Source organism: Ornithorhynchus anatinus, chromosome 19 (assembly GCF_004115215.2).
Source record: "Ornithorhynchus anatinus isolate Pmale09 chromosome 19, mOrnAna1.pri.v4, whole genome shotgun sequence".
Classification (NCBI taxonomy): Eukaryota; Metazoa; Chordata; class Mammalia; order Monotremata; family Ornithorhynchidae; genus Ornithorhynchus; species Ornithorhynchus anatinus.
The window spans coordinates 1043319-1287111 of record NC_041746.1 but is presented as its reverse complement, the minus strand read 5'-3'; the positions used below and the strand labels follow the sequence as shown (position 1 = coordinate 1287111).

Genomic DNA, 243793 nt, shown 5'->3' with positions numbered 1-243793 from the left:
TGCTCTCCACATAGTAGGCGCTCAGTAAGTACTATTATTGATCGACCGAATTACCGCCTGATGCCAATCACCTCTTGTTCCCAATACTCTTTCCCTACCCCCCTTGTCTGATTCAACTAATCCTTCTCTGGTGAGAAAATTCGACTCGATATTTATTCTGCTATGTGGGTTATCGCGTTCCATTCTTAGTCATTTTTAAAATTTATTTCAATAAACCACTCTAAGTCCAACCACTTTGGGAGGTTTGTGTTTATTATTTTCATTTGTTTTCCGAATCGTCAGGGCCACCTCCTCGGTCTGCCCATCTACCTCGGTGAGGGGCAGGAGGCCATGCCCTCGATTCCAAAGCCTGGGAAAGTTTTGGCCGTAGCCACGACTCCCTGGCTCCTTGTTCCATCAGCCACGGAGCTGGTTTCCTATTTTCAGAGTTGGGGCCTGAGGCGATGCGGGGGCCTTTGATTCTACCGGCTGGACGGAGAGCGATTCTAGATTCGGCGGGGGATTGGAGAGATTGCTGGGAGTCAAAAGTCAGACCGAGGGGCTTATTTCCTGAGGCGGGACCCTCTGGATCTCTGTGCTTTCTTAACAGCCATCACCTTGGGGCACTGACATTTGGCTTAAATCCCACTCCGAAATCACCCAGTCCCCAAGCTTTGGGGTTGCGGAAGTGATTGGCCAAGGTGAAGCCAATCTGAACCTGGGAGTCGAGACCCAGCTCAGTTGCCTGTCTACCGTGTGACCGTGAGCTATCACTTTCTGCTGCTCCGTGCTTCGGTTTCCTCATCTGAAAGTAAGGTCAACGTTCCTATTCTTCCTTTTAAAATGTCAGGCCCAGGGGGAAGAGAAACCGTGTCTGCTCGGTTTACCTTTATTTTAATGTCTGTCTCCCCCACTAAATTGTAAGCCCCTTGAGGGGGGGAATCACGTCTACCAACTGGACCGTACTCTCCCGAACGCTCAGTTCGGTGGTCTGCGTCCAGCAAGTGGCCATCGATTGCTTATCTATCTACCCCCGGACCTAACAGAATGCTTGACAAATAGTAAGCACTCGGTTATCGATTCAGTGGTATTTGAGCGCTTACTCTGTGCAGAACACTGTACTAAGCGCTCGGGAGGGTCCATACAACAATAAGACACGTTCACTGCCCACAGCGAGCTTAGAGGGGGGTTTATATGAGTGCTCTGTATAGACCATCTTTCATATGGTATTGGTTAAGCACTTAGAATACCTCAAACATTATACTAAGCACTGGGGTAGAAGCGAGTTTTATTAGGTTGGACGCAGTTCCTGTCTCGCATGGGGGCTCATGGAGGAAGATTATATCCCTGTTTTGCGGATGAGGTAAATGGAGGCACAGAGAAGTTAAGTGACTCGCCCAAGCTCACAGAGCAAACAACTTGCAGGGCTGGGATTAGAACCCAGGTCCCCCGACTCCAGGCCCGTGTTTTTTCCCCTAGGCCATGCCGCTTCTCTTATTTTTACTTCTGTGTGCATTTAAAGATAATTCCAGTTCTGGCTGGGCAGAGAACATACCAACTAAACATCCAAGCTGGGAACTGACAGGTGAGAACGAGGACTTTAATTGGGATTTCTGCAGAGCTTTTTAAGCTGGATACTGCGGGAAATCAACAAGCTTTGAAAAACTTTGGATTTATTCTACGAGCCTCAGCTTCCATAATGTGACCACCGATACTGATAGAAACAGTAGGAGAGAGGACGTTGCCCAAGGCTGACGATTCCCCTGAAAGATTCGGTCGTCCAGCTTCTTCATTATTATAACACCGGACGGTTCCGACGGCGGCTTTTAAAAAATACCTTGGAAGGGAAGTCTGTACCGTGAGACGGGGCGTGAGGCTTTCCTGCCACTAAGTCACCACCGAGTTGTGGCTCCTAAGCCCAATCGGGTCCTTGCCTTGGCTTGGTGGGGATGGTGAGGAAGGGCTTCGAGTCTAACCCTTAGAAGTGGGGGGTTCCCGCCCCACCATTTCCCTCAGGCCCCTGTCTTCCCCGGATCTAAGTGGGGATGGGGGAAGATTAGCAGCTCGGTCCGACTCTCTCGTATCGTCCTCTCCCAAGCGCTCGGTGCGGTGTTCTGCACACGGTAAGCGCTCGATGACTACTACTCCCGCCGGCCACCCCCGCTCGGAACCGTTTACAGGGCGAGACCGGAGGTCGACGAACGAGCCGCGTCGCCCCCGCCCGCGTCGGGAACGGACTAGTTTTCGTCGTCCTCTCGGAACATCTTGCTCAGGTGCCGAATGAGAGCCACCAGCTCCGGATTCCCGCCGAGGGCCTCGATTTGCGTATAGGCCTCCGATTCCAGCGCCTTCAGCGTCTGCCGGGTGTACTCGAAGGAGCCCACGTCCTCCAGGTAGTGGACGCAGTACTTTTTGATGTCTACGTTTTCTGTCCTCTGGCGCAGGATGTTCTGCACTTGGGTGCTTTCCGGTCTGGACCAGATGGCGTGGATCGTGGGGAAGGAAAACTTGCCCTCCGTCAGGTCTTCGCAGAAGCTTTTGTTCTCGCTGTACTCCTTGGAGTGAAGGTTCGCGTAGTCATCTCTGATTTGGAAAAAGAGGCCGAGGGTGTCGAGGAGCGGCTTTAGATCTTCTTTGTAGCTGGAGAACAGCTGCATGAGCCCCACCGCCAAGCCGAAGAGGCCGCCCGTCTTCTGCAGCACCATGGCCCTGTACTCCTCTTCGGTGGGGCACGTGTAATTATCCCGCCAGTAAATATCCAGCCCTTGGCCCTGGTGGAGTTCCAGGAGCTGGCGCGTGAAGAGTTTCACCGCGTCGGGGTGATCGAGCGTCAAGACCTTTTCCAGGCCCAGGAAATAGACGTAATTGGCGGAATTGATGACGGACGGAATGCCGTAGATGCTGTGGGCCACGGGGAAGCCCCGGCGTAGCTTGGAGTTGTCTTCGATGTCGTCGATGAGCAAGCTGGCGTTGTGCAACATCTCCGTCACTTCGATGATCACCTGTGCGGACCAAAGAGAAAGCTAGTCACGGCGCGGTCCCTGAGGTCGTCGTTTTTGAACTTTGGGTTTTCTCTCGGGGCTCGACCTTGGCCCATTCGCCCTTCTTTTATAGGCAGCTGGAGCGGAGAGCGATATTTAGAATTTGTGGAGCCGTGGCTTGAACGCAGAAAACTATAGTTCCCCTTCACAACTGTTCTCCCGAATACTAAAAGAAAATACCTGTTTCTTGTCTTCTGGAACATTCAGCCAGTGATTGAAGGCCTGGGAAAGTTTTGTTCTCACTTGTTTCCCTGAAATTACATTATAAAATTTCTCCATCAGATATGAATAATTTTATTCCAAAAATGTAAATAATTTTATTTAAACAAGTGCTTATAATCTATCATTTCTTCAGCAGCGCTTCTCATCGCAGACACATCCCGTTTTGCACTTGTACCGTTCTGGCTTAGAAATATTGTCCAACGGGGGGGGGGGGGGGGGGGTCGTCCCGTGACCAGTGGTCAATAAGTACCGTTACTACTACAGTCCCTGCCTAGGGGAACCTACAGTAGAGGAGGAAAGAGATCAAAGACCCCAAACTTTCAATCCTCAAACCTAACTCTTTCCACCATCCTCAATAACAACGGGGTCCCCCAAGTTCTAAATCCTGAGAGGCCTTGCTTTCTTCTTCACTGCCCCTCTGCTGCTGTAGGGTGCGAGGACTAGGTCGGGTGCCTCTGAGTTCGAGGGTCTGGGTTTGGGATGGAGAGGGGTCCGAGGGCTATTGGGAAGAGCACGGGCCTGGGAATCAGAGAACCTGCGTTCTGATCCCAGCTCTGCCGCTTGCCTCCGGGGTGGTATTCTCTGGGCCTCTCTTGCATCGTCTGTAAAACCGGGATTCGACACCCGTTCTCCCGCCTACTTCGACTGCGAATCTCATGCGGGACAGGGGCTGCGTTCGACCTGACTGTACAGTGTCTAACAAACTGCTTCACCAATACCGTTATTATCATCATCATCTACACCCTCTCGGGTGTTCCTCTGAAAATTACTTTTGTAAACTTGGCTCCTTTTTAATCATCCAAAAAACAAAAGCCCCCACCAATTTTATGTTTGTACTTATTCTTTTACTACGGCGGAGTTCTAGATCAAAGATGAGGAGAAAGTTCAAAAGAGCATTCCCATCCCTTTTCAACAATAGCTTCTTTTTTTCTTGGCCCTTCATCTGCTTTAATCACCGTTTTCTTTAGTCGTAATTAGGCTGCTCTGGAAAGGTTATTAATGAAAAGGACGGACGAAGTCACAGCTGGGCCCCGGGCTCGCTCTGCAGAACTTGGTTGAGCAAAACACACTTGAGAGCCGCCCATCCAAACATGTGCGGAAGAAGAACAAACACCACTCCCAAACTGCCAGCTCCCCTGATGCTTCCGTATTGAAGGTCTTGAATGCTGTGCTTGTGACCCTGCTCTGTTGAGGAGCCCGCTTCTGCCCCTGACTTCCAGCGGAAAACGCCCAATTTGGGTCTAAGGAATCAATTCCACCGTATCTGAGAGGAAAACGAGAGGGCATGCAACCTGCCGAGCAGGGGATGTCAAAGCCAATTTGGGGGGAGAGCGGGGAGCCAGGCTACTCGGATAACACCGAGAAGAAGCAGTGTGGTGAAACGGATAGAGCCCGGGAGTCAGAAGGACCTGGGTTCCAGTTGTGGATCCGCCGCTCGTCTGCTGTGTGACCTTGGGGAAAGTCACTTGGCTTCCCTGGGCCTCAGTTACCTCATCTGGAAAATGGGGATGAAGACAGTGAGTCCCACGTGGACTGGGTCCAACCCGATCAGCTTCTATCTACCCCCGCGCTTAGGACACGGTGCCTGGCATATAGTAAGTGCTAACAAATACCAAAAAAACCCCCAAAAGACTTCCCTCACCCTCCCAGAATGTCTGCACATTGTGCCTTTTTCACCCATGGGGCCTCTGCTAAAAGCGGGATTTCCCCAGCAGCCGACCCGGATTTACCCCTGACCCGGGTGGGATGGTGAAGAAAATCTCTTCCCTTTGGCAGGCTCCCAAGGAGATTCTGAAACCAGCCCTGCCAGCCCCGGGAATCTAAGAACTGCTCTCTTTCCCTCGTCGGCGAGGCCAGTAGGAAAATGTGTGAGTATCAGGGATTTTCCATCATTGACATCAACCCCCCACCACTTCATTAGTGAGACTAATTGAGTGTCCCCTGTAAACAAGAAATTCTGCTTCCAATCTCTCTTTAATCTCCCTGTAAGGCAAACAATGTAGATTATTTTGTGGTGAACTCTTAGTAATTGTAGGGTTAGTATTTAACTGCTGTTTCACAAACAAGATTTAGCCCTTGAGATGAATGAACTGTGTCAAATGTTAAAAATAGCCTTCGGATGAGGCTAGTATACAAAAAAGATTAAAAAAAAAAAGACCCCAGCAAGCCAATAGCATCTAGAACAACTTTTTGTTTAGCCTTCTAAAAACAAAGACCGTATTTTTGAGGGGCTGACAAAAGGCACTCTTTCTACAAGACATAAAGCTACAAAACTAGGTGGGGGTTGAGCTAGTGATTTTGAAGAGCCAGGAATTGCCCAGCTTTGACAAAAGCATCAGAAGAAAAGGGTAAGAGAGCACCAAGCTCATAATGGCCATTTTCTAAATCTCTTTAATGCCCGTCTCTCTTTAGGGTTTAAGCTCCTTTCGGGCGGTAAGTGTGTCCGATTTTTGTTTTGCACTGCCCGAGGACTTGGCAGAGGACCCTGCACTCGTTAGGTGCTCAACAAATGCTATTTCTAGGACTGTCTCTGCCATTCTACAGGACAGCTGCTCCACTTGCCAAGATCTCTCGAAGCGAAAGTAGGATGCAGCGACCCTGCAAGCTGGATCTGTGCAGGACACTTGGGCAGTGGAGGCGTCGGAGACACGGAAGGTGAGAGGGAATCAGCCTCCCTGAGAGGCAGCGTGGTCTAGTGGAGAGAGCAGAGGCCTGGGAGTTGGAGGACCTGGCTTCTAATGCCAGCTCCTCCACCTGCCTGCTGAGTGACCCTGGGCAAGTCACTTCGCCGTGCCTCAGTTTCTTCATCTACAGAACGGGGATTCAATACCTGTTTGCCCTCTGACTTAGGACTGTGATCCCCTCGTTTGTTAGTAAGTGCTAACAAATACCAAAAAACCCCCCAAACCCAGTGGGGGTTATCTTATCTCAAATCCAGTGCTTGGCACATAGTAAGCACTCAACAGATACCAGTTTAAGTGGTCTTCCTCACTGACCTCGGATCCCCTGCAGTCTTCCTTCCAAAGCTCCCTGGCAACCCAACCAAAGCCCTTTTGCTATCTCCCTTTTTGAGGCCGTCTCAGCCTGGGCCTGGTGGTCACTTGCACTCCCCGGGGGGGGGGGGGGGGGGGGCGGGGGGGTCACCTTGAGTTTCATTTGAAAACCGCTCTCCCATCCTGGGTTTCGGGGCCACCCTTTTGGTTCGGGTGGAACACCAACCCTCCGGCACAAGCTCCGTCTCCCCTCCAAAGCCACCCCGTCTCTGAGGGGCTTCTCCCCTCCCCCTCTGCATCGAGTCAGCCACGGGGTCTCAGGACCTGCCCGTGGCAACGGCGCCATTTCAGGGGAGGTTATCACAGAGGCCGCTGGACCTCAGGCTCTTGCCTAGCAACCTCAATCTGGTCTCCAGGTCCTCTTTCCTAGTCAATGCTACCATGACAACCAGTTCTTTCCCCCTTTCCAATCACAGTTTATCTACGTGCTTCGTGCAGTCCACTCCTTCGGGATCTAGCCAGGCAAGTCACGACACTACCCTGGAGGACGTCACCACTCCAGTACCATCTGTGCCTAACCAAAGGGCCCGGTATCAACACCCGTGTCTGCCTCGACCGAAAAAGGGCACGGGGGTGACGTCGGCTGGTGGGACGGTGAGGAATGGCCTCGTCTAAGGTTCGTTTCTCGCCTATCCTGGGGCTTTCTCAGCAGGGGAAGGGAAAAGAAAAACCTTGGAGACTGCGTTTATGCTTTTACTTACAGATTTGATAAATGAATACACGACTTCAGGGACATTATAGGCACATCTGATAAACACAGATTCAAGTACTGTTCAGTGAAGTCGAGATTATCCTAGGAGTCAGAGATATTAAACTGAACGCAAACAATTAAGTCGGAACACATTATGCACAGGCAAAGGCAGAGAGCATTCAACAAGTGGCATTTCTGTTTAACTTAAGCCAGCGTTTGTGGAGCCCTGCACGAGTGCTTTACAAAGAAAAATATAATCTGGAAGGGGCACTGCAGTTTGGGAAGTCCAAATTTAAGAGAACAGTCTCGGTTTGGTCATCTCGAATCCAGAATTATTTCTGGATTTGAATCCACGCACTTCAACTAGCCGTCTGCTACTAGGCACGGTAGAGCTGGGTGTTAATCAGCTCTGACACCGACTTCTTTAAGTTTACAGATCAGGGATCTTCAGACTGAAAAGATTACATCTGAGGAGGGATAGGAGTTGAAGGTACAGAAGCATGAAGGGTGTGGACAGGGCAGGTTTAGAATTAAAATCCCACAACGACAGCACAAGGGCTTACATGTGCTGAGGCTTGAAGGGGTCAGGTTCCCAACAGAAGGAAACACTTCTTCACCCAGCGGGTGGTAATAATAATAATAATGTTGGTATTTGTTAAGCGCTTACTATGTGCAGAGCACTGTTCTAAGCGCTGGGGTAGATACAGGGTCATCAGGTCTTCCCATGTGAGGCTTACAATCTTCATCCCCATTTTCCAGATGAGGGAACTGAGGCACAGAGAAGTGAAGTGCCTTGCCCACAGTCACACAGCTGCCAAGTGGCAGAGCTGGGATTCGAACCCATGACCTCTGACTCCCAAGCCCGGGCTCTTTTCCACTGAGCCACGCTGCTTCCCTAAGAACATGGGAATTTGTTACCGTGTGAAATTGCCCATGCCGGAAGTCACCTTGAGTTTGATGGGGATTGGAAGCTCATTTTGCTAATTCTGTCGTATTGTGCTCTTCCAAGTGCTTAGTATTAGTGCTCTGCACGTAGGAAGCGCTCAGTACAAACCACTGATCCATCGATCGATTAAACAGTCCCTGCCCTCATAGGATTTCCGGTCTATATGCCAAAGTTCTGTGCTCAACGGTGAGGTCGAAACAGATAATTGGGTCGGGCACAGGTCCCCCAAGGGCTCAGGGTCTAAGAGCGAGGGAGAATAAGTATCTTATCTCCAGTGTACAGAGGAAGAAACTGAGGCTCAAAGAGTTTGTGACTTGTCCCCGATCACCCAGCAGGGTCAGCAGCAGAGCTGGAATTAGATCCCAAGTCCCCTGATTCTCAGTCTCGTGCTCTTTCCCCTAGGCCCTGCTGCCTCCCACGCTGCTCTAATGATTTGGACGGATGTCAAGTGGAGCAACCGTCATCCTGTTCCTGCAAGAGTCCGGTTGCCACTGTCGAAGGCCAAACCCTTGCCTGGAGGGACTGACAGGGGATCCCAGCGCTTAGAACAGTGCTGGGCACATAGTAAGTGCTTAACAAGTACCATAATTTTACAGAGAAAAGTAATTTGGTTCCTCTTGTCGTCCCTCTTGCATTGAGCGAGCCATGAAGGGCTGGGAGGAGGAACCCAGAACTGGGGCGTGTGGTTCTTGAGGCAGGGTTGGGATGGGGTTAGAGGGGCCCCGGACAACCAGCCTGAAAGACTCTCAAACTGCTGCTAGGCGCTGTCGTCTCTCTGGGACCCTCTCTCTTCCTCACCCCATAACACAGACTTAGGACGCGAGGCGGAAACGGCTGCGGCCTCAGCCCGCCATCCTCTCCCCATCCTTGGGAAGCAAGGTGGGCGGAAGCATGCCGGGACAAAGTATGGCACTGCCCAGAGCTCGAGTCTGCTCTCAGGGTAGCAAGAGAGCTGGGAAGGAACAGGGGCCTCCCCGCCTTCTAACCTCAAACCACCCCTCCCGAGGCCCAAGGATGAGCAGAGGGTGCCAAGGTGACCGATTCGGGGGACTAAACTGGTGTTTTGGATCGCTCCCTCTCCACCCCAAGTCTCTTCCCAGGATTCTCAAAGAGGGGCAGCTCAGAGCCTGGCTCTGGCTGCTTTTAGCGAGGTTACAGTTCATCTTGTCCTTCCCTCCTGCTCCCAACAAGGCAAAGAGGAGAGCAGACCGGAAAGGCTGAACAGGGAGGCGAGGGGGGTGTGATTCCCTCACTTGCTCTTCTCACTTTCCCTATCCATCCCGCTCACAATTCGTCTCTGTGGGCTCCTCCACTGTAAGCTCACCGTGGGCAGGGAATGCGTCTACTAATGATGTTCTATTGTACTCTTCCCAGTGCTTAGTACAGTGTCCTGTGCACAGTAAGCGCTCAATAAATTCGACTGACTGGTCCAAAAATAATGAAAGGGACAGTACTCGTGGTTATCAACCTCTAGGAAATGTCATCCTTCTAAATGAAATTTTAGGAAACCCTAGCCTCCTTGAGGAAGTGTTCGCACCTTGTATATCTTGTTGGGACTTAATCTAAAAATAGTAGAAGTCAAAATGACATGTTAATGGGGAGGGGATATTGGTAATTTTAGCCATAACCACCTGGTACTTCCACACCTCCTAAAAGTTTACCGTCTCAACACATCACTCATTCTGGAGGATGTCAGTGACGCTGAAAACACTAGCGAGTGATCGATTCCCTGACAAAACTGAATGGGAAAGAGATGCTCACATCTCTGATATTCTCCAAAAATGTACGGCAATTATAAAAAAAGAAAACCCGTCTCTAGTAACGTGTGGCAGTTCTAGGAAATAAAATCCGAACCCATAACAGAATCCATGAGGCTTGCTGGTTCACCTGAGGGATGCAGAGACTCGCCTCTTTAATTTCGTCTTTGTAAATTTCAAGCGGAAGATGAATTTCACCTCTCACAAGTGAGTAGTGAAATTCACAAGTAGTGAGGAGTGAATTTACAAGCTCTTATGCTAATCTGAGAACATTTCAACAGTATCTACTGGACGCCTAGATGCAGACCACGGAACTGAAGCCCGACCGGTCGGCCGACGATATTCGCCGAAAACCGGCTCTGTGCAGGACATAAGGTGCTATGGCAGAAGGTACCTGGTAACTGAAGTAAGTACTTGTAGGGTTCTAGAAGAATTCGTTCTGATGCTTCTTGGGTAACTTCCATTCTTTCTGGAGTTCAGAAGAGCTGACCTGTTAAAAGAAGGACACCTAGTTAGACATTCGAACCGAGACAGTAGTTGTGTGAGAAATCGGCGGAAACAATAAATGAAAGAACTTTTCAGGCGTGAGTCATTTGCCCTGGGCCCTTCCAAAGGTAATCCTGGGGCTCATTAGGGCAGGCTTTAAAAAAAAGAAACCCCAAAACCCAGCTGCCATGAAAACACTGAACTGGCTAAGTATGTACTTTAGGCTAGGAAACCAAATAAAATGACACTAAGATTTTTATTTTTATTTTGCTGAATCTAGGTTTTTTGTTTTCTACGACTTTATTCACAGTAAAATCAATCATCTTCAAGGTTAAACAGGGTTTTTCAGACCTATCACTCCACAAAAGCTACCTTTTCACTAACAAAAAAATTGAGTTAGGTTCACTACGAATTAAGTCTATTATATATGTAACAAATTGATACAGTTGCCCCCACATGCTCGGGAAAGAAAAGGAAGTATCTTTTTAAATAAGAAAAACCAATGCATTGCACTGCAAAGTTTCCTCCTCTCAATTCAGATTCTCCAGCCTGAATCATGGAATTGTTTCAGTGCAATTATTTAATCACACTGCACTTCAGCAGTAGTTTTTGCCGTTCTTCTGTGTTTCCACATTTTCTCCCATGTGCTTTTTCTTTATAAAGATGTTTTATTTTTCTTCATTAACGTTTTTCTGTCCTTGGTTGCCTTCATTGGTCTCCCTCAGATACCCGACTCAACCGGTATTCTTACCGGAATAAGTTTAGAGCTAGGAAATCAAGCTTTGATTCAATTCCTGAGCTTCCAGAGTTCCCTCGCCCATGGATCATGTCCTCAAAATTTCTAGGTTTGTTGTATATCTCAGAGTAGTGGTGGTGGGAATGGAGGGAAAAGAAGGAGACTTGTGAAATGAGTTCCCTTTGATCATCATCATCATCATCATCATCATCATCATCATCATCACAATCGTGAGAAGCAGCGTGGCCTAATGGAAAGAGCTCGGGCTTGGAAGTCAGAGGCTGTGGGTTCTAATCCCAGCTCCACCATTTATCAGCTATGTGACTTTGGGTAAGTCCCTGAACCTCTCTGTGCCTCAGTTACCTCATGTGTAAAATGGGGATTAAGACTGTGAGCCCCACATGGGACAACCTGATAACTTTGTATCTACCCCCATGCTCAGAACAGTGCTTGGCACATATTATGTGCTTAGCAAATACCATCATCATCATTATTATTATTCTATGTGCCTCAGTTTTCTTTCTTCTCCTTCCTACTTAGACTGTGAGCTCCTCGCAGGACAGGGACTAAGTCCAACCTAATTAACTCTTATCTACCCCAGCACTTAGAAGAGTGTTTGACACATAATACGACTTTGACAAATTCCATAAAAAAATTAAAATAGTGGTATTTGTTAAGATCTTACTATGCGCCGAGCCCTCCCGCTAGGCACAGGGGTTGATACAGGTCAATCAGGTCGGTCACAATTCCTGTCCCAAACGGGCCTCCCAGTCTAAAGGGGAGGGGGAACAACTATTTAATCCCCATTTTACAGATGAGGAAACTGAGGTCCGGAGAAGTTAAGCGACTTGCCCCCGGTCACAGAGTAGGCAAGTGGCAGAGTCAGGATTAAAACCTACAGACTGTTCTCTTTCTCCTGTGCCACACTGCCTCTCAGTATGGACTGTGTGATCTGAGCACTGATCTGATAGAAGCCAAAGGCACGAGGATTTTACAATCTAATAAAATTGTGACTAAGGAATGCAGAGGAGTGCGTAGAAATAATAATCATATGATTGTGGTATTTAAGCGCTTATGCTATGCCAGGCACTGTACTAAGCACTGGGATGAATACAAGCAAATTGGATTGGACACAGTCCATCTTCTATGGCCACAAACAAGTCACCTTAACCTAGCTGTGTATTCCCAGTAGGAATTCCCTTCTCCTTCAAGCTGGCAATGATGTACCTTGTCATTCAAGGTACAGTGCTATTAACATGTTGAAGTCTGAGGAGATCATTAGTTGGCGATGAAATAACTGGGGTATTTGTTAAGCATGAGCGAGCCCTGGGCCCGGGCACTGTATTGAGTGCTTGGGAAACACAATCGGGATGAAAAGACCAAATTTCCAGATCAATATTCCAATTAAAAAATTACATATGTCCCATGAGCTGAAGGGGTCAGAGCTCTTCACCTCCTTTCCTTCCCTTAACAAATACCAGAATTATTATCATGTTTCTGTTCTTCCACAAGCTTTCAAGTCCACTGTTTTGTTTTTTTGTTTTGTATTTTTTCTTAGATTAGCATTCCCTGTTTTTCCAGCAAGGATATTTGACACCCAACTCTATTTTTTTAGGATCCTCTCCCTTTTGACCACTAACTTGTCCCTGCATACTAACCTCAAGTCTCTGGGTCTCTGTTGTTTTCCCACCTACCGCCCTTTCTTTTCCCTCAGGACCATTCCCTTGGCAGCTTAGGTTCATTTTCTTTTCTCATCAGTCCCGACTCCTCCCCTACCTCCCACCACCCCCAGGACTAGCACCTGGCCCGAAAGGCTCTCTCACTCATTCCGGAGATTTCACTTTGGAAAAAAATTGACCTAGAAGTCTTTGCTGCCTCCTATGGGAAAGTGTCCGATTTGGGAGGCTGATGGAAAGGATTACAAGATAATTACTACCCATGACTGCGGGGGTGAGGTTAAGCTCAGAGACCCCCTTAGATGTCTGTCTAAATGAACAGCACCAGAAGATGTTAATGAGGGTTGGAATGACTGCTTTGCTCTCTGCCTCCAAAGCATCATCAGTGGTAAGTTAATGAGCGTTGACCGTGTGCAGAGCACCGAGTGAGCATTTGGGAGAGTAGCATGCAACGGAATTGGTGTACACTTTCCCTGTCTGCCGAGCACTGAGTAATGGATCGAAGGTTTTGCTCTCTGCCCCTAAACCACCATCGATGGTATTTAATGAGCGCTGACTGTGTGCAGAGCACTGAGTAAGCCCTTGGGAGAGTCTAATGCAACCGAATGGGTAGACACTTTCGCTAACCAAAACTTAGCTTACAGTCTAGAGGGGGAGAAAGACATTAATACGAAATAAATTACGAGCGCGGTGGAGTAAATACTTAAGTTTTTAGTATATTGCCTTCTCCATTTTTTTTAGAGTAGCTTTATGTTTGTCATTTTGCCCCCAGCAGGCCATGTGAGGTAAGGGAAGGCAGGAACGATCAGCCCCATTTTATAGATGGAGAAACTGAGGCCCAGGAGGTTAATGTGACTTGCCCCGAGTCACACACCGGGCCAGTGGTCGAGCTGGGACGAGAGCCTCGGTCTCCTGACTTCCAGTCCCGTCCTCTTTCTGCACCACCAGGAAACCGAGGTTCCCGCCCCATGCACCCCCGTCGTCATCATCGATGGTACGTATTTACTCTGGGCAGCGCGCTGTGCTAAGCGCTTGGGAGAGGACAGCAGACGCATTCCCTAAGGTGCTTTCTTGGGATACGGGCAAGCGGAGGCAGGGAGCGCATGTTCAAGGATCGCGGGTCTCCGGCCCATCTGCCTTGGTCTCTGCATTAGCTAAGCTGTTCTCCCACAGGCCTTGGAGTTCGTAGATGTTTCGAATACGATGGAACCGTCTGTATTTGGCGCCAAACAAACTGCGCACGGTGGTATATGGCCAGTCCTGGTTTGGGGCTAAGAGACTCTGACAGTGTCCCTCGAGAGGCTTTGCCACCATTCTAACCTTGACTAGAATATAAGCGTTTGATTTAATAGAAGGTGCTGCCAGATGTGAGAGGCTGTGAATAAAAAAGCACGTAAGGCTGAAAAATACTCGTTCACTCCTGAGGCCCGGAGTACTCACACCAGATCAAATCAAGGCTCCTGCCACCAGCAGAAATTCTCTGCATCGCGGAGAAGGTCACGCTAAACAGGGCCATTTGCAGCCGCTTTTTTTAAATGGGCACTCTGGGTTTTGAGAAGAGCACACTGCATTTGCAATCCTTGATCTTCAATTCCTTAGGACCCGGAAGGCTTGTATTAAAGCCACTCTGCTACAAGGGCCGTGTTATTTGCTGTTTTCCTTTACCTCTGAAATGTTGCCGTCACATAGACGGAAAAAGCGGGCCTTCCAACCCGAAAGCGGGGCCCTCGATGCACATCCCACACACGCGACATTAGAAGGACGTCGGGAAAATTAATGAAGCCGCTACGGGACAAGATCTGAATGAAATAGTGGCAGGCCTCCCGTGCAAATAAAACATAAATTAGAAACTCTACCTTGCCCCTTTGTATCAGGTCAACTCTAGACACCTTGAACGGGCTGCTTTTTCTACGCCAGCAAACAGAAGTGATATCTTTTTCCAGAGGGAGACCGGCACAGTCGACCTGCTTTAACCCACCCCAAAAGGTAGGCCACTGAGCACTAAAAGCGGTGTTCCTCACTTGTCAACTACGTCCACTTCCCTGCCGCTGGAAGTGCCTTTCGTTGTCAAACTCCTTGGTTTATCAAAAAGCTGTCCTTACGGAGCGCAGCGCGGCTGAGATCGCTGTGCACCGACTGCGGTTTATCGGTTTTACTCCTGCTGGCCCCGCCACCGCCTTAAAATGGAAACCCACACCACCCTCGTGATTCCCAAAGCCTCTTCCACGGAAATCCCGGAGACTTCACCTGCCATCTGCATTCTGCACCCCGGCTCCGACCGGGTGATACCCTTCTGCGGGCAGATTCTGCCGACCCCGGGATTCACGCCAGCCGTCTGCAAAGCCGAACGGAAGGCCCGGCCGGAGACCAACCTCGGGATCCTCTCGCCCTCCCACCCCTCCTACTCTCGATGGCGAGTGGTCGGGGCCGTTCGGCGGCCCAGAGGTCGGGCGGCTTCGACTGTGTGGTCGGGCCCGAGAGACGAGCCCGGTTTCGGAGGGGCCGGAGACACCTGTCCAGCGGCGCGGCGATCACACTTACCGGCAAATCGGGGCCACGACCCGGGCCCGGCCAAGAGCGTGTCCTCCAGCCTTTCCTAACAAAGAGGGCGAGTTAAAAGGGGAGCTGGCAATGAAGTCTGCCACTCCTCCTCCTGAGACTGCCCCTAAATCGCTCCCTGCCGTAGGACTGAGGCTCGGCCTGCTGACTCACGTCTCCCCCTCGTCTAATACATCTCCAGTTCTGCGCCCGGGACGACGGGGAGGCGGAAAACGGCAGCGGGGCCAGCACAAGGGCTCGGAACAGCGCCCGGCACACAGTCGGCGCTCCCACAGATACCATCAAAAGGGGCGAGCCCCGGAATCAGGCTCCTTGTTCTTTTCCACCGCTGCGTTTTCTTCAACTTTTAACCCTCGGAGGAAAGGCAGCCGGTGAATGTCGTCGGAAACCCGGCGGACTTCCTTCCCCTCCACTCACTGGGGCCAAAGGAGGAAACTCCCAGCTCGGCTGATCCGTCCATTCGCTCGGTCCATCGTATTTACCGCGCGCTAGCTGGGTGCAGAGCACTGGACTAAGCGCTTGGGAGAGTCCAAGAACAGACACGTTCCTGCCCGCAACGACCTCACGGCCTAGGCGGGCAATAAACCAAACTGTCTTTTCCCAAAGGGACACCCTTTCCCCCTTAAACGGGGGACCTGATGACCTCCGCTCACCCCAGCGTCCAGTACAGCGCTTGGCACTTACTAAGCGCTCCACCCCCACCACGATGTTATCCACCCCGGCGCTCATAGCGAGCGCTCACCAAAACACACCTATTATCCACCCCAACGCTCAGTACAGCGCCTGGGGCGTAGTAGGCGCTGAACAAATACCATCATTATTAGAAGTGGGGCGAAAACACCGCCCTGGCCACCTTCGCCTCCGAGAAGACGAGGGCAAAGCATCACCCCCAGCGCTTAGAACCGTGCTCTGCACATACTGAGCGCTTAACGAATACCAACGTTATGATTATCATCTTTTCGGACGGGGCCTAATAACGAGGACGGCTCGGTTAAGCGCCGACTACGCGCCAAACACCCTTTCCCCGACTCGGAGAGGGGTGGGCAGCTAGTCGCGACAGGGGTTAAGCCCTCGCGAGGTGCCAGGCCCTGTCCTAAGCGCTGCGGTCGACGGGAGGGGGTGGGCCAGGGTGACGTGGGCTCGGGCCTGCCGGTAAACGCTAACGACGAAGGGGTTTCCAACGACGTGGAGAGGGGGAAATCATCATCATCTCCCCCCCCCTCCCCACCCCCGACACGAGGCCGAGGCGGTTGGTGGGCCGGTCCTCTTCGCCCGCCTCCATAACCGGTTCAACATCCGGGTCTTTGTCCTGTCCCTCCTGCTGCCCCCCCCCCCCCCTTTTAGCCTCACCATCCGGGTCCTTCGGTCGCCGCCGGTAGAACGGAGCCGCCGCCGCCGCCGCCTCGGAACCCACCCCGTCCCCCCCGCCTCGTGGGTTTCGAGCGAAACCCCTCCCTCTCAGCCAGCCCGCCCTGCTCAGCCGCCGGCGCCGCCGCATTATTGGGGGCCGAGAAAATGCGCCATCCCCGACGCACTGCGCAGGCGCCGCCCCCGGGGTCGTCTCCCTCCTCCTCCTCTTCCCCCCCCTCCCCGCCCGTCGCGGGGCCTGCCGGGACTTGGAGTCCTCGCGCGGGCGACGACGGGCGGCGCGCGGGGGGTCCGAACTACATTTCCCAGAAGGCATGGCGGCGCCACTTTCCGTTTCCATAGGACTGAGGGAGGGGGGAGAAAATGGCGTCGGGGTCCGCGTCCGGGGAGCCAATGGGGGCCGGGAGGGGGCGGGACGGGGGGCGCGCCGACCAATCGGGGGCCGCCTGGCGGCGGGAGGGGGGACGGAGGAGGGGGGGGCGATGTTTGCCCGTCAGTCGAGGCCGGAGTGAGGAGCCGAGGCGGCGGGGCGAAGGGAGGACGGCGGCCTCTCCCCCGGCGCCACGGCCCCGCTTCCTCCGGCCGGAGGGAGCCCGCGCCGCCCTTTCTCCTCAGGCCCGGCCCCACCCCCGCCGCCAGGGAAGCCCGAGCGGCCGCCAGACAAAGGTACCAGACGCCTTCGCGGCGGGCTGGTCCTTCTCGCCGCCCCCCTCCCCCCCCCCCCAGGCCTCCCCGCGGCGCCTCGGCCTGGTCGCGGGGGAAGGACCGTCCCCGCTCCGGGGACAGAAATGGCGTCCCGGCCCGGTGTGGGAGGCCGCCCCTCCGCCCCCTTTCGCCCCCCGCAAACGGGGCGGCGGGGAGGGCGGGCCGCCTGACCGGCCGCCGCCTTTTGTCTCCCTCCTCAGGTGCAGGTGAAGCCGGCCTTCGCCAGGGCAGCGCCCGCCCGGAATCGTCATGAAGGTAAAAGAAGGCTTTTAAATCAATAAAGAAATAAAAAGGGGGAGGGGGGAAACTCCAGAGGCGGAGTGAGTTTCGGAGTTGCTTTTTTGTGCGGCACCGGGGGGGCCGATGGCAGGGAGCGCAACGTTGGGGTTTTTTTTCCCTCCCAACACCGGCCTCAAACGCTTATGCTACGGCCGGGGTCGAGGAGACGTTTGGAAGTTAAGGCGGTCGGGAGCGATTTAAAGCCGATTTTCTGCAGCGGGGAGGGCGAGGGCGAAGCCACCGTTGCCCGCAAAAAGGAAGCTCCGAGGTCCTCGTCGATTAACAATACGCAGGGAGGCCGTCGGCAGCTCCTGGAGGTTGCCCAGACCTCTCCGTCCCCCTCCCACCTCGGATTTGGAGAGATTTTGGAGCTCCGTCCGTCCGCCCCCTCCCAGGTCGTTGCGTTTTTCCAAGCGTCCACCTTTTCAGAACACGGCGAGGTCGCTCCGAACCGGGCTCTGCGCCGGAAAACCCGGGGACGCTCCGGCCGACGGGATGCGGGGATCCCGGCCGGTCCCGACCCGCAGCGGGGGATCCGCGGATGAGTGAGATGGAGAAGGGAGGTCGACCGAAAAGAACCGTAAGGGACTCGTCGCCGTGGGGGGAAAGAGAGCCTCGAGAGCGTCCGCGGCCTCGACGGTCCGGCGGAGGCGTCGACTGCCGCCGGCGGGGTTGGGGGATCCGCCTGCTCCAGATGGAAACGAGGATTGGGATTCCGCCGCCTCCAGAGGTTCGGCCGGTGGTCCCCGGGCCGCCCGTCGCCGGTCCGTCCCGAAGATGCTCGGCCGCGTCCGTTCGGTTCCGATAACGCGGCCGACTCTAGTCGATCGGCACTTGACGCTTCGAGGCCAACGGCTCCGGGCCGCTGACCTGAACTGGCCGTCCGCCTTTGGCTTCTGTTTAAAGGGCATCGGGTCCCTCTTTGGCTCCTGTTTAAAAGGCACCGGGTCCCTCTTTGGCTCCTGTCACCGGGTCCCTCTTTGGCTCCTGTTTGAAAGGCACCGGGTCCCTCTTTGGCTCCTGTTTGAAAGGCACCGGGTCCCTCTTTGGCTCCTGTTTGAAAGGCACCGGGTCCCCCTTTGGCTCCTGTTTAAAAGGCACCGGGTCGGGGTGCGACTCTCTGCCTTAGAAGGGGAGCGCACGGATACAGGGGTGAAAGTCTGTGGCCGCGTAGTTGTGATCGTTGCCTAGCACGTTGAAGCAGAAATCCGAAGTGTCTGGCTTTTTAGTCTTGGAATGCTGTTGTCCTTGAGGGAAAAGATGTTTTGCGTCCTCCCCCCCTAAACCGCCGTCCCTCCTCCTCCTCCTCCCTTCTCCTCCTAATCCAATTTTTTAAAAATGTCCAATGGCATTGATGGCTTCTGAAATGGGCTCTCTCTTCGGCCTAGGATGCGATTGGTTCACATCCCGGGTCGGGGTTGTACAGAAGAGGAAATTAAATTCATGGGGAATATTGTACGGTAGACCTCCAGAAGAACAACTTGTCTTCTCTTCATTGCGTGTGCATAGACTTGAAATATGTAACTCAGACCTCTGATTTTTTTTCCCCCCCTCAAAGGTCTGAGCAATGTATTTCAGATTATTCAGGCCAGAAGGCGAACAAATTCCAAAATTGTATTTGAAGACTAACTTCTCTGATTGTATTCACTCGGCTGCCGTCCTCCAAATCGATTAGAAGTGTCCCCCAGTCTTTAGTTTTCTTACAAAAATTTTCGCCAAACAAATTCAGTTTATGAGGAACTCTAAGTCATCATTACCTGGGCTCAGCGTGTGTCGGTTTAGTTGACCAGCCAAAAAAAAAAAGAGGAGACCCTCTCCAAAGTTCTCTGCCTGTCTGTGTTTGGCCCGTCTGTTTGTTTTCGTTTGATGTCTTTTCTCCACCGCTGCGTTTGCTAATTACAAATGGGATTCAGAGGGGCAGTCTGCTCGGCAACCTTGACTTTTTCGGTCCCTACTGAGAGGAGCCCGGTATCTTTGAGCCCGACTCTGTACGGGTGCAGCCGCGAGCACGCGTTGCTCCCGACGGGGGACTCCGGGGTCGTCAGTCGTTAGCAGGGCTGCTCGTTGGCCGTCAGGAGTTTCTGACCAGTCGGTCTCTCCTGCCCCTTCCCCCGAGCCGGGGGAAGCGGGGAGAGAGATCCGACCAACGGAAAGTGGACGGCGGAAGGAGCGGGACGCCGGTGGGGTCTTGCTCGGACCCCTCCGGACCGCGAGCTCGTTGCGGGTGGGGAACGCGTCTGTTGTATTGTTCGATTGCACTCTCCCCAAGCGCTTAGTCACAGCCAGCGTTCAGTAAATAATACGACCGAGTGGTTGACCCGACCAGGGGGCTGGGGAGAGGTCAGCAGGATGGGGGCCCTACTCTCCAGGAGCCTTGGCTAGCAGGCCTAACCCCCTTCCTCCCCAAGGTTCCCTGTCATCCCTTAAACCGAATGGCGCTTCGCGACTAGTTAGACAGCCGGACTGTCCTAAAAATACGTGTTGGGCTCTTCCTGCGACCCGGTCCCTGTCCTGATGTTCGCCTCAAAATGTGAAACTCTATCCATCACCCAGTCTGCTCCGGGGTGGAAACTCGTCATTGCGCAAAAACGGGTCCAGCAGAGGTGCGTTTCCTCCGTCCCTTTCTCTAATTTCTGTGATGCTTCAGTCGGTGTCTTGAGGTGTTCGAAACGGGCCTGTCGTTGATTAACAGCAAGAGCGTATACAAGAGATTGGCCTGCCCGCCGGCAGTAAGGCCACAGGGTCGCGAGGCGAGAGGGTTCTTTTAGATCAACGTTGAAAGAAAAGAGCCGAGCGAAGCCGACACATTGGTTAGTGAAATGCTTCTGGGTTTCCGACTTCCCAGACACTTGGAGAGGACTCTGTGCGTCTTTTCCCGTTGAAAGTAGGAACAGGCTCCTAGGAATAATCCCTGGAGTTCCCTAAGGGAATGAAGTCCTTATACAAACTGGTTTATACTCCATCTTGTGGTTATGTTGTGAGTGGTGTGAACGAACGAATGAATGAGAAATGAGGCCAACTGCTTTTGACACCTGTAACACAAAAGCCATCTGAAGACGAATACATTATGCAGACAAGTCTTGGGTTAAATTGGCGTTTTTTTCCTTTATCCCCTCTCTTAACGAACCCCCGGCCTCCTCTGAACGAACCACCGGCCTCCTTTATTTTCCACGATGGGGGAAATGGCGGTGAAACCCACAGGTAAAAATCCCTGAATTGCATTTTAGCCCTTAGCTTCGGCTTCGGTCTACCTCCTTTCCCTCCGTACGTTTGCCGGAGTGAATTAATTTAAGATTGTTTTCTCCCCTAACCAAGCCCACCTTCTCCTAGAGCGCTAAGAAGCCTGGAAAATAGTCACGAGATAAGCAGTAGGAGAGATGAGGAAGGAGTAAGAAGCCTGTAAGGTGCTCTGCACATAGTAAGCTCACAAAAATTACGATTGAATGAATGGGTAGTTCATAGTAAGCAAGAGTTGGCTGCAGGGAAGAGCCAAGGGGTGAGGGGTCTTGGGTGTTTTTTTTCTTTTTGAAAATAGTTGCAGGGTGAAAAGAGAATTTTGTAAATGCACATTATTTATTAACATGCCCTTCCCCCAGACCTTCAGCTTCTCAATTATTGACTGAGCAAAAATGATACTTTTTTAAAAGTTGTGGCAATAAAGACCCATGATGGTTCGTGGAAAAATTTGTGTATGAAAGAAGTTTGATGAAAATGGCTGCCTAAAAATGTATGGGTAAATGAACATTTTCTAGTCATTTTACACATCGTTTAGAAATCCTTGGTTCGTTTTTGCATTTTGTTAATTCTAAGGTGATTACCATGGCCCAAAATATAGCAGAACGGACCCAATATAAAATGTAACCGTTACTTTGCATTCGGAAGCCGAGACTTCATGATTCCAGAAGCGTCGAGGGCTCCGAATCGGTGGCGGGACATGCAAAAAGTCTTCAATAAAGCATTGTTCCTGTCGGTACCTCCCCAAGTTTAGCTCATGGGGAGGAAGGGAAAATTATTTTTCTCAAACTGGCTCTCCACTCTTTTGGCTTTTCCTTTCCTACGCAGGGCACTGTACTCAGCTTTCTCAACATCTGTTATATTGCTCCCTGTGTGTGTGTGTATGTTTAGCAGGGGTCTTTCCTTTAAGATACCCACACTATCAAAGGAAATGCCATAACTCATCTTTCCTTGGGAAGGCATGTACAGGGATTATTCGTTCATTCAATCAGTCGTATCTATTAAGCGCTTCCCGGTTGCAGAGCACTGTACACAATAACCGGTGACATCGCTCATCTGCAAAATGGGGATTCGATACCTCTTCTCCCTCCTGCTTAGACTGAGACACCCACGTGGGACCTGGTGACCTTGTATCTACCCTAGCGTTGAGTACAGTGCCTGACCCAGAGTAGACGCTTAACCGATGGCACAGTTATTACATTATTTTGTCTACTTGCTCTTGTATTCACCCAAGCACTTAGTACAGTGCTCGGCCTGTAGTTGTCACTCAGTAAATACTTTGATCAGGAAAGTGTGAAGTGCTGAGGCCTAGTGGGAAGCAGCGTGGCTCCGTGGAAAGAGCCCGGGCTTGGGAGTCAGAGGTCATGGGTTCGAGTCCCGGCTCTGCCGCCTGTCAGCTGTGTGACTGTGGGCAGGTCACTTTATTTCTCTGTGCCTCAGTTCCCTCATCTGTAAAATGGGGATTAACTGTGAGCCGCACGTGGGACAACCTGATGACCCTGTATCCACCCCAGCGCTTAGAACAGTGCTCTGCACATAGTAAGTGCTTAACAAATACCAACATTATTATTATTGTTGTTGTTGTGATATCTGTTAAGCACTTATTAGGTTCCAGGGACCGGACAAAGTTCTGGGGTAGATACAACAGGTTAATCAAGTTGGACCCCTGTGTCGTAATCCTCATTTGACTGATACGGTAACTGAGGCACAGAGAAGGGAAGGGACCTGTCTGAGGGCGCACAGCAGCCAAGCGGCAGAGCCGGCGTTAGAACCCAGGTCCTTCTGACTCCTGAGCCCGTGCTCTACCCCGGGCCGTGTTCCTCTCCTAAGGACTCTCACGAGGGTACTGAGGAAAAGTTAAACGACTGCACACCAGTCTCCGCGCCTCGAATAGATCAACCACTCTGAGGTTTGCGAGGAAAGCAGTGGCGTGGTTTTTCTGAGGCTACCGGTTTGGCCGCACATACAGAGATGCTTTAGGCAATTCTTACAATGTGACTGTCGACTAAAGTACAATAAAAATGGCACTTGAAGAACTCTCAGCTGATGTGTAAAAGAGCCACATAGTCACGTTGGCATCTTGAAGGTTCTGCTTGGTTGTGGAATGCCCAAGGAAATCTGCCAGGAGCTACCGTGGAAAAGGGAACAAGTTGTAAGCCGCAGAGCCTGGGGAAACGAAGGCGGGCTCGGCCGCTGATGGGTACGTTCTGTCTTAAAATTTACACTTTTCACTTGAAAAGCCCCAAGACGCAAGTTCGGAGACGTCATTAAACTAGTTTAATGTCAACATTAGCAATAGTAGCACGTTAAAATAATTGGGAGCGTCATAAAATATCTAGGCAGAGTCTCCAGATAGGCAAGCTGCTTTCGGAGGGTGGCCTTTTCACTGGGGCCCCGGATCGAACACGCCGGGGTGTCCCCGTGAGGGCCCGAAGCGGTTCCAGAAGGCGCCGGTCCTTAGCAGACATGTTAGGGAGTGAAGGGGGTTTGGGACAAATCACGGTGTTGGTGTTAAAATTAACGGACAGAAAGATAAAGGAAGGGACTAAAAATTATTTCTCACTTTTCTTTTGAATTCAAGCCAATTGTTTTGATTTTTTTTTTTTTTTGCCAAGTACCCTTCCAAGCGCTGGGGTAGATACAGGGTTATCAGGTTAGACACAATCCGTGCCCCACATGGGGCTCTCAGCCTAGGCAGGAGGGAATAGAATTTAATCCCCATTTTATAAGTAAGGAAACTAAGGCACAGAGGAGTGATGTGACTTGGCTAAGGTCACACAGCGGACCAGTGGCAGAGCTGGGACTAGCACCCAGGTCCTGGTACTGTTAGTGGGAAGCCTAATAATAATAATAATAATAATGTTGGTATTTGTTAAGCGCTTACTATGTGCCGAGCACTGTTCTAAGCGCTGGGGTAGACATAGGGGAATCGGGTCGTCCCACGTGGGGCTCACAGTCTTAATCCCCATTTTACAGATGAGGGAACTGAGGCACAGAGAAGTTAAGTGACTTGCCCACAGTCACACGGCCGACAAGTGGCAGAGCTGGGATTCGAACTCATGAGCCCTGACTCCAAAGCCCGTGCTCTTTCCACTGAGCCACGCTGCTTCTCTATGGCGCGATGAAACAGGAATAATATCAGAGTTCTTTTTGTGGAGGGAGGGAATGGAGAAATGCAATAATAGACGTGGGCATCGTGATACGTATAACCCGATTTGCCTCTGCCCACTCCAGTGCTTACTACGGTGCTGGAAACCTAGTAAATGCTTAGCTCTGTGATCCTGCACAAGTCACTTCACTCTGCTGGGCCTCGGTTCCCTCATCTAAAATGGGAATTGAAACTGTGAGCCCCACAGGGGACGGGGACTCTGTTCAGCCTGATTTGCCCGTATCCACCCCAGCGCTGTATTTTATGACCTTTCCCCCCCTCTAGCCCGAAAGCTCCTTGTGGACAGGCATCGTGCCCACCAGTTCACGCCCACCCTTCCTCCCGATCCAAGCGTTTGGATTATCCTCCCCAAAACGCTCAGTCCGGTACTCTGCCCGCCGTAAGGGCTCATTGTATGCCGTTGATTGAATTTCCAAAGCCGAGGGAAACCTCCGGGGCCCAGGGACCAGGACGTAGCTGGCCGGCCACCCCCGTTGAATCCAGAGGGAGAGGGACACGGTCCCGGCCTGGCCGGCAAGAGCCTCCATGAGACTGATGAGTCCGAGCTCACCCCGAGGCCAGGCTCATGGCCATAGTGGCTCCCGGATCAAGACTGGGGAATAAAATGCCGCCGCTCCCGGAGGGCGGGGATCCTTTCTAATTGTCGGGCACTTTCTCCCGCGCTTCAATATAGCGCTCTGCGCACGGTAAACTCTATTAATTGATTCTCGCATTGCCCTTTCTGGAGCCTTCCCTTCCCCTCTGGAAAGATGAGCCACCTTCGATGCCTTATTAAAAGCACATCTTCACGAGGCCTCCCCCGCTAAGCAGCACAGATTAGTGGATATAGCCCGGACCAGGGAGTCAGAAGGGCCTGGGTACTAATCCCAACCTTACCACTTGTCTGCTGTATGACCTTAGGCAAGTCACTTCACTTCCCTCATCTGAAAAATGGGGATTAAGACGGTGAGCCCTGAGGGCCATGGGCCGTGTCCAACCTAATTAACTTATTTATACCTCAGTGCTTAGTACAGAGCCTGGCACGTTGTAACCGTGTAACCAGAACCATTTTAAGGGGGGTAGGGGAGGAGCCCTCATTTTTCTCTCCTCCCATTCCTCTCTATGTTGCCCTTCCACTAGGATTTGCACCCTTTATTCACCCCTCCCTCAGCCCCACAGCACTTATGTCCGTATCTAGTTTATTTCTATTAACACCCTTCTCCCCCGCTAGACTGTAAGCTCGTCGTGGGCAGGGCACTTGTCTCCCCGCGCCGTTCTAAACGTTTGGTACAGCGCTCCGCACACAAGCGCTCAGGAAATGCAATCGATCGGGCCCTGGTTTGAGTGGAAGCTGCCCGAGGGAGCAGGACAAAAACTAGTAGCCGTGTCTCGTTACCTCGACTTGGTACGATCTTGGTTTATAGCACTCTGCGTTTCTCAATCCCTTGAGTGTAGTAGCCGAGTTAATTGCCAGTTACATAGTCACTATTAAAATACCTATATTACATTTTAGAGAAAGATTAAAACCACACAGTCGTAAACCATTATAATTTGAGAGCATATTGCATAATTGTATGCGGTTTGGAACTGGAAGAACGCTGCCGGTATATACCGTATTTCTAAGGCGCAGGTGATGATATTTATTAAGCGCCTACCGTGTGCCGACCACTTTACTAAGCGGCTGGGCGAGACTACCCAGGTGAGAATTAGTTGCGAGAAGAACTGCTCTTGAACAGTTCCAGGGAACAACTTTAGAACTAATGGCAAAATCGCATCTGCTCAGAACCGCATTCAGATTTCTCAGAGCCGACGTTCTTGCCCCTCTCCGGTACCCTCTTACAGTTGGGAAGCGAAAGTTGGCAGACGAACGTGCTGGTAAGCCGAAGTGTCAGAGAACAAAGTTGGGGACGTCATGGGGAAAGTAGACGTGCGCGGCCATGGAATTCGTCGGCGCTCCGCCTGGGGTTCTGCGGGAGTTTTCGGCAGTCTCGGTTAGCGTAGTGATGGGATCGGGGCTTCACACGAGGCAAACTCTGCTTTACGCTCCCACGTAGCATTAGAAGCAAATGAAAAGTGTAGACAAGACTACTGTGTTTGGAGTTGGGTACCACCGCTCGCCTCGCAAAGTCTGCTCCAGTCCCTCTGACGTTGACCCGCGGATGTGCTGGGTGACAGATCCCAATACCCCCACCTCATAAGAATAATAATAATAATGTTGGTATTTGTTAAGCGCTTACTATGTACAGAGCACTGTTCTAAGCGCTGGGGTAGATACAGGGTAATCAGGCTGTCCCATGTGAGGCTCACAGTCTTAATCCCCATTTTACAGATAAGGGAACTGAGGCCCAGAGAAGTTAAGTGACTTGCCCACAGTCACACAGCTGACAAGTGGCAGAGCCTGGATTCGAACCCATGATCTCTGACTCCCAAGCCCGGGCTCTTTCCACTGAGCCACGTGGTTTCTGTTAAGCGCTTCCTACCTGCCAGGCACTGTACTAAGCGTCGGGGTAGATGCAAGCTAATCAGTTTGGACAGTCCCCGTCCCACGTGGCGATCACGGTCTTAATCCGCACCGTACAGACGAGGTAACCGAGGCCCAGAGAAGTGATGTGACTTGCCCAAGGTCACACAGGAGCCGAGTGGCAGAGCCGGGATTAGAACCCGGGTCCTCCTGATTCCCAGGCCTGCGCTGTAATGGTGCTGCCTCGCCTCCGCTGCGAGTCCTAGAAGGCTGGCAGTTGGGAGAGCTGAGCAGCCCAGCGGAGCTGTCATTAGAGAGAGGGAGAGAAAACTTTGCCCGGGAATCACCACAGCTTAATGCTCGACTGACCTTCCAAGCTGAATTATCCCAAAATTTCACATCCAAATCCCTCACCTGCAGGCGAGCTAAACAGGCAGATCTCCTGGCTCATAAATTAAAATCCTTTTTGCCCCCGCACACACTGAGTTACAGTGGACCCTCAATCCGGCTTGGCAGCTGGGGCTCCTGTTTTCCCTCTCGGTACAAATCTGCCGCGACTCTTCGTGTCCATCGGGAGAAACTTTGCTGAAAGGCACCTTTCCCGCTAGATTATTAAGATGTAAGAACAGCGGTTTAACCTGTGGCCTGCAGTGGGTTCTTTGTTCGTTTTGATGTCCGAATTTAGATTTTTGAGAGCCTTATTGGAATCACCCGAGTGATTTGGGGAGGAGCAGTGTGGCCTAGTTGAAAGAGCAAAGACCTGAGAGTCGGGGACCTCGGTTCTAATCCTGGCTCTGCCCGTTGCTTGCCATGTGACTGTAACTTCCGCGTCTCAGTTTCCTCAACTGCAAAATGGGGATTCAAAACCTGGTCTCCTAATTAGAGAGCTCCCTGGGCGACACGGACTGTGCACCGTAGCTCAGTGGCAAGAGCCCGGGCTTGGGAGTCAGAGGTCATGGGTTCTGTTCCCGGCTTTGCCTCTTGGCAGCTGTGTGACTTTGGGCAAGTCACTGAACTTCTCTGGGCCTCAGTGACCTCATCTCTAAAATGGGGATTAAGGCTGTGAGCCCCATGTGGGGCAGCCTGATTACCTTGAACCCCCTCCCCCCCCCCCCCAGTGCTTAGAACAGTGTTTGGCACATAGTAAGCACTTAAAAGTGCCGTCATCATTATTATTATTAACCGTATCTACCCCAGTGCTCAGAATGGGGCTTGACTCTCAGGAAGCACCTAGCAAATACCATATATATATATCATATTATATATATTTAATTTAATAAAAAAAGGAGCATCTTTCTGCAGCAAGCTGTGATTGGATGGTTTAGACAAGGAGCTCTGCGATCCTTGTACAGCCCCGACAAATGGAACCGATGAAGCCAGAGGGCCAGATCTCTCATCTGGTTTTCCTTTTTTTTCTGGGAACCCTATGGTCGCGCTTTCTGGACCCTTTCTTGGAACTAGCCCTGCCCTTAGGGCAAGCGGGAATCTTCCGTCAGGAGAATGAATTCATTGGTCCTTTTTTTTTCCCCTGCTTTTGTCCTAATTTGCTGCAGCGTTCCCCATATTTGGTTGTTTGCAGTGAAACAGAAACGGTGTTTAAGAGCCTAGAGAGGGATCGTGAGGGAGCTCGGCCAACGTCGGGCTCGTCTCTCTCCGCACCAAATCTCCCGCGCTGCCGGGGTGCGCGGTCCCCCAGCCGTGTCCGGACCGCCCCGCCCGGGGCAAGAAGATTTTTCTCTTACCGGACAAGATGGGCTTTCCAGCGTGGCGTTCGGTCACCTGAAGCCGGATCGACGTGGTGAGCGGGGGGAGGGGGGAGAAATGGAGCGAGGAACAAGGGCTGGTTCACTGCCAAGCTGCAGCGACTTGACTGTAGCGCAGAGAGGAGAAGACGGTGCAGGCAGAAGGGCCCCGACAACATCACCTGCCACCCTCCTTCAGCCAATCGTATTTATGGAGCACTTCCTGGCTGCAGAGCACTGGATTCAGCGCTTGAGAGAGGACAGTTATAACAGACACATTCCTGACCACAACGAGCTTATAGTCTTGAGGGGGAGATGGACATTAATATAAATAAATAAAAGTACAGATATGGACATAGGTGCTTTGGGGCTTGGAGCCGGGGGGGATGTGTTAAGGGAGCACAGTTAGAGAGAGCACAGGCCTTGGAGTAAGAAGGACTGGGATTTGAACCCAGGTCCTTCTTACTCCCACTTGTGCTTAAACTGGGGAAACGTTTTGCAGCTTAAGCCAGCCCTGATGATGAAGTTGGTGGTCCCTTTAATCATGCTTCCTCCATACCAAATCTGTCTAGAGGGCTTGGAAAATATTTGCCGCTGTGGGTCGTGGCGACTTTACGTGTGTATCTTTCTTTGGGTTACCATCTTTTGTAAACATTTAGATTTAAGCCTAAGGTGCCAGCTAGGTGGGGACAAGTGGCTGGCTTCAGGGTTTGGGTAAATGATCCCTCTTTTTTTTTTTTGAGACTCCCTAATTGTCCGGGGTTGGGGTCAACTGGTGGAAAACTGTGGTCAGAGGACCCCTTTATCCATCCAAAACCAAGCCTGGCTACCTTGGCGCTATATCTGCCAGGGAATCCCCTAGTTTTCCCTCTAGACTGTAAGCCCCTTGCGGGCAGAGAACGTATCTACCGACTCTATTATATTGTACTCCACCAAACGCTCAGTACGGTGCTCTGCACGCAGTTGGCGCTCAATAAATGTTGTTGAACTGATTGATTTTCGGTCGGTGTCCCTGGGACTTCCACAGGTATCTCCGAACGGGACGTCTTGAAGGGCCAGGACTCCTGGGAGATCATCACTCCCTTCAGGTCTCCAAATGGCCTGCCAGTTCTTTCTGGAAAGAAAATTCTATGTACTCCTCATAGCGTTAAATGCATAGACTACTCGCGTTTTACAAATACTTCGGTGGGGAGTTTCTCTTCGTATCCCCATCAGTAGCGCGGTTTGAAGGACCGGATGCAAAAGGTTAAGCGTTGTGCCGATGGCCACCTATCAAGAGTGCAAGAACGAGGATCAAGGTTAGAAATGTGATTTCTCCAAACGTGAGTGAAAAGGTGACCAGCCAGATGACTGTATCTGCTCCCGGGTACCCTCGGGATGTCACCTTGTAAGCCTTGTAAGAGTTGAGGAGGGGAAGGGGCTGCTAGGAAGCCCAGAAGACTTGCCCAAGGTGAGAAAGCAGACTCTGCTCCTCCCCCAGAGCCCAGGCAGCCTCTTTCTCCGCTTGCAGTTTTCTCCCGGAGGCCAGACCTCCGGGAGAAAGTCCAGGCTTGGAGATGCTGGAGCGGACTCTTTAATGTGATAAACGATAATAGTAATGGAACACCTACCTCCTAGATTCAGAGCACTGAAGAAAACACAATGTGGCCTCGTAGGAGGATCATCAGGAGACCCAGGCTCAAGTCCCTAATCTTCCGTTGACCCGCTGTGCGAACGTGGGCGAGTCACGTTCTTGGTTTTCTCATTTGGTAAGGTAGGGCTAGAATGGATCGCAAGGCCCATCTTGGACAGGAAGTGTCTTTTCTTATAACCCTGTCCTTGCCTCAGGGCCTAGCACATAGTAAATGCTACTGTGGTTATTACAATACGATGATGGCAATGGCTCTTGTTAAGCACTTACTGTGTGCCAACCACTGTACTAAGCACTGGGGTGGATTCAAGGAAAGCAGGTAGGGGACAGTCCCACGTGGGTGCTCACAGTCTCAATTCCCATTTTAAAGAGGAGGGAACTGAGGGACAGAAGAGTGAAGCGACTTGCCCAAGGTCACACAGCAGACAGGTGGCGGAGCCGGGTTTAGAAGCCATGACCTTCTGACTCCTGGGCCCGGCCCACTGCGCCATGCAGCTTCTCTAACGATATAACGATATAAGAGAAGATCTTAAGGATCTAGCGGCCGAGGCAGGCCCGATGATAATTTACAGGTAGGAGAGAGGTACGATGAAAAGAAAAAGCGTTGAGGAGGAAGTGCTTCAGAAAGAGGGTGATGCATCCAATCAGTCGATGGTATTTTCTTGAGTCCTTACAGTGGGCAGAGTTTTGTACGAAGCACTTGAGAGAGTACAGTCCAACAGTTGGTAATAAACCAGAGTGCATAAGTGTCACGGGAGATTTGGAATCCACAAGTACCGAGGTGGAGCGGAAATGGCAGTTGCGGGCTATAATCTGGAGGGCTGCACAAGTAGAGAAGTAATAGTCCCTGGCTCGCCTCAGGTGACAGATCTCCTACTCACTAATAATAATAATAACGATGGTATTTGTTAAGCGCTTACTATATGCCAAGCACTAAGCCCTGGGGGGGTTACAAGGTAATGGGGTTGTCCCGCGTGGTGCTCCCAGTCTTCATCCTCATTTTACAGGTGAGGGAACTGAGGCAAAGAGAAGTGAAGTGACTCGCCCGAAGTCACGCAGTTGACCGGTGGCGGAGCCGGGATTAGAACCCATGACCTCTGACTCCCAAGACTGTGTTCTTTCCACTGAGCCACGCTGTCTTTACCCGGAGACGGCCCCCCAGCTCCGGCCTGGGTGCTGAAGGCTACGCTCTGGGCTTTCCGGAGAGCCCGGAGGCTGGATCCTGGCTGCGGCCTCTTGTCTTTGGGTGCTGTTTTTTTTGCTTCCTGATCTTGAGCCCCTGCGGAAGGCCTGCCTCTCAACGTCGCGTTGGCAAGATGATCGTGATAGGTCCTTTCATCGGTTTGCATTTGTCCTGCATTAGGTTGCTAGTAACTCTCCGCATTTGTCGGTAAATGCAACCCACATGTAACTCACTACTGCATAAACGGTTCATCCCCAGGAGTAAGTCGGACCATCTTGACATAAGGGTTTTATAAGGACTGAGGCTGTTGCTTCACAGAAAAATAGTTTCTCCATGCCCCTGAGGAATAAATTCCCTTTGTTAGTCCGTCCACCCTGGCCGATCTCGGGAGAGTCTCCTGGTGAACCGGAACGAAATAGGGCTTGATGAACTCAAGAAGACACCTGGAATTGCATTTGGAAATAGGGGAGAACGGGGAAGAAGATGGTTGGCGGGAAAGCGAGGCACTTGGGTAGGTTGGGACTACTGCAGCTCCTTAGCTTTGAGGTGACGGATTTATAATCATTTCAGGTTTTGTTTTAGGAGTGGGTCTTGCCCCTTCCCCCCCCGCCCTGCTCAGTTAACCGACGGGTGCGCGACTCTCGCTGGTCTTATGATTTGATTTCGTTCCGGTTCGGTAGGTTCTGCATGTCTCCGGGACTAGTGATCTCCGCTGAGATTTCTCCCGGGGCCACTTCGAAGGCTAAGAAATTGAGAACCAAAATTATTTTTCCACAGGTTGTAAATTCCTCAAGGGCAGGGATCCCGCGCTTAGTCCTGGTGCCCAAGGGCTCTCCGTACAGCGCTTTGCAATCAGTAGGCGCTCCAGTCATAGTGATGGGGCTACTCATAAACGGTTCCGAAGACGGGGAGTCTTCCGAGGAATTATCCGACCCAGAATTGTCAGCCCCTCGGCACTTATCTGTTATTTATTGATTTATATTAACGCCTGTCTCTCACTCTAGGCCGGAGCTAACGGTGGGCAGGGAACTTGTCTACCAGCTAGGTTATATGGTACTCTCCCAAGCCCTTAGAACGATGCTGGGCACAAAATAAGCCCTCGATAAATACTACTGATTGATTCCAGGGAGCGCTGGATTTCAGAGGGGCAACGGTAGGAGTGAGAAAAAGGGAAAGGGAAAAGAGGAAGAAGAGCCAAGAGGCGAGAGGAGTGTGCAGGGGAGGCCAGAGGGCCAGGGCTTGAGCCTGGACAGCTACAAAGCTGAGAAGCAGCATGGCCTAGTAGGTGGAGCACCGCCCTGGGAGTTAGGACCTGGGTTCTAATTCTGGCTCCGCCACTTGTCTGCTCTGTGGCTTTAAGCAAGTCACTTCACTTCTCCGGGCCCCAGTTACCTCATCTGTAAAATGGGGATTAAGAGTGTGAGCCCCATGTGGGAGAGGGGCCGGGTCCAGCCCGATTACCCTGTGTTTACCCCAGCGCTTAGAACAGTGCTTGACCCGTAGTGCGCACTTAACAAATAACCATCATCGAGATTGGTCCCTGCTGTGTATTCTCACCTTGTCTTCATCCTATCTTAGGAGCAGACCTGGAGGCTTTCGCTGCTCTTCTTTGGGTTCTTCCCCCAACAACCACTGGGAACAGCAGAAAAATTCCCCGCGGCTTGCTGGAGTCCTTGGGGTGGAAACGTTGAGAGGGCGTACGTTCACCCGAGAGGTTCTTCCGTTCAGAAACCGTGAAGTGTTTCAGGGCAGCCCGTGAGGCAGAGGAGGAGAAGCTGTTCGGGTACCTAGGTGTCGTCAGCAGGTGATGCACCTCGAAAACAGCAGCTTCCCTTCCATCCCCTAAACTCCCGCTGGTGGTAGCTTGACGTATTTTCCAGGAACCTTGACCGTTTGCGGTTTCTAATGGATCCCTAGGCATTGAGAGTGCAGGAGTTGGCCCCCCTCTCCTGGCTGGACTCCAGGTTTTGTAGCTGAATCCTGCCTACTGAGCTCTTCTTACATTCCTCGGGGCTAATGGTGGCTTTTCTCCCGTGCAGTTGTTTGATTTGGGGCTTTCGTTATTTCACTTGCAGCATATTTGCCCCCTAGACTGCTCCATCGGTTGAGTGGTATTTGTTGAGCGCTTACTATGTTCCAAAGCTCTGTATCAAGCGCCGGGGTGGATACAGGGTAATCGGGTCGGACCCATTCTCAATCCCACACGGGGCTCACGGACTAGAGAGAACAGGTATCGGAAGCCCCATTTTACAGCCGAGGAAACTGAGGCACAGAGAAGCAAAGTGGCTTGCCCAAGGTCAACCCAACAGGCTCGTGGCAGAGCCGGGACTAGACCCTGGGTCCTCTCACTCCCAGACCCTCGCCCTTTCCGCTAGGCCCCGCTGCTTCACTATAAAAAGGCCGCTGGCGAAAACATTTTTCCTCCTTCCCCAAGGATATTCTTGGGTTGCCATGTGGATGAGTCTTTTCCCGGCCTACACTTTTAAACAAATTTAAATATTGATCTGGAGCTATCTTGTCTGTGGACTTTGCCCTTCCCTTGGCTACGGCAGGAAAGGAGACCAGCCTGACCTGGTTGACAATAAACTTTCCTCTTCGTAGGTAAGGTTCTCCTTTCTCTCCTGTGTTTCTAGGGAGCCTTAAACATTTACAGAGCCTTTTGGGGTTCACGTGCCTTCAGCTACGGTTTTCGTGAACGTCAACAACTTCTGGCCACCCAAAAGGACGTTATGCCCAAACCCACGCAAAGTAACTGAATAACTAGATCGTCTACCCCGCTACAGCTTCTCCTTCACGGTCTGCGGGTCGGTATAAAAATTCGGTGCTGCACATCTTTAGGGATTTAATCGCACTGATTTTACTCAGTTTATTAGCTGATGGAGGAGATGCCCTCGTGCCCAACTTCTAAACTCTCAGACCTCGCACCTGCTACTCGGTGCCATTCCCCTTCCTCCAAATTGCTGCGCTGGCTTCCCGTTGTTACCCTCGCCCAGGTCAGACTCCTTAGGCCACTGCATTTCACACACAAATCCACCTCCCCCATCCCTCCACCCCAGGCCAACTCCGTGATGCTCCAGTTGAGTCAGGCAGTGGGGTCCAGTTCAGGTGGATCGCAGTATTTCTATGTTCTCGTCGGGGTCACCGGTCGGAGAACGAACAGTTCTGGGGCTTTGGGCCTCCTCTGGAAGCGAGCAGAACTGGCCCGCAAACCAGTGCTGGACGTCGGCTTGCCCTCTCCTCGGCCCCGGTGCCGCTCGCCGAGGGCCGGCCTCGCGAGGCTACCGGCAAAAGGTGGACACGCTGCTCCTTACTCCGGGGAGGTTGGAGGGGCCGGAGGGGAGAGGGTTGGTTTCTCCTCCCCTGAGCGATCCGAGTCGGTGCCCGGCAGGCATTCACCTAGCCCGTTTTAAAGTCCAGTACTGTCCCACCTCGTTGTGCTTCTAGGAAGAAACTTGGAAAAGCTAATTTTAAAACTCCGCACAGCATCAGAAGAGGCTTCCGATGCTGCCTTTTGAAAAATTTCCCAGGGGCTTAAATTTTTCTTACGACTGTTCATAGGGCTCAAATATGCACCGTGCGTGGACTGAAGTGTGTTTTTTATGGCAAACTAAATAAATGACTAATTTTTTTTGCATCATTTGGGAACAGATCTTCTTCTGACCGTATAACAGGCAGGCAGTAAAACGTTTGCTGGGGGATGGGGAGGCATTAACAGCTGCCCCTACATCTCATCGACGCGTGTCCGGTGTTAGCGTGTCTCTGTAAGGGCTGTCCACGGAATGGTTATTTAGTCGGTTGGGCGACGGAGCGCGGCGTTTGTGGGGCCGGTAGCAACTCTATGAATATTAGCTATATTGGCGCTGATTTTTGTAGAGTCAAACGTGTTATTTGAAAGCTAGTGGTTTAATCTTTTTTAAAAAAACCTCCGTGGTGATAATAATAATTATGGTACTCATTAAGCACTTATTATGTGCCAAACACCGTTCGAAGCGTTGGGTAGTTACAGGTTAATCAGGTTGGACACGGTCCCTGTCTCCCACTGGGCTCACGTTCTAAATCCCCATTTTTTTTCTGACGGATGAGGTAACGGAGGCGCAGAGAAATTTAAGTGAGTTGCCCGGGGTCACTCAACAGACGTGTGGTGGAGCTGGGCTTAGACCCCAGGCCTTTCTGACTCCACGAGGCTAACCTTGAGTCAAAATTCAAAATAAACCAGGAATTAAGAAACAGCAGAGCTATGTAAATGAACCCTTTTTCAATTTTCAGTCTTTCAAAACTCAACTTAATTCACCATCTACTTTTGAATTTATTAACAGCGCATCTAGCGGATGTGCGGTTTAATTGCCCGAATAAAGCGCTGGTGCCCTGGGTCCTATTTGCAAGTTTTTAATAAAAATTTTACCAGCCTTCAGCCTGATATTCTAGTCTCTACCTACTGATATCATTTTTGGTATACCTGTCAGTGTACCTGTTGGCGTACTGGTGTTCAAATAGCACTTATCCATCCGAGAGTTCGTAAATTCAACTTTTACCATGTTCAGGAATCTAACTGTGGACTGATGAATTTACCGCTTATCATCAGGCAAGTGGCAAAGGGGACCTGAAACTTTTCTAGTGGTTCGCAGTAAAGTGCACTGAACCTAAGAGCTTGGGAAAGTACGCTAGAAGTATAATAATCATGGTATTTAAGCCCTCACTGTGTGCCAAGCACTGTTCTAAGCGCTGGATACAAGCAGATGGGGTTTGGACACAGTCCCTGACCCGTGTGGGGCTCACCAGTCTCAACCCCCGTTTTACAGACGAGGGAACTGAGGCCCAGAGAAGTGAAGCGACCTGCCCGAGGTCACAGAGCAGACAGGTGGCGGAGCTGGGATTAGAACCCACGACCTTCCGACTCCCAGGCCCCGGGCTCTATCCATGGCGCCGCATTCCTCGCCCACAAGGATCTTTCCCTTTAACCAGGGAGGCAGGCCTACAAAATAGTTAAGATCGGAGTAATCAAAATAAACTGATGGTATAATAGTTCGTAGATCACTACGTAAGTGATAGAGGGAGGTATAAGTAATTCAGGAGGACTGGAGGAGAGTGATAGGTTAGGGTTAGAGAAGCAGCGTGGCTCGGGGGAAAGAGCCCGGGCTTGGGAGTCAGAGGTCATGGGTTCGAATCCCGGCTCCGCCACTTGTCAGCTGTGTGACTCTGGGCGAGTCACTTCACTTGCCTGGGCCCCAGTGACCTCACCTGTAAAATGGGGATGAAGACTGTGAGCCTCCCGTGGGACAACCTGATGACCCTGCATCTCCCCCAGCGCTTAGAACGGTGCTCTGCACAGAGTAAGCGCTTAACAAATACCAACATTATTATTGTTACGCTCCCAGGCTGCCAAACGGAAGGGAGAAATACAGACATTTTCAGGCTAGCAGTTTCTGTTTACTCCAGTTGAATTAGAGGAAAACCTGGCCTCCGGAAGAGCCGGGTGGAAGAAAGCCACTCCTCCAGGCCGGCAAGACCGTGCCCGAGCAATTTTCTGTCGCTCGAAACGTCAGCCGGCCCCGCTTCTCCGTCCCCTCCTTGCCCCTTTCCTGTTCTCTTCCCCCTCCCCTCGCCGGCCCAGTGGGCAAGGGTACTCTGGCGGGCAAGGGGGCAGATGGGCAGGAGGAAGCCCTGGGGGCCGGGGTTCTGTGCGACAGTCGTAGGGACGTCGGAGCCGCTCTGCAGCCCGCTTTCCAAGAAGCGACGAGGGGTGTCCTTCCCACACTCCTCTCGTATATTTCTTTGGCTGAATGTCGGGTTACCATGGTGATGGATGCTATAGAAATACACAGAATCAGCTCCCGAGGGGCGGGGGTGGCAAATCTGGCAACCGTGTTTTGTTGGGTTTTTAGACCTCGCCCAGTCGTTTTGTCCAGGGTACCGAGAGCTCTCTGCCACCTGAATTGTTCGAGGCAGAAGCGAAAGCCGTCGATGAGGAGACGGGGGGGGGGGGGGCACGTAGCTTGATTCCACTTGGTCGCCCGCCGCTTATTCATTCTGTCCCGCGGCGGCGATGAATTTAAAAAAAGAAAAAGATTTTGTTGCGCTTTAAACCTTGGCTTCTAGGCTTCCATTCCCCTGGGCTTGTCATGAGCCCCCGCTCTTTATCATCAGATTATTCCAGGCCGCGCTGGGTCACAGTCTAAAGAGAGTAGGCAGTGAGAAGCCAGGAGCCCCCTTTATCATGATTTGAGGAGAAATGATGCGGCCAACTTTTGGTGCAAGGTTAGAGCGGATGTCCTAGCGGCCTTTGGGGGTGGTCCTGGCGCTCCGTCAGGAGGAGAAGCTGTAGAGGTCTGCGGCGGGGGCGGGGAGTCCGCTCTGCTCAGGCCTCTACTAGGTAATTGGAGCGCTTACTGCGTACAGAGTACTGTACTGAGCACTTGGGAGAGTACGGAGGCACATCCCCCCCCCCCCCCAGCATCCCTGGTCAACGAAGCCGGACTTCCGTTTCCCATCGGAGACGAGGGGGAAGTGGGTTTCTCGTGTGCTGGGTCTTGTCCACGGTACTGCCGAAGGAGGCTGCGCCAAACCAGCTGCCGAGCAGAAACGGAGCGGGGCCGGACAGCCGATGAAAGGAGAGGCCGCCTGCGCTTGATAGATGCTTTCGGATGGTTGGGGCCTCGAATACAGCCGTCTCGAAAATGACTCTGATTGAGAGGGAGCCCATTCATTCTTTCGGTCGTATTTACTGAGCGCTCCCTGTGTGCAGAGCACTGTCCTGAGCGCGCGGGAGGGGACGATATAGCAATAAGCAGACACATCCCGGGCCCGCAACGAGCTTGGAGTTTAGCGGGGATATTTATTAAAGTCATTCGGCCAAGCTGAGTCTGTGGCAGTCCATTTAAGCAGATTGAATAAATGCAATAAATGGACATTTTCAGAGCTGTGTCATTGCTTAGCTGATGTAGGTCCAGAAATAAAGTCGAGGTGAAGGTCCTGACTCCCAAAAGATCAGGCAGGAACAAAATGTCTGCCCTTGACAATGTACGGCCATCATTTTAGGACGTAAAAAGAAAGGGCCCTAAGCTGCCCTTTTGTAGTAACTGTCGGAGGTTCGCAAACTGAATCTAAGCACAGATTCTGCTGTTTCTCCTGCCAGGGTTTCTTGTGGCAGTCCCGTTCAGTGGTGATTTTTTGTGGAGGGGTGCTTGGATTTAAAGTCGCTCAGAGCGCTGTCTGTACAGTGACGGTCCGTGCCTTTGACCTCCCGGACTTCCATTTTATAATTGGTGACTCATTCTTCTCAAAAGTTCCTGTGATTCCTTGCCACCTCTCTTCCCTTCTCTCCAGTCGTCCCCTGCTTAGAGTGCTGAGCGCCCAAGATAACCAGGTTGGACGCCGTCCCCGCCCCAACTGGGGGGATTCCCCCAGAAAAGAGCACTAATTCCAATCCCACTCCCAAGTGTTCAGTCCTTCTCGTTTAACCCTTCTTTCCGGAGCCACGTGGAGTCCTAGAAGGGGAAAAATCCAGAGACTCCTGCTGCAGGGCACCTATGATGGGAAGCAGGAACTGGCGGTGGGACTCTCCACCCCCGTGACCTTATCCCCCAGCGACTTCAGGAATCCCCAGGAATTGAGGATGGGCTTTGAGTTCCTCCCTTCGCGAAATTCCATCTATCGTGTTGCCAGATAACGAGGAAGATCCGGACGGGCGAGATTGTGTGGTGACGAGTGGGTTTTTTTCGGAGCTTTTACTGGTAAGCATGAATTAGGGAAGTCTAAGCTGTTGGGAAGCTCCTTGCCTGGAACAGCTGTGTAAACCGCTGTCGTTTGAAAATGACGTGCAAAATGCTGATGTGAGCATCTGCAAGGAAACGTCTCCACACTGTTCAGACAATTAAAAATGATTTTTTTTTTTTTAACGGTTCTTGTTAAGCTCTTCCTGGGGCGTCAGGCCCCGTACTAAGCTCTCGGGTAGAATCGCAGTGCTCAGCACGTAGTAAACGCTTACCAAATACTATCATTATTATTATTATTATTATGCAAGATCATCAGGTTGGACACAGTCGTGGTCTCACATGAGGCTCACAGTCTGAAGCAGAGAGGGGACTCCATTTAATATGATCCTCATTTTACAGATGAGGTAACCGAGGTACGAAGTTGAGTGACTTAATAATAATAATGTTGGTATTTGTTAAGCGCTTACTATGTGCAGAGCACTGTTCTGAGCGCTGGGGGAGATACAGGGTCATCAGGTTGTCCCACGTGAGGCTCACAGTCTTCATCCCCATTTTACAGATGAGGTCACTGAGGCCCAGTGAAGTGACTTGCCCACAGTCACACAGCCGAAAAATGGGTTTTGCACCTATTAATGTCCTTGTAGGACTTCCTAGCGCAAATACCGAACGAACGAGGTGCTTCTTCACTGCGGCAGAGGTTCATTTTCTTCCTTACTATGTGCCAGGCACTGTTCTAAGCGCTGGGGTAGATATCAACTTGATATCAACTTGATATCAACATCGCCTTGATTCTATTTAGTTGCCATTGTTTTTATGAGATGTTCTTCCCCTTGACGCTGTTTAGTGCCATTGTTCTTGTCTGTCCGTCTCCCCCGATTAGACTGTAAGCCCGTCAAACGGCAGGGACTGTCTCTATCTGTTGCCGACTTGTTCATCCCAAGCGCTTAGTACAGTGCTCTGCACATAGTAAGCGCTCAATAAATACTATTGAATGAATGAATGAATATCAACTAATCAGGTTGGACACAGTCCACGTCCCTCCTGGGGCTCCCAGTCTTAATCCCCATTTTACAGATGAGGTAACTGAGGTGCAGAGAAATTAAGTGACTCATCCAGGGCCACACCCAGCAGACAATGGCCAAAACTGGGATTGGAATCCAGGCCCTCCGCCTCCCAGCTCCCGGCTGTGGGAGTTCCTGTCCCACGTGGGGCTTGCAGCCTCAACCCCCATTTTCCAGATGAGTGAAATGACTTGCCTAAGGTCACACAGCAGACAAGTGGTGGAGCCGGGATTAGAACCCATGACCTTCTGACCCTACTACGCCATGCTGTGAAATCCAGTCAGTTTTTCAGCCCCATGGAGGCTGGGTTCCCCAGATTCTCCTCTAAGGGCCACACAAGATCAGTGACTAAACTGGGAATTATGTCTTCCAGTTCCCGTGCATGATCCTGTGCATCAGCTCTCAGCCAGAGCCTGTGTTACCTTGAGTTTCTGTTTCACGAGCTGCAACCTCCTTGAGGGCAGGGATCGTGTCTGCCAACTCTGTTGTGCTTTACCAAACGCTTTTTTCATTACCCTGGGCACATTATTCCCTCAAAAAACACCACGGATCGAGGGTGGTGACCATCCGTGTGGAAACTGCAATACAGACTTCCGTGTGGGATATTCCGGTTTAACTCCGTTAAACTCCAAACGTGGCCTTTTCTCATGGAACTTCTCAGCAGCGACCGGACAGTAGTTTGATTTTTTAACCCATATTTTCTCCCTTCCTCTCATAGCGTGTCGACCGAGGCCAAAGACAGTGATCTACGATTGGCGGGATAAGGAGTTTAATGTTTCATTTCCAAGGCGAGCACACCGAGCTCGCAGAGCAACCAGTGTGCCTGGGTCTTCATTCTTGAAGGAATGACTAAACAAAGAGTATTTGGGTTTGCGCGGATGGAGAATTGTGGCCAGATTTCTTTGGTGTAGGAAGTAGAATATTTGTGTGGGTCGAAGTATGTTGGCTGTCAGAACATTCTCATTCCCCCAGTTGGAGACCAGAATATTTGCCAATGTCAAAGCCGGCCCCTCAGATGTTTAGGGCGATTCCTGCTGAGGATTTCTCCACCCCGCCTCCCGCCCCCGCAGCTGATTGATAGTCACCCCAACCCCTCAGGACTCGTGTGCGTCGCCTCATACTCTATCATTTCCCCTATTTGTAACTGAATGTCTGCCTTCCGTTGCAGACCACTGAGGGCAGGGATCACGTCTACTAACCTTTGTCTGCTCTGCGTGACCCCGGGCAAGTCCTGGACGACTCTGTGCCTCGGTGTCCTCACCCCTGAGACCGGGAGCCCCGTGTGGGACAGGGACTCTGACCAACCTGATTGGCTTGTCCCCACCCCGCCACTTTGTACATAGTAAGCGCTGAACAAATGCCACAATTATTATTATTTTTTACCACTGTTATCCCTCTACTGTGTTGTACTTTCCCAAGCACCAAGGTGAGGGTCCTGCACAGAGGATTGCCTTACGTTTCTGTGTGATCTTTCCCCTCCTCTTGCAGGATTCCCCAAATCAGTCAGCGATTTCCAAGCGAATCACCTGAACTTTTCGCTGTCAAGCGTTAGCTGTCGAACAGTTCCCGGCCCCATGTAGGGCACTTTGTAGTACATCGAAGCCTTGTTAATTCATAATGGGCGATAATAAGTGGACTTAGTATTACCCGGCTTTGGGTTATGACCGTGTAAGTTAAAGGGCATCTCATGGTCTGGGGACTAGCAGCTGCCTTGGATTCCTCATTATTTGGTAACGAGGTTTTGATTTCTAATGTATAATGAAGAATAGGCAGTTGAGTAAAATTGGGGTAGAGAAACACAATTAAACTTTACTGCTAGTAATGATTTGAGTTGGCGGGAGATGATTGGATCCTCTTATTGCAGTTTTTGCTCCTCCTTTCATTCAGTAGTATTTATTGAACACTTACTGTGTGCAGAGCACTGTACTAATCCTCTCCTCTCTCCAGATTAACTAGTCTGTTTTCAAATTCATCTCAGCTCAAGCTTTAAAGTAGCTCAGTTCTCCCAATGGCTAGAGTCAGTGGAGTTTCCTTCACCGGTGGATTATTTGATTTGGGGTTTGGTTTATTCTTCGCTATAGGGTGACCACAAAAACACATATGACCCGTCCATCTCCCCATCTAGACTGTAAACCCGTCGTGGGTGGAGAATGTGTCTACCGACTCCGTTCTATTGAACTCTCCCAAGTACTCAGTGTAGCACCCTTCACGCCGTCAGCGTTCGATAAGTATGACTGATCGACTGGGGAAGCCTCCATTTCTAGGGGAGAAAGTGTTTGAAAGACCTTCTTTTCTCTCACCCGTGTCCGTAGGCAAACTTCCCCTTGAGTGGCGACGCCTTCAACTCGAAAAGACAGTCACACATGTAAAAGTCTCCAAAGAATTTAATAGTTTGAGGTCATTTTCCAACAACAAAAATTGGTGGGAAAGTTGTGGCCGTTTCTCATTGAGGTCCCCTTTGCCTGAGAGCACGGGCCTGGGAGTCAGAAGGACCTGGCTTCTGATCCCGGCTCCAGCACGTGTCCTCTGTGAGCCTTCGGCAAGTCACTTAAATTTTCGGTGCCTCAGTTACCTCATCTGTAAATTGGGGATTGACTGTGAGCCCCACGTGGGACAGGGACTGTGTCCAACCTGATTACCTTGTGTCTATCCCACTGCTTAGACCAGTGCTCGACAGTAGGCACTGAACAAATACGATTATCGGTATTACGTGATGAGGCGTCTACAGATCACCCCCTCCAAACGGTGTTAGGCTCGTTCTTATTTTATAAATCGATTTAGTCTGATTGTTGAATTTTAACTTGCTCTTTTTCTCGTCCTGATTGTCGTCATTGTCCTGTGTGTTCCCCCCTTTGATTTGCGAGCCCCTTGAGGACCGGGCCTGTTCCTGAATGGATTTTTATTTAATCGCCTTAGTATTAAGTAAAGTCTTTTGTTCATCGTATGTGGTCGCTTTTAGTAGTGATAATGGTGATGAGTCGAAAGAAAATAAGTTTCAGAGTCAGGAGACCCGCATTCGAGTTCCAGCTTTGGTCCTGGTTGACTGACTTGGGCAAATCCCTAACCTCTCTGTTTCTATATCCTCAGTAAAGTGGGTTTGGTAACGTCTGCCTCCTCTCTCACAGGGGTTATGCCGTGAGGATAAAATGGGATCGTTGATCTTAAGCGCTTCCAGCCTTGCAGTTGGAAGCCTATTTCTAAGGCACGGGTCAGTGGGTGAAGCCGATCCTCGCTGGGGTCACCAGATTTTGGCAGTATTTTTCCACTAGGACTGACTGCCAATAGCCTCGTCAAGATTAATGTAACAGTTAAGCAATCCCACTCGATCTTCGGTCGGTAGGAAAGACTGAGCCCCTTGCGTGGGAGAGACTGTGTCTGATCAGTTGATTTTTGCATCTATCCCAGTGCCTGGCTTGTGGTAAATGCTTAAGAAATGCTATTATTATTATTAGCCCCTCTTTTTTTTAAGGAATTTCAGTGCTTACTATGTGCCAGGCACTGTACTAAGCTCTGAGGTAGATACAAGCTAATCAGATTGGACACCGTCCATGTCCCACACGCTTTTCATCCCCATTTTAACAGAGGAGGTTACGGAGGCCCAGAGAAGTGCAGCGACTTGTCCAGGTTACGCAGCAGACAACTGGAGGAGCCAGCGTCGTGTTGGCTGTCCCCATGGATGCTCTTTGACATCCAAGGTGGTGGCTGTCAGATCTCTCAGCAAGTCAGTCAGTTAGATGTATTTATTGAGCACTTACTTGGCAAAACACTATAGTGAGAGCTTGGGAGAGTTATAAAGTGTAACAGTACGGCAGAGATGTCCCTTACCCGCAAGGAGCTCTCAGTCACGAGGGGGAGAGTTGCGTGTACGTACACATCCCTGACAAAGAATAGCTTGCGTAGGAGTGTGGAAGTGCAAGTGGGCAACCCACACCTGGACACCTGTGCCCTGAGCAAATACAGCTTGGCAAACCGGGCGACTGTGCGGCCTGCCCTGGGCACCCTCAGCCCCAGGACAGCCAGTGATGTAAGGCCAAGACTTTCTGATGATGCAGATCGAGCCCCCGAGGGGTCGTAAAAAAGATGGGGCCTCCCGAACGGGTACGTCCCGCCACTGCCAATGTAAACGGCCAGACTAAGGCAGTGGAGAGAAGCAGATGTGTACACGGGGAGAATTGCACGGGCGAGCTACCGTGCGGCGCTCGGCAGCCAGTCAGGTCCACACAGCTGGCTGAGACGGGGCAGCGGGTAAGTCGTCGGTGGCCGGGGAAAATCGGAACGCAGGGCAAACCCTCACAGCCGGGCAATTCTGTAGCACCCGTAATAGCTGTAAATGACTTATATTAGGTCTGTAATTTATTTCTGTTAATGTCTGTCTTCCCCTCTGGACCGTAAGCTCGTTGTGGGCAGCGAATGTGTCAGTTATATTGTTATATCCTCCTAAGCGCAAAGAGTGTGCAGAGCACTGTACAGCGCTCAGTCTGGATTACACTCTAAGCGCTCAGTAAATACGACCGAATGAACGAACGCACCTGAACAACTCCTGGCCTCGCTGAGAGAGAAGTGGTGTGAGAGAGTGACGGTTGGGCGAAACCGGTCCACTGTTCTCCAGCTCAGTTTCCCTGCCAAACAGGTGACCGGCGGGGTCTCCCGAAAGGAAAGGAATGTGGAGCTGGGAGCAAGGCCACGTAGGCAAAGACCTGACGCTAGAAGTTCATTCCGAGCACCCCGCAGGACCGTATCACGGTGCAAATCAGGCGGGAGTAATCATATTTACAAAACTCGCAAGTGCACCGGACCGTGGAGAGAGAGAGGAAGCGGAGAGCCGACTTAGCCGGGCAGTAGTCGTGGAACTGTAAACAGGTCCCGAGGAGCAACTCGCAGCGCGGTGTGAAAAATCCCGAACATAGGCTGCAGAGCAGCCGGCTGAAGGAGCGTCATCCTGCGGTACTTTTGGGACCTCGGCCCGGTACGGGGCCGTTACACCGCTTGGCAGCGTTGATCGATCTCTGTCCGTCCAGAAGGGCGAATGGAAGGGAAGTAGTCGGTGTTGGCGGCGCCGCCGCCGAGCCCCGTGATTGCCTAGGAAGTCACTCCCCCGGGGTGTGATCGGCCCGCGGTTCTTCCACCCTTACGGTCAGGCTTCCAAAGCGAGAGGGGGTCGAGAAGTTTGGAAGATGCTGTGCTTCGCCCCACCGTCCTGGTCCTGTGCCTTTTCCCACCTCTAGCCGGCCAGATTTCCACCCCGGCCCCTCCGAGATCCGGCGTTTCAGCAAGGGGTTGCCCTTGTCTTCTCTGGACCGAGCGTGCCCCTGGGGAGATGGCAAGCCATTTTCACAGCGACTGGCCTCCGGGACTCCTCAGGGAGGCCCCAGGCCTTCAGTTTGGGGTTAGGGCTGGGTGCGTCCGGGCGTCAGGGTGGACGCGTCGCCCTGGGAGGGAGACTCTCCTTCGCCCCATTGATCGGTTGGGCCGGCTCTGATGCCGACGAACTGTCGAAGGGAGAAAGAAGAAAGGCTAGTATGGTCCTAGCAGCAATCCAGTCCTTGGCAAGCTTCACCACCCAGAAAATGGCACAAGGAGGGCTCGCCTGCCCAAAGTTTCTGCGGGGCGGTGTCCAGGAGGAGAAAAAAGCGTGGAACGTCTGATGGCAAGAGATGAGATGGAAGCAAGTTGTATTCTACTTCTGGGGCGGAAAGAGATCCAGACGGTCAGTCGGTGGGATTTATTGAGCACTTACTGAGCGCGGAGCACCGTGCTAAGGGCTCAGGGGAGTACGGTCCAACAGAGTCGGTCGACGCGTTCCCTGTCCACAGCAGGCTCCCAGTCTAGAGGGGAAACCCATCACCCCGGGAGACCGGACTCCTCATGAGGTCGTTTCCATTGCTAGGTAGCCCAGGCGTATTATTAACGGACTTACGGTGGAAGTATTTGCCGAAGGAGAGCCGTTTGGTGTGTGTTACGCAGGCAGGCCTATTTTTATCTTCGATGTATGGCTCACGGGATCCGGCTACTGGAGGCTTTTCGCCGGCCCGGGTGTTTGTGGCCAGTGCTCCGGCCCTCGTGGCCGGCGGTCTGGAAAGTAGCCCCGGCGGGAGGGGCCCATCAGGCCTGCCCGGGCGTAGGGCTGCGGGTGCGACTCCTTGCCCACTCCTCTCTCCACCCCGACCCACACCTCCACAGTAAATCGGTGGTGTCTGAGTGCTTCTTGGGTGCAGAGCACTGTCCTAAGTGCTGAGGAGAGTACAGGATAACAGCTGGTTGACAAATTCCCTTCCCGAAACGAGCTCACAGTCCAGAGGACTCCACCTCACGCCGACTCCCGGAGCCCGGACGGGCTCGGCCGAAGTGGGTAGAGCACAGGCCCGGGCGGCAGAAGGACTCGGGTTCCAATCCCGGTTCCGCTCCTCGTCTGCCGTGTGACCTTGGGCACGTCACTTCACGTCTCTGTGTCCCAGCTACCTCATCTATAAAATGGGGATTAAGCGTGCGAGCCCCGTGTGGGACGGGGACTGTGTCCAACCCGACTACCCCGTGTCAACCCCGGCTCTTCGAACAGTGCTTGGCATATAGTGAGCACTCAACAAGTACCGTAATCATCAGAAACTGGCGCCGACCTGCTCATTCCTCTCTCTGCCCGGCTGGATCTGCCCCCCAAGGGTTGTGGCTCACGCAGACTTTTCTTCAGTTTTCTCCTGGGTGTAGTGGGATGCGTCTTTTCAAACACGCATATCCCGGTGATAGGCAATCCCAGCGGGCGGGTAGCAAAGCCCTTGCTTGAGGGATCAAAATATCCGTCTGCTCCTCTTCTCCCGTAAGTACACGCGGAATGGCCTCATTCCCCGCTTTTCGCTGCTTAAAATGGCTGAATGGAGATTTTTAATACCGAATGAGTCGCGGTTCTTCAGTCGGCCTGTTAAGTTTAGTATTTGATACAGAATAGTGGAACTCTTTTCAGGTTCATTTGGAAATAAATATTGATTTCCAGAAAACGGTGCATATGGTTCTTTGGAGTTATTCTTTATTTCTTGAATTTTATTTTTTTTGGCCCTTGAGCTGAAAGGGTTCCATGGGGACATTTTTAAATTTTACAGGTACAGAACCTTAAACGTTAAGAGGAGGAGTCCGTAGAGATATTCACCTCTGTTGGTGGGGACTGGTAAATATTCTGCGTAGCTTCAAAGACCTGTGTGGATAATTGATTGTTTCCATGGATATCTTAGTTAAGAACAAAAATAATCCCCATTCGAAACGCAGAGCAAATAGCTTAATTCTGGAGACTTAATCCTCTATCTGAGAGTAATGACATGCAGGGGAATAGTTCGCAGAGTTTTTCTAAATCTCAGGTTTTCACTTTTCGCTACCCCTTCCCACATTGACTTACGGTGTTATAAGAGTGCGTGTATTGCGTCGGAACGGTCGTCCGTTCACATTCCCTCCGTTAGTGGCAACGGGGTCCTCGGAGGGTCCATGTGATGATTGTCCTTGAAGTCTAATGGTTAGGTGAATATGATTTTTCCCCACTTTCTCCCTTCTCCTTCGCAGTCCCCGTTATGGGCTTCATATTGGTGACCGGGGAGCCCGAATAGTCTGGAAAGCAGAACAGAGGGCAGTGTGCGCTGAACCGTGACCTTTTATAAATTGGTTCAGGGCCCAGTTTCTTTTCTCAATTTCTCGCACCTGGTTCTTTTCTCCTTTCCCCTCCCAAATAGGTGGACTGTTCCGTAGTTTGGCTGCTTTACCGCCCGATTAGTTTCTTTTTTCTTGCTTGGGTCATCCAAAAGGGGGGATGGTTCAGTCCACATCTCCCTACTCCTCAGAAATCCTCAGTGATCGCCCAGCCGTCTCTGTTTCAAACAGAAACTTAGCATCGGCTCTCCATCGGCTCTTTCCCCCTCCTACCCTATCTCTTATCACCACCCAACCCGCACCCTTTAACACCCACCTACTCTCTAAACCTCGATCTCGACCGGCCCGCTTCCGACCCCTCGCCCGCATCCTCCTCCTGGTCTGGAACGCCCTCCCCTTTCCTTCGTATCTGCCAGACCACCTCTCTCCTAACCTTCAAAGCCCTCCAAAAATCACACCTCCAAGAGTTCTTTCCTACCTAACCCCTCATTTTCCCACCCTAATCGCCCTCCCTCCTGCTTCACCTATGCACTTGAGTCCGTTTTGTTATTACTGTTCTTAAATGCTCACCGTGTGCCAGACACTGTACTCAGGGCTGGGGTAGATGCGAGGTGATCGGGTTGAAAACGGTCCCCGTCCCCTGTCCCTGTCCGGAACCCTGTTCTGCGGCTCCCAAGCCCGTGACCTGAGTTAGCCGGCACAGAACTGGGTTGTCGGGGTCGGGAGAGCTCTCCCTCCCCTAGCAGGAGGAGAGGAGGGGACAGAAATGAACTCAACTCGTGTTGTTTTTCTTTTGTTTCGCCACGAGAGGTGATTTCTGTATATAGAACACTTTTCCAAGAAAGCCCCCCGGGTGATCTTGGGCCGGGGGCGGGCGGCGAGAGACAGACAGACAGACCGGACCCCACAGGCCTAACTGCACTGTGCACGCACACCACCCGTTTATCGTTGTGCCGAAGCAAAACCGGACCATACGCGAACCATCAAAATGAAAGTGAAAACCTGTAATTTTGGAAACCGAAGCCTAATTTCCATTCAAACTTTAAAAAAAAAAAAAAAGGAAACCTGACCATTACCCGCAAAATTTTATAGCGAGGGAGTGATTGAGTCATATATATACTTATAGATAGATAAATAAGAAATATTTTTTTAACTCCAAAACATCATTCCCCATGTATGTAGAGAAGCAGCGCGGCTCAGTGGAAAGAGCCCGGGCTTGGGAGTCAGAGGTCATGGGTTCGAATCCCAGCTCTGCCGCTTGTCAGCTGGGTGACTGTGGGCAGGTCACTTCACTTCTCTGGGGCCTCAGTTCCCTCATCTGTAAAACGGGGATGAAGACTGTGAGCCTCATGGGGGACGACCTGATTCCCCTATATCTACCCCAGCTCTTAGAACAGTGCTGTGCACATAGTAAGCGCTTAACAAATGCCATCATTTATTATTATTATTATTAATATTATGTACCTATAGAGCAAGAGCATGCCGCTCCTTATAGGGGCTGAGGTGGAGATAGTGTTGAACACACAAGACTGAGGCCTCAAGCAGCAGCATGGCCTAGGGGAAAGATAACGGGCCCGGGTTCTAATTCCGGCTGCCGCCATTTGTCCGCTGGGTGACCCTTGGCCAATCACTTCACTTCTCTGTGCCTCAGTTCTCCTGTTCTCCCTCCTGCTTAGACCACGAGCCCCGACACACAGTGAGCACTTAACAAATGCCATAAGATAAAAAAAAAAAAAGCAGAGAGCTTGTTTATTAGAGAATGAACTGGGGGTGGAGGGGTGCGTTTGAAAAGATGGTCCCCCTCGGGCTATCGGGTGTCACAGCTGTGAATAGAGCTTACTGGGACCCACCCCCGCCACCACCCTGCGCTGAGCCCTGTGCCAGTGCTGGTGGAGACCTCTAAGTCTAGCTCCTCGTCTCCGTTTTCTCTTTACCTACCCCTTTCTCCTTCCTGTCTCCCCGCTAGGAGTTTGCAGCGTTCGAGTCTTCTCGGCGGGCCGTGACCGCGCTCGCTTTTATTTGCATAAAAGTGGCATTCTGGTTAGCGAGCGAGTTTCAACTGATTCCACTCCCGTGTGCTTTCTCCTACCCCTGCCTGTCTGTCGTGCGCGGAAGGGCCTCCCTTCTCCAGGAGCCGTAGGGTCTGCTCTACTCCACTGGGACCTCCGAATCTGTCGGGTGCTTACGCCTCCAGATCCGCAAGCTGTCGTACGAGCGTGAACTCCCCGGACCTCACTCGGTCCCTCTGTGAGATTGGCCAAGTCCCCTCCCGAGGCAACTCCACCTTTCAGATGTCCCGTGTTTCGGACCCTTTGGCGGCCCCCTTTCCCCACACCGACACGCTGGATACCAAAGCCGTCTCCTCCGGGAGGCCTTCCCTGACTAAGCCCTCCTTCCCTCTTCTCCCACTCCCCTCCGCGTCGCCCTGACTTCCTCCCTTTATTCATCCCCCCTCCCAACCCACACCACTTTTGTGCGTATGTGTAATTATTTTCATTAATGTCCGTCTCCCCCTCTAGACCGTAAGCTTGTTGTGAGCGGGGAGCGTGTCTGTGTATCGTCACATCGTGTGCTCCTCAGTGCTTGGTACGGTGTTCCGCACGCAGTAAGCCCTCAATAAATACAGTTGAATGAACGAAGAATGAGTGAATGAAGGTTTTACCGTATTTCCGTATCTCCTCTTCCCAGAAGGTTGTTCCGATCTCCACCCCTTAGAAAGGACGTAAAAGAGGAAGTAAGGAGAAGTGCGACCGAGGCGGTTAGTGAGAATGGCGAAGCTTCCTGAAGTGGAATAAACTGTGGGAAATCGGTCGTATTTATTGCGTGCTTCCTCTGCGCAGAGCACTGTACTAAGCACTTGGGAGAGTACGGTATGACAGTAAACAGTAGGCGTGTTCTCTGCCCACAACTAACTTACGGTCTCGAGGGATCGTTGTGTGTGTGTGCAAGGGGAGGGAGGACGGGGGCAGGTCTGGGTTAGGACTCTTAAATGTGGAAAAAAAGAAGGCTGAAGGGGAGTCCTGGCGGAGCCTTCAAAATGGTGAAAGTTTGGACACGGCGACCCTGGGATTGTTGTTTCTCAAGTCCCGGATGACCGAGGTGGAGGTGCCCCCACCGAAGCTGGAGGGCGGTAACCTCAGAACTAACCAAAGCAAACCGTGCTTCAAACAGCCAGCGGTGAGCGTAGCGAAAGTGTTTCCCCAGGAAGCTGCGCGGGCAGAAAACAGCAGCATTTCAGAAGGCGTTGGGCCACGTTCACAGATGAGCCCCCCTCGAAATGGGTTCTAGAGGGAGGTCAAAGGCGGGGAAGGGAGAAGTCGGACCGTCAGATGGTCCAGCCGTAGCCGTGAGGATGGCCGGGTGACCGTTCAAGAGTATTTCAATAGTATTTACTGAGCCCTTACTTTGTGCAGAGCGCTGTACTAAGCGCTTGGAATGGACAGTTCGGCAACAGATAGAGACAATACCGGCACTCGCTCGGTTCTTCCAACCTAACTGGTATTGCTGGGGGAGACCGAATGCTGGGCTGGCTGGGCGGCCCCAGTAGCGCTATTTCTTAGGTTCCCATTTTACCCCGTGACCTGGTCTCTGTCCTCCCGCAATTCCTCAGTCTGGACTTTGACCCGGGGACCCTCAGCTTTCTGCCCCCAAAGCCCACAGTCCTTGCTCTTCGGTCCAGATCCTCATCTCTTCTTCTCCCACTCCCTTTCCTGTCCCCGTCGCTGTTGGATTCGCCCCCTTTATTCCCCCCTCCCTCGGCCCCACGGTACTTGTGGACCTCTCTCCGATTTATTTATTCGTATCCACGTCCGTCTCCCCCTCTCTACTGTGAACTCGTCAGCTTTTTTACATTGTACTCCCCCAAGCTCTCGGGGCAGTCCTCTGCACACAGTAAGCGCTCAGTAAATGCGATCGATTGTCCTTCAGCCCTCAAATTCAGTCCCCCGCTAAATCCAGCCAGTTGTTCTTCCACAGCATTTGCCCTATCTGTCCCCTCCAGAGAGCCACCGTCCTACTTGAGGGTCACACAGCACATAATAATAATGTCGGTATTTGTTAAGCGCTTACTATGTGCAGAGCACTGTTCTAAGCGCTGGGAGAGACACAGGGGAATCAGGTTGTCCCACACGAGGCTCACAGTCTTCATCCCCATTTTCCAGATGAGGGAACTGAGGCACAGAGAAGTTGAGTGACTTGCCCCCAGTCACACAGCTGACAAGCGGCGGGGCTGGGATTCGAACCCATGACCTCTGACTCCCAAGCCCGTGCTCTTTCCACTGAGCCACGCCGCTTCCCGTATTTCTCCACTCTGACGGCTCCCCGTTTTCCCCCTTCCATCGGTTTCCGCCCTTTCCACCAGCGTTCTTCACCGCACGGATCGATTCCCTCCCCCGGCTACCTTTCATCCGACGTTCTCTGCTCCCCCCAAGTTCACCTTCTAACCGTACTGGGCTCTCGCCCTGCCGCCTCTGATCCGGTGTTCATGCTGTTCCCTCGGCCTGGAACTCGCTCCCCCTTCAAGTTTGCTCTCCCCATCTTTAAGCCCTCCGGAGATCTTGCTTCCTCCGGGAAGCCTTCCGGGCAGTCAGTCAGTGGTATTTGTTGAGCGTCAACTTTGTGCAGAGAACCCAACTAAACACCCGGGAGGGTACGATGCACAGTCGATAGACCCGATCCCTGCCCGCTGTTAGAGTGATGATAATACTAGCTGTGATAATTAAGTGCTTCCGACGTGCCGGTCACCGTACTGAGCGCCGGAAGGGATGCGAACAAATTGGGTTGGACACAGTCCCTATGCCACGTGGGGCTCACAGTCTCCATCCCCGTTTTACCGAGGAGGTGACTGAGGCACAGAGAAGTGACTTGCCCGAGGTCACACAGCGAGGAAGTGGCGGAGCTGGGATTGGAGCCCGTGACCTTCTGACTCCCGGGCTCTGTCCGCCCACGAGCGTAGCTGACACGGAAGGGAGGGAGACTAGGGTCGGGAGATGAAAGTTGAGTCAGGGAGGGCTTTCTGGCGATGCATCCACACCATAGCCACCCTCAGCACTTGTGCATGTGTGTGTATATATTCAATTGTGCATTTCATCCTGACATTCTCGTGTCATGAGCCACGCCATTCCTTCTTTCTCAAATCACTATCGGTGCATAACGGAGGTCTGCCTGCCTTCGCCCGTTAGATTGTAAAGCCCCCCGAGGGCCAAGCCACCGTGCTCTAGGTTACGTCACCCCCCCCCCCCCCCCCGTAACTAACGTGTGACACACAAGCACTCCGTAAATATCGTTTGATTTTTTTTGATTTCTGATTTGATTTTTACGGTATTTTTTTTCGCTGCCTTCAGAAATCTCAACCAGTTTGGGGGACGGAGGGCGTTGATATTTTTTAGGGACTCTTCCCGCCGCGGCTTACCTTTTGCAGAAAACCCTCCCAACGGCTCCGGGAGAGCGGCGTCTCGGGTGAACCGTTCGGAGCATCGCCTCCAACCGTCATCTGCCTCGCGGACGGAGGTGGCGGAGCCCGAAAGCCCCATCGGACACTGCCCCGGCCGCGGTAGCGCTCCAAGCGCTTCCCGTGGCTCTTTGGCACCGTGAAGGATGATCGTCCGTGAACGGTTGCTTTTAAAATCACTTAGGTCTGCTTTTGAGTGTTCCCGTGGAATTTAATGGCTGCTTGGGGGGGGGTGGGTGCCGATTCAGGGGGCTGGTCGATTGACTCGAACCCCGATTGTGTGAGCGTGGCCCAACTACTTGGTGATGGCTGTTACCTTGACGACCGGAAAGCGGTTCTGTTTGCTAAACAAAGGAATTGTTTAATTCCCTTTCTGGCACGAGGGCGCTCTCATGGAAGCAGGAGTTCCGTTCGAAGCCGCTGAGATGTTCCACATGATTAGCCGGTGTCCCCGGGAAGATCGGTCTCTTCGACTGCTGGGTTTATCCAGAATCTTCCTACAAGAGTAACGGAAATCTCCTGATGCCTTGGGAGGCTTTTCGGGTTTTTTCCTTCATCGCTAGAGCGGTGAAAGGCCCGGTTTCATCCAGGCTGTCGCGATGGGAGCTCCGATTCCCAAAGGCAGCATCCCGAATGCCTCCGGCCTGGGGTCCAGAGAGGAAGAAGAGAGTGATTTTGCTTCAGAAATCGTACGGGCGCTCCGGCGGCGATCACCCTTCGCTACTAAAATCCAATTCCGTTTTCGTTTCTTTTTGCGTCAACCGAAATGACTTCGGCGGCAGGCCCGCTCTATTTTGTATTAGTGGCAACTAAAGAAGAGTAGGAGATCTGGGGGCTCCGGAATGTACCCTGTTTTTGCCAGATTGTCATTTCGTGGTCCGGACCCTCCCCCAGTGCAGGCTGTGTGAAGAGAGGGCAGTGTAAAATCCTGCACTGCAAGCGAATGCAGCCACATCTTCGAGGAAAAAGTTGTCCTTTTGTTTTAACGTTGGGTTGCGGCAGAAAGCTGGGCGAGCCTCTACAGGCGTATGCTCTTGGCCAAGCGATCGGGTGCCCCGGTGGGCTTTTGGTCTGGGAGTCCGGGGAGCTGGGTCCTTTTCCATTACCTGGCCTGGGGAGAAGGGCCACCGAGCCCAAGATGCGAATAGATCCAAGGGTGTTTGCATGATACCCTCCCCGCGAACAACAGCTAAGCTCTTGGGGAGCGGGGAAGGTGGTTTTGCTTCTGTTGAACTCCCTGGCATTTGGCCAGATGCCCTTGATTAGTTGGATTGCTTGATCAGTTGGATTCAAAAATGGCTATTTCCACCTGGAAAATACTTGCGGAAAACGAGCCGCCTCTTCCACAAGATGTCCGCCAACTAATCCTCCCCTGGTCAGACCACCCCGTCAGCCCTCCTTGGCGCTCAGAGGTGGCCCTTCCACCTCCGCGTCAAACAGAAACACCTCGCAAGCACTCAATCAGCCCAGCGCCTGACCTCGCCGCTCTCCCGCTACAGCCCGGCCCGCACACATCACTTCTCTGCCAGCTCACTCACTGTACCTCGGTTCCACCTATCTCGCCGGCGACCGCTTGTCCTCATCCTCCCTGGCCTGGAACTCTCCCTCACCTTTCGTATCAGCACACCACCGCTCTCCCCACCTTCAAAGCCTTGCAAAATTCACAGCTCCCCCAAGAGCCGTCCTCGATCGAGCCCTCTTTTCCTCTGTTCCCTCTCCCTTCTGGATCGCCTAAACACTTTAAGCCCTTGATGTCCCCCCCGCTGCAATTATTTCCAAAGCCATATTTTATTTATTTATATAAATGTCTGTGTAGACTGTAAGCCTGTTGTGGGAAGGGAACGTGTCTTCCAACTGTCTGTACTCTCCCAAGTGATTATTAGGACCCAGCCGGCCCTCAGTAAGTACCGCTGATTGCATAAATCACTTTATCCCATTTATTCCTTTATTTGCCACTGTTTCTTTCACGTGTCTCTCTTTACCACCTTCCCCTCCTCTGTCTCCTTCATTCGTCCGTAAGATCCTTGAGGCGGGGAGAGGGTCGTTCTATTTTTTTTGTCCCCAGTTGCTTAGTGCAGTGCTCTGCACACGGTAAGGGCTCAGTTTAAATGAATGCTTATCCCACGGAGAGATGGCCACAGGGCCGATCCGTGGTGAGCATTTGATTTCCAGAAAAACCATATTCAGATGGAGGAGAGATACCGCCGTGATCTATACGATTATAATTGCATAAATCAGTTTTGACCGTAGTACTGTGAAGACTTAAATTTAATCTTCCTGCGCTTAATGTGGTTTCCCATCTTTCTCGTGGAGTACTTTTTTTCCTTTTTTTTCTTTTTTCCACCGCGAGAGGCAGCTGTCTTGGATAGCTTCGTGTTACTTAGTTCGTATGCTTCTGCAGAGTGACTTGCTCCTCATTTAGGAGCTCTGCCCCGGAATCCTATAAATGGGTTGGCACGGCGGTAATGTAACTGCTGCAGTTCAGAGTATATCAGGGTGGCCATTGCCTGTAAGCACAAAAAATTGCAGCAGGGTGTGATGGTCACACATTGTTTCCTTCCCTCACAGTCGCACGCAGGGACAGGCTCTTATCATCTGTAGCTCCCTCTTCAGAGACGAAGTACGACCAGATATACGTGCGCGCACTCTAATGCGTCGCTCTCGGGTTTTATTTCTGACCCAAGGATGAAAACAGACTACTCCCCGACCTTCAGTTTGGATCTTGTCTTGGACTCGCTGCTCTTTCGTGTCTACTCGTGGCCGTATCCGGCCCATCGTCCGTTTCCGTGTGTTTGCTGGCTGTGATGGTTATTATCGTTATCGTTATTATTTGAAACGGTACTTGGTGATTTTTGGAGGGCGCTTTTGACCCGATCGGGTGTTCAGATCCCATTTGACTCCACTTTCCCACGTTGCCAGGCAGATGGTGGTCCCGTGGCTTGAGTTTTTCGCGCTGGAAGACACTCAAGGTTCCAGACGTGGCGATGAGGCCGGGACCGGAACGTTTCTTCCGTCAAAGACAAAGCCCTGACGGTTAATTAGCACCGCGAGCTATCTTCCAACTTGCGCTGCGCTCTCTTCGTGTATTAGATATTTGGAAATTCCTGTCTCTCTCCCTTTCCTGCCCCCTCCCCCCCCCCAGTTAGAGCATGAGCCCCCTGAAATCGGGTCATGCCCTTTGTTTCTCTTATCTGTTTCCAAGGATCTAGCACAGCACTCTGGACAAAGGTACTCGGTAAATGCCGTTGAAGATGGTGGCCCAAAGCCTCTCCACTGAATAACAAGACAGCCAGCCCCATAACAAAGTGTGACCCCGTGGAGATAGCAAGTCTTTCTACCCTTCACCTCCCTTCCACTTAAACCACCTCTCAGTTCCACTGTAGAGCGAAGCATCAAAGCACGGCCGGGGCCAAAAAGTCTCCGGGGCCTACGCCGAGCCCCAGAGCCGTGGTGATCGGGTCTGGTTGGGACCCGGGGCGGGAGGCGAACCCTTCCTGGACGGAGAAGGTCATTCTTTGACAGAATATGTATGAAATGCAGTTGTTATTCACCGTGAAAACCCCACTCAGTACGTTCCTATCCCTAAATGATTGTCTCCCCCTCTAAACTCTAAGCCTGCCGTGGGCAGGAACACGTCTTCCGTTTCTGTTTCACTGGACTCTTCCCAAGGACCGTGGGTGCTCTCCACCCAGCGAGGACTCAGTCATACCATTGACTGGTTAAACGGGACCGTGTATATTCAGTGGCACACAGTTTGGGTGAGTGGGTTTAAAATACAAGGTAGGTTTTTCATCTTTGCCTCCGACAGTTAAAGATAACCCGAGTCGTACAGCAGAAGACTCGGTGGGCCATCGAGCCTGCTACCGAGTGTAGAGAGCGATCGCCCCTCCTAGAGCTCTCACGACGGCATCCGCCGTAAAGCCGACGTTCAGGAAAAACCCGGAGAGTCGGAGACCTAACTGTTGCTTCTTTTTCCCTCAGGCCCTCGATGAGCCTCCCTACTTGACGGTGGGCACGGATGTGAGCGCGAAGTACCGAGGAGCTTTCTGTGAGGCCAAGATCAAGACGGCCAAGAGGCTGGTCAAAGTCAAGGTAAGCGGGATTTTTTCCGAGCCCTCGGCTTTCTCGGTAGAATCCATTCGTAGCCTGCGATTTTTCCTTCGGAGGCTTAATTCATCTAGGAAGCTCTTTTGCAGAACGGCTCACCCAAGGTAATCATTTTTGTTAAAGTGTAATAAAAACAAGCCATTACTAGGGATGTTGGAATATAATTGGAATGAAATTATGTAATTGGCGCACAGCTTGGGAAGCGGCATCTCGTGTTCAGATCTTGTCGGCTAACCGTAGTCGGTTCCCTGTGCTCTGGCCATTAGATTTACTCATGCGGCCTGCAACGATTCACTGCTGTTCTTCTAGTTGAAAGATGTTGCTTTTTTCGTAGTTTCACTTGATTTCCTGCGCCACCCAAACATTTTATTGCATCTGTCGTAACCTCCTACTGTAGTGGTTGGGGGATTTTTCCTCCCCGCCCCCTTTCCTTTCAGAATATTTCTCAGCCAGGTGGAATGCCTTTTGACGCCCGGCGGTGGTAAAAAGAATAATAATAATTGTGCTATTTGTTAAGCGCTTACTATGTGTCAAAGACTGTACTAAGACTGGGGGAGGTAGAAGGTAATCGGTCCCACGAGGAGCTCACCATCCCCTTTTGCCCTTGAGGAAACTGAGGCACAGAGGTTGCACTGCAGGTGAGTGGGGGAGCTGAGATTAGAACCCAGGCCCTTCTGACTCCCAGCCCCGCACTCTTGTCACGTAGGCCCCACTGCTTCTCAAACATGGAGGCTCTTCTCTTCAAACAGAGAGACACCCCCCTTCTCCCCGCCCTCAGTCATGCGACTGGATACCGGATAATAATAAATAATGTGGGTATTTGTTAAGCGCTTACTATGTGCCAAGCACTGATCTAAGCGCTGGGGGAGATGCAAAGTCATCATGAAAGCCTCCCAGTCTTCATCCCCATTTTGCAGATGAGGGAACTGAGGCACAGAGAAGTGAAGTGACTTGCCCTTGGGCACACAGCTGACAGGCGGCGGAGCCGGGATTAGAACCCACGACCTCTGACTCCCCAGCCAGGGCTCTTTCCACTGAGCCACGCTGCTTCTCTGAGCCCCTCCTCCCCGCGTAGTCTGCTGGCCGGGAGTGCCGGGCCGGGCCCCCTCCCCGCCACCCTCATCCTTCCCACCTCAACCACCTGCACAAACTTCTCCTTCGTCCTTTTCTGTCCTCCTGTTGCTTCGGGCTTCAGAGAGGGCTGCAAGGAGTTCCTAGAGTGAGACACTAGACGCCTGTAGAAGCAACCCCGGGACCTTGGACGAGGGACTTGGTTTCTGCAGGCCTCAGTTACCTCATCTGTAAAAGTGGGGTTGACCGTGAGCCCCATTCGGAACGGGGACTGTAGTTTGTATCTACCCCAGCGCTTAGTACAGTACCTGGCACGGAGTAAGTGCTTAACAAATGCCATTTTAAAAAAGAGGTGATATTTTTGAATAAAATCCAAGCAGACTAGACCAATCAGTGTAGTCTAATGTGCCACAATTGGAATTGGGGCCTTCTGACTACGCTGTGTATCCAGATTGAGGCGTCCTAAGACTTTGGCTATGGACCAGGCCCCAGATGGTTTTATATATTTATACTTATTCGTTCAATAGTATTTATTGAGCGCTTACTATGTGCAGAGCACTGTACTGAGCGCTTGGAATGGACAATTAGACAACAGATAGAGACAATCCCTGCCCATTGATGGGCTTACAGTCTAATGGGGGGACAAAAACAAGACAACTTAATCACAATAAATAGAATCAAGGGGATGTACACCTCGTTAACAAAATAAATAGGGTAAAAGAAATCCGTGTGTAGGGCGAGGTGTCGAGCTTCACAGTTTCACGATGCATTTGCAAGGGGCGAGCTGCCTCGTTGAGCTGTTGAGGTCACCGGACGCCTTCAGCGTGGCTACGGGTCTGGTGCTCTTTGGCCTCTGCCAATGATAAAACCCAGAGTACAGCCTTTCTGTGTTCATTAATAAGGAATGGAAAGAAAATCACTGAAATTGAAGAGCAAATGATGGGAAACGAACGGCGTGCCGTCCCCAGAAGTGGTGAAACGGAAGGGTCGTCTTGGGGGGTGTGGGGGCGGGGAAAGAAATGAGGTGGAATTTCGTTGCCCTCGAGTCTAGGTCATTGTGAACCCGAATGTATCATCTGAAAAGTAGTTTGCTCAGGGTTCGCGTCCTCAAGGAGCAGAGCGGCGATTGCAGGTTGACTGGTGGTAAAATCAAAATGGCTTAGAGAGAATAATGTAGATCTTGGTGAACGTATTCCGCTGGCCTGCATCTGTAACCGGTGGCTAATTCCATTTTGTAAATCTTCAGGTAACATTTAGGCATGACTCTTCAACGGTGGAAGTACAGGATGACCACATAAAGGGTCCATTAAAGGTAATTCACTTATTTAATAGCTAATCAAGTTATTCCGATGTTGGTATTGACCGATATTAGCAATATTATGCCTACCCAGACAACACGTTTCCACTTGTGATTAGCCAGCTCACCGTATGGTCGGATGTGTTTTGCTAAAAGTAAAAATGTATATAAAAGAGGATGTAGAACTGCAGTTCATTTTTTTTTTTTTTTTTGTAACAAAACTGAACAATCCCTTTAGAACATGTTGTTTCTCCTTCCCTTCTGTGCACTTACATCATTAATCCCATAATCACTTTGATACTGCCTCCGAGGCACAGAAGAAGGGAAGTGACTTGCTCAAGGTCACACGGCGGACAAGGGGCGGAACCGGGACTAGAACCCATGACCTTCTGACTCCCAGGCCCTGGCCCTAGCCACCACGCCGTGCCGCCTCTCAGGAGGCAGTAGCTCAGACGGCGTCATTTTTAATAATTCGGTTTCAATCACTTCAGTGGTGTTTATTGAGTCCCTACTCTGTGCTGAGCGCTTGGGAGAGTATCCTACCACAGAATTAGCAGGCACGTTCCCTGCCCCCGACCTTACCGTCCGAAGACCAGCTTTTTCTGCCTTGACATCTCCGTAGAGGTATATTTGATTATCGGCCAGACTTTTTTCAAGATGGAAAAACGTTGGTCTTGCGGTGGGTTGTATTCACCTGAGTTCCTCCCGTGTTCCCCACGTGCCAGAGCTGTCACCTGAATTTCTTGAACGCCTGCCGTGTGCCGAGCACCGAATTACTAGCTTCTAGCAGTCGGACACAGTTTCTTTGGAGATTTTGAGTCGGGTTTCTTGGGATAAGAGCTTGCCGGCTCAAGTTCTCCAGTTCAATTCATTTTGTTTGTTTTGAATGGCATTTGTTGGGGACGCGCTGTGGGACCGTCCCCATCCCAAATAGGGCTCACGGGCATAATCCCCCTTTTCTGTATAGTTCTGTAATTTCTTCCTTTATTTCTCTATTTATATTAATGTCTGTCTCCCCCTCTGGACCGTGAGCCCGTCGTAGTCAGGAATGTGTCTGCTGTTACACTGTACTCTCCCAAGCTCTTAGTACGGTGCTCTGCACACAGTGAGCGCTCAATAAAATACGATCGAGTGAATTTTACAGATGAGGTAACGGGCACAGAGGAGTAAAGTGACTTGCCCAAGGTGACACAGCAGACAGGTGGTGGAACGGGGATTAGAACCCAGATCCTCAGACTCCCAGGCCCGCACTCTTTCCACTAGGGCCACGGTGCTTGTTAGGTTTTCTATGCCTGCAGGGGAAAAGGTCCCCCCAAATCTTAATAATCACCACGTTGTAATACTATTATAATTTTTTTAAACCCCTCAACTGTGGTAAAGGAGAACAAGCAATCGTAATAAAATGAGATCTTCGAAGAACATAGATCGTGCGAAAGGAGGAGGTAACGAGAGGCAGAGCATCACGTTTTAAAGAGGAGCAAAACTCGATGTGGGGAGGGGGTGTGGGTTTGCTTGCGTCGTATCGAAGCAGTTTCACTTTAATTTGGCTAGGCCGTCCCTTAGCCTCCAGCTTGTGTTACCGTATCCTTTCCTTACACGTGGGTTGGGGGTCTAGGATGTTTCCTGCCTGCTGGCTGGACTTCCCCAAGAGCTCTCGGTTTTGTCATCGTAATGGCCGTCAGTGGTATTTATTGAGTGCCTCCTGTGCAGAGCACCGGGCTAAGCACTTGGGAGCGTAAGGTGTAACAGTTGGTAGACACGTTCCCCGCCCACCTGAAAGCCCTCAATCACTCCGGTCCGCTCCTCTAAGGGCAACCTCCTCGCTGTAGCTTTGTCCGTTTCGCTGCCAACCTGTCACCCACCTCCTGCCCCTGGCCTGGGACGCCCTCCCTCATATCCGACGGACAATTACTCTTCCCACCCCGTCAAGCCTTGTCGAAGGCACATCTCCTCCGAGAGGCCTTTCCTGACATATGCCCCCTTTTCCTCTCCGCCCATTCCCTTCTGCATCACCCTGGTTGGCTCCCTTCGGTCTCCCCCCACCTCAGCCCCCCAGCATTTACGTACGTATCTGCAATTTATATGAATATCCATCTCCCCCTGTAGACCGTGAGCTTACTGTGGGCAGGGAAAGTGTCCGTTATATTGTTCTGTCTTAGTACTGTGCCGTGCACACGGTAAGTTCTCAATAAATATGATGGAATGACCACCCACGAGGAGCGTACAGTCTAGAGGGGCGTGGATGATCATCTAACAAGTCTTTAAGTCTCAACTCTGCTCCTACCAGACAGAAATGGCATCCCTAAAGTTGGCTCTCTTATCCCGCCCCCCCTCCCGCGACTCGGTTTTTGGAAGACCATGAGAATTAACTTTGAGCACCCTGGGGCAGAAGAAAAGATAGTGCTCAACTGAGTTGACGCATCATAATTCTGGGTTTTGGGAAATTCCTTACGTGAATTCATACCCTTTGAAAATATCGTTTTAGGTAGGCGCTGTCGTGGAAGTGAAGAATGCAGATGGAGCTTATCAGGAAGCGGTCATCAATAAACTAACAGATGCAAGCTGGTACACCGTAGGTAAGGGAAACGATGCGGGGTGAGTGAACTCACCCGTCCTGGGCAGCGGCGACGTAGGAGAGAGTCCGGGGCGGAGACTCCGTTTACCACGCGGAAGAAGGCGATGGTAAACCACTTGTGTATTTTGACCAAGAAAACTCTACGGATCCCCTACTGGGACGATTCCAGCTGGAGACGACCCAACGGCATAAGACAGGAAGTCACGAGGTCCGGAAAACTGGGGAAGCCGTAGCTGGGGGGATGTTGACAGTGAGGGCAAGAGAGTAGAAATGCGTCCTGTTGCTTCCAGAGATTGATACAGATTAGAAATTCACCTCCCCTCAGCTAAGCCCCCTTTCCCTCTGCTCCTCCCCGTCTCCCTTCCCCTCCCCTCAGCACTGTGCTCATCTGTATATATTTTTATTACCCTATTTATTTTGTTGATGAGGTGTCCCTACCCTTAATTCTATTTATCGTGATCAGGTTGTCTTGTTTTTGTCCGTCCGTCTCCCCCGATTAGACTGTGAGCCCGTCGATGGGCAGGGATAATCTCTATCTGTTGCTGAATTGTACCTTCCAAGTGCTTAGTACAGTGCCCTGCACGTAGTAGGTGCTCAATAAATGCTATTGAATGAATGAAATGGGAGAATGGCAGAAGATGAAAAGCTGCATCGGGTGGCTGGAGGTCGTATTTGGCTTTCAGCACAGGAGTTTGGGAGGCTGGCGTGTAGTTGGCTTCCCTAAACCGGGATGGGTTCGCAAGCTTGCTATCCTACCTAGGCTGGGCCCGCCCGCAGACTATACAAACCGGTAAATCTAAGGCGGCTGGAGCGTACTCATTTCACCTCCTGATGTCCATAAAAGTAGGTGATCTTACGATAACACGATTTCTAATAACTGCGTACCTAAGCAAAACGGATTTTTGCCTGTGTTTAAGATCAGAATTCTCTTGCTGGTTTTTGGTATCCTTGAAGAATTCTGATTATATATGCTTAGAACAGTGCTCTGCACATAGTGAGCACTTAACAAATACCAGCATTATTATTATTATCATTACATATTTTTGTGTGTACGAACAACCATTCGGTCTCCATTAATATTCCAGGTTTGAAGGGGACTGTGCAGTTCAGTTTTTTTCACCGTGCAGTTTTCTAGGGAAGATGTAAATGTAGAATATTAAGATTTGTTCTTCAGCCTAACCAGTTTCAAACTGCCAGGAGGCAACCTTGCCATTCCTTTGCCATCTTGGGAAGGGTTTATTTGCATTTAAATGGCTTAGCCCGAAATGCTGACCTTTCATTTTTATTCGATTCCTTGCCTCCTGTTTCTGGCTAGACCTTTTAAAATGTAAGAGCGCTGCTGCTTTCTGGTTAGGAACCGGAAAGGTCATCCTTCTAGTGGGGCCTGTTTCAAGCCTTGTCATCGGGGACAAGAGCGAAAAGTACACCGATGTTTGGAAGGGAATTGAGAGGAGTCGTTAGGCTCCCTATAATAAAGAGGCGTGCAAGTTAAAGACTTGGTCTCCGTGGCCCTCCTCGTAATTACTCTCCCGTATCCAAGAGGTGTAACTTCTGTCACCAGCCTGTCTCATTCTTGCCTCTCTTTCTCCCTCTCCTTTTTGACTGAGATTGCGTGACGTGGTTCCTTCATTCAGTCGTATTTATCGAGCGCTTACTGCGTGCAGAGGAATTTACCGAGCGCTTGGAAAGTACAATTCGGCAGTAAAGACAGACAATCCCTGCCCACCCCGGGCTTACAGTCTAGAAGGGGGGAGACAGACATCAAAACAAGTAAACAGGCATCAATATAAATAAATAGAATTATAGATAAAGACACATCAAAACAGGTCACCTTCTCCGTAATCTTGTTTTTCAAACATTGGAAGAGGAGGAAATTATTTTGTTAATGAAATGTACATCGCCTTGATTCTGTTTAGTTGCCAGTGTTTTTACGAGATGTTCTTCCCCTCGACTCTATTTATTGCCATCGTTCTTGTCTGTCCGTCTCCCCCGATTGGACCGTAAGCCCGTCAAACGGCAGGGACCGTCTCTATCTGTTGCCGACTTGTTCATTCCAAGCGCTTAGTAGAGTGCTCTGCACATAGTAAGCGTTCGATAAATACTATTGAATGAATGAATGAATGAAAGGAAAAGTTTCCTTTCCCTTTTAGACTGCTACACTTAGGGGGTGGATTTATGTCTTTAAGTTTTGAATTTAAAAAAAGTCACGATGTAGAGGGCAATTTAAAATCCAGGCCGAAATCGGGTTTAAATTTCCAACATTTGGGCTTTGAGTAGTCATGCATTTCACTGTGTTTACCGAGCGCGTACTGTATGCCGAACACTGGACTAACGCTCGTCTTTGACAGTCCACCTTCGCCTCAAAGCGGGTTTTTGTATTAACCGGTAAATCGTTATTTCTTGAGTGTTTACTTTGTGCAGAGCACTTGTACTAAGCGCTTGGGAGGACAGAGTAAAGTAATAGACGCATTCCCTGCCCTCGACGACCTTACAGTGTAGAGGGCGAGTTTACAGACCGGAGGAGGAGCTTTCGTTCCTTTCTGGTCTCTGCAAGGATGCAGATAATGAAATGAACGCTCACCACCGTAACAGCCACTGTTGACGTACCCAGCCACGCTTATTGCCGGGTAACAGGATCCCTCCCCTCTAAACAGAAGTCACCAAAAGCCAACTCTCCTTTGGAGAAGAGGGGTCAGGTTGGAACAAGAAAAATCCTGGCGCTCGCCCCGTCACAGACTGACTCCAGGTCTTCGTTTCCCAGGGAAACGTCGGAGTCTTTGCAGAGTAGAGAGAAGGGCTATGGGCCAGGAGGAAAAAAGATGTGTATGATGCATCTGAAAAGGACCCAGCCCTCTGGGTCTCCCATTCCGCAATGCACGTAGGTTATAACGAGGATGGCGGCGGAAGCATCGTCGTCGTCATGGATAATTCATCACGCGGAATGCAAAAAAAAACCATTTCCGAATCGATCCCGGTTCTGCCGTGATCGCCCCGTGTTCGTTCGGACAGTGATAGTGTTGAGGACAGGGTCGGTAGCGTCATCATCATCACCGACAAGACATCGCGCGGAACGTACAGAATCGATTTCCGAATTGATCCCGGTTCTGCCGTGGTCGCCTCGTGTTCATTCGAGCTGTGAAAATACAAAATATATGGAAAAATTTCCATCCGGGGGAAGTGTAGCCTTAATTTCAGAGTTGTGATTTAGGGTGTGTGTGTTGGGGGGTGGGGGCGTTGGATCCAGTTGGGTAAAACCTCAAAACTCTAGACGCTGCCCGTACCGTGAAGCTTAGCCCCAGCCCCGTTAGAAGCATAATCGCCCCGAGTACGCCATCATAGGTGTTCTCTAGTTGCCCCAACCGAGACCGCGGCTGGCACAGTTCCTGAGATTCCTGGCTTCAGAAGCCGAGTTATTCCCTAGCCCTCAGACGGCGCAGTTGGTTTCCGAAGGGTCGAAATGTTAATCGTAATCGGCACCCCTGTCTCTGGAACCGGTTATAACCCTAAGCGATCCTACGATCTGCTTTTCCCCCCTTTTCATAGTTTTTGATGATGGCGACGAGAAGACACTCAGACGTTCTTCCCTGTGCCTGAAAGGGGAAAGACATTTTGCTGAGAGCGAAGTAAGTAATCTGGTTTTTGAAGAAAATTTATCATTTTGATCTTTTAAAAACTGTGTAGCCAGACTCGCTTTCCAAGATAGAAATGAGCGATCAATCAGTCGTATTTATTGAACGCCTACTGTGTGCGGGACGTGGTACTCAGCACTTGGGAGAGAAAAGAGGAAATGAGGGCTTAAGTCAGGGAAGTTTTCATGGAGGAGGCATGCCTTCAACAAGGCTTTGAAGGTCGGGGGAATAATTGTCGGCTACGAAAAAGGAGGACGTGGCAGGCCAGAGGCAGAGGCGTATGGGCAATCTTCTAAAAGCATCAGAATTCTGGAAGATCTATTTCCAGCGTTGTGTTTAATATCAGAAATTCAGTTCTCTCCCTCCCCCTAGTCGCTTGTCCCAAATCAAAGTATTTTATATCCTTTAACATGCTTTTCTGGATGCAGCTCTGAGGCACTTGTTACCTAGCGTCCTCATAATCATAATTAGTAGAAGAAAGGGAGTTCCCTGACTCAGTCCACTGGAAAAACATTGAGTGCAGTAGCGCGGTTGAGTGACGAGGGCGGAAAATCCCGAGGTGTCATGTGTCCTCGAACAAAAAAACAATGAGCTCAGCTCTCTCGAAAAATTTCCGCCCGAAATTTAGGCAGGTATGAGGTGGCGTGTCTTTTTCGTCAGCATTTTGGGGAATCCTGCTTTCAAAATCTGACTGCCTCCCAAATGAGACAGCTACAGGACTGAAAGAAATCCAGCAGATGCTAAAGGAAGTGCTGGATGGACCGACCGCATATCACCTTAAAGCTAGTGGGTTTCTTTTGAAAACAAAGTTATCGGAAAGCTCTTTTGAGCCGGAGCCGGGGGGCGTATGTGATGAATTCACACACGGAGATTGGCAAAGACTTCTCTTTCAGGGAGGTAGGAATGAGAAGTCTATGAATCCACCGATTTATCAGGGTAACGTAGGAGTGAGGAAAAGCCACATGGGTCGGGAAGCCGGGAGACCTAAGATTTCTCCCCCAGTTCTGATGCTCTGTGCGACGGAGGCAAACGCATATCTTCCGAAGAACAAAACCGTGTCTCCTTCTTGGGACATCTTGAGGATCAATAGCCATACTTGTAAAAGCACAGGTAATTTAAGCGAAATCTTCATGTGAGGTTTCAGATCTTTATGGAGTTAGCTACGAAGGTCCAGTTTATTGAAAGCTTAACACTTAGCTGGATAATAAAATGATCCCCTTGTTCCTCGCCCTCCAGGAAGGTTGGCATTCTTAAGCCATACGTGTTATATCAAGGTCTCACCTACGTCGTCGTTATTACCCAATACCCCGGAAGACAAATAGCGTAATCATTATTATTATAAACACTAAGCAGGACTATAATAGCTCACAATTAATAATTATGGTACTCACTAAGCACTCACTGTGTGCCAAGCACTGTTCTAAGATCTGGGGTAGAAACAAGTTAATCAGGTCGACACGGTTCATGTCCCACGTGGGGCTCACACTCTTAGTCCCCATTTCTCAGAGGAGTTACCTGAAGCCTAGAGAAGCCGTGACTTGCCCAAGGTGACACAGCAGACGGGGCAGAGCTGGGATTAGAACCCACGGCCCTGTGACTCCCAGGCCCGCGTTCCATCCACCGAGCCGCACTGCCTCCCCGCGAATAGTCATGTTGTAATAACTGTAGTCGGAGGTGAAATAGCACATTTGCAGGTGTGGATCACACCATTCGTGCTCCTGGAAGAGAAAGGGCAGGGGACTGAGTAACAGCTCTTCCGGTGTCGGGCTTTTCTACAGGTGGGGAAGCCGAGGCTCACGGAGAGGAAGTGATTTGCACAGAAGCAGTCATGTTAGCTGAGAAGCCAGTGTGGCTTAATGGGTAGAGCGCAGGCCTGGAAGTCAGAAGGACCTGGCTTCTTATCCCGGCTCCGCCACACGTCCGCCGTGTGATCGTGAACGAGTCACTTCAGTTCCCTGGGCCTCGGTTCCCTCATCTGTAAAATGGGGATTAAGGCTGTGAGCCCTATAAGGGAAAGAGACGGTGTCTATCCCACCTGTTTGGTACGTTGCCTGGCACAGCGTGAGTGTCTAACAAATACTTTTTTTTTCTCAAGGACCTGGGTTCCGATCCCAGCTCCGCTACTTGTTTTGGGTGACCTCGGGCAAGTCACTTAACTTCTGTGTGCCTCAGGTGCCTCATTGGTAGAAGGGGATTGATTGTGAGTCCCACGTGGAGCGTGGACCGTGTCCAACCTGATTAACCCCGGGGCGCTTAGTACAGGGCCTGGCACATAGGAAGTGCTTAACAAATACCATTAAAAAAAGAGAAGGAGCTGGAGCTGGAAAGAACTCCAAACTCCCTTCCATTTCCTAGCCAAGGCCTTTTCTTCTAGGCTCTTGTACTCTGTGTGTTGTGGGTATGGGGATTTTTTTGGAGTGGGAAGGTGAAAAGCAAGTGTTCCAGGGGAACAGGTGGATTTGAAGAATCTTGAAGAGAACAGTTACATATTTTTTCGGCGAGCTACTCTTTTAGGCGAGTGGCCGGGAATCTCCCTCTCATAGCGGAGTGTTTCTTGTAAGGGAATTTTATTTTCCCCCTCTCTTTAGCTCGCCAGAACACAAATCCGTTCCTGAAACGAGTTGGTGGGGAATCTTGGCAAGTCCTACCTTGCTGGGTGGCTTTAATAGATTCTTATTCTCCTCCTCAGACACTAGACCAGCTCCCTCTCACCAACCCGGAACATTTTGGCACGCCAGTCATAGGAAAGAAAACAAACCGGGGACGGAGATCCAACCATATGTAAGTTGAACGATTTTTCTTGTCGTGACCCTTAGTTGAGCCGGCCCATTCCTAAAATGTTTTCAGAATCCTAAAGCGCGGTGCGTTCAGGGACGATGTATTTGGGCTTTTGGCTCTAGCGTGGTGTTATCAAAATTAAAGGTCGATAAAGACCGAAGGAGCTTGCACTTCATTATTTATTTTTTTTTTAATATTAAGTGGGAGAATATGGCAAGTCTGCCGGTTGGAACTATTCTACTTTCCTTAATCACAGTGATTTGCACCGAAGGAAGAGCACGTTCATTTTTGACCCTTTCAGAGTCTTAAGTGTGATGTGCCTGTAAGGATTTGGGGAAAACGAGGAATCTTCTGACGTTGGCGTCCCCAGCATTTGGGGACATCTGAAGTCATTCTGTTCATTCCCACTCCCTTACTGGTGGCTTTAGCCGTAAGGTAATCCCACTGGATTGTTTTCCCCTCCTCTTTGCTCTTAGAAGAGACTTCCCTCTTACTGAAAAAATCACTTTCTAGCCCGGTACCATCCTTAATGTGGAACTGAGTCAATTCCCTTTCACACTACTTGCCTTTTGACCTTCCAGTGCTCTCCAGGATGTGACTTTGAATCTTTGGGCATCTCTCCACTAAGGAAAGAAGACTTGAAAAAGTAGTCCTGGGACATTTTTCCTCTCAAGATAGGGTCGGGTTCTGAACCCCGAAATATTATTAAGCCAAGTGGTAGATTCCAGAAAAACACCGCCTCTTTAAGAAATGCCCTGAAAGAATACCCCAGTGTGAATGCTTGAGAAATAAATGAATTGAAAGTTGGGAGTCCAGACCTCTAATTATACTACTGATAATGACTGTATTTTAATAGATTTACATCTTTAGATATATTTCTTCAATTTAAAATTATACATTTAAGTTCTTTCCCCCCCGGTCACTGATCCCTTTCAATAACCCTTGGAGTTTCACATTTCATTCCACACTTACTGCCTTACTGCGGGTATTTTTAGCACTTCTTTCCTCCTCTCCATGGCATATTTTGACTGCCTCACAGCATTTCCCCTCGGAGGAGTGGCTCTTTTTGAGTAGATCTGATGTACAAGCTCAGAACCGGCAGCAGGGTGAAAAGGCGACCCAAGATTTCGAGGAAGAAAACTAGCGGGGAAGAACCCTTCGATTCGCGGTTCTGTCTGCGGAGAAAGTTTTCCGTAGAATTACCTAGGAGGTTGACTGTTTCTCTTTCAGCAGGCCGAGGCATCCCCTTATATTCTTCCTGCCTGAGGTTGGTTTGCGGCTTCTCACAGTGATTCATGCCGGGGACCGGTGCCGGGCCCCGGTTCAGGCAGTTTGAACGGTGTTTCCAGCCCGGACCCTCTCCCGTTTCGCTGCTTTATCGTGGCGCCTCTTGGAATGGAGGAATTCCCACCAGGCCTTAGCTTAGAGTAGAGCCCTGCCCGGGCTCGCGTCTGGCTTTGCTAGGCCGAGACTTCCTCCATTTGGGACCTCCTGCCCTCCCTCCTATGTCTCTTTAGGGCCAGGGTTTGGGGATTTTTTTGCGAACGCCCGCTCCTTCCGTGGTTATCACGATAACCATGGCGTTTGCTAAGCGGTCACTATGTGTCGAACACTGTTCTAAGCGCCGGGGTAGATAGAAGCTAATCAGGTGGGACACCGTCCCGGTCCCACTTGAGTCTCACAGTCCGTCGGTGGTCAGCAGCCCACTGAGTTCTCTTCGTGAACTCACCGAACAGGCACGGCACCGCCTCCTCTCCCCCGACCCCCGGCCCAGTCCCTCCTCCCCCCAAGAAATGAGGCCCAGGCCTCCTCCTTGTGCTGCTTGAGCCCAGGGCGGATACGGTGGGCGCATTTACTCACAGCCTTAATCCCCATTTTACAGATGAGGGAACTGAGGGCAGAGGAGGTGAAGTGAAACAAAGTCACACAGCAGACGGGCGGCGGAGTCGGGATTAGAACCCAGGTCCTTCTGACTCCTTAGCCCTTGCTCTGTCCACTAGGCCTCGCTGCCTCCCCTTTAAGAACAATATAGTACAGGGCACACCGCATGCATCTCCAAGAAAGAAATGTTAAGGATAGAACAGTTTTCAAAGCTGAAAATGAGTTGCTGTCCTTTTCACATTTCTTTTCCCCCCCAAAAGATTGAAAACCTTCTCCTCTCCACTTAACACTCTCTGCTATCCATTGGACTCGACTCAATTCCGACACGCTTTTCTCGCCTTTTAGTTCAAACCGGTCGTTATTCAATTTTGTTCTCCAGCAAAAGCATCAACACCAATCAGCCTATTCAACATCTCCCAATCTCCTTGCTCGTCTCCGTTCCGGGCACAGGGAGCAAGTTTCATTTTCTTCAGCTCCGCTCGTGCCGGTGTCAGAATGACTCGGTGTTTTGGCTGGAAGATGGGGAGCGGATGAGCTGGAGAACCAGGGAGTGTTTGGGTTCCTTTCCTCTTGGCAAAAGAATTTCCACCATCCGTTTGAAAGTCAAGCTTTCCTCTCCTGGCAGGCGTAGCCTTTCTTCGTTAAAAATTCGGTAGAGAAGGTTGTGTGCTGGGGGGTTTTAAGACCCCCCAAAAGGAAATCTTTGGCACCCTACGCGTGCTTGATAAAGGGGAATTGCTAATGATGGAGGAGGGGGTGAACGGTCCTTCATCAGATGGTTCTTTGTTAGGAAATTCCTCTTGATCTCTGACCGGAGTGATCACGGAGCCTGCAGTGGAAATCTCAGGTTGTAGATTTAACTCCGGGTGAGAGAGTTAACGCTCTGTACCGACTGCTTGGGAAAGTTCAGCGAAAACCCAAGATGCGTTCCCTGCACCCAAGGAGCTTGCGCTCTAATGGAGAGATTTTGGGTTTTTTTCCCTAAATACTCATAATAATAATAATGATGATAACGATGACAGTGATAATGCTTGGTAAGTGTGTACTGTGTCAATTACTGTGCTAAGCACTGGGGTAGATAGAAGATGATCAGGTTGGACACACAGTCCCTGCATAACAGGAGAAGCAGCGTGGCTCAGTGGCAAGAGCCTGGGCTTGGGAGTCAGAGGTCATGGGTTCTAATCCCGGCTCCGCCGCCTGTCAGCTGTGTGACTTTGGGCAAGTCACTTCACTGGGCCTCGGTTACCTCATCTGGAAAATGGGGATGAAGACTGTGAGCCCCACGTGGGACAACATGATCACCTTGTTTCCCCCCCAGCGCTGAGAACAGTGCTCTGCACATAGTAAGCGCTTAACAAGTACCATCATTATTATTATTATAACATGGGACTCACAGTCTGAGGGAGAGAAGGGGTTTAATCCCCATTTTGCAGATTAAGAAACGAGGCACAGACAAGTTAAGTTTAGAAGCTTAGGGGAAAGAGCGTGGATCCGGGAGTGAGAGGACCTGGGTTCTAATCCTAGCTCAGCCACTTACCAGCTGTGTGACCTTGGACAAGTCACTGAACTTCTTTGTGCCTCAGTTTTCCCTCATCTGCAAAATGGGGGTTTAAAACCTCTTCTCCTATTTGGACTATGTCCCCCGTGTGCAACCTGATGATCCTGTATCTATCCCAGCACTTAATACAGTGCTTGGCACATAAGTGCTTAGCAAATACCAATATTTTTGTTGTTGTTGTTATTAATGACGATGTGACTTGCCCGAGGTCATCCAGCAGACAAGTGGACAATACTTTTAAAGAAGACAGTCAGATATCCTCAGTGAACTGGTCTTTTACTTTGTAGCCCAGAAGAAGAATCCTCATCATCTTCCAGTGATGAAGATGAAGACGAGCGGAAACAAATCGATGAACTACTAGGAAAAGTGGTCTGTGTAGACTACGTTAGCTTGGATAAAAAGAAAGTTCCCGGATTTCCAGCGCTGGTAAGTTAGTCCGATGAAAGGATCCGGCCCGAAACTGTCAGAGAGTTGAGGGAATAAATGATCCTCGACTCTCTTGGCAGTCACCTTGGTAAAATGTGAATTGGGTTGCCTGGTTATATTTGGGTGATTTGTAGTGTCTCAGTGAAGTAATAAATAAATCCAACTATAATATATGCAGAAATTCACATTTCAGAAATTATTAGAATAGGATCGATTATATCTGCTAATGCATTAACCGTTCTTTCTATAGTGTTTATCTTTCCGGTCCTACCCAACGCCATGCTGTCTAGTCACTAATCAAGGTTTATTACTTATCGAATCCCTTCAGAAGATATAGACTTAAATGTAGATCACGTACCTCAGATGTACTTGAGGTACAAAAAGCCAAGCCTTGAATTATCCAATTCAGTCAGGAGAGAGGATAATGTAGGAATTAGATTTGAACTCCTTGAGGACAGGGATCGGGTCTGCCAGCGTTCGGCACACGGTAAGCGCTCAAATACTTTTGAAATACAGACAGTGACTTAAATGAATTCTAACAGGCGTCATGCCATATGAAGTCCAGGAGTCTGGAGTCGCAGGTGGGGTAAAAGTGTATTCATGTAAAGTAGCGGAAAGTCTGGTGTTCCGAAAGGAAGCCAGAGGGAACGGGCTCCGATTCGCCTGCTGGAGAGAAACCCACGTCCCTTTTGGCCAGCCGCCCGTTGAAACTTTGAGAGCTGGAGAGGGGGGTCCAAGAAGTTGCCAACTGCCCGTTCCCCGGGGGCAGGGCGGGAGGCGCACCCCCGAAACCGGTCACGATCACCCAGAGGCCTGCCGGGAGTGAACGTTCGATAATGGAAGTCTCCCTGTCTCCCTTTCAATGCTGACGCTGCTTGAAGTCTCCTCTGACAGCTGTTTCTCGGACATATTTGCTGCTTGGTTCCGTGCGTGGGTGAAAGGAGACTCGGAAAATCTAGCCTCTTGCTTGCTTTCTTTGGCCTTGGTTGAGAGGTAGCTTTCCCTGAGCCACTTTGCACATAGTAGGAAGGTGGTTCGTGCCTTCTGGAACGATTGCAAATCATTTTAAATACCTTATAATTGCTGTTGTTCCTGGAGTCCGACGAACCCCGTAACCTTTTCGACTCTCCGACCTCCCTGGCGTGTCTGGAGTCACCTCAGCGCTGAGTACAGTGCCTGGCACATAGTAAGCGCTTAAATACTGTAAATACCCTCTCTCCTCCCCTCTCCCTTCCAGATCAATCAGTGGCATTTATTGAGCGCTTACCATTGGCAGAACGCTTGGTGAAGTATAACATAATAGAGTCGGTAGGCACTGTCCCTCTAGAGAACCTACTCGTCACGGGCAGGGAGCCCGTCGGCTAATTCTATCGTATCGTACTCTCCCGAGCGCTTAGTATGGCGCTCAGCTCATAGTAAGCGCTCAAGGAATACCGTTGTTGGATTGATTTAGGACAGGAATAAGCAGCCCCCCTCCCTGGGATCAAGCTGGGCCAGCCCCGGCCTTAGATTTCCACTCCGTGCAAGGCCGCGTAAGCCGATTCCGACCGTAGTTTAGGTCGGAGCAGAGCTTGCTGCGTGTGGATTTGTTCCCAGGGTCAGGAGACCCGGGAGGGGAGAGCTGGATTCCCACACTTTGCACATTCACTCTCTTGTTTATGTACAGCCAGGCGGGTTCCCCCAGGAGAGTTGTTCCTATACTGCTCTGCTCACGACGTCCTGTCCCTCCAGAGAAAATCTCTTTTCCGGGCCCTTCCCTCGGCGGGGGGACGGCCTCAGCCAGGGGAACTGGGATGACTGGGATGCAGGTTGTGGGTTTGGGGCTGGATTGCGGGGATCTGGACGGGAGGGAGTGACTGGGAAACCCAACGGAAACCAGGGAGAGAAGCTCAAATCAATCAGTCGTATTTATCGAGCGCTTAAAAGGGTGCAGGGCACTGTACTAAGCACTTGGGAGAGTACACCGGTGTCGGTAGACGCAGCCCTGGCCCCCAGTTAAGTTTTTTGCACATTTTTCAGAGTTCCAGAAATTTTCAAAATCATGGGTCCGCCGTTATAATTGCTTCGCGGCCCAGGGCGAGCGAAAGCTCTTCAAAGGTTTGGCCCGTGGCGTCGCCAGCTGCAGTTTGCGTTTGCTTCTCTTCAGATGCCTTCGACCGCTCTGTTGAACTTTAAGCCCACAGCGAGCTCACACCTCTCAGCCTTCACCTGTCCTAGTCTTTGCGGCCTAGCTTCATTTTAGGTGCCTTCCTGTGAGCCTTCTCCAGTTCCACTCTGTCCTCCGTAAAGTACTGGGAACAGATCTACCCACGGAATTTGCCGGTCGGGGAATCGCCGGGCTTTCGTGAGTGGCAGCAAAACCAGGCCTTCTGTCTCTCATTTTAGAGGTTTGATCAGTGCCCACGTTTGACTTCAGTTATCTCAAAATCATTATCATTTTTTCACTCAGACTGGATCTCTTCGGACGTCTGACTCGTTTCTCAGAATCATGCCAGCGCACCCTTTAGTTGGCATAGGAACCGAAGTTGGGAGTTCAAGTGAAGTCAAAGAAAAGGCCCCTTAAGGGAATAAATAAACCACTACCGTTCTCTCACCGGTGTTTATTCAGCACCTTCGATGGCGAAGCACTGTATTAAGCACCTGAGAGAGTATAAAGAAAGCAAGCCATTATCACTGCTTCCAAGAGCTTGCAGTCCTAAAGGGTGGGCAAAAGTAGTGACAGAGTATTTTTTCATGCTTACGCAAATTAGAGAAGCAGCGTGGCTCACTGGAAAGAGCCTGGGCTTGGGAGTCAGAGGTCATGGGTTCAAATTCCAGCTCTGCCACTTGTCAGCTGTGGGACTGTGGGCAAGTCACTTTACTTCTCTGTGCCTCAGTTCCTTCATCTGTAAAATGGGGGTGAAGACTGTGAGCCTCATGTGGGACAACCTGATTACCCTGTATCTACCCCAGCGCTTAGAACAGTGCTCTGCACGTAGTAAGTGCTTAACAAATACCAACATTATTATTATTATTGTCAGCTGTGTGACTGTGGGCAAGTCACTTCACTTCTCAGTTACCTCATCTGGTAAATGGGGATTAAGACTGTGCACCTCACATGGGACAACCTGATGACCCTGTAAATCTGCCCCAGCGCTTAGAACCGTGCTCTGCACGTAGTAAGCGCTTAACAAATACCAACATTATTATTATTAAATTGCGAGAGCAGGGGAAAGAAGAAGAATCCAGGAGGAGGCAGGACAGAAGCATCAAAGATGATGCGTCGCTTGATCTCCGTAGGTTATTTGCAGAATCTGATGGGCCTTGCTGAAAGAATGATACCGCTCAGCACTTCTTCCTCCATGTTTACCAGACATTGCCTCTCCTAAGACCTCCCACTCCCTATTTTTAGGCCCACGTGACTCTCTCATTATATTCTTATTGATTATGGCAAGTGGTGGAGGGTCTTCAGTCCTCGCCGGAGAGGTGCACGAACCTTTTAGGCTGTAATAAAGATCCCTTCCAGTCTAACCGCTCTAAAGTGTTTTTTAGCGGGCTGAGTTCATCCCTTGGAAGAATAAGATTGGGTTGGTGTGGTGACTTAATTTTTGGTATGGGGAATATAACTCCCTTAATGAAATTAGGGATGAACTCGTAGAGGATCGAGCACAGGCCAGGGAGTCGTAAGGCCCTGGGATCTAATTCCCCCTCCGTCACTTGTCTGTTGTGTGATCTTAGGCAAGTCACTCAACTTCTCTGGGCCGTCAGTTTCCTCATCTGTAAAGTGGGGATTAAGACTTTGAGCCCCTTGTGGGACCCGATGAGCTTGTATCTACCGCGGCGCTTAGAACAGTACTTGGCACATATTAAGCCACTAACAGATATCATCATCATCATCGCGACTTGGGGTGTAAGTTGTCGGGGTATTGCTAATGCCTTTTTATTCTCTCCCACCCCCTTTTTTCATCAAAAGGTGGTCTGCCCAGATTGCAGCGATGAGATTGCCGTGAAAAAGGACAACATCCTGGTCCGTTCTTTCAAGGATGGCAAATTGTAAGTAACAATAGAATGGAGCAAAACTCCAGCATGCCAGGTTCAGTCAGTCCATGGTATCTGAGAGCTTAGTGTTTGCAGAGCGCTGTTGTTCATAGAAGAAAGAGGGACTGTCACATTCACTAAATCCCTCCCCTGTATCCTTTTTCAGTTATAAATCTCACAGAGGACGTGATCGTTGTTTGCATTCCGCGCCTGCTAAGAAGGTGGCATTTAATGAACCCCTGATCCTCCTTTTAGCCCCCTTCCCGACCCCCCTTTTGGCATTGATCAGTAACGTGGCTCAGCAACAGTTTCTTTGATAGACGAATTTTGGACACCAGTCAATAGGGGAACTACTCGTTTGATTTCTTTTTTTTCCTAACCCAGGCAAATAGCCCGTCTCGAATAAAATCCTCTAGATCGAGGGATTTGGCACCAGAGAGAGTTGTGACCACCGTGGGCTTTCCGTGATGATTTTTTTTTTAAAAACATGCAGAACACAGAAGCTGTTATTTACCTAAGGTGTGAATTAGGCCGTAGCCCCCTCCTCCCTCTTCTCCCCTCACTCCCCAGTTTGTTGCCCCCTCTGGAATTCTTCTCCGAAGGCTGGTGAGAGTGGGCGTGCCCCGGGGCACTCCGAGCATGGTGAGAAGGTGCCCACCTAGTGAATTTGGCTGCCTGCAGGAAAGAGGAACTCAGCCGTTGGGCTCTTGCTCAAAATTAATTATTGGTTTCCTTTTCCCATGTGGTTTTCCTAATGTGTTTCTTTTGACCTTCCACTAAATCAGCCTCTTTTTGACAGATTATTTCATAATTTAGCTCCGCACCCCCGGAGCAAAATATTCAGTTGCACACTTATTTGTTACATAAAATCCTCTCCTTCCGTAAGACTCGATGACTTCTACCTTGAGGGAAAGCTGTTTGATACTGCACGTGGAAGTTCAAACAGGAGAGGAGAAGCTAGAGGGCGGAGAGTAGAGTGGGGACATGGAGAATCAAGAGAATACACTGAGTATATGGTAAATAATCTATGGGCCCCATCAAATTCAGGTTAAGCTGATGACCAGGAATAGCGAACCCATCTTTTTCTGCCCTTCTCGCACTCCCGGCGAGCCTGCCGCCGATCCGTTGCCCACATCCTTCCTCTAGCCTGGAAGTCCCTCCCGCTTCATATCCGACAATCCACCGTTCTCCCCACCTTCGAAGCTGTCCCTAAAATCACCTCCTCCAGGAGACCTTCCCCTGCTAAGCCCTCATTTCCCCTTCTTGCTCTCCCATCTGCGGCGCCTGGGTCCTGGATCTGAACCCTCCTAAGATTTGGTATTTAGCCCACAACATTACGTGCATAGCCGCCCACCCTGCCGTTTCCCCTGTCTGTAATTTATTTTAGTGTCTGTCTCCCCTTCTAGACTCTTTGTGGACAGGGATCGTGTCTACCAACCTTATTGTACTGTACTCTCCCAAGCGCTCCGTATCATATTATAATCTGCGCTCAATAAATACCATTGATGGAATGATTGAGAGGCTACTAGAATGTAAGCTCCTTGAGGGCAGCGATCACGTCTTCCAAATCTCTTTTTCCTACCGTTCCCTCCCAAGTGCTTCGTAGAGTGCTCTGCATAGGGTAAGTGCTCAGTAAAGGCCACCGGTCTAAGACAAGCCCGCTCATAGCCAGTTCCGTTCTCCCCTCGCTCTGTGAGGCTTTCGCATTTAACGGCATCGGAGAAGATAGATGCGGGACTGAGAGCATTCCAAACCTCCCCCAGCTGCTCGTCAGTTTTATTGATATTGCACGCTTTTATCAATTGCACGTTCCCAAATTTAAGCCATCCTAAACGTCTGAATTAGCCGTGAGCTGTTGGGAAACCACTCCGATCATTTCCAGCGGTTGTGGTGACATCTGTTGGTTAAAATCGTGCTCCAATTAGACAGCCGCAACGATGCCAACGTGTTACAGTTTCTACCAAAGATAGTCTTAAGAAAATAGTGACGATTAATTTACCGTGTTGTCTCCTAATTCTGTTTATGTCTTGCCTTGCTAACGTCAAAAGGTCGTCTTGAATGTTTGGTGTCTTATGAATTATGAATCACTTGCGGATAACCAGTAATTTTCTCACTTTACAATCTGTACAGCGCCTCTGTCCCACGGAAGGATGTCCAGGAAATTAGTAGCGAAACCGCACCGAAGCCTGATGCTGTGTTAAAACTAGGTGAGAATATTTTGGAAAGAAGTGATGTTCAGTTTGATCCGGAAGTACGTTGGACCCCCTTTTTTGACATTATAAGTATTGTGGTCATTTTCAAAGTCTTATTTCATAAGTGACATTTGGGGGTCATTGAACTTAATGCGCCTTGAGTCGCTTGGAACAGTTGTTTAAACATAAGGCTTCTCTGGGCAGTTTTTATTTTTAAATATCCAGTTGACCTTTTTCTTTTTCTTTTTTTAAAGAAACCCTCAGCATAACCTCTAGGGAGAGTCTAGGCTATGGGAAGTGGCTCTGGAGAATCATACGTTTGAATCAATATTACTGTTCTCCCACTCTTTGCCGGAAGCTCAGATATGGCCCCAGGGGACGGGGAAAGAGTGAGAAAATAGTGACTCGACAAATACCCTATTTTCACATTCCCCGGCCCCGGAAGACAGACTTCTTTGATTATGGTTTAAATTGCATCTCTAGATCGCTTTTAGGTCCTTACTGCTGCTCGCTTCCTTTACATCGCCCTCGCTCATCAATCGGTCAGTCAGTCGGTGGTATTTCTTGGGCGCTTCCTATGTGCCGAGTGCTGTACTGTGAGCTTGGGAGAGTCCACGCTAACAGAGGTAGCAGACACGTTCCCTGCCCGGAACAAACTTCTAACTCAGTTGCAGACTCTTGTCGTTTGGTTAGGAAGCAGTGAGAATTTGAAAGTCAGCTTGTATGTTCAGAATACAAGGTGTGTCTAGCTTGTTTGCATTTGAATTAATTCAGTCGCAGTTGAAGAAGGGAATCTAGTCCATTATAGAGTGTCATTTTTCCGTGTAAAGAAAGAATTGTGTATGAGAAGGCTTTTTTTTTTTATTATTCCAGAAGAGGGGACACTTGAATGTATTTTAGTGTTCTGCGCCTTCACTTAATTTTAATTTCATCATTCCTTGGTAGTGATTGAGCACGTACTGTGTGCAGAACACCGTACTAGACGCTTGGGAGAGGACAGTATAATGGAGTCGGAAGACATGTTCCCTGCCCCCGAGGAGCTTACAGCCTAGATCAAAGATTGAGAAATAAGCACCATGGAAGGATGGAAACTTAATATGTTCTTGTGTTTTGGGAGAGGTTTTGGTCATAATAGTTTTCATCAGGAAGAGATTTTGTTGTCTTCCTCGTATGGGCTCTCCTAAAGGTTTAGCGCAGTGCTCTGCACCCGGTAAATACCAGTGATTGATTGACGTGCGGCTGCGTAAATGGGGACGGAATCATCTCTTGATGGGGTGGCTGCCTGGTATTGGTGGGATTTCTGCTCACAGCACAGAGTGCCGGGACGAGCCCGCAGACACTGTTTCCAGAGCGTCTCTTGGAGCAAGTTGAGACCCGCCGAGCAGGGCTGCCCTATATCCTGGGTTGTCACACTCGGGGCCCCTGGAACTGCCAAGGCTGTGCTGCTGCTGCCAGGGGCCAGCCTACAGCCCACTTGCACCTGTGGGCGGGGGGCATCACTCAAAATCCAGGAGACCGCGGGTGTGGAAATAGAGATTAAAAGTTTCAGGCAGATCGAAGCGGAGATTGGTAATTGGTAAGCTTGGTAATAAGGAGATAGAGTCACAGAGTCAGAAGGACCTGGAAGCTAATCCCGGCTCCACCACCTGTCTGCTGGGTGACCTTGGACAAGTCACTTCTCCGAGCCTCAAGTCACCTCATGTTGTGGACAGGGAATGTGTCAGTTTATTGTTATATTGGACTCTCCCAGCTGCTTAGTACGGTGCTCTGCACGCAGTAAGCGCTCACTAAATACGATTGAATGAATCCAGGTATGTTCTTTCTACCATGTCTCTCTGGCTTTCTCCTCTGGCCCAATCACCCAAGCTCCCCTTCTTTTCCGACTAAAACATTCTCACTTTTGTGTTTTCTGGCCTCCTTGGCTCACCCACCCTGCACTGGGCCCCGGCGATCTCGGGGATTGCGCTCTCTGTCCCGTGCTCAGTAGCCCCTCCTTTTAGTCCATCTCCCATCAAATCGCCTTGCCCGGCTCGATGCCCGGTCGGTAGCGGTTGGAGAGGGGACGGCACAACCGTCCCGAAACCCTCCGCCCACCTCTTCGGCGGTCGTGCACCTGCACCGCCCCGGAGTCCCCGGGCTCCAAACTCGAACGGCTCAGAGCCCAGATAGCCAAGTCCACCCGTTCGCTCCGGCAGAGCGAGTCTTTTCCTCGGTGCGGGAAGCCCGTCAATGGGCAGCGATTGTCTCTGTTGCCAAATTGTCCATTCCAAGTGCTTAGTACAGTGCTCTGCACATAGTAAGCCCTCGATAAATACTACTGTATGCATGAATGAACTCTGAAAGCCTTCAACTGAAACGTGAACGCATCCTGGTGGCCTCGATCGATCTCTTTTGAAGGAAACACGATTCCGACTTGATCCCCGCGTGTCGGAGCGAGCGGATGCCTTCCCGTTCCTTGAGAACTAACCCGTCCCACCCTTGTTTCCTCTGTAGCTTTTGACCAAGCGCTCGAGTTCCACAAAAGCCGAACCATTCCTAGCAACTGGAAGACGGAGCTGAAGGAGGACAGTTCCAGCAGCGAAGCGGAGGAGGAGGAGGAGGAAGAGGAGGATGAAAAGGAAAAAGAGGATAACAGCAGCGAAGAAGAGGCAAGTAAAACCACAGCGGCCACAAGTTCCAGGGGTCCACCCACCCGCTGTGGTGTCGGGATGATCTTGGCTGCAGAAGGTGTTTCATTTTCCCCTTTCACCTAGGGCTTGGCATAGAACGATGGTGCTTACGTTGATGAAAAACCTCAGCGTGGACCACGCTGGTCTTGGAAAACGGCTCCGGCAAGCTCAGCCCCGCTCTTTCCGGAATCGGGCGGGCGGGGGGCTTCCACGAGCCTACCGCTCCCTGGTTCTGGCTGTGGTACCCGGGAGAGTAGTGACCTCTTGTCCCCCAACCCTCTGGCGGTGTGGGGTGACCTTAGGGTGACTGTTTAGCCCTGCCAGCCCCTCAGGCGGGAGCAGTAGGCAAGAGAGGGGTGAGGAGCCTCCGAGGGTTTCATTGAATTCCCCCCCCACCCCCCAAAACTCCTCCGCGAGCCCTCACGGGAGGGCGAGGAGTCGGTGCACGTTCCCGCTCGGTCCTGTGCAAGCATTCACTGGATCCCCGAAGCCGGGGATAGGCTGCCTCGGTCCCGGGGCGGGTCTCCCTGTGGCCCCCAGCCACACCACCTCAGAGCTCTTGGCCAAGGACGGGGTCGTCGAGGAGAGGAAGAAGAGGGTAAGATAGGAATAGATGAGGGAAATGGAGTTCAAGCTCATAGGTTCTTGCAAACTGGATCTCTGCAACGGATGGAGGTAGAGCAGCCATCCGTGAGCGCCGCTTGTCCACCTAGACCGGCCCTTATTAAGTGTTTCTTGTAAAAAGAAACCCGGCTACGGCGAACCAGCTGAAGTAGTCAGAATAAGAGTTTGTTACCGGTCAGAGAGGATAGTCATTGGTCTCCCCGACCCTTCACCGCACCAGTCCCACCCGCACCCTGGTGCAGACTCTCACCAATTTCCGGACAGAGTAGAAATAATATTAGTTGCGCTCCCTAAAGGTGCTTTCCAGAGAAGCTTCTGTCCCACCTCTGCCTTTCAAAGAAGAAGCGGGAGGATGGTCCCAGCCCCAGCCGGCCTCCCCGGCCCCTACGGCCGCCTCACCTCGCGGCATTTTGCCGGGCTCGATTCCGTAGATGTTTAAAGGATTCCGGTTTTAAAACAGTAGCAAAAGAAGCAACTGATATGTCAGAGACCGGTTGTCCCTTCCGGGACCTCTCGCTGCTCTGTCTTGTCGAGGTCAGGCAGGCCCAAAGGAGAAGATCGAGGGACCAATCTAGCGAAGCTCTAAGATTGGTCAGGGTCTCACAGTGGTTCCCCAGGAGAAGGAACCGGGGCTACTTCTCGCTCCCCGGTCCGGGTTAGAACAGTGCTCGGCACACAGTAAGCGCTTATAACAAATACCGTCGTTATTAATTATTACTTTCCTTCGCTTTAATAAAATGGATCTCTAATCCTCAAGGATCCGAGTTTCTACCTCATGAAAGAATTGGGTTAAGCCATTAAATAGAGTATAATCTTGGATGTTTAGACTGTCTAACTCAAAAGGGAGGTATAAATGCTTTAAAAGGTACCTCCTAGGGGTTAATTAAAAAACCCTCGATGAAGGCATAACTACATCTGGCCTGTATCACACTTGTTACTTTGTACAGTGGTGCGATGTCTTGATTTAGACGAATTCCCATAAAGTCACCCAGGTCTTTTTTGTTTTAAAAAAAAAAAATCAATTTGAACTTCCTAATTACCCGGAGAGAAATAAAAATCTAAATATATTTCAGAACCGGGCTATTAGTGGTAGTGATTTGGCAGGTTTAAAAGGGCTGCATTTAGTATTTCTTTCTAACTCCCAATTTTTGTGCCCCAGTTATTCCCGCAACACCTAAAGAGTGGCTTGCCCATGACTGTTCGTCAAGCACACGTTTACCTCAGTGTGCATTTAGATGCGGGACCTGTCGGTTAGTTAATCAGTGTCACATTTCCCAATCCTTAGAGATCCCTTGGAAGTATTTGGAGGGTCCGAAATTGGATCATTTACCGATACGCCCAATTTTTTCCAAGAACAGCACTTGATGAATATGCCTTCCACTTGTTTCTGTCACTTTATTAGACTCTTTTTTAAAAAGCCTACACAAGGGATAGGCGAGCTGACTTAGTTAACGTGGTAGTGTAGGAGATTGAAAATGGCTCGGATCGAATCCTCGAGGGCTTTTGCTCTTGTTTGTTTTGATCTGGTCCGTCGGTGCATTAGAGCAGTTTTATCGAATGGTGGTTAATTACAGGGACGTCAATCTGATGCCCTTTGCTGGCCTGAGCTTGCTGGGCGTGAAATTTGCACTTGTGCCCGGTCCAGATCTGTACCTTCACTGGTGAACGTAGAGAGGAGGTAAAAGTCGTAGGCGTCAGTTCCCTTACAGAAAAAATCGTTGACGAGTTGGGTCTTTTCCCAAAGCATCCCCTTCCATCGATGGACTTGCAGAGCTGTCTTTCAGACATTTTCTTCTGTCAAAAGTCCAGCTATCTGCAGGTGTCCCTTCCTGGTTGAACTCAATCAACTTGGTGGCCGGAGATCTCTCTTACTGATCAGTTACGGAATTTGGGTTTTGTGGGTGTCGAGAAGCATGTGGATGTGGATCATTTGAAATAACAATGGATAATTTTGGGTTGGTGTTCTTGGTTCTCTTTGTTTGACATCCGGCTTAAATTAGGAAGAAATAGAACCTTTTCCGGAGGAAAGAGAGAACTTCCTTCAACAGCTGTACAAGTTTATGGAAGACAGAGGTGAGTGCTCTTCTTGCAGACGTGACTAGCCCTCTTAGTCCACCCTCCCCTCTGACAGTGTCGAAAGATGCCCAGATTTCAGTGGAGAGAGCCCGTCCCACAGTGGGACAGAACGTCATTAACCGAGATCCTACCGATCCAGTTCGTGATCATTGGACCCTGCGTTCTTCCCTCCCCTCTCTCGCCCCACCTTTCCCCCCCAACTGCTGCCTAAAAAGGCAAGCCCCGATCCTCCGTTAAGCCGCAGCATTCGGGAGATGCGCAGAGGAGAAAGAGCCATTTCTGCAATTTGTACCTATTTGAGGCCGATTTAAAGAAGTAGGTGGAGAAAGCCGCACAACCCAGGCTTAGCATACCAATCAGCGGGCAAAGGCAGGAGGGCTAGGGAGAGGACCCTGCCCCCAGCAGGGGGAAATGAGGCCAAGTGACCTGACGTGACCGTTAAGATCGGGTCGACCAACTTTAGGGCTCAGCGCAGTGCCCGGCACATAGTAAGCTGTCCATAAATACCACTGATCAGTTGAGTGGCCTGGTCAGGCCCTGCCACTGGTTAGCGATTGCCCAGGGCTTCCGGTCATTGGCTAACCCGCCTTCTTGGTGCAATAACTAAACGGAGACCTAGTGGGCAATTAGCAACGTTGATCATGCCTAGCGGGGACTTCGGGGCAGGGGGGTGTAATAGTTAAAAAAAAAAAAAAACTGGATCACTTATCTACAAGGCTGGATTAAGGGGCTTCAGGAGTGTTGACTTAAAAATCTCTAACGTTTCATTCTCTCATTCCAATAGGCACACCTATTAATAAACGGCCTGTTCTTGGATACCGAAACTTGAATCTCTTTAAATTATTCAGACTTGTTCAAAAGCTTGGAGGATTTGACAGTGTAAGTATCTAAACCTCGCTGAAGAATTCACAGACGATCACGTAGATTTTAGAGCGAGCCAGAAGAGAAGCAGGAGCCGAGGGAAGGTCGGCCTGCTGTGTAAAACTGGTCCCCCCACCAAAGTCCCACTTCGTTTATGGATATAAACCCGGGTGCCCACCATCTCCGGCTCTCACCGAGCCGCACGCCCTGGTTAGTCATCGGTCAGGGCTTTTCGTCTGTCATAAAGCCGTCAGCAGATGTGCCTTGGACACGTTTAAAATTGCAGTGGCATTCACTAATAATAATAATAATGTTGGTATTTGTTAAGCGCTTCCTATGTGCAGAGCACTGTTCTAGGCGCTGGGGGAGATACAGGGTCATCAGGTGGTCCCACGTGAGGCTCACAGTCTTAATCCACATTTTACAGATGAGGTAACTGAAGCACAGAGGAGTTAAGCGACTTTGCCCACGGTCACACAGCTGACAAGTGGCAGAGCAGGGATTCGAACCCATGATCTCTGACTCCCAAGCCCGGGCTGTTTCCACTGAGCCACGCTTCTCCTGAGAATTATATCTTCTAAATTACTTAGCGACTCACGTTAGTGCCCTTCTCCCCCTCTAGACCGTAAGCTCGTCAGGGACGGGGAACGTGGCTGCTCATTCTATCGTATTGTACTCTGCCGGGCGCTTAATACACTGCCGTGCACCCATTAGGCGCTCAAAAATACCGTTGATGGATCTGAATTGGGCTGGCGCATAAGTAAATGCCAAACAAATACCCCAGTTATTATAGCAGGGAAGCAACGTGGCTTCGTGGAAGGAGCCAGGCGTGGGAGCCAGAGGACCTCGGTTGTAATCCCAGCTCTTCCACTTGTCTGCTGTGTGACCTTGGGCAAGTCATTTAAGTTATCTGTGCCTCAGTTACTTCATCTCTAAATTGGGGGTTATTATCCCTCTCCCTCCGACTTAGACTGTGAGCCCCATGTGGGACAGGAACTGTTATCCAATCTGATTAGCTTGTATCTACCCCAGCGCTTAGAACAGTGCTAGATACAGAGTACGCACTTAAGAAATACCGTCGTTATTATTATTATTATTTTGCTAGGGCCCATAGAACTGTCCTGATTTTCCGCATTGGGATTCTTATGGGAAAAGAAAGCCTTTAAGATCTCTCTTTTTTTATTCCGACGTCCAGCTTCTCCATGAAAAATGCCATTTCTGATATAACAAATATAAGAACCTGTTTAGTGAGATGAGAGATTTTTGCTGCCACGTGAGTGTTTTCAAAAAGGCAGAAGGCCTCTACTTCAGCATGTGTGACTTTCGGGAAAATTTCTCAGCAGGGCAACCAGACCACGGCTGTTACCGAGCCCAAATAAATCGTGGCTCAGATAAGACCTCGGCTGCAGAATTTTTCTGCTTTTAGATTTATTTTTCATAAGGAAGTTAGACGCTTCCTGCACGTGTGTGCTCAAGTTTTGTCACCTGCGTCGTCCCCTTCGTTAATGAGAGACCTTGGATTTCCCTTTGTGCAACAGATTGAAAGTGGAGCAGTATGGAAGCAAGTCTACCAGGACCTGGGCATCCCCGTGTTAAACTCGGCTGCAGGATATAATGTTAAATGTGCATACAAAAAGTAAGTGAAGGCGCTCGACATCGTATTTTCGTGGACCGTACGCACCGGAGTCGTACTTGAATTTCAGCAGATTTGGCGGAGGCCGCCCGCTCTGAAAACTTGGGTCCGATGCGTAGGCTGATGGGGGTGGGCCACCGGGTCAGTTGTAGCTTCCCTTGGGCCGCCAGAGGAATCCCGGGCCTTCCACCCGTGAGGCTTCCAACCCCCGGGGTACTGGCATGGTGGCAAAGAATGGAGATTTCCCCCGATGCAGTGCCTCGTGTGTGAGGGAAAGTGGGCTGGGGTCCGTTAAGTGACTGGTCCAGGGTCGTGGAGCTGGGACCGACGGCCAGATCTCCTGGTTCCCACCAGCCACTCGGCCTCTTCAGTGAGTGACACTCGGTGGTGAGCAAATCTGTCGTCTGCTGTGAAATATGGCGTAATCTGACAGTCCCCAAGATCTGGGAGCTTTATCGACCGCAGACTGCCCGCCAGGATTGGGGGATATTTGATTTCGACAACTCCGGGGGGTGTCCCCGGAAAGAAATCAAGCGGTGGTCCTTGCGGGAAACCAGGCCCTGTTTGCCCGAAGACCAGTGGCTCCGAATTTTGCCTTTAGTCATTTCGCTCCTTGTGCCGGTGTTTACTTACGCCTTCCTAGAACAGGTACCTTGGGGACTCTGAGACCGTGGGGTCCAGGGACTGTGCCCGGGCCGATTTTCTTATGTACATACTCCAGAACTTACCGTAGTGCTTGGTGCTTAGTAAACACTTGAAACATACAATCACTATTATTATTACTACTAATAATTATTAACTAATGAATGGTGAGCAGGGAATATATCTGTTGTTGTACTGCACTCTCCCAAACGCTTGGTACAATGCTTTGCACTTAGTAAGTGCTCAATTAATATGAATGAATGAATGAATCCTGATATTTTAAAGGATACCTGAATGCTGCCAAAGAGATGTGTGATTTGCATACCCTTGAATGCCCATTTTCCAAGATTATAAAATGAAGTTCGAGAATTGGGGGATTATTGGTTACTTCTGAAATTGAGAATGCGTCTTAAAATAAAACCTGGATTTTAATCTTTAAATAGGTGCCTCTGGTCTATTTTTTCCAAATCTTGACACCAAATGCATTCTTTTTTGGGGTTGACAGATACTTATATGGCTTTGAAGAGTACTGCAGATCAGCAAACATTGAATTTCAAATGGCGCTGCCAGAGAAGGTTTCCAGCAAGCCCTGTAAGGAGTGCGAAAATGCAAAAGAGGCAAAAGTCCACGAAGAGCCTGCACCGGAGGTCAAAGCCGTGAAGGCTGAGGAGGGAGCTACGGAACGAAAGGAAGAGGAGAAACCTACCGAAGAGGCGAATGAGAGAAAAGAGAATATAAAACCTCCTCTGGTAAACGATCTCGTGGTTACCACCGTGCAGTTTGCCCTTAGATGTGTTCTAGTAACGTTCTCTAAAAAGCCTACAAATATTCTCTGATACTGTGCGTGCCTCATGCCTCTGAAAACCCCGTGGAGGTCCAGGTTGTGGTTATTAACTAAAACACACTCCGATTGAATGCTTAATAGGTGAGGTCAGCTGGTGACACCTCCTTGTCCCCCTCTGGGAACTTGTGTCTGGTCTGACTGCATTGTTTCTGCCCCAGCGCTCTGTACAGTGCTTGGCATAAAGTAAGCGCTTAGAAAATACCCCAGTTTTCAGTATTATTATTTTTAACTGTCATGATTATCAAGCACGTTAGTCCTCGCCTTTCCCTCATCTTTCTCATTGTACTCCTCCTCTTTGAAAGTAGAAATTTTGCGGTTGACTTTATTTTTTAGAGGAGTCTACGTTCGGCATTTAATTGCTAATCCAATCCGTGAGAAAAAGTGGAAGCCTCCTTCCTGTGTAGAGTGTAAATTCACTGCTCCACATTGCTCGGGACCAGGCTCCTTCCGGACAGATGTTTGAAAGACACCTCGATGCATTCTGATTCGAGGAAAGGGTTCCCTCTGAGCGTGGCGATGAATCCGGGCCAGCACCTCCTTATGGGCCGAAGGTCATTCCCGCTAGCCTCCCCATGCCGAACTTCCAACGGCCTCTGGGGAAGAGCGGTCTGCTAGGTCCCCCGGCCTGACGGGATAAACGAGCTCCGTGCAAATATCCGAACCGTCTTTGCATCCTCCGGTCCCAAGGAGCGGCCTGACCCTCTGAGAGGATGTCCCCCTTTCATAATAATAATAATAATAATAATGGTATTTAAGCCCTTACTATTTGCCAGGCACCATACTAAGCCCCGGGGTGGGTAAAGGCATATCAGATTGGACCCGGTCCTATGTGGAGCTCACAGTGTCAACCCCCATTTTAGAGAGGAAGGTCACTGCGGCCCGGAGAAGCTAAGTGACTTGCCCAGGGTCGGAGCCGGGATTAGAACCCATGACCTTCTGGCTCCCAGACCCGTGCTCTGTCCACCCTGCCACGCTGCTTCTCCTGCTTTCCGTGGACAGGTATCTGCTCCCTCTCCTCCTTTACTCTGCCCCCGGCTTTTTAGAGGGCCGTGCGAGTGAGGAACGGTGGCTCCGAGAGGTCGGCTGAAGGAGGAGCTGGGCAGCCGATGGGATTTTTCAGTTGAAACTCGAGCCCCCCGGGGCCAGCGACTCCGAAGGCTCGCCTCTGCCTAGCGTGGTTTCCAAGAGATCTGTGTAATAGAGCGAACGCCTCGAGAAATAGCAGGGAACCTATTATTCGCCGTCCATTTCCATTCCGTGCCTAGTGATGTGCTTTGTAAACCGCCCTCTGCACAGCGGGCACCGGGCCGGTGGCTTGACGTGGTTGCTCACTCTCTCCGACGTTCTCTTAGGGAAACCGAAAGAATGTCCCGGAACCTGGGGTTACACAGTCTGATCAGGAGAAGGAGTCGAATAGAGAAAAGAACGAAGAGGACGAGAGACCGGAAGATAAAGACGACGAGATTTCTAAAGTAGACGAAGCCCTCGGCGCCAAGGTAGAGGCAGAGGAAGAAAAAGGAAAAGCTGGGTAAGACCTTTTGTCCTTGGTGAAAAGTTAAGAAAAGCGGATGGTATTTCAGTGGTCTTCCGAGGTGGAATTTGCGGTTAAACATCATTACAGCTGGTATGAGGAGAGGGCGGAAGAGGGATGCAGAATATCCAAGGGATCTAAATTTTCTCTGCCCAGTTGTGAACGAGTCCAGTGACTCTTCTGTTCGCCATTGTGTGGAAAACCTGCTCTGTAATCTTGGCGCGAGTTTCTTGCCCTGAGGACGGGTGTGCCGAGGCGGTTAACGTTCAACTCCCAGACAGCTGGGAGAGCTGCTGAATGCTTGGCCCGGTGGGCTCATCTGGGGATTTTGACAGGTTGCGAAGGGAACCCCAGCCCATTTTCTGGGAGAAGTCGGGAGCCTGGATGCGTGGCTAGCTAGCTTGGTGATTTTTTTGTGTGTGCACAAATAATAGTGGAGAGGGGGCATTCACAAGGCGTTTCCCTCCTGCGTAGTGCCCTTGCTATCTGCTGGAGGTCAGATGCGGCTCGTACAAGCGGCCCCTAGTTCAGAATGAGTGCGGTTGTGCACCTGAAGTTCCCCCTTCTCCCGGGGGCCGGGCCAGTGGGTGGGGGGCGCAGGGAGAGAGAGCGAGGGTGTTGCCCCCCTTCATTGGTGGGTAAGTGTCACTTCAGACTAAGAAAACCAGAAACTATGACCTAATGCCATTCAGCTCCCTTTCCTGCCAATCCCCCATTTTTGGCTTAGCGGTAAGCGGTTCGAATGTGCTCGAGACCTTCAGTTCGGCATGGCAGTGAATGCTCTTCCCGTCAGAAAGACACTCTGTAGTTTCCTCGGCTTCTTGTCCTGCCAGCTGAAGGGCTGTTGGAGTAATTATGAGGGAAGAAGGCCACTCACGAAACAGCTTTTCTGCCCCCCCCTTACTCAGATTGCAGAAAGCAAGCTAATGGGGTGTACGAAAGACTACGTGGCATCGAGTTACCCAAGGTTCACGTCACGGTTTCTGGCAAGAGACCGTCCCCGAGCTAAACAGCAGCGCTAAACGCGCAAGGGACCGGTTCTGAAAGGTAGCCAACACTTTGGAATCTGTGCACTGTCTTTGTAAACCGTTAGCAGCCCCTTCCCCGAGCCCGGCTTGAAGGTTGTCTTTTCTCCTGAGGATTGGGCCTGCAAACTGAAGGAAAGTGGTTTCAAGCTCCAGCTTAAAATGCAAAATCCTTATAATACGGACCCAGCGGATTTTTTTCCCTCCCGAACAGTACACGATCTAAGCTTTGCCCTTTCAGTTTACGAGGGGAAAAGACTGTTCGGCACCCCTCTTTCGATTTCGGCTTCGTAGTCGGGCCCGCGCATCACAGAGGAGCGGGGGGTGATGTCTTTAACCCGGAGGCAGTAGTTGAATCGTCACGGTGAGGAATCAGGCTCTCCTTGCAGCTGCCAGGAACAGTTTAGGCGATCTGCTCAAACCACAGGATCTCATCGGACTTAAAATGTGTTTCTTTGTCGTCGTGATTCATTTGAGTAATGTGTAGAGTTAGGTGTATGGAGCAGAGTTAGGAGAAGTGAGCCCCATCTTTTCGGTTCGTTTAAGCCCAACCTCGAGCACATTTTTCAAATCGATGGCCGTTGTTATTGCTGACACTTGCAGAGTGTCTCATGTGCTAACTGCTGTTCAGAACAAGATGTAATTCGGCGCCTGTTTACTTCTGTCGGAAGCCTTTTAGTTTCTCCCTTCTCTGACCCTCCGCCGCCTCGTAAATGCGATTCAACGAAATTCTGGAGACTAGGTAAAATGGCTGCAAAAGAGAACTCTCTCTTTGAGGCTACCGGGAAATTCTCCCACTTGCTCTCGGTTGGCAGGAGAATAATAGGCTTCAACCTATAGTCACGAGCCGTAGTTTCCCACTGCTTCCTTAACCCCATTTATCCTACCAACTTTCTGGAGCCATTTTAAGCTCACGGGCTTGGGTTCCTATTACCTGATCACTCAGGATGCAGCGAGCTAGGGTGAGAATTGTATGTTTCCCCACAGAGTGTGCGTCTTCCCTGGAAGAAAGCATTTGTGAATTGAAACACCAGCTGGTCTCGTTGATTGGCAACGGAGTGGACGCCAGAGTACATCCGCCATTAGCAAAGTGCTAAATAGGTTTCGAAAAGCCCTCCTGCCTCCTCCTGTTGTATTTTCTTCCCCCTTTCCTGCTTTTGAGGCATCTTGGAGGTCGCTGATCCTCACCACAGACTGCTTGAAAAAACAATCACGCCTCAGAAAAATCATCAGAATGTTCTAGTCGGGCGGATCCGTCTTCATAAGCAGCTACTCTCTGTTCCTCGTGTTTTGATTCCTCGAACCACCTGCAGCCCGCTAATGAGTTGTCAGGCAGGAACGGGACTGTGGAACTTCCTCCAATTAGTAATGGAAAGTGGCCCTGGAATTGGAGAGCTCCATAAACCCGGCATTGTTCCCAAAGAGTCTGGAGACTTTCTGGTGATTTCAGGGGATTTCTCCAGCGCTGGTGAAAGCGTGGAAAGAAAAGCAGCTGTTGGGGGTGTTGCTCTGCCTCCCGGGGATGCATTTGCACCGTCTGTCGTGGTTGTAAATGAAGACAGAAAATGCCGTGCGATGCACACCGGCTCTAGGGCACCTTCCCGAGTTGGTCAGTAAGTGGGGGGAGTGGAGTAAAGGTAAAAATATCTCTGGAGGTCATTCGCTGTCAGATACCGTTTCACAGACGAGAAACCATAAGCAAATCTGCAAGGTGATTCATTTCTCTCTCATTCCATTTCAGAGCATTCATTGAGGCGCATGATGTTTGTGTGGGGGACAGGTTTGTGGGGTTCAGTGTAGTCCGGCGGGTGGGAGGTTTTTCGTTTGTTTTTTTCCTTGTCTGCCCTATCCTGATCTCGGCAGGAGATTTAAATGGGGAGAAGAGAGAAAGCTATAAGGTCTTTCGATAGCTTTGGTTCTGGGAGTCAGATTTAGGGGGCTCTGAGCAGTTATTTTGTGTGGCACAATTGGGCGGATCTGGTTTAAAAAAAAACAAAAACCCACCACCAAAACCCACCACCTCATCCCTTCTCCCTTATTCCTTGCCTAGATGTTTGCTCTCCTGCTTTCGAGCGGTTACTGTGTGTTACCCCCCCCACACACACCCTCCCATTAACCGAGGCATTGGAACCTCTGTGGCGTGTTTCTATGGAAACCAAAATGACTGCTGCTGGGTGGCAGGTGAAAAATTAAGTATCTTATCGAGTCTCGAATGTCAGGTCGAAGACGGTCTCTTTTGGTAAAGCACCACGGTCGAGAGCATTTATATGCCCTCCCTTCCCTTCTGCCCTTGAAATAGATAGCGGTTGCGTTCATCTGAAGGATTATGCACGCCCTCAGATTTCAGAAGGAGCAGCAGAGAACCCTAAAACTACTTTCACGTTCGCAGGGAGAAATGCCGTAGTTGCATATGGTTTGGAAGGTGGGTGAGTGAACGTGCCTGGGCTTGGTCTCTTCACCGTATCCTTTTGTTGGAACCCAAGAAGGACTGAATGGCGCGGTCTGTAGAGACACCACATCCAGAAGACCTTAGAGGAGAGGCGGGAGTGAACTTCCTCAGATGTTACGAACCGCAAAGTTCCGTGAACAGAACTCAACCTGTGAAAGTCCAGTCCAGTGACATTTGATTAGAGGCAGTTAAAACCGTAGCCGAGTCTGAAAGCGTTTCGTTTGGGAAGCTCTGAGAAGACTCTCCATCTGTAAAATGGGTATTTGGTGGGGTTGTTTTGGGGAGGTTTTGTTTTTTCTTTCTCTTTTAGTAGTGGTGAAACCGGTCTGATGGGGAACAGAGAGTGGATTTAAGTCAGAAAAGAGCGAGGGCAATTAATGAAGTGGGAAAACATTTGAATGATTAAAAGATAAACGGCTAGTCAGCCTGACTAATTTCTCAGGCTGCGGTGTGACTTCGCTGTCTCCCAGCTGTCGATGGAAGCGTTCTCTAGATGAAGTTGTTTTTGACTCTTCACTTGCTTTTAAAGCATCGCTTTGCCCCCGACGCCTTCTCCTAGCCCTTTGCGTTGTTAGCTTTTCCGTGGCACCCAGGCGCTTTCCTTACGCATGGAACCCGCCGTTCCCAACGGCAGTCGCATCCACAACGTTTATCAGTGTATGTGGGTTGGAACTGAAAAGCTTATGAAGTGTCTCTTATTAACTCTGCAATTTTTTAAACCTTTCAAGAGATGAAACGAATAAGGAGGAAGAGGAAGATGAGGAAGAAGCAGAAGAGGAGGAGGAGGAGGAGGTGGAGGAGGAGGAGGAGGAGGAGGAAGAAGAAGAGGAAGACGTTGATGACCACAATGAGGAAGAGGAATTTGAATGCTATCCACCAGGCATGAAAGTTCAAGTGCGGTATGGACGAGGGAAAAATCAAAAAATGTATGAAGCTAGTATTAAAGATTCTGATGTCGAAGGTGGAGAGGTCCTTTACTTGGTCCATTACTGCGGATGGAATGTGAGGTAACTGAGTTTTAGCTAGTGATTACTACCTAAAAATACTTTTCTATTTAAAAAAACAATCAAAAAACACAACCACGAATTAATTGTTGAATTTCGGACTTGTTGCTATTCTTTAACGGTCGCTGTACCATAATTAACATTTGGATTTGTAGCATGTAAATATCACGTTGGGTGACTTTCTGTGGCATTCTTAATGTTTGCGTACTACCCCTGGTGTTAAAGGAAGTTGGTGAAGTCCTGGCAAGACATTTTTTCCGGTCTCCCCTAGAGTTGGCTAGCGGGACCTTTTTTGAGCGCAGGGATGAAAGATGCTTTGGGAAGGGTAAAAAAGAGATCTGAGCCTCCTTCGGGTCTCCCACCCAGTGACCGGGCCTTCCGCTCATATTTTGTGCCTTTTCAACTTCACGCTACCTAAATCCTCTTCTTCTTCGTAATCCTCTCAAGTCATCTGGGAAGGGAGGAATTTAGGGCCTGAGCAGCTTTGCGATTTCTCCACGGTGGTCTTCGGAGCGCGTCGTCGACAGGCTTTGCGATTCGGGAGCGACCCAGGTTTCTCCGGACCGTCTCCTCTAACGGCAAAGTGTTTGGTTAGCAGAGTGTGCAACCTCCCCCAGCAGAGAATAGCGGGAAGGCACTTTTCAACCACGTGCCGAACACCCCCTGCCCCCCAACCCCCTACCCTCCGCCGCCTCACCTGGCGAGCAGGAGGTCAAGACCGAGGGTCAGATTTAGGTCATTCCACCCCCTTTCGGTTGCTGCCTTGACCCGGTGATCCTCTAGCCCCCGTCCTAAAAATCCGCCCTTCCGGAAGCCGGAGGGAACGTAGCAGGCATCAGGATCCAGTGCTTTCGTTAGCCTCTTAGCCACAGGGATGCTGCTCGGGGTCTTCAGATTAGGATCTAGACTTTAGCTGGTGATTCGGTTGTTGCTGTAGAAAAAGCATCGGTGTTTTTTTCGGGAGGACTTGTCTGGTCTAGGTCTCAGGGGACTTGAGTTCTTTGTTCAGACCTACCTGAGGATGCCCTCTTCCGGTGTTGACCAGGGACGTACCTTGTCAGGAGGATCTGCCAAGACTGGCCGACAGGCTCCAGCAAAGGAAAAAATTGGAGGGCGTGCCCGATGTCCTCATCTTCTCATTCTGAAAACCAGACTCTCAGTCCATCCTGCTAAAGCCAAAGTCAAGAGTTTGATCTGGGATTCATTCTCCTCCTTCCAAAGCAAGAAGATTGAGACAGACCCGGATATGGAAATGCTCCAGTGCACAACAACTGATTGTCAAGTCTTACGTAGACGACTTTTTAATTCGGTGACCTACTTTTTAAACCGAGGACGTCAGCAAGCGACTTAAGTGAGATACTCAGATGGGGCTCGGGTGTACCGAAATACAGGACCCCTTTAGGAGAAGATGGGGAAGCGAAGGCTGTGACCAGATGTGGAAGTTTGGCAAACGTAGTGACTGGGAAGGATGGATTTTTTTCTGAAGACTGCTCTGAAACAGGCGGCTAGAAAATGTCGTCTTTGAGTCTTTGACCTCGAGCCGAGGTCTCGCTTCCTTCCGTCGCACTCTCCCAAATGCTTAGAGCAGTGCTTTGCATTCCTCGGTTAGGTGCTCAGTAAATACCGTCCATAGCTTTTTGCAAGAGTAAATAGAGCAGGAATATGTCAGGTTTCAAAAAGCTCTCCAGCTTTATCGGTCAATGAGCCTAGTCTTGAGGCAGCCTTTCTCGTTCTCCATTTTTAGCAAATTTGTGGTGGGCCTAAATTTATTAATCTGGAGGAACTGAAAGCCAAGACCTCTCTTTCCTTTAACAAGATGCGTTAAATCTAAAGAAGGGAAAAAAGGGATTAGGTTTTTTTAACGTTAAGGTATTGCGGCCTCTTCCTCAAATCGTTCTGACAAAGATGGATTCAGAATCGTGGTGGCGGGTGGGGAGGCTGTTAAAAAGGATTTTGCACCAAATTTGACAAGATTTTCTGGTTCGTGTAGGACAGGTTTAAGAGGAGGCCAGTCTCATATGCAAAATGTAGCTTGTAGCCTGCAGTTCTCTGTCAGTGGTTTCATGCATCAACAGATAATCAGTAGTGGGGCCTTCCCAAGGAGAGACCGATATAGAATAAATAGCATCAAAGCAGAATCACTCTAACTTGCCGCGAGGTCGGGGCAGATCACTTTTGATACCCTGAGATCTAGACCGCAAGAGTTCGTCGACTAGGACTTGTGGTCTTTCTCGTGCAGATGGGATCTGTTAGCCCCGGAGCATCAAAAAGCTAGGGGATCTCAGAGTAATAACCACAGTGCAATCTAGCTTTTAACGTGATGATGACGGTGTAGTGACTCTGCCCCTTGTTGGCCGAAGCTCACCTGGCGGCCGTGTTTGCCGTGAAGGAGAAGGAAACTAGTCCCATGGCATGGTCGACCATTTCTCATTTGGGTGTTTGGTGGTTTTTTCCCGTTCCTTTTCCCACCACATCCAGATGTCGTGGGCATACTGTCTTCGGGGCTGACGGAGGGACGCTGCTGAGCGGTGTGAGGAGCCAATGGGTTCTTTCTCGGGGAAGGAGAGGAGCGGGTCTAAGAGGGGAGGGGGCTGATCTGCTCATCGATCCATTTCTGTCATGTGATGTGTCATCACGGTGTGGCTATAGCCCAGATTTGAGCAAAAGGGGTGTCAGGCGAGTTGGTGGGGAAGGATGGTCTTGTGGGATCTCGTATGTTCGATCTCGTATGTTCGGTAAGCGTAGGTCTTGCAGCCTTTCCGAAGGTTGGGCACCACAGCTGCTCCCTAACCCAGAGAAACTGGATCCTCTGCTCTCCGCGGGCTCTCTCCATCCGTAAGACGGGCTGGTCGTCCTAATTGGTTCTCTGCTTTTGCCTGTCTGCACGTCGTTGGCGAACATCTTGGCTCATAGCAGAATCCGTAGATGTCATCAGATTTGTTGCTGCTGCTGCTGCTACTGCTGAGAGTCCAGAGCAGCGAGAAATCTCCCTGGTGCAGGCTCAGTTTGCTTAGGTTGTGCTGACTCTTCCAAGCAGCCGATCATAATTTTACGTGTCCTCGTGGGTGTGTACACGCACGACCCTCCCAGAGCACTTCCTGGATGGCCGTTTCCGAGACTTTCGATGTTGCCTAGTGAATAGGAAGAATTTCCCAGGGGAATTGGAAGTATCTCCTGCACCATCCTCCACGCGATTTCAAGCCTGGCCCTGTGGAACAGGTTGAAGAGGATTGTCTACGGCCGCTTTACTGATGAGGAGAGGGCCGGGCAGCCGTAGGGCAACTAGTCCTGGCGATGGAGAAGAGTGGCTGGCGTGTCCTTTGGCTTCATTTCTCACCGTCAGGCAGGCTGGAGTGGGCCTGCCTCTGCGGGAAGAGAAGCTCAGAGCGTCGATCTTCTTTGCCACCCGTAGGTAATGTCAATTTCAGCCCGTGTCGCTGGGTCGGAACCCATTCCGATTGATAGCGCCACCTTGCCAGACTCCAAAGTTGAACTCGGCCGGCCGACGGGATCCAGGAGAAGTCGCCCATCCCACTTTTGGTTTTAGCCCTTGTCGCCGGGAGTTCTTGTTCCGATGGGGTTGGTGGTCCTGTGGAAGCGCCCTCAGCCTTGACGTCTTTGGACTCGGCACCACCCTGATGAGCGGAATGCCCTTTTTGATCGGTTTATTTGCTTACATACTGGTAGAATACGTCAGGCGAAAGCCAGTCCATTCCTCGTCACCTTACTGCCGTGGTCTGTTCTTCTTTCAAGTCAACTGCTCCCCTGATCCAGGACGCCTGGTTTTCCCAGTGATTCCTACAGTCGGGTAGGTCCCAGATGAACCCCTCGCCAAGGAAAACGCTCCCGTTCCGTTACCCTGCGTCTGACGCTGCCGTGTTGGGTTCAGAGCGACCTGCGTCTTCGGAAGGAAGTTCCCTAGTTCAGTCACGCCACTCTGCCCAAAACACGGGGGGAAGAGCCGCGGTGAAGGGCCGATCGTTTCTGGGCAGAAACCTTTCATTTCAGGTCGGCTGAGGGAAATCTCACTGACAGTGAGTCACCAGCGGGTTTTTCCATTTAGAGGGAGTAGGTTTCTCTGAGCCCTCTGCTCTCTATTCGGCGGCCTTCCCGGCGGCCCTAGCACGTGTCGCATATTGGCTGTCCCAGCGCAATTTAGGCAACAGAGTAGAAATCTCAATTGCCATTCACCTCACGTCACGTTCCATTGTTGAGTCACCCTCTTCTGCTCTAGGAACCTTTAACTTCTTTACGTCCGGGCAGGGCGAAGAAGTGTCTGGACTAGACTTCTGGGTAACATTTCCCAGAAACCCACCTGGATGGAAGACCCCGTCCCCCAAGAGCAGCCTGGGCTGTCCACCTGCACCCACCCGGAGCAAAGGCGGGTGGTGACCAGGCCCTAGAAACGTGGGAGAGGAGCGGCAGGTGGCTGGGAAGAGAGTCGTTTTCAAAATTTTTTCAGTTTGCACAGTCAGTTGGTCACACGTCTTCTCCATCCTCTCGCTTCGGGCATGTCACGGTTAGGAGTCGTGAGGCAAAATCACTCTTTTGGGGCATTGAATTCTTGGTTTGCCTCTGAAATCAAACCTCACACGCCCTCGTGAGCAGTTTTAAAATGCTTGGCCCTCAGGGAGATATTTTGATTAGCTCTGGGGAGCCGTGCTCTTGGGGTCTGGTGAATCCGTAAAAGAACCGTCTTCAGGCCCCGGACCAGCCTAGCGGCAGCGATATCAATCATCCCCAGTTCGACAGCAGTAATGGCCGATGAACCCTTTGAGGAGGCCTTTGCCCAACAGAAGTTTACAGAGATGAGAATGCTGAGTCCGTAGCGGCGGGGAAGGAGGAGATGCCGCCCCGCTGACTCTTCAGAGAGCCCCAGCCGGGCCGCCTTGGGCAGCGTGGCGTAGCAGGCCGCCAGGCCCGGTTCCGCTGATCAGAAGAGCAAACGGGTGGCAGGGCGTTTCACCAGCTGGGAATTCACCAGGGAATGACCTGGCTAGTTGGGGCCATCAGTCAGAACGATTTTCTTCGACAGAGACCCAAGTAATCCATTTTCTGCCAGAGTTTGTTCGGCTTTCCATGCCGTCCGTTTTCCTGGACCTTGATTCCCTTTACTCATCTCGTTTCTTCAGCGAAGACTTACCGTTTCCCCAGATAGTAGTCAGGGCCGGGCGTTGCCCCGACGCACTGGTTTTTCACTCGCTCGATCTGAGACGCTGGGCCGGGACCGTCTCTCCCAAATCCCTCGTCTGCCTTTAGATTCCCCACTGTGCTTCACTTTGCCTTTCCCCTCCCGTCAACCACTTTGGTGTGGTAAACTCTGACTCGCTTTATGCTTTTTAATTCTTTACGAAGGAGAGAGACTGGTAGTTATCATCGTCGTCATCATCATCATCATCATAGATGTTTTGCATTTAAAGCAGTGTTCTAAGCGCTGGGGCATATCAGTCCCTGCCCCATATGGGGCTCACAGTCTAAGTAGGAGTGGGGAACAAGAATTGAATCCCCATTTTGCGGTTGAGGAAACTGAGGCCCAAAGAAACGAAGTGTCTTGCCCAAGGTCACACAGCAAGCACTTGACAGAGCCGGGATTAATACGTAGGTCCTCTAACTCCCAGGCACGTGCTCTTTCCGCTAGGCCGTGCTGCGGGATGGCAGATGAGCGTTCAGTGGCTGTCTGTCAAATCCCGATGGGATTTGGGGGCTCTTGGTTGACGCCCCGCTTGCGTTCTCCATCCCCTCAGATCATCGAAACCCTCACCCAGACTTTTGATTGGAAAAATTGCACTCGCTGGCAGCGCGAGCGCTCCGGGCAGCCATTTGCCCGTCGGCACTAGCCCGGGGGTGTGCGCTCATGGCATCGCGGCTCCTTGTTTCCCATTCAGATCTGGACCTTTGCGGTAAACCAGGATCAGCCCGTGCTTACCCACTCCTGCCGAGGCTTCCGAAAAGGAGATTTTTACAACTTCCTTTGACACCAACTATATAAAATACAATCCTTTAGGCGTTCTCGTGTCCGGAGCTCAGTCGATCGATGGCGTGTACGTGTCGGGCACTGAGTTGTGTTTTCCCTGCAGGTGATTTTTTGACATGTCGTCTTTGTGATTCTCAGAACGTGTGTGTCGGGGGTTTTTTAACTTACGTGAACTGACTTTCCTTTTTAGATACGACGAGTGGATTAAAGCAGACAAGATAGTGAGACCAGCTGATAAAAATGTACCCAAAATAAAACATCGAAAGAAAATAAAGGTATGCTCCTCCTCCTCCGGATGACCCTTTTGTCCGCTCCCAGCCTATCTTTCTGCTCTTGGGTCCGGTCTCCGGGGGGCCAGGGGTTGCCCGGGCAGAGGGAATCCTCAGATCATCTGGAAAGCTCGCATCTTTGTTCCCAACCTCCCCACCCTCCAAAACTTCCAGAAAGCAGCAGAGTGGACAGATCGGAATCTCCCTTCCGTTGCCGTCCCTCGCCTGGCCTCCGATTTGAGTAGTCAGTGGACGAAAGTGCTGGCAGGGGGACAAGAAACAAAGGGGCACGATTAGTCCACAGAGCAGATAATTGCGCCCACCCCCTCCGCCCGCCCAACCCGTATAACTAAAAATCGACTGCACGCGCTAAAGAGCAGGCGACATATTTGGGTGCCGCGGGAGGTGTAGGCGGTTTCCAGAAGGAGGCTGAGGCTCTCGTGCCCTCTGCCCCCTCTTCCTCCATCTCCTCCTACCAAATCCAGGCCCTCCGCTGAGCCTAGCCTAACGCCGCCCATGCTGATCCGAGCGGGCAAGCCTGGTTTGACGTTTCCGGTTTTCCCGGCGGACTCCACTTTTCCGTCGGCTCCGCTTCTCTGGAGGGATCGGGAGTCTCTGTTGAGATGGCCAACCTTCTGAGAACTGAAGGGATCCCTAGATGAGGGCTTTTACCCTGTGAAAGGAAAGTGGTAGAGTAAACAAGCAGTTCATTACGATGCCATTTCACTTCTGGTAACGGTTGACAGAGGAATACAAATCCAACCTGTTCCACCTCCCTCCTGAGGAGATTCTGTGGTCCTCTGAAACCCCAGTCAGATTTTATTATGGTGCTTTCTTGTTAAGCGCTTCCTATGCCAAGCACCGGGGTAGATGTAAGATAACCAGTTGGACACAATTTCCAAGGCAGCTTTTATTTGGTCGAAATTGTATGTGTTAAATACTTACTATGTGCCAGGCGCTGTACTAAGCACTGGGGTGGAGACAAGATGATCAAGTTGGACAGTCCGTGTTCCCCATGGGGCTCGCAGACTTGATCCCATTTTGTAGAAGAAGTAACTGAGGCACAGAGAAGTGAGTTGCCCAGGGACACTGAGCGGACCAGTGGGGGAGCCAGGATTAGAACCCAGGTCCTCCGATTCGGCTATTTCCATTAGGCCACACTTTTTCCCTGCCCTCAAGAAGGTATCAGTGTAGCACTTGTTAGAGAAATGACGGTGCTAACCTGCACCCTGTGGGTGGGGACGATCTAGTCCCTCATTCTGGTTCGTAATACAAGCGACCCTGTCGTATCGTACCGTCTCAAGTCCTTTGCACACAGTAAGCGCTCAATAAATACCGCCCATTGATCGGTTTCGCCGCTCGGATCGCAGGAATTTAGACCTCCCTTTCTTTCCTCCCAATCCAGAATAAGATTGACAAAGAAAAAGACAAGGATGAGAAATATTCTCCAAAAAACTGTAAGCTACGGCGCCTGTCAAAGCCACCCTTTCAAACCAACACACCGCCTGAGATGGGATCTAAAGTGGACAGCGCTGAAGCCAGGAACGCCGAACCAGCCCACGTGAAGTCTATAGAAATCACGTCTATCCTAAATGGACTCCAAGGTGATTGCGGTTCCCTTTTTTTTTTTTTTGGTGCGGTACGCAGTTGTGCCCCGATCTCATCTTCCACTAAAGCCGGGCGAATTAAGTTCACCGTAGATGTGAATTCCAATCAAAAGCTGAAACTCCAATGGCCTTGCCCAGATTACTGATGCTCCCTGCCGCCCGACAGCCATCACCGTGGCAACGGGTGACGTGCGAGGGGCTGGCGGGGGTTCGGGCGAGCCGGCACGGAGACGTCCGTGAGAGAAAACTTCACCTCAGGGGGAGTTGTTTTAATTCTTAAAGGTACCGACCGACAGGCTCGGCCAAATTACTAGTCCCTGCTGATTCAGTCCTTTACACTAAAAGGCCTGAATGATCCTTTGCGTGGCCTCAGTGGATTGTAGACGGGGTCGGTGGCGGACATGAGGCGGGTTATCGATGGGTTGAGGGATGGGTGGCCGGCCCGCCCCCCGGAGCTCCCGCCTACGGCAATCTTACAGTCGTAAAATGAGAGCATTTCCGATGAGGTACCGGGGGTAATCTTTGTTAGACGATCCCGGGGGGCGGTGGGGGCTTGGCAGAGACACCCCCCAACGCACACCTCCACGTGGGACAGAGATCGAGGCAGTCCCACCCGTAGCCAGGGGAGAATCCGGGGGTCTAGCGGTTACCGTTCCCTCTGTCTCGCCCCCAGCGTCCGAGAGCTCGGCCGAGGAGAGCGAGCGGGACGCGGAGCCGGGCCCCCAGAGGTTGGAAAGCCCCGGCAAGAAGGAACCTCTGGGAGGCCCCCTGGGCCTCGATCCGAGCGAGCTGCGGTCCAAGGAGGAGCAGGGCCCCTCGTCCGCCCCCGAAGAAAGCCAGGTCCTCCCCGAGCCGGGTGCCCGCAAAGAGCCGGAAGAGTTCTCCGAGGCCAGCGACTCCGAAGAAGAGGACGGAGCCACCAAGAAGAGGAAGGACGCCAAGAAGGATCCGGGCGATAAGGCGGCGAAGCCCCAGGCGAAGCGCGGCAAGAGGCGGTTCGGCGGCGGCGGCGAGGACGGGGCCAAGACGGGCTCCCCCAGCCGCAAGGACGACAGAACCAAGGGCAAGGAAGCTCCGGGCTTGGAACCCAGCAGCAACAGCTCCTCCGAGGACGACGAGGACGAGAAATCCAAGGGCAAGGGGACGCCCGCCAAGAAGTACAACGGCTTGGAGGAGAAACGGAAGTCGTTGCGCACGACCGTCTTCTACTCGGGCTTCTCGGAAGTGGCCGAGAAGAGGCTGAAGCTCCTCACCAACTCAGACGAGCGGCCGCCCGCCAGTCGGGCCAAGGACCGCAAAGACGTCTGGTCGAGCATCCAGGGGCAGTGGCCGAAAAAGACGCTGAAGGAGCTGTTCTCCGACTCGGACACGGAGACGGCGGCCTCGCCCCCGCACGCATCCCCGCGGGACGGCGCCGCCGCCGGGGAGGAGCAGCCGCCGGCGGCGGAGGAGGAGCGCCGCCCCGCCGGGCCCAGGCCCGGGCCCGACCCGGACCAGCCCTGCCCGCTCGGCGCAGAGGGGAAACCCGTGGAGGAGAAGGCCGTGGAGGCGGGCGACAAGAAGGCGGACTTCCCCAGCAGCGGCAGCAACTCGGTGCTCAACACCCCGCCGACGACCCCGGAGTCGCCGGCCTCGGTCACCGTGACGGAGACGGGGCGGCAACCGTCGGCCGTGCCGGCCGCCGAGGCGCTGGCGCCCAACCAGGAGGAGGTCCGGAGTATAAAGAGCGAGACGGACAGCACCATCGAGGTGGACAGCGTGGCCGGGGAGCTCCACGACCTCCGCTCCGAAGGGAACGTCTCGCCGACGGGCTTCGACGCCAGCGTCAGCTCCGGCAGCAGCACCCAGCCCGAGCCGGAGCACCCGGAGAAAGGTAAAACCGCCGTCCCCGTCCCCGTCCCCGTCCCGTCCCTCCTCCCCCGGGCCGAGGGCGACCGCCCGTCGGCAGCGGCCGCGGCGACTCGAGCCGCTCTCCGGGCCCACTTCCGGCACAGCCTGTCGCCCCCGGAAGAGCGTCGCGGCCACGGCAGCCCCTCTTGCCTCTGTCTTGCTCACCACCACGCGGTCGGTGGCCAAAAGGGCAAACGGCCCTCGGGCCAAAGTCACCACCCTCCGTTTCCAGCCCTAGAAGTGCATTCCCCACCGCCCCTTTTTCCTGGACCGGTTTTTCTCACAGAGTGAACCTCTCACTGAAGCGATCAAAGTTTCTCCAGCCAAAGCCCAGAACCCCGGCACTGGGGCTCGTTTTTTAATTGATTTTGGTGGTATTTGTTAAGCACTTTCTATGTGGCAGGCACTTTACTAAACGCTGGGGCAGACACGAGCTCATCAGGTTGGGCACTGTCCTTGTCCCACACGGGGCTCCCGGTCTTAGTCCCCTTTCTGCTGATGGGGCTCATTCCACGGTGAAATCCCAGACTGGCCACCGTAGGGTCACAGGAACAAGTTGGAGCTCATATCAAGTCAGGTCGATTAGGGAAATGAATGGTTCCCCTTCTCGCCCAATTCCCGTGGTTTAGGAAATAGATCTGCGATGGTCTTTGACGTTACGTCTATCCTGGAGAAGGTTTTCTCCGCTGGGTTTTTATAGCCCCTCCTGTTAACAAGTAAAGCACTTATTTCCGGCTCTAGGAGAGCGACAGCTTAAGGGGAGAGGGGCCGCCCTACGACCCGTACCTGCCGCGGTCTGTGGGCCTCCGCTGGACCTTCGAGAATGACCGATGTCACCAAATCTAGAACGGGCATCTCTTTTGGGGTGGTGCTGTCTAACCTCCGTTTCTCCCCGTAGTCTGCACAGGTCAAAAAAGAGTTAAAGAAGCCCAAGGGGGAGGAAGTTCAGCCAAAAAACAGAAAAGAAACCACAAAACATCAGTAGTCAACAACAAAAAGAAAGTCAAAGCTTGTAAGTATGCCGTCGTAGTGCCGAGCAAACCGAGCTACGGTTTCCTTCCCGGTTTCCCTCGGGCGGTTTGCAGTTGAGAAGCGTCGAACGTCAATCGATTTGACTCGGGTTTCGCCTTCGGCCCGCTCCAGATCTAAGGTGGAGTTTTACCGTCCCGTCCGTCCAACGACCGTCTCCGGTTCGTTCTCGACGGCCGTCGTAGCTTCCCGGGCTGGCGATGCGCGTTGACCCGAGAGTTCCTCTCTCCAGCGTCCGAGGGGCCCCGCTCCAACCCCGTCTCCAGCCCGTTCTCAACGCTGGACCCGCTACGAGAGGCCCGGCCAACGACGTCCCGTCCCCTCAAGGAGCCCTGCGTTGGCTGGGCCCTCCTCTTGGGCGGCCGCCATTCCGCCAGTCCGTCCATCCCGTCGGGGGCCTCCCTCCGCTGTGGGAAAAGCCGGAGGCAAGAAGCAGCCGGAGTCTTACCCGGGATGGCAAATCCCGAGAGAGGGCCGCTGGTCCGGCCCAAGGGAGATAGAGGAAAGGATGAAGGAATAGGAAACCTCAACAACATTCCGTCCAACACTAACCATAATCTCACCTACATGGGATGGATCTGGGAAAGCCTTTTTTATTTTTAATGATATTTGATAAGCACTTACTGTGTCCCAGGCACTCTACTAAACGCAGCAGTAGATACAAGTTAATCGGGTTGGACACAGTCCCGGTCCCACACGGGACTCCCAGTCGTAATCCCCGTTTTACAGATGAGGGAACTGAGGCACAGAGGAGTGAAGTGACTTGCCCAAGGTCACCCAGCAGACAAGCGGCAGAGCCGGCCTGGATTAGAATCCAGGCCCTTTGACTCCCAGGCCCGTGCTCTTTCCACTAGGCCACACCGCTCCCCCCCCTTCCCCAAGCCGGGTGTCTTAAACACTCAGATGTAGGGGAAGGGCGCGGCAGGCTTCGTCGTCAATAAGTCGCCGTGGACGAGGGATTCCGTAGGCCGGAACCTCCCTCGGGGCTCAGCTGGACTCTTGGGAAGAGCCCAGAATGAGGGGGAGGAGGAGGAAGGGGAGGGCAACCCGTGAAGGGTAATCCAAGTCATCTCCATCCGGCCCCTGCCCTCAGCCGTCTCCGGCGTGTCCTCTGAGCTGCGGGATTTTGTTGCCCGTGTGTGTGTTTTCCTTTCCCTCCCTCCTATCCGTATTGCTGGATTTTGGATCTCTCTCTCCCCTTCTCCTCCCTGATCTCCCACATCCTAACCCTGACCCTGCCTGCCCTCTCCAGGGTAACCTGCTAGGGGCCTGTCACGCCCACGGCGGGAGGCTACCGCAGACGTCAGGGGAATGTCTCCCTCAGGTGCCCCTTCTGGCCGCCTCTTCCTCTTCCCCCTCCTCCTGGTGAACGCGGTGATCGCGTGCTTGCCGTGTGGAGCCCTGCGGGAGAATTAGACTAATAAGTCAATCGTTGGTATTTATTGAGCACCTAGGAAGCGCAGAGCACCATAAGGCCCGTTCGTTCCCTGCCCTCAGGAAGCTCATGGTCCGATGGAGGGCCGGGGGGCCGTTAAATAAACGATGGCTTTGTACATAAGGGCAGTGGGGCAGTTATCGAGCGCCTAAAGGGTCCGGGCCGAGGCGCCTAGGTGACGAAGAAGGGAGGGGCAGGGGAAAAGACGGCGGCCTCGATCTCGTGTCCTCACAGAGGGCTCCCCCTCCTCCTTCCTTTCCTCAGCCAACAGTAGCGATAGCGAGGAGCTCTCGGCCGGGGAAAGCGCGCCCAAGGCCCAGCCGGCCAAAGCGGCGTCCGCCGGAATGAAAGCTCACCACACCAGATCCCCCGCCAGGATCCAGTCGCCGGGGAAGTGCGGGAAGAACGGAGATAAGGATTCCGATCTCAAGGAGCACGGCGGGCGCCTGCCCAAGATTTACAAGTGGAGCTTTCAGATGTGTAAGTGGCCCCAGCGGGAACCTCGACTGGGGATCCCGTGCGTTAGGCCCCGTAAACGGAGCACCCGCCGCGGTGCGGGGGTCGGTCCCCGGCCGACGGGCCCCGGCCTCGGGGGGCTCTGGGTCCGCCGACCGTCGAGGGTATTGACTCGGCGCTCAGCGGCGGGCAGAGCGCTGTTGTAAACTCTCGGCAGAGTACCCCGGAGGAAGTCCGGCTGCCGGTTTTTCCCCTTTTTTCCTGCAGTGGTGTCTGTTAAGCGCTTACTGTGTGCCGGGCACCGTCCTGAGCGCCGGGGTAGAGCCGGGATACTCAGGCTGTGACACGGTCCCCGTCCCTCCTGGGGCTCGCAGCCGTGATCCCCGTTTTACAGCTCGGGTAACGGAGGTACAGGGAAGCGAAGGAAGGAGCCGCGGCAGACGGGTGGCGGGGCCGGAGCGAGGAGCCGGGTCCCCCCGACTCCCGGCCCGGGCCCCTCCCCGCCAGGCTACGAGGCTTCCCTGTCCCCAGGGAGCCGAGGGTCCGGCAGTCGTTAGAGAAATGCCAGCGTTAAGCCGCGTCCCCCGGTCCCGTCGGCCGGCGCCCTGCGCTCCGGCAGCGCCACGGGTCGAGATCCCGGTCCGAGGGTTTGCCGGGCAGAAGACCCCCGCCGGCCGCCGGTCGGGGCGTCGGCCTCCTCCGCGGCCGGCCGCCGACGGCCCCGCGCTCGCCGGGACCCACCGGCCGGGGGTTAAGAAGAAAGGTTTGCTAGGCGCGTTGTGTTTCCGTTCCCCCAGCCGACCTGGAGAACATGTCCAGCGCCGAGCGCATAGCCATCCTGCAGGAGAAACTGCAGGAGATCCGGAAGCATTACCTGTCCTTGAAATCGGAGGTGGCTTCCATCGATCGGCGAAGAAAGCGCTTAAAGAAAAAGGAGCGAGAAAGTAAGTGCCCGCGCCTCTGTCTCTAACGGGCCCAGAACCAGGGCCGAGGTTCCTTCCCGTCTTGGGTTCGCCCCAGGGCCGCCGAGCCACTCTTGCCCTCAGAGAAGCCGTGGGAGGGGAATCCGGGCCCCGAGCCCGGGCCTTAATCGAGAAGCGGGATCGGCGGCGTCTGCCGGGGGGCCGCCGAGGGAGAGGGCCCCGGCCCTCGGGGGTCCTCCCCCGCGCCCCCCGTCGCGCGGCCCGGTCCTCCCGGGGGGCCTCGGCCGAGCCCCGTCGCGCGGCCGGCCCCGAGGGGCCCGCGCTCCCGCCCCGCCGGGTCCCGAGAAGAGGCGGGGCCGCCGGCCGGGGAGCCGGGCTCCGGGCCCGGCGGGGGCCCCCGGCCGGGGTGGGTCCGAGGGCGGGACGGGTTCTCGGGGAGCGAGGGGGGACGCGGCGGAGTCCCGGACGGACGGACGGCCGGTCCCCCGCCCTCGGCCGCCCCCGGCTCCCGGCCGCAGCTCCGAGCCGCCCGGCGCCCGCCGGCTTCGCGTCGTCGCCCGCGGCTCCCGGCGCCGGGGGGGCTCCCGCGGGCAGGACCCGGCCGCGGGAACGTCCAGCGCCGTCCGACCGTGCCGGACGGCCCCGAGGAGTCCGCGCGGCTGAGGCCTCCGGCCGCCCGGAGGCCGGACTCAAGAGGATTTTACCGGACTTAGACATTCTGGCGAGGTCACGCCCGGGCGCCCGGGGCCGCGTGGCTAGCCCGCGGGGGCCGGGGGAGAGTCCCCCCGGCCCGCCCTTCCCGATCGGCCGGCCCCGACCCCCCCCCCCCGGCGCCCCCCCGCCCCGCCCCCGCCGTTCTACCGGAGTGTAGGACGTGGGAACCCAGCCCCTCCGCCTCAGGGCTCCTTTTCGGGGGAGACGCTGGACCCCGGGGTCTCCCCCCTCAACTGCTCCGTGTCTCTGTGCACTCCCTTCAGGTGCTGCTACCACGTCCTCGTCCTCGTCCTCCTCCTCCTCTTCCTCCTCTTCCTCCTCCTCCTCCTCCTCCTCCTCCTCCTCCTCCTCCTCCCCCTCGTCCAGTTCCATCACGGCGGCCGTGATGCTGACTCTGGCGGAGCCCTCGATGGCCACGGCCCCGCAGAACGGGGTGTCGGTCGAGTGCAGGTGACAGCGGGACCCGCCGACGCACTTTGCACTTCCGGGCTGCTGAGGGCCACGTCTTTTGGGGTTTTTTCGTTGTCGTTTTGTCGTTGTCGTTTTTTATACCGCACAGTGGCACACAAAATCAGACGAGCACTATTTTCTATTTAAAAGACTGTTTCTCGATGAGCTGACTCTGCACTCAAGTGCACTTTCACGAAGAAAAAGTACAAGAACTGCTTTTCCTCAAGCAATAATTGTTTCCAACTTGTCTGGGAATCGTAAGTCCGGCGAGCCGGACGCCCCTCGGAGGCGAGACCGGGCCGGGGGAGACGCGGAGGGTCGGGGCCGGGGGAGGCGGGGAGGGGGCGACGGCCGTCCGTCCGCGGGTCCCCGCCCCTCCCCCTCCCCGCCGGGGTCTTGTCGAGGCCGGAACGTTTGATATTTTTCCATTTATTTATGAAAGATGCGAACCCATCTCCGTTCGTACGAGCGAATGGCTTTTTTCAAACCGCGGGTCGCTTCGTGGCGGCCCTCGGTCGTCGCGGTCGAGCCCGGGCGGTAAACGGGGGACCCGCTGTCGAACGGGGGACGTCTGCCCTCGGTCCCGGAAACCGAATACGGAGATCCTCTCTAAAACGAAGACGGACGCGTCGTTTCGCAGCCGGGGGTTTAGGCTTAAACGGTTCGGCGGCCGGTCTCGGCGTCCCCGCCGTCGGAACGGAACTACTGTACTTTGCCATTTTTCTAGGAATCGGTATTTTTTTTTTTTTTTTTAAATTTTGATATCTACAACGGTTTGCGTGGGGAAAGTGGCTGACCGACTGTATTAAATCTTAAAGAAGCTACGTGTAAAGATTGTACCTAGCCCGCTGAAAGTGTATATTTATTCATAATGAATTATAACAGTTCTATTTTTGTGTTTTCTTGTACATGTTTCTTTCCCCCCCACCCCCACCCCGCCCCACCCCCTCCTCCCCCGACCCTTCCCCCGAAAGGGATGTCGTCGTCGTCGTCGTCGTCGGTTCTGCCCGGGTTCGTAAGCGGAGCTCCGGCCGAGGGGGCCCCGGGGCAGGGCGAGCCGGCGGGGCGGGGAGGATGGGTTGGATGGGCGGTCCCCGGCCGCCGGCCGCGCCCCGTGGACCGGCTCGGGACGGGGACGGGGCGGGGACGGGGCTCAGGACGGGGGGGACCCGGTCACGGAGGCGCCTCGTCCGGAACCCGGCCGAGCGCGAAGCCGGGCCCACGCCGAGCGACCCTCCGCCGTGCGATCTCGAGACCTGTTCCGTCCCGGCGCCGGTGTCGCGCCCGACCCCCGCGTGAGGCATTTGTATATCGCGGTCGCGTTCATCCGAGCTATTTAATACCTGGCACTGTTAATACACCGTACTTTATTGTACAGACTGTTTTACTGTTGGGAGTGTAGTTCTGTGTAATTCTTCTGGACGGGGGCTGGCATGTTCGGTTTTTGTTTTTCTGGCAATTCCACCCGTGAGGATTTTAAAGGCGTCCCGTTCGTAGACGCCGACCTGTCGGAATCCTCTGCGTTCAACTTTTCCGAGAAAAGCCTTCGGGGTCTCGGTGGCGTGTGCCCTACGGTGATCTGATTTCGTTGAAAACGGTTTCCAAGCATTCGGATTCGTACGGGACTGACCGTAAAGATCCGTCAGCAGACCGACGCGGAAGGAGAAGCTTATAGAAAAGCTGTAAAAGTGTATATTGGGTTCTGCAGGCAATGGAGAATTCTGTAATATATTGTACAAATGTAAGTAAAGGCTCTGAAATAAAATGCCATAGTTTGTGAATCCCTGATCGTGCCTCTAAAGGTTTTACCTGATTTCGGTGGTCACTTGGGGAGGGCGGGACGGGACGGGGGCTCCGCTCGGGGTCGCCCGACGAGACTTAAAACGTGTCCGGGGACAGCGGGGTGGAATTCGTCGTTGCGGAGATGCGAGAGGGACCGGATTCGGGAAGCTCTCTGCGACTCCTTCACTCCCTCCGTCTCTCTATCTCTGTGTGTGTAAATGAGAGGGAGAGAGGGAGACCCGCTGCTTTAATAATGTTCGTATTCGTTACGCGCTTACTAGGTGCCGAGCACTGTTCTAAGCGCTGGGGGAGATACGGGGGAATCGGGTTGTCCCACGTGGGGCTCACACAGTCTTTATCCCCGTTTTACAGATGAGGGAACTGAGGCCCAGAGAAGCGAAGCAACTCGCCCGCAGTCACACAGCTGACGAGTGGCAGAGCCGGGAGTTGAACCCATGCCCTCTGACTCCGAAGCCCGGGCCCTTTCCACTGAGCCACGCTGCTTTAGGAAGGGCCCCGGCCTAGAGAAGGAAGGACCTCGGTCCGTCACGTTTCTGATGGTTCGACTGTACCGATGGCCCCGATTCTGCTTTAAAATGTGGGTGGGTGGAGGTCTCCGCTCCCGCCCCTCGCTCCCTGCGGCTCTCCTCAGTCGGAGGGTTTCGGAAGGGCTTCCGCCGACGGGCTCCTCTCCCCCGGTCTCCTGGAGCCGGAGCGGGAAACCCCAGGGCTTGTGGCGCCTGGGGGGATTGGAATTATCCATCAATAATAATAATGTGGGCATTCGTTAGGCGCTCACTATGTGCAGAGCACCGTTCTAAGCGCCGGGGTGGATAGAGGGGACGCGGGTCGCCCCACGTGAGGCTCACGGCCTTAACCGCCGTTTTCCGGACGAGGGAACTGAGGCCCAGAGAAGCGAAGCGACTTGCCCACGGTCACCCCGCTGCTGACAAGCGGCGGAGCCGGGATTCGAACCCATGACCTCTGACTCCCGAGCCCGGGCTCTTTCCGCCGCGCCGCTGCTTAGTGGCCCCTGTAGGAGGCGGGGGGGAGGGGGGGGAACTGCAAGCCGAGGCTTCAGGGGAGGAGCTCGGTGGCCGGAGACTCCCCGTCTTGCGGTTTATTGTTTATCATTTAATCCGGCCACTCCTAAACTAGCTCATCAGCTCGAGTGCGACCTGCCTGAAGCCAGGCTCCGATGGGAACGTTTACCGTCCTTTCTGACGGCCAACGGTCCCCAACTCTTCCCCCGCGGTGCTTCGCGGAGGCCTCGGGGGCTTTTCGTTTTTCCGCACGGTTACCCTGCACCGCAAATTAATAATAATAATAATAATAATAATGTTGGTATTTGTTAAGCGCTCACTTTGTGCCGAGCACTGTTCTAAGCGCTGGGGTTGACACAGGGGAATCAGATTGTCCCACGTGGGGCTCACAGTCTTAATCCCCATTTTACAGATGAGGGAACTGAGGCACCGAGAAGTGAAGTGACTTGCCCAAAGTCACACAGCTGACAGGTGGCCGAGCCGGGATTCGAACCCATGACCTCCGACTCCAAAGCCCGTGCTCTTTCCACTGAGCCACGCTGCTTCTCTCGGGGAATTCCTCATTCCCCGATCTGGCCGCCTTCCTTCCCCGGTACCTCGTTCACTCAGGAGTAGTTACCGGAAGCCGCCTCCGTGCCGAGCGCCACGCTACGCTCCCGGGAGACCAACCCTCAAGGATCGAAAGCCACACGCGGGGGGGGAGAGTTGACACGCAGGACGAAAGACAGAATTGGAAGCTGCGCCTGTGGGTAAGTGCTTTCAAAATCAGAGAGCGTTCCCGAAGTAATCATGATGATGATGGCATTTCTTCATTCACTCAGTGGTATTTATTGAGCGCTTACTACGTGCGGAGCACCGAGCCCTTGGAATGTACAGTTGGGCGGCAGATAGAGACAATCCCTGCCCAGTGAGGGGCTCCCACGCTTACTATGTGCAAAGCACTGTTGGTTCATTCAATAGTTTTATTGAGCGCTTACTATGTTGTAAGCGCTGGGACGGATACAAGGTGAACAGATGGTCCCCCTTGGGCTCACAGTCTTAATCTCCATTTTAATTATGTTGGTATTTATTTGTTAAGCGCTTACTACGTGCAGAGCACCGTTCTAAGCGCCGGGGGAGATACGGGGTCATCGGGTGGTCCCACGCGAGGCTCACAGTTAATCCCCGTTTTACAGATGAGGGAACTGAGGCCCGGAGAGGTGAAGTGACTCACCCACGGTCACCCGGCTGACAAGTGGCAGAGCTGGGATTCGAACCCATGACCTCTGACTCCCCAGCCCGGGCTCTTTCCCCCGAGCCACGCTGCTTGTCAGGTGGGTGGCTGGTGGAGGTGCCCTGGGCCGAAGAAACGTTATTCAGGGAGGCCTCCTGGAGAGGGTAATAATGATTGCGGTATTTAAGCGCTTACTAGGTGCCAAGCACTGTACTAAACGCTGGTGGGGGGTGGGGGTGGAATACAAGCAAAGCAGGTTGGATAAATGTCCCACGAAGGGCGCTCGATCCCCATTTTACAGATGAGGGAACTGAGGCCCAGTGAAGCGACTTGCCCAAGGTCACACAGCAGGCAAGCGGCGGAGCCGGGATTGGAATCCAGATCCTCTCAGTCTCAAGCATCTGGAGAAGCAGCGTGGCTCAGTGGCAAGAGCCCGGGCTGGGGAGTCAGAGGACACGGGTTCTAATCCGGTCTCTGCCGCTTGTCAGCTGGGTGACTTTGTACAAGTCACTTTATAATGTTGGTATTTGTTAAGCGCTTACTACGTGCCGAGCACCGTTCTAAGCGCTGGGGTAGACACGGGGGAATCAGGTCGTCCCGCGTGGGGCTCACGGTCTTCATCCCCCTTTTCCAGATGAGGGAACCGAGGCACCGGGAAGTGAAGCGACTTGCCCAAAGTCACCCGGCTGACAGGTGGCCGAGCCGGGATTCGAACCCATGACCTCGGACGCCCAAGCCCGGGCCCTTTCCACGGAGCCACACGACTTCACTTCTCTGTGTCTGTTTCCTCATCTGGAAAATGGGGATGAAGACCGGGAGCCCCACGTGGGCCAGCCCGATCACCTTGTATCCTCCCCAGCGCTTAGAACGGTGCTTGGCACATAGGAAGCGCTTAACAGATACCATCATTATCAGGTGCTTAGCACATAGCACTGCCATAAGCGTTGGTTACCCCACGCCGGGCCTCCTCCTCCTCTGGAGGGGGAGGAGGAGATGGGGAGGGGGCGTGGTCTCCGGCCCGCGCCCTTGCCTCTGATTGGCGGCTCCCCCGGAGGGGCGGGGCCTGCGCCGCTCGTGCCTTTGATTGGCTGTCCCGGCCGGAGAGGGGGCGGGGTCTCCGCGCAGCGCGCGGCTTGGATTGGCGGCGCGGAGGGGGGGGCGGGGCCTGCGCCGCACGTGCCTTTGATTGGCGGCTGCCCCGGCCGGGGAGGAGGGGGCGTGGCCCCCACTCAGCGCGCCTTATCGATGGGGGGGGGGGGAAGCGGAGGGGGCGTGGTCTGGGCGCCGCGCGCGGCTTTGATGGGCGGCGCGGAGGGGGGGCGTGGTCACCGGGCCGCGCGCGGCTTGGATTGGCGGGGCGGAGGGGGCGTGGCCTCGGCGCCGCGCGCGGCTTGGATTGGCGGGTCGGAGGGGGCGTGGCCTCGGCGCCGCGCGCGGCTTGGATTGGCGGGGAGGGGGGGCGGGTCCTCCGCGTTCTGGCCTCTGATTGGCGGAGGGAGGGGGACCCGGAAGTGCGGCCCGGCCGGGGGCGGGGAGGGAGAGAAGGCGGCATGGCGGACGAGCGCACGGAGGAGGAGCAGCAGGAGCGAAGGCCCTCGGCCACCGGAGAATACCGGATCGGGCAGGTGGCGGGCAGCCTGCCGGGGGCCTCCGGGAGCCGGGGCAGCGCCGGGGCCTTCGCCTTGGCCTCCCTCTTCGCCCCCACGCTGCTCCAGACCCAAGCCCTTTACCGGCCCGCGCCCGCGGTGAGGACCCCATAATCATAATGGGGGTGTTTGTTAAGCAAGCGCTTACTCTGTGCAGAGCGCTGTGCTAATAATCATGTTGGGATTCGTTAAGCGCTTCCTCTGTGCCGGGCGCCGTTCTAAGCGCTGGGGGAGACCCAGGGGAATCAGGTGGTCCCACGTGGGGCTCACGCTCTTCATCCCCATTTTACAGAGGAGGGAACTGAGGCACCGAGGATGATGATAATAATAATCATGTTGGGATTTGTTAAGCGCTTCCTCGGTGCCGAGCACTGTTCTAAGCGCTGAGGTGGACATAGGGGAATCAGATGGCGCAGTGGAAAGAGCACGGGCTTTGGAGTCAGGGCTCATGAGTTCGAATCCCAGCTCTGCCACTTGTCGGCTGTGTGACTGTGGGCGAGTCACTTAACTTCTCTGGGCCTCAGTTCCCTCCTCTGTCAAATGGGATGAAGACTGTGAGCCCCACGTGGGACGACCTGATTCCCCTGGGTCTCCCCCAGCGCTTAGAACGGTGCTCGGCACATAGTAAGCGCTTAACAAATACCAACATTATTATTATTATTATTAGGTGGTCCCACGTGGGGCTCACGCTCTTCATCCCCATTTTACAGATGAGGGAACTGAGGCACCGAGAAGTGAAGGGACTTGCCCCCTGTCACACAGCTGACACGCGGTAGAGCCGGGATTCGAACCCATGACCTCCGACTCCAAAGCCCGGGCTCTTTCCACTGAGCCACGCTGCTTCCTGTGCTAAGCGCTGGGGGAGATGCAGGGTCATCAGGCGGTCCCCCGTGGGGCTCCCAGGCTTCATCCCTATTTTAATGTAATATGTTGGCCTTTGTTAAGCGCTTACTAGGTGCAGAGCACCGTGCTAAGCGCTGGGGGAGATGCAGGGTCATCAGGCGGTCCCCCGTGAGGCTCACGGTTCATCCCCATTTGACAGAGGAGGGGGCTGAGGCCTGGAGAATAATAATAATCATGTTGGTATTTGTTAAGCGCTTACTAGGTGCAGAGCACCGTGCTGAGCGCTGGGGGAGATGCAGGGCAATGAGGTGGTCCCCCGTGGGGCTCCCAGGCTTCATCCCCATTTGACAGAGGAGGAAACTGAGGTTCAGTGAAGTGACTGGCCCACAGTCACACGGCTGAAGGAATGATGGCACTTGTTAAGCGCTTACTATGTGCAGAGCACTGTTCTAAGCGCTGGGGAGATAGAAGGTCATCAGGTGGTCCCCCGTGGGGCTCACAGGCTTCATCCCCATTGTCCAGATGAGGGAACTGAGGCCCGGACAATAATAATAATGTGGGTATTTGTTAAGCGCTTACTGCGTGCAGAGCACTGTGCTAAGCACTGGAGGAGATGCAGGGGAATCAGGTGGTCCCACGTGGGGCTCCTAGGTTTCATCCCCATTTGACAGATGAGGTCACTGAGGCCCAGAGAAGTGAAGTGACTTGCCCACGGTCACCCAGTTGCCAAGTGGGGGAGCGGGATTCGAACCCATGACCTCTGACTCCAAAGCCCAGGCTCTTGCCATTGAGCCACACTGCTTCTCCCAAGCATCCAAGGCAAACCTACCACATGCTGCTCGACGGGGAGACACACACACACATAACAATAATAATAATAATAATGTTGGTATTTGTTAAGCGCTTACTATGTGCCCGGCACCGTTCTAAGCGCTGGGGGAGATACGGGGTCATCAGTTTGTCCCCCATGAGGCTCACAGTCTTCATCCCCCTTTTGCAGATGAGGGAACTGAGGCACCGAGAAGAGAAGTGACTTGCCCACAGTCACACACCTGCTAGGTGGTGGAGGCGGGATTAGAACCCACGACCTCTGACTCCTAAACCCGGGCTCTTGCCACTGAGCCACACTGCTTCTCTCATACATATATACACACACACACACTACACATGGCTCAGTGGAAAGAGCCCGGGCCTGGGAGTCAGAGGTCACGGGTTCTAATCCCCACTCCACCACTTGTCGGCTGTGGGACTTGGGGCCAGTCACTTCACTTTTCTGGACCTCAGTTGCCTCATCTGGAAAATGGGGATGAAGACTGTGAGCCCCACGTGGGACACCCTGATCGCTTCGTATCCCCCCCCCCCCAGCGCTTAGAACAGTGTTTTGCACATTGTAAGCATTGAACAAATGCCACCATTAATACACACCACACATGCATCCACACATACGCACGCCATACACACAACACACACATATACATTACACACACAACCCCCCCACACAAACACAAAATATATACCCCCCTACACGCATATACAACACACAAACACCCCGCACGTACACACCCACAACACACACCACCCGAACTCCCTCCCAAACACACACTTATCCCTCCCCCCCCCCCAGACAGTGAGCTCATGGTGGGCGGGGATCGTCACCGTTTACTGCCGGATCGTTCTTTCCCAAGCGCTCAGCACAGTGCTCCGCACGCAGAAAGCGCTCAGTAAAGACGATTGGATGAATGGATGGGGTGGCGGGAGGGAGGGGATCGTTCCCGGAGGTGGAAGGGAAAGGAGCGGGTCCCCGGGAGAAAGTGGGGGGGATTGAATCCGGGCTTTCGGCCCTCTCGAAAGGAGGCCACGAGGAGACGGAAAAGGAAAGAGGAAGAAGAGTCCGAAACCCCGACGGGCTCCGCCGGGGAGCCGAGACCCCCTGGGAAAAGAGCGAAGAAGAAGCGGCGGCAGCAGCCTTCCCTTGCAGATCAGAAGTTGGCAGACCGGTAGGCGAGGTCTCTTTTGCTTTCAGAAGCGAGAAGCGGCGGGGCCTAGGGGATGGAGCGTGGGCTGGGGGTCCCCAGGACCTGCCTTCTGGCCCTCGTCTGCTCTGTGGCCTTGGGCAAGCCACGTCACCTCTCCGTGCCTCAGTTTCTTCATCTGCGAAAACAGGGACTGAGACCGTGAGCCTCCTGTGGGACGAGAGACTGTTTCCGTCCCGATTTAGGCCGTATCTCCCCCCACGCCTGGTTCGGTGCCTGGCGCGTAGTAAGCGCTTAACGGATGCCACGGTGGTTAAGATCACCGGTGTCGGGAAGAATCTCCTCTTTGGCCCCGTGAAGGTTTGAAGAAAATTAATCCAGCCAACAATTACGTGTTTCAGTGCCTTCTGAGCCCTCGGCACTGGGCCGGTCGCCTGGGAGAACGCGCCAGTGGCGAGACCCAAATCCTCTCCTCGAGGAGCTTAAAGTCTAATGCCGGGGGAGGCCAAAAATGAATCGGAGATAACTAAAGCGGGAGGAAGAATGGGACCAGAGCAGGGAGCGTTACGGTTTTGATAGGACGAAAAGGTAGATGACCGCGTGCACGGATTTAAAAAAGTGCAAAATGCCTGTCTCTGGAGAAGCAAGGATGCTTCAGAGAACCGTAGACCGTAAGCTCGCCGCGGGAGGGGAACGTGTCCGCTTACCCTCGTGCTCTACTCTCCCCAGCGCTTAGTACGGCGCCCCGCACGTGGTGAGCGCTCGGTGAATACGACTGGGATGAATCGAACCGTAGCCGTTCTGTCTTTCCGACTCAGGGAGAGTGCCCTGACCTGTGCTGACGAAGAGGAGGAAGAAAGAGAAACCCAGGCTACGGAGAAGCGGAAAGGGGAAGCCAGGGGTCCGGGCGGCAAAGCCCCCGCGCGTTCTGCCGGGGCGAAGCCGAGGAAGCCGCACGAAGGCAGCCCGGAAGCGGAGCGGTTAAAGAACGAGCGGACGGTGTTCGTGGGGAACTTACCCGTCACCTGTAATAAGAAGGTGGGTGGATGGGGGGTGTCAGGACGCGGGGGGACGAGCCTTTGCTGGAGCTCGGCAGAGAGGGAAGGGGCGGGAGGTTGCGGGGTGAGGGAGGGAGGGAGAGCCCCCATTTACAGTCCGCAGAAAAAACACTTCTTTCATCCCGACGTTGGCCCATCGAGACCGAAACATCGGGAAGGGCCCCTAGTTACCTCCTCCCCAACTCCGCTGGGAAAACGGACAACTGTAAGGATCTGCGGAAAAGACTCTAAGCCCGTCGATTACACTGTAAGCTCATCGGTGGGCAGGGACTGTCTCTATCTGTGGCCGATTTGTCCATTCCAAGCGCTTAGTACAGTGCTCTGCGCATAGTAAGCGCTCAGTAAATACTATTGAACGAATGAATGAAAAGAAAAGTGACTAAGCCTCCGAGCCAACAGCAGGGGATTCGGTAAAACCAAAGTGAACTCGTTTCTGGTCTCGTTCGTTTAGAAACTCAAGTCGATTTTTAAGGAGTACGGACCCATAGAATCCGTTCGCTTCCGCTCCGTGGTAGGTTGGCTTCTTTTTGTCTCTAACATCGGGCAGGGGTTCCCCCTTTGACGTTGGGTGGTCCCGAGGGGACCCCACTTTTTACGGCTAGAAATATGAGCCGTGGCAGCGGAGCCCTGTGCTACGCCCTTGGGGTATTTAAGCACTTGTTATGCATCAACTATCATGTGGGAGCCGACTTCCACGTTTGTATCTTTCCTACTATTGGCCTCTCCCTCCTGTCTGCCTTTGGGCAGTTCTACCCTGAGCTTCCCAATTAGAAGGGAGGGAAAAGGAAGCGGGAAAACCACCCCCCTTGTGAAATGGACCCCAGTTGTGGGCAGAGCGTTTGGTCTCGTATTAATTCCCGCCTTTCCCTCCAGACTGTCGGCTCGTTACGGGCTGGGAGCGTATCCGCTCATTCTGCCGTACTCTCCCAAGTGCTCAGTACAGTACTCTTCACGTAGCAAGTACATCGCCTCGATTCTATTTAGTCGCCATTGTTTTTACGAGACGTTCTTCCCCTCGACTCTATTTATCGCCATCGTTCTCGTCCGTCCGTCTCCCCCGATTAGACCGGGAGCCCGTCAAACGGCAGGGACCGTCTCTATCCGTTGCCGACTTGTTCATTCCAAGCGCTTAGTCCAGTGCTCTGCACATAATAAGCGCTCAGTAAATACTATTGAATGAATGAAAGTGCTCAAATCCCATCGACGGTTTGATTGAGGACATTCAGACTTCTAGGCCCTGGGTGCCATGGGCTTCCATTTTTCCAGTTCTGTCACCCACGGTACCAAAAATAAGTGGTCGGCCACAGGAAAGCCGAAAAGGTATTTGGATAAGCCCCTTTGAAAAAGCACCTGTGTGTTTAACAAACTTGTTGAAACATTCAAATAGGCTCAGTGATAGATTTTTACTATCGTTGACCGTTATTTCTTCTGTAAACTCTCGCTTGGAAAATAAGACTCGTCTGCACTTTTAACCTCAAGTCCTTTCTCCGTTTCTCCCTAAAAGATTCCGGCAGAGGGCATTTCCACCAAAAAGCTAGCGGCGATCAAGTAAGATCTGCTTCTCCTGCGTGCCTCCTATCGGGGTGGAGACAAAAAAAAGTCGGGCCTCAACGTGTTCTGTGTTCCGAGGTCCTCTGTCTAGAAAATTTGGCGACTTTTACACGTCCGGGGCCGTTGACCTTAGGCTGTGTTTGACCTCAGGGGTGCTATTTTTTAGGGTTCTAGAACCGGTCCTGCCCAGACAGTTTAGGGAGCAGCAGCCGTGGCTTAGCAGATCGGGCCCGGGAGTCAGAAGGCCCCGGGTTCTAATCCCGACTCGGCCACTTGTCAGCTGGGTGGCCTTGGGCGAGTCACTTCACTTCTCTGGGCCTCAGTGACCTCATCTGGAAAATGGGGATTAAGGCAGGGAGCCCTACGTGGGACAGGGACCGTGTCCAACCCCATTTGCCTTTTATCTACCCCAGCGCTGTAGTACAGTGCCTGACACACAGCGCTAAACAAATACCACGGATATTATTATTATTACTGTATAGCTCGCGAGCAAACCGAGCCCAGATCTGCCTGAGCCCGGTGCTCTTCCCCCACCAGGAAAGATATACAGTCAGTGGCATTTACTGAGCCCTTACGGTGTGCCGAACGCTGTACCGAGCGCTTGGAAAAAGGATCTAGAGGGAATGATTGTACAGCATGTGAGGTTAGGGGGAGCAGGAAGACAAACTGCATTTGGGCTTCATGAGTTTATTTTCCACCTTCTCTCTTTCGGTCAGACGGAAGTTTCACCCCGAACAGAAGAATATCAACGCTTATGTTGTTTTTAAGAAAGAAAGTTCTGCCGCAAAAGCTCTGAAAAGGTACTTTTTTTCCCATCTTTTTTAGCCTGACACGGGAAATACGTTCTCAAGTCATTTTTCATTGAGGAGAGAAAAGACTATATCTTGGGTGGAAACTGATTTTAATAGCTGTGTAGAGACGCGGCGTGGCCTAGTGGCGAGAGCGTGGGCCCGGGCCTCAGAAAGACCTGGGTTCTGATCCCGGCTCTGCCAGTTGTCCGCGGTGTGACTTTGGGCAGGTCACTTCACTTCTCTGAGCCTCAGTTCCCTCCTCTGTAACATGGGGATTACGACTCGGAGCCCTACGTGGGACAAGAACTGTATCCAACCCCATTCGCTTGTATCTACCCCAGCGCTTAGGACGGCGCCTGGTACACTGCACTTAACGAATACCACAATCATCGTTATCGTGTGTGGTCACCCCCACACGCATACACCCACACGCACCCCTCAGCAAGACACCGGCAAGAATGCACGGCAGCGGCAGTCTGGCCTCTTTTCTGAGCGTCCGCTCTCGCCCCTATTTCGTAGAAACGGCACACAGATTTCAGATGGCTTCCGCATCAGAGTCGACCTTGCGTCTGAGACCTCTTCGGTGAGTAGCCTTAACTGTCATCATTCCTCCCGGCCGGGAAGAGGAAAAGCAGATCAGTTCTCCCCTAACCCCGACCCAGAATGCTTCTCTGGGAGAGAAGTCGGGGGTGGAGGTGATGAGGGGTGAGGGGCCCCAGCTCTGCTCTCTGACCCTGCTCCTCCCCACGTCCGGAAGACAGAACGCGTCCGGTGGTTCCCGATCAAGTAACCGGGTAACTCTGATCACCTCTGACTCACTACCCCTCTTCTCAACCTCCTGACTCTAATTTTTGTTGCAGAGGGACAAGAGATCCGTCTTTGTGGGGAATCTCGCCTACAGTAAGTTTCTTAACGCGTTGGAGACGAAGAGGTTCGCCTCTGTGGTCTAAAGTTTTCAAGTGAAACGGCGTGGTTTGAAGTATCCGCCCGGAAAATGGCGTTTTCGGTGCTGTTTATCGGGGATACACAAAGATCGCTTTCTGGGAGTCTCCAAAACGTAGATTCAGAGTACAGTCCGCTCTTAGCTGACCAAGCGCGTTACCCCCGGCTTGTTGGTTACGAGTAGATTTAATAATAATGTTGGTATTTGTTAAGCGCTTACTATGTGCCGAGCGCCGTTCGAAGCGCTGGGGGAGATACGGGGTCATCGGGTTGTCCCACGTGAGGCTCACAGTTAATCCCCATTTTACAGATGAGGTGACTGAGGCACAGAGAAGTGAAGTGACTTGCCCGCGGTAGATTTCTTGGGTTGGGGGCAGGGATGGGCCTGTAGACCACCGATCTGATCCCTCCCCTGGTATTTCAAGAAAAGTAGTTTCGGGGCCTAGGAACGTTAAAAACAAGTCTGCGAGTCAGCTTTGGCTGGAGATTTCCTTTGGCGTCGAAGACCGGTTCCCTTTAGCTTGATGCTCTCTAAACCCCTTGGCTGGTGTTAGACAGGGCAGACCTACCCCTAGACTGAAAGTTCTTTGTGGGCAGGGATGGGGGACTCTATCAACGCTACGGGATCGAACGGTACCAAGCGCTTAGCGGAATGCTGTACCCCCGGGACGTCCTCAGTCATTACCGCTGACTGGTGGATTGAAGAAACGCCATCGATCGACCGGCGTCCTCAGATAACTCTAGGGCCTTGGGGCCTTTAGGGGGACTCCTTTTCATTTTGTCGAACTCACCTCTAGAAATCGAAGAAGCTTCGGTCCAAGAACACTTCTCCGACTGCGGCCAGGTAGTAGCAGTGCGGATCGTGCGAGACGGAGTCACCGGCGCGGGCAAGGGGTTCGGCTACGTGTTGTTTGCGGTACGGAAGGCCCACGCCATCTTGTTTTCCCCCGCTGTCCTGCTTTGAAATTTTATTGTTGTTATTATTTTTAAATAGAAAAGAAAAAGGCACAACTCTCCTCTAAACTGTTAAGCCCCCTGTGGGCGGGGAACGTGTCTACCAACTCTTTTATATTGTAAATAATTATGGTATTTACCTCTTACCAAAGTGTACTGTCCCAAGCGCTTAATGCTTGGCATGTAGTAAGGGCTTAATAAAGACCATCATCATTATTATTATTATTATTACAGTGCTCTGCACACAGCACTCAATAAATACGATCGACCTCTAGAATTTCAGCCTCCTCCTCGTATTCGGGAAAGACGACTTCTAAATGTTCCGAAGCGCATTTCTAGAATACAATAATTTAGGGGACCGCATCATATCATATGCTCTAGAACAAAATAGTCAAAGTGCTAAGTTATTGTCTGTTGTCCGTGAGAAATGTTTTGTAAATGCAGACTCATTGATTATCTCGACAGAATACAGACGCTGTGCAGCTTGCCCTGAAACTAAACAATTCTGAATTGATGGGCCGAAAACTCAGAGTCATGCGTTCGGTCAGTAAAGAGAAAACGAGAGCAAGTCCAAACCCAAACCGGAAGGCCTTCGCCGCGTCAAAGCAGAGATTTAGTTCTCTGAAAGAAACGGGACATTCGGAGCACGCGTTTTCTGGGGAAAAAGCAATTCCTGGGAAGAAGAAGAAGAAAAAGAAGGGCCAAAAAACGGCAAACAGAAAGCAAGCGGAAAAACACAAATAAGGATGACTGATTTGGGGCTGGATGCTTCAATAAAGCTGGTTTGTCGTCCGACTCCCGTAGCGACAGATGTCGAGATGTGTCCTGGGAATCCAAAGCCGGGACTTTTCGAAACCCCCACATTTTGAACGGAGTGGTGGGCGCGGGAGAGGGCGCGGGGGTGGAGGTGGGTTTCTGCCAAATTGGGCCCCCCCGGCCTCGTCTCGGTACTTCAGCTGTCCTGGGAAAGGGGGAAGGGGACGTGGCTCAGAGGTCGGGGAGGGAGCTGGGGTTGTCGTGGATGATGGGTTTGGGGGGCTACTTAAAGCATCAAGGACAGCAAATAATCCACTGGGTCCCCGTGGTGGCAGCGTGGCTCAGTGGAAAGAGCCCGGGCTTGGGAGTCAGAGCTCATGGGTTCGAATCCCGGCTCCGCCGCCTGTCGGCTGGGTGACTGTGGGCAAGTCACTTCACTTCTCTGGGCCTCAGTTCCCTCATCTGTCAAATGGGGATTCAAACTGTGAGCCCCACGTGGGACAACCTGATGACCCCGTAAATCTACCCCAGCGCTTAGAACAGTGCTCGGCATATAGTAAGCGCTTAACAAATACCGACATTATTATTATTATCTCCCCCAGCGCTTAGAACAGTGCTCGGCACATAGTAAGCGCTTAACAAATACCGACATTATTATTGTTATTAATAACCCTAGGGAAGCAGCATGGCGCAGTGGAAAGAGCTTGGGAGTCAGAGGTCATGGGTTCGACTCCCACTCTGCCACTCGTCAGCTGTGTGACTGTGGACGAGTCACTTCACTTCTCTGGGCCTCAGTTCCCTCATCTGTCAAATGGGGGTGAAGACTGGGAGCCTCACGTGGGACAACCTGATGACCCTGGGTCTCCCCCAGCGCTTAGAACAGTGCTCCGCACAAAGTAAGCGCTTAAACAACATGATGATGATGCCCAGGCTCTTTCATTCATTCACTGAATAGTATTTATTGAGCGCTGACTCTGTGCAGAGCGCTGGGCATGGACAACTCGGCCATCCCTGCCCAGTGACGGGCTCGGGCTTCTCAATAGGGACCACGAAGAACGAAGGTGAATCGGTGAAAGAACAGTCAGGGCCGGGGGAAAATGGAGTCCGACCCCTTTTACCACGTGAGGTAACTGAGGCCCTGGGGGGGGGGGGAAGGGAGGGAGAAAGGCGCGCGAGGGCCTGCTGCGCCTGCGCAGAGCGCGCGGCTCCCCCTCCCACCGAGGGCGGGTGACGTCAGCGGGGAGGGGGCGAGCCCGCCGTCGCGGGAGGGTGACGTCAGCGGGGGGGGGGCAGGTGAGGCGGCCGTCGCGGGACGGTGACGTTTGGGGGGAGGTGCCGGCCGTCGCGGGGCGGGTGACGTCACGGGGGCGCGCCGGCCGTCGCGGGCGGGTGACGCGAGCGGGCAGCGGGGCGGCGGCGGCGGCGGCGGCAGGCGCGGGGCGGACGATGGTGGGGCGGAGCGGCGCCCTCGCCGCCGGCCTGTGCGGCGCCCTCTTCATCGGCTACTGCATCTACTTCGACCGCAAGAGACGGAGCCACCCCGACTTCAAACTCCGCCTCCGCGAGCGTGAGTCTCCCCGCGGCGCCGCCCCCGCCACGTGCCGCCCCCCCCCCCCGCATTCGACTTATATTCAGACCTTCCCCCCTCCCCCCCCCCCCAGCTCCTCGTGGATCCTCTCTTATGGGTGGGAGGCCTCCAGCGCCCACCGCGGGCGCTCTGCTAAACGCCGGGGAGCGGGCGATCATCATGGCATTCATTCAGTCGTATTTATTGAGCGCCGACTATGTGCAGAGCACCGTGCTGAGCGCTTGGAATGGACAATTGGGCGACAGAGAGGGACCGTCCCTGCCCCTTGACGGGCTCAGGGTCTAATCGGGGGAGACGGACGGACAAAAACAATAGCGATAAATAGAATCAAGGGGGTGCACACCTCATTGACAAAATAAATGGGGTGATTGAACGCTTACTATGTGCAGAGCACTGTTCTAAGCGCTGGGGGACATCCAAGCCCATCAGGTGTCCCACGTGGGGCGCCCAGGCTTCATCCCCACTTTAGTAATGATCATGTTGGTATCGGTTAAGCGCTTACTAGGTGCCGAGCACTGTTCCAAGCGCTGGGGGAGATAATAATGTAATAATGTTGGTATCTGTTAAGCGCTTACTAGGTGCCGAGCACTGTTCTAAGCGCTGGGGGAGATAATAATGTAATAATGTTGGTATCTGTTGAGCGCTTACTAGGTGCCGAGCACTGTTCTAAGCGCTGGGGGAGATAATAATGTAATAATGTTGGTATTTGTTGAGCGCTTACTAGGTGCCGAGCACTGTTCTAAGCGCCGGGGGAGATATAAGGTAACCACTTGGCCCCCAGATGGGGCTCATAGCCTTAATCCCCATTTTACAGGTGGGGTAACTGAGGCACAGAGAAGTTGTGACTTGCCCCAGGTCACACAGCTGGCAAGTGGCCGAGGCGGGATGTGAACCCATGACCTCCACATCAGGTTGTAATAATGTTGGTATTTGTTAAGCGCTTACTTTGTGCCGAGCACTGTTCTAAGCGCTGGGGGAGATACGGGGGAATCAGGTTGTCCCACGTGGGGCTCACAGTCTTAATCCCCATTTTACGGATGAGGTAACTGAGGCACAGAGAAGTTAAATGACTTGCCCAAAGTCACAGCTGACAAGGGGCAGAGCCGGGATTCGAACCCATGACCTCTGACTCCAAAGCCCAGACTCTTTCCACTGAGCCACGCTGCTCCTCTAGGTTGTCCCACGTGAGGCTCACAGTCTTCCTCCCCATTTGACAGAGGAGGGAACTGAGGCCCAGAGAAGTGAAGCGACTCGCCCACAGTCACACAGCTGACAAGGGGCAGAGCCGGGATTCGAACCCACGACCTCTGACTCCCAAGCCCGGGCTCTTTCCACCGAGCCACGCTGCTTCTCTCTTGTACTAAGCGCTGGGCTGGCTACAGCCCCATCGGCAATAATGTTTATTATAATAAGAATAATAATGGGAGTACTTTTTAAGCGCTTACTTTGTGCTGGGAACTGTACTAAGCGTCGGAGTGGATCCAAGCCGATCGACTATAATCTTTATTATGATAATATAATTATTATATAGTGATATGTCTATGTGCCGGGAACTGTACTCAGCGCCAGGGTGGATACAAGCCCGTCGAGAATAATGTTTATGATAATCATAAGGATGGTAGTTGTTAAGCGCTTACTGCGTGCCGGGCACTGTACTGAGCGCCGGGGTGGATACAAGAATAACCGGTCGGACACAGTCCCTGTCCCCTGTGGGGCTCAGTTGCAATCCCCAGTTTGTAGATGAGATAACCGAGGCCCGTAGAAGCTAGGTGACTTCCCCAAGGTCACACAGCAGAGAAGAGGAGGAGCCGGGATGAGAACCCATGACCTTCTGACTCCCAGGCCCGTGCTCTAGCCACGACGCCGTGCTAATGGTTGTATTGTACTCTCCCCAGTGCTTAGTACAGGGCTTTGCCCCCAGTCAGCGCTCAGTACAGTGCCCTGCATGCGGTAAGAGCTCAATAAATACGATTGAAAGAACGGGTGAGGCGTGGGTACCTGGGCCTCCCCGCCTGGGGTTGGGCCTAAACCCAGTTGGTGGGTGGTGAATCGTACTTTCTCAAGCGCTTAGTACAGTGCTCTGCACACAGTAACTGCTCGATAAATACGACTGAATGAATGAATAAACGTGCCCGCCAGGCCTGCGTTTCGGGCGTCACGTCCCCGCTCTGTCCCTCCACCCCCGGCCCTTCCTGATGTATTTTTCTCCTCACTCCCTGCAACGTCGACACAGATGGACGGTTTTTCACGGCCCGACGCAGACGGACGGTTTTCCACGGCCCGTTTCTCGCCTCCTCCCCGAGGCCCGAGTCCGGCCCGCGGCACGGATTCTCCCAGAGGGGCGGCCGGCGAGCCAACAGCTCAACGGCCAGTCCCGCCACCCGCTCAGAGACCTCGGTAGACTGGCAGGGAGAATTTGCCAAGCGGCAGGCGTGGCGACGATAAACGCCGGCGGATCTAGGCGGCTCCTTCGGGAAGGGCTGGGAAGAGAGGTCGCGTTTGGCCACTCCGGACGACTAAAGTAGCTGTTGGTTGCACGTGGGATCGTGGGCGGTGGTTATAAATCACGATTCGCGCCACCCCCGGACCGCATAGGTGATTTATTATAATTAATCATCAGACTCCACCTTTACGTCAGGGAGTCGAAGGGCCGAAAAGACCTTGAGAGGTCGTGAGCCATTCGCCAGCCTTCAGGTCGACGTGGCGTTAGCCGAGTGGGAGTCCTCCAGGTCGGGCGACCGTTTTATCCGATATCAGCCCCCCACCCCGACGCTGCTGCTGGTCCCCACAGCCCCTCCCCACCCCCCCAGGATCCGGGTCACTGCAGTTCAATCAATCAATCGTATTCACTGAGCACCGACTGTGTGCGGAGCACTGTACTCAGCTCTTGGAAGAGTACAATATAACAGAATTAGTGGAAATGCCCCCTTCCCACAGTGGGTTTACAGTCTAGAGGGGGTTTCCCTGATCCTCGGCCCCCCCCGGGAGGATGGGAGAGGGAGCGATTTGGAACCGCAAAGGCTGCCAGGGGACGATGGCCCCCACCAGTCCCCCCGCCCCAGGCATCTTGGCATGTCCCCCCTCGGGGACGGCCTCGCCAACAGCTTTCGCTTGCCAGGGCCTCACCCGGGACTAAAGAGAGAGATGCTTTCCCCCTCTCTGTTAAGAGGGCCGCTGCTTTGTTTGGATGTTACCGGGAGACCGGCGTAACCTCTGGATTGATCGTTACAAAATCCGAATCCTAGTTTCGGGAAGCGCCGGCTAACTGAGTCTGTCGCTTGATTTCAGTTAAAAAGAAAGAAGCTGTGACTGCAGGTTAAACTTTAATCCAGAAAGAAGCCAGAGCAAGCTGAATTTTTGAGAATGTGCGACGTAGTCAAAGATGGGGCGGGGAGGATGAGGCCAGAGCAGTGTGTGCCGCAGCCGCTGGCCCGAGGGCTCCATCTCACCCCTGAATCGGTGGCTTTGGCCGGAAAACCAACTCTCTCTGATGGCGGCTCCAGGCCAGCTCAGAAAACGACCCTGGAAAAACGCGCCGTCCCTTCCCTGTCCTCCTCTCTCCAGACCAAGAGAAATCAGTGGAGAATCTTGCAGGCCTGAATCCTGAAGCTGGACGCTGGCTTGGAAGGGACCCTCAACTAGGGAGACCGCTCTAGATCAATCGAATAAAAAGAGCCAGGGTAATGGTTAAGCGCCCTGGGGTAGATTCAGGCCCATCAGAGCAGCCACGGTCCTTGTCCCACGTGGGGCTCTCACGGTCTAAGGGGAAAGTAGAACAGGCGTCTAATCTCCATTTTGCAGGCGAGGAAACTGGGGCACAGAAAAGTCAAACGACTTGCTCAAGGTCACACAGCAGTGGTGGAGCTGGGATTAGAACCCGGGACCCTTAACTCTGCCCCGTGCCCTTTCCGCCAGCCCTCACTGCTTCCGTCTAATGTTGGACCGGCCTGAGTTAGGCTTTTAGATTGGTTAAATGCTTACTTTGGGCCAGGCCCTGTACTGAGCGCTGAGGGGGATACAAGCAAATCGGGTCGGACACGGTCCCTGTCCCGCCGGGTCCCAATCTCAATCCCCGTTTTACAGGTGAGGGAGATGACTTGTGGCAGAACCGGGATCGGAACCCATGCCCACCTGACTCCAAGCCCCAGGCTGTATCCAAAAGCCGTGCCGCTTTTCCACAATCAATCAGTAGTATCTCCTGAACCCACCCATCCCGCGCAGAGTACTGTACTGAGCACCTGGAAGAGTCCAGTAGCCCTGGAAGGCAGAATCTCTGCCCGTAAGGAGCTTACGTAATGAGGCATGAGCACTCTTTAGGAGGTTCTGAGTACACAAGCGCGTAGGAGGTGCGGTCGCTGAAATGGCAGTCGAGGTAACCTAATCGTGAAAGGCCTCCCGGAGATGCGGTTTTTATTCCTCCGGGAACCCCCTCTTCCCATATCACAGGGGAAGCCGTGGGGGTCGGCAGGGGTCGTGGGAAGAGAGCCGGGTGGGAAAAATAAACAGCCTCTCCGAAGGGAATAGCGAGAGACAGCGGGGAAGCGTAAGTATGGAATCACCCACCCCCTCCTCCGGTGAGGACTAAACGGAGGGGCCGGATTGTTCCCGCCCAGAGCCTAACTCCACCCCCAGTTTTACCATTATCATTGGCCACCGGGATTTCCCTTCTTGGGACCTCGATCCAGTCTGGGGGTTTATCCCGGTGCAGTTTAGAGGGCTGGCTTTTTGTTTTGTTTTTTCCCTTTTGCTCTTTGACGTACCGGATGTGGATTCGAGCCTCGAAGTTTGGCCTCGAAGACATCCTGCCAGCCCTCTGGGGTCCCGCGTTAGCCGGGGTGCCGAGCCGAGCGTTGGCGTCTAAACCAACAGCCCTTTGTCGGCGACCCCCGGCACCCCACGTTGAGCCATCGCTTGGGGCCGAGGGAGACCGCCAGACCGCCAGCTCCTTTCCTTATCAACCTCCCGGGGTCTTCTCTTTTTCGGTGATGATTCTCTAAGGGAATTGCACCTTTCCTCTCAGGCTTTATGTAGCGAGGACTCCCCCTGCAAGCTGGCAACTTGTTAAAGCCGGATTGAAAAATAGGTCGCTCTAAAATAGGTAAATGGGGCTGCCTCCTGCAGGAGTTACCCTGCTGCCCGAATTCTGCTGCTCTTCGGGGTTTCCGGCCGAGCGGGGAGCTTTTCCCTCGTCCCCAAGGGACAGTACCCAGGTTGGCCTCCATAGAAGTAGTACAGAGGGAGGCCGGTGGGGAACGTATCCGTTCATCGTTAGGTTGTACCCTCCCGGCCGTGTAGTCCAGTGCCGTGCACGCAGTAAGCACTCGATAAATAGCACTGACTGTTGGAGGGGCTTTCCTACCCCTCCCTCATTATTCATCCTCCAGCTAGCGGAGCGTCTGCTTGGGGTGCCGTCTTGTGGAGGGAACACCCATCTCCACCTGTAGAGGTGGGGCATGGGTCCGTCACTGCCCTAATAATAAATTTATTAAGCGCTTACTAGGTGCCAGGCGCCGTTCTAAACGTGAGGGTAGATACAAGTTAATCTGGGTGGGCACAGTCCTTGTCCCGCGCAGGGTTCACACTCTTAATCGCCGTTTTACAAATGAGGGAGCTGAGGCACAGAGAAGTGAAGTGACTTGCCCGAGGTCACAAAGCAGACAAGTAGCAGAAGGGGGATTAGTACCCAAGTCCTTCTGACTTCCAGGCCCGGGCTCTTTCCTAGAGTGGCTGAGCGTTGCCCTGCCTTCCGACCGCCGACCCGCCTTCTTAAGTGCCGTCACGCCATCCTGATAGTGGAAAGACGAAAGACCTATCGATTTTTCCGGTTGTCATTGCAGGAAGGAAGAAACAGAAGCTTGCCAAAGAGAGAGCCGGGCTTTCCAAGGTAACACCTTGAAACACGTGTTTCCGACGAGGAGGCTTCACCACCCTGAGCGAAGGGGTTCCGGGGGCTTCCTCGTCAGGGCGCGTAAGGCCGTTTTAGGGTGGGGTGACTCCGTTACTCCTGACAGCTGCTCCTCCCCGCTCCCTGTTTTGTAGCCGCCAACGGGGAGCCGTGTAAGAATAAGACTCAGGAAGAAACCCACCCACGAGAAGAGCTCTTGAAAAATTAGTGGTTCCTTGTATGCGATCGGTCTCGTGTGGGTCATCCTTTCCTAAGATCCTCGGGGTGGCAAAGAATTTCAGTAGCGTTCAGGGTGGAGGAGTCCAGGATGGGTTGAGGGGAGGGAGGGGTGGCCTCCTCTTCAGTGTTAACTGCTTTTCGAGCCATCTGGCCACCTGCTAAATTTAATTCAATTTGGCTTCCAGCTTCCGGACCTTAAAGATGCTGAAGCTGTTCAGAAGTTCTTCCTTGAAGAGATACAGCTTGGTGAAGAATTGCTAGCGCAAGGTGATTGTTGTGGCAGGCTCAGAGGGCAGAGACTGGGGGAGGTTTCTCTACCAAACTCGGTTGGGGCCAAAGAGGGAGGGTTTATTTGTTTGTTTTGGGGGTTTGACAAGTCAAGCAACTAACACTTTCCCGAGGTTTGTTCCTGTGCCAGATTTTGGGGTGCAGGAGGGTGAGAGGAGAGAGGTTGCAGATCGGTGTTGGAGGGGCGTGATATCTGCTCCACCGGATATAGAGCCTGCACTTAAGGGGAGGGTTGGGGGATCCTCTCCCCGCGAGGGTTTCTGCAGCCCCCCAACGGGTTGGGCGGGTGTCCGTTGCCGGGGAGAGCGCGACAGTCTCCAACTGGGGCGCCTCGCACCGTGCGAAGCGGAAGGTCTTGGCCGTCCCGAAAGCCTCGTCTGTGTTTCAGGGGAGTATGAGAAGGGGGTCGACCACCTGACCAACGCCATTGCAGTGTGTGGGCAGCCCCAGCAGCTGCTGCAGGTCTTACAGCAAACGCTTCCACCCCCCGTGTTCCAGATGCTCCTGACTAAACTCCCGACAATCAGCCAGGTGAGACCGCGGAGGCCATTTTGACGTCTGCCCTCCGAGCGCTTCAGCTCTGCTGAAAGGTGCACCGGGGAACGCACTCAGAGGAGGACAGAGTAGCGAACTCTCCCAAGCGCTCGGCTCCCAGTGCTCCGCACAGTTAGTCGCTCGGCAGATACGGTCGATACGGGGATTTCTGTGTCTTCCCGGTTTGCTGTCTCGGGGGCCCTGTCAGGCCCCCAAGATTTCAGCCCGGGGTCTGGTCTCTCCAGGAGATTGGAGTCGGGGGACAGAGGGGAGCGGTCCACCGTTAGGCTGCGTCTCTTGGCACGTCCCTGGCTGTAAGGTGGCTGGCGAAGGCAGGGCGGCGGGAGGCCGGCATTAGTCGTACCGAGGCTGAGACGGTGGAAGCTCCCACCGGGACCTTGTTAACACGGATCCAGGCTAGTCTGTGTTTCGGAAGTGAGTTTGGCGTTTAGGGGTTGGAGTCTGACCCCAGCACGCTCCATCCTGAGGCCAGGGGCCCGGGTGGCCCTCCATCCGCAGTCCTGAGCTCGGACGTGCAGGAGAAGCCAGGCGTTCCAGCCGCTTTGGGTGATTCCCCTTTGTGCCTTCCGGTGCCCTAAAGGGGCCCCGGGCCGTGTGTAGGGACGAGACGACAGCTGTGCTCAGAACGGGCGCCGGGATGCCTCCCAGCAGGGCTCTTGTCCCCGCCCCGTCACGATCTAATCGGAAGATCCAGCCCGAAACCTTCGCGCGGCCGTTGTTCTAGCGCGGAGGGTAGCTTTATCGAGGTCAAAGCCCCAAGCGTGCCGAGCCGGACTGGCACCGGAGGGCCAGGTGGCATTGTGGCTGTCGGGGTTTGGGCTGGGGGGCACCCGAGTGGGTTTCTCCGGACAGAAACCAACGGCCACTGTCGCTGCTCGGCCGCCGTCCCGCGTTCCTCCCCGAGGGGCGAGGGCCTTCACCCCGGAGAAGGAGGCTTGTCCGGGCTCCGTCGGAACCGGCCCGACGGCATTCTGACGGCAAGGTCTCGACGCTTTTCTCCCCTCAGAGAATCGTAAGTGCACAGAGCTTGGCTGAGGATGACGTGGAGTGAGAGCCAGCGGCCGACGCGCCGAGAACCGCCACGACACCCCGGCGATTCCACGCCCCGAAGATGAGCAGCCTCGAGAGGGGGACGGGCGGCCGCGGCGCCCCGGTGGGCCCGGCGCCCGCCCCGCGGACACCTAGCAGAGTTCACTCTCACCCAGGGTGGGTCCTTGGCCTGGATTTTATTTATTTATCCAAGTGAAAAGTGTATTTTGATAAAAAAAAAAAAAAAAAAAAAAAGCTTTTCATTTTATAAATACACTGAGTTGAGTATCTAAGTATCACCCAAGTACTAAAATGTCCAGCTATAACGTTCGTAAGACGAGGCTACAACATCAAATTCCCGATGCTCATTTTTGAAACCAAGTCGAGGCAATAAAAAAGAATTCTGCGCTTTGTGTGTGGGCGTGCGTGGGTGCGCTGTGTGATTGCCGCAACGGGGGTTGGCGGGGCGGTGGAGGGGAGGGTGGTGTCTTGGACGATGGTGACCTAGGCCAGAGCGTAGAGCAGGCCCCCCCGTTACCGGCCCGACCCGGCGCTTCCGCCTTCCGAGGCCGTCGACCCGGCCGAGCCACCCCTGCTGCAGACTGTCGGGATCGGGTAGGGTTTGGGGTAATTTCCTTCCGATAAATGTCTGGCTAAGTACCTGGATATTTTTGCCAGAGGCTGCTGGCGGAGAGGGAATGCCCTCCCAGTGCCAGAGGACCCAGGTTGCCTTCCTTGAACACGGGCAGTGTTTGTGCTGTGGCACCAGCGAGGCCTCCGGTGCACGGGGAGGCCGTAAGCGGTGCACGGGGAGGCCGGCGGGGGCCGCCGTGGGAGGTAGGAGGGTTTCCACGGCAGCGGGGCCGCCGCGGGCCGCCTCCTTTCCTGACCGCTGGATCGGGACGGTCCGTTGGCTGCGGCCGGGCGGTCTGGCCACAGCGCCGCGGCCCCACCGTCCAAGTTGAGCTGTGGCCTGGCGGGTGATAGAGCGACTCAACGGATCCCCAGAACAAGCGGAGTTAGCCCTTCCTTAAAGGAGATGAATCCGTTAACTCCACGTCCTTAGTCATCTGGAAAAAACTGCCTTCCGTACCAGTTAACGAAAAGAAAAATAACGACAGGTGTTTCGAGTTCAAACCAGGCCGACAGGCTGTCTTTACTGCCCTGGGTCCCTCCCCGCCCTGCTGATGGACCTTATTATTATTAGGTATTATGCCCCTAGGAAAGGGAAAACGGGTAGGATTTAGACAAGGGGCTCAATCTCGGAAGCGGAGAGCGGGCTAGCGACAGGCGAGCAGGAGAGCAGGGTCTTGGGCCCAACCGTCTAGCTTTCTACATTTTGAGGAGGCCGGGGGTGCGCCGCGCCTGCCCGGGTCCTTCCTGCCACATCGGCGCACGGGATCGAGGCCCCGGCGTGACGTAGCAGCGGAGGGTCCCGTCGGGGGTTAGGATAAACAGGGCAGGCAGCCCGTCCAGTGCGTCGAAGGCACGTACGAGTCCGTACGCGATACGGACGATCTCACTTTTCCCTTTCCCCAAGAAAGGATAGAACTATCCCTTGGGGACAGTCATCCCGAGCCAGCGGTAGCTCAAGTAAGGTGGTTTTGGGTGACGGCATTTATCGGATTTTACGTGAAGATGGGAATTGAAATGAGGCTCTGGGAGTGGGCCATCTCGAGAAACGGATTCAGTTCTAGAGAAGAGATGCTACACGGCTAGGTAGAAACGAGCAGGCCCCAAAAGGGCGCTTAACAAATGGTATTCGATGTGGATGGACTTGAGAAGGTGTCCTAAATCTCCCCGAACCGCTGGGTTCATTTCCAGAGCTTTAGGAGATGAGGTGTTTGCAGGGAAAAAAAAAAAAAAGTCTGCTCAACAGCAGATTTTAATTAGGGAAGCATGCCCTTCCTCATATCACGCTACTGCATTTCATTGATTTTATCGCTTTGACAAAGTAAAAATGTCAAGATTAGGGTCAGCTACTAACATTAGCACATTAGAAAAAAGCAAATTCTTCTAACTACTGTCAAAGGAGAAGAATGACCTTTAAGATGCAGAGACCAGATGAAGCCGTCCAAAGTGTATTGTGACTACCTGATGTTCTACCCCAGCAAGGTAGAGGTCATGGGTTCTAATCCCACTCCGCCACTCGCCTGCTGTGTGACCTTGGGCAAGTCACTTCACTTCTCTGTGCCTCAGTTATCTCATCTGTAAAATCGGGATTAAGGCTGAGCCCCATGTGGGACAATCTGATCACCTTGTATCTACCCCAGTGCTTAGAACAGGGTTTGGCACATGGTCCGTGCTTAACAAATGCCATTATTATTATTATTCTCTGGGCCTCAGTTACCTCATTATAAAATGGGGATTGAGACCGTGAGCCTGATGCGCGACAGGGACTGTGTCCAACCTGATTTGCTTCTGTTCCCCCCCCCCAGCGTTTAGCAGAGTGCCTGGCACATAGTAAGCGCTTAAAATCCCGTAGTTAATATTATTTTGAACTGAGTTGTAAAAGTTGTAAGGAAAGCAGGATGCCCCAGTGGAAAGGACATGGGCCTGGGCGTCAGAGCACCTGAGTTCTAATCCCAGCTCTGCCACTCGCCTGCTGCGTGGTCTTGAGGAAGTTACTTCTTTATGCCTCAGTTTCCTCAACTGTAAAATGGAGATTCAATACCTGTTCTCCTCCTACTAAGACTGGGCCCACGTGGGACCGGGACTCTGTCCTACCTGATTGATTTGTATCTACTCCAGTGCTTAAAACGGAGTTTGACACCTAGTAAGCACTTAACAAGTACCATTAATAAAAGAGAGGGCTGGAAGAAGGATGCCTATTGGATTTTTTCACTTCAGCTGATGATGGGAAAGTCAAAGCGGCGGACGTCTCGGCCCCTTTCCCTGAAATGAGCCCATAGCTGACCAATAACCAATCAATAATCCCATTTATGAGCGCTTTCAACGTGGGAAGCCGGGCCCTAAGGGCAGAGGGGGCTTCCTTGGGCATTGATTCAGAGCCAGTCCCTGGCCCACGAGGGACACCGCCCGGCAACCTTAAAGGGCGGGTGGGGGATGCAGACTGATAACTGGCTCGACGATACAGGTTATGAAGCCTGTGAGCCCCACGTGGGACAACCCGATCACCTTGTATCCTCCCCAGCGCTTAGAACGGTGCTTTGCACATAGTAAGCGCTTAACAAGTGCCATCGTTATTATAAAAGCCCAGATGAGCAGGCCTTGGCCTGAAAGACTGGGTCTCTTCTGCTGCGCCTGGAGAATTGGCCGGGGAGGGCTCTCATCTCAGCGGGAGACCTGGGCGTCAGAAGGTCATGGGTTCTAATCCCGGCTCTGCCACACCTGTGGGCTGTGTGACCTTGGGCAAGTCACTTCACTTCTCTGAGCCTCAGTTCCCTCATCTGTAAAATGGGGATGGAGACTGTGAGCCAGCCCCACGTGGGACAGGGATTGAGTCCGACCCAATAGGCTTGTATCCACAAGCGCTCAGTACAGTGCCTGGGACCTAGTAAGCACTTAAATGCCATCATTATTATTATTTTCCTCCAGCAGAGGTTCCACACAGTTTTACAGCAGGTTGGGGGACAGGACCCCCGAGGGGACGACTCCATCATTCACTGAAATAAGTACTCGAGAGAGTACAGTTGAGTTCAATCATTCATTTATTCATTCAATAGTATTTATTGAGCGCTTAACTATGTGCAGAGCACTGGACTAAGCGCTTGGAATGTACAAATCGGCAACAGATAGAGACAGTCCCTGCCCTTTGACGGGCTCACGGTCTAATCGGGGGAGACGGGCGGACAAGAACAGTGGCAATAAATAGAGTCGAGGGGAAGAACATCTCATAAAAACAATGGCAAATAAATAGAATCAGGGTGATGTACATCTCATTAAACAAAATAAATAGGGTGATGAAGATATATACAGTTGAGCGGACGAGTACAGTAACAGAGTTAGTACATATGATCCCTGCCATCAAGGAGCTTACAAAATGGCAGAATGGGAAGCACTTACTCCCATTATTCCTCTAACTTTCTTCTCGAATACCACTTTTCCATTCAGTTCAACCGTATTTATTGAGAGCGCTTACTGTGTGTAAAGCACTGTACTAAGCGGTTGGGAGAGTGCAATACATCAGACCCTTTCCCTGGCACAAGGAGCTCACAGTCTGGGGGGGGGGGGAGACAGACATTTATGTCAATAAATAGATTACAAATAAACCAGGCTGTATACAGATATATAATACGTGCTGTAGGGAAGGGAGGGAAGATGAATGAAAGAGGAAGCTTGAGAAGCGCAGAAGGGAGTGATTCTATTTATTGTTATTGTTTTTGTCCGTCTCCCCCGATTAGACCGTGGGCCCGTCAATGGGCAGGGACTGTCTCTGTTGCCTATTTGTCCATTCCGAGCGCTTACCACAGTGCTCTGCACACAGCAACTGCTCAATAAATACGATTGACTTGCTCCGCACACAGTAAGCACTTAACAAATACCAACATTTTTATATTTTCCCTTGGGACAATCCCTCCCTTGCTTTGCCCAGGTAAGGGAATAGTTCTGGAGGGGGGAGAGGGGGAAGTGTCTCTGGCTGGGTTTTCCCAAACGACAAGGGCAGCTGCTTCTGCCTTAAAAAAAAAGGGAAAGTAAGGGAAAAGAAAGCGGGTTTGCAGAGGCAGCTCGGCTGCTGTGATGGGAGAGTGGAGGCCTCGGGCCTCGCCTTCCTCCTCAACCTTGGGGCGGGAGGGCAAGAGTTTCCAACGGCGCATGCGCGCCGGGCCAGGCGGGCACGGGCGGCCGACGGCGCGCGGGCACGGGCGGCCGACAGGGCGCATGCGCGGGGCGCGGGTACGTGCGTCCCTCGGCGCCCGTGCGCATGCGCGGCGCGCGGGTACGTGCGTCCCTCGGCGCCCGTGCGCGGGGCGCGGGCACGTGCGTCCCTCAGCGCCCGTGCGCATGCGCGGCGCGCGGGAGCGGTCCCGCGCCCCCCCCCCTCCCCAGCTCGAGCCGTCCATCAGGCAGGGGGCGGGAAGCTTCCAGAATCCCGGCCTTAATAATCATGAGGAGAATCATCATCCTAATTATCATAATCATAATAATGATGGCATTTGTTAAGCGCTTACTATGTGCAGAGCACTGTTCTAAGCGCTGGGGGAGATACAGGGTCATCAGGTTGTCCCATGTGAGGCTCACAGTCTTCATGCCCATTTTACAGATGAGGGAACGGAGGCACAGAGAATAATAATAACGTTGGTATTTGTTAAGCGCTTACTATGTGCAGAGCACTGTTCTAAGCGCTGGGGGAGATACAGGGTCATCAGGTGGTCCCCCGTGAGGCTCACAGGCTTCATCCCCATTGTCCAGATGAGGGAACTGAGGCCCGGAGAATAATAATAATCATGTTGGTATTTGTTAAGCGCTTACTAGGTGCAGAGTACTGTTCTAAGCGCCGGGGGAGATACAGGGTCATCACGTGGTCCCACGTGAGGCTCACAGGCTTCATCCCCATTTTACTGAGGAGGGAACTGAGGCCCGGAGAATAATAATAATAATGTTGGTATTTGTTAAGCGCTTAGTATGTGCAGAGCACTGTTCTAAGCGCTGGGGGAGATACAGAGTCAGCTGGTAGTCCCACATGAGGCTCACAGTTAATCCCCCTTTTCCAGATGAGGTAACTGAGGCAGGGAGAAGTGAAGTGACCTCCCCCAAGTCACCCAGCGGACAAGTGGCGAAGGCGGGATTAGAACCCATGACCTCTGACTCCCAAGCCCAGGGTGTTTGCACCGAGCCTCACGCTTGCCCACCAACACTAAGATAATAATAATAATGTTGGTATTTGTTAAGCGCTTACTCTGTGCAGAGCACCGTTCTAAGCGCTGGGGTAGACACAGGGGAATCAGGTTGTCCCACGTGGGGCTCACAGTCTTAATCCCCATTTTACAGATGAGGTCACTGAGGCCCAGAGAAGTTAAGTGACTTGCCCACAGTCCTCGGGGCGCTCACCGGAGGGGTCCCCGGTCGAGGCCCGGGTGCGGTGAGGGGACGACGGAGAACCTGGGGCCGACAGAAGCCCCGTGACCACCTGGCGCGGGCCGGGGGGTCGTCCCGGAGGCCGCGGGCACGAGCCCCCATCACCTGCGCCGCCCGAGGGGGACAAAGAGCGGGAAAAGGACCGGGGGGGGCCGCAGCGGTGGCCCCCAAACTTGTCCTCGGAAGCGGGGCCTTCCCCGAGGCCTGTCGGGCCGCCCCCGGGGGGTTCTGGGATGGGCAACCCCGACCCCGAGGGCCCTGCGGGCCGGAGAAGGGTAAACCAAGTTTGGGGGGGCGGGATCATCGTCGTCGTCGTCGTCTTTCTCAAGCACCGTGGTGGGACTAGGTACGAGATAATCGGAGCGGGCAGCCTCCCCCCACGTGGCCTCGCACTCCAAGAGGTGGGACGGGCAGCTGTTTTATCCTGCCGACGAGGACACCGAGGCCCAGAGAGGTTCAGTGACTCGCCCCAGGTCTTCCAGCTGGCGGGTGGTCGAGTCAGGATCGATAATAATTAACGTCGGTATTTGTTAAGCGCTTACTAGGCGCGGAGCATCGTTCTAAGCGCCGGGGGAGATGCGGGGTCATCGGGTCGTCCCACGTGAGGCTCACAGTCTTCATCCCCATTTTACAGAGGAAGTCACTGAGGTACAGAGAGGTCAAGTGACTTGCCCGAAGTCACACAGCTGACAGGTGGTGGAGCCGGGATTAGAACCCATGACCTCTGACTCCTAAACCCGGGCTCTTTCCACTGGGCCACGTAGGAATATCTCTCTTCACATTCATTTTTGCAACTGCATTTTTCGGTTTATCCTGCCCTCAGCCCGGCAACCAGTTCCAGCACCGCTTTTCCTTCTGCCCCCACTCTTCCTAAATAATTTCTGCCTCTTTGTCTCCCCTGGAAAATTGGCCGACCTTTGCCGGCCGGGATTGCGCCCTCCGCTTTGGCGGTGCTCTCCAGAGGGTGGATTGCCGTGCCCCGTCCAAGATTCGCCGCTCAATAAATATTCATTCGATTCAATAGTATTTATTGAGCGCTTACTATGTGCAGAGCACTGTACTAAGCGCTTGGAATGGACAAGTCGGCAACAGATAGAGACGGTCCCTGCCGTTTGACGGGCTCACGGTCTGATCGGGGGTGACGGACAGACGAGTTATGCCCGTCAGACGGCAGGGACCGTCTCTATCTGTTGCCGACTTGTTCATTCCAAGCGCTTAGTACAGTGCTCTGCACGTGGTAAGCGCTCAATAAATACTACTGAATGAATTTTAGTGGATTCACCCCGGAGGTTCATCCGAAGAGGTTATTACAGTTAGCGGGGCCTTGTCGGGGCTAGAAGGCCAGGGGCGCCCACTAAATGGCCGTGAATAGGCTGGGGTGGTGGACGCCGCCGATTCCATCGGGTGGATTAGCTAGAGCCGATTAATCTATGCTAAAGATAATAAATATTCCGCTTTTCCAGCAGCCGACTTTTCAAATAATACGGCCATCGGCCTTTCCCTGAAGAGCCAAAAGATGGCAGCAGGCTATTGGCAGTTGGCTGGTGTTCTTCGGGCGAAGCTCAACCTAAGAGACTTTATTTATTCAGTGGTATTTACTGAGCGCTTACTGTGTGCGAAGCACCGCACTAGGCGCTTGGGAGAGTACGGTCATAACGGCAACGACGGTATTTGTGAAGCTCTTACTCTGTACCATTCGTTCATTCAGGCGTACTTATCGAGCGCTTACCACGTGCCGAGCGCTGGACCGAGCGTTTGGAATGGACAGTTCGGCAACAGATAGAGACGGTCCCTGCCCAGTGATGGGCACGGGTTCGAATCCCAGCTCTGCCACCTGTCAGCCGTGTGACTGTGGGCGAGTCACTTCGCTTCTCTGGGCCTCAGTGACCTCACCTGGAAAATGAGGATGAAGACTGGGAGCCTCCCGTGGGACAACCCGACGACCCTGTATCTACCCCAGCGCTTAGAACAGTGCTTTGCACGTGGTAAGCGCTTAACAAATACCAACATTATTTTTTATTATTATTATTATGGGCTCACAGTCTAACGAGGCACTGTGTACCACTTGTTTTGTTTTGCCGTCTGTCTCCCCGCCTTCTAGACCGTGATCCCGTCGGCGGGCAGGGATGGTCTCCATCTGTTGCCCAATTGTACATTCCAAGCGCCCACTACAGTGCTCTGCACACAGTAAGCGCTCAGTAAATACGATTGAATTGAAGGAGTACTAAGCGCCGGGGTGGATGCAGGCAATGTACATCCCCCTGATTCTATTTAGTCGCCGTTGTTTTTATGAGATGTTCTTCCCCTCGACTCTATTTATCGCCACTGTTCTCGTCTGCCCGTCTCCCCCGATTAGACCGTCAGCGCGTCAGTGGGCAGGGACCGTCTCTATCTGTTGCCGATTTGAACGTCGCAAGCGCTTAGTACAGTGCTCTGCACATAGTGAGCGCTCAATAAATCCTATTGAATGAACGAATGAAAATGGAGTTGGACCCAGTCCCGTGTCGGGCTCACAGTCTCAATCCCCATTTTACACGTGAGGCAACTGAGGCCCAGAGAAGTGAAATGACTTGCCCAAGGTCACACTGCACGCAGGTGGCGGAGCCGGGGTTAGAAGCCATGACCTTCCGACTCCCGGGCCGGGCTCCATCCACCACACCACACCGTTTCCCGCACAACAACGAACGGATACATTCCTGCCCTCAGCGAGCTCACAGTCTAGAGGGCTGCCCTGAAACCCGAAGGGCCCCGGGATGTCCTGAGAAAGGGACAGGGCCTTTTCGGATTCTCTCGTGTCTACCGCAGCGCTTAGCACAGAGAAAGCGCTCCTTTCCTCTTCTCCCGCTCCCTTCTGCATCACCCTGACTTGCTCCCTTTAATAATGTTGGTATTTGTTGAGCGCTTACTACGTGCAGAGCACTGTTCTAAGCCCTGGGGTAGATACAGGGGAATGAGGTCGTCCCACGTGAGGCTCACAGTCTTCATCCCCATTTTACAGACGAGGAACCGAGGCACAGAGAAGTGAAGTGACTCGCCCACGGTCACGCAGCTGACAAGGGGCAGAGTCGGGGTCCCGGCTCCACCGCACTTAGGTACTTATGTACGCATTTATGCACTTAGAGAAGCAGCGTGGCTCAGTGGAAAGAGCACGGGCTTGGGAGTCAGAGGTCATGAGTTCGAATCCCAGCTCTGCCACTCGTCAGCCGTGTGACTGTGGGCGAGTCGCTTCACTTCTCTGTGCCTCAGTCACCTCGTCTGTAAAATGGGGATTAACTGTGAGCCTCACGTGGGACGACCCGATGACCCTGTATCTCCCCCAGCGCTTAGAACGGGGCTCGGCACGTAGTACGCGCTTAACGAATACCAACATTATTATTATTATCACGTCTGGCGTTCGTTTAGTTCTATTAACGTCCGTCTTCCCCTAAAGATTGTAACCTCCTCGTGGCCAGGGAGTGCGTTTATTGTTTCATTGCAGTCTCCCAAGCGCTTACTACAGTGCTCTGCACACAGTAAGCGCCCAATAAATACGATCGATTGACAGGAAGCACTTCATAAACGGCATTTAAACAGAAAGCGTCCGAGGTCTGTGACCTCTTCTGCTCTTCCACACTGACCCACTGTGTGCTTTGGGTGGGCGAGATGTTTTTTTCCTTTTTTTGGCCCTTTCCACCTCACCTGTGGTCAGTGGGACGATCCCCTCTGCCCTTCCCACAAGTCAGATAAGAGAGGCGAATGAGGCAACTTCTGGGAAAGGGTCGCTTAGGTGACTGCTGTTTTCACCGCGGGTGGATTCATATCGATTTTCGGTGTTTCCGCATCCCGCCCGGAATACGGAGGTTTGATGATTTGTCTGCTGGGTGGCCTGGGGCAAGCGGCTTGATTTCTCTCTGCCTCAGTGACCTCATCTGTAAAATGGGGATTAAGACTGTGAGAGACCGCGTCCGACCTGACTAGCTTGTATTTACCCCAGCGCTTCGAACAGTTCTTGACGTTTGACAAATGCCTTCTCCTCCCTCCTTCCTGCACTACCTACAGAATGCATTTTTTCGGAGTTCAGGACAGGCCTGTACTCCCCACGGCACTTAGGTACCTATCTGGAGTTTATTTGTACGTTTTCTTTGAATCGTATTTGTTATCTGTTAAGCGCTTACTACGTGCCGGACGTTCTAAGCGCTGGGGTAGATGCAAGATAATCGGATATTAATATCTGTCTCCGCCTCTAGGCCGTAAGCTCGCTGTGGGCGGGGAGCGTGCCCGTTCTGTTGTTGTTTTGGACTCTCCCAGGTGCTTAGTACGGTGCTGCGGACGCAGTAGGAGCTCAATAAATACGACCAACTGGACGGTGCCGGCTATTTCTTCTGTGCAGCAGCCGCGGAGCCCAGTAGATGTCACTCGGATAACCGGGCAGGGGAGCGACGTCGTGCTCCCCTTTTGGAAGGGAGGGGGTTTCCGTTCCCACCCCCTCCAGACGGACGACCCTCCCCACCTCCTCGAAAACAGCACAGAGCAAAACCATTTCCTAGCTGACGACAGCCGTTGCGCTCTCGGACGCCGGGAATCCTGGCGCGGGCTACAAGTCGAGCAACTGGGTCACGCTTATTTTTATCGCGAATTATTTTGGGCTGGGTGTTCCCGGCACCGTTCGGGACGTTTTTCGAAAGCGTGTGAAAGCGATGACATTTCTAGAAAAGGCCTCCGCGCGTACACAAACACACACACACACACACAGACACACGGACACAGACAGAGCTACGTTTTGCCAAACAGGAGAGTGGGGGGAGGAGGAGGGCGGCCGCTGGGGGGGAGAGGAAGGAAAGGGGAGAAGAGTCGGGAGCCCGGAGGAAGCAAGGAATCGGCGAGGCCTGCGGGAGGCCGGAGCCGCGGAGGGGAGGCGGAACCCCCGAGGACCGCCCGGCTTCCCGTCGGACGGGCGGGGGAAGCGGCGCGGCTCGGTGGAAAAGAGCCCGGGCTTCGGAGTCGGAGGCCGTGAGTTCGACTCCCGGCTCTGCCGCTTGTCAGCTGGGTGACCGTGGGCGAGTCACTTCGCTTCTCTGGGCCTCGGTTCCCTCGTCTGTAAAATGGGGATTAACCGTGAGCCTCACGTGGGACGACCCGATGACCCCGGATCTCCCCCGGCGCTTAGAACGGTGCTCGGCGCAGAGTGAGCGCTTGACAAATACCGACATTATTATTACTATTGTTGTCTTGGACCGTCACCTGGCGCCCGATACGGTGACACCGGGCGCAGTGCCGGGCTCAGCGGGGTCGCCCCTCGATGAATGAGTGAAAGGACACGACTGGGGAAGGCCCCCGCCCCCCACTCAGCGGCCCCGTCCACCGTCGGCCGCCGCGGCCTCCGCCGCTTCCTCCGCCGGTTCGGCTCGGGGGATGAGGCAGAGGGCACGGGTTCTACGGAGATCCTTTCTCTTCGCAGCCCCACCTCCCCTGATGTCGCGGCGGCCACAGCTTCCTCCTAGCACAGGCCCCGGGGGCTTTTTCCCCCGTCTTCGGGAGTCAGCAAAAAAACAAAGAGAAAGGAAGCGGAGGGGCCCAGTGGAAAGAGCCCGGGCCCAGGAATCAGAGGACCTGACTTCTTATCCTGGCTCTGCCACTTGTCCGCTGGGCGAATCGCTTCACTGCTCTGGGCCTCGGTTTCCTCGCCTGCAGAACGGGGATTCGGTACTCGTCGTCTCTCGGGCGCCGGGTACAGTGAGGCCGATGAGGTAACGCCCTACGTCTGGCTGTCTCACGGCTCCAGGTTCCCGTGGCGAGGCGGGTGTCGGACTGTGGTGGGGATGGTTACCAGCCTACCAACGCCACCGTTATTATTAATAATGTATTTGTTAAGCGCTTACTATGTGCAGAGCACTGTTCTAAGCGCTGGGGGAGATACAGGGTAATCAAGTTGTCGCACATGAGGCTCACAGTCTTCATCCCCATTTTACAGATGAGGTAACTGAGGCACAGAGAAGTGAACTGACTCGCCCACGGTCACACGGCTGACAAGTGGCAGAGCCGGGAGTCGAACCCATGACCTCTGGCTCTGAAGCCCAGGCTCTTTCCACTGAGCCATGCTGCTTCGCATTATTATTATTATTATTATTATTATCATCATTATTTTTGTTACTAGAAAGGCCAGACCCACTGGGGTCTTCGGTCCCAATCCTCGGCCTCCGGGACCTCCCCGTCCCTGCCCGGAGATGGGGGCGATGCCACTGTGGTTGGAGGGAAGAAGCGGCGTGGCCCAGTGGCAAGAGCCCGGGCTTGGGACTCAGAGGATTCTAATCTAATTGCTGTACGTCCTTGGGCGAGTCCCTTCGCTCCTCTGGGCCTCAGTTACCTCGTCTGGAAAATGGGGATTAAGACCGTGAGCTTCATGAGGGCCAGGAACTGCGCCCCGTCGCGGATCTACCCCGGCGCTCGGAACGGTGCTTGGCGCGGAGTAAGCGCTGAATAGATACCGTTATCATTATTATTATCGCAGCAGGCCTGGCCTCGACTGGCCTCCCCGCGGTAAGGCCGCCTTGTCGGTTGCGCTGTTCCAGAGTTCAGGTACCAGGCAGGCCGGGGAATCACGGCTACGGCACGGCCACTCTGGCCAGGCCACCGACTTCCACCGGCCACCCGCTCTCCTCTTCCTGGTTTTCCCAGTGGAAAACTCTCTCTCCTCCAGGCAGATGGCCCTTTTGAAACTTGACCAGAGCTCCCAGTGAGCAGTCCTCCCCCTCCCCCTTGGACCACCTCAGGCACCAAAGGGGGACTGCTCTCCCATCCATGAATCACCCTGGAAGCTTTTCATCTTCAAAGCCCTTGGCTGACTTGAACTAATTAGTCACCTCCAGAAGTCCTGCCAGGGGGTTATTAGGAGTCTCTCGGTTATTCAGGTGGGAAGGGGAGGAAGCAGTAAGTGGGAATCCAGGGGGAGCGGCACGATATGGGGGCGGAGGGGGCAAGCGCTGTCTGCTGGGTGGCCTTGGGCGAGTCATTCCACTTCTCTGGGCCTCATCTGTAAAATGGGGATTAAGACCGCGAGCCCCGTGGTGCAACAGGGACTGCGTCCGGCCCAATTAACTCCTATCTACCCCAGCGCTTAGTACAGTGCCTGGCCCCTAGTAAGCGTTGAGGAAATACCATTAAAAATCCCCGCAGAGAACTGAAATTGGACTCCGACCCTTCCTTCATGAGAAGGTCACACTGGGATCCCGAAACGGATCGCCTCCCCGCTTTGTGCCTCGGCGTCCCCATCTGTATCGTGGGGGTCCCGTTACTAGTCGTCCCGTTTCGGGGCGGCCGGGCGGCATCCCCGATAATGATTAATTAACCGCGGGATCAATTCAGCACGTCCCCCCCGCCATTCGCCGCGCTCGGCGCTAGCGAGATACGAGGCCGTCAGATCGGTCACCGACCCTGCCCCGCGCCGTCTGACGTATCCTCTCCCCGTTGGACAGAGGGGGGCCCAGAAGCCCGGGGAGGTTCGGTGACTTGCCCAAGGTCACCCAGCGGGCCGGGAGAGAGCCGGGGCTGGGCCCCGGGCCTCCCGAGTCGCCGGTCCGGGCATCTTTACGCCGCTTCCCAACTCAGGGCGACTTTAGACGTTCCGCGAGCGCCCCGGGAGACCCGGAATAGGCCAGAAGCTTGGCGCGCCAAACCACCCGTCTCTTCGGGCCCCGGGGGAGATCCCCCCCCTTCCTCGTCTTCCGTGGCCCTGGGCTGCCACGAGTTCCCCGACTTTAAGAAAAAAGAAAGGGGTTCCCCCTCCCTTCTGCATCCCCCTGGCTTGTTCCCTTTATTCCCTCCCTCCCAGCCCCACGGCCCTTACTTCCGTTATCCGGGATTTATTCATTTCTGTTAACGTCTGTTTCCCCCTCTAGACCGGGAGCCCGTTGTGGGCAGGGAATGTGTCCGGTAGATTGTCTTATCGTCCTCTTCCAAGCGCGTAAGACGGTGCCGTCCGTACAGTGAGCGCTCGGTCAATACGATCGATGATCGACCGGTGACGGGGTGCGAACCGAAGCCCTCCCAGGAAGGCGGACGACGGAGTAACCCTCTCGTTCAACCCTGTCCGCAGCTGCTCTTTTTATAAACTCCGGCATCCGACCGCGCTCCGGAGCGCCAGGGCTGCGTATCTGGAAAATATTTTCCGCCGTCCAAAAGGACACACGAGGTTGGAAAGGGGCCGGGAGCCGGGGGCGGGGGGGAGGAACGACCAGCTCAGAAACGGTGCATAATACGGAGCGGTTTCGCTTGTGGTTTTTTTCCATTACTTCCTCAGCCCCGTCCGGGGCTGCCAATTTTAGGAGGGCCGTAAGTCTTCAGAGGTGGCGTTAAACTCTCTCGGTTAAAATGTAACTCCAAGAACGGTCATATGATCCGCCGGAGGCAAACGGGGGAGGCAGAGCGGATGGGGGGGGGGGGGGAAACCCTTCACCGCTCTGTGCAGATTAGCAGCCCGAGCTCCTAGGGGGCCCTATAAACTGGTTCGCGTGTTCGCGTGAGCACGTGGCTGTGCCTTGCGTGTGGGTGTGTGGTGGGGGGGGCGTCAGGCCTCTGTGCTCCTTAGCCTCGGGGTCTCCGGGCCCCGGGGGTGCCACGGGAGGCATTCATTCAACCGGTCGTATTTATTGAGCGCTCACTGTGTGCAGAGCACTGTACCGAGCGCTTCGGAGAGTAGGGCGCCACAGCAGACGGACACGGTCCCTCCCCACGATGAGCTTACAGTCTCGAGTGGGGGACGCGGACATCAGTAGAAATAAATAAACGACGGATTCGGACACAAGTGCCGTGGGGCCGGGAGCGGGGAAGGACGAAGGGGGCGAGTCAAGGACTGGGGGGGGCCGTGGGTGGAAGCCTCCGAGCGCCAGGGCTGGCGGGGGCCGGAGGGAGGTTGTGGGGCGAGATCTTTTGACGTCTTTCCTTCCCTCTCCGGAACGGCAAGGGAGAAAGCCACGGGCCTCAAAGTCCGGCTCTTTGACTCTTCCCACCGGGGCTGCTGCGTTGGCGGCCTCCTGTGGGTCTCTGGGATATCCCGAGAGGAGGAGACAGGCGTCCCGCTCTGCGCGGGCGATGGACCCGCTGCCCCCGGGTTCCAGCTCCGTGGGACCGGCTGTGGGACCCCAGTAATAATAACGACGGCCGGCTCCGTCCACTCCGACACGCCGACGCTCCCAGCTGTGGGGTCGAGACGCCTTCCGGCCGTGGGGGCTGGATTCGCAGCCTCCCTTACCCGCAGGACTCCAGACCCGTGTCCGATCGGGGCAGAGGAGACGCCCCAAATCGGGGATTGCGGACCGGTTCGCTCTGGAAAGACTGCCCCCCCCCCCCGGCCCCGGCCCCGGCCCGCCGCTCTCCCCTCCCCACACCTCCGTGCCGACGTGGGCCTCGCTAACCGAGCGGGCCTCGCTCGTCCGGAGTCCCTCCGGAAACCGGGAAAAGGGGGTCGACTAAGGCGGGCCTCCCGCCGAGCAAGGCCTGACCCTCTCGGGCAGCGGCCGGCGCCCTCTGCCCTCCGAGCATCCCGGGAAACGGAGGGGTCCGCGCCCCCTGGGGCCGCGAGGATTCTTTCATTTATCCAGCCGTAGTTATTGAGCGCTTACTGTGTGCAAAGCACTGTACTGAGCACTCGGGAGAGGACAGCGCGACGACAGACGGACACACTCCCTGCCCGCAACGAGCTCACAGTCTAGAAGGGGAAGCGGGAGTTAATGGACATAAATAGATAAAAAAAATGACAGGTATATACACAAAGAGTGTGTGGGGACGGCAGGGAGGATGAATGAAGGGAGCGAGTCGGGGCGACGCAGAAGGGGGCGGGAGGATGCCGCTCTCGGGACAGCTTGATTTTGAGCGGCGGAAGGGGAACGGGCGGCGGCGATCGCCCTCCCGGCACCCGCCGGGTCGGCCCGGCCGGCCCGGCTCTTGGCAACCGGCGGGGCCCGGGACGGGGAGGAGCGCCGGGGTGGATTGTGGTTGCGGACGCCGTTCGGGCTCGCGGAGGCGCTGGGCCGGAAGGGGACGCGTCCGGGGGGCCCCGAGGGTTTGGCGCCCGGTTTCCGCGTGGCCCCTCGGCCCGTCCGACCCCGGGAGGCTCGCCTCCGCTTTCACAACCCCGAAGGAGTCTTCTTTCCCCCTTGACTCATCCCGAGCACTTTCTTTTCCCTCTCGCCTCGGCCGTAGAGTGAACGTCGTCGGTCGGGGGTGGGGACGGGGGCACCTCGTGCCGCCTCCGCCTTTCGGGAGAGCTCCGGCGGAGGGAGACCGGCCGCCCCCTCCTGCTGCCCGCCCGGGGGCGAGGGGCCGGGGCCGAGGACGGAGGGGCGGGCGGGGCCGCCCGGCAGCACCTCTGCCCGCCCGGTCCCGGTCCTTGGCGCCCTTCCTCTCCGGGGGCGGAGACCCGGGGTGCCGGCTGTGGGCCGACACCTCGCTTGCTGCTGGGGCCGGACCCCCGGCCTCGCTCGCGCCCCCTGAAGAAGAGCCGAAAAGCCGTCAAGGGTCTCCAGCTGGCGCCTGGGCCCCGGCCCTAGTTGGGCCTGTGTGACCCCGAGCAGCCCGTCGGCCGCGCCCCCTCCCCCCGCCCCCTCCCCACGCTCAGAATGAGGGGTCCGTCCCGGGAGACGGGGGCCGAGGCGGGGGCCGGCAGGTTGAGATCTGCTCGGCCCGGCGCGGGGCGGAAGCGCCTCCTTTCCCCTTGTTCCCGCTCGTCAGAGTTGGGCCGGATCCAGCAGCCCCGCCTCGACGCTCGGGAGCGCGGGGGGGCCGGGGGGGGGCGTCGTCCTCGGGTGACCCGGCCCCTCCGCTGCCCCACGGGGCACCCCCAGCCCGCCCGGGAGGGTCGGGGGGGACGACCTGAGCCGGCAGCGGCGGACGGGGAGTCGAGAGACTATCCCTAGTCCGGCCCCGCCCCCGGCCCACTGGGCGACCTGGAGCAGATCGGGCGGCGTCTCCGGGCCTCGGTTTCCCCCCTTTAAAGCGGGGCCGGGCCGGGTCCGATCGCACGACCCCGTCTTGCCCGGAGCGTAGCAGCCGACGGTTACGGCCTCCGCCGGGCACCGCCCGACGGGTGCCTTCCTCGAGGACCCCAGGCAAATCGCTCGACCCGCCGGGGCCTCGGCCCCGGAACCCCGGTCTCCGGCCCCCCGGCCCCGTGCCCGCCGGGCAAGGCCACCCTGCTCCCCGGCTAGCCCCGCTGCCGAACGGGATCGGGCTCCGGGCAGGCTGTGACTCGCTTGCCCGCCGTTGCCTTGATCTCGAGTCCTCCCCACTTACATCCTCACTAGACGCCTCTCACCACAGAATTGTGGAAACTTTCCCAGCCACCTGGGACGGGAAGGCGGGGAGGGACCCATTCATCCAGTCGTATTTATTAAGCGCTTCCTGAGTGCTGAGCGCAAATCCGTCTCGGTGCCCATTTCCCAGATGCGGGATGGGAAAAGCGGAGGAAGCCGGGACTCCCTGGTAAAGCCCGGACTCGCGTAACCCGGCCCTCCCGTCTCCTAGCGCCGAGATAATTACCTTCTCTGGTTCACTGCCTTCTCGCGTTGCGAGCTAATAGCTAGGAGGATCGCCCCGCAGAGCGCCGCAACCAATCCGTCGTATTTATTTGGCGCTCACTGTGTGCGGAGCACTTTGCCGAGCGCTTGGGAGAGTACAGTACGGCGGACAGATGCATCCCCTGCCCACGACAAGTGGGATGCCGGGACGCTTCCAGCCTCCGGCCGGTGGCCCGGCGTCTTTTGTGTGTCTTTTGTGCGTCTCTGTGGGCTTGCGGCGCTTTCCGTATTTTGTACAGAAAAGTGGCAGGGAGAGGCAGGGGGTGTAACACGTCCCGCTGCGGGGGGGGGGGGGGATATGACGACACTGTAGAGATTTCTATGGAAATATTCCCAAGCGGCCTCCCCCGCACCCAGTCGTCCATTCGTTCGATCGTATTTATCGAGCGCTCACTGCGTGCAGAGCCTGTGGTTACTGCAACACGATTTGCCCGGGGCCCAAACCCCGTTCTAGGAGAACCCCTCGTACCAAGAGGACATACTGCTCTGCCGCAGCCCGGCTCCTCCCCCTTCCCCCGAGCCGCACGTCTGTACGGGCCGAGACGCACACGTCCCCGGGCCCGCGTGCCCGCGTGCCGACCCGTGCCCTCCTCTCCCGGGACCCTCAGGGGCGAAGCTGCAGGGAGCAGCGGGACGCGGGGACGGATCCATCCGTCCGTGGCGTTTATCGAGCGCCTACCGTGTGCAGAGCGCTAGAGAACAATCGACGGACCCGTTCCCCGCCTGCAGCGAGCTCACGGTCTAGAGTCCGAGGAGGGAGAGGAAGGAAGCTTCGGGGCCGAACCTCGGCCGGGGGTCGGGAAGGGGGCCGGACGGGAGATCCGAAAGGGAGCCGCGGGAAGGGCCGTGGGGGCCGAGCTGGGATTCGGACACCTTCCCCCCGGCCCGAGGTGCCGGGCTCCGGAACTCTGAAGGGGGCGGCGAAACGGATTGGCGTCTTGACCCCCTCCCACGGGGGTGGGGAGGGGCTCAGACGCGGGTGACGATAACGATTTTTACTGGGCACCCACTGGGTACGACGCACTGACTCGAGCGCTTGGGAAGCTACCGCAGATAAGAACGATAACGATAATAACTGGGGCATCTGTTAAGCGTTTTACTGCGCGCCGGGCACTGTACTAAACGCTAAAGGGGATACAAGGAGATCGGGTTGGACGCGGTTCCCGTCCCACCTGGGGCTCCCGGTCTCCGTCCCCATTTTCCAGACGAGGGGACCGAGGCCCAGAGAAGTGAAATGACCTGCCCGGGGTCACCCGGCGGACAAGTGATCCTTCTGACTCCCAAACCCGCGATCTACGCGCTGGGCCGGGCTGCCAGTTCATTCATTCGATCGGTCGTATTTAGTGAGCGCTTACTCTGTGCGGAGCACTTGGACTAAGCTCTCGGGAGAGGACAGTAGAACGGTAAACAGACACGTTCCCCTCCCACAGCGTGTTTACAGTCTAGACGGGGGAGACAGACGTTAACATGATTAAAATACGGTCATGTACTTCAGGGCAAGGGTGACGTAGAAGGGAGCGGGAGGAGGGGAAATCAGGGAAGGCCTCTTGGAGGAGATGCGCCCTCGATCATGAATGAATCGATAGGATGGATGGAATGAATGAATGACTGAGGCTTGGAGGGAGGGGAAAGTCATCGTCTTTTGGATTGGAAGAGGGAGGGCATTCCGGGCCTGAGGCTGGATCTCTCGGAGAAGAAGCGACGACGGACCCGGAGAAGGGGGGCCGAGTGGAATGCGATCGCCTGAACCTGGAATTAGAAACGGTGACATCTAAGTTTTCCTGATCTCAGAGGATCGGATCCGGGTCCGCTTCCGGGAGGGAACAATGGGTGACGGCATCTCATTCGCATTCAGCGCCGGGGAAATCTGAGGAGGGACCGGCATTGGTCATAAAACGCGGCCGGGGCCCCTGCTCCGAGCCCACGACTAAATCCGAACGATTCTGATGGTCACGCGGCATTGTCGGCATTCGGAACCCTTCATCGCACTTTGAACACGTAGCCGGGAGCGTTCCCGACCCATACACATCTTTTTACCGGACGCGTGATTTTCTCGAGCCGGCTAATGGCCAAGGCTCGCGTTCACACCGGGTCGAGTTCTGAAAAGAGACGAGAACCGGCCGGGAAGCCGAGACGGAAGACGTACGCTTACCTCCCCGAAACGAAGTGGGAGAGAGGCCTTCCGACGCATCGTTTCCTGGGGGCCGGCGAGCTCGTTTCTACGAAGATGGGGATTTTAGGCCGGCGAGAAACTTTCCATTATGAGACGGCGTTTCCTCGGTTGCTCCGGTGATCTCGCTATTTCAATTTTGCTCTCTTCCTTCCAGTCAGAAATAAAGCGCTCCCCCGGGGCCCCCGTAGCGTGAGAGCGTCGACCGAGCTGCGCCAGTAGGCGACGGGATGCGGGCCTGCCCTCGAGTTGCTCGCGGGGTAACGCCCGGCCCGAGTCACTCACGGGCAGCTGGGGGAGGAGGTGGGAACAGCACCGTGGGGACCATCAACCGTATCTATTGAGCGCTGACTGCCGCGCAGAGCACCGTGACAGTTCGTACACGCCGAGACCCTGCCCGCGTGCTAAGGTGGACGGAGAGAAGCACCGCAGGGTGGCCGGGGGATCGATCCAAACCTGGAAGGGGAAGCTCCAGCCGGAGAAGGTGGGCTTTAGTAATAATGATGATGATGATGACGATGATGATGATGATAAATCGCGGTGTTGGTTAAGTGCTTACTAGGTGCCAAACTCCGTACTAAGGGCTCAGGTCATCAATTCCCCGGTCGGGCTCACAGTCGAAGTAGAAGGGAAAAGCAGTGCGTCCTAGAGAAGCAGCGTAGCCTAGTGGATGGAGCCCGGGCCTGGGAGTCAAGAAGGACCTCCATCCTAATCCCGGCTCCGCCTCTTAATAATAATAATGCTGGTATGTGTTAAGCGCTTACTACGTGCAGAGCACCGCTCTGAGCGCCGGGGGAGATACAGGGTCATCGGGTCGTCCCACGTGAGGCTCACGGTCTTCATCCCCATTTTACAGAGGCGGGAACTGAGGCCCAGAGAAGTGAAGTGCCTTGCCCGCGGTCACCCAGCTGACGAGGGGCAGGGCCGGCATTCGGACCCGTGACCTCTGACCCCCCGAGCCCCGGCTCTTTCCGCCGAGCCCCGCCGCAGTGGGCTTGGGGCAGCGTGGGAGCCAATCAACGGCCATTGGGTTTCATGGCCCAATAGTCGCTTCCTTGGAGGAACAATGGGTTATTGTTAAGAGGGAAAACATTCACCACTTCGCTTTCGACCGCTGGGAAGGGGACCTGCCAAATAATGGGTCTTGTCATAAATTCATACAAATGAACGGGAAGGTTTTAGAGGCCGCTCGGAGAAAGATCAGATCAATTCTGCTCCTGGGGCTCTTTTTTGGAAGGCACCCGTTAAGCGTTTACCACGCGCTAGGCTCTGGACGGGAGTGCTGAGGTGGATGCGAGCTAATCAGGTTGGGCGCCGTCCCTGTCGCACCCGGGGCTCGCACCCATTAGACCAGCGGCGCGGCTCAGCGGAAAGAGCCCGGGCCTGGGAGTCCGAGGTCATGGGTTCGAATCCCGGCTCTGCCCCTCGTCAGCTGGGTGCCTGCGGGCGAGTCGCTTCGCTTCTCTGGGCCTCAGTGACCTCATCTGTAAAATGGGGCTTCACCGAGAGCCTCACGTGGGACCAGCCGATGGCCCCGCATCGGCGCTCAGAACAGTGCTGCGCACCTAGTAAGCGCTTAACCAATACCAACATTATCATTACTATCGGTCCCCATTTGAACAGATGGGCTAACTGAGGCCCAGAGAAGCGACGCGCCCGCAGTCGCACGGCAGACGAGTGGCCGGGCCGGGATTAGGACCCAGGTCCTCCTGACGCCCGGGCCCGGGCCGTTCCCACCGGGCCACGCCGCCTCTCGGCCTCGTGACCGTGACCGAAAGGGAAAGCGCGGGGGCGGTACAAGGCGGGGAGCGAGCAGGTGGCTGCTGGCGGGCCAGCGGTTCCGCGCGGCTACCGAGGCGAGCGCCGAAATGGAGGGAGAGGCCCGGTGACAATCGATCGGGGGTATCTATTGAGCTTCGACCGTGTGCGGAGCACCTTACAGGTGAGAAGCAGCACGGCTCAGTGGATAGAGCACGGGCCTGGGAATCAGAGGGACCCGGGTTCTAATCCCGGCTCCGCCACGTCTGCGCCGTGTGACCTTGGACAAGTCACTTCTCTGGACCTCGGTCGCCTCCTCTGAAAAATGGGGATTAAGAGTGCGAGCCCGTGAGGGACAGGGACCGCGTCCGACCCGACTAACTCGTACCTACCCCGGCGCCTGGAACGGTGCTCGGCCCGTAATCGGGAACCATGATCGTCAGTATTACCGAGCCCCTGGGAGGGTACGAAGCAGCCGGGTCGGTAGACGCGTTCTCACCGGGAGCTTACGGTCTAGAAGGGGGAGACGGATGCTAAAATAAATTATGGCGAGGGACGTGAGTGCTGGGGGTGGGGGGCGAATATCATTCATCCATTCACCCGATCGTATTTGTCGAGCGCTCACTATGCGCAGAGCACCGTGTTAAGCGCTCGGAATGGGCGATCGGGCGACGGATAGAGACGATCCCCGCCCAGTGGCGGGCTCACAGTCTAATCGGGGGAGAGTTCCAGGCCAGAGGGAGGATGCGGACAATGGGTGGGCAGCGAGGCGGACGGGACCGAGGTGAGGCGAGGAGGCTGGTGGCGGGCGGGCGAAGCGGGCGGGTCGGGTTGGAGCGGCGTACGATGGGAGGGGGGGCGCGCGAATCGAGATCTCTAAAGCCGACGGAGAAGAGTCTCCGTCTGAGGCCCAGGTGGATGGGCCTCTCTTTGAGGAGCGGGGAGACGTCAACCGCACGTCCTGGTTCTTCCTTTTAAGAGAAGCGATCAGGGCAGCGGAGCGGAGTGGGGACTGAAATAGGGAGGGACGGGAGGCGGGGAGGCGAGCGAGAAGGTAAGTCGAGAGCGGCAGGGCGGGGACGCGGCGGAAATCCCGGCGACGTCGCGGGTTAACCAGAAATGCCGCCCACGGCCACAGGAAGACCAGCGCCGGTTTGGCGGCTAGCGGAGTTAAAGGTCCAGAAGGGGATAGTTGCCGCGGAAATGCCAGTGGCAACGTGAAGGGGGGTGTCGGGGTGGTTGATAGCTAAGGTTCGGGGCGCCCGGAGGTCTTTGGGAGGAAAACAACGTCTCTGCGGGGGGAGCGATGAGGCCCGAGGAGGAAGGGCTAGGCGAGGCAGGGGCCGGGAGCGGCAAGGGAGTCGGAGGGGATTATCTCCGGGGCGCGAGGGCAGGCCGAACCCACCGTCTTCGGAGAGTGGTCGAGACCTCCCTCGATCGGCCGATCGATCGGCGGCGTTCATCGAGCGCCCGCCGGGCGACGAGCAGGCCCCGACGGAGTCGGCAGACACGCTCCCGAGGGAACCGAAGGGACCCGGCTCCGCTCGAGGGAGGACGGCCCAGTCCGCGGAAACGGAGGGACGGGAGGGGCTGCGTCCCCCACCCGGACGGGCAGGACGGAAGACCCTCCGAGCGCGGCCGCCCCTCCGGCTGAACCGACGGTGACCTCTCGGAGGAAGCCCGCGCGACCGAGCCGGCGCGGGGCGGAGCGGGGAGCGGGTCTCCGTGTGACCCGGAACGGGCCGGCTCCCCCAGGGAGCGACGTCGGAGAGGGGGCCTGGGGCGGGAGAGGAGCGCGGGGTGTTGCAGGAGGTTGGGGCGGGGGCGATCGGGGGCCGGTCCCCCGCCCCCCCCCGGCCCCGCTCGGCCCCGCGGTTCGAGGGACCACCGGCCGGCGGGCCGGGGTCATTCGTCCGGCAGTATTTATTGAGCGCTTACACCGTGCTAACCGCTCGGGGAGGACGACTGGGGCGACCCCGCTGCAGGGCCCGCCCCCGAGGGGTCGGCACGTCCTTCGGAGAGCGATGCTGAGCCAGCGGGGCTGGGCCTTGGCGGGGAAGGGGCCGTTTCCCCGGGACCCCGCCACGTTGTCCGGGGAGGGTGGCGGCCGACGGGAGCAGACACGGTTGCATTTGGCTCGGATACCCTGGGACATTTTCGAAAGCGGTCGTGTCGATATTAGGCGCTTTCATCTCTTCGGTCGTTTCCGCCGGGCGCCTGCTGTGTGCAGAGACCCGCTCGGGCAGTGGTATTTATTGAGCGCTTCCTCCGTGCACAGCACCGTCCTCGGCTCTTGGGAGGGTACAACAGAGCGAGGAGACGACCCCTAACCTCAGGGGGCCAACTATCTCGCAGGGAAGACGCTAACGATAACAATGCTGGTATTCGTTAAGCGCTTACTACGTGCAGAGCACCGTTCTAAGCGCTGGGGGAGACGCGGGGGTCATCGGGTCGTCCCACCTGAGGCTCACAGTTAATCCCCATTTTCCAGATGAGGTCGCCGAGGCCCAGAGAAGTGAAGCGACTCGCCCACGGTCACACGGCAAGTGGCAGAGCCGGGATTCGAACCCGTGACCTCGGACTCCCAAGCCCGGGCTGTTTGCGCTGGGTTTAAAGACGCACTCTTGAGTGCTTGCTCCATCGTCTAAGACCCAGTCTTAGGTTACGGGTGGCTGTTTCTTTCGTTTGGTCTTCTGTACTTCGATGGCACTCGTTAAGCGCTTGCTGCGTGCCAGGCGCCGTACTAAGCACGGGGGCAGATTCAAGCTAATCAGGTTGGACACAGTCCACGTCCTACACTGTATATATTTCCATCACCCTATTTATTTTGTTAATGGATTGTACATCGCCTCGATTCTATTTAGTCGCCATCGTTTTTACGAGACGTTCTTCCCCTCGACTCTATCTATCGCCATCGTTCTCGTCCGTCCGTCTCCCCCGATCGGACCGTGAGCCCGTCAGACGGCGGGGACCGTCTCTATCCGTTGCCGACTCGTTCGTCCCAAGCAAGCGCTTAGTACAGCGCTCTGCACATAGTAAGCGCTCAATAAATACTATTGAATGAATGAATGAATGAATGAATGAATACACGGGGCTCACGGTCTTCATCCCCATCTTACAGATGAGGGAACTGAGGCCCAGAGAGGTGAAGCGACCTGCCCGGTGGTCACACGGCAAACAAGCGGCGGAGCCAGGGATTAATAAACAACTCCAGTGGTTGCCCATCGACCTCCGCTCCAAACAAAAACTCCTCACTCTAGGCTTCGAGGCTCTCCGTCACCTCGCCCCTTCCTACCTCTCCTCCCTTCTCTCTTTCTACCGCCCGCCCCGCACGCTCCGCTCCTCCGCCGCCCGCCTCCTCGCCGTCCCTCGGTCTCGCCCGTCCCGCCGTCGACCCCCGGGTCGCGTCCTCCCGCGGTCCCGGAACGCCCTCCCTCCTCACCTCCGCCAAACCGATTCTCTTTCCCTCTTCGAAACCTTACTTAAAAATCACCTCCTCCGAGAGGCCTTCCCAGACCGAGCTCCTCTTCCCCCTCTACTCCCTCTGCCATCCCCCCTTTACCTCTCCGCAGCTAAAGCCTCATTTTCCCCTTTTCCCTCCGCTCCTCCACCTCTCCCTTCCCATCCCCACGGCACCGTACCCGTCCGCTCGACTGTATATATTTTCGTCACCCTATTTATTTTGTTAATGAATTGTACATCGCCTCGATTCTATTTAGTCGCCATCGGTTTTTACGAGACGTTCTTCCCCTCGACGCTGTTTAGTGCCATCGTTCTCGTCCGTCCGTCTCCCCCGATCAGACCGTAAGCCCGTCAAACGGCAGGGACCGTCTCTATCTGTTGCCGACTTGTTCATCCCAAGCGCTCAGTACAGTGCTCTGCACATAGTAAGCGCTCGATAAATACTATTGAATGAATGAATGAATAACGTTGGTATTTGCTAAGCGCTTCCTATGTGCGGAGCACCGTTCGAAGCGCTGGGGGCTGTCCCGCGTGAGGCTCGAAGTTAACCCCCGTTTTACAGACGCGGTAACCGAGGCATCCCTCTGGCTCCCCGGCCCGGGCTCTATCCACTAGGCCGCGCTGCTTCTCGTTCTTTATTTTAAGGACTTCCGCGCAAAAGAGTAAGCGTTCAGTAAATCCCACTGATCGCCGAGCCGCTCCGAGAGAGAGAGGGGGCAGCCCGCGGTCGGCTTTAAACGATCCCGCTGGGCCCCGGGGGGGGGGAGGGGTCAGAGGGCCCGATGCCACCCGGCCGCGCGCCGGTGACCCCTCGGACGCTTCCGGTCCCGCCGGGCCGGGGGCCACGGGGCCAGGAGTGGCCGCCGCCGCCCACCCCCCCCGTCTGGGACGGGACCGAGCGGGCCCCGAGGACCGACCGTGGGGCCGCCGGCCCCTCTGCCCGTCCCGGGCCGCCTCCCCGCAGAGAGACGGGCCCCGGCGGGCCCTTGCCTTCGCCGTGCCGCGCGGAGACCGACCCCGGGGTCTCTTCGGGCCCGAGGCCGCGGGCGGCGGGGGGCTCGTCCCGCTGAGGAAGGAGCCGGCCGCCCGTGCCCGGGAACGGCTGGCGGGAACGGGGGGGACTCCCTCCCCACCCCGGGGCCCCAAAGGGCAGCCTCAAGGACTGGCCCGCGGAGACCGGTTACCCACGACCGGCCGACCCCACGCGCCCTCCCCGGCCCCGCCGCCCCTGCCTCGCTCGGGGCCCCGGGCCCGGTCCGGCCCCGAGTTCCGGAAGGGGCCCGTGGGAGCAGCCCGCGGTGAGACCCGCTCTGTTGAAAGTTTCGAGCCGGCACAGGCGCTTTAGCTCCGAGTGTGGATTCCCGAATCTGGCTCTTTGATACAGTCAGTTCTGACCTTGGGCGGGGGGGAGTTAGTATTACTAAGAGGGTCTTTTTTTCTCTTCCCCCCGCACCAGCCGCCAGGGAAGATCTAAGCGACCCCGCTCGGGGTGTGATTGTCGTTCAAGAGAGTCTCGGTATGATTCCGCGTCGACCGTGCGGCGCGCCCCCCCCCACCCCCCCCACCCCGCCGGGGCACCCGGAGAGGGCCGGGGACGTCGAGGTTCGGGGCCAGGGCTCGGTGGAAATGAGTCGTGTAGCTGCTGGTGACCTCATCGACCCTGTAGCGTTTTGTGGAGGAGGCCGCAGAGGAAGAGAGGTAATAATAATAATAATAATAACTAACGACTACGGTATTCGGTAAGCGCTTACTATGTGCCGGGCACTCTAGTGAGCGCTGGGGTGGATACGGAGGTGTCGGTCGTCCCACGTGGGGCTCACGGTCTCCATCCCCGTTTTACGGCGGAGGGAACCGAGGCCCAGAGGAAGTGAAGTGACTCCCCCGAGGTCACGCGGCAGAGGGGTGGCGGGGCCGGGATCCGAACCCGCGACCTCCTGACTCCCGGGCCCCAGCCGCCACGCCAAGCCGCTTCTCGCAGAGGTCCACGGAGACAGAGGGAGAAGAGGGACCCCCGGGGAGACGGAGAGCGGGGGACGAGGGAGGCCCACGGGGCAGGCGAGACGGGAGAGAGCACGCTCCGTGGCGGCGGTGCCGTCGTCTGAATTCCCGACTGATTCTCAGGGCACCGCGACGGCTCAGGCGGGGAGCCGAGCCGGGCCACATCCTTCCCGTCCCCCGCCGTGAGCCGGGCCCCGGGGGCGTGTGCGCGACGCCGTTTCTATTTTTAACAGAAAGTGAACCAAGAGAAGCGAACCGCGAGATCCCCTCGGTTTCCACTCCCACCTGCCGGGGCCCCGGCCCCTCGACCCGACCGCGGCTCGGCGCCCCGGGAGGGCCCCGGGTCCCCTCGGCCCCGGGCGGGTTCCCCCCCCGAGCCCGGCCCGGGAAGAACCGCCGCCCTCGGACGGCGGGGGGGGGGGAGGGGACGCAGGAGGGGCCGAAGGGAGGAGGGGCGCGGCGCCTAGAGCCCGGGCCCGGCGGTCAGAAGGAGCCGGGTTCTGATCCCGGCTCCGCCGCTCGTCCGCTCTGTGGCCTCGGGCGAGTCACTTCGGGCCTCGGTGCCCTCATCCGTAAAGCGGGGATGAAGACCGTGAGCCCCGCGCGAGGGACAGGGACCGCGTCCGACCCGATCGGCCTGCGTCTACCCCGGCGCGCGGAACGGTGCTCGACACCGAGTAGGGGCTCGACGAACTCCGCGATCGCCGTAACCGTCGTCCCCCCGGGAACACGCTCATCAACTCCGCAGGTTCTAAAAACCTGTGCAAGGAACCTTCTTGCCTGTCTCCTCTCGGATGCCAACACGTTTGGTGCGTCCAGGGGTCGGTGCCGCTCCCCTCCCCCTCCCCCCAACGCCCCCGGCCCGTTGGGAGGCCCACGGCGGCCGGGACCCAAGCCTCGGCTATCAGCCGCCCGGGCGGCCCCGACCGGCGGGGGCAGCCAGCCGGTGCCTCGCCGGCGGTACGATCCGTCGGCTCGGGTCGGACTCCTCGATGGGACGGGGCGAGGCCCGGAGCGGGCCCCGAAGTCCTTCGTCAAGTCCCCCTCCGCCCACCCGCCTGTTTAACGACCGCCTCCCTCTCGTACCGGCCTTCCGGGGCAGGCGCGGGCAGAGTCAGCCCGCGGGGTCCCCGGACGGACACCGGCCGGCGGCTCGGCGCTTCCGCCTCCCTCCCTTATCGGCGGCCGTCTTGCCCGGGACCCGTCGACTCACCCGTGAGGCCGTCCACCGTGCCGTTCCCGGCTCGGCCTCGCGGTCCGTCCGGTCGAGGGGGCCGTCTCTGATGGGGGAGCCGGGACACCGGTGGCCCTCCTGGACTCCCGTCGTCCGGGGCTGGATCATCCCCCGTCCCCGACCCTCCCCTCTCCATCCCTGATTCTCCCCCGGGGATCCGAAACAGGCCGTCCAAGGGCCCCGCCTCTCCCTTCTCCATCCAACCCTCCCCCGCCCCGGTGCCCCAGAACGGACCATCCGACGCCCCCGACTCTCTCTTCTCCGTCCCCGATTCTCCCCCGGTGCCCCAGAACGGACCGTCCGACGGCCCGGACTCTCTCTTCTCCGTCCCCGGTGTCCCGGAACGGACCGCCCGACGGCCCGGACTCTCCCCTCTCCTCCCGTGACTCCTCTCCCCAGCAAGGACCGTTCTCGGGCCGAATCCCGTCAAACCGCTCTTGAGCCGGCCGGTGCTCTGACTGCACGGTTTCCCGGGGGCCCCGGCCGTCCCCGGGTGCCGCGGGATTTGGGCCGCGGCGATTCGGCGTCTCCCCGCCGCCCCCGCTCTTCACGACCCTGTAGATTCGGTCTCACGCCCCCGTCTCGGGTTTCCCGACCGGAGGGGCGGAACGACTCGGGCGCCACCGCCCGAGGCCCAGAGAAGCGGCGTAGCCTAGTGGAAAGAGCAGGGGCCCGGGGGGCCGAGGACCCGGGTTCCAATCCCGGCCCCGCCGCCCGTCCGCCCTTTCGCCTTCTCTGGGCCTCGGTCTCCTCACCCGCGTGACGGGGTGAAGACCGTGAGCCCCACGGGGGACGGGGACCGCGTCCGACCCCGTTAGCTTGTATCCACCCCAGAGTTTGGTACGGTGCGTGACGCGGAGCGGGCGCTTTACTAATACCGTTGAGGAAAGGAGAGAAAAGGCGGCCGCCTGGCTCCCCCCCCGTCGTCTCGGTGACTGGGCCGAGAACACCGGGCCTCCCCCCCGCGTCCCCAGCCGTCGACCACGAGGCTCCCCCTCCCCGACACCCGCCCCGGGCGCCCGGCGGAGGCCGAGGCTCTGGTAGAAGGGTCTCCATCCCTGAAGGAAGTGGTTTCTGCACACGAGCGGCAAGCTGCCGGCGAGGGGTAAATCACAGCGTGGCTCAGGCCCCCGCGGGAGTCAAGATCGTGCATCCCCCCGCTCCGGTGGGAGGGCGGGAGCCGAGGCCTCCAGAGGCGGGGGGGGACCGGGCCCGGTCGAGCGGGTCGGCTTGGATTCTCGGAGCCCGGCGGCCCTCCCCGCCGGGCGGAGGCCGAGGGCGGAGGCCGAGGGCGGAGGCCTGGGCGAGGGAAGCTGGGGGGGAGGGGGCAGTCGGCGTAACGGCACGCCGTCCCGATCCCGGAGTCGGGAGACCCGGGTTCCGGTCCCGGCTTGGCCGGCTGGCTGCGTGACCCCGGGCCGGTCGCTTAGCCTCCGCGGGGCTCGGCGTCCTCGTCTGTAAAATGGGGGTAGCGTACTCGTTCTCCGTTCTTTAACTACGAGTCCCGCGGGAGATGGGGCCCGCGTGATCCGAACGTCTAGTACTGACCACCCCCCCCCCGGGCTGGGCACCGAAGGGCTCGATAATGAGCGGCACTGTGAAAATGGGCCCAAAGCGGTCAGCGGGGGGACGAGGTGGCTACGGATGGAGCGGAAACCTCGGGGTGGAGTTTCAAAATCCCCAACCGACTCCCCCGCCTCGTCCCGGGGGTGCCTTCGCCCCTCAGCCGAAACCCGCGCCCCCCCCCCGTCTTCTTCCGAGAAGCCCTCCCAGATTCGCCCCGCCCGACTCCGGTCAACCGGAGCGCTTCTCCTGACCTCCCTCGGCCCCGGACGTCGTCTGACGGGGAGCGAAGGGGACGAAGGCCGGAGGGTCGAGGAGCACGTGAGCGAAGAAAGAGGAACTGGCCGCGTCTCGGGGATCTGCCGTGGAAAGGAGCGGAGGGGCGCCCGCCTAACCGACGAACGCAGCCTTCGACCCCCGCTCCGGATCGGCCCCGTCACCTGGGGGCCTGCGGGAACGGTCGTTGGGTCATTCCGTCATATTTACTGAGCGCGTACTGGGCGCGGAGCGCCGCACTAAGCGCGTGGGAAGGGAGCGGGAGAAGAGGAAAGGGGGGGCTTAGTCGGGGAAGGCCTCCCGGAGGAGACGGGCCTCCGAGAAGGCCTCGAAGCGGGGGCGGGGGGCGGGGGGAGAGTAACCGTCTGTCGGATTCGAGGGCCCGTGCGGGGCCTTGGGGACACCAGCCGCAAACCTGATGAGTTGACCTCGCCTGGGATCCCCAGGGGCCGACCCGTGACCCTACACGGAGACCCGACTTTACGGGCGCCGTGCCGTCCCCCCGTACTCTACCCGGCGACCCCGGGGGGCCCCCATCCCCTATCTGGCGACCTCACGCGGTCCTCTCCCCCTCCGGACTGTAAACGCATCGTGGGCCGGGAATGCCGTCCTCTCCCGAGCGCTCAGCACGGTGCTCCCGCACACAGTAAGCACCCGGGAAATACGACTGACCGACCGGACTTGTGTTTTACGCAGCGAATCGGTTCTGCGAACGGTAATCACGTCGTCCCGTTCTCGTCCGTCCGTCTCCCCCATTTAGGCCGCGAGCCCGTCGTCGGGCAGGGACGGTCTCTCTCTGTTGCCAAACCGTCCGTTCCAAGCGCTCGGTACGGTGCTCTGCACACAGTAAGCGCTCGGTAAATACGCCCGAACGAACGAACGAGTGACCTTCCGCAGTGCCTGTATCCCAGCGACCCCGGTACGGTCCCCGTGTCCTGCCCGGGGATCCCGTGCAGCCTCCACGTCGTCCCCAGGGTCCCCGGGCCTCGGGCCCTTCACCCGTGGAGTTTGGAGCCCCAGCCTCTTCGCGGAGCCGGGCAAGGTGATGCCAGACCCGGACCCGCTCAGTCGCCCCCCCCCAGCCCCGTCCCCGAATCGCCGCGGACGGTGGCCCGGCGTGGCCTATCGGTTAGAGCCCGGGCCTGGAAGTCGGAAGGACCCCGGGATCCAATAGCGGCTCCGCCGCTGGGTGACCCGGGGCCAGTCACTTTACTTCTCTGGGCCTCAGTTCCCTCGTCCGTAGAACGGGGATGAAGACCGTGAGCCTCGGGCGGGACGGGGACTGCGCCCGACCTGATCGGCTTGGATCCGCCCCGGCGCTTAGAACGGCGCTTCACATGTAGCGGGCGTGGTGTGTATTAAGCGCTTACTACGTGCCAGGCGCTGTGCTGTGCCAGACTAGAGTACTACAGTACTCTAGCGCTGTAGCATTACCGTTATTGTTATCATCATCACGTGCCGTCGGGCCGTTTCCGATTCGCAGCGACTCTACGGACGGACTTTCTCCGGAGCGTCCCGTCTCCCGCCGTAATCCGGACCTGTTAGGAGAAGCGGCGTGGCTCAGCGGCAAGAGCCCGGGCTTGGGAGTCCGGGGGCGTGGGTTCGAATCCCAGCTCTGCCACACGTCAGCAGCGTGACTGCGGGCGAGTCACTTCGCTTCTCTGGGCCTCGGTGACCTCGTCAGGGAAATGGGGATGAAGACGGCGAGCTTCACGTGGGACCGCCCGTTGACCCTGCATCTCCCCCGGCGCTTAGAACGGTGCTCCGCACGTAGTAAGCGCTTAACAGAGATCGACGTTATCACTATTCAACGGTCCTTCCGTTACCGTTGTTAACGGTCTCTATCCGTCTGGCGGCTGGTGCTCCTCTTCCACGTTTTCCCCGAACTTTTCCTAGCATTGGCACTGCGTCATATTATCGTTATTATTATGAGTCTCGCCCTCTATCGACTGGAGTTCCCGGAGACTCGGCTGGGGTAGGGATGTCGGCGCGGACTGGCCGTGAGGAGTCGGAAGATGACGGGGTTACTTTGGCGCCTTCTTCCCGGGGGCGGCCGCCGTCACCGACCGCGTCGCCGCGGGAATCCGGGAACGCCGCCCGCCCCTTGGCCGGGGACCCCCGGCCTTGACCGGCACCGTCCTTCCCTCGGCGACGGGTGCCCCCGGGGCCAGGGAGGAGGAGGAGGAAGAGGAGGAGAGGGCCCAGGACGGCCAGGGGAGCGGAGAGGACTTGGGCAAAGGTCAGCGCGCCGCCGCGGTCCGGACAAAATGCGGGGCGGGCGGCGCGGAGGGAGGGATGAAAATACAACACGCCACCCCCGCCGGACCCCCGGAGGAGCCGGTCGAAAGGAGGAGGAGCCGGACCCTCGGCGGGGGTCGGGGGGAAGGCTGCGCCCCCCCCCGGCCTCGGGGCTCCTTCTAGGTTTAGCCCTCCGCCGCGTCCTCTCGTCGTCGGCCCGCCCCGCGACCGTTGCCCCGGGGAGATGACTCACGGCCTTCGGAAGGCGCGGACCCGGTCGGAACGGGGAGGTGAAATATAACTCCGGGGAGGTCGAGGGAGGGGACCGACGAGGAGGGAGGGCGTCGGGGCGGGCGGAGAGGGGCCGCCGAAGTGAGAATGAGCTGCGTCCTCCCCCCCGGCCCTCCCCCGCTCCCGGGCCGGCCCGCTGTCGTCCTCTTTCCCGCTCCCCCTCCTCCCCCGCCCTCGACCGGGCCCGAACTGTGCGTGAAGATCAGCTGACGGTTCAGGCCGCCCGTCGGCCTTCCCACGGCGCGCGTCTCCCATCTGGGGAAAAACCCAGCGGGGCCTTGGCGGGGGTGAGGAGGCGGGGTTAGAGGAGGCAGGAAGGAGGGAGGATTCAGTTGGTAACCCCGTTGCCCTCTGACTCAGTCCGGGGTCGGTTGCTCAACCCGGGGTCCTGCCTGCGAGGAAGGCGCTCCTCCCCCCCTCCTCCCCCCCAACCCCTCCTCGCCCCTCTGCCCTCGCCCCTTTCCCCCGACGCCCAGCTCCCGACCGGGGCGGAAAACCCCAGGGCCCTCCCGTCCGGCCCCCCTCGCCCTTCCTCGGCCCTCGACCCCGAGGACCCGCCCTTGGCCTCCCGGCCCGGCCCCGCCGTTGGGCGATGGCACGCGATGCCGGTGCCCCCCCCCCCCGCCGTTTCGGCGGCGAGGCGGTTCCCGGGATCGCACCACCCGGGGCGGAGGGCGCGGGGGGGCCGGCGGCGGTAGGCCGGCGGAGCGGCCGCCCCGGGGAGCTCCGTGAGGGGCCGGGGGCTCAGAGTCCGCAAGCTCCCGACCGCCCTCTTCCCGAGTCCGAAGGACGGGGCCCCGAGGGGGACCGCGACGGCTCCGGACCCGGTTCGGGAGCCGGGGTCCCTGCCCCGCCGCCCCGAGAGCGACACTTTACGTGCGGGGGGTCCGGGCGACTTCCGCGTGTCGTCTTACAGGGTGGGGTTCGGCGGTCAGACGCCCGAAGCCGGCCCCGAGGGGACGGTCCCGAAAACGCTCGTGTACTTCACCCCGGAAGTAGCCGCGTGGGCAGGGGGCGCTTTCTCGGGATGGGTTTCTGGGTCAATTTACTCGAACCTCCGGGGACCGCCGAGGGGTGGGGAGGGCCGCGGGGCTCCGAGCCTGAGAGGTGAAATCAGGCTTCGGGCGAGTAGGATCTCCGTGGAAAAGGAAAACGGGAGCCACCGCGCCCGAGGCCGGCCTTCTGCCGGCCACCGGCCCCACCCCGCCCCCACCCCGGGGCGCTCGCCACGGGGAAAAGAGTCGGGGCCGAGAAGCGCGGGGGCGCCGGGGCTCGGGGCGAGCGGGTGGGGGACGGCGAGATGGAGTCCCTCCGGCCCGAGAGGGGCCCCGGGGCCGGCGAGAGCCGTTACGATTCGGGAACCGACGGGCGGGCCGGGGTCCGGCCCGGCCCGGGCCGGACGGCGGGCGGAGACCGGTTCGGGGCGGGCGCGCCGCCGCGGGGCGACCCCGTCGGCCCTCCCTGCCCCCGCCGGCCGCCGTCTATCGGAGGGGGAGCTCTGACCCGCCCCGACTCACCCCGAAATACCCGTTTGGAAATCCCTTTGAAGGTCGAGGCGGTAAACGGTAACGGCAGAGATAATCCCGCGGTGACGTAGCGCGGTTATTTGTAGTCGGGCAGCGCGGGCCCGACTCCAGAGCCGTTCTAGAATCTAGATCCTAGCACCGGCTGACGGGGCGAGGGGGGCGGCGGCTTCCGGACACGGGCCCCCGGGTCGAGGCTGCCGGACGGGGGGCCCGGCCTGGTGCCGGGCCGCGGGCTTTTCCCGCTCACGGCGTTGGGGGGAGATTGTCCCGGGGCCCCCGCCGCCTAGGCGCTCCCCTCTTTGAGCGCCGTGCGGCGGGGACCCTAGGGCGAGGTGGTCTTCTTCCAGTTCCAAGCAGACCAGGCCTCGTCGTCCGGCGGCGGCGGCCGCGGCTGCAAACCCCGCCCGCCGTGGGACGTGTCCGTCGTGTCGTCGCGCCGTCCTCTCCCGAGCGCTCAGTGTCGGCGTCCCGCGCACCGAACGCGCTCAAGAAATACGACCGTCCGACCGACCGACGGCGGCTGCGGCGGCCCTCCAAGTCTCCGACCCGGAGAAGCGGCGTGGCTCAGTCAGAGGGACCTGGGTCCTTAATCCCGGCTCTGCCGCTTGCCCGCCGGGTCGCCTTGGGCGGGTCACTTCTCTGAGCCTCGGTCTCCTCATCTGTAAAATGGGGACGGAGACCGCGAGCCCCGTCCTCGCGGGACGGGGACCGGGCCGACCCGATTTGCCCGGATCCACCCCGGCGCGGAGCGTCGTGGCTGGGACGCGGAAGGCGCTCGACGAGCACTCTGTTTTCCCAAAGCGCGTCCCCTCAGTCACCCCTTCGCCCTCCCGATGCCCCTAGGAGGCCGGGGTTAGCCGCCCCCTTTCCCGCGGAGACCCGGGGAGGCCCGGAGAGTCGAAGCGCCCCGCCCGAGGTCGCCCGACGGACCGGGCCGCTCCGGGTGACTGACGTCTTTCTGCCATTCCCGGGCTCTCCCTGCGCTCTGATCCCGGGGCCCGCTCTGTCCCCGGGACGGGGTGAAGACCACAGACTCTCCGCGGGCCCCTCCGCTGCCCAGCGGCTTCCACTCACCCCAGACCGGGGCGGTTTTCCAAGAGGAGACCCGCGCTAAAACGCTGCACGGGCCGAGTCCCCCGTGGAGACGGCGAGCCCCTGACGGCGCCCGGTTCCCGTAAATGTCGAGAGTCAGAAGTCAGAGCCCCGGAGCCGGGGGCCGGTGGTTTGAGACACCCGAAAGGAAGGGTCCGTGAGGTCACCCTGTTCCTCTGCTAAGATCTTATCGGCGATAACCGGGGCCCCTTCCCCTCCCTCCTTCACGGCAGCTCATCAACTCAGACACACGCGGCCCCTCGCCGCCGGCCGCTCTGAGGAGTCGGGCTCGGCCGGGAGAATCCGGTCGGCCCCGACGGGGCCCGGGCGGGAGTCTCCCCCCGAGGAGGAGGAAACGGCCCGGGGAAGGGACGAGAGATCTGCGGGCGCTCCCTCAGATCTGCTTCTCTCCGCTCCGTTCAGTCGCGTCTACTGAGCGCTTACCGAGTGCAGGTCGCCGTACTCGGCGCTTGGGAGAGTGCAATCTAATGATAAACGGACGTATTCCCCGCCCACGGTGAGCTCACGGTCTAGAGACGTCCCACCCCGGGGTCCCTCGCCCACGGCGAGGGTCCGTGAGGGCCGCCAGCGGGGCGGGGGACGGCGCGGAGGCCCGGCCGGGTCCTCCGGGGCCCTGAGGCCTGGGAGGCGGCGGCCACGCTAGGTCAGAAGGTGAAGGTCCTCCAGGTGGGGGACGGCGAAGTCGGGGAGTCCAGGGCGTGGACGGAGGAAGGGGCCGGGAGAGAGGAAGGGAGCGTCGGGGGGAGCGCGGAGATGATACGAGGGGGCGGGCGCGGAGATGCCGCGGGGAGGTCGGGGTGCGGGGCGGAAAGAGCGTGGGCCTGGGAGTCGGAGGAACTCGCGGGGCGAGGCGGAGGGAGGGAGGAACGGGCAGCGGCCGCCGGCCTCGGCCGCTGCCGCTGGACCGTCCGGGGCCCTTTCCTCGTCCGCCCATCTTTCAACCGTTCACTCGGTCGTATTTATTAAGCGCTCGCCGTGCGCAGAGCACTGCGCCGAGCATCCGGGAGGGTGCCCTACAACAGTGAACGGCGCCCGTCCCCGCCCACGACGGGCTCACGGTCTAGAGCTTCGCGAGGAGCGGCGGGGCCCGGCGGACAGAGCCCGGGCCCGGGAGTCACGGGGACCGGGCCTCTAACCGTGACCCCCCCACCTGTCCGCCCTGTCACCTGAAGTGACTCGCTCGGCTTCCCCGGGCCTCGGTCCCCCCGTCCGTAAAAGGGGGATTGAGACCGTGGGCCCCAACGTAGTAGGCGCTGAACAAATACCACAGTAAGCGTTTACTGTCGCTCCCCGACGGCTCCGTCCGGCGGCCCGACTCACCCCGGGGGTCAGACCCCGCCCACCCGACCCCCAGTCGCCCCCTCCCGGGCGCTTTCGTCTGAGACGGCGTGGGAATCAAGTCGGTGGGGTCTCCCCAGCGTCCACGAAGGGCGACGACCGTCGACTCTAGACCGTAAGCTCGTTGCGGACGGGGAACGCGTCTATTATATCGTTCCAGTGCACTCTCCCGACCCGCTCGGCACGGTGCTCCGCACGCGGCGAGCGCTCGATAAATGCGACGGGCTGACCGACCGGGGAGAGGACCCCGGCGGGAAAGCGCGGACTCCCTCCCCTCGAGGAGATAGGCAGACCGCTTTCGCCGGGCCCGTCTCCTCCAAGAGGCCTTCCCTGACTAAGCTCTCCTTCCATTCATTCATTCGACAGTATTTGTCGAGCGCTCACTGGGTGCAGGGCACTGGACCGAGCCCTCGGAACGGACAAGTGGGCAACAGGTCGAGACCGTCCCCGCCCGCCGACGGGCTCGCGGTCTAATCGGGGGGAGACGGACGGACGAAAACGAGACGACTTAATCGCGGTAGATAGGATCGAGGGGATGGACACCTCGTTAACAAAATGAATAGGGGAATAAAAATATATACAGATGAGCGCAGTGCGGAGGGGAGGGGAAGGGAGAGGGTGTCTGCGTCGCCCTGACTCGCTCCCTTTATTCACCCCCCCCCCGGCCCCCGGCCCCGGCCTCCCGGCACTTGTGTCCGTACCCGTCATTTATCTGTTTCTATTAATGTCTGTCTCCCCATCTGGACCGTAAGCTCGCCGCGGAGAGGGAATGCGTTCGCTTATCGTGAGGCTGCACTCTCCCAAGAGCTTGGTACGGTGCTCCGCGCCCAGCGGGCGCTCAATAAATACCCCCGCATGAAGGAACGAACGAATGAAACCATGTTTTAGCGGGAGATGGGCAGGCAGAGAGAGGCGCGCCGCTGACGTCGGTGGAGTTCACACTGTACGGCGTAACCTCACCCTGCGTCTCGGCCACCGGCTTCTAATTCACCAGAAACCAGTCGCGCGTTTGGAGAGCCGAAGCCTCCGGGGTACGTTTCCCCGGCCTCTCCTGAGCCCCGGAGGATTATTAACCGCCGTCGGGGGCCTGGGAGCTTCCCGGCACCTCGTGCCGAGCGCCCGAGCCGGGCCCCGGAGGCTGGGAAGTAGGGGAGCGGGCCCTGGAGGCTAGGGAGCGGAGGCCGGATCCCGAGGCAGCGACGACTCGGCCCGACCGCTCGCCAGGCCGGCTGGGAGACGGGGCCCCGGGGCCCGGGAGGGAACGCGGCCGCCGGAAAGCACGGGAAGGGGGCACCGACACGTGGCCCGGGCCTGCCGCCCGCCCTCCCGCCGGCATCGCGCGCCCTGCCGGGGGAGAGTCTAGGGTGCGGGACGGCCGCCTCCCACCCACGGGGCCGCTCGGTTCTCCCCGGTGACGTTGGGAGCCCCGGCGGCGGGAGATCAGACGCGGCGGGGTAAAGGGTAACTCGGGATAGAGAACCGAGCCGTTCTTCTCCCCCGTCTCCGCCCGGCCCCCGCCCTCCACCCCCTCGAGGGGATGAATTCAAAGGCAAATCTCCCGGCAGCCACTTGGGAGAGGCCCTTGAGGACAAGCGGGGCTTAAAGGGCGGCCCCGGGCCCGAGGGGCCGGCCGGCCCCGAGCCGACAGGTCCCCCGCCCCGCCCCGGGCGGGCGTTCTCGGGCCCGTGCCCTCGGTCGGAGCCGGCATCCGCCGCCGGCCAAGCGGACCGACCGATGGGCGGCAATCTACCGAGCGTTTACCGGCGGATGTTTATCGAGCGTGTTCCGCGCTTAAAACGGTGCCCCGCGCAAAAGGAAGCGCTTAACCGAGGCCACGGTCGTCATCATCATCAATGACCGAACCGTGCGCCCGGTGCAATAGAGTCGAGAGACGCAATCCCTGCCTCGGAGGAGTTTACGGTCTAGCCGAGGAGACAGATGGGAAAAGAAGCTCTGGGTGGCAGAGAATAACAATACCGATGTTGGTATCCGTTAAGCGCTTACTACGTGCAGAGCCCCGTTGCGAGCGCCGGGGGAGATTCAGGATGATCGGGTCGTCCCACGTGAGGCTCGCGGTCTTCATCCCCATTTGACAGACGAGGCACCGAGAAGCGAAGTGACCCGCCCACAGTCGCCCAGCTGACAAGGGGCAGAGCCGGGGTTCGAACCCGGGGCCTCTGGCTCCCAAGCCCGGGCTCTTTCCCCCGAGCCACGCGGCTTCCCTTAAGGAACTGAGCCCCGGGCACGCCGGCCGCCTTCCCCTCTTGGCGCAGAATCTCGGGGGAGGGAAGAGGAGAGACACAGTCGGAGACCGAGAGGAACAGAGACATTGGGAGGCTCTGAGAGGAGCCAGAGAGTCCTACGGCGAGATGTGCAGAGAGCGCCCCACACGCACGCCGACGCGGGGCCGAATCGGATGAGGGCCCTGCCCTCGTAGGGGAAGATTCCGGGGTCCCCCACCAAACGAAGCGGGGTGGAGAAAGCTGGTTCGGGGCGGAATTCAGCCAGTTTGGCCGGCTTCCCAGCCCACCACGTCACTCCTTAAGCTCCGTCTTCCCTGTGACTTCCCTGCCACCCTGGCAGAGGGACGGGAGACCCTGCCGACCGCTTGCCGGCGAGCACAGCGCTCTCTGCTCGGGCGTACGGATCGTTTTCCAAAACAACAGGGAGGTAGATTGCGGAGGAAACGCACTCCGGGGGCTTCGGCGGGAGGGCAGCGGAAAGCGGCCCAACTCTTCATTCGGCGAGCGGGACGGGGATTTTGATGACCCTATTTATTCTGTTCATGAGGTGTCCGCCCCCTGGACTCGATTTATCGCGATTACGTCATCTTGTCTTTGTCCGTCCGTCTCCCCCGCTTAGACCGCGAGCCCGTCGTCGGGCAGGGACGGCCTCGTATCTGTTGCCGAATCGTATATTCCAAGAGCTTAGTACAGTGCTCTGCACACAGTAAGCGCTCAATAAATACCGTGGAATGAATGAATGAATGAAAGGGATTGGGTGTCCCTCCTCCCCGATAGCCTTCCGGGCCTTCGGTACGGTGCCCAGGGCGGGGACCGTCCACCGATGGCCCGATGGCCCGTGACACCCTCCGCCGGTCCACGAATCGCCCAGCGGATGTCACGGATGCTTCGTTGGAGTTCTCTAACCCCGAACTTAATCGTCTTTGTCCCGCGCAGAGACGCCGGCCCCCCCTCCCCCCCCCCCGGGGACTCTCCGGTTTGTCGGCCTGAAGAGAAAGAATCGAGCCCAGCTGGTGGGTTCTTTCTGGATTAGGCTTATTTCTCGATGTTTCCTCTCCCCTTCTTGCTGAGCTAAGCGTGAACTCCAGCCCCGACAGCGAGCGCGAGGTTCGACCGGCGTCTCCTCCGCTCTTCGTTCGGCCCCGTGGAATCTGGGAAGCGACGAAGAGAACGTCGCGGCGGGCTCCTCGCGGGGACGCTTGGGATCGGTCGCGCCGGAGCTCACCTCGCAGGCCGGCGGCGACCGTCCTCGGCAGGGAGGGTCTTCCGGGGCCGCCGACGTCAAGGCGGCGACGGAGCGGATCCGGGCCCCGGAGGCAGACCTCGAGCCGCGTTTCTGAGGGGGTTTTGCGGTATCTGTTAAGCGCTTACTATGGGCCGTTCTCCGCCCCCGGGAGTCACCGGGGGTCGGACGCGCTCCGCGTCCGTCTCCGTAGCTGACGGCCCGTGACTCTCGCCCCCTTCGAAGCGCATCTCCCGCAGGCCTTCCCCGGCTGCGCCCCCCCCTTTCCTCTTCTCCCACTCCCCTCTGCGCCGCCCTGACTCGCTCCCTCGGTTCATCCCCTCTCCCAGCCCCGCGCCGCTCGTGTCCGTGCCCGTCATTTGTCCGTGTGCGTCGTTGTCCGTCGCGCTAGACCGGGAGCTCGCTGCGGGCGGGGAACGTCCCCGTCTATTGTCGTCCCGTCCTCTCCCAAGTGCTCAGTACAGTGGCCCGCGCCCGCTAAGCGCTCGATAAATACGACCGAGCGAACGTCCCCCACGGGACTCACGGTCCTCGTCCCCTCTCTTCAGAGCCCGTCGGGGCTTTCGACCGAGGAGTCTTCTGGGGCCCGGGGGCCCGAGGCGGGGGGCCGTGACGGTTCGGGGGGCACGTTCCGGCTCCGCGTGGTCCTCCGCGCGTCCGTGTCGACGGGAGGTCACTGGGAGCAAAGGGTGTCGGGGAGAGGACTCCGAGGCCGCCGGCCGACGGAAAAGCTTAATGTGTTACTAGCGCTTCTTCCCGCGTGTCAGCAGTTGTCCCGGAGACCGTGTATACCTACGACGAGCCCCGCGCCGGGGAGCGAACAGATCCGCAGAGGGGGAGCGGCGGGGGCCGGGGCGGGGGAGAAGTTTTGAAATTCATGCCCGGTGTTGCCGCAAGCGATAAGATTATTTGAGTCGCCTGCAAGCCGGGCTGCGACCAGGAGCGGGTTTCAAAAACAGGAAAGCGTCTCGTTGAAAAACCTTCTAAAGCAACATGTGGGCTTAGAAGAGAAACCGGCTCTGCGGTTTGGAGATCGTACTTCCTTATTGATAGAATGACTAGATGGCGCAAGGCCTCACGGGATCGCGATGTTGTTAACCACAGACCTGACGGTTACATCGCCGGGGGTCTGAAACGGGCCGGGGCTTTCTGGAGAGCTGAGAGATCTAAAAATTTCCCTTTTCGTTTCCCCCCCCCCCACCACCCCGGGTGGGAGCCGGTCGTTTCTCTCGCTCTTCGTCGCTTTCATTTCGGAAAGGACCGGAGGAAAAGAAACCCGGGTCTTAGAACGCGGGGAGATCGGGTCGGCAGGTTTTCTGAGGAAAAGTCAAAACTCTGCAGAGCGCGCCCTTCCCCGCCTTCCCGCGCACATGCTCTCTGGGGAAACCGTCAGCCCGTTTGCCGACTTCGAAAGGGCTGATCTCGCCCCGGGCCCGGTGGTGAAACTTTCTGGGGGGTTGGTCTCTTTTTGGCCCGTGTGCCGTTCGGCAGGTGCTCGCTAGGTCCCGGGCACTGTCCTAAGCGCCGGGGTAGTTACGAGGTGGGCGAAGTCCGCGTCCCACCCGGGGCTCACCGTCCGAATCGCCGTCCCGCAGCCGAAGTGACCGAGGCCCGGAGAAGCCGAGCGACTCGCCCGAGGTCACCCGGCAGACGGGGGGCCGAGCCGGGATCAGAACCCGGGTCCTCCGGCGCCCGGGCCCGCGCTCCTTCCGCCAGCCCACGCCGCTTCCGCTGACCCCTTTAGACGGGAAGACCCGCGGCCGGGCAACGTGTCCGTTACGTCGTCCTGTCGCGCTCTCCCGAGCGCTTAGTCCAGTCCTCTGCGCCCGGCAGGTGCTCGGCAGATACGACCGCCCGCCCGCCCGAGCGGCCGACCGCTTCCTCCCGGCGGACGGAAGGCAGGGGGGCCCCGAGGAGATGGTGGAGGTCAGCCGACGAACCCTCATTCGGTGCCGGGCTCCGGGCCGAGCCGCGGGGTCGAGGCAAGAGGAGGAGGCGGGACGCGGTTCCCGTCCCGCCCGGGGCACCGTTTTCGGAGGGAGAGAGCGCGGCGTCTCGCCCCGGACCACGCCGCGGGGCCGGCGGCGGGGCGGGGACCGGCCCGGCGGGTCCCCGGGGCGGCCCGGTCTCGGCCCCTCGGCCCCGCCCGCCCCTCCGAAAGCTTTTTTGACGCCGCCGCTTTACCTTTGGCGAAGCGGGTCGGCGGGCCCCCGATCGCGTCACCGGGAGGCCGCGGGGAAATGAAAATCCCGCCGAGTCGGAGGCGGCAGAGCCGCGAAAACCGTCCCCCGACGCTGCGAGCGAGAGCGACGCGCTAATGTGCGCGTGCGTGGCGCGCGACAGCGTGCGCGTGTGCGGGCTTGTGTCGTTGTCTGCGTGGGTGGAAGGCGAGTGTTCGGATGCTCCCTGGGGGGGTTGGAGGGCGAGGGGGATCGGAGCCGACCCCGGGGGGACGTCTTCCAGACTGCGAGCCCGTCGTCGGGCAGGGATTGTCCCTCTCCGTGGCCGAACTGTGCTTTCCGAGCGCTCGGCGCGGCGTCGCGCACGAGGTGGGCGCTCGGCGACTACGACGGGATGAATGGAATCCCCCCACCGCCCCGCCCCGGGAACGCGGAGGGCATTACCGGGGTCCGAAGGGGCCCGCCGTCGGGCCTCGCGCCCTCGGAGCGGGGGAGAGAGCGACCTAACCTCCCAGGAGCAGCCGGGGCCAGGCGGGGAGACCTGGGGGGGCGGGGGAGGTAGGGGAAAGACCACCCCTCTTGCCCCGGCCCCAGGAAGAGCTCCCCCACCCCCGAGAGGATCGGGGGGGGGGGCCCTCCTCGGGGCGGGGGGAGGTTTGGAAGGGCCCCGGAGGAGCCGCCCAGAGAGAGAACCCGGCTCCGCCCCGTCCCCCTCCCCGCGCCGGCCCGGCCCGGGGGTCCGAAGGGCGGCCCGGCCACCCCCACCCCGACGCCCGGCCCGCGGAAGAGCCGGATTTCCCCGCCGGGAATCGCGCGGCATCAGAGGTCCGGTCCTTCGTTCCTCCCGTCCGTCGTGTCTGTCGGGCGCCTGCCGCGTGCAGAGAACCGGACTGAGCGCCGGGGAGAGGGCGGGGCGGCGCGACGCGGGACCCCTGCCGGGTCGAAGGCTCCCACTCCGCGCCCGTCCCGGATCCCTGGGCGTCCGGGGAGGCTGGGGCCCCGAGCCGGGAGGGCTCAGGAGCGGGAAACGAATTTCGGGCCTCCGACCCTCCTCTTTCCATCGTGCGGCGTCGGGCCGGGGAGCGGACCCCGAGGCGGGAACCCTCCCCCGTCTCCCCCTACCCGCCGAGGGGAAGGGAGGGGAAGAGAAGCGGCGAGGCCCAGCGGATGGAGCCCGGGGTCCCGGAGGTGGATCCCGGCTCGGCCGCCTGTCCGCCGCGCGCGGAGCGAGTGGCTTCGCTTCTCGGTTCCCCGGTCTGGCAAACGGGGATGAAGCCCCGGGTGGGACGCGGCCCGGGTCCGGCCTGATCAGCTCGTATCTGTCCCGGGGCTCGGTGGAGGGCTCGGCACACAGCGGGGGCTCGACGAATAGCGTTGAAAGAGAGAAAAGGGAGCCGAGAGCGGGGAACCACCGTGATTCCAACCGACGTGCCCGAAGGGGGCACGCCCGGTCACTCCGCCGGGCCGCGGCCGCCCCCGGACTCACCGCGCCGGGACGGGACGGGAGGGAGGCGGGAGCGGCCGCGGGGTGGAGAACGAGGCCTGACCGGCGACGAGGCCCGGTGATCGCGACGTCGGCCGGGGGGAGATCCGGGGGGATCGGGTTGTCCCGCGGGAGGCTCGCGGGCTTCGCCCCCATTTCCCAGAGGAGGTCCCCGAGGCGCCGAGAAGCGAAGCCAGAGTCACGCAGCTGACCGGCGGCGCAGCCGGGATCAGGACCCCTGGGACCCCCAAGCCCGGGCCCTTTCCCCGGAGCCACGCTAGCAGAGGGAATGAGGAGCCGGGAGGCGGGAGAGCCCCGGCCTCGACCCGGCCCCGGCCCCGGCCCGCCCCGCGACCTCGGTCTCCTCGTCCGCGCGGCGGAGATAACGTGGCCGCCCGGCCCTGCCTCCCGGACCCCCGTGAGCCCCGCGCGGGACAGAGAGCGCCCGATCCGATTATCTCGAATCTGCCCCCGAACCCGGCCGGGCGCGAAGGAAAGATGGAAATGACGACGCCCGCCCCCCCCCCCCCCCGCCCCCTCCCCGGGGCGACCCTCGGAGAATCGGCGCCGGGGCCGACCCCGAGCGCCGCCGGGGGGCCCGGGACGCCCTCCTCCGTCTCCCCCACCCCGGGAGCGGCCCATCCTCCTCTCGGTGGCCCGCGTTTCCGAGGCGGATCTGGGCCTCGGCGCTTCCAAGTCCTGAGTCACTCCATCCCCTCCCCACCCCCGCCGAATCATCTGAACGTTCGTCGTCTCGAGTGAGTTCTTCCCTTCCCGGCTCCAATCCGGGTTTCTGTTTCTTTCACTCTTTTTGTTTGTCTTGTTTTCGGAAGGCCGACCGGGAAGCCGCCTGCCTAGAGGGGAAAATGTCTTTCCCGCTGTTGGGTGTGACTTCCTGACTCGGTCCGCCCCCCCCCCCCCCCCACCTCGAGAGGCCTCGACTGAGGGGCCCGGAGGCTGCCGGGGGTCCCTCCCCGGCAGGGCGAGGGGCCTTCCCTTCCCCGGCCGTCCCGCTCCCGAGTGGGGCGGGAAGGGAGGGAAGGGAAAAGTGGCCGGGAAGAAGAGGAGTGATTTCGAGAAGCAGCGCGGCTTGGGAGTCCGAGGTCGTGGGTTCGAATGCCGGCTCTGCCCCTCGTCGGCCGGGCGACCGTGGGCGAGTCACTTCTCTGGGCCTCAGTGACCTCGTCTGTACAGTGGGGATTAACCGGGGACCACCCCATGACCCTGTATCTCCCCCACAGTGCTCCGCGCGTAGTAAGTGCTCAATAAATACTATCGAACGGATGAGTCGCTCGCTGCTCCCTCCCCGGCCCCGTCGCCAGCCCGCGGCGGGAACCGCGCGGGCGTGCCGTCCACGGGGTCGTCCGTGTGCTCGACACGCCGCGGGGCCTCGTGGCCGGAGCCCCCCGGGGCCGGGAGTCCGGAGACCCGGGCGCGGGGCCCGCCGGACCGGCCCGAGCCGGTCACGGAGCCTCTCTGGGCCTCAGTCTCCTCACCCGTAGGACGGGGGTCGGAACCCCGCTTTCCCACCCTCCCTCCGAGCCCCGCGGACCGGGTCCGACGCAGCGGTCCCGGATCGGAGGTCCCGAATCCGCTGCCGGGCCCGGAGGGAGGGCCGAATCCACACCGGCCCCGGAGAGCCGGGACGGAGCCCGGGCGCTGCCCTCCGGAGGAGACGCACCTCAGAATAGAAGCCAAACCGCCGGCCGGCCGGCCCGGTCGGCGTCGGGCCAGACCCGTGAGATCTCTCATTGTCGTGTGACGTCGGTTTCGGTTTCGCGGCCCCGTCGCCATGGAGACAACCGGGGTAATTCAAATCACACGCTCCCTTGAAGTAGCTGAATGGAAAACGACAAAAAAAGCCCCAGAGGCCCGAAGAATCGGCTTCCTCTCCGTCTCTCCCGCGGGGCCCCTTCCCCTCCCGGCCCGCGCTCGGCTCTCATTCCTTCATTCATTCATTCAGTAGTACTTATTGGGCGCTCGCTACGTGCGGAGCACTGCGCTAAGCGCTTGGGACGAACGAGTCGGCAACAGATAGAGACGGTCCCCGCCGTCTGACGGGCGCACGGTCCGATCGGGGGGGAGACGGACGGACGAGAACGATGGCGATAAACGGAGTCCAGGGGAAGAACGTCTCGTCAAAACGGTGGCGACTAAACAGAATCGAGGCGACGTACATCTCGTCAACAAAATAAATAGGGTAATGAAAATATATACAGTTCCAGCCTGCGCCGGGGCCTCGCGCTCCGCGTCCGTGCGGCGAAGCGGGGGGGCCGCCGCCGCCGCCGCGGAGGGGAGACCGCCCGGCCTCCGGTTCGCTCCGCTCCGGCTGCCCTCCACCCGGAGGCCCGTCGGGGGGGGGGGGGGGGCGACCCTCGGGGGACCCCCCCGGCCGCCGGAGGGGCGAGCGGGGCCCACGCGGCCGGCCTCTCCGCACAGGCCGCCTCACGGTGAAACGGCTTGGCCGGATCGGCCCGTCGGAAGGTCGCGCTCCCCGAGCCCCGCGTTAAGCGCTTGGTTCATTCAGTCGCATTTCTGGAGCGCCTACTGGGTGCAGAACACCGTACCGAGCTCCCGGGAGACGGGATACAATACCCGGGCGCGTCCCCCGCGCTCGGGGGAGTACGACGTGACCGGGTTGGCGGACGCCTTTCCCGCTCGCGGTGAGCCGACGGTCTAGCGGGGCACGGGCCTGGGAGGCGGAAGGACCCGGGTTCCAATCCCACCCCGCCACTCATCTCTTGTGGGACCTGGGGCGGGTCACTCGGCTTCTCTGCACTCGTCTGTCAAGGGGGGATTGAGAGCGTGAGCCCCGCGTGGGACGGGGACCGGGTCCGACCCCGGCGTCTGTATCCACCCCGGCGTTCAGTACGGTGCCCGGCGCCTCGTAGGCGCTTGACGAATGCCGCTGCCCTCGTCGTCGTCGTAGCGCAGAGCGGAAGGCCGTCTTACGAGCGACTGAATAACGATGACGTCGGCATCCGTCAAGCGCTCACTGCGTGCGGGGCGCCGTTCTGAGCGCCGGGGGAGATACGGGGTCATCGGGCTGTCCCCCGTGGGGCTCACGGTCTTCATCCCCGTTTTCCAGACGAGGGAACTGAGGCCCGGAGAAGTGAAGCGACCGCCCACGGTGGCCCGGCTGGCGAGCGGCGGGGCCGGGATTCGAACCCACGCCCTCCGGCTCCCACGCCCGGGCTCTCTCCGCCGAGCCCCGCTGCTTCTCTAGTCTCTCCCAAGTGCTCAGTACAGTGCTCTGCACACAGTGGAGCAGAGCCCAGCCGGACCTCGCTCTCGTGCCCGGTCGTCAGCCTGGAGAAGGGCTCGGATCGTTGGGTGTCCGGGAACGGATGGGGGCTGACCGTTTCCCGTGAGAGAGGACGGCGTTCGGCGTGTATCGTTCTAAATGTAAAAATCGAATTTCCCGGCCCGAGATAGCATCCCGGGAGGGAACCTCCGTGGATGACGCCGAGCGGCACCTCGGTTTCTGAAATTAAGCGTCCCCTAGAGGTCCCCCGGACGGATCTCCATTCACGCAGAAGGGGCCCAGACGGGATGGCCGCGGGGCAGGACGACGGTAATAATATGGTGTCTGTTAAGCGCCTACTACGTGCCAAGCGCTGTTCGAAGCGCTGGGTGGATACAAGGTCACCGGCTTGTCCCACGTGGGGCTCCCGCTCTTCATCCCCATTTTCCAGATGAGGGGACTGGGGCCCGGAGAAGTGAAGTGACCCGCCCGGGGTCACACAGCTGATGTGGCCGAGTCGGGATTCGAACCCGCGACCTCCGACTCCCAAGCCCGGGCTCTCTCCGCCGGGCCGCGCGGCGCAGGGGAGGGAACCCGGGCCCGGGAGTCCGAAGGACCCGGGGCCTCGATCCCGGCTCCGGCACTCGTCTGCCGGGGGACCCTGGGCCGTAAGCCCATCAGTGGGCAGGGACCGTCTCTACCTGTTGCCTATCTGTCCGTTCCAAGCGCTCGGTACGGTGCTGCGCACATAGTAAGCGCCCAGTAGACGCTATTGAATGAGTGGACTGAATGAACTTCACTTCTCTGAGCCTCAGGTACCTCAGCCGGCAAACGGGGATCGAAGATGCGAGCCCGGTGTGGGACGGGGATCGGGTCCGTTAGCGGATGGAGCGCGTGCCCGGGAGTCAGAAGGACCTGGGTTCTAATTCCGGTTCTGCCGGGTGACCACGGGCAAGCCACCGCAGCTCTCGGGGCCTCAGCTCCCGCATCGGAGAAGAGGGAATCGAGAGCGCCAGTCCCACGTGGGACCGATCCGGTTGACTCGTACCTACTCCGGTGCTTAGATCAGAACTTATCACCCGGTGATCGCTTAACGGGCAACAGAATCATTACTGTTAATTTCCCTCTCTATCCCGGGGCTCAGCGCGGCGCCCGGCGCTCCGTCGGCACCGAATACCGTTTCGAAAAGAAGAAAGACGGTTCGGGAGCTCGCGGCTTCCGGCGTCGGCAGCTCCTCCACCGACTCCCCGCACACCGCCCAGTTCGCCCAACGCAGGAAATGGGCGGCGGCGCCCGTCTCGGGACGGGAGTTTGGCCGGGCTCACGCGGACGGGGGAGATTCCCGACGGGATGTAGGGTCACCGGACCACGCTCCCGGGGGCTCGAAACCGGCTCCGTAATAATAACCGTGGGACCGTTCATTCATTCGTTCGTTCGATAGTCTGGATCGAGCGCTTACTACGTGCAGAGCACCGCACTAAGCGCTTGGAACGGACAGGTCGGTAACGGGTAGGGACGGCCCCTGCCCTCTGACGGGCTCACGGTCTAATCGGGGGATCGATGAGCGCTCGCCAGGCGCCCGACCCTTAGGAGGGCGCTTGGCGCGCAGCGAGCCGTCCACCCAGACCGTCATCGGACCACCGGACCCGGGGAACCGGGCAGCGGGCTGCCGTAGTCGGCTCCGCGGGTCCCGCCGTCTCCGTGCCCCTCCTTCCTCCCGCCCCCGGCCCCCCGCCCCCCGGTGAACGAGGAGGAGACGTCTCTCTCCCCAAGGAATGCCCGCCTCAACCCCGTCTTCTGAGGCCAGACACGGAGAACAAAGGCCTGACACGCTGCCGAGAGCGTCCTTGGCTCGTTTTAGAGGCAGAATCTCCATGCGCCCCGCGGGAACTTCGAGTCCGGCTGGGGGGGAAACCTCCCTCTCCGTCCCCGCCGCCCTTCGTGCCGCCTCACCCACCCCTTCCGTTTTTCAGTCGGTCGGTCGTATTCCCGGAGCGAGCACCTGCTCCGTGCGGAGCGCCGCGCTAGGCGCCCGGGGGAGTACGCCGCGACGATGCAACAGACACGTCCCCCGCCCTCAGCGGGCTCACGGTCGAGAGGGGGACCTGGAGCGGCCCGGCGGCTCTCGGGCTCCGGCCACCGGCCTCCCGCTCGCTCCTTCCGCCGCCCCGCGCCCCACCGCCGCTCCGTGACGGAGGAGACGGGGAAGCGAGAGGGCGGCGCCCCGGCCGAGCCTCTCTGGGCCTCGCTCTCCCCCTCGGCGAAATCTGCTCCCCCCCCGCCCCGGATCGTGAATCGTATCCCGCCCGGCGCTTGACACACGGCGGCTTCTCGATAAACGCCACGACGCGTGACCCGCCGGGCGTCTCGGTCACCTTCGGGCAAGCGGGCGGCGGGTCCGTCCGGGGAGCCGACCCGGAGGAACCGAAAGCGGGGAGAAAGAGGGACCCGCTTAAGGCGGCGGGGAAGCCCGGCCCGGGAAGAGTCGCGCCGAGGTGCTGAGCCGGACGGGAGACGGCCGGGCCTCGGTCCGCCCCCGCCCCGCACAAGTTCTTACGTGACGCGGGATAGGCCGGCCCGGGCTTTATAGAGCGTCTTTCATCCCGGGCCCTCGAAGCGCCGGGGAGGCTGCGCCCCCCCACTGCAGCCCTGTGAGGTAGGTGGGCGGCGAGGGCTATTATCCCGTTTTATAGTTGGAAAAACCGAGGCCCCGAAAGAGATGAAATGCCTGGGCCCGGGGCCGCGGGTGAGTCAGGAGCGGAGCGGGAGGGAGGAGGCGAGGCCGTGGGGCCCGTGGGATCGGGCGGAGGGAGCGGGGGAGGCGAGCGGAGGAACCCCCGGCCTGGCCTGTGGTCCCCCTCCGTGTGTCCGTGTGTGGGAGCAGGGACCCGGGCGGACCTCGGCCTCCTAGTGATAGTAATAACCGTGGACTCGGGCGAGCGCTCGCTAGGTGCCAGGCGCCGTAATAATGATGATGTCGGTATCCGTTAAGCGCTTACTGTGTGCGGAGCACCGTTCTAAGCGCCGGGGTGGATACGGGGTCATCGGGCCGTCCCACGTGAGGCTCCCGGTCTTCATCCCCACTTGACAGATGGGGGAACTGAGGCACGGAGAAGTGAAGTGGCTTGCCCACGGTCACCCAGCCGACAAGGGGCGGAGCGGGGAATGGGGCCTCCACCGCCTCGGCCGCTGACCGAGTGACCTCGGGCGAGTCGCTTTTCTTTCTTTTTCTTTTTCTATAAAGGTATCTGTTAAGGGCTTTCTGTGTCCCGGGCCCTGTTCTAGCGCTCGGGCAGATCCGAGGTCATCAGGTCGGACACGGTCCCCGTCCTACACGGGGCTCACGGCCCTAACCCCCGTTTCGCGGATGAGGTGACCGAGGCCCCGGGAGTGACTTGCCCAGGGTCCCACGGCAGACAAGAGGCGGAGCCGGGACGAGAGCCCGAGGTCCTTCCGGCTCCCGGGCCCGGGCTCTACCCACTAATAATGTGGGTATTTGTTAAGCGCTTCCTAGGCGCAGAGCACCGTCCTAAGCGCTGGGGGAGATCCAGGGTGAGCAGTTTGTCCCACGTGAGGCTCACAGTCAATCCCCATTCGACAGACGAGGGAACTGAGGCACAGGGAAGTGAAGCGACTCGCCCACAGTCACGCGGCCGCCAAGCGGCGGAGCCGGGATTGGAACCCACGACGACCGACTCCCAAGCCCGGGCTCTTCCCACCGAGCCGCGCTGCCGGGTCACGGCTGCTTTTCCGGGCATTCAGTCGTTCAGTGGTATTCACTGAGCGCTTACCAGGTGCCGCGGCGGACCCCGGCGAGCACTTCCGGATCCACGTGTCGACGGGTAATTCTATTTCTACTGACGCCCGCTTCCTCGCTTCGCCGTCCGTCTCCCCCCCCCCCCCCCACGACCGTGCGCCCGTTGTGGGCAGGGAGCGTCTCTCTTCATCGCTCTGTTCTACTTTCCAAGCGCCTGGTCCAAGGAAGAGGTCAACGAATAGGACGGAACGAATGAACGCATAAATGGAGGAACGAACGAAGCGGCTTCTTAGCGCCTCGTGTCTGTCCCGGGCCTTCCCCTCGCCCAAGCCCTTTCCCGTCACGGCGGGGATCTCATTTCATCCTCACGGCGGCCCCGGGAGGCGGGCCGGGGCGGGGATTACCAAATAAATAAACGTCGGCGTTGGTTAAGCGCTCACGACGTGCCGAGCGCCGTTCTAAGCGCTGGGGGGGATGCGGGGTCGTCGGGTTGTCCCGCGGGAGGCTCGCGGTCCTAGTCTCCGTTTGACGGACGAGGTCGCCGAGGCCCAGAGGAGTGAAGCGACTCGCCCGCGGTCCCGCGGCGGACAGGTGGCGGAGCTGGGATTCGAACTCATGAGCCGTGCCCCCCAAGCCCGGGCTCTCGCCGCCGGGTGCCCACCCGAGGAGACCGAGGCCCGGGGAGTGTCGATTCTACCTTGAGCCCATTCGTGGTGATAACGTCTCGCTTCCGTCGCGTTCCGCTCCGCCGTCCGTCTCCCCCGATTAGACGGGGGAGCCCGGCGTCGGACGGGGACGGTCTCTATCTGTGGCCGAATTGTCCATTCCAAGCGCTCGGTACGGTGCTCTTCCCTTCCCTTCTCACTTCCCTTCTCTGGGCCTCAGTTCCCTCATCTGCCAAGTGGGGACGAAGACCGTGAGCCTCCCGTGGGACAACCCCGACGACCCCGCGTCCCCCCCAGCGCTCAGAACGGCGCTCGGCACGTAGTGAGCGCGCAACGACCCCATTTTACAGATGGGGTGACAGGCCCGGAGAAGTCAGGTGACCCGCCCAGAGTCACGCAGCCGACGGGCGGCTGAGACGGGATCCGAGCCTCCGACACCTCCGACTCGCAGGGCCGGGCTCTTTCGCTGTGCTTCTCTACACAGCCCCACGTGGGACCACCTGATCCCCCTGCGTCTCCCCCAGCGCTTAGGACGGTGCTCTGCACAGAGTAAGCGCTTAACAGATACCAACACTGTTATTATTATTATTACACGGGAGGGCGGGAGGGTAGACCTGTGGCGGGGGGTTTATCCCAGATCCACCCAGGCGTCAGGAGACGTGACCCCAGAGGGCTCCCCAGCCGGGCCGGGAGCGCAACAAGCCGAGGAAGATCCCTCCTCGTCGGGCTCCCTCCTTGGCCACGGCTTTCCAACCCCGGGAAAAATCCGGCGGGGCGTGTACGGCCGGGCCCTCGGGCTCCCGGCCCGGGGCCCGCCTCCGCCCGTCGGAGCACACGGACGTCTTTGTCGAGGCCCGGCGCGGCGGAGGCGAGGGCGGGAGTCGGCCGGCGGCCCTCGCGCCCCGGGTCCGGCCGAGGCCGGGCCGCCGGGAGCGGCCGTGAACGGGAGCAGCGGGGGCCCCGCCGGGGCATCGGGTTCCCGCCCGTCCGCGTCGGCCCGACTCCGCGTCCCTCTCCCCCCGCCCGGGTGGCCGAGGGAGAGGAGAGCGGCTCCGGAGTCGGGAGGACCCGGGTTCCGATCCCCGCCCCGCCGCGTGCCCGCTGGGTGACCTCGGGCCAGCGGCTTGACTTCTCGGTGACCCGGGCTCCTCTTCCGCAAAGCGGGGATTGAGACCGCGAGCCCCACGGGGGACGGGGACCCTGTCCAACCTGATTAGTCGGTATCCACCCCGGCACTGAGAACCGCGCTCGACGGCGGTACGCGCTTCACGGATGTCGTTGTCGTTAACGATAGGCGGAGAGGGAAATCTCCCGCCCCTCCCCCCGGCGTGGGGATCCGACGACGTCGAGGTGACCGGCAGCCAGCCCCCGACGTTCTCCGGGCTCGAGGGGGAATTCGGACAAGAGAGGAGCCCTTAATCCCGCGAGGGATAGGAAGCCATTTCTCTGGGGCGGGTTTTCTGGTTGCTTTTTTTTTTCAAGGGCCGGCGGAGGACGGTTTCCTGTTCTTAACTTCTTCTACGGTGTCTTTTACGCGATCGCTGTGTGTCGGACAGTTCTGGGCGCCGGGATGGGTGCCCGTTAATTGGGCCAGACGCGGTCCCTGTCCCAGGTGGGGCCGGCAGGCCAAGGGGGAGAGCAGAGATGGAATCCCCATTTCACAGATGAGGAAACGGAAGCTAGAGAAGAGAAGTGAGCTGCCCGGAGCCGGGGAATTTCATATATTTCTATGACCCTTTTTCGTTAATGAGGTGTCCGTCCCCTCGATTCTATTTATCGCTATTGTTTCTGTCCGTCCGTCTCCCCCGATTAGACCGTGAGCCCGTCAGTGGGCGGGGACCGTCTCTCTCTGTTGCCGGATTGTCCATTCCAAGCGCTTAGTACGGGGCCCTGCACATAGTCGGCGCTCAATAAATACTACCGAATGAACGAACGAGACCTCATCCCCCCACGTTTTCCCACCGCCGCTCCACCGCCCAAGAACTCCGTGAAGAACCGCGGCGCCTTTTCCGATCTAATAATGCTAATAATGATGATGTTGCTATTTGTTGAGCGCTCGCTACGCGCCGAGCACCGTTCTAAGCGCCGGGGTAGACACAGGGGAATCAGGCTGTCCCACGTGGGGCTCACGGTCTTCATCCCCATTTTACAGACGAGGTCACCGAGGCACCGAGAAGTGACGTGACTTGCCCAAAGTCACACGGCTGACGAGTGGCGGAGCCGGGCTTCGACCCCAGGCCCTCTGACAATCTGTAGAGAAGGTGTGAGGCGGGGAGGGGGGGACGCGGGACATCTGGCAGGGTGGCCGTGACGGTCCGAGTCGGTTTCCGCCCTGCTGCTTTGACCTCCCCGCCTCTGCCTTGGCGAGCCTCGTCTCTCCGTCGTCTCCTCCGCCCCCCCCTCTGGCCTCCATCCCTTGCCCATCCCGGTCCTCCTCGCCCTGCGGAGCGTTCATTCTGGCGTCGGGTGCAGAACGCTCTACTGGACACTGGGGAGAGTACACCACGACAGTAGAATTATTTTATTAATTTAGTAAATTTAGTAGTTTATTACCACTAGACTATTATAATAAGTAAACGATGACTAAAATAATGACTGTTATTATTTAGTGGTTCAGTAGTTTATTGCCACTGTCCTTGTCTGCCCGTCTCCCCCGATTAGACCGTGAGCCCATCAGAGGGCAGGGACCGTCTCTATGTGTTGCCGATCTGTCCGTTCCAAGCGCTCAGTGCAGCGTTCTGCACATAGTAAGCGCTCAATAAATACCATTGAATTGAATTAAGCAGACACATTCCCTGCCTTCAACGGGCTTACGGTCTAGAGCTCCCCGTGGGCGGGGAACACGTCTGCCAACTCTGTACTCTCCCAGTTGCTCGACGCAGTGCTCCGCACACAGTAACGCTCACGTTTGACAGATACTGATTCTCCACTAGCTTCTTCCCGCGACTTGCGGCGCACGACTACAGTAACAACGGTCGATCCCCGGGGTATTTTTTTAAGCGCTTACTATGGGCCGGGCGGTGTCCTAAGCCCAGCCCGTCGGCCCCGTCCGTCGGGATGGCTTCCCATCGCTGCCCCCGGCTCCCGCCGGTCCCGCTCGGAGCTCCACCTCGGCTGGCCCTGCTCCAGCGCCGCAGAAACGGGGAGGCCCGAATTATCCGAGTCCCCTCCTCGGCTCGGAATCCGGCTTAGGACGCGGGGCCTCCGGTGGGGGGTCGGCGGGGAGGCCGGGAAGGAGGAGAGCATCTTGATCTTTCCCAGATTCGTTTCCCAGAGCGCTTTCCCGGCGGTGATCTCGTCTTCATCCTCGACGACCTCGTGAGGTGAGGAGAACCTGGTGCTCTGAGCCCCCGTTTTCCAGACGAGGACAGCGAGGCCCAGAGAGGCTAAGTCTGAGCAGGAGGGAGCCCGGCGTTGGGCAGGGACCGTCTCCATCTGTTGCCGAATGGTACATTCCGAGCGCTTGGGGCGGCGCTCTGCGCATAGTAAGCGCTCGCTGAATACGATCGAACGAATGAATAAGCGGGACTTCCCGAGCGCCCCGTCTGACAGAGGATCGCGCTCCGCAGGTGCCGAGGAATACTCATTTTCGCCACGACCCCCCGGTGCTATTTGCCCCGGCGGGGCGGGGGGCTGGAAACCCGGCCTCCCGAGGCCCGGGCCGCCTCCTCCGGGCCCCGCCGCCTCCCCGGACCGTACCGAGCGGAGACGCATCCCAGCTCCTCTCAGCGGGTGGGCTGCGGGAGGAGACGCGAGCCCCAGATGGGAGCGCGGATTGCCCGACGGGCAGCGGGTCGGGATCTCGGGGGCCGCGGCGGATGTGGGCTGCGGTGTCCCCTCCCCGCCCCCCCCCGGCCCCTTCCCACGTCCCATCGGGGGCACCGGCCCCGTGCCCGGCGTGGCCGAGGCCCAGCGCCCGGCCGGGGCCCGCGGGAGGAAGCCGACCGCCCCGCGAGCCCCCGGAGGAAGTGGGAGGGAGAGGGGCTCGGCCCCAGGTTCCTTAAATTTCGCCACGTCGCCGGGGGAGGACGGGCGGCACGGGTTGCTTAAAAACGATGGGTTTTCGGCAATCGGCCGCGTACGATCGCCGCTCGGAACGCAGTCCGGGATCGGCTCCCTTCCGGAGACCCACGGTCGCGCTGCCGTTCGACTTCTCCGGGAGGTTCTGGGCTGCTCCTCCCCAGAAGACGCACACAAATCCTCTCTCTCTGTCTTTCTCTCCCTCTCCGTCCCCCAGCTGAAATGTCCGGCCGACCCCCTCTCTAGAATCCACCCCGCCTCCTGGGACCTACAGTCGCCGGTCCGCTCAAGGGCGGCGCGGTGTCGTGGACGGAGCCCGGGCCCGGAGGTCCGGGGGTCACGGGTTCATTCGTTCGATCGTATTTATTGAGGGCTTCCTGCGTGCGGAGCCCCGCACTCAGCGATGGGTTCCAATCCCCGCTCTGCCACCCGGCTGCCGCGTGACCCGGGGCGGGCGACCTCCCTCCTCGGCGCCTCGGCGACCTCGTCTGTAAAATGAGGATCGGGACCGGGAGCCCCACGGGGGACGGGGACGGCGTCCGACCCGATCGGCTGTGTGTCCGCCCCGGAGCCCGGTACGGTGCCCGGCACGTAGTGAGCGCCTAACGAAGGCCATCGTTATTTGTCACGGCCCTCACTCGGGGCTTCCGAGCTCCCTAAAACCCGTCCCGTCTTCTCCAGCGGGTCGGCGGAGGCGTGACGGGGAGGGCAAGAGGAAACGGGCCCACTTTACCGGCGCCCTCCGGCCTGCACGCGGAAGCTCCGTGGAGGAGGGGGCGCGGGGGAGCAGGGGCTGCTGTGAACACGTGCCCCGGGAGAGCGAAGCGGGGGCAAAAATGGACACGGTACCCGAGAGGGAGCGTGCAGTTATGCACGTGTTCGTCTTCCTCCTCCTGCCGCTTGTCCTTCTCTCTCCCCGCCCTTTCTCCTCCTCTTCTTCCCCTTTCTCCTCCCACCTCCTCCGGCTCCCGCCGGTCTCGGACTCTGCCCCCCGACGGGGACGGGGCCGCGTCGGATTCCCACCCGCCCGTTTAATCCCGGCACGTAGTACAGCGCTCCGCACGCGGCTTGCACTTCCTCTGTATCGCCGCCGCCTCTACCGTTCCTCCTCGCGCACGACGGGGCCCGAGGCCGCGACACGGATCCGGGCTCGGGAATCAGAATCCCATCTCTGACCTTCGGGGAACCCAACGGGACGAGAGCACCTGCGTCCCGAGCCCCCCAAATCATCCCTGCGGGAGCTCCGACGTCGGTCGATCGGTTGTCTCTTTCCTTGATAAGAATGATGATGTCGGTATCCGTTAAGCGCCGACTCCGTGCGGAGCGCCGTTCTAAGCACTGGGGTAGATACAGGGTCATCGGGTGGTCCCACGTGAGGCTCCCAGCCTTCATCCTCATTTGACAGATGAGGGGACTGAGGCCACAGAGAAGTGAAGCGACTCGCCCACGGTCACGCATCTGACAAATGGCAGAGCCGGAATTCGAGCCCGTGACCTCTGACTCCGAAGCCCGGGCTCTTTCCGCCGAGCCACGGATAAAAGCAGAGAGGGACGGACACGGTCCCCGTCCCCCGCGGGGCTCTCGGTCTCCATCCCCATTTCCCCGAAGAGGGAACCGAGGTCCAGAGAAGCAGGGTGACTCGCCCCGGGTCACCCAGCGGGCGGGTGGCGGAGCGGGGATTAGACCAGGCACCCTTTCGGTTCGCCGGGCCGGTCCCCCGAGGGCGTGTCGGCCCCCGAGCCGGGGGCACCCGGGCACAGTGGCCTTCCCTCGGCGAGTTTTATCTCGGGGCTCTTGGCAACGACTGACGTTGCCTTGGGAAACTCTCCCCTCCCACCGTAACCCTTCCCTCCCTCCCAGGGCAATCCGGCCCGGGCGGGATCGACTTTCCCGGCGACGGTCGCGGGAACGCCAGTGGGTGAGCGCGCAGGCACGCCCGCGGGGGTCCGCGCCCGCGGGGGCCCGCGCCCGGATGTCCGCCCGCCTGTGCACGTGGGTGAGCGTGTGCCCGGAGCTCCTCCCCCGCCGCTAGCCCGGAGGACGGTCGCTCTCCGGCCTCGGCGGAGGCGGCGCTTCTCTCTGACCTCGGCGGCCCCCGGACGACGGGCGAGAAAGTAGCGGACGGCGGCGCTCGGCCTGGACGCCGGCGTTAGGCCCTGTGGTTGCGTGTCCCCCCCCCCCCCCGCCGTCCCCCGTAAAAATAGTGAAGAGATGTTTTCGTAAACAGGAACCCGAGGTTTCGGTGACGCAACGCTCAACCCGCGCACAACCGCCGCCCAGCCGCCGGAGAGGCGACCTCCCCCGGGGGTCCCCGGCCGGCGACCGCCCGGGGGCCGGCTCCTCTCGGCCGAGGCCCGCCGGATGCCCCGCGCCGTCCCGAGAGGGGACGCGTCTCCCCCGGGCCCGGCCGAGGGGGCCCCCGGCCCGAGGTCCCCTCGGGAAGCGGGGGCGGCGGGCTCGCCGGCCGGGAACGGGGCCGGAGGATCCGAACCCACGGTTCCCCGCCCCGGCCGGGAAGCGGCCGACGACGGCGGGGGCGTGGGCGGCCTCGGCCGCTTTACCGAGCGCCGGCCCGGGCGACCGTCGCGGGCGGAGCGCCGCGCCGAGCTTAGAACGCCGCCCGGCGCGTAGTGAGCGCTCGACGGACGCCGTCGGCGCGCGGCGCCGGACTGGGCGGCTACCGCGTGCGGGGCGTCGGCCTGGGCAACCGTTGGTTCATTCGGTCACGTTCACGGGGTGCGGAGCACTCGGGTGAGCGCTCAGGAGAGCGCGGCAGAACAACGAGCGGACACGTGCCCCGTCCCCGATGAGCTCCCGGCCTAGAGGGGGCAGACGGACGTCGATCGAGATGAATAAATGACGTTCACGGGCGCCGTGGGGCTGGGAAGGGGGGTTGAACGAGGGGAGCCAGTCAGGGCGACGCGGAAGGGAGCGGGAGAAGGGGAAAGGGGGGCGGGGGGGCGCGGTCGGGGAAGGCCTCCTGGAGGAGACGGGCCTCCGGTAAGGCTTCGAAGGGAGGGAGGGTCGCCGTCCGTGGGATGTGAGGAGGGAGGGCGTCCCGGGCCGGAGGCGGGAGGCGGGCGAGGGGTCGGAGGCGAGAAGGGCGAGACGGAGGCCCGGGGAGAAGGTCGGCGTCGGCGAGGTGAGGTGGGAGGGGGCGAGGGGATGGGCGGCCCTAAAGCCACCGGTGAGAGGTCTCGGCCCGCTGCGGAGGCGGATGGGCGACGACTGAAGCTTCTCGACGGCGGGGGGGCGGGGGGGGGGGGGTGCCGCGTCCCGAGCGTCGTGCCCCGTCCGACTCCGACCCTGAATCGGGGCCCGGCCGGCCCCGGTCCGGGCGCCGCGGCCCCCTTCCCCTCCCCCGCGGGTCTCCCGGGGCGAGGTTCGGCGGCTCTCGCTTCCTGGAGGGGAAGGGCCGCCATCTCGGCCGAGCGGCCTCTCGGGTTTCACCCGGGCCCCCTCGGGGGGTCGGATGAGCTCATGTGCCCGGCAGATAGAGACGGCAAAGCTGCAGGCGAGCCAACCTGCGTCACTCCTCAGAATCCCGCGTCCCGGGGGAGGGTGGAGGAGCCCCAGGGGAGGTCAGGAAGAGCCCGGCGGCGGGGTCCCGGTCGACCCTCCGGCCCCGGGGCCTCCGGAGGCTTTCCCGGCTGTGCGCCCGGCCCTCGGACGCGGGAGGGACGCCGACCGGCGGGTGCTCCGTCTCGGGTGCGAGGACCGCCCCCCCCCCCCCCCCGCCCTCCCTGGCCGCTCATCCCCCGGTCTCTTGGGACATCGCTTCACCCTCGAGAAGCAGCGTAGCCCAAGGGACGGAGCCCGGGCCCGGGGATCGGGAGGACCCCCTTTCCAACGCCGGCCCCGCCGCGGGACCCCGGTCAAGTCGCTCTACGTCAGCGCGCCTCGGTTCCCTCGTCCGCGGGAGGGGGCCGGAGACCGTGAGCCCCCCCGTGGGCCGCGGACCGGGTCCGACCCGATCAGCCCGCATCCACCCCGGTGCTCGGAACGGTGCCCGGTAGATCCGCGACGGAGACGGTCAACCGCAAGACCCCGATCTGCCCGCCTCTCTTCGTCGGTTTGGGCAGGGTGAGGACATAATAACGGTAACGTTAGCATCCGACACGCGCCCGATATACGTCAGGCACCGTACTGAGCGCCGGGGCGGTCACGGTCCCCGTCCCACGCTGGGCTCCCGTTCTTCGTCCCCGTTCTACGGACGAGGTAGCTGAGGCACAGAGGAGCGTAGCGGGTCACCCGAGGCCACCCGGCGGACGAGGGGCGGAGCGGGGATCAGAACCCACGTCCTCTGACTCCCGGGCCCGGGCACTGGCCACCGCGCCACGCCGCTCCTCCGGGCCCAGGGTTCTAGTCCCCGCGCTGCCACCGGCCTGCTCCGTGACCCCGGATAAGTCGCTTAACCTCTCTGGGCCTCGGTTGCCTCGTCGGTAAAATGGAAATCGGAACCCAGTCCTCCCTCCCCCTTAGATGGCGCGTCCCGGTGGGACGGGGAGTGTGCCCGAGCTGCTTCTCCCGCACCTACCCGGCGTCCGGCCCGATGCCTGGCACCTCTTTAAGGGCTCGAAACAGACGGTGATATCCGTAATAAAAATTACGACGGTAGAGAGGATGATAAAAAAGTATGCACTGGGCCCCGGTTTCCTCGCAGGTAAAATGGGGAGAAGGATCCCTGCCTCTCTGTCCCGCCCCGGGGTGTTGCGAGGACAAAACCCAGCCAACTAGGATGAAAGGACTTGGGAAACTAAAAGCGTTGGTCGGACCCGGGCGGTTCCTCCCGGGTCCAGTTTTCCCAGCGCCCCCGTTTGCCCGCCCGCTTAGACCGGTAGCCCCGCGTGGGACCGGGGACCGGGTCCGCCCTGCTTCCCTTGCGTCTGCCCCAGTGACGACGTCGGTATCCGTTAAGCGCTCGCTACGTGCCGAGCACTGTTCTAAGCGCTGGGGGAGACACGGGGGAATCGGGTGGTCCCACGTGGGGCTCCCGGTCTTCATCCCCATTTTACAGATGAGGTCACTGAGGCCCGGAGAAGTGAAGCGACTCGCCCACGGTCGCACAGCTGACAAGCGGCAGATACGGTAATTGTGTTCATTCTTAAGAATTATGATCCGAGGGGCCCGGGGAGAGGGCCGGAGTTACCTTCCCGTAGTGCCGCCCCGGCCCCGCCCTGGGCGGCACCGTGCGCGAGGGCCGGCCCGCTCGGTCAACCGGCCGGTCAGTCGGTGGCCGGTTCATCGTATTCACCGAGCGCTGACCGTGCGCCGAGCACTCCTCTGGGCACCTGGGAGGGGACGGTAGAACCGTCGAGGAGCGTGCGGTCTAGCGGGCGTCCGCGGAGCGCCCACCGCGCGCCCAGCGCCGTACTGAGGGCGGGACCGAGAATGGGAGAGGAGCTTCCTCTCTCTCGGGCGGCTCCGGGCAAGTCGGCGCCCCCGGGGAAGCGACGGTCCGGCCCGGCGGGTCGCCGTGACGACTGCCAGGGCCGGGGGGCGGTGCCGCGGAGGGGAGGAGGGGGCCCCGCACTCTCCCCAACCCGCCCTGTGCCTCTTTTCCTCCGCAACGTCTCCGACGGCCTCTTCTTCTTGGCCGCCCGGGGCCCGGCCCGACTACCCCATCGCTCTCCTCGTCGAGCCAGGGGTCACTGAGGGAGGGAGAGAGCCGGGGATGGACGGCACGGCGCTGGGCGCGGAGTAAGCGCTCGGTAACCGCGATCGAATGAGCCAACGACAGGGGAGAGCCAGGGCTACGGAATGGCCCGCCCCCTGATGATCATAACTGTGCCATTTGGTAAGCGCTTTCTGTGGGCCGGGCACCGTACTAAGCGCCGGGGTGGATAACGAGCAGATCGGGTCGGACGCGGTCCCGGGCCCTCGGGGGGGAGGGGGCTCACGGTCTCAATCCCCATTTCGCAGACGCGGGGACCGAGGCACAGAGAAGTGAAGTGACCTGGCCCAGGTCACACAGCAGGCACACGAGAGGATTGGGTAGCTGGGAGCCCCGGAGCCCTGTCGGAGCCGAATCCTGGGCTCGGAGGGCCTTACGGGTGCGATCGTTATCACTGTCCTATTATCACCGGTGATCTTTCAGGTGCCTACCCTGTGCCAAGCCCCGGAGCAGATACGGTCAGATCGGACAGGGTCCCCGTCCCACTTGGAGCTCACGCTCTCCAAGGGAGGGAAGAAGGGGTATCCTAGCCCCGTTTTACGGACGGAGCACCCGTGCCCAAGGACACGGAGCGGCCCGCAATCCGAACGCGTAACCCTCTGACGGCAGCGGAGGCCGAGAGGCGGCGCGGCCTAGTGGAAAGGGTGCGGGGCCGGGAGTCAGGGGACCGGGGTTCTGATGCCGCTTCCACCGGCCGTCTGCCGTGCGACCTGGGGCCGGTCACCGGACTCCTCGGGGCCTCGGCGTCCTCGTCTGAGAAATGGACAATTATCCACCCCGGCGCTTACGCGACGCGTGGCACACAGAGTTTAAGAGACGACTGCTGTCGCCCCCGCTTCGGAGCCTCGTCGAAGGCCCATCTCCTCCGAGCGGCCTTCCCCGACTAAGGCCTCCTCTCCCCTCTTCCCCTCCCTTCTGCGTCGCCCTGCCTCGCTCCCTTCATTCACACCCCCCCCCCCCCCGTCCCCACGGCACCTACGGACACATCGGAATGTAGCCGTAATTTCGTCGTCGACGTACGGCTCTTAACGTCCGCCTCCCCCTCCGCGTATCGCGCTCTCCCGAGCGCGCGGAGTACGGCGCCCCGCGGACGGCGAGGGCTCGGGAAAGACGACCGGACGGACGCCCGCCGCGCGGCACCGTCTGTTATCGTCATCGTCGTCGGCTTCTTCGAGAGCGAGGCCCGCGGGGTCCGGAGGGAGGTCGGCCTGACATCTGGCCCCGGGCTCCCGGCCAACGGCCCCCTCTCCTCCTCCCCTCGGGGAACGATGACGCTGACCGGAGTCTTCGGAAAACCGTGGCGGGCCAGACCGGCTTGGGTATTTCACAGCTTGCACAATCCGGGTTTGTTTACGGATTTTCTGTGGGAGGTGGGGGGGAGGGGAGGGGCGGCCGAGCGGAACGATCTGTTCAAAGTTTCATTCTTGGGCCTGGAATTTCCTGCCGCTCCGTTCTAGCTCCGCCAGGACTCCGCCTCTCCCCCTTAAGCTCTTCGACGCTGCAGCCCCACGACGCTTCCGATATATATATGAATGTGAGGAGATGCTCCTTATAGTCTACCGCCTCCCCCATCTTTAATCGACGTTAAGCTCTGCGCGGGCGGGGATCCCGTCCGCCGACCCTGTTGCGTCGCACTCTCCCGAGTGCTTAGGACGGTGTTCCGCACGCAGGGATGATCCTAAGAATGGTGGCATCCGTTAGGCGCCCGCTCCGCCCCGGGCGCCGTGTTAATCGCCGGGCGGATACGAGCGGATCAGGTCGGACCTAGTCCCCGTCCCCCCCCCCCCCGTGGGGCTCGCCGTCTCGGTCCCCGTTTTGCAGGTGGGGTCACTGAGGCCCGGGGGAGGGAAGGGACTTGCCCGAGCTCACCCGGCGGACAAGTGGCGCAGCCGGGATTAGGACCCACGACCCCCCGACTCCCGGGCCCGTGGCCCGGCCACCGAGGCCGCGCCGCTTCTCCGAAGAGGCGCCCGGCGGATACCGCTGATCCGTCGACCGGGTCTACCTCGGCCTGCCGCGTGACCTCGGGCGAGGCGTTTAACCTCTCCGGGCCTCCGTTTCCTCATCCGTAAAATGGGAACGATAGCCCCCTCGATTCTCCGGTAATCCGGGGTTTACGCTCCGGCGGAACCGCCCCGCGGACAGCTTCCAACCAGACGCTCGAGGTCGGAAGAACGTTCCCAAAGCCCGCTACGGGACCCGCTCCAGAACGAGCCCGTCTGTTCCCTCCCCCTCGGGCCTCATCTCCCCCGGCCCGCGCCGAGGACGCGACGACCGAGGCCAGGCCGCTTGGGGAAAACCCCAAAAGGCTCTACTAACTCCAAGCACGAAAGGCAGAAGGAAAATCCTCTAGGAGCTCCGGCACAACACGGCTCCCTACCGGGCCTCTCCTTCTAAAGCCGGAGAGCGTGCTCGTCGAGGGGAGCCTGGTGCTTTCGAGCCGGGCAGAGAGCCCTTTCCCACTTCCCATGATCTCGCGGAAGAGCTATCAGTCACGGCCCGACGTTTCATCCTTCGGTTTCGCTCGCACTCTGCCGCTGCGGTCCGGCGGCCAGGCTAGCAGAGAGCCCCGCGTTGCGCTGTCTGTCGAGAAAGAGGCACGATGCGAACGGGCTCCTGTTTCGGGATCCAGAGTCGACACTCCGGACTCTCTCTCCGGCCGTCGATCTTCAGGGCCGCCCGGATTTATTCTTACCTCGCGAGGTGGAGCGAGAAACTCGACTGGGCTAATCAAGGGAGAGCGGGTCCAGGAACGAAGGCTGGGAGGGGACTGGGGGGCTCATAAGCCGTTGGGAAATGCCCTCTTTCTCTCTCGGTCGAGCGATCCATCGGTCGGTCGCATTTATGGAGCGCTCACTGTGCGCAGGGCACTGCACTAAGCGCCTGGGAGAGTACGGTTCAGCAGTACAACGGACACATTCCCCGCCATTCCCGGTCCGGAGGAGGAGGCGGACGCCGACGTACAAAAAATGAATTACGGGTACGTCCGTAAGTGCTCTGGGGCCGAAGGTCGGGGGTGGATAAAGGGAGCGATTCGGGGCGGCGCAGAAGGGAGCTGGTGAAAAGGAAACCTCTCCTTGAGGGGGAAAATGGATTTTCATAAAAGTGTCCAACTCGAGGGCAGTCTGAGGGATTTCTGTCAATGCCTACTCTGTGGAAATGCTGGGCTGGATAAAAATCGACCTGCCGGACACGGTCCCCGTCCTACGTGGAACTCACGGTCCAAGCAGGAGGGGGAACGGGTATCGCGTCCCCCTTTTAGAGTTGTGGAAACTGAGGCACAAAGAAGTTCAGCCATTTGCCCAACAGCATACAGCAGGCAAACGGCGGCGTTGAGATTAGAAGCCGGGTCCTCCGACTCCTGGGCGCGGATGTTTTTTTCCACCAGGCCGTGCCGCTTCCCGATCGATCCAGTTTAGGCCGGGGAGAGTTTCGGATCTGTCTGTCTCCGTTAGATTGTAAATGCCTATAGAGCGGGGGGAGACCTTTTACTTTTACGGTGCTCTCCCAAGTGCCCGGCTCAGTGATCTGCATTTTTATGATCATTTTCCCTGAAAAATGGCCAACCCCCCAAAACATCTGCTGCTCGAGGTCAGATTCTCCAGGGCCAAGGTCCATTTGTATCCTGGCATTCCGTTTATCCGAGCTCTCCGTCCTCCTCCCGCTCCCCTCCGTCTTCAACATCCCCATTTCGCCTCCCCCTTTCCCCCAGGATTTCATCCCCCCTCATCAACCCCCCCGTCGCCCCGGTATGTGAGGGCCACGGTTAATAATAACGATAACGACGGCGTCGGTTAAGCGCTCACTGTGTTGTCAAGCACTGTTGGAAGCGCCGGGTCAGATACGAGCTCGTCGGGTTGTACCGCCTGGGGCTCCCGGTTTTAATCCCCATTTTACAGATGAAGCGGTTGAGGCAGAGAGAAGTGACTTGCCCGAGGTCACCCTGCAGACAAGTGGAATTGGAATCCTTCGGACTCCCGGGCCCATCCACTAGGCCCCGCTCCTTCCCAGAGCAGATCCGGAGCCGGCGGGATCCCCCGTGGATCATTCCCGGTGGTCGCCGGGCTGTTTCCCGCCCCGTTCCTTCCCCCAACATCTCCCCCCCCCCCCCCCCCCCGGCTCGCCCCTTCACGACTCTCCCCGCGCGGCTCAGGTCTTGTCCGGAGAAAGCCAACCAGCGTGGCTCAGCGGAGAGCGCGCGGGCCCGGGAGTCCGAAGGACCTGCGTTCGAATCCCGGCTCCGCCGTGTGACCTTGGACTTGGCTTCTCTGGGCCTCAGTGAGCTCTCCTGCAAAATGGGGATTAAGACCGTGAGCCCCAGGTGGGACGGGACTGCGTCCAAACTGACCCGTACCCACCCCGGTGCTTAGAACGGTGCTCCTCCCCCTCTAGACCGTGAGCAAATTGGGGGCGGGGAAGCAGCGTGGCTCGGTGGAAAGAGCCTGGGCTTCGGAGTCAGAGGTCGTGAGTTCGACTCCCGGCTCCGCCGCCCGGCAGCTGCGTGACCGTGGGCGGGTCGCTTCACTTCTCTGGGCCTCAGTGACCTCATCTGGAAGATGGGGATTAACCGTGAGCCTCACGTGGGACGACCTGATGGCCCTGTATCTCCCCCAGTGCTTAGAACAGTGCTCGGCACATCGTAAGCGATTAACAAATACCAACATTATTATTATCATCATTATTATCAATGTGTCTTTTTGTTGCGTAGTGTACTCTCCCAAGCGCTTAGTACAGTAGGAGAAGCAGCGTGGCTCAGTGGCAAGAGCCCGGGCTAGGGAGTCAGAGGCCATGGGTTCTAATCCCGGCTCTGCCTCTTAGCTGTGTGACTTGGGGCAAGTCACTTCACTTCTCTGGGCCTCAGTGACCTCATCTGCCAAATGGGGACGAGGACTGTGAGCCCCACGTGGGGCAGCCCGATAACCTTATATCTATCTCGGCGCTTAGGACGGCGCCTGGCACACAGTAAGCGCTTAACAGATGCCATGACTATTATTGCTTTGCACACAGTAAGTGCTCTGTAGGTCACGGGTTCTAACCCCGCCCCTGCCCCTTGCCAGCTGTGTGACTTTGGGCAAGTCACCTAACTTCTCTGGGCCTCAGTGACCTCATCTGTAGAATGGGGATGAAGCCTGTGAACCCCACGTGGGACAACCCGATGACCTGGTATCTCCCCCCGCGCTCAGAACGCGCCTGGCCCACAGCAAGGGCTCGACAAATGCCATCGTCATGATTATCGAGAAGCGGCGTGGCTCGGCGGAAAGGGCCCGGGCTTGGGAGCCGGAGGTCGTGGGTTCTGACGCCGGCCCTGCCGCTCGTCGGCTGAGTGGCTTCGGGCAAGTCACTTCCCCGGGATGAAGCCCGTGAGCCCCGCGTGGCTCGGATCTGCCCCCGCGCACGGACCGGCGCCTGGCCCCTAGTAAGCGCTTAACCAGTGCCATCCTCGTTATCAACAGTTCACTCATCCGGTCGTGTTGATTGAGCGCCTCCTCCGTGCAGCGCCCAGTTAATGATAATGTTAACGTTGGTATCCGTTAAGCGCTTACCGTGTGCCGAGCACCGTTCTAAGCGCTGGGGTGGACCCGGGGGGAATCAGGCCGTCCCACGTGGGGCTCACAGTCTTCATCCCCATTTTACAGATGAGGTCACTGGGGCCCAGAGAAGTTAAGCGACCCGCCCGCAGTCACACAGCCGACAAGTGGCCGAGCCGGGATTTGAACCCGTGACCCCTGACTCCAAAGCCCGTGCGCTTTCCACGGGGCCACACCGCTTCTCGCTGTTCTGAGCGCTGGGGTAGACACAGGGGAAATCGGGTCGTCCCCCGTGGGGCTCACGGTCTTCATCCCCGTTTCCCAGATGAGGGAACTGAGGCGCGGAGAAGTGAAGTGACTCGCCCACAGCCGACGGGCGGCGGGGCTGGGATTCGAAGTCACGAGCCCATGAACTCCAAAGCCCGTGCTCTTTCCACTGGGCCACGTAGTAAGCGCTCAATAAATACGCCCGAACGAAGGATGGCGATCGGGTGGACGGGCCGCTTTGGCCGGCGCTCGTCCTTGGGGTCACCTTGGCCGTAGGCCCCAAGCCCGGGCTGGGGTGAGCCGTTTTTCCCAGCCGCCCTTGCGGCGCGGGGGGGGAGCTGAGGGCGGGGCGGCGCGCGCACCCTCCCCCCTCCGCCGCCCTCCTCGCTTCCCCCCCCCCCGCCGCGCGCGCATGCGTGCTCCCCCTCCCGTTGCCCCGGCAACGCCCGACCCCGGCCGCCTGGGCGCCGACTGGCCGGAGGGGGCGCCCGCGGGCGGGCGGCTGGGCACGTGGCCAGCGCCATCGTGCCGCAGAGGCCCGGGCCGCCACCGCGCTCGCCCGCTCGCCCTTCCTTCCTTCCTTCCTTCCTTCCCTCCGCCCTGGGGAGGGGTCCGAGGCCGGCCGGGGCCCGGGGGGGGGAGGGAGGGACCTGCCCCCCCGGGCTCGGCCCCCCGGTCCGCTTTCCCGGCCTGCCCCGCCCCCCCCCCCAGGACTTGTTTTTCTCCCTTCTCCTCCAACTGTTCCGATGACATCAGCCCTGCTGCATTCGCCCGCCTCCCCTCCCCCTCTTCCTCCCCCGGGCCCGCCCAGATGGCGCGTCGCTCTCCCCTCCTGACCCAATTCCTGCCGCGCGGAGATCACCGGCCCCTGCCCCACGGAGGGCATGGCGACCCCCCCACCCCCAGGACCGGTCGTCGTCCCCCTGCCTTCCCTCCTTCCTTCAGCTCGATTTAGTGAGCGGTTACGATAAGCGGAGCGCCTGGCGAGGCCTTGGACGGTCCTGCACCAAAGGGAGGCGATCCCCGCCCTTGTCGCCCGTTCGTGCATTCCGTAGTATTAAGTGAGCGCTTACTATAAACCGAGCACCCGGCTAAACCTCGGAGAGGACAGTTCCGCACCAAAGGGAGGCAAACCCTGCCCTTTTCACCCGTTCGTGCGTTCGGCCGTATTTAGCGAGCGCTTACTCTGCGCGGGGCACCCGGCTGGGCCCGGGAAAGGACAGTCCTGCCCTAAAGGGAGGCGATCCCCGCCCTTTCACCCGTTCGTGCGTTCGGCCGTATTTAGCCAGCGCTTACTCTGCGCGGGGCACCCGGCTGGGCCTTGGAAAAGGCAGCTCTGCCCTAAAGGGAGGCGATCCGTGCCCTTCCCCTCGTTCGTGCGTTCGGCCGTACTTAGCGAGCGCTTACTAGGCGCGGGCCACCCGGCTGGGCCCGGGAAAGGACAGCTCTGCCCTAAAGAGAGGCGATCCCTTGCCCATCACCGGCCCGCCGTCTGGGAGCGGTGACAGACGTCGTCGTCGTCGTCGTCGTCGTCATCATCACAGTAATTATGGTATCTGTTAATCGCTTAACCGTGTGCCGGCAACCGTCGGAAGCGCCGGGGCGGATATAAGCAGATTGCGTTGGACGGGGTCCCCGTGCCGCGTGGGCCTCGCGGTCCGTGGTTTTTGTCCGTCCGTCTCCCCCCGATTAGACCGTGGGCCCGTCAGTGGGCGGGGACTCTATCCGTTGCCCATTTGGACATTCCGAGCACTTAGTACGGTGCTCTGCACCCGGTGAGTGCTCGATAAATACTACTGAACGAATGAATGAATTTTGCAGAGTAACGGCGATGATGTTAACGGTATCCGTTAGGCCCCCACCCGGTGCCGAGCACCGTTCTAAGCACCGGGAGAGGCACAGGGTGATCCGGTCGTCCCGCGTGGGGCTCCCGGTCTTCACCCCCGTTTCCCGGAGGCGGTCACCGAGGCCCAGAGAGGTGACGTGACCTGCCTGAGGTCGCACAGCAGACGAGGGGCAGAGGAGGGAACCGAGGCCCAGGGAGGCGAAGCGGCTTAATAATGATGGCGTGTGTTGAGCGCTCACTCTGTGCGGGGCACTGTTCTCTGACTTGCCCGAGATCACCCAGCGGACAGGTGGCGGGGCCGGGATCGGGACCCGTGACCTTCCGACTCCCGGGCCCGCGCCCTTTCCACCTCGCCGTGCCGCTTCTGCTCCTGACAGGTAAACGGACATCGATTTGAAGAAGTAGAATTCTAGATCTGTTGGTGATAATCAAAATAATGTCGGTATTTATTAAGCGCTCGCTCTGCGCAGAGCACCGTTCTAAGCGCTGGGGGAGATACGGGGTCGTCGGGTCGTCCCGCGTGAGGCTCACGGTCTCCGTCCCCCTTTTACGGATGGGGTCGCTGAGGCGCCGAGAGGGGAAGTGACTCGCCCACGGTCGCGCCGCTGACAGGCGGCGGGGCCGGGATTCGAACCCGTGACCTCTGACTCCCAAGCCCGGGCTCTTTCCACCGAGCCACGCTGCTTCTATATCCGTAAGCGCTGGGGGCGGGGGTAGAGCAAAGGGAGCGAATCGAGGTGACGCGGAAGGGGGGGGGGGGGGAGCTGAGGAAAAGGGGGCTTAGTCTGGGAAGGCTCCTTGGAGGAGGTGCGCCTTCAGTAGGGCTTCGAAGGCGGGGGAGGAGTGGTCGTTTGGCGGATTTGAGGAGGGAGGGCGTCCAGTCCAGAGGTGGGACCTGGGCCGCTCTCTCACGCACACGCATATAATAATTATGGTATTTACCGAGCGCTTACTACTGCCAACCACCGTTCTGAGCGCTGGGGTAGATACGAGGGAATCAGGTGGTCCCACGTGGGGCTCACGGTCTTCATCCCCATTTCACGGGTGAGGCAACCGAGGCCCAGAGAAGGGAAGCGACTTGCCCGAGATAATACAGCAGACAAGCGGTAGAGTCGGGATCAGAACCCACGATCTCCTGACTCCCAGGCCCGGCCTCGGTCCGACACGCCGGGCTGCTTCCCTCCTTTCCCTTCCCTTCTCCCCCTTTCTCGCTTTCCCACCTCCCCTTTCTTTCCTTTCCCCTTCCTTTCTTCTTCTCCCCCCTCCCCCCCCCCCCCCCCACCTCACCGAGGAAAACTACCTGGCTAAACTGGAGGGCAGGGCAGGGCCAAGCATTTTTCCCGGCTGCCTCCCCGCTGGAGAGGGGGATGTCGGGGGGCGGGGAGGGCCGGGGTCCCGGACCGATTCCGTTTCCTTCCAGAGCAAGCCTGGCCGTCCGGGCGAGGGGAGCCCGGAGGCCCGGAGCGGGGTTCGAGCCCGAGAGGGGAGACGAGGGGCCGGGCCGCAGAGACACCACCAGCCCAACCGGCGCCCGCCTCGCGCCCCGACTCCGTCGACCCCCGTCCTCTCCCCGGATCCCTCCCCCCGCCTCTAAACCTCCACAGCCGGCGCAAGCCTCTCGGTCTCCTCTCTAAGCTTCTCTGCCGTTTGCTGAGCAGATTGCCGTTTGGCATCTGCCTCGATTTTCCTTCACGAAAGAACGTTTTCCTATGTTTTCCGTCTCCCCCCCCCCCCCCCGCCACCGTCCAGGTCCCGAGCCCGCCCCCCTCCCCGCTCTGAGAACTTCCACTCGACCCCTTCCGTCCCGACCGTGAAAAGCCACCCCCGCCCCCCGCCACCGACCAACGGTGGCGACGCAGAGAGGGGGGATCTGCTTTCGATCGCCGCCACGGGGAAAGCCTCCGTTCGCCGGCGGCCACGTCTTCCTTGGCGTCGTCCCTTCCTTCCCGACCCGGCGTGGCCGGGAGCCGGCCGGGAGGCCCGGGAGGCGGGAGGGAGAGGTGTCCGTGGACTCTCCAGGGAGCCCGGGGGCTCCCGGCCCCCACGGGGCGGTCGGGACGGACCGGGCGAGAGCCGGGATCGGGTTTCTCTCGTCCGCCGTCCCCGGGGCCGGTTCGGAACCCCTCCCCCGGCCCGGTCAGCTCGGGAGCGGGCGGGAGGAGGCCCCCGTGGACATTCGGCGTCACGGGGCCGGGCGGCCCGCCCCGTTTCCCGCCGCCGGGCCGGCGGGAAGCTTTACGTGGGGGGTCCCGCGGCCCGAGAGCGGCCGGGGTTGGGTCTCGTGCGTACGGCCGGCGGCGGCGCGTCGAAACCTCCCTCCCGCGACAGGCCGGGAATCCGCTCCCCTGATGGCACGCGGAGACGGAGACGGGGCCGGCCCCGTCCGGACGGGCCCCCGCGCGTCCGTGGGGAGGCCGGCGAGGCCTCCTCCCCGGCCCCCGCCTCCCCGACGGGAGAGAGGGAGGGATAATCTCCGACGGATTGACTCCCGGAAAGGGGATCCTCTCCCTCGGCCCGTGGAGGTCGGCGATCCTCTCCCTTTGTCGTTCCCTCAGACGCTCTGCCCCCGCCGCACGTTCACCTCCATTCCGCGTTTTTTCCTTTTATCGACATGTGTCAAGCGCCTACTCTGCACCGGGCACCGTGCTAAGCCTAAGCACCGGGGTGGGCCGACGGTCGGCCTTTCGGGGGAGTTAGATCCGTGAACAAAGACACGAGGCCGCCGCGGGGAGAGTCGGGGTTGGACCGGTCGACGGATCGGTGGGATTTACCGAGCGCTTTCCGCGTACAGGGCGCTGAGCCGAGCGCTCCGGAGAGAGGAGGACGAGGGGCGTCGGGCGTCTCGTGCTGGGTCACGGGAGGGAGGGTCGGCGACGGAGTGGGGAGAATCGGGGCCGTCGGACGGTCGCCGGGGGAGAATCGGGGGTGTCGGATGGGCCTTGCCGGGGGGACGGTCGGGAGGGGCGGGCCGCGCCGCTCCTCCCTCCGCGGCCGTCGGCCTCTCCGCTGGAAACCCGCCGGCCAGAGGGGAGGAGAGGGATGGAATCCGTGCGGGGAGGAGGATTTGAGGATCCCCCCCGGGACCTGGCACCCCGGAGCTCTTAATAAACGCCAAATGGAGACCCAGCTCCCCGCGGCGTCCCACTGCCGGCGAACCCCGACCCCGGGGAGGCCCTGAGGGGGGCACCCCGCCCCCCCCCGCCCCCGCCGACCTGCACCCGACCCCCTCGCCCCTCAGCCTGCGGCGCGGAAACCCCGGCGGCTCCTTCCCCTCCCCCCAAAGGATGGCGGGCGGCTGTACGGCTTGAATATCCCTTTCTTGGCGCCACACCTGGTTGCCAAGGAGACGGGCGTCGGGAGGGACGCGCAGATGAATGTCGAGACTGGAGAGCCGGCTCTTCCCCAGGGCCCTGCGCTGAGCACTGGGCACCCACCCGCGGCCAGCTGCGCCGCGGCTCCTCCCTCCTCTCCCCCACCTTTCCAAGAACACCCGAAGGGCGGGGCTCGCGGCCGTGGCGGGAATCCGCCGTCCGGCACGTCCCGCCTCACGCCCCTGACGCCCCCCCCCCCCCCCCGCCGGGATTTCCTGGGGACCTGGGGCTCCCGCTCGGTCGTACTTATTGAGCGCTCACTGTGTGCAGAGCGCCGTCCTAAACCCTTGGGAGAGCGCCTTCCCCGCCCACAGCGAGCTTACGGTCTGAAGGGGAGCTCCCAGCGACACCGCGACAGAGCCGGGGACGGCGGGGACGACGGGCCGGGGGCCGTGACCCGACCGGCCCGGCGGACGGTGGGCGGGAGAGAGGATGCTCTCCCGTTGCGGCGGCCCCACGGGGGTCGGGCCGGACCCCCGTGCGGGATAGCGCGGCGTAGTAGTCGATCCAGCCCGGGCCCGGGAGTCGGAAGGCCATGGGTTCCGATCCCGGCTCCGCCACCCGTCCGCTCCGTGCCCTTGGGCAAGACCCTTCCCTCCCCCGCGCCTCGGTTCCGTCACCTGCGGAATGGGGACCGGGACCGCGGGCCGCTCTCTGACTTCCTCCGGTGACCCATGCGATAGCCGCTTCGGCGAGGAGCCTCGCCGGACCTGCGGAAGCAGCCCCGGGGTCGGGCGGGGGAGGGTTGGGGCGTTGGAGGGGCCGGGATGGGTCACTGGGGAAGAGTCAGGGATGGAGCGGGGAGAGGCAGGGGCACTGGATAAGGTGGGAGGCCACCTTTCATTCTTTCATCCGATCCTGTTCATTGAGCGCTTACCGTGTGCAGGGCACTGTACGGAGCGCTTGGAACGCACGTAGAGACCATCCCTGCCCAACAAGCGGGGAACGTGTCCGTTATATTGTTTTATTGTACCCCCTCAAGCATTTAGTACCGTGCGCGGGGTAAGCGCTCAATCAATACGATTGATTTCCGATCCCGGCTCCACCGCTTATCTTCTGTGTGACCGCGGGCGAGTCACCTCACTTCTCTGTGCCTCCTTTACCTCATCTGTAGAGTGGGGATTAAGACGGCGAGCCCCGTGTGGGACGGGGACCGTGTCCGAACCTCGTATCTACCTCAAGGCTTAGAACGGGGTCCGGCGCGTAGGGGAGCGCTCAACGGATACCGTAAAAAACAGTACTGTGGGGCCGAGGGAGGGGTGAATAGCGAGGCCTGACGGGGTACAGATCCAAGAATTCCAGAATGGGGAAGACCCCTGGCAGGAGAGTGAATTCATCCCAGATGTTCGACGCAGTCGGGAGGCTTGGTTTGGATCGAATCCGTCCGGCGCGGGAGTTTCTTCGGCCCGTCCTCGGTTCTTACCGCGGGCCCGATTCGATCCGGGGGGACGGAGAAGCGGGGGGGGATCTGCCTCGCCTCCCAAACTGCAGCTCCGATTTCCCTCCTTTAGAATCGTTGGAAAGATGGCCAGAGCCCCATCTCCGAAATTTGAACCTCGCAGCCGTTCTCATTATCCTTTGGCAGAGGGGCGTCCTGAAATCTCTGGCTCGGACGCCCGTAGGAACTCTTCCTTCGGTTTCCCCCGCTCCGGGCCGGGTGCTTTCCGCCGCCCCGCCACTCAACGGGCCCTCTTCGACGTCCGCTCTCCAGTCCGGGTCCGTTTCCCTCTCCGGTGCCGTTGCCCCCGGCGCTTTTGGGCGAGAGGCGGCGGGTTCGATCAGACCGAGAGTGACCCGTTGCGTGTAAACAGCTACGTCTTACGAGGGAATCGCAAATATTCCCGTCCGCCGTGTGACCTCGGGCGAGTCGCTTCGCCTCTCTCTGCCTCCGTCCCCTCATCTGTTAAAGGGGGATGGAGACTGCGCGCCCCAGCTGGGCCGTGGACCGTGTCCAACCTGCTTAGCCGACGTCCACCCTAGCGCTTAGCACAGGGCCTGGCACCTGACGAGCGCTTCACGGAAAAAAAAAAAAAGAGGACCGAATACCCGTCCTCCCTCCCCCTCAGGCCGTGAGCCCACGGTGTCTCGCAAGTGCCGAGCGGAGGCCGAGGAGCCTTTCCTATTTAAAGCATCCCTCGCTCCGGCGCCCTTGGGCCCGGCCTCCCTCTCCGTCCTGTTCCGGAGGAGCCGAAGGGTGGTTCCGGATCCCGATCCTCGCCGAGGAGCGGGGACCGACGGAGGGGCTTCTAAGCCGGGGTGGGGGGCCGCGACGGGAGAGACGTTTTACAGACCGGCAGCCGGGCGGCAGGAACGAGAGGGTTTTCCCTCCGTGGCGCGGACAGAGGCTCGGCGTCCCATCCGCTTTCAACCCGGCACGCGGGCCGATCTCCGGAGCTGTTACGGGGACACTAAACACGTCCCTCCAAGTGACGGAATGCAGGGAGGAGGTTTTAAACGACCGTCCGGAATGACGAACGGTAGGAGGGAGCGTTAGACGTAGCTCCCCCGGACCGTCGGGGTCGACCCGAGGAGCGAGAGAACCGGGTCCGTTTCATCACGGTGCCCCCGGGCGCCCACCGGCCCCTCTCGGAGGTGGGATCCGTCGTGGGGAGCGCTCACGAAACGGTGTCCCGCGTACCTCCCCGCCTTTCCCTCCTCCTCCTCCTCCTCCTCCTAGCTGGAAGACGCCCTGCCTCTCATTCACTCCTTCGATCGTAGCGACTGAGCGCTTACCGTGTGCGGAGCGCCCTACTCGGCGCTCGGGAGAGGACAGGACCCACCCCCCGGGGGCCGGGACCCCGGAGTGCTCTTGAGATATTTTTCTTTCGAAGGTGTCTCTTAAGCGCTTATTATGTGCCGGGGGCTGAGGTGGATAGCAGCTGGTCAGGGTGGACTTGGTCCGTGTCCCGCCTGGGGTTCGCTGGCTTCATCCCCCTTTTACAGATGAGGTGACCGAGGCCCAGAGGAGTCAAACGACTTGCCCGGGGTCACCCAGCGGACACGCGGCGGAGCCCGGATCGGAACCCGGGTCCTCTGACTCACGGGCCCGTGCTCTCAGCCACTTGTCAGCTGGGTGACTTGGGGCAAGCCGCTTAACCTCTCCGTGCCTCGTTGCCTCATCCGGTAAAACGGGGCCGAAGGCCGGAAGCCCCACGTGGGACAACCCGATCACCCTGTATCGTCTCCGGCGCTTAGAACGGTGCTCTGCACATTGTGAGCGCTTAACGAATGCCATCGTTATTATTTCCGCTGAGCCACGCCTCTAAGGCACAAGCTCCCCTTCTCCCCGTCTTCCCAGATGACTCCGGAGAGGGGAAGATGGAGCCTTTTTCAAGAGTTTCAGTCCAGCTCCGGCCATTTTGGAACCCGCAGAAAGGGCGGCAACGGGGTTGCCGCGGACTCGGTTTCGGCGACGGAGCCGACGTCCCTCCTCGCTAGGCGCCGCGGGACGGACGGGAACGACGGGGAAAAGGAGGGCTCAGTGGGGCTCCGGTGGACGTCCGGTCCCGGACGTGGGGCGGAGAGCCCCGCCTCCCGCTCCCCGTCCGCCGCGTCGGCCGGCCGGTCTCCGCTTCCCATGGCTCGGGGCTCCTTCCGGAGGGGGGACGGGCGCCGACGGGATGTTTCGGAGACGGATGACGGGAGACGACAAGCAGGCCGCCCCCGGGTCGGCTCGGAGGCCCGTCCGGCTCCCTGTCCTGCCTCTGCCGGGGCCTCCGGGACGCCGCCGGGGCCTGGCGGAGAGGGCCCGGCGGTCGGGGGACGCGGGTCCCGATCCTGCCTCCGCCGCTTACCTCCCGAGTGACTTGGGGCAAGTCGCTTCACTCCGCCGGGCCTCGGTTGCCTCGTCTCTAAAACGGGGATGGAGACCGTGAACCCGCCGCGGGACAGGGACCGTGTCCGACCCGACCGTCTTACACCTGCCCCAGCGCTTAGGACGGTGCCTGGCACGTGGGAAGCGCTTAAGAAATAGCCTCGTTATCAGTTGAAGGAACGGCGCCCTCCCCGCGGGGAGGTGTTGGATTCCCGCCGGCGGCGGGAATCTCCCCGCCCATCCGGAGGGAGCCCTTTCGCCTTCCCGCCCACGCCTCTCTCCAAATGGCGGCGGCCCTCCCACCCGTCAAGAGGCCCGGTTGAGAGGAGTCGGTCCCCGGATCGACCGGCGGGACCCCCGTCCAAGCGGGAGACGGGAAGAACCGGTAGAGAGGCCGCGTGGCCCGACGGTCAGAGCACGGGCCCGGGAGCCAGAAGAACCTGACTCCTAATGCCGGCCCTGCCACCCGTCTGTCGTGTGACCTCGGGCGAGTCACTTGGCTTCTCTGGGCCTCGGTGGCCTCGTCTGGAAAATGGGGATGACCGAGTCCCATGTGGGACAGGAACTGGGTCCAACCCGATGAGCTGGTCTCTGCTCCGGCGCTCGCTCCCGGCAAGCACCGATCGGATACCTTTTTTTAAAAAAAAAAAGAACCGCCCACGGCGAGCTTACAGTCGAAACTCTTTGCCCCCTCTCCCCAAGTTTCCCCCACGCCATTCCGGCCGTCTCTTCCGACCCCGCCTCTCTGAGCGGCTCCGGGTCTGAACCTTTTCTCTTCTCCGTGTCTTCGGGTCTCTGTCGTCCTCCCTGCCTGTCCTCCCGGTCCTTCCTTCTCTCCCCCGAGCCCCCCCCCCCCCCGGCCGAGTCCTCTCTGACGCAGTGATTAGCACGGTGATACTTCCCGTCTGCCGAGGCGCTGGGATGGCTACCGGATAATCGGGTGGGACCCGGTCTGCGGAGATAGGGAGAGTAGACGTCTTTCCCCCGTTACAGAGATGAGGAAACGGGGGTGCCCGGAGAGGTTACGCGAATTGCCCCAGGTCGATCGGCCCCAGTGAGGTGTATTTACTGAGCGCTCGCCGTGTGCACGTCACCGCCCTAACCTCTTGGGAGAGAGAGGTTGGTAGCTAAGGTTCCCTGCCCACGAGGAGCCCGACGGTCCCGGGGATGGCCGGCAGCGGAGCCGGGTTCGGGACCCCGGTGCCCAGGCTCCCAGCTCCGGACGCTTTTCTCTAGCCCGCCCTGCTTCTCTCTGGGCAAAGTTCGACGGGCCACGTGGCCCGTCTTGGAATCGGAAGCAAATCGTAGCTCTCCCTTTGCCCGCGCTGAGCGTTTCTCGTCCGCCCTTCCACCCTCGCCCCATCGCCCCACATTTCGGCCAGAACAGGAATCTGTTGAGCAGCCCCCGATTTATCGAGCGCCCTCTGGACCGCAAGCTCCTCGTGGGCAGGGAATAATAATAACGATGGCATCCGTTCTAAGCGCCGGAGAGGATACGAGGTCAGCGGGTCGCCCCACGCGGGGCTCGCAGTCTTCACCCCCGTTTTACAGATGAGGGAACTGAGGCCCAGAGACGTTAAGTGACCGGCCCACGGTCGCACGGCCGACCGGCGGCTGAGCCGGGATTTGAACCGACGACCTCGGACTCCCGGGCCCGGGATCTTTCCGCTGAGCCGCGCCGCTTCTCGTCACGCGTGGTGTCGTGCCCTCCCGAGCGCTCGGGACAGAGCGCTGCCCGAGTAAGCGCTCGGTAAACACCGCTGCCGACGGATCGACCGAGGCCCCGGGCCGAACGCCCGGAAGGCTCCAACGCGGGGAGGTCGAGCCGGTTCCTGCCCTCGGGAGGTTTCCGCTCTGGCCGGGGAGACGGACGTAAAACTGTCCCCACCTCATCCGAGACCAGACGAGCGAAGGAGCTTGTTTACGAAGGCGCTCGGGGTGGGTGGAGGGAAATGTGGCTGGGGAAGAGCTGGTCCGTGGCTCCCGGTTAGCCGTAGTCTCGGAAGGTCTGCTACGAGCAGAGCGCTCTATTCACGGCTTGGAAGAGCACGACAGAATCGGCGGACGCTATCTCCGCCCTTTAGGGGCTCACGGCGTCGCGGGGAGATGGACGTGAAAATAGATCACGGACGGGAGAAGGCACGGGGGGTAACGGTTCGCGCCCAAGTCCTTGGGGGTGAGGTGACTGTCGAAGGGCTTCTGGGGTACGGACTGACGTACACGGGCGAGGAGGGAGGGAGGGGGAATCGGGTGGGTTCCTGTGACCCGTGGGGCCGGGAAGTAAAGAGAGAAGGCTTCCCGGAGGCGGCGGGATTTCAGAAGGGTTTGGCCAGGAGGGCGGGGGGAGGGTCCGCGGCCTCTCGGGTCTGGCGGAAGGGGAGAGTCCCAAGCCGGGAAACGGGGACGGGGTGAGGACTAAAGGATTGAGCCCCAGGGTGGATGCGTGACTGACGTGGAAACGTCGTCCGCCTCGAGTCCGGCGTTCCCCCGATAACCGTGCGGTAAGGGAAAGGATGATACCCGCGGTATTTGCTGAGCGCTCACCGTGTGCCAGACACCGTGCCGGGTGCCGGGGTGGAGACGGGCAAACCGGGTCGGACTCGGTCCCCGTCCCGCCTGGGGCTCGGGGTCTCGATCCCCGTTTCCCAGATGAGGTCACCGAGGCCCGGAGAAGGGAAGTGACCTGCCCGGGCTCACACGGCAGACCAGCGGCAGGGCCGGGTTTGGGACCCGCGACCCTCTGGCCGCCAGGCTCTAGCCACTCCGCGACACCGCCGGGGCTCCGCAGCCAGGCGTTGCGGAGGGGAGGAACGTGACCTAGCGCAAGGGTGTCAGGCGGGCCCCCGCCGGCCTGCTGGGTGACCTCGGATAAGTCCCCTGACCTTCCCGAGCTCCAGTTCCCTTATCGGTACAGTGGAGATGACCATCCCTGCCCCCCCTCGCCTCTCGGGGCTGTTTTGAGGACCGACGGGGTAAGGAACGTGAAAGGCTTGGGAAACAACGGAGGCGTCCGGCGAATCCGACCCCGGGCGGACCCCGGCTTGGCTCCGGAGGAGCCGCCGCGGAGGGTCGTGCTCTCTTGGAATTCAGTTCCGTCGATCCGCTCCTATTTACCGAGCGCCTGCTGTGCGCAGATCTGGCGGCGGAGCGACCGGACGGAAAAGGCGGGCGCGGGAGCGCGGCCGCGGAGGGCGTTTCGGGGTCGGGGACAGCTTCCCAAACGAGCGCGGCGCAGCCTGGGGGATTCGGAGATCCGCAGGCGGGCGGGCGGACGGGCCCGGGCGCGTTTTCGGGGCAGGAGAGGTTTCGCGTTCCGGACCCGGAGGTGAAATGGCTCGCCGACCCTCTGTCGGAGGACTCCCTCCCTGCTCCGACACGCTCCGTTCAGAGGCCGGGGGAGGCCGTCTCCCAGGCGCCGGTGGCGAACCGTACGCCTCTTTCTGGCCTCTGGGGGAGATGGAAAATACCCGTCTCCTCCTGCCGTCGGCCAGAGCAGCCCGCCAGGTTCTCGCTCCCCGGGCTTGAATCGTTCCCAGCTTGGAACGGAAGGGGATCCGAGGAAGCGCGTTAACCGTTCGCGGCCCCGGCGCCGGGAGACGGGTCCGGCGGCCGCCCCGGCCTCCTCTCGGGGCCACGTCTGGGGCCGAAACCCACGCCCGGCGGCGGAGTCCGAAGGGCTCGGCGCGGGCCTCCGGCCCCTTCCGACTCATCCCCCGACACGTCTGCCGGCTGCCGGGCTGGTTTCGGGAGCCCGCCGCGGAACCGGGGAAGGGGAGGAAATCTCATTAGGCCTCCTCGCCGACGAATGCCCGCTCCCGGGGGGCTCGGCGAGCCGCGCTCGCACCGAATGAGCGCGAGCGAGGCCGGGATTTCTTCCTCGTGCGCCCGGCCTTCCCTGGGAACGGCCGGCGGTTAGGAATTCTGGGCCGGAAGCCTCTCCCCTCGCCAAGCGGACGTGTTCACGGTGGATCCGAGCGCGGCATCTACTCAACCCCTACCGTGTTTCCAGCCCCGGTCTAAGCGTCGGGTGATCCGATAGCTCTTCTCCCCTCCTGACCCGTTTGGGCCGGCGAGGCGGCCAGCGCCCCGTCACCCCAGTGCTCGGGGCGGGGGGGGCGGGGAGTTTCTCGACAGCGGGGCCTAGCCGGGAGTCGGTCGGTCGCTCGGATTGACCGAGCGCTCTCTGCGGGCAGAGCGCTGCGCCGAGCACTCGAGAGAGTAAAATACAGCGATGATCGGACGCGTTCGGAGTCCGGAGATGAGCCGACGGTCCGGAGGGGGAGTCCGGAGACCCGCGTTCTAGTCCCGTCTCCGCCACTCGCCCGCTGTGCGCCCTTGGGGAAGTAACTGGGCCACTCCGGGCCTCAGTTTCCTCCTACGGGGGTAAAAATACCCGTCGTCCCTCCCTCCGTCGTAGCCTGCGAGCCCCGGGGGAGGGGAGGACGGTGGCGGATCGAATTCGTCCGTCCACTCGTTCGGTTGTATCTAGCGCGCGCTCGCTACGTGCAGAGCACTGGACCGAGCCCTCGGAGAGTACGGTTCAGCAGTAAAGAGAGACGATCCCCGCCCTCGACGGGCTCACGGTCTAGAATCGTCTTGGATCCACCCCCGGGGCTTTGGCACAGTCAGCGCTCGGCACGGAGCGGGCGCTTAGGGAACGGCATCGGGACGATCACGGCCGCCGGGAGAGCCGAGGGGCCTAGCCCAGGCTCGGCAGCGTCGCCGCCGGGGAGGAGCCGGTGCCGGACGCCCGGGGCCGGAGCAGGCTTCCACCCGCAAGGCGGAGAGGCAAAGATAAACCCCGGCAAGAGAAACGGGCACGAGCACGTCTCGCGGGGCCAAACTGGAAATCCGCCCCAGGGTTCGGATCCCGCCGCTCCATCCAGACTGCCTCCGTGCCCTGGCGTACCCCTCCCCGACTCCCGCGTCAGCCTCCTCGCGGACCACCCGGCCTCCGGCCTCTCCCCTAACCCGATCCGGGCCTCGCCCGGGAGGGGCGCCGGACCGTTTCCCTAAAATGTCGTCCTCCTCCTCGCCGCCCTCTCCCCCCCCCCCCCCCCCCCCCCGGTCCCGTCGTGCCGGGTGCGCCCGCCCCGTCCCCAGCGCCGCCGGGTGGGAAATACGAACGCTTTCGGGGCGGAGACGCTGTTTCAGAGACACGGGCTTGGAGACCGCAGGCGGGGGGGGGTGAGGATGGTAGAGTCGGCGGGAGAGAAGGGGTCCATCTTCGACCTGCCTGGGGTCACGGACGCAGGCCGGGCTCGACCCGGAGAGAAGGAGAGAGAGAGAGAGGGAGGAGGGAGTGTTGTGCGTGTGTGTATGAAGGACGGGGACGGCGGAAGCGAAAGATCGACGACCGTGGGGAAGGGGGGACTCCGAGGAGGAGGCGACGGGGCCCACGTGCCGGGTGACCGCAGCCGGACCAGGGATCTGGCAGGGGACGGCGGGAATCGGGCCGACGCGGAGAGGCCGGGCCGGCGACCCGGTGACCGGCGGCAGAGATCTTCGGGGCGGCCGACGAGAACGACGGACGGGAGGTTAGGAGGAGCTCAGCGGAGCCGCTCGCTTCCCAGGTAGGGATGGGATCATTCGACGCCTCGGGCCTCGGGGAAATACCGTCGGTGAACGGGATAATCACTTCGGATTTGTTTCTAATAAAAACACCGCCGCGCCTCCGACGACTCGGGGAACGTCCCGTCCTCCGCGAGGTGTCAGAGCTCAGCCGGGGAAAGGCCAGATTGGGCTTTTCCCTCCGGGGCCCTCCGGGATCCCTTGGGGAGACACGTTGGTAACCCTGCGGGCGGGGAGAAGCAGCGCGGCGCAGCGGCCGGGGCCCAGGCCTGGGCGTCAGGAGGCTCTGGGTTCCGATCCAGGCTCCGCCACCTGTCTGCCGTGTGACCTGGGGCGGGCCGCTGCACTCCTGCCTGCCTCGGTTCCCTCGCCCCACGTGAGACGGGGACCGTGTCCAACCCGATCCACCCCCGTCACTGCACTTCTCTGGGCCTCGGTGACCTCGTCTGTAAAACGGGGACCAAGACGGCGAGCCCCACGCGGGCCGGACCGTGGCCAGCCCGATTTGCTCGAGTCCACCCCAGCGCTTCGAGCCGCGCTCGGCAGGTAACGAGCGTTTAACAGACGCCGCGGTTGCCTCTCCTATTATTATCGGGCGGTCTCGTCGACAGCCGGGCCTCCGTCTCGGAGCGGGTCCGGCGGCGGCCGCGACGATCGACGGGGAGTCGTCCGATTCTCAGTGGTTCCTCGTCGGCCGTCTGCGGGCTCCCGTCCCCCGGCTCGCCGAGAAGGTGAGGTCGACGAAGGAGCGGGCCCGGCCCTCGGCTCTGGCGGGTTTCCCACGCCGGGGGAAGGGCAGAAGGGCCATCACGGCGGAGAGTAGACGTTAGATGCCGGAGACCGGTAAGAAGACATCTTGAATCCGCAGAGGCGGGGGCTCGGGAGCCCTTCCTCATCACTGCGGCCTCATGACACCCTGAGGGGTCGGAAGAAGCGGGTACCACTGTTGATTATCCCCATTTCCCCGATGAGGAGACCGGGGCCCAGAGGGGCCGAGTGACTGCCTGGAGATGGCACGGCCGATTTAGGCGTCGGCCCCGGGCGGGTCCTCTCTCCGTGAGACCGCGCCACGTCCCAGATGACGTTTGCCCCTCCCGGGCCAGTGCCCCTTTTCTGTGGATGATCCTCGGGAAATGCCGTCCAATTAAAAGCTTCAAGTCGACGGGCAGCTCTCTGGGAAGTGAGGGCCTTTCCCCACCGATGGCGGGCGAAGGCAAGATGTGGGAGGAAAGAGCCGCAGGTACGCCCCAAATATGCCCAAGGTAACGCCCCTCCGTCGCTAGAATTTAACCTTTGCTCAAGCGCCGGGTGGTACCGGGGGGGGCTAACGTAGCCCTCTGCAGCCGAGGAATCCAAGTTCAGTCAGTCAGTCAGTCAGTCGTACCTGCTGAGCACTTAACTATGCGCGGAGCCCTGTACTGAGCACTTGGAAGAATGCTCTGTAACGATGTAACGGGCACAGCCCCTGCCCGCAACAAGCTTGGAGTACGGAGGGGGAGAAGAGCACATTCACCGATAAGCGCCGGTCTCCGAAGCGGAGTTTTGAGTTCTCTTGGCTATTTTCGGAACAGAGAAACAAGTACTAAAAATAGCACCTCCAACCAGTTGCAGACCTACATTCCCGGCCTCGGTCCTCCCCCGATTCCACGCTCCTCCTCCGACGACCCCGCCGGCCGCCGGCCGCCTCGCTCCCGTCCTCCGGGTGACTCGGCCCGCGATAGCTTTCGAAGCGCTCACTAGGTGCCAGGCACCGTTCTAAGCGCCGGGGTAGATGCGAGGTCATCAGACGACCGGTGGCCGTTGGAGGCCACGCCTCCTCCGAGAGGCCCTCCCCGATCAACCCCTCTGTCCCCCCCCCCCCCGGCTTCTGCACCGTCCCGGCGCTCAGAACGGTGCTTGGCGCAGAGTGAGCGCTTAACAAATACCGTCCTCGTCGTAATGGTAACGTTGGTGTTTGTATTTGTTAAGCGCTTCCTCTGTGCAGAGCACTGTCCTAAGCGCCGGGGGAGATACAGGATATTCAGCTTGTCCCACGTGGGGCTCCCGCTTTTAATCCCCGTTTTACAGATGAGGTAACTGAGGCCCAGAGAAGTGAAGTGACTCGCCCACCGGTCACCCGGCTGACAGGTGGCAGAGCCGGGATTCGAACCCGTGACCTCGGACTCCCAAGCCCGGCCTCTTTCCACTGAGCCACGCTGCTCCTTTATTTTTATCTCCGCGCTGGGATCCGGGACCTTCGGGCATTTGGTATCCGCCCCGCCCTCGGCCCCCACGGCACTAAGGTCCCGATCTATAAACTGAATTCTGTAAATTCTCCCCCTCCCCCGGAAGGTGACCTCACCGTGGGCCGGGAATGCGTCTAACCAACTCTGTGGTACTGCACCCTCCCAAACGTTTAGTACAGTGCTGGGCACGCAGGAAGCACTCCATAGATACCATCGACTGATTGGGTTTTCCCAAGGGGGCAGGGGAGGCGGCCGGTGGAACGGGAGGCTATTTCCCCTCTCTGTAATTCATCCTGACGCCCGTCTCCCCCTCCGACGCTAAGCTCCTTCTGGGATCCCGCCTGCCGACCCCATTGTGTTCTCCCCGGCGTCCGGTCCAGGGCCCCGCGCTCGGTGAGCTCTCGGCCAAGTCCCAGCGACTGACGGACGGACGGATCGATCCCCCTTCCGTTCCGAAGGTTTCGATTTCGACCGGGTCGTCTTAAATCGGGCGACGACCTGCTTTCCGAACGGCAGGGCGACCCGCGAGGTTTTCCCGGGCGGCGAGCAGTGGCGAGCGCGTCTCGTTCGGAGATTAGGGCAGAAGAGCGGAGGCCCGCGGCGAAGAAATTACCGTCTCCGGAGCCACGGGATGCGGTAGAGAACCCAGGCCTGGCCGCCCGCTCCACGGAGGCCCGTTACCGCCTCGTGATGAAGGCTGGTTGTAGGGGCCTGTTTCTAGCTCAGACCAAACCATCTGAAATTTAAAAAAAAGGAAAAGAAAAACCCCTGCGTTCTCGTCAGCTTGCAGACCGACGATGCTCCAAAGCCCCCCGCCTGGTAAACTGGATTTCTTCGTGCGGCCGGCGAGAGGATTTCGTGACAGAGACGATGCTGAGCGCGTTAAAAATCGTGGTATTCGTTAAGTGCTTACTACGAGCCAGGCACCCTACTAAGCACCGGGGTGGCTACAGGCAAATCAGGTTGGAGAGGGTCCCTCTGTCCCGGGCGGGGCTCACGGTCTCAATCCCCACTTTTCAGACGAGGGAACCGAGGCCCAGAGGAGTCGAGCGACCGGGCCGAGGTCGCGCAGCGGACACGCGGCGGAGCCGGGAGCCGAACCCCGGTCCTCCTGACTCCCAGGCCCGTGGTCTGTCCGTTAGGCCGGGCTGCTTTTCCCCGAGAAGCCCGGAGAAGTGCAGTGACTCGCCCGCGGTCACCCGGCGGGCCGGCGGGCGGCAGAGCCGGGATTAGAACCCAGGACCCCTGACTCTCAGGCCCGTGTTGCTTCCCCTCGGTCACGTTCTCTCGTTCGGTGAAGAACGAGGAACCCTTGGGTCTTCGGAACGTCCGCGATAGACAAAATGGTTTCCCACGTTCCGCTTTCATCTCACCGTTTCCCCTTCTTTGTGAAAGGGAGACTCTTCTACGCGCATCTGGCAAGAGACCAGGACTCGAGCTGTGTGAAGGACTTGGAAGTTAAAGGGATTCTGCCATTTTCCCTGGGATTTCGCTTGGCCCGCCTCGTTCTGCTTCTGTCACCGTTCCTTAGGCGACGCCTTCCCCGTTATCATTTCCTGCCCCCCTCTAGACCGTGAGCTCGTCGTGGGGAGGGAGCGTGTCTCTCGTAGTGGTGTTTGTAGTCTCCCAAACAGCCCCCCGCACGGTAAGCGCTCGGTGAATACGATCGCTCGATCTGCGGTCCTGCGTCTGACGTTTACGGTGTCGGAGGTTGGAAATTGCGCAGCGGGGATCTCCCCGGTTTCGTCCGTCGCTCTTCGGTTCTTCCAGCGACCTCCCTAAGGAGAGACGTCCCGGCGGCCGGCGGTAATAATAATAATGACGATGTTGGAATTTGTTAAGCGCTTACTATGTGCCGAGCGCCGTTCTAAGCGCTGGGGGAGACCCGGGGGAATCGGGTCGTCCCACGTGGGGCTCACGGTCTTCACCCCCATTTTACAGATGAGGGAACCGAGGCACAGAGAAGCGAAGCGACTCGCCCACAGTCACCCGGCTGACAAGCGGCAGAGCCGGGATACGAACTCATGACCTCCGACTCCAAAGCCCGGGCTCTCGCCACCGAGCCACGCTGCTTCTCCACGGCGCCGACACGCGCGTTCCTTGTCCACACCGAGCTTAGAGCCTCGAGCGGCAGAGGCGAAAAGCAGTAGGAGCGATAGTAGCGGCAGTCGTAGCCGTCGCAGTCGAGCGAGAACAGCGGCGATGGGAGCAGCAGGAGAAATAGAAGTACTAATAGGAATAATTGCGCTATTCGTTAGGCGCTTACTAGGTGCCGGGCTGTTCTAAGCGCTGGGGGAGATCCGAGCCGCTCAGGTTGGACACCGTCCCTGTCCCCTTATGGGACTCACGGTCTTCCTCCCCGTTTTACGGATGAGGGACCCGAGGCCCAGAGACGCTCGGCGACCTGCCCGCGATCACGCAGCGGACGAGCGGCGGAGCCGGGATTAGAACCCGGGCCCTGCCGTCGCCCAGGCCGGTGCTCCGTCTCCACTAGGCCACACCGCTTCTCTGTTAAGCGCTTAACAAAGACCGTAATCGTCATAATTACTATTATTATTATTATAGCGCACGCTCTCGAGCGCTTAGGACAGGGCCCCGCACAGAGTAAGTGCTCCGTGAAGAGCGTCGATTGAGCGTTTCCGCGGCGGACCCGCGGATTCAACGCGGGCCCCCGGCTTGGAAAATAAAGGGTCTCTCTCTCTCTGTAGATTGAATCGGGGCTATAAATAGAACGCGCCGTTATGTCATTTTTTTTTCTCCCCCCAGTATCTTTCGGTTCCTACCGATTCCGCTCTTTCAATTCTCCCGACTGCAGGGTCACGAGCAAATCAGCAGCCTGGCGAGGGAGCGAAGGGGGCCTGCCTCGGGCAAGCCTCACCTCCCGAAAGGTCCGTCTCCCCCCGGGGAAGAGGCAACGGAATCGGGGCGTCTCTCGGTCGGGGCCGCGCCCCGCTGCCCCCTCCGGACTCCTGCCGAGAGACGAAGCCGGGGAGGAGCCGCCCTGACGTGCTGTTTCTCCACCGCTCGATCGACGGGTTCTAGAGGGAGGGAAAATAATAATAATAGTAGTCGTAGTCGGGCTATTAGTTAATAATAAACACGGTATTTGTTGAGCGCTCACTGTGGGCCGGGCTCCCTACCAAGCGCCGGGATCAGACGGTAACGATGATGGAATCTGTTAAGCGCTTACTACGGGCCGGGCTGCGGGCTAAGCGCCGGGATAGATTCGAGATCGTCGGGTCGGAGAAGGACGACGATGGAATCCGTCCGTTGAGCGCTCGCTGCGTGCGAAGCGCCGTTCTAAGCGATGGGGGGCGGGGGGGGGGGGGAGATACGAGGTGTGCGGGTGGTCCCCCGCGGGGCTCACGGTCTTCATCCCCGTTTTCCAGGCGAGGTAACCGAGGCGCAGAGAAGCGAAGGGACTTGCCCCAAGTCACCCAGCCGACAGGCGGCGGAGGCGGGGTCAGAACCCGCGACCTCCGACTCCCAAGCCCGGGCTCTTTCCACGGAGCGGCCCTGTCCCACATGGGGCTCCCAGTCTTCACCCCCGTTTTACAGACGCGGTGACCGAGGCCCAGAGAAGCGAAGTGACCTGCCCGAGGTCCCCCAGCGGGTAGGCGGCGGAGTCGGGATCAGAACCCGGCTCCCCCCGATTGTCCACCAGGCCACGCCGCGGCTCTAACGCGCTCGGGCCTCGGGTCCGCGGGCTCTCCGTGGCGCTCGGTGCCGAATGCGAGCCCGTGGCGGGCAGGGACTGGGTCTGTCCGCCGCGGTGTCGTGCTCTCCCAGGCGCTTAGTACGGTGCTCTGCACAGGGCGGGCGCTCGGTTAATACGATCGGACGGACGACCGGATGAGCCTGGGTGTCGGGGGGAGGGGCTCCCGCGGGGCGCTCCGGCCTAGGCTCCGGCCGAGGCCGCCCCCCCCCCGCCCGCGAGCGACGCGCTCGCTCCCGGATCGTCTTCCCGCTGGGAGGACCCGGAAGGCGGGAGCGGGAGCGCCGGGTGACTCGGGCAGCCCGGCTTCCCCGTCCGTAAGTCGCCGGGTGACGAAGGACCATCACGATCCCCGCCTCGTCTCTCCCAGCGGCGGGCAGGCCGGCCTCGTGCCCGAGCGGGGATCCGGGCCGAAGCCACCGGCAGCCCGCGGCCCGGAGGGGATCCGGCCGGAGCCCGGGGAGGGGGACGGGAGCGGGGCGGGGGGCCGGGGGCGACGGCGGCGGCGGCGGGTGGGGGAGAGAATCCCGTCTCCCCCGTTCGCATCCGTAAGGCCCCGCCGGGGATCACGAAAGGCCGCGCGACGTGACGAGATTTTGTGGTCCAGCGTCAGGGGCTTGACGTTGGGAACGGCCACCCGGGTCAACCGAAATCGCCTTCCCGGTCTTCCGGCGGCCGTTCCGCTTGAGGAAGCGGCCGTGGCCAGATGTCACCGTGAGAGGGGCGAAGCCGGGAGGGAAGGAAATGCCGAACGCTCGAGGGAAGGCCGCGCTCACCGGAGACCCTGGCTCGGCGCCCGCGACGATAACAGCAGTGAAAGCATCTTGTTCGGCGCTCGCCGCGGGCCCAGCTCCGTCCTAGCAAGATGCGAGACAGCGGCGCCGAGGGCGCGGTCGGGCCTCGCGTTCAGTCGGTGTGGGCGGCCGGGCTTCGGACTCCCGGTTGGGTCCGCGTGTCGAACGCGCGGCCGTGGGTCGGGGCGGGAGGTGGGGTGGGGGACGGGGGATGGGGGCGGGTCTGCCCGGTGGGCTGCGGCCGAGCGTCTCCGGGGGATGACCTCGCACCTCCGGGATGCGGGAGCGCGGGCTCGGGGGTCGGAGGACGTGCGCGCCGATCCCGGCTCCGCCCCTCGTCCGCCGCGTGACCTAGGCCGAGTCACTTCACTTCTCCGTGCCTCGGTTCCCTCCTCTGGAAAATGGGGACGAAGATCGCGAGCCCCACGTGGGACAACCCGATGACCTCGTATCTCCCCCCCCCCCCCCCCGCGCTTCGAACGGCGCCTGGCCCGTCGTGAGCACTTAGCAAACGCCGTTACCGTTAGTATTATTACCACCACCGGACTGGGGGTGCTGGAGGCTTGGAGCCGGGCCCGGGGGAGGCGCGCCGTGGGGGGACAGAGGGACGCGGGAGGAGGAAGCAGAAGCGGGAGAGAGGAAGGGAGGGGGTGTGGAGGGGAGAGGGAAACGCGGCTCTCTCGGCGGGCCTCGGGCCCGGGCCGCCGAGCCGGAGCGGGACGCGAGCCGGCGCGGGCACGTCCTCCCGGTTGATCCGACGAGGAGGGAAAGAGGAAGGGAGGGAGGGGCCGCGACGGGGGAAGGCAGATCCGGGAACGGTGCGGGACACCCTCTGAGGCGGCGGCGACACCTTCTTCTCTTCCGGAAAGCCCCAGGAGGAGTCTCCGGCAGGACTTGACATGCAAACCCATTTTAAGTTTGGCTTTCCATCTCCCCCGGGTCATTTTAGAACAGGTCTTTTCACGCGATTTAACGAGCCCGTCGCGACCGTTTCCTCTGAGGGCGTTTCTCCTCTCCCTCGCGGGTAATCCTCCCAAGCGACCTGGCGTTAGCAGAGAGCCACCGGGAGCCCGGACGTCAGCCCGGTCCTTTCCCCCGACCTCGTCTTCGGCGGCCCCCTCCCGCCCCCGCCAGTCCGGGCGGCGGAGAGATAACACGATTATGACCCCGTTCCGCCCTCTCCTCTTCCCACGCCTAACCGGCTCGTCGCAGTCGGAGGGCGAGACGCGGGCCCGGGTTCGGGTGGCCGAACGAAAAGGGCCACGTCTCCCTGTGGTCGTGATTGATCTACGGAGCCACGTATTTATTTACATCGATGTCGGCCCCCATCCCCGGCCCTACACCGGGAGCTCGGCGCGGGCAGGAATTTGCCGTTCTACCGTACTCTCCCAAGCGCTCGAGTCAACGCTCAGCAAATGGAACGCATCGAACGACTCGACGAACCGAAGTCGGAGATTCCGGAAGCGGGGGGGGGGGGGAAAGGCCCGCCGACTAGCGGACTTTCCCCCGATTAGACCGTGAGCCCGTCGACGGGCAGGGACGGTCTCCATCCGTTGCCGAATTGTCCGTTCCGAGCGCTCGGTACAGTGTTCTGCACATAGCGAGCGCTCGATAAATACGATTGAATGTATGAATAGCCCCACCCAGCCCCTGCAAGGATATAGGTGTCTTTTATATGTATTTACATATATAATATTAAAAATATTACAGTGGGGGCGTGATGAGGTCCCCCAGATCCCCCGCAAGAAGAAGAAGACTAGAAAGCTGGTGGGCGCGATTCGTTCATCCAATCGTACTTATTGAGCGCTGACCGCGGGCAGGACGCTGCGCTACACGCCCGGGAGAGGACGATACAATAAAGAGGGACGTTCCCCGCCCACCGTGAGCTCACCGTGTGGCGCGGCGGAGATGGAAGTGAATATAACCGAATAAATTACAGATGGTGACTAGATTAATAAATTACTGTAAATGGATGAATAAATAATCGTGAATAAATTAATATAAATGGATAAATTGCAGTGATCGGCCCTCCTCCCATCCTCCCCGACCCGCGGTTGGAAGCCTATTCTGCTTGTTTCCACCGCAGCACTTAAAACAGTGCCCGGCACCTAGTGAGTGCTTAACAAATGCCGCTATTAATAATAATAATGTTGGTATTTGCTAAGCGCTTACTGTGCGCAGAGCACTGTTCTAAGCGCTGGGGGAGATACAGGGTCATCAGGTCGTCCCACGTGAGGCTCGCAGTTAATCCCCATTTGACAGATGAGGTAAGCGAGGCCCAGTGAAGTGACTCGCCCACGGTCACCCAGCTGACAAGTGGCAGAGCCGGGAGTCGAACCCACGACCCCTGCCTCCCAAGCCCGGGCTCTTTCCACTGAGCCACGCCGCAAGCAGTCTGGGGGAAACCCGGGGTGGCCCCTGTAGCCGACGTGGCATCGTGGGAGAAGCAACGGTGTGGCTCAGTGGCCAGAGCCCGGGCTGGGGAGTCAGAGGCCGTGGGTTCTGATCCCGCTCCGCCCCTTGTCTGCTGCGTGACCCCGGGCGAGTCACTTCCCTTCTCTGGGCCTCAGTTTCCCCCTCCGTCAGAGGGGGATGAGGACCGTGAGGAGTCACTTCCCTGGGCCTCGGTTTCCCCCCTCCGTCAGAGGGGGACGAGGACCGGGAGGAGTCACTTCCCTGGGCCTCGGTTTCCCCCCTCCGTCAGAGGGGGATGAGGACCGTGAGGAGTCACTTCCCTGGGCCTCGGTTTCCCCCCTCCGTCACAGGGGGATGAGGACCGTGAGGAGTCACTTCCCTGGGCCTCGGTTTCCCCCTCCGTCAGAGGGGGATGAGGACCGTGAGGAGTCACTTCCCTGGGCCTCGGTTTCCCCCTCCGTCAGAGGGGGATGAGGACCGTGAGGAGTCACTTCCCTGGGCCTCGGTTTCCCCCTCCGTCAGAGGGGGATGAGGACCGTGAGGAGTCACTTCCCTGGGCCTCGGTTTCCCCCCTCCGTCAGAGGGGGATGAGGACCGTGAGGAGTCACTTCCCTGGGCCTCGGTTTCCCCCTCCGTCACAGAGGGATGAGGACCGTGAGGAGTCACTTCCCTGGGCCTCGGTTTCCCCCTCCGTCAGAGGGGGATGAGGACCGGGAGGAGTCACTTCCCTGGGCCTCGGTTTCCCCCCTCCATCAGAGGGGGATGAGGACCGGGAGGAGTCACTTCCCTGGGCCTCAGTTTCCCCATCTGTCAGAGGGGGATGAGGACCGTGAGGAGTCACTTCCCTGGGCCTCGGTTTCCCCCCTCCGTCAGAGGGGGAATGAGGACTGGGAGCCCCACGTGGGACCAGCCGATGACCTTGTATCTCAGATAATAATAATAATAACGTTGGTATTTGCTAAGCGCCTACTATGTGCAGAGCACTGTTCTAAGCGCTGGGGTCAGAGCGGCGCTTGGCACAGAGTAAGGGCTTGACCCCCCCCCCTCGTCCTTGACCCCCCGACCTCCTGCGCGGGCCCGGAGGTGCGCGCGTGCGCCCCGGCCCGCGCGCAGCGGGGGGGGGGGGGGGCGCAGAGCGAGAGGCTGCCACAGCGCGGTCTGCACACGGCCCCCGCACGTCAATCAGACGCCTCCGGGGGGCGGGGCCCGACGTCGTGACGTAAGCACGCCGGCCGGCCCCCGGCCGAGTCTGCGCACAAGGCGGGCGGCGCCCGCGGCCCGCCCCTCCCCGACCTCCATTAGGAAAACGTTGGCAGTGGGGAGGCGCTCAGTACGGGCGCAGCACTGTGCTGAGCGCTGGGGGAGATCATCATCATAATGTTGGGATTTAGGAAGCGCTTACTACGGGCACACCACTGTGCTAAGCGCTGGGGGAGGTCATCATCATAATGTTGGGATTGGTGAAGCCTTTACTAGGGGCACACCGCCGTGCCAAGCGCTGGGGGAGATCAGCATAATGTTGGGATTTAGGAAGCGTTTACTACGTGCACACCACCGTGCTGAGCGCTGGGAGAGATGATCATCCTCATAATGTTGGGATTGGTGAAGCGCTTACTATAAGCACACCACTGTGCTAAGCGCTGGGGGAGATCATCATCATCATGTTGGGATTGGTGAAGCGTTTACTACATGCACACCACTGTGCTGAGCGCTCGGGGAGATCATCATCATCATGATGTTGGGATTGGTGATGCGCTTACTATGGGCACACCACTGTGCCGAGCACTGGGGGAGATAATAATAATGTTGGGATTGGTGAAGCGCTTACTACGGGCACACCACTGTGCCGAGCACTGGGGGAGATAATAATAATGTTGGGCTTTAGGAAGCGCTTACTACGTGCACACCACTGTGCTGAGCGCTCGGGGAGATGATCATCATCATCATGTTGGGATTGGTGAAGCGCTTACTATGGGCAGAGCACTGTGCTAAGCGCTGGGGGAGATACAGGGTCATCAGGTTGTCCCGCGGGAGGCTCACAATCTAAATCCCCATTTGACAGATGAGGGAAAGGAGGCCCAGTGAAGTGACTCGCCCACAGTCACCCAGCTGCCAAGTGGCAGAGCTGGGATCCGAACCCATGACCTCTGACTCCCAGGCCCGGGCTCTTTCCGCTGAGCCACGCTGCTTCCCTAATAATAACAGTCATACTTACGATGATGGTATTTGTTTAGCGCTCACCGTGGGCCGAGTTGTACGTTCTAAGCGCTTAGTCCAGTGCTCTGCACAAAGTAAGCGCTCAATAAAGTTCTAAGCGCTTGGGGGGGGGGATACAAGGTTTTCAGGTGGTCCCACGTGGGGCTCACAGGCTTCATCCCCATTTGACAGTTGAGATCACTGAGGCCCAGAGAATAATAGCGGTGGTATTTGTTAGGCGCTTACTATGTGCCAATAATAATGTTGGTATTTGTGAAGCGCTTACTAGGTGCAGAGCACTGTTCTAAGCGCTGGGGGAGATGCAGGGTCATCAGGTGGTCTCACGTGAGGCTCACAGGCTTCATCCTCGTTTTCCAGATGAGGTCACTGAGGCCCAGAGAAGTGAAGTGACTTGCCTACAGTCACACAGTGACAGTCACACAGGTGTCACGCGCCTACTTCTACAGCCAAGCACTGTACTAAGCGCTGGGGTAGATGCAAGGCGATCAGGGTGTCCTCCGTGTGGGGCGCACGGCCGTCGTCCCCATTTGACAGAGGAGGGAACTGAGGCCCCGAGAAGTGAAGCGACTTGTCCTAGGTCACGCAGCCGATAAGTGGCGGAGACCGGATTAGAACTCACGACCTCCGACTCCCGGGCTCCTTCCGCTGAGCCGCGCTGCTTCTCAGAGAGAGCGGCGCTCGGCTCGCCCTACCCGGGGAGGGCCACCCTGTCAGCGAGGCGGTTGAGCAAGCGTCGGTCGTCGTAGTGGTGTTTTTTTAAGCGCTTACTCCGCGCCGGGCACCGTACGAAGCGCCGGGGGGGCCACGAGCGAACCGAGTGGGCCGCGGTCCCTGTCCCACCTGGGCCTCACCGTCTCGAGAGAAGCGAGGCTCAGCGCTAAGACGCCCCCACGCCCCGGGAGTCAGAGGCCGTGGGTTCTAATCCCGCCTCCACCACGTGTCTGCTGTGTGGCCTTGGTCAAACTCCTTCCCTTCTCTGGGCCTCAGTTCCCTCATCTGAAACAGGGGGATTAAGACCGTGAGCCCCACGTGGGACAACCCGATGACCTCGAATCTACCCCAGTGCTTGGCGCATTGTGGAGAAGCAGCGCGGCTCAGTGGAAAGAGCACGGGCTTCGGGGTCAGGGCTCATGAGTTCGAATCCCGGCTCTGCCACTTGTCGGCTGTGTGACCGTGGGCGAGTCACTTCGCTTCTCTGTGCCTCAGTTCCCTCATCTGTAAAATGGGGATGAAGACTGTGAGCCCCACGTGGGACGACCCGATTCCCCTGTGTCTACCCCAGCGCTTAGAACGGTGCTCGGCACATAGTAAGCGCTTAACAAATACCAACATTATTATTGTAAGTGCTTAACGAATGCCGTCATTATTATTATCATTTTTATCATTGTTATTGTACGGATGAGGGAACGCAAACCCGTCAAGGGAGAAAGGGAGTCGTGTGTGCTTGTTTCGGGAGGAAGGGGCTCCACGGTTTTCATTCGGAGAAGCGGCGTGGCTCGGTGGAAAGAGCCCGGGCGTGGGAGGCGGGGGTCGTGGGTTCTAATCCCGGCCCCGCCGGCTGTCAGCGGTGTGACTCTGCGCAAGTCACTTCACTGTGCCTCGGTTCCCTCATCTGCAAAATGGGATTTAAGCCTGTGAGGCCCCCCCCACCCCACCCCCCCACCCCCCCCCCCGGTGGGACCACCTGGCTACCTTGTATATAATAATAATGTTGGTGTTTGTTAAGCGCTTACTATGTGCCGAGCGCCGTTCTCAGCGCTGGGGGAGATGCGGGGTCAGCAGGTCGTCCCGCGTGAGGCTCACCAGCGCTGAGAAGGGCGCTCGGCACATAGTAAGCGCTTAACCTGACGACCCCTTACCCCTCCCCGGCGCTTAGAAGGGTGCAGGGCACACAGTAAGCGCTTAACGAGTACCGTTATTATCATTCAACGGCCCTTATCGTCTAATCGGCGCTCCCTGGGTGCCAAGCGCTGTACTAAGCGCCTGGGAGAGTGGACCAGAAGGACAGACGGGGTCCCGGCCGCAAGGAGCTGGCAGCCTGGAGGGAACCTCATTCTCTCTTACTCCAACAAGGAGGCCGGAGCCACGGTGGCTCGTGTCTCCTATTTGCAGGACGTCCCCTTTCCCCCACCCCCGTAAAAGGCGTCGTGTAAACGGCCCGGAAAAATGCCCGAGCGAGGAGGCCTTTTATTATTATTATTATTATTTAAAAAAATAAATAATCCACAAGGCTGCCCTTTGTCAGCCAAAGCGGCAGGAAGCCCTAGCGTGGCGCCGATCCTCGATCAAAGGAAGGCGAAGAATTATTTCCTCCCCAGAGCAAGGCGGGCCGAGCCACCGCCGTTCCTCCTCGTTGGCTTTCTCTCCAAAATATAGCTACATATAGCATAATAGCTTAAGAAAAGGGAAGGCCGTGGAAGGAAAAAAATGAAAAAGGATGAAGCTCATTCCCCCAGGCGGGGAGCCACCACTAAAAAGAAAGAGGCCTCACGGGGTGAGCTCGTTGGGGGTCGGGACCGTCTCTCTTTATCCGTTCGTTCGGGCGTATTTCTCGGGCGATTCCTGGGTGCCGAACGCTGTCCTAAGCGCCGGGGACGGCTAATTGGGCCACAGAGAGAACGGCTGCACAACGACGGGCTCCCGGGCTAGAAGGGGGAGGGACACGGCAAAAGAAAACAAGCAGTCGGGCATCGAGTCGCTCCCGAGGGCCCAAGGGAATCCCTCTCGTTTATTCAGTCGTATTTATCGAGCGATCGAGCCCGGTGTGCAGGGCGCTGTCCTAAACGCTGGGAATGGCTAACGGGGCTGCGGGAGAACCCCCGCCCATCGACGGGTCCGGAAAGGGGGGGGGAGGGAGGCCCGCAAAAGCCAACAAGCACCCTCCGGAGAGCTCGAGATGATAATCCCGCTCGTTCCTTCGGTCGTGTTTATGTGCGGTCACGGTGTGCAAAGCGCTGGGAACGGAGAGTGGGGCTGCGGGAGAACCCCCGCCCATCGGCGGGTCCGGAAGGGGGGAGGCAGGCCGCAAAAGCCAACAAGCACCCTCCGGAGAGCTCAAGATGATAATCCCGCTCGTTCCTTCGGTCGTGTTTATGTGCGGTCACGGTGTGCAAAGCGCTGGGAACGGAGAGTGGGGCTGCGGGAGAACCCCCGCCCATCGGCGCTGTCCGGAAAGGGGGGAGGGAGGCCGCAGAAGCCAACAGGCGGGCAGGGAGCCCCTCCGGGGAAGCTGCAGAGGTGCCAGCGGTTCCTCCGGCCGCATTCCCCGAGCGCTGCCCGCGGGCGAAGCACCGACCTAAGCGCCGCGCCGGGCGGGATCCGGCCTCCCCCCCCCCCGGCGTTTGGGAGGGTTTCCGCGGCCCGTGGCGGCGGGGCAGGAGGCCGCTCCCCGCCGCCCTTCGGGGATGGAATGAGGGAGGGGGCGGAGGGGCGGCCGCCTTCCCGGTGGAGGGGGAGGGGACGGGCCGGGCCGGGGGGAGGAGGAGGAGGAGGAGGAGGAGGGAGGGCCCAGTGCGCAGGCGCCGTCCGCAGGCTGTCGAAGAAACCGGAGGAGCGGCGGCGGCGGCGGCGGCGGCGACCGGGGCCCCGGGGCCGCCCCCGGGACAGCCTCGGTGCGGGTGGTCGGCTCCCGGAGCCCCGGGAGGGAGGCCTCTTGTCCGGCCGGTCCCCCTCCCCTCCTCCCCTCCTCCCCTCCTCCCTCCCCCCGGCCATGTCGTCGGTGTCGACGTCCCGGCGGCAGTCGTGCTACCTGTGCGACCTGCCGCGCATGCCGTGGGCCGTGGTCTGGGACTTCACCGAGCCCGTGTGCCGCGGCTGCGTCAACTACGAGGGCGCCGACCGGGTGGAGCTGGTCATCGACGCCGCCCGCCAGCTGAAGCGCGGACACCCCTGCTTCCCCGCCGCCCGCTCCCCGCCCGCCGCCAAGCCCCCGGGCCCGGCCGCCAAGGACCTCCTGCTGCACCCCCACCTGCCGCCCCCGCCCGAGCCGCCCCCGCCGCAGGCCCAGCCCCGGGAGCGCTACCCGGCGCGCCCGCTGCCCAACGGCTTCCCCGCCAAGCCGGACGAGCCCCCCGAGCTCAACCGGCAGAGCCCCAACCCCCGCCGGACCCTGGGGCCCGGCCCGCCCACCCTGCTGCCGCTGCTCAACGGCTCGCCCGCCGCCTCCGCGCCGCCCGCCGGCCTGGGCCTCGCCGCCCGCGCCGCCGCCCCCGCGCAGCGCCCCGACCCCGGCGACAAGGAGAAGCCCCCGCACCGCGGCCCCAACGAGGGGCCGGGCCTCGCCGACCCCGACGCGGCGGGACCGGGAGGAGGAGGAGGAGGAGGAGGAGGGAGCAAGGCCCGCGCCGAGCAGGACTGGCCGGGGAAGCCCAAGACGGTGCGGGACACTCTGCTGGCGCTCCACCAGCACGGCCCCTTCGAGCCCAAGTTGAAGAAGGAGCCGGGCCTGGGTCCGCCCAGGGGGCTCGCCTTCGAGCTCAACGGCGCCTCCGGGCCCAAACCAGGTGAGACCACCCCCCCCGGGGTCCCGACCGGACACCCCCCCGCCCCCCCTCCCCCGGGATCGACCGTCGGGACGGGGACCGTCGCCGCCCGGAGCGAGCGGCCCTTCCCTTGAGCGCTTCCTGGGTGCAGAGCACTGTGCCGAGCGCGCAGACCCCCCCCACCCCCCCGCGACGCACAAGACCCCCCCCCCCCCGAAAGACAACCGGACCCCCCCCCCCCCTTCGGGGCCCAGAGGGGAACCGGTGCTTCGGTGGCACAACAAGGGATGAGTCACCCCGGGCCCACACGACGACACCAGGGTTTTCCTCGCCCGGGCCCTGGAGGAGGAGGAGGGGGGGACAGGTCCGGGAAACCCCCTCCCCCCCCCCCCCCCGGGCCCCCTTTTAACGGGTCCCCGGATTCTGTCATCGGCCCACGCCGGCGGTCATTCGCGTGCGCGTCCGCAGCCGGCGGACGCGGGCACGCCAGATGGTCGAGGGGCCGCGGCGTGCGCCCCCGTGGCGGGGCACGGACACCCCTCCCCGGGGCCCGGCCTCGGCCGGCGGGTCGCGGGCACGTGCGACGGTCCCCGTCCCCCCCCCCCGCCCGGCGGCTCGGGGGCGTCCCCCCCCGGCGGGCCGCCGGGGGGGAGCCGGGTCGAGGCGTCCGGGGTGTCGGGACGGCCGCCCCGCCCCGTCCTCCCCTTTCCGGTAACCCTCATCCTCCTCGCCCCTCTCCTCCTCTCGCCCTCCCAGTTCCCCGAACGGCCCGGAAGAGGAAGCCGTCCCCCGAGCCGGAGGGCGAAGCCGGCCCCCCGAAGCTGAACGGCGAGGCGCAGCCGTGGCCGGCCGCCCCGGCCGAGGGGCCGAAGGTCCCCGTCACGCCCCCGTCCTTCGCCTCGCCGCCGCCGCCCACGGCCTCGCCGCACCCCCACCGGACCACGCCGCCCGAAGCGGCCCAGAACGGCCAGTCCCCCATGGCGGCCCTGATCCTCGTGGCGGACAACGCGGGGGGCGGCCACGCCCCCAAGGACGCCAACCCGGGCCACCCCGCCGGCCGGAGGAACAGCGGCGGCCCGCCCTCCCCGTCCGCCGGCGGCCAGCGGAGGCCGGGGGCCGGGGGCCCGGAGCCGGCGGGCCACCCCGCCGGCCTCCCGGACTCCTCTCTGGCGGCCGGCGTGCCCCTGTGCTGCACGCTGTGCCGCGAGCGGCTCGAGGACACCCACTTCGTGCAGTGCCCCTCCGTCCCTTTGCACAAGTTCTGCTTCCCCTGCTCCAGACAGAGCATCAAACAGCAGGGAGCCAGCGGCGAGGTCTACTGTCCCAGCGGCGAGAAGTGCCCCCTGGTCGGCTCCAGCGTCCCCTGGGCCTTCATGCAGGGGGAGATCGCCACCATCCTCGCCGGAGACGTCAAAGTGAAAAAGGAGAGGGACTCGTGACTCTCCCGCCCCTCGGCGGCCCCACCCGTCACCCCGAACCACCACCGCTCGAGAATCGTCTGGACCCGTCTTCTCTCTCTCTCTCTCTCTCTCCCCACCCCCCTCCGTGCTCCATATATATATATATATATATATATATATACGTGCATATATATATACATATATACGTGTGTGTGTGCGCGTGCGTGTATATATATCCAAGACGAGGGAAGCGTAGACTTCATAAACGTGGCTGTATAATTTTGATTTGGGGGGAGGGGGCGGCGGGGGGGGGGGGGGATACCTTGTGTTTCTGGTTTTTTCGTTGGTTTTTCTTTCGGGACGACAGAAAGGTATGTACTTATTATAAAGGCATCCTCCTCTTCCGTTGACGTTATTAGCCGATCTTCGTTGTGCTCTCTCACCCCGGTGACCGTTCCCGTTCGACGTAGGCTGTGACTTGCGCTGTTTTTTTTGTTTTTTGTTTTTTGTTTTTTGTTTTTTTTTTTTTAGAGCACTTGGCAAATCAGAAAAACGCTTCTAGCTGTATCTGTACGCACTTGTTTTAAAAAGAGGGGAAAAGCTAAAAAAAAAAAAAAAAAAAAAAAAGGCCAAATACATTCTTCTGACACGGTAAGATCGCCCGCCTGTCTGTGATTCCTTATTCCCGGTCAGCTCGGGGGCCGGCCGGCGGAGGGAGGAAGGCGGCGAAGACGGGCGGCCGGCGAACTGACCGCGGTCCGGGCGGGAGCTTCGCCTCCCGGACCCGCCCCTCTCTTAAACGGCCCCCTCCGCCCCGCCGTCTCCGAAACGTCCGGTCCCGGGGATGTCCGGCGGGAGCGGCGCCGGGGAGATGAGGATCCCCGGGAGGGGTGGGGGGGGGGGGGGCGTGTGGCTGGGTGTCTCGTGTGCGTGCTCGTGTGCGTGGAGGGGGGTCGGCGGCGGGTCGGTTGGTTTTTTCAAAGGGCAGAGTTGACCGCCGGTCACGTGGTCGGTCGTGAGCCGACAAAGCGGCGTGTTTTCGGCGATTACGTAACGCCGGACTTTAGCGAGGGAAGGCAGCGGGAGGATTGATCTCGGCATCCGGAGCCCGGTACCGCCATCTTGGCAAAAGACCCCCGTCCCCCCGGCCCCCCGGCCCGGGCCGGGCGGCACCCCTCGGTCCCCGCTCCCCGTCCCCCGTCCCCCGTCCCCCGGTCCCCCGTCGTTGGTCAGGTTAGGGAAGGAGCTGTGGAAAATCGGTGTTTTGATTTCTTCTCTGTCTCCCTCTCTCCGGGGAGAGTTACGTCAGTGGAGGTTGTGGTGCAGGTGGACTTTGGCGGGGGGTTTTTTTCTCGTGTTGTTTTGGTGTCATCGCTTGCCTGGAGAATCGTTGCCGTTGATCCGGTCGCCTCCCTCTACTTTCTATTTCCAGTTTGCGGTGGGCGGCGGGAGGGGGCGGGGCGATGCCAGTGGGCCAGAGCCGCAGGGGCCGTGTTTCCCTGGGTTCGAAACCCCGTACGGAGCGTTAGAGAAAAACGAAACAAAACAAAAAAACGACTCTCTTCCCGAGCACCGTCAGAGCGGCGGGGGGGGGGGGAAGAGAGCCATCGGGGAGGGGCGGGGGGCGTCGGGGAGCCCCCCCCCCCCGCCCCCGAACCCCGCCTCCCGCTTTTGGTGGCGGTGGTCGGGGGAGGGGGTTCTTTTGTAGACGACTCTCTCTGGTGGAAAACTCCGCGTCCGCAAAGGACGCGCTTTAAATCCAAGAAATCGTCGGTTCCTAGAAATAGCTGGGTCTTAACGGTGATGCTGGTTTGTTTTTTTTGTGCTGTTATAGTGAACGTCGTCAGGGCCGCTGTGATAGCCTCTCGTGTTCTGGTGTTTATGACTTGACCGTTTTTAAAAAAAAAAAAAACAGAAAGGACCGTCGGCTGGAAATTTGACCCCGGGGGCCTCCCGCCGGGGAAGGTGGGGTCACGTTCGCATCCGAACGTCCCCTTTTGCGTTGGGGAGCGGGGGTTCTCTCTCTCGGGACCCCGGTGGGGCGGCGGCTGGGGGGGGGGGGGCGGCGGGGTCGGGGGGGCGGGGAGGACTCCGCCCGCCCCGTTTTGCCCAGCGCCCACCTTCCCCCGCAGGGACCCCGAAGCGGGTCAGGTTGTTCACACTCGAGAACCCGATACTGCACATGTACAGTATTTTTTCATAAAGCGTTTTTAACGCGTGCGCCCGTGTAAATGCCGTGCGGGTTCACGTTACAGGTCATTGTGATAGTACCTACCGACTTGCATGATGAAACCGATTTGAGTCCTTAGAACGCTTTTTAAGACGTTGGCATATATATATATATATAGATATGTGCCGTATAGATGTATGTGTATCTATATATGCACACATATGTATGTATCTCTATATATCTCTATATGCCCTACACAGATGACTGTCGGACCCGACTGGTGTCTCGTATGTAAACAAAAACCCCTTCAGAAGCAGCCTCTTTATGGACAACCTAAAAACCCACCCATTGATCTGTGAAGAGCTCTCCGGCACCGGGACGGTCTTTTTGTAAATGTATATCTGGGCACTTTACATTAAAAAGTGAATTTTTTTTTTTTTTAATTTTTTTCGGGGGGGGGGGGGCGGGGACCTGAAAGACGGTAACAAGTTTCTCGGTCATTTGACCGGGGCGGGGGGGTGCGGGGGGGAGAAACCGCGTCGTAGCGATCGGGAGCGGGGACGTTTTTGCGGTCTCCGTCCAGAGGGAGCCTTACCGCTCGATAGAGAGCCGTTGGGCTGTGGGGGGTGAGCCCGGTCCAGCTGTGGAAAGACGACCTCCATCGTCAGAGTAGTGATGTCTACCAAGCGCCTACCCTGAGCCGAACCCAGCGCCGGGTCGGGGGTAGATGGATGACGAGCGGGGCGGGGAGGGGGCCGGCGGTCCCGGAGCGGTGATCCGAAAGCCATTTCCCGAGAAGGGAAGGGACTCGCCCGGGGTCTCCCCACAGGCAGGGTGTCTCGAACTCCGGGCCCGCGCCCTTTCCACCGGGCCGCGCTGCCTCCGGGCCGCCCTCTCAGAGGAGAAGGGAGGAGGGGAGTGGAGACTCGGTCTCGGGAAGCACCTCCCAGCCCCACCGGTCCGGGCGGCCTTCATCCGGGCTTGCCGGGAAGCCTCCGAGCTGGAGGAAGGTTGGAAAGCCTGGGTCCCCGGGATTTGGAGGCCAGGGAGGAGAAGGGACCGTCGGGATCCCGTCGGTCCCTGGGAGGGAGCGGTTCGGCCTCGGCGCGTACTGCGTGCAGAGCACGGGGAGCGAACACGCAGGTGAGGGTTAGTCGCGGTCCCCCGTGCCCGATGATGGAAGAGAGACCCTCCGCAGCTGGATAAGGGATGTCCAAAAGTCACTGTACCTAGGCAGCGTCGAGTTTCCAAAAGCTCCTTTCGACGTTCATCTCCCCGCCCCAGTAGTTGGGGGGGGGGGGGGTGAGGGGCGGGCGCGGGGGGAAAGCCTCTATAAGGAGCCTTTTTCTATTTTCATTTGCTATTTCTAGATTGGAACAGATGTACTGTCTTTAATGTGTCCTCACATTAAAAGTTGACAACACGCACCTGGTTTACGTTTCCTATACGGCTTGGCTCGCGGCCTCCAAGACCTTGCGAACTGCTCCGTTTGTGTCTCCTTTGAAAAACGTTGGGTGGTGGTGGTTTTTTCCCCCCTTCCTCGGATGTTGAGAAGGCCATCCGTTTTCTCTCGGTATGATGGCAGAGTGAAGATCGAACGAGTGCTATTTTGGGATCTCGTCCTTATTATTGCAACTTAAGGTTATCCTCCGTTGCAGTTTCACCTAGGGTTGTCATCGTCTGCCTGACGTTTCTGTTTTAGTATTCAAGCCACGCTCTCCCGGGCTCTCCTGGGTCTTTTTTAAAATTATTTTTATTTTTTAATTCCCCCCCCCACCCCGCGGTAAATCAGCGGTTTTGGTGCCACGTGTCTGCCACCGTTTTCAGGGGATGGGATGGGTGTTTCTTTCTTTGTTCCCGTTTAACCGACGGGTTAGAGGGAGAAATACGCGGGGAAGGGAGATGGGGGAAAGAGACGGCTCAGGATCGGGTGGGGAAGAGAGAGCCGAGGGGCAGGGGAGTCGCTGGAAAGAACAGGAGGAGGGAGGGACCCGGTGGCAGAGAATCCGTTGGTACTGCACGGGGCGGAAGAGCCCCTGATGTCATCCACCCAGTCGTACTCGTCGAGCGCTTACCGGGTGCGGAGCCCTGTGCTGAGCGCCTGGGGAAGTGCGACACGACGGCGAAGATGGGAAACGGAGCCTTTTGAATTAACCAGCCTCTGGTTCGCCAGTCGACGCTGCACTCCGGAGGGAGTCCGTTCGTTCATCCGTCCATTCATCCAGCAGTATTTTTGAATGAATGGACGAGTTTCGGAGAGGGAGGGAGAAACCCTGGCCGCGCCTCGCCCGGACGTTTGGCTGTCGGCGTCCTAGCGTGGAGCGGAGTGTTCCCCAAATACACTGGTAGCCTTTGATTCCTTCCCCCGTAGGCTTGGTGGGGGCGGCCCACCCTTCAGGGAGGGGAACCTCGTAAAGCTTTGAAAAAGGTAACGGAAGGGAAACGGCCACAGCCTTAAACGAAAGTCACGGCGCGAGCGAAAAGGTCCTCGGCGGGCGTCGACGGTCACACGCTTTTTTTCCAGTAACTAGAGTCCTTCGTGAAATAATGTTTCTATTGATGGAAGTCTCTCGGGGAACAGTTTGCACACATTCCAAATTGGGAATGTGCCCCCCTGCTCCCCGTGCCGACGGCAAGAAAAGGTGGCCTTGAGAGGAGAATTCAGTCGGCGTGGAATCTCTCCAGAAGGGGTTCGACGTTTTTACAGGGGGGTGGGATTTCTTTTTTCCACGGTAAAATCCCCGAGGCGCGTATTACGGGCCGGGCTCTCCACTAAGCCCTGGGGTGGGCGGGAGCTCGTCGGGTCGGACCCGGTCCCCGGCCCGCCTGGGGCTCGCGGCCTCGGTTCCCCCATTTCCCAGGTGAGGGGTCCGGGCTCAGAGAAGTGACTCGATGGAGGTGGCGGGGCCGGGATCAGAACCCGGGTGCCCCGACTCCCGGGCCCGGGCTCTCTCCGCCGGGCCACGCGGCCGCCGGCGCCCGGGGGGGTCGGCCGACAGGCCCCGCGGGCCTCGCTCGGGGGTGCCTTTTCCGGTGAGGAGGAGGATCGTCTCCGGGTCGCGCGGCCCGCCGAGAAAGCACAGAAAGCCTCTCCGCGGGAGGACCGTGTCGACCGGTCAGCCGTACCGGGCGCTTGGTCCGCGCACGACGCCGTCCCGAGCGCCGGGGGTCAGCCGTGATCCCAGAGAGCTGGCGCGGGAGACGGACCCCGGAACGAATTGGGGGTGGGCGGAAGCACGAGGACGAAGCGCCGCGCGGCCCCGTTTCTTGAGCGCTCCCTGGGCGCGGAGCGCTGGGCACAGCGCTGGGGAGAGTCCAGGAGAACAATAAGCGAGACCCCCCGCCCACGACGGGAGATCCGTTCCGTGAGGAAAACGGGGGCCGGGCCGGCACCGGCCGGGGGGGCGGGGGCGGGTGAGGCGATAGGCCCGCCTCTTCCCTCGCGCTTTCTGCTCGCTCTTCTCGAAGAGAACGGAACCGCAGGAAGGGCGCGGTGGCCCTTCTCCATTCCTCATTCTTTCCCGAGACCCCCGGGGCTCAGAGGGCGCTCGGCCCAGGACGTCTACGGGGGCGAGTGAGGTTGCTCTTCCCGCTTCCCCTCTGTGTCGGCGGAATCGTTGAGAAGAAGGTCGGATCCCATGGAGGCCACTAGAAGTCCTGAGTCACGCTCCCTCGCTCGAGCCTTTCGTTCCCTGGGACGCGACGAGAGACGGGCCGGGAAGACCCGCCTCGCCGCTGTCACGGACCCGAGGTGGGGCGGAGGCGGCCGGGATGAACGGCCGACCTCCCCACTCGCGCCCTCGCCCGTTATCCGAGGCTCGGAGGGAGCCGGGAGGAAGGGAGCCCGGCTTAACTCGTTCGCCGCCGTTGGCTCCACGCCGCAGACGTCAGGCGGGACCGTTGGGACTCGGCCGGCGACGGGCCCGGGATTAGTCCCACCCCCGTCCCCGTTCCTCGGGCGCCGTCGCGGGGCGTGTGTTTACCCCCCTCCCCGGGGAAGGGGTCGGGGTGCTGGGGAGAGGGCGGTGAAACCGGCGGAAGGCGGTGCGGCCTTCTGGAGTGGACGGTGATAAATGATTACTCATTCATTCAGTATTTATTGAGCGCTTCCTATGTGCAGAGCACCGTACTAAGCGCTTGGCATGGACAGGAAGCAGCGTGGCTCAGTGGAAAGAGCCCCGGGGCTTGGGAGTCAGAGGTCATGGGTGCGCATCCCGGCTCCGCCACCTGTCAGCCGGGTGACCGGGGGCGAGTCGCTTCTCGGTGCCTCGGTGACCTCCTCTGTAAAATGGGGATTAACTGTGAGCCTCACGTGGGACCACCCGATGACCCCGTATCTCCCCCAGCGCTTAGAACGGTGCTCTGCACAGATTAAGCGCTTAACAAATACCAACATTATTAGTCTTATTATGGGTTCTAATCCCGGCTCCGCCCCCCCGTCTGCTGTGTGACCTTGGGCAAGTCACTTCACTTCTCTGTGCCTCCGTTACCTCATCTGTAAAAATGGGGATTAAAAAGTGTGAGCCCCAAGGGGGACAATCCGACGACCCTGTGTCTCCCCCAGCGCTTGGAACGGTGCTTCGGCACATAGGAAGCGCTTAACAGATACCATAATCGTGATTATTACGGTTCGGCAACAGGTAGAGACGATCCCTGCCCAGTGACGGGCTCACAGTCTAATCGTTAACTTGTTAAGCGCGCACTCTGTGTCGAGCTCCGTTCCCGGCGCAGGGCCGGATTCGGGTTGACCCTCGGCAAGGGAGCGGGATCCCGGCCCCGGCTCCGGCTCCGCCCTCGACCTCGCCTCGGGCAGGTCGCGGCACCGCCCCGGGCCTCGGCTTTCCCACCTGTGGCATGGGGGCGATGAGAGGTTTCCCCCTTTGGCGAACCCCGTGGGGGGCAGGGACCGAGTACGTTCCCACTGTCTCGTGTCTGTCCCGGCGCTTAGTACGTGGCGAGCGCTCAACAAATATATTAAGCGAGAAGGCTACTATTAATTTAGAGAAGCGGCGCGGCTCCGTGGAAAGAGCCCGGGCTGGGGACTCGGAGGTCATGGGTTCGAATGCCGGCTCTGCCACTTGTCAGCTGTGTGACTCGGGACAAGTCGCTTCGCTTCTCTGTACCTCAGTTCCCGCGTCTGTAAAATGGGGATGAAGACTGCGAGCCTCACGTGGGACAACCTGATGACCCCTATATCTACCCCAGCGCTTAGAACAGTGCTCGGCACCTAGTAATCGCTTAACAAATACCAACATTATTATTATTATTATTATTATTATTATTAATTTAATGCTACTATTACATTAAAAGGAGAGAGCGTGGCCTGGTGGAGAGAGCCCGGGCCCGGGAGACAGAAGGACCTGGGTTCCAATCCCAGCTCCGCCACCTGCCTGCCGGGTGACCCTGGGCAAGTCACTTCACTTTTCGGCGCCTCAGTTATCTGCAAAGTGGGGATTGAGACCGGGAGCCCCGGGAGGGACAGGGACTGTGTCTGTGGCTTGTGTCTACCCCAGGGCTAAGAAGAATGCCTGGCACACAGTGTTTAACAGAGACCGTAAACAACAACAACAAAAAAATGGCTAACAGTCTCAGGGGGCCTGCAGATTTCAGTGGAGTGCCCGGCACGGAGTGAATGCTTAACGAATACCGTGATTATTCGTAATTATTATTCACCCAGGCTATTTCTTTCCCCTATTGCCTCAGGTAACCCGGGGTCTTGGGGTTGGTTTGTTTTTTGATAGCGCGAGTTTCTTCGGGAGACCCCGGGCGTGTGGTGAGATGCATTCCAAGCGCTCAGTACGGTGCTCCGCCCATAGTAAGCGCTCAGTAAATACTATGGAATGAATATCGGTCTCCCGGTTGTCCTCTCGGCTTCTCGCTGGAGCTCTGGGCCCAAGCCGGGATTAGAGGGGCAAAGGCAGCGAGGTCAGGCGAGGGCGGGAACGGTCCGGGGCCGGAAGGGCTGTCGAACCGGGCCCGGCTCCAGCCTCGCCGCCCTCCCCGAAGCCCCCCCGACGTCCGGTCTGGCGGGGACTGGTTACGTCTTGGCTTTTCTTCATTCGTTCAGTGTATTCGAGCACTGGACTAAACTCTTGGGAGAGCACAGTACGACAATCCAACAGACCCTCTCCCGCGGCGAACTTACCGTCCGGAGGAGGACGGGCTCGGTGCCCAACGGCACCGGGGAGGGAAACTACTTTATTTTTCCCAGGGGTATGTTTTAGGCATTTACCGTGTGCTAGGCGCTAAGGTAGACACAGATTAATCGGGTCCAGGTCCCTGGCCCACGTAGCGTTCGCGGTCTGAGAGGAGCGGGGATCGGGTCCCCCGTTAAGAGAGGCGACTCGAAGCCCAGCGAGGTTAAGCGACTTGCCTCGGGTCACGCAGCAGGCCGAGGGCAGGGTCGGGACCGGAACCCGGGTCCCGTGGCTTCCGGTCCCAGGCTCTTTCCATGATAGGAGCAGGCCGGGGCCGGGTCGGGGGGGAAGCAGATTCCCTGGTCTGGGAAAGTGTTCAGGGCACTTAACAATCGTATGAAATCACGGCTTAGAAGAGGTGGAGCTTACCCCGTAGCTTGTGTCTACTGGAACTGTTTTTCTTGGAAAAGCACTCGAGTTAAACTTACAAGCAAAGAGGAAGTGAGTCGATCCCTTCCAGCGGATGAACAACCCCGAGGAAGAATTCCACAAAGCTGTGGCGGGCCGGGCCCCCTCCGCGGAGAATTTTGCCTTTTGCTCTAGTCCCTCTGTGCTAATGCAGAATGGCCCATCTCAAGCGTGCCCCACTTTAAAGCCACAGGGTGTTAAATGGGCCACCCAGAGTGGGAGGGCAAAACACGTCATTTCTTTTCTAAGTTCTTGGTTCCTCTAACTCTTCTCTTTGCCTCGGCAGCCTCGGCGGGGGGGTGGAGGGTGCAGCGATCGTGAAAGAATTACTTAAAAATATTAAATTGCATTTACAAAGCCCAGCAGCGTCAGCCACACGACACCAACCGATTTCAGCGTCCAGACGGCACCCGTCATCGTCGTTTCCCCTCTGGACGGAGCCGCTTTCAGAAACAGGTCGTCCTCTGCAGGAGGAGGTTGAAGAGCTGTGGGTTCCAGGGCGGGCGCAAAAGCTGGTGAGCCCGTAGGAGAAGACCTGCGCGCGATCGATCGATGGATCGATGGTTTTTATGGAGCGCCGGTCACGTGCGGAGCGCTGTACGGAGTGCTCGGACCCATTCCCCGCCCACAACGACCGAACGATCAGTGATGATGATGATGATGTCGGAAAAGCGTTGCGCTTGGGAGTAAGAAAAAGTCGAGGAGTTGCCCGGTGCACTTATCACCGTGGTCAGCACTTAAACCTGTGAGTAACTTCTCCCCACCACCCCTTGAAAGGGGGCTTTAAAGCGAAGCCCTCCCGCCCCTCGCTACCTCTTTCGACTCTAACTCAGTAGAGAAGGAGGCTGGCTTCCCTGAAGTCAAAGCGGTAAGGCAGCTTCGGGGAGGACTGTGAGGGAAGAAGCAAACTTCTCCCCGGGATCCAGGGAAGTCCCACGGGGACATCTCTCCGCTCGGGTGATTTTTACTGTTTCCCCAGTGAGCCCGGGGCCCAAACAGAACACGAGGGAAGAGGCCCCGGGGCCCAGCCATCCCAGGTCAGCCCCACCGCCCGACCTTTCTGGGTCTCCGGCTCCAACAGAGGTTTGGAAGAACCGGGGACTCGTCGCCCTCCTGGGTGCCCATCCTCACCGTTAGGGAAGAACCCTCCAACTCCCCTTGCCACTCTCCCGGTACGGACCTCTCGACTTTCCCCCTCGCCTCTCCCTTCTCCGTCTCCGAGAAGCAGCCTGGCCTACTACAGAGAGCTTTTTAGCCTGGCTCCTGATTCATTCATTCATTCAATCGTATTTATTGAGCACTCGGTGCAGAGCACTGTACTAAGCGCTTGGAATGGACAATTTGGCAACAGAGACAATCCCTGCCCATTGACGGGCTTACGGTCTAGTCGGGCTAATGGCTCAGCCGCTTGCCTGCTGTGCGACTTGGGACAACTCACTCAACTTCTGTGTGCCTCGGTTTCCTCACTGATAAAATGGGGATTCGTTACCTTGTCGGCCCCGGGTGGGCCGGGGACTGTTTCCGCCCTGATTATCTTGTATCGGGGAAGCAGCGTGGCATAGTGGATGGAGGAGTCTATTTATTGCCATCGTTCTCGTCTGTCCGTCTCCCCCGATCAGACCGTAAGCCCGTCAAACGGCAGGGACCGTCTCTATCTGTTGCCGACTTGTTCATTCCGAGCGCTTAGTACGGTGCTCTGCACATAGTAAGTGCTCAATAAATACTACTGAATGAATGAATGCAAGGAGTCAGAAGGTCACGGGTTCTGATCCCGGCTCCGCCACTTGTCCGCTGTGGGACCTTGGGCAAATCCCTTCACTTCTCCGGGCCTCTGTGAAATGGGGGCTGAGAGGGTGACCCCCATGTGGGCCAGGGACTGTGTCCAACCCCATCTGCTTGTGTCCACCCCGGCGCTTAGTAAGGTGCCTGGCACACAGTAAGTGCTTAACGAATACCACAATTATTATTATTATCCACCCCAGGGCTCATTACCGTGCTTGGCATATAGGAAGTGCTCGATGCAGACCACGATTTATTATCGTTATATTTATTATTGCTATTATTTACTCCATCCCCGCCTCACGGGGCGGCAGCAGGGTGGCTTAGTGGAAAGAGCCCGGGCTGGGGAGTCCGAGGTCAAGGGTTCTAATCCCGGCTCCGCCACTCGTCAGCTGTGTGACTTTGGGCAAGTCGCTTCACTTCTCTGGGCCTCAGTTCCCTCGTCCGGAAAATGGGGACGAAGACTGTGAGCCCCACGAGGGACAGCCTGATCACCTTGTATCCCCCCAGCGCTTAGAACAGTGCTTTGCACATCGTAAGCGCTTGACAAATACCAACATTATTATTATTAGTGGCAAGAGACCGGGCTTGGGAGTCAGGGGACGTGGGCTGTCACCCCGGCTCCGCCACTTGTCCGCCGTGGGACCTCGGGCAGGTCGCTTGACGTCTCTGGGCCCCAGTTCTCGCATCTGGAAAAGGGGGATGGAGACGGCGAGCCCCAAGGGGGACCCCCCTCATTGCATTGTATCTCCCCCCAGCGCTTAGCGCAGTGGTTGGCACAGGGGAAGGGTTGAAGGAGGGTCCTCGGGATGCTGACTAGTGGCCTGGACTCGGCTTCACCCCCGGGAGGGGGGGGGTGTGCGGGGGGGAGCCGCCAGGGGGCGCGCGCGGGCGCACGAGGCTCCCGCGCGGGGGTGGGGGGGCAGGACTTCCGGATGGGGAGCGCGCGGGCCTCGTGGCCGCCCACGTGACCTAAGGGCGGCCGGGCGGGGGCCCGCGGGCAGGTGAGCGCTCCTCCCAGAAGCCTCCGGGGCCGCCGCCCAGCCGGGCATTCCCGACAGGGTCGTGGCGGGGAGCCTCGGGGTCACGTGGTGCCGCGCGGGGGCGCGTCCCCGCAGCCGGGGGGGGGTCACGTGGTGCCGAGGGGCGACCCGCCCTTTCGCTGCCCTCAGGCGGGGGAAGAGGGAAGGGTCACGTGGTGCCGCGTCGGCGCCCCCCCCTTCCGCTCCCCTCGGCCTGAGGGGGTCACGTGGTCTCGAGGGCAGGGCCCGCCCCCACCGCTCTCCTGGGCCGGGGGGGGGGGGTCACGTGGTGCCCCGTCGGCGCCCGCCCTCGCTCCCCTCGGCCTGAGGGGGTCACGTGGTGTCGAGGGGAGGCCCCGCCCCCGTCGCTCCCCTCAGCCCGGGGGAGTCACGTGGTGCCTCCCTCCCCCCTCCGGCCTCGCGGGGCCTCAGCGCCTCCTTCCCGCCAAAGGAGGGCGGGCGGCGCGGGGCAGGCCGGGAAATGGGCCTTGCCTCGCTTTCCCTCAGGGTCGTCACCCCCTCCCTGGGGAGCGGGAGGCCGGGGGAGGGGCGAGGGCTCCAACCCCGGCATTCGGTCAGTCAGTCACATTCATTGTCAGTCGGTCACATTCATTCAGTCAGCCACATTCATTGAGTCAGTCAGTCTGAGTCAGTCACATTCAGTCAGTCAGATTCATTCAGTCAGTCAGATTCATTCCGTCACATTCATTCCGTCACATTCATTCAGTCAGTCACATTCATTCAGTCAGTAACATTCAATCAGTCACATTCATTCGGTCAGTCAGTCTCAGTCAGTCAGATTCAGTCAGTCAGATTCATTCAGTCACATTCATTCAGTCAGTCACATTCATTCAGTCAGTCACATTCATTCAATCAATCAGTCAGTCACATTCATTCAGTCAGTCACATTCAGTCAGATTCATTCATTCAGTCGTATTTACTGAGCGCCCCCTGGGTGTCGTTGGGCAGGGACCGTCTCCATTTGGTGCCCAA

General features: G+C 57.8%; 6 protein-coding genes and 1 long non-coding RNA gene across 14 annotated transcripts; 5 read left to right on the top strand and 2 right to left on the bottom strand.

Moving 5' to 3' along the window:
- Positions 1 to 231: 231 nt before the first annotated feature.
- GGPS1 (geranylgeranyl diphosphate synthase 1) lies at positions 232 to 16692 on the bottom strand. Of its 3 annotated transcripts, XM_039914787.1 has the most exons (5): positions 15564 to 16334; positions 15129 to 15183; positions 10084 to 10179; positions 3201 to 3271; positions 232 to 2981 (listed from the first exon to the last, which is right to left on the bottom strand). In XM_039914787.1, exons 3-5 carry the CDS (start codon positions 10151 to 10153, stop codon positions 2217 to 2219), a joined length of 906 nt encoding a protein of 301 aa, XP_039770721.1. In that variant the 5' UTR covers positions 10154 to 10179; positions 15129 to 15183; positions 15564 to 16334; the 3' UTR covers positions 232 to 2216. The 3 variants fall into 3 exon arrangements, with proteins under 3 accessions (XP_039770721.1, XP_007668506.1, XP_001512343.1); XM_007670316.3 differs by lacking the exons at positions 15129 to 15183; positions 15564 to 16334 and adding an exon at positions 16497 to 16692; XM_001512293.4 differs by having other exon boundaries at positions 15129 to 16334.
- A 306-nt stretch (positions 16693 to 16998) lies between these two features.
- On the top strand, positions 16999 to 110168 carry ARID4B (AT-rich interaction domain 4B). Of its 5 annotated transcripts, none has more exons than XM_029047108.2 (24): positions 16999 to 17180; positions 17420 to 17474; positions 56726 to 56836; positions 59169 to 59234; positions 61705 to 61795; positions 65338 to 65417; positions 68113 to 68204; positions 71928 to 72066; positions 76019 to 76098; positions 78214 to 78290; positions 80769 to 80923; positions 83569 to 83641; positions 84429 to 84523; positions 86044 to 86141; positions 87286 to 87529; positions 88977 to 89152; positions 93358 to 93528; positions 99798 to 99882; positions 101282 to 101480; positions 102157 to 103356; positions 104272 to 104385; positions 106102 to 106317; positions 107091 to 107237; positions 109355 to 110168. In XM_029047108.2, the coding sequence occupies exons 2-24, from the start codon at positions 17469 to 17471 to the stop codon at positions 109780 to 109782; spliced, it is 4143 nt and encodes a 1380-aa protein (XP_028902941.1). In that variant the 5' UTR covers positions 16999 to 17180; positions 17420 to 17468; the 3' UTR covers positions 109783 to 110168. The 5 variants fall into 5 exon arrangements, with proteins under 5 accessions (XP_028902941.1, XP_028902940.1, XP_028902943.1 ...); XM_029047107.2 differs by having other exon boundaries at positions 17000 to 17180; positions 93358 to 93636; XM_029047109.2 differs by lacking the exon at positions 109355 to 110168 and adding an exon at positions 108194 to 108583 and having other exon boundaries at positions 17001 to 17180; positions 93358 to 93636.
- Positions 110169 to 113955: 3787 nt separating this feature from the next.
- On the top strand, positions 113956 to 122979 carry RBM34 (RNA binding motif protein 34). 2 transcript variants are annotated; one of them, XM_001512094.4, is made up of 10 exons: positions 113956 to 114163; positions 116759 to 116904; positions 117699 to 117918; positions 118390 to 118449; positions 119443 to 119486; positions 120206 to 120289; positions 120800 to 120863; positions 121141 to 121180; positions 122020 to 122138; positions 122642 to 122979. In XM_001512094.4, exons 1-10 carry the CDS (start codon positions 113969 to 113971, stop codon positions 122918 to 122920), a joined length of 1251 nt encoding a protein of 416 aa, XP_001512144.2. In that variant the 5' UTR covers positions 113956 to 113968; the 3' UTR covers positions 122921 to 122979. The 2 variants fall into 2 exon arrangements, with proteins under 2 accessions (XP_001512144.2, XP_007668505.1); XM_007670315.2 differs by lacking the exon at positions 118390 to 118449.
- Positions 122980 to 124339: 1360 nt separating this feature from the next.
- Positions 124340 to 132931, top strand: TOMM20 (translocase of outer mitochondrial membrane 20). Its single transcript, XM_029047722.2, has 5 exons — positions 124340 to 124499; positions 130358 to 130404; positions 130830 to 130911; positions 131321 to 131463; positions 132494 to 132931. The coding sequence occupies exons 1-5, from the start codon at positions 124379 to 124381 to the stop codon at positions 132536 to 132538; spliced, it is 438 nt and encodes a 145-aa protein (XP_028903555.1). The 5' UTR covers positions 124340 to 124378; the 3' UTR covers positions 132539 to 132931.
- A 39397-nt stretch (positions 132932 to 172328) lies between these two features.
- On the bottom strand, positions 172329 to 178078 carry LOC114805757. Its single transcript, XR_005661141.1, has 2 exons — positions 177902 to 178078; positions 172329 to 172650 (listed from the first exon to the last, which is right to left on the bottom strand). It is a non-coding gene; the product is annotated as an uncharacterized LOC114805757 (long non-coding RNA).
- A 9322-nt stretch (positions 178079 to 187400) lies between these two features.
- Positions 187401 to 190537, top strand: LOC114805733 (translation initiation factor IF-2-like). The gene is made up of 4 exons (XM_029047635.1): positions 187401 to 187854; positions 188588 to 188783; positions 189767 to 189902; positions 190187 to 190537. Exons 1-4 carry the CDS (start codon positions 187401 to 187403, stop codon positions 190535 to 190537), a joined length of 1137 nt encoding a protein of 378 aa, XP_028903468.1.
- Positions 190538 to 228135: 37598 nt separating this feature from the next.
- IRF2BP2 (interferon regulatory factor 2 binding protein 2) lies at positions 228136 to 231358 on the top strand. The gene is made up of 3 exons (XM_029047634.2): positions 228136 to 228176; positions 228812 to 229845; positions 230581 to 231358. The coding sequence occupies exons 1-3, from the start codon at positions 228136 to 228138 to the stop codon at positions 231261 to 231263; spliced, it is 1758 nt and encodes a 585-aa protein (XP_028903467.1). The 3' UTR covers positions 231264 to 231358.
- The last annotated feature ends 12435 nt before the right edge of the window (positions 231359 to 243793 follow it).

Coding starts and splice junctions, on each gene's coding strand:
- GGPS1 (XM_007670316.3), bottom strand. CDS start 10,153: ATGGAAGTTACCCAAGAAGCATCAGAACGAATTCTTCTAGAACCCTAC. Junction 3,272..10,083: donor GTACTTACTTCAGTTACCAG/GTACCTTCTGCC, acceptor ATGTAATTTCAG/GGAAACAAGTGAGAACAAAA. Junction 2,982..3,200: donor TTCCAGAAGACAAGAAACAG/GTATTTTCTTTT, acceptor TGGTCCGCACAG/GTGATCATCGAAGTGACGGA.
- ARID4B (XM_029047107.2), top strand. Junction 83,642..84,428: donor CAAGTTTATGGAAGACAGAG/GTGAGTGCTCTT, acceptor TCATTCCAATAG/GCACACCTATTAATAAACGG. Junction 103,357..104,271: donor GCCGGAGCACCCGGAGAAAG/GTAAAACCGCCG, acceptor TTCTCCCCGTAG/TCTGCACAGGTCAAAAAAGA.
- RBM34 (XM_001512094.4), top strand. CDS start 113,969: ATGGCGGACGAGCGCACGGAGGAGGAGCAGCAGGAGCGAAGGCCCTCG. Junction 119,487..120,205: donor AAAAAGCTAGCGGCGATCAA/GTAAGATCTGCT, acceptor TCTTTCGGTCAG/ACGGAAGTTTCACCCCGAAC. Junction 120,864..121,140: donor TTGCGTCTGAGACCTCTTCG/GTGAGTAGCCTT, acceptor TTTTTGTTGCAG/AGGGACAAGAGATCCGTCTT.
- TOMM20 (XM_029047722.2), top strand. CDS start 124,379: ATGGTGGGGCGGAGCGGCGCCCTCGCCGCCGGCCTGTGCGGCGCCCTC. Junction 130,405..130,829: donor AGAGAGCCGGGCTTTCCAAG/GTAACACCTTGA, acceptor TTTGGCTTCCAG/CTTCCGGACCTTAAAGATGC. Junction 131,464..132,493: donor AACTCCCGACAATCAGCCAG/GTGAGACCGCGG, acceptor TTCTCCCCTCAG/AGAATCGTAAGTGCACAGAG.
- LOC114805733 (XM_029047635.1), top strand. CDS start 187,401: ATGAATAAGCGGGACTTCCCGAGCGCCCCGTCTGACAGAGGATCGCGC. Junction 187,855..188,587: donor CCCGCGAGCCCCCGGAGGAA/GTGGGAGGGAGA, acceptor CGTCTTCTCCAG/CGGGTCGGCGGAGGCGTGAC. Junction 188,784..189,766: donor GAGCGTGCAGTTATGCACGT/GTTCGTCTTCCT, acceptor CCTCCCTCCCAG/GGCAATCCGGCCCGGGCGGG.
- IRF2BP2 (XM_029047634.2), top strand. CDS start 228,136: ATGGCTAACGGGGCTGCGGGAGAACCCCCGCCCATCGACGG. Junction 228,177..228,811: donor GAACCCCCGCCCATCGACGG/GTCCGGAAAGGG, acceptor GGGACGGGCCGG/GCCGGGGGGAGGAGGAGGAG. Junction 229,846..230,580: donor CGCCTCCGGGCCCAAACCAG/GTGAGACCACCC, acceptor TCGCCCTCCCAG/TTCCCCGAACGGCCCGGAAG.